At 41.4% G+C, this 288,358-nt stretch overlaps 1 protein-coding gene, 1 long non-coding RNA gene and 1 other non-coding gene across 5 annotated transcripts; 2 read left to right on the forward strand and 1 right to left on the reverse strand.

Annotated features, from left to right (window-relative positions):
• Positions 1-72,544: 72,544 nt before the first annotated feature.
• On the reverse strand, positions 72,545-224,537 carry bi (T-box transcription factor bifid). Its single transcript, XM_019058588.2, is given in 9 exon segments — positions 72,545-77,409; positions 77,412-77,591; positions 84,055-84,282; positions 84,870-85,018; positions 91,455-91,531; positions 92,156-92,302; positions 151,617-151,770; positions 155,563-155,676; positions 223,247-224,537. Coding segments are annotated over 9 exon segments (2,046 nt in total). The 5' UTR covers positions 223,735-224,537; the 3' UTR covers positions 72,545-76,900.
• Positions 224,538-250,814: 26,277 nt separating this feature from the next.
• On the forward strand, positions 250,815-250,886 carry TRNAD-GUC (transfer RNA aspartic acid (anticodon GUC)). Its single transcript has one exon. It is a non-coding gene; the product is annotated as a tRNA-Asp (tRNA).
• A 30,100-nt stretch (positions 250,887-280,986) lies between these two features.
• On the forward strand, positions 280,987-284,649 carry LOC109042044 (uncharacterized). 3 transcript variants are annotated; one of them, XR_011900113.1, is made up of 3 exons: positions 280,987-281,118; positions 282,738-283,579; positions 284,431-284,649. It is a non-coding gene; the product is annotated as an uncharacterized lncRNA (long non-coding RNA). The 3 variants fall into 3 exon arrangements; XR_011900114.1 differs by having other exon boundaries at positions 281,000-281,162; XR_011900116.1 differs by lacking the exon at positions 280,987-281,118 and adding an exon at positions 281,343-281,357.
• Positions 284,650-288,358: the final 3,709 nt, after the last annotated feature.

Below are 288,358 nucleotides of genomic sequence, written 5' to 3' on the forward strand. Positions count from 1 at the left end.
AACGCTCAGATTAGCCTAATCACGACTAATAAAAAGAAGTGAAGCAATTGGACAACATTTTGCAATATTAGAAACTGCAATTTTTAGCTCAGGCTAGGAACAACGTATTTACCATTGAATTTTCTCTGCAGATAAGTGTTTTTACGAATGAGCCAAAAATTTTCGTTCCTAATTGCAAAATGTAATCCAATTTTGAATAGCAATCCTGACCTAATGTGCGAAAACTCGCATGGCACGGTGCTCAGGACATAAATCAGCCATCATTAGGCGATTTTTTTTTATTTCTTTCAAAAGTTCTTCACCAATAGGATGGAGCGGGTTTGGACTCTTTTTCCTTTTGAAAATGGACAAAGCACAAAAGTGGCGAAATGGTCTAAAAACAATGCCTGAATTTTCCTGAATTTTCTCGTCAACATTTGGACCTCCCGGATTGACGTTGAAGTCAAAATTTGCGGAGAATTCAGGTTTTTGACGATAACATGGCAACAATGGCAAATACGACAAAAATGCATGGGACTAAAATGAGTAGGACTCAGTGCAACCGTTTAGTGTAAACTTGTTTTAGACCATTTCGCCACTTTTGTGCTAAGTTCATTTTCGAAAGGAAAAGAAAGTCCAAAAACGCTCCGCCCTACTCACCAATCATCAATAGACGAAAGATGGCGTTGACCTCTGAATTTATTTTGTGCCTCTATCAATCGCATTGCTCGGATCTCTAATATATAGCGCCTCTGATTCGTCGACTGAAAATATGCCGTCATTAAACTTATTTAAAGGAGAGAAAACTTCCGTTTGGAGTTGAGGTCGGGCCCGTGCTCCCATTGTTCCGGGAAGAATGCGCAACCGGTAACTTTCGAGTCGGCCTCATTGGCGTTCACACTTCGGACGGAGAATCCGTTCAAGTAGCCGCACCATATCTGGAACCACACAATTAAATATATTCAGACTCAAATTTGAGGAATTTTTATCGAGAAGAGACGCGCGGGCACAGTCCCTCGCCATACCAAAAAAAAGAGAGAAAAAACAAGCAGTGAACTCCAACACAATGTGTTGATAAGGCGCGTCATTAACTCGCACATATCAACCCCTTTAGTTTTCATTTACAGAGATTTCAAAAAAGGCAAGCAGCACAACAAGAGAATTCACGATCCAACACTGCAAGGTCAACGACGCACCTTCACGAGACCGTGTATTGTGAATCTAGAAAGCTATTCGAACAAATTTAAGTTTTTTGATCTGCCTCAAGCAAAATCTTATCAGATTCTTGAAGAAAAGTGCTACGGAAAAATTTAAGCGAAGAAAGGAAAAATTCTGTCGAACTCCTAGAAGATAAAGTCGATTTAAAGGTATTTTGGGGCTAAAATACCCAAATTACCGGTATTATAAATACCGTTATATTATTGAAAAGAAATTGACTCGATATAAATGCAATTGTATTAAATATGTCTTGATTTTGTTATTTTAAACGTCTTTTCATGCAAAGAAGCTCAACCATGTCCATGCTTTATTCATTCATGAATTGAAAGTGAGTAATCCACATCCCGAAAATCTACCGATTTGCCGTAAAAAATCGCAGAAACTTGATATACCAGGTCGATGTACCCACTCTTTGAATTAACTTCACACAACAGTATGATTAGTTCTTTTCTAGATTTTGAGAAAAGAATCACGTCGGGGTCACCACTTTGTTGAGCTCAGAAAAAAGGTCAACAATATTAGGTATAGATAAATAAACACATTTTTATTAATAATACCTTTTTAAGGATAAATTATGACTGGAAGAATCATACAAGCAGGACTTCTTTTTTCATATATATTAGGTTAAGATGAAGAGAAAAAGTGGTCGCCACGGAGACCATTTAGCATAGCATATGCTTCAACAGGTACCAACTTTTGAAAAGTATAACCGAGGTTACAGATCTGTCAAAGCAACGTTTTGAACAAAACGAAGGAGTTAAATTCTCATTCCGAGAGTGCCGACCTGCTCAGCCATCCTCGAATCAGTTCGCTTGATTCTGCTTATATATGCATATTTTAAATCAGCGCGTCGCATTCTTACGCTTTTTTTAAAAAAACCAAGTAACGTAGACTCTTGGTATTCACTGCACATAAACTAGCGACCCCCAGAATGAGAAACAACTTTAAATCATAATTATTGTTGGATAAATAAACTTTTTACACGCTTTGGAAAATCTCAGAAGTTCGCGGTAGTCACTTTTCGGTAAGGAACTAAGGGACTCGGTTATTGTATCGAGCAGGGTTCGAAACGATCGCAAAGGCGGTATACTACGTATACGCGCCAAAAAGAGGCTCTTGCGATACCGATCAGCCGACAAATCAATCTTGACTCTGCCGCAGCTCCAAGACGGTGGTCGTAAACCGCACCGGACTGAGGAGAAACGACGTAAGAACAACCTAACGTTGCCTAATCTCTCCTGATTAAGTGATAATTTCCTGGAAAGATTTATCAATCGTTCCTTGGAATTTTTTAAAGGTTTTTATACGCAATTTAATCTGCTGTTTCTGAAAATTTCAATACAAAATATTTGTAACTGTTTGAAAAATGGTCATTTTAGTATGAGAAATTTGACGACAATATTATGTACATACGGTGTTTTTCCTAAGTTTAGCGTAGCCGGAGCAATGTAATCGTGGAGCATTTGTTTCGGGCGCGACAAACCCGACGCAGGACGGAATGCGTGCAGTGGCGTGGCGTAAATGATCGATTATCGATATTTCCCCATTTGAAGCTATGGTAAAGAATCGATGATTAAGGTGTTCGCAACGAACACCTTAATTATCGATTTTTTTCCATAGGTTTAAATGGCGGATTAATCGATTTATCGCAAAGCACGTCACGCCACTGAATGCGTGCGCTTAATCACCGTCTCAAGTAATCTATTTGAGACTCTTAAAGGAGAAAGGCGTATCTGTATGAAAAATATGGGGTTTTTCATGGTATGGACACGGGGTTTTTGCATAGTGTGGTAGAATTTAAGACTCCTTTTCGGAGTGTATGATGATCACGTGGCAGTGGCCCGGGTGCGGATATTAAGTAACAACATTATACCCAGGCTCGGACTGGCGTGAAAAAAGTTAGGCCGCGGCGACGTATCGTGACGGCCTCCAAGGGGGAGGGGAGACCCCCCAGTAAGGGGCGGCCGCCCCCCGGAAAATTTTTGGATCCTCTATATCCCGAGAATGCAATTTTATCCTCCCGGACGCTTGTAAAATTGTCAACTATTAGAGGTTTGGATTGATACAATATTCGACCTAAAACGTAATTTTGAGAGCACGTAAGTTTTATTTTACGTCAACAAATTTCACTTAATTAACTCGTAACAGTGGAGACGCCCAACTCGGGGGGCCCCAGTCGTCGAAAACTAATTAACCCTTAGATTACCAGAGTCTTAAAATTAATAAAAACAATTCTGGGGCCCTCAGCCTCGGGGGCCCCGAGGACGACGGCAGAGAAAGAGAATTTAAAAAAAAATTGTGGGGCCCTCTTCCTCGGGGGCCCCGGGAAAGAGGGCCCCAGAATTGTTTTTATTAATATTAAGACTCTGTAATCTAAGAGTTAATTAGTTTTCGACGACTGGGGCCCTCGAGTCGGGCGCCTCCACTGTTACGTGTTATTTCAGTGAAATTTTTTGACGTACCTAAAATAAAACTTAAGTGCTCTAAAAATTACGTTTTAGGTCGAATATTATGTCGTCCTCGGGGGCCTCCGAGGACGAGGGCCCCGGCCGCGATCGTGGCCTAGCGGCTCTGGCCAGTCCGAGCCTGTGCCTAGCCGCAAATAATGTATAGAGATACTAGAGGATTTCCGACCAAGGTCAAAGGGACAAGCCGTAAGGCGCCCTTCCTTCAACTTCAACTCATCGCAACCATTCTAAGCTCCTTCATCTCGTTGAGTATGCAATTTGATCTCCTGGGAGTTATCATGGTTGCTTCAAGTCCAAGTGAACCTCTACGGCCACCGACCTTTTCGGGCAAGGAGAAACAATTGGACGTATTTCTGCCAAACGGAGCTATGTGCATTTAGGCATGAGCCTTGAGACCCATGAGAATGTATGCATAGCAGGGCTCACGTTATAATGAACATAGGTCAGTTTGGCATAAATACGTCCAATTGTCCGTCTTGAAATTCATGAGGAACTCTTGGTTTTATCATCACACGATTACAATACGAACAAATTCAGATGTCATCTATCACACTTCACTGGCCAGTGATGTGATTTCGGGTCATCGGGGACTTTTCAGTTTGTTCGCAATTTGACCGTGTACGAGGGTCTTACAAGTATTCCCCCACAATTCATTGCTGCAGTGGAGGTATTCTAGTTCCAAATGCCTTCAAATATGCTGATCAAAATATGCTGTGGTCACATTAACAATATTTCGGTCGATGTTTCAAGGTCAAGCGGTGGATTAACCGACATTGACGTCACATTATACACCATTTCCGTCAATTTTTGGTGGCCCACGCAATATTTTGTATAATGACTACATGACCTTGAGATAATGAGGAAAATATTGATGGTGTGACCACGGATCCTGGAATTCAGAATAACGTCACCCAAAAAAACGACGCTGGGGTTGGTCAGTTCAAATGACAAACGCCTGATGACGTTTGAGTCGTCATGGAGCATGGGTGGATTTACTAGTTTTTTTCTTCTTTTTCCGAAAACTAGGGATTTTTCCTTGACTAGGTTTGGTACTATGATGGATCTTCCCTTCGAATTTATAGGTTGGCAACGACTGAATTTTTCATGTGGGGAGGTTGGCAGCCCTTTCAAACCCTACACGGCCTCCAAATAACGATTTTACTTATGAAAGTCTTCGAACCTAGGTGTACTCTGGTTTCACTTCAATGGGTCAAGTAAAGGTTGGCAACAACTACGATTCGGTTTCGAATATTTCGTGGAGAAAAGTTGGCTGCCCTTTCAGGCTCTAAGACCTCCAAGAGCAAACTCAATCGTGATAGGCTCCCAACCTCGGTGCTTTATTTTCACTTTGATGTTTTTTTTTCAACTTATTTGATTGGTTTACGGTGATAGCCAACGTGACGTCACAGCTGAAAATGCTCCCGGGCTATGTTTGCACCACGCCGTACGTTATAAATATAGGCACCAGGGGGTGGATCGGGCAGTCCCTGGCCAGGACTCGTTGGTAAAGGTATTATGTGTTGCATGTGTGTTATACGTTTTATATGTGTTATATGTTATTTTGTGTTATATGTTATTTATGTGTTATATGTTTTTTATGTGTTTTATGTTATTTATGTGTTATATGTTTCTTATGTGTTATATTTGTTATCTATGTGTTATATGTTTCTACTGATGCGTGTTGCGTATGTGTGTTGCGTATGCGTGTTGCGTATGCGTGTTGCGTGCATGTGTGTGTTGCGGGTTGCTTGTGTGTGTTGCGTGTTGCTTGTGTGTTGCGTGTTGCTTGTATGTTACATGTTCCTTGCGTGTTACGTGTTGCTTGTGTGCTATATGTTGCTTTTATATGTTACATGTTGCTTTTAAACGTTACGTGTTGCTCGTGTGTGTTATGTGTTGCTTATCGCATGCTAGTTCTAATTTGTTGTTCTTTTTTATTTTTTGAGGTTTCTTTTCTCTTTGTCTTTTAGCGATTTAACGCACTTCCCGGTGTTGGTTCCTCCTCTTTTTCTACTAACTTTTTTTTTTTTGCTTTCTAAAAGACAAAGAGCAAAGAAAACCAGTAATTACTTGTAGATTCGCGTTTTAAAGTAGAGTCCCCCAACCCCTCCCGCGTAGTAACATAATTTCCATTATGTTACTTTTTTCTTTTTTTCTTTGTCTTTTGAAGCGTGCCAGTAGGGCTCGCTCTTTTTCTTTTCATTCTTTTTCTTTGTCTCCCCTCCCCTAACAGAGAGTGGGTCTAGGAATTTTAAATATTCTAACGCCTCGTAAATTTATAACAGGGGGCGTACGATACCGTAGCTTTGGTTCGAAGGATGCAGTGGTGTTTCGGCACTTCGTTCAGTCGGCCGGCGGCCATCGCTTTCCTATGACGGCTGAATCCATAACCAGGACCCGGTATGGTGCAAGTTAGAGGGCGGTAAAAGAAACCCTCGGCCCTTTCGGCGAAAAAAAAAAAAAAAGATGGTCCATTAGTATAGGCGGGAGGATACGTAAAACTCCTTCATCCCTCTCTGTTTTTTCCGTAATTAGTCATGAAGTGGATTGGTAGGCCTACGGGGGAAGCAACCACTATAAAAAAAGAAATAGTGTATTTTCCGAAGAAAATACACTAGCAACGCGCCACTGAACTTACCTCCTGAGAAATTAAGTGTTTATAAAAGTCGGTCTTTCCCTGGTAAAAATAATCTGATGGCTATCGCCAAAACACAGTGATGTCATGAGTTTTGACTAACATAAATTGTGTTTCGGTGATGGCCAACTGATTATCTTAACGAGGGTTTCTCTAAGGTGGTGTGGAAAGAGTTCCATTGATAAGATTCAAGTTTTCTCGTCGGTTTTTCCCAGTTCAAATTGATGAGTTAGCCGTCACCAAAACAAACATTAATTGAAGTCATATGTGTTTTGGTAACGGTTAAATCTTAATTTTGAAAAGGGGTTCTCTAAGGTGGTGTGGAAAGAGTTCTTCTGAGGATAAACCAGCAAATGGCAGGAAGTAATTGTAAGTCACGAAATAGCTTTCTGAGATATTATGTAACACGTTACTTTCATTGAAGCGAAATAATAATGTGGAAAACAGCTTTTTCTAGTTTCAAACGCAGAAAATTCACTTGTCCTTAGTGTTTAAAAAAAAAAACCAAAAAAAAAAACAAGAAATTAGGAAGCACATTGAATTGAACGTCTTTATATTAAAAGGAACCATATCCATTCTGACATAATTCCTAAGGTCCATAAGAATGCATGCTTGGCAAGGCTTATGTCCCAACGGATGTGGTCTTTTTTTAGTCAAATGCGTCCAATTTTGGTTGAAGGAAGATTAATTTCGTTATAGAGCGAAATTGCTCGCTTACAGAGACAATCAGCAGTGATATACAAATAGAGGGAACGCAATGACAACGATGATATAGCCCGAAATGTGACAAGGATAAAATGCGCAAAAAATGGGTAACCAAGGCTAAAAATTTGAATTTTATTGATCCTTTCTTACTCATTTTCTTTGATTTTTTATCCGTGTGACAGAAGGGGTTAATGTCGTACTGATCTCTAGACTTACTGGCCAAACGTAAGTCCTGAAAAAACGCGTTTTCACGTCGGTCTCTCTTTCATAAAAAACCGTACTTTGCATCTAATCCGGATCAGGGCGCATGATGGAGACTCAACTCTGCCGTGCTTAATAAAAGGTCCAATCATGATTTGTAATTTTCCGAATTTCAGCTGATAGAGCGAGAATTTCCTAGAAAACTTAAGGATATTTTTCTCTTCTAGGGATTCTCCTTGCTCTTGAACGAAATGTACTTGAAATTTTCAAAGAAATGTATTTATCGTACGTATAAGTTGATCGGATAAAATTGTCCGGAAAGAAATACTTGTCTTGGGGGAATGAGGATACAGAAATCTTATGGCAAAATTCAAATTTATAAACGACCTTCTTTATTAGCGCGGACGCACTGTATGACAGAAATGAATCAGTGAGAACAAAAACACACCAACTCGGTAGCTCGGAAATGCTCAATTTTCATTAAAGACAGTCAATTTCCATAAAGGCATCTATTTCAGCTTGGACCTTTAAAGTGTCCTTAAGTGCTTGTCCTTCGGCACCAAAAAACTTTTTCTTGGACTGACTCCGTCACTTACTATGCAGTTTTGTGTGCGTCTTGATTATTTTCATTTTTCCGAGTTGGTGTGTTTGCGTTCTCACTGATTTAAATTTAGAAATAGAATTCCTGAAGTTTCCACCACTAACGTGTTCCACCACTTCCCGAACCGCCCACGCTACGAATAAAATTGTGTGATGACCTCTGGAATAACCTCTTCAATTTTGTAGATCAACCCTCCAACACCTGAGCAGATTCTGGCCTCCGACACAAAGTAGGGCGTATTTAAGTTGTAATTATTTATTTACCTTTGTTTAAAACATGAATTTGTTATATGTTAACATGCATCATAATCAAAAGCCCAGACCCACAGTGTGCTGTCGAAGGAGATCATGCGAGACCATGCCGAATACGAATTTTTGATATACCTCTCAAAAAGCAATGTTTGCAAGCATCGTCTTATTAGAAATAGACCCGCAGCTGTGCGTGGAAGAACATAATAAGTACATTCAAATGTTGGGAAACTTTCTTCCAGATTTTTTTTTTTTTTTTTTTTTTTTAATTGTAAGTATTCATTTTATTTTTCCAAGGATTTTAATTGTGCACTTCTTTGAAATGCACCTATGCGGGTAGTTATGTTGAAGGAATAATTGTCGCTTGTAAGTTTAATGCAGATTTCTAATGTGGCTATCGGTTTCTTCTTGAAAATTTGATTGTTGGCGCTTTTCCCAGCGTGTTTAATAATAGTTAATTCTTGTATTATTACCAAAATTTACGGATTATTCCCGTGAAGGTTATATATTCTGGCATTTATAAATTGCATCAGGCACACAGAACAGCAGATATAGAATACTCTCAGAATCATATAAGATGATCGAAGTTAATTTGTTTGAATTTCATTCGATTTGAATTAAATCGATCTTAAATGACCATAGCATTCTGAGTTATGCATGTCAACATGTCACCACGTCCTCAGCAAATGACGGAAGTTATAAGTAAGAGGAAAAGCACCACCGCCAATGCATGCCATTACATTGTATGTAAAGGTCTTGAAGGACCAACAAAACAGAGCTGGGACACAATATTTCGACGTCTTATAAAGTCCTCCGAGTCTCACTTGCCGGTAGTGCGTCCTCACCTAACTTGACAGGGTGGTGGCGGTGCCCGATGCCGTCAGGAACTGGTTGATCATCAGTCACCGGTTACCTCCCGACAACCAGTTCTTGACACGTGTTCCCGCTAACAACGTACCTAACTTCTGTCACTCTCTGAACCAATTTAAACCGCTCCAAAAGTCCCGCAATCCATTGTATTTCCTATCAAGTAATTCTTGCGTTTCTGCAAATATTGAATTAAAACAATCGTTTTCCTTTTATTTATTTTTATTTCACTTCAATTTTATATCCACCATGTTATTTCTGAATTTCAATTGTAAATTTTAGGTATAAACAACAAATCCCCTACGAAATTGGGTTTAAAAACATGATTTATATTGAAGAGAAAATTTATCTTTGATTTAAATACTTGTTTTTGGCTTAACCCTTTTCTTCAAATTTCTTTTAATATGTATTTTTTCTATAACTCAAACACTGAAAAAAAGATTTGTAGAATTTACCATTCCTTCACGCTGTATTTCACACAGCGTCAATTCAGAGTCAATTCTGCCAGAAAAAAGGTAAACGTTACCATATATACTGGTACGGGTAACTATTCCTCTGGCAGAATCGACTTTGAATTCACGCTGTGTAAAATGTACAGCATGAAGGAATGTTTAATTCTACCAATATTTTTTTTCAGTAAAGGAAATTTGCTTTCTCATACAATTTTCCTTTCAAAAGAATGTATGGACTTCAAAAAAGAATACAATTTTCTGAAGCTATGGAAACAATTTTCACCCATTTTTAGTATGATAAAACTTTTGGGAAGTGACCATTCATGCAAGATGGCATAAGTTTCCATTCAAGTCTCAGCGTCGCTTTGTCTTCTGTTCAAAAAATAAAAAACCGAAGAAAGGCAACGCCTTGAGTAGTTAGGCTATTTTCAGTTCAACCCATCCAATCAAGTACCATTGAAACCGTCCAGGAATTGAACTTTGCTCTATTAAAGGCAACATAGCAAAAATGACAGACAAAGGAGAAGGAGGATCGACACGAAAAATTCTCAAGGCGTAAATATCCTCAGATGAAGTGTAAAGAAAATTCAAAACAGGACGTAATTTATAGTCGTACAAGAATAAAAATATGTTAAATTAGTGCGCACGAGCAATTCTGGATGGGGGCCGGCTCAGCGCGTGCGAGAGGGATAGAGGAAGGGAGGTTCCTTTGAAGAAGCACGTAAGTGCAATGTGATTTATGGGGTCCATTCGTTCTTCCTCAGATCGGGCGTTCTACGTAGCATTCGTTTCAATTAGAGTAAAGCGATGGGTCCGACGGAAGAAGGGTTGCCGAAATTTTCCAAGACGTTAAGCAACTGTCACTACTCGAGGAAACGGCGCCAGGGCGGGGGTGACAGATGGTCAATTTGGGGGGATGATATTTTTATATTTCCGATAATTTTATCGTTAATTTCTTCCCCTCTGCTCAGGATCATCTTCCGCGCAGTTTAGCATATATTTTCGGGATGTCACGTTTCCGACTTTATGTCTGTTGCGGATTGGGACAAAAACTGCCGTGCTAGGGAAGAATGCCGTACGAACATTCGGGAATTGCCAAATTCCCTTCGATAAAATGTCTATTTTTGAGGAAAGTTATGAATATTTTTCCGAGAAATTTTCAAGAGCTTTTGGTAAAATTGCGAAGAAAATTGCCTGAAAAATCGGAATAATAATATTCACAAATTTTCCCGAAAATTCGTGATTTACCAACGGAAATTTGGCAACGCCTGAAGACTCATACAGCGTTTTTCCGTGGCACGGCAGTATTTCTACATGAGCCCCGAAAAGCATGGAAATGTATGGATAGCGGGACTCACGTAGAAATTTAGATGCGCTCTTACAGTAGATCGAGTCAGTGGGAGCGACGCGCTTCACCAGTAGCGTGCTGAAAGTCACAGCGCCTTCAATAATTTTCGTATGCAATGCAGGCAGCATTGAAGCTGGAATAGTTGTATCAAGGCGTTGCTCACAAATCTGCGGTGTTTACACCTCTCACGTGTTGCAATACCCCCAATGACTCCGTGCTTACTCCAACATCATCAGTCTTCACTAGGCGAATTCGATGTGGTGTTTCGCTCAACAAATTACTCATCAACCAAAATCGGGCGAAAGGTCAGGTTGACCCCCGAATGTGATTTTTACGCCACTTGATTACAACGCTTAGATTGATAGTGCGGGGTCTCTAAAATGACACTGTTTCAGATTTTTATCAGATTTAAATTTTTATTTCGAAACGTGGTGGTTTGGGTTTTTTTTATTATTATTATTTTTATTGAATTAACACTGAAAACTCCAGATAATAAGGACGGCTTTGCTCCAATGGAGAATTCGCACGCAAATTTTTTATCGCTTTATCCGAGAGTGCCTTAAGTGTTGATTTCACAGAATTTTTTATAATTTTCATGACATGGGAAATGTCTTAAAAATACATTTAAAAGTGAGAAAGTGCATCGCCTATATAGTGACGTCATCTGGCGGTATTTCCCATTTAAACACATGTCTTTCAGCAGAATCGGTTATTTTGTCAGATCTCTTCTAATAGTTGTTCAATTTGTGAATCGAGGGTGTCTTGTGTTCAGTTCACGCAATAAATTCCACCTAAACAAGAAATTCGTCAAATTTCAGACCCTTGCAAATTCTCCATTGAGAAATGGAGGAGAATTATGAGCGGAGTAGAGCTTTTGCAGATTATTTCAAAGCGTGGAGACTGGATCCTCGGGCGGACAGTGGCCGGTGGAATTTACGGAGCGTGGCGTGGCGTCGCATGAGCTTGGCGTCGGATGGCGCATGGGTCGGAGTTGGGCGCGCCAACTGAATTGGCGCCCAAGTGTAAATTTGCGGAATTCGCGCGGCGACTGCGATTTATCTCCACTCATGCCTCTCGCCGATCCCCGATCCCGAATGGCGGCCCGCAATCAGTTCCACAGGGTTCAATTGTTCCCAACTTCATCGCTCGGATTTATGTCCGCGATGAGTGCCGAGTTCACCGTACCCCTATTCCCCCTCCACCGCCCCCCTTGCGGGCTGATTATTGAAATTACTCACACCGTCGATATAGGACAATGATATCGGTAATAACTCCTGATGCAACTATTCGTGCTTCATGGACATGTGTGTTGCATACTTAAAATTGAAGGCGCTACGGATCACTTTCGTCCATGAAGAAGTGCAAACAAGTATGGCTAACTGCGATCATTTTTGTTGCGTAGTGTTGAAGAGCTATTTAACTATTGTGTAGGTCTGTAAGGAATACTGCCGTGCTAAGGAAAAACGCCGTATGAGTCTTCAGACGTTGCCAAGTTTCCTCCAATAAAAACCGAATTTACTGGGAAAATTGCGAATATTATTTTCCAAAATTTTCAGACAAGTTTGTACGCAATTTAATCCAAAATATCTGAAAGTTTCAAGGGAACACATGCATAAATTTCGTCAAAAATACATGTTCTATCGAAGGATATTTGGCAACTCTCGAATGTTCATAAGGCTTCCTTAGCACGGCAGAAAAGGCGGGAGGGGCTTTGAGCTTGGCTTACGGGAGCGCACGGAGGGAAGAAGAGTCAGGTCCGAGCTTACGTACTACGTAGATTTCCCAATTTTTTTTTTTTTTTTTTAAAAAAAAATATTTTCTTCAGAAGTTGGTTTTATTGAAAACTAAAAACTACTGTAAGCTACAACTGCAAAGAAATTTAGGAGAGAGAATGATTTCAACAATTTTGAAGGGGATCAATCTGACGATCAACGTTGAAAGTTTAATCTGAGTTAACAAACACACAAACAGAGCAGGTGCGCAGGGATATGTCAAAACTTCAAACTGACATTGAAATAATCACTGATATCGGATTCGTTTTGGAGTGCAGCTTGAAAGCTCTCTCCGAAACGAAACTAGAGGTAAGGATATTCATCTTAAGTGAATGAGATCTTGTCCCAGGCGGTCGGCTACGACTTCAGGTCTTCCGAGAATTTACATTGAAAGACAGAGCAGATGTGACGCTGAGGACATTCAGGACTCTCACAATTCAGTCATGTGTTGATCAAAATTCGGCATGCGTGCGGACTCCTGAGCACACCTGATGTCAGTTCCAGAGCTATGTTAGGTTAAAGTGTCACGTTTGAGAAAAGTTCGTGCATTTTATCGGATCAAGCATTCACTCAAATTTTCATGGAGATGAGGGAACAGCAAACCATTCTAAACTTCGTTTTAACGCCTTGCTCCGAACTTCACTTTATCTGAGGTGAGAGCTATCGTCCTTAACTGCTACGCATAGAGTACATAGAGTCGTAATGTAAGTGGGAGAGCTGGCGCCATGTTCTGCTCGACGATTTTCGAGCCCGGTGTGCGGGGTCACTTTTTCGATACATATTCGATCCAAAATGGCGGTGTGGAATATGGCCGGGTCCCCGTGTATCGCAAACAATCGATTATGTATCGAAAAAGGGACCCGGCGCCGCACAGGAATCTCGGAATTCGGGACCTGGAAAATGCTTAAAAGTGGCGCCAGCTCTCCCACTTGCATTACGACTCTATGTACTCTATGCTGCTACGCCATTAAACCCCTCGAAGGGTCACAGGGTGGCGATAAATTGAGCGTATTTCTTCCATAAGGAACCAGAGCAGGGTGATATAAAGAAGGAGTGTGCTTCCTATTTCTCGGGCCGTAAGAATGAGTGGGAAGTATAAAGCGCAAGTGACGTCAGTGGCGACAGAGGGATCGCATGGTCGGGGGCGGATTTCTTTAACTCATGAGCCCTGTCCACAAAGCTCTTAGCACATGCCCATGGCTAATGGGTGTCACATATTTTGGAGCTTAGTTCCATTCGTTTTAATGTAAAATCCCACTTTTCCATTTCCACAGAAGAAATCACGTTTACTTTTACATTGCTTCTTATGCAGCATTCTGAAGCACACCCCATACTTCCAACCCGCCTCTGGTTCTTTTTAACGGAAATACGTCCAATTTAGAAACATTTTCGGCCAGGTTGACCTGCAGTAGTCAGCGCGTCTTACTCTAGGACAATATGTCCCGGGTTCGAATCCTGGAGGTGGTGACATTTTCACGGAATTGACGAGTGTAATCAGAAACAGATTTTACTCGGCCTTAATCCCTAAAAATTGGAAAGCCTAGAGCGTGAGTGTGTAGCTCTAGCAGCCTAAATGGGCTCTGCCGGTTGCTAACTAAAAAAGCAGAAAACAAAAAAAATCGTTTGATATCTTGATAATATGTGCTTACTCCCGTTCCCGATTTATCTCAACTTATGGCGTTTAGCATGTTTCGAATTTCCCTCTCTTCGGTTTACGCTGACCAAGGGTCGGTAACTTCACCATAGTTCCATTCTGACACTGTCCATTCCTCAGGTTCCCGCGATTGTCTCGGCGGCGAGTATGCAAAACCCCGCCGCAGATTCCATGACGTCAGCCGTATATTCTTCCAACCCGCTCACACTTACACCACTCATCCGGATGCTCACAGGCAAGAACACCGCAATTGCAGGGACATTACCTTGTGCACTTGAGCGGATTTTGCACTCAGATGCAGGCATCTGGACCGTGGCGTGGCGTAACGCGTAACGCGAAGGAAAAGGGTAACCCTCGAGGCGTCGCACACTAGTCTGAGTCAATAGGAGAGGTCGGACGAAATTCAGAAACTTTAAACGCTCATAACTCCGTTCATACAAAAATATGAGGTTCTAAAAGAAATGCCATCGGTTTTCTCGTAAAATTTTCTTCGCGATGCACTCCTTGTAATTCAAAATGTGACGAAATAAACATCAAAATGTGCAGTTTTGGTCAAAAATTTCATGTCCGACCTCTCTCTAATTGACTGGATCCGCTGTGCGTCGAGATGTCAACGAGGCTAGTTGAGAAATATTCATTTTCACCCGGTCAACGCTCAGTTCTAACGAAGCGAGCCCCGATCCTTCACGCACGCGCAGGTCTGCCAAGTGGGGAGACAAAACCACGGTAAGGGTGGTGGATTTATGGGTAGGGTTAGGTTTATTTTTAGCGGTTGGCAGCATTGTTGTATGGCACGTTGCGGGTGCCAGCGCCTGATATATTAAACACCTATCGAGTTTTGTCAGGTTGGCTCTACTGTTTTTATTTCGCCCATCAATGGGGCTCCGCTATTAACACCGCTGACATGCGACTTCACCTTCCGCACGTAGCTGCGTCGGTACTTCGGTACAGTGTTGCCGTCGAACTTCCAAGGAAACTTTGACGTTGGAATTGAGACAAGTTCACACTCTGGAAATATGAGTTATAGGTGAAGGCATTCCGTAAAAATTGCAAGAGTTGTGGAATAGACCACGAACCAGGACGAGGATATCAATCGGTGCTTGCTAGACTGGCATAAGTCCAAAAACACATATGAGCCTTGGCTTTCGTTGATTACGCAAGACCCTGGGGCTCATGAGATTTTGAACTTTTGCCCGTCCAGCAGACACGGATTCAATTAGAAATGACGCAGGCAATTAGCAAGCGTCTGCAATATGCAAGTGCATGTTTCGATAAAGCAAAATAATGCGCATCGGTATACAGAGGGTTTAATCGGTAATGGCTTCCAAAAGCACGGACTCGACTTGGGGCGCCTTCAATTGTTTGTGACACCCTACGCTTCGTTCCGGAGTTAGTTTAGTTGCTTGCAGGATCCTAATTCGAATAGGGTCGGGGCATTCATTAAACGCTCTCCTAAATGTGACTGCTACCACCATATTCAGATTAGAGGCTACAAAATCAGTACTCTAGTCTTGTTCGTTTCCTTCATTTCTGAATTTCATTTTTCTCTATTTTTTCGCTGATAGCTTGCAAATTGCTGGCGATCAGGGCCGGATTTACCTACTTGCCGCCCATGGGCCGCCTGTATTTTTCCGCCCCCTTCTCACTTGTTTTGGAACATCAATAGATCGTATTCGACAGTGGTTCGATGTATCGTTTGGTTCAAAACAATAGAACATAACCTCAAACAACAATTTTAGGATTTAATTTGAAAAAGCTGAAAATGAGATAATTCCTAACAATTTCACTTTTCACTGCCATTTGGTACTCGAGAGAATAAAAATTCCATCACATAAGACCCGTTACCTCAGATCTCTAAATTGACTTTTGAGGCTGTGGTTACATATTGAACTAATCGATATCAATATAATCTCACCTGTGTGATCTGTCGAATACGATCTATAAAAAGCATCAAGTGAATGTGCCCGTGGGGGAGGGGTGTATGAGACGCGTTTACTCGTGTTGGGCACATTTGTTGTGAAAGCTCTGTCAACACTAACAAAAGTTCAGTTCCGTAAATCCATCCCTGTTTGGCCAAGGCCTTCCATTTATAAAAAACGAACGAAAAAATTATGAAAGAACACACAAAGTGGTTAAAAATGTTAACTTCCACCGCCGCGCCGCGCGCGCCGACCGCTCTGTGTTGGCGCAATGCGTGAAGTATTCTTGCTGTCTTGTAGGCGCTATGCGTTTCACGCCGACCGCTACTGACCACACTGTTTGACGCAATACGTGAAGTATTCATGCAGTCTTGTAGGCGCTATGCGCTTCAAGCCGACTGCTGCTGACCGCAGTGTGTTTGACGCAATGCGTGAAGTATTCATGCAGTCTTGTAGGCGCTATGCGTTTCATGCCGACCGCCGCGCCGTTCCAGGTCAGATTGCGCGTTTGGTTTCTCTCTTAACTCGACTAATGAAAGGTGCTGTCTCTTGTATCACCGAAAGACGACAAAATTAGAAATTACTATACTTTCACTCTCAGGAAATGAGAGATTTTGTCGCCTTTTCTCGTTTGTACCTAATTTATTTCCTGAATCCGGTTTTTTTCTGTCTTTTTTTGATACCTACATTCAAAAAGATTGCAAAACTTGCCGCCCTCCTACATTTTGCCGCCATGGGCCGCGGCCCATGTGGCCACTCCCTTAATCCGGCCCTGCTGGCGATTGCCTAAAAGCTGTGACACTAAACTTATGAGAAAGTTCAGCTCGGTTAAATTGTATTAGGTGAGGTTAGATTATGCTGGGTTTGGGGTAGATTCTGAGTTAAGACGACAGGACAATTTTTCTGATTATAATTGTATAAAGAAAACTGTATACGCGCTAAATATATCCAAAATCAGCACACAAGAGGGAGATCGTCTTTAGCTCTTTTTAGCAAAGAAACGTTTTTAGCATATTTGCATCTTATTTATCCGCAAAAGTAAGGTCCAGATCATAGAAAGTTAATCCATTCACACTCAGTTCCTTTATGTGACTTAAATTTAACTCTTACAAGCAATCACGAGAGATTAGCTGAAGCCTCTGGCTCTCTCCTGTTCATCGGCCTGAATAGTTTTATCCCTGCTTTTTCTTGACATACACTTTCTTTATGAAAATCCACGTGACATCATAAATACGTATCTTGAGCTTGTTCTTTGGTAAGTTCAGCCCAGACATGATATATTTTAGATACTTTGCACTTCAAATCTAAACAATGTAATCAGTGAGGCAACAGTTAAGTTTGGACGTCAACGCTATTTGTCGCTCAGTAGATGAGCAAACTTGTTGAACAAAAAATCAAGTAAAATGTGTTCAATGAAGACTGATGGGTATCCGCACTTTGCTATACCCGAGTTTTTCCATATTAAGTGAAGATTGCTACAAACAAATTGCTCAACTCTTCGACCATCAGTCATCATACGGCAGATCAGAGCATTGACTTCGAAAAGTAACATCTACACTACCGGGAAAATGGCGGTGCCAAAATATTGTCTCTGAGCCTACACACACCCTTACACTTTGGCAACACTGCACGCGTGATGCGTCGGGATGGAAATAAAGTGAGTACTATTTCTTATAAAAAAAACCGAGATTGCACCCGAGTCAGCGGACCCCAAGGGGGGGGGGGGGGGGGGGGTTCGCGGGTGCCCGGCGCAGAGGAGCGCGAGGCGCGAGGTGTTAGAATATTTAAATTGGTGCTATTAGCGAGTGTTTTATGGGACTCGGCGAAACGGAGGACAGTACAATGAGCGGCGGTCTCTGGCTCTTTTTTCTCCGTCTTGCGCAAACTCAACAAAGTCATCCTGCCAACACCTGGTGCCCGACGCCCGTCCACCTCGCAATCCCTGCCCATCGCCCGCCGATAAGTTAAGCTTTCACCGCCTTGACCCCCCCCCCCCCCCCCCTCTATCGGGTGCGTATCGCGGATTCCCGAGCTGGCAATTACTCCCCGGTGCCCTGCGCTGAGCGATTTCAATACTCCAAGAAAAACTACCGGATTTTATTTCATCGCAGATAATTATGCGTTATATATCGATGGCTAACGTCGAAAAATGTGCATCTCCATTGCAACGTTTTAAAAATTTCGATTATGTTTTAATCTTTTCGAATGCTCATTGACCGAGACATTCCTCAGAAATTGTCTCCGGATATTTTTGGGTGACCGAAGAAAATGTTACGGTGAAAAACTTGGTTCCGTATCGACCAAAATTTTTCGATTCACTTGATCAAGAGTTCCGCACTTAGAGCTACACCCTTGGTCACCTCACTATGGCACATGTTTCTGATGGACAGATTTTTTTGGTCTTCCAAACAGGGCCGGATTTACCCGCTTGCCGCTCATGGGCCGGGCCGCCTGTATTTTTCCGCCCCTTCTCATTCGTTTTGAAACATCAATAGATCGAATTCGACAGAGGTTCGATGTATTGTTTGGTTCAAAACAATAAAACATAACCTCAGACAACAATTTTAGGATTTAATTTGAAAAAGCTGAAAATGAGATAATTCCTAACAATTTCACTTTTCACTGCCATTCGGTACTCGAGAGAATAAAAATTCCATCACATAAGACCCGTTACCTCAGATCTCTAAATTGACTTTTGAGGCTGTGGTTACATATTGAACAAATCGATATCAATGTAATCTCACTTGTGTGGTCTGTCGAATACGATCTATAAAAACCATAAAGTGAACGTGCCGATGGAGGATGGGTGTATGAGACGCGTTTACTCGTGATGGGCAAATTTTTTGTGAAAGCCCTGTCAACTTTAACAAAAGTTCAGTTCCGTAAATCCATCCCTGTTTGGCCAAGGCCTTCCATTTATAAAAAACGAACGAAAAAATTATGTAAGAACAAACATAAATGTGGTTAATAATTTGTACTTCCGCCGCTGCCCGACCGAATTGTGTTGGCGCAATGCGTGAAGTATTCATGCAGTCTCGTAGGCGCTATGCGTTTCAGGCCGACTGCTGCTGACCGCGCGCAGTGTGTTGGACGCAATGCGTGAAGTATTCATGCAGTCTTGTAGGCGCTATGCGTTTCATGCCGACCGCCGCACCGCTCCGCTCTAGGTCAAATTGCGTGTTTGGTTTCTCTCTTAACTCGACTAATTAAAGGTGATGTCTCTTGTATCACCGAAAGACGACAAAATTAGAAATTACTACACTTTCACTCACAGGAAATGAGAGATTTTGTCGCCTTTTCTCGTTCGTAATTTACTTTCTGAATCCGATTTTTTTCTCTCTTTTTTTGATATCTACATTCAAAAAGATTGCAAAATTTGCCGCCCCCTTAATCCGGCCCTGCTTCCAAAACCAAGGTTATTCTCCAAGACCTTCATCCGTTGAGCTAGATCGTTGGTTCGCCAAAGTGGAATTTAGTTCCTTAATCCGGCCCTGCTTCCAAAACCAAGGTTATTCTCCAAGACCTTCATCCGTTGAGCTAGATCGTTGGTTCGCCAAAGTGGAATTTAGTTCCTTGACACCGAGCCGTTCAGGCTTACACGGAGAAAAAAAACCCGATATCGAACTGATAGGTTCAGTGGACGCTGTTTGGTTTAGAGAGATGACTTTGAGTCCTCAGTGATGATTGAAGCTAATAAGTTGCATGTAATGATGTGTGATACTTTCAATTGAGCTTCATTTCGGAATTGAGAACAACTGTTACTTGTTCATTTTAGGAACATCAAATGTGCCTCTAGTTCTCTATACAGAAAGGTGTTTTTATGGCTGCGTCTGAAATAGTAGTTCCATGTTGCAAAATCAAGAGCAAATGCTAAAATGATGGCAGAGATAACTCAGCGAAGCGTGACGAAAGGCAAGGAAGAAGAAGTCTGGGATTGAGGGATCGCCAATATCGTCGTTTCTCTAACGTAAAGGGGTATCTCATAATTACCGCGTGAGCCCTGTTTTACGTATGAATTCATGCTTTCTGGGGTTTATGGGGGAAATTGAGTTACGTCCTTACGTCAGAAGAGCGGCGATATCTGTTTCGACGGCCTCCAAAAAAGGACCGGGCAAGCTGGACGCGAAAAATCATCGTGGTCACTGCGATGCCATCTTCTCCGAATCTAACTCCTCTAGCGTCGATACATCAAAGTTCACTCACTCCTCGACAAAGCCACTTTTTCATCCTTCGATTGTGGGTCACTCACTTCCACCTTCTTTGGAGAAATTCCACAGACGAATCAATATCGCGCTAGAGACGATCCCAGGTTGAGGATTAGTTCACTTCGTATCGCGGAAAATCTATCCGTCCCTTTTTTTGTAATTTATGATAGTGATGGAGTCAGACGAGATGCGTACGTTTTCTTAAAAAATCATGACCCCCCTCCCCCCGGTTTACTAGGTGCTCAAAAATACGCGACAGTGTTGCAATTTACTGAATATAAATGCAATTTGAATTTTACTGCGGGAGGCAAGTGAATCGTCAATTTTTTTCTCCATGTCATAAGTGCGACATTTCTTGATGGGGCGGCGGGGCGCTTGTGCAAGGAGATCGGCACGATTGACATTTACTTGTTTTAATCTCAGATTATTCGCTGTAATTAGTTGCCAGAAAGTGAAGGTGAAAAGCAACTTTGGCCTCCGAACTTAACTTTTGCCTCTCGTCTTATTTTAAGTGAGAACTTTGCTGCGAGATCTCTGACGTATATTGTCTCACTTCGGTGTGGATCCACCCTAACGAAGCCTCCGTGTAAATATGGGATTGAGTGGACTCTAGTGACAATGCTCAATTCCACGGAAAGCAGGCTTGAGTGAGCCCGAATCAATAGAGTATAACACAACGACAGGTCAATAACTAATAAGGCGTAATCGTCCAGCCGTCGCACAGTGAGACAAATCAATGAGAATGGTCGAACATCATGTGGCAACGGTCAAAACTAACAGCTTTGTCGATACAAAACGTGCCTTTCTAAAAGTGTCTCCATCAATTTTCTTGTAAAAATTTCCTTCAGGAACACCCCTTAAAATTACAAATGAGACAGGATAAACAGCAGCAATCTTAGTAAAAAATATCATATGCACCCTCTCCCAAAGACTCGCTCTATTGTGCGGCGCTTACCCTGAGTGCGCTCGACCCGCATTCCAAAAAAAGGTGAGTTGAGCAGAAAGGAAGCAACTTTTTTAGCTATTTCTGTAACGACGAATGCATCATTGCTTCCCCTTGTTAGATACGTGCTTTAATAAACGGGTAACTTCACTTGGTTTCTTTCTGATACACCCGGTGCAAATCATGCTTGTCCGTGACGAGAAAAAAGTTTCAGCTCGAAAAAAGGTTACAGAGGGGCAAGTTTTATTCTCGGCAAACTTTACGCCGAAAGTTTCTCGGCGGAGTGATTAACCCCACTGAAAAAAAAGTTCGAGCGCCTGATTCGATGTATCGATGTAACTATTCGATTTGTTGCACTGAACTTTCGATCCGACAAAACGAACGTTCGATTGATGTGATAGACCTATTGGATTGAACTGACATTCGAAAAGCGATTTGAGGACACAAACAGAACGTTTAGATATAGAGATCAAGGACCACGTTTTGCAACTAGAAACTCTAATTTCTGGTTCAGTTTAGAGACAACATATATACCATTAGTTTCCTCATTCGCATAAGAGGTTTTACGAATGAACCATAAATTGCAGTTCCTAATTGCAAAGTGTATTCCAAAGTTTCGGTTATGCGAATTGGACATTTGATACGATAGTGCGAGAGTTTTAAGTTGTATGGGACAGGGGACACTGGCTTTTAATGCTAAAGCACCATTAGATGCGGCTAAGATCGTACGTGGAATTTTTCATTGCAAAAGGAGCTAATTACTTTTACTTTATGAATTTTTATTGGTAAATTTTCTCTAAAATTCTTTTTTCATCTATGGACAAAAGTCATTTCCAGGGCAGTAGATTCTAGTCCAATGAGAGAAACGGTCGCAAAACCTCAGGAAAACTTGACGTAACATCCGCCATCCACAGCAAAAACGCATTAATGCCTGAATTTTGTCTGAATGTCCTAAAATGTCTAATTTCGTATTTTTATTCCAAGGAGACTGCTCTATTGCAACGAAACCCAATTGCCACAATGCCTCATTATTGCCTATTGAGTTCCTAATTGTATGGCATAGTTGACTCGAAAAAATAATAGATGAACAATGAACATTTGTTAGCTTTTCCTGTAAAATATCATTTTATCACAGGAAAAACTGAAAAAAGTTGAACGGAGCGTTTATAATTTTGAGGTAGACCTAGGGCATTTTGAATATCGCTAACTGGTTTCGCATCATGAATTTTTATTGAGAAATCTCTAGAATTTCTTCTTTATCCACAGGTTAAAATTATGCTCATGGTACCATATTCTACATGCAGTCCCTTCATACTGAGAGTTAAGACAGTCCCCCTCATGGAGTCGCAAACGGGAATAAAGATTACACAAATTGAAAGTTTTTCGTAATCTTTGATCGGTCAATTCTCAAATTCCTTTCTCTGTTCCTTCTCTCATTCCGTTTGTTCCTTGCCGAACCCATAATTCCCCGGTCCCTTCCAGATTATAATCTTTGCAATTGGTGAAAATGTAATCTTTATGCCCGTTTGTGACACTGTAGAAGCCTAAAGTACGGGAACCAATCAGAAATGGATTCACATTGTCTTAACTCTTATAGTATAGAGGGTCTCTACCAGATTCTAGTCGAATCCGAGGGATAGTCGCACAATCTAAAGAAAACTTTGACGTTACCTAGAGTGTTTTGAATTTCGAGCTCTTCAATCGTGTTGAAGTTTTTCGACACGTCACACGTCAGAGGTGAGTGAGAAAGTATGCGGACAATGCTCGGGCACCGTTTTGGAGCTTTTTAACGAGGGAATGCCGGACGCGGGTCGCTTCCCAGTGGCGCCCGCCGGAATATCTTCCTACGGGGAGTCGCTCCTCCTTCGGCTCCCGGGTAATAAAAGGTAATAAAGTGTGAAACCCATACGTCTTCGAGCCGAGAAACAGTAGCAGCTGCTCCCCGTTTCTCCCGTCTTACAGAAAAGAGCCGTAAGTCCAGTCCGGGATGAACCTCCAGACACATAAGAGCGTGTGCTAGCCACGGCTTATACAGAAATGCACTTACGGGTCTTTTCTGAAACACGGCAGGTTTCGGCGGCGCCGCTGAGCGGCGCCTAATGGAACTCCCAAAGAGATATACTGTCTCTCTCGGTGAAAACCCCGTAACTTCCATGGAGACCCTACATAGGAAGAACACCGTAAGAGCTTTCGGACGTTGCCAAATTCCCTCAGATGAAAACACGACTTTTCTGGGAAACTTGAGAATATTTCCCTCCCTTTTTTGCAAGGAATATTATTTGCAATGTGATCTGAATGATTTACAAATTTAAAGGAAAAATATTCACAACTATACTCATAGATGCATATTTTATCGGGGGTGATTTGGCAACATCTAAATGTTTCATTCGGCGTTTTTCCTCCGGACGGCAATGTATAGATGAGTGTTTTTGCCCAGCACGGCAAGGGACGACACTTTCATTCCTCACCTTTTGCCGCCTCGAATGGCTTTGATACTTCGGAGTTTCACAGGATGATTCAGTTTTAAGGTGAACGTTTGAGCCGATCCATCCGTGGTTACATGGCTGAAGTGTACGGGCGATTCTCAGGGGTTGGCAGCTTGGTGAATGGTTCATTAAAGCGAACGAACAAAATTGAGGAACTCATATTGAATCGGTTGTTTTTGATGGCTTAAAGGAAGAAAAACGAACAATCTACTGGATTGCATTTTGCAAAAAGGAACCACTAGCATTGCAATGATGCTAAGATTGTGCAACTTCATCTTTTGCAATAAAAGTGCGGAAATCGTGAAAAATTATGAAATTTAGATGGTAATTTTTGTCTTAAATTTACAGTTTTTAGCTAGTAAAATAGACACTATTAATGGATAATCGGGTTTTTCCTCCAAGACACAAGAAGTTGCACAATCTTAGCAACATTGCAATGCTAGTGGTTCCTTTTTGCAAAATGCAATCCTACTAAGGGTAGTTCGTCGAGAAAAATAAGCCGTTAAAGCCTGAATTTGGCTAACAAATCTAACTGGGAGATTGACTTATGCTCGTTATAAGAGGGTCCGATACATTTGGACTAGATTTTGCATTTTGAAGGTACGACTCCTTCTGGCTCATTTTGAAAACATCACATGTGCCAAAATATAAAAAGCTCTTTTTTGATACCAAAAAATCAAGATGTGAATCATGGAACTCAACCTTGCGACATCCTGTATTTTCCGTGAGTCCAGGGCCTGAAGAGCCAGCGAAGAAAAAAGTCAAACGTTAGTGGGTTAATGACGATAAACAGTTCGGAATGAAGGTGAAAAGGGAACAAAGAGGTAAAATCGATGCCCTTCCCCCAAAAGGATGCCACCACAAGCAAGAATGAGTCTTTTCTTCCATATGTAGCCATGACTCCCGCGATTCACGTGAGAATGCAGTTACGCCTCTTCTGCAACAAAACATCTAAAATATCTTGAAGACTATGAATGCCGTTTCATTGCAATCCTGACAGAGTATTTGTTGGAGATTAGGTGATTCGTCTTAGGGGGTCCAGCTTTAGTCGCATCGGCGTCCAACACGTATCACATAAAATACGTAGAAATTTGGGCGAACTTTGAGCTTTATGCCCATGATTAGCGCTCGTGTGCATTAATAAGAAGAATCTTTCCCACTTTTTCTTACATATATGCCCTATAAAAAAGAGAGAAAAAAGCGTCAGCCACCAAAATTCAATTCTCTAAATGATTTGAAAGAAATTAGTCAGTAAATAAAGCGTAGTTTTCTCACAAGTGGACGTATTTCTGTCAAACGGAACTATGTGCATTAAGATCTGAGCCCTGATACCCATAAGAATATATGCATAACAGGGCTCACGCCATAATACACATAGTTCCGTTTGATAGAAATACGTCCAGGTGCCGACCACTAATCCGCCGATACTATGCTCCCGCTGATTTGAATTTTTTTTAAAAAAAATGCCACTTGTATTACAACTGTGAGTAAATTCTGTCTAGAAAAACTACGTGCAGAAGAATTGCATCCGGAGGATCTGAAAAAATTAGAATGAATCAAAAGAAACTCTACACAATTAGTTTCTTTTGATTTACACAATTTCTGCAGATCTCTTGATAGATGTAGCTCACTCATAATGATTCATTTTCAAAAAGTTCCTCATAGCATTGTGCATATTTCCTTTTGATTACCTTTCGCATAGTTTTTTTCTTTCCTTTTTTTACCATAAATATTGAATATGTCCAAATGTCAACCACCGAAACACAATTCTTTTCCACTGGTTTTGAGACGAGGGAAATCGTTATACTGACAGATAGCGAGAAGCGACGAAATGAAATGCCAACAAGCGATGTATCACACTTTTACCATGTAGCACAGTTAATGAAGATTGGAGGATATTTTGCATCATTTCCTCGAATGCCCTCCTTCTCTTTTCTCTGAATTGGCATGATCGAGCAGATCGAAATCTCATCTCATCGACAGGTTCTCTCTTAACTGGAATGGTCAGCCGCCGTGGACCGGGCAAAAGTGAGCATCTAATTTGTCCGACCACTTTTTCGTCGGGAAGGAATCGGTGGAGCCATTGTGTGAACGTGTGAAGCTAGTGAGAGTCAAGTTCGAGACGGCGACACACATAAAAAGGACATTAAAACGAAAACAATCGGAGGTATAATATGTTAATAAGAAGCGCGCTCCAGCCGAAAGAATTCCCCAGACAATCAAAGAGTTACAGACATCTAGAGCTATCAACGGCCAGTGGTTCTCAAATTTTGCACTGAAAAATATAGTATGCTGTTTTAGCACCTACGATGTCAAAAATGTGTCTGGTGATCCTAAGATGCTGCCTTGATAGCCCACCATTTGACTTTACATTCACAGGAAGGAAAGTTAACTGCGAGGACATTTAAGGCAGCATCTTGGGATCATCAGACACATTTTTGACATCCCGGGTGCTAAAACAACATATTGTTTTATTCAGTGCGCCAAAAAGGGAACTTGGGTCAGAGTGCGACTCATACCTCCACTATCCAAGTACAATAGTCTTTCATTATGCGAGTTAACTCTCTCATAAATTTCCTAAAAATTAAACAATTTTTTTATTCTTGGTCTCAATGTCCGTCTCTAAATGTATCATGTCATAATTAATACAGCAAAACAAAGAAACAGAATCCAGCCTCGATGGAGTTTCACGTCCTCACGACCACGATCTCGGCCGTGGAGCGCCTTCATTTTTTGTGATACTCTACGCTTTGTCATTGAGTTGGTTTAGTTGCCTATCCGATCTAAATTCAACTCTGGTAACGGATTCCAACACACTGTCCTCTGAGTATACCTATTCCTGTTACTATCATGTTTTTACAGATGAAAAAATGTCAATTCATATTAAAGGCTCAAATATTTATAGGCTGTAATATTATTTTTTTTCCCTCCGAATTTTATGCTTTTCTATTTGTGCATCAGTGGCTTGAAAAATGCCACCGATTGCAAATTGGACTTTATTTTGCAATTAAGAACTACAATTTCTGGATCATTCGTAAAAATACTAATGCGCATAGGGAACCTAATTGTACATACCTTTTTTTTCGTTCTTCCTCAAATTTAGTCAGAAATTGCAGTTTCTAATTACAAAATGTAGTCTAAATGCCTGCAACATGTGCAAGAGCGTTCCTGAAATGACACCCCTTGGCAACTAGAGACCAGCATTTCGATTTTAAGTTTTTTAACACTGAAATTTTTAAGCCAATGTGAAACCCAAGGGTCAAGTCGATGGGGATTTTAGGCACCACTTCAGATGACGGTTGGAACGGTGAGGAGGGGAGGGGGCTGGATCTGACGGTAATGACGCGGCCGGTGACGAGCTGGCTCGAGCGATCGATTTGCGGAGCGATATTCAAATGGCGGGTCGTCTTCTCGGCCTGATTTGGTGGTGCTGCTCCTGATTGCCCCGCCAGATTGGGCCCTGGAATCCGGGCTCCGACCGCCGCCGCATCGCCACCGGGACCACGGGGAAAACTCAAGGAAGGTGTTGCGTTTTTTATGCGCTCCGGCCTCCCGTTTTTCGGAAGCCCGCCACAGGACCCCCCCCCCCTTCCCCCGTCAAGGGTCGAGTGCCCCATCGCCGGCATTTTCCGAATACCGCCGCGGCTCATATCCACGTATTCAAATAAAAATAAACTATACCTAATCCGACATGAGCCCCGAGATCCATAAGAATATATGCAATGCAGGCCGAATGCCGCAGTGGGTATAGGTCTTTTTGATTGAAGTGCATCATATACCCATCCATTGTCTCTGCACTCTCTAAAAAATTGGGCTTTCCTTGATCTAAGTCGCTCCGTGCTCGCGGGCATGCGTACGTGTTCGACAGGAAACGACGCTAAAGTTATCTGTGTTTCGAGGAAAATCAACAAAGGGCACTTTGATGGAGTATCATTGGGGTGCTCCACCTGATTATGAGTTTGGCTCGTTTTTTGTCGGGACCCCCCTTAAATCAATCTGGTTTATTTAAAATGATTTCTGTATTTCAGCTGAAGTTAGCTAATGAGCATAAGCCAACTGAACGTATTTAAATCAAAAGGAACTATATCTATGCCGACATGAGCCCTGAAATGCATAAGGGTACACACATGACAAAGCTCATGCCACGATAGGTAAAGTCCTTTTTTATTTAAATGCGTCCAATTAACATGGGTTGATTAGCAAAAATACAAATGACTACATTTGTATGATTTGATTTTCATTTGGACACACTTAAATCAAAAGGAAATATGTCCATTACTAGGGGCCTGTGGCCGCTACGCGGCCTCCAACAAATGAGAAAAACTACACGTAAAACATTCTTAGTAGAACTACTACGTTCAAGTTATTTAGGAGATGAATGCATTCAAAAGACGACGGGTGCACGCGAAAAAAAGCATATTTACCGATTGCAACGTTATGCACAAATTTTTATGTTTCATTTTTGAACACCGTCTTTAAAAAGCAACACACGGTTTTTCCCACGAATTTTCTGAAATGATCTTAAGTGTAAGCATTGAAAATTTTGACGCGATATTTTCGTTATCATTCTATTTTCTTTCTACGTAACAAAAAAAAAAAAAAATAAAAAAAAAAAATAAAAGAAAACAAATTAAATATCATGCGAGTTTCTGAATTGTTGCAATGAGGATACATATTTTCCCTTTACTTTCGATAAAAAACAGAGCAAGGGGTCATGAATGACGATGACACATAATCCTAGTTTAACGGTGGCTTTAGCGTCGCGCGAGCCTGGGAATGGAACGCGGTGGATTCATCTTTGCAGTGTGACGCGCCTTCCATCTGGCTAGCGGCAATATGCCTACACCTATGGTCGAATAGTTATCTCGTTACGCCTGCCGTGAATGAAATTAAATATGGACGCCTGCATGCGGAAAAAAAGTGTTCTTATCTCCGATTGCAGCATTGCTCAATGCACATCTCTATTCATGCATGCTTTATTTTTAATCGATTTGTTTACAAGAAGGTACCTACACACAGTTTTTTAGAGGTTTCCGAGAAATTTCCGGAATGCTTTAAACTAAAATCACAAAAATGTCAACACGATATTTTCGTTCGTTCTATTTTTTTTTTTTTTTTTTTTAATTTGATTTATTAATTGATTCATTATTAAACCAAAATTAATTTTACGCGAATCGAGTCTCATAATTGCTGCATCGTTTTAACATCGTCCGAGTTTCTGAATCGTTGCAATTAAGATAAATTTTTACCCTTTAATTGTGGTAAAAACCGGGCCGGGACCGTCAAAAGAAATGACGCATGGTCCTAGTTATGGGGCGATTTTAGAGTCGCTCAATCCAGGGAGTCCAGGCAATCTAGCTTTTTAGGTGGAAAAAAATCGGAAGCAAATTCCAACTAAAGGGCGTTAATGTACCCCAGTAGGAGTGTAGTTTCTGAAAATTCCCCAACTTTCCGACGTGCGGAAAGCCCTGAAAAATCAGGGAACTCCCTGAAAATTCGCCAATTTTCAAACGCACATAACTTGGCGTCAAATTATCGTATTGAGATCATTTTTTTTTTAAATTGTCAGAAATTGAGTCAGGTACATGTTAATGACAACTAAATTGGGAGAAAAAATTACCATAGTTGTCAAATTTACGAAAAATTGAAAATTTCTTTTTTCTAAAAATCTTTAAAGCTGATTTCAGGTCCCAAATCGTTAGAAATCGGAAAAAATGCCTTCAATAAAAGTTGTAGAGAATTGTTTAAGCTTTAAAACGGTATATTAACGAAATTTTTACGATGATTTGTTGCCAAACTACGCGCAAAAAACCCGGGATTTTTTTTCCGCGCGAGAGCGGCAGATCCTTCCGACTCAACGCGTAGCCACTTGTTAAAATCTAAAATTTCTCCAGGATCCTACTTTTAACATATAATTATGAAATTGGGAGTATTTACTTGTTTAATAAAAGTATGAGAACACCCCCTCTCCTTCCCTCCCTATCCCTTGTTGCCATAATTATTATAAAAATGTTATCTCTATCGCGTTAGTCAGAGAGAAATACGGTTTGACCCGGAACAAATGCATAACACACTTTTCGTAGGTAAACGTCATCAGTAGATCCTCCTGAATGACATACTAAAAATTTACCACGGATCGACCCCGGAGCACCCCCCAAAATGCCTAAAATCAAAATGGCGGCCATAATAAGGCCGTATGGGATTTCGGTATTTTAAAATGTTCCTATAGTGTCATGTGAGGTATCTTTTCCTATGTAATTTTGGTCGCAAATTTCATATATGAAGTCAAAAAAGCCCCCGGGTCAAAAGGGGTGCCCCAAATCCAAGATGGCGACTAAATTTGAAAGGCAAGGGAGGTCATTTTTAAACTTTTACGCGATTGCGCGAGTGAGGTATCATTTCCTACATAATATTGGTCGTGGATTTCATTAATGATGTCAAAACAGCTCCCCGATCAAAGGGAGTGCTCTAAATCCAAGAGGGCGGCTAAATTTAAGAGGCAGGAGGGGTGCATTTTTTAGATTTTTGCGTGAAAAGGCGGGTGTGGTGCATCAATTCCTGGGTAATTTTGGTCGTGAATTTCATTATTGATGTCAAAATAGCTCCCCGGTCAAAGGGAGTGCTCTAATTCCAAGGGGGCGGCTAAATTTGAGAGGCAGTAGGGGTGCATTTTTTAGATTTTTACGAAAAAGGCGAGTGAGGTGTATCAATTCCTACGTAATTTTGATTCCAGATTTCATGTATCAAGTCGAAAAAGCCCGCTGGTTGAAGGGGGTGCCCCAAATCCCAGAGGGCGGCTACATTTGAAAGGTGGATGGGTGTATTTTTTTTAAAAAAAATTCACCTAACAAGGCAAGAAAGGTGTCTTTTTCCGTCTACTTTTATTCGACGCGAGTCTGAAAAATGTAAAAGATTAATTTTACTCAAAAAATGATACGTGTTATGCAAGCAGGTGACCATCATGGCTGTTCACGGTATTAAAATAATTTAACAGGAGCATCTAATGAATTGTTTTTGCTCACGAGACGTGCCTTTTCTTGTCAAGATAGGATAAAATCTGAATCAGCGTGCTGATTCCGATTCTGTGTCAAGCTCGTCAGGATCTTTCACCTCGGGTCTCTCCAAGTTTTTACGGTTGAAGTTGGCGCAACTTCTGCGAAAGTCGGGGCATGACCTTACAAGTACGATGCATGGTGTCAAACCCTTGATTAAAATAACAAGGCAGGGAAGGTGTCTTTTTCCGTTTATTTCTGGCCCTAGAACAGAAATTAGGTGTGAATAGTTCCTTTAATAAAACGAAGATCATAATAGTACGACTGATAGGAATGTATGCTAGAAAACGCGCGTTCGCCCTACCTATTGAATTAACAAGCAAAACATACTCGCTTCCAATTTTAGTACGTCTCTAGCATTCCTTAACTGTTTCTGCAAGGGGATTTATTCTCTTTTTCTTCGTCTATTTCCTATTACTGGACATTGCATGGACTTAATTAAAATCTACTTATCCATATTCGGCACACACTTCCAATCCATGGTGTAGGGTGGTGCATGCGAAAGGATATGCAGATGCTGATATCGTTGAAAAGGGTGTTTAAGCTTGCAAGAGCACCGCAACAAAAATGTAATATGAGAGAATCTGGACCCATTTGATTTTTTGTTAAATCGATCAGAGGACATCAATTTTTCTTTGCTCTTTAGAAGTGATATTACTTAAACGCTAAATGAAAGACGATAGCTGTCGAGTCATCTTCACAGTGTGATCCGCCTTCAATCCAGTAAGCGGCAATGTGCCTGTACCCGTGGTCGAATAGTTATCGCAAATGACCCTCGCATTGCGTGTGGTGCAATGCGAGAGGTATTCATGCAGTCTTGTAGGCGCTAATATAGTTTGACACCGACCGCAACGTGTTCGGCGTGATTATTCGAACTCGCGTTGGGATAATCACGGCATCGAACAATGGGGCTTAAAAGACCCATGTTGTGTTTCGGCGCATGCGCAGTCCAACGTTGCCTCGGTTCTCCCGATGAAATATTTTTTCTGAGAAAAGTTATAAAAGTTTCCCATGTTCGCTTTTTTAGATTGAATGGACCATTAAACAAGTAACGAGTGTAAGCATTCTAATGTATGATTCTTCAATAGAATTTCACGCAGAACATGATTCGCGTAATGAAAACTATTGAAATCAACTTCTAGCGAAGATATTAACATTTTTACTGTACATTGGTTACGGGAACTTTGAATTGAATAGATTTTGAAGAGAAAAGATGTGAGGCTTTTCTCTAGCCCAGACCTTGTCTAGTGGCCCAATACTGCCGTGCTAAGGAAGAATACCGCATTAGCCTTCAGACGTTGCCAAGTTTTCTTCGATAAAAACCGAATTTACTGGAAAAATTGCTAATATTATTTTCCAAAATGTTAGACAATTTTGTACGCAATTCGATTTAGAATATCTGAAAATTTCAAGGAAAAATATGCATAGATGTTGTCAAAAATACATGATTATGAAGGGAAATTTGGCAACTCTCGAGTGTTCATACGGCGTTCTTCCTTAGCACGGCAGAATACAAAACCAGCTTTCTGTCCAGGAATATCAAAGGCAGTTCCCAAAGCCACCGAAGACGTTTCTAGGTTTGAGTCTTCTGTTGAGCCGGGCTCAAAGGCGATCCATGCTCATTGCTCACCGCGCGGGAAGCGACATCCACTAATCAGACACGATCGATTGGAGCGGAAGCCAAGCCGAGCCGGAGGCGCGCTTAATTTGATTAAATTTCGGGAAAGTTCCGCGGTGACTCTCGCCGGGAGTGGGCGATGCGGCGCGGCGGCGACGCGGGCGGCCTGAAGACGACAGCGAAATTAAGCTGTAAATATCACCACGCTAGAGTTAACACAATCAGTGCCGATCCCGGGATCGCGGATGACCCCCGCCGAGCGCCGCGACGCCACCGACGCCGACGCCGACGCCGCGACTTTCGCTCCTCCAACCCCCCCCCCCCCACCCCCCGCGGCTCGCGCTCGAGGGAGGCCACCCCCAACCCGCCCCGGCCCCGGGATCCGTGGACCGGGCCGCCCGCTCTCTCTCGGGCAATAAAAATAACAATCGTATCCTCTCAACAGTTTCCTCGTCACTTAATCAGCCTTTTTACTCCTTGCAATTTCGCCAAGTGCCGTTCCCCTATCTCTGCCACATAAACAGTTACATGGGCTCGTGACCGAATAGCAGCCTTGCATGCAACCCTTAACTGACCTTGCTTCCTCTTTTGTCTTCCTCGCTCTCGTCCAGCCACTGTTCTGCCGTGCTAAGGAATAACGCCGTATGAATCGTCAGGCGTTGCCAAATTTACTTTGATAAAACGCGAATTTCCTGGTAAACTTGTGAATATTTTCCTCCCAATTTTTCAGATAATTTCTTTCGTAGTTTCACCGAAAGATTCTGAAAATTTAAAGGAAAAATATTCATAACTTTCCTCAAAAATGAACATTTTATCGAAAGAAATTTGGCGACGCTCAAATGTTTATACGGCGTTTTTCCTTAGCACGGCAGTATTCCTCTCTTTGTGCTGAGGGAAAACGCTTCAAGAGCCTTCAGATCTTGCAAAATTCACTTTCATGAAATGAGAGTTTTCAAGGAAACGTGCGAATATTGTCCTCGCAATGTTTCAGAGAATTTTTACCGCAAAAGAATCGGAGAAGAAGGAAAAATATTCACAATTTTCTTCACAAATTATCATCATACTAGCGAAAATTTGGAAACATCTGAATAATCATACGGCGTTTTTTGCCGTAAAAAGCACAATAACTCCATTCGAAATTTTGCGGTTTTTCTCTGAATAGGATGTGCTAGTCTAAGGATACATGATTACTAGAATGCTTCATTTTTCCATTTTGAGTGCCTGATAGTGCATCAGAATCGTTTTAGAAATATAAATGATAGTATCCGGTGGTTTTCTTCTGAAAAAACATTTTGTGGGGAAAAAAAAACAAAAAAAATCTGAAATAAAGTTTGAGTGTTTTCGGCTGTACTCACTGTTGATGAAGTTCACAGGCAAAGGAACCTTAGATCACTTATCAAACATCCGAAGGAATCATTATTGTCCAAATTCTCAAAAATTATGAAGTTTGACTCCGTAGATACCTACTGACTAAAATATCACAGATGAAAACCGAAAATTCGAAGTGTCAGAGATACCTTATAGGGGCAGCGTGACATCAGCCTTTAATATCGATCGGTGTATGTTGATTTTCTCTGGAGACAGATCATTCGTATGGTAATAAGCAAGGAAAAAAAACACTGAGGAACGTGACCCGAACTGCAGTATGTAACAAGGTGGGGAAACAGTGCTGCGTCCACACTATTTTGCGGGGCAAAAAACGTTTTTCCCGCAAAATAGTGTGGACCCAGCACTGTTTTACCACCCCTTCACAGTATTAATTTTATTTTGAAAAACAGTTGACAAGAATGTTTTCTTAAATAATGGTTCCTTCTATTCCAATTAACTGCATTGACTTCATTCAATCATTCAATCAAAAGCAAAAACACAATAATAGGAAACAATCTCATAGGTGTTGTACCTCATTCTTGATGAAAGATATTTTAATTGCATTGACCAGTAAAAGAAATGAAAGCGCCTTCATTTGCAAAGTATGCATTATTGGAATTTGTGGACCGCGCATTGTTGAGTCAAGTGTAAGCTGCTGCGCTGACATCAAGAAGTCCAAAGCGCCCTCAATTTTTCGTGTATGCAACGCGGACATCCGTTACGCGCGTAGAGTGGTATTCAGGCGATGTTATTATGTTAATCGCTCCCATGCGTCCTCATTAAACAACATCCATCAGTTTTCCTTTTGCACGGCTCAGTATGTTTAACCAAATCAAATCTTTGATTACGTAAGCTAAAACTGTGCGAAATGAACCTAGGGTATTTTCATATTTGTATTGAGTTTCAACTTACCGCACCTCAACTCGGCGGATATAATCGGTGTTAAACATGAAATCTGAAAGGGAGATACTTGCATAAAGCTCCTTTAATTCAGACCCTCTTTGTCAGTTACCATAAATGCTCGAAATTGGACTCGCTTAGTGTCCTCCTCTGTATTTTTCGCTGCGCACACTTTGAGATCGTTCCGCCGCAAGTTCTGATTGCAGTGCAGGAACGATGTAGCGTGTCGGAAAAATCCCAATACTGTAGTATACTTGCACGAGAATTCAAGACAAATTATGAACGTCTTCAAATCAAAAAGACCTATCTCCATTCTGACCTGGGCCCTGAGACCCATAACACTAGACGCATGGCAGGACCCGAAAGATAGTTCCTTTTGATTTAAATACGTTCATGTTCAGCTTTGCGAGTCAAACCACGCAGCGAGTATGCATTCGCCAAGTGATGAAGAAAATAAGTTGTTTCGAAAGAAAACATCGAGGGGGAAGGGGTAGAGGGAAGGAGAAAAACCTGGAAGAGGAGGAAAAAAGAATCTGGAGACATGAGCGGCACGGAAACGCGAGGTTTTGCCTCAGTCGCAGTCGCGGACAGAACGAATGATAAACAACCGATAATCCACGTAGCTTCTGCGTGTGTAGGGGTCGGGGGCTGGAAATTCGATGTGAGAATATAATTGGAGGTGGGTTGGGGTGATAAAAAATTGGACAGTCCTACGAAACTCGTCTTACGCGATGACGATCCTTTCCAGCGTGTTCACAAAAAATAACCTCAACCCCCTGCACCCCTCCCCGCTTTCGACAAATGAATGCCAGGCGGCTATTGCCAAATTAAGGGTTGGATTTAGCAGAAAATGACTTTCTCGCAATAGTGAAGCTTTCTCTTTGCACAATAATTTTCTACGAGTGTCATTTGAAACAAAACAAAGTTGATATTTTGTGCATTAACTTAGACATTTTACAGCAATTCAAACATGTTTTGGTTGTGCAGTATATGAAACAGACCCAATATTTTTGCTCGGGGGGGGGGGGGGGTTTCGATCTCAGTCTTTTCAGGAAATTGAAAATGATCATGCCGGCAAGGTTGGCTTAGAGGTCAGCGCGTCTGACTCTAGGCCAACAGGTCCCGGGTTCGAATCCCGGTGGTGGCGACAAATTTTCATGGAACTGACGAGTGGATCTGCAGAAACAGATTCCGCGCGGCCTTAATCCCTGAGAATTTGAAAGCCTGGAGCATGGATGTGCCTAAGTCCCATGATGTCTAAGGACAATAAATACTGTCTATCGATGGCTGTAGGTTCTAACGGAATATAAGCCACTAAACCAGCAAAAAAAAAAAAAAAAAAAAAAGATCATGTGATATATCTGCTGGCTTACAGTTTACTTGTGGACAAATAATGATCATAAGAGGGCCGTCTCAAATGTAAGTTTTCCTCTTTGTTTCTTTGCAATTATCAAGGCTAGAACAAACAAACACATTATTGTAGGTCATACTTTCAGCTTCTCAAAAAGCTAAAGGTTTTATAATTTGGCCTTCTGAGTGCCGAGAAAATGCGGTTTTCCCGAACGAACCTCCGTGCTTCGCGAGTCCAAATTATAGCATTATTTTGACACTGGACATGCGGGATAAAATTTATTCTCAACGAATAACAGATAAATCTAGCAAATGTTCAATTATTATGCTTAATACTGAGAATCTTACCTTACTTTTCAACATGGTCTCCGCCGATATCTAAACATTTTTGATACCGTGGCACCAGCTTCCGTATCCCTTCCGCAAATAACTCAGGTGATTGCTTCAGGAGCCAAGAGTTGACTGCGTGCTTCACTTCTTCATTAGTGGCAAATCTGCCCTCCAAAATCCTTTTTGACCGCCTAACTCTCCTGATCTCGCACCGAGTGATTACTTTCTGTTTCTTCATCTCCAAGAGGATATCAGGATCATTGAAGCGAATTTTTTTTCACGCGACAACCATGGTTCAAAGGTTAAGAAAAAGTGGTCGCGAAAGGGAGGAGGGGCGAGTTGATGAGCGAGGAGTCAGTCTGAGAGGGAGCAATTACATGCGTTAATTTATGAGCGCGGGCCTTCACCGAGGCCCTGCGTGACCCACGCATCCAATTCGGGGTGAATCGAGAGGAAGGGGGGGGGAGGGCTAGCGACCCGGGTGCCCACCCCCAGCCCCCGACCCCCGAGAAATGATCGGAATTGTCAACGCCGATGCGTGAGCCGTTTCCGATGGCCCGCCGATCAATAAGCCCCAATGAGCTTTGTTATAATGACCCAGTGTCAACTTTTAATGGCTCGCATATATTTTACTCGTCTTATTGTGTCCCGCGCTGCCGCGTCCTCGAGAAACGCCGCATGAGCATTGCACTCTTGCCAAATGTACCCGATTAAAACGTGTGATTCTACGAAAAGTTGGAATTATTTTTTCTTTAAAACTTTCAGATGTGCTCCATTGAGTTAAGAAGCGCATTTTCTGAAAATTTTAACGCGGAAAAATTGCAATTTTTCGAGAAAATTTGTCTTTTATTGAAATAAATTTGGCAACGATTGGATGCTCGTACGAGGTTTTTACCCAGACCGGGCGCTTGGAGCTTCATGGTGAGCCAAGACGGAAGAAATGGAAAAAGAATATGGAAAAAATGAGGTTTCGTAGGAGTTTCTTCCGCTTTTGCGCCCCTAGAATGCTATTATCCCGCTTTAGAACTTAATGTCGTGACAAGGGTTAATGTTGGAAAAGCTGATGCATTTCACGGACTCGGATGTAGAGGAACCGCCGAGTGCCTGGCTGTTTGAAGTTTAGACGTGATGAGTGCGTTATTTTTCAACGTGGCTCCTTGAATCGAATACATGGAAAAAAAGTTTATGTCGTATAATCTGATAGAGTTTAGAAGCGGATTTTATAGTGCAGAGGACTAAAGTCACGCATACCGATTTTTGTTTGACAAGCCCAAAATATGTGTGAATCAGAGACGGATCCAGCAATCTGGCAACACCGAATTTCCTCCATTTAAACCTATGCTAAATAATCGATTCCTCTCGGAGCACCTGGCCCATACCTCTCCATAGGTTTAAATAGAGGAAATCCGGTGTTGCCAAATTGCTGGTCCGCCAACGTGTGTGATCCAAGAGTAACATGTTCAATAATAATATAAGTTATTTCTATCGTTTAACTGGATTTTTTATTCACCATGTCGAAATTTGTTTATGTCAACAGTAATAGTACAGCCAAAAGTGGCTAGTGAACTTCATCGGTTAATAGAGGCAAAGGCAGTTTTTAGGAAAGAACGAGGCAAAGCATTGCAACTTTGTTTAGTTTACGTCTCCAAATTGCAGGATCGGCAGGAATTTTGACTAGGCGCTCAACGCCTTGAGCATGAAGCATTTGGTGCGCCTTCATTTTTTGGCCAACGCAACACGGGCATCCATCGAGTGCGAAAAGTTGTATCTCAGACTGAGGCGTTTCCATGAACATTGTGCCGCCGACATTCCCGATTTACACAATCGCGTGAAATTTGTTGAATTTCCGTTCACCGAAGATCCCTCGGCTTAAACTTTGTTCATTTCCTGTGGTTGGGTGCTTTTTGAAAGGAGAGCCACAAATTTAACAGAATTAGCCGGACTCGGACTCATTCACAAGTGGTCCCTTCCACGTTTATCAGCAAATCGGTGGAAAACAATATCCGCGACCACAATTATAGTCAATCCTAAAATAGTATTTCCTCGGTGAGGTCCCGTTTAGTTTGGTGGTTATATGGAAAAGTTCAAATATGCATTTTAAACAGTATCATGAAAAGGATAATTGAAAGGCTTGGAGGACAAAGCGTATGAGTGCAGTTTTTGCCATTTTGAGAAATACGTGTTCGAAGTTTCGAAATTACATGGACCCTTAAGGCGGAACGAAAATTCAAACTGACTTTTTGACGCTTAAACATTTTAATTTGGGAGCGAATTTCTGTCAGAATATGCATTACGACTACTTTAACTTGAAATCATTAATATCTCAATTCTTTTCAAAAACCGCACTTATGCGCCTTGTCCTCCAAGCCCTTCAATCATAACGAGCCTCACACTGCATTCAACAGTATAATTGGACGTATTTCTACCAAACAGAACTATGTGCATTAAGACATGAGCCCTGAGACCCATGAGGATATATGTATGACAGGGCTCACGTCATAATGCACATTGTTCCGTTTGACAGAAATACGTCCAATTTTGGAACTACCGCGGAAAGAGTATGATCATTTTACCTATGTTTTTTCTGCGCCGATCATAGCCAGAGGTATGATTGAGTCAGCCAGAAATGTGGTTTAATCAACCATACGTTGTTACTAAAACTAGCCTGAAGTAATAGTTTCTCATTGTACAATATAATCCAATTCGTTCATGGATATGTTCTCTCGGTCACCACGCGGCTGAATTCCTTGCGTTTTTTTTTTTCGGGCCCTTCATCAAGATCTACAACCATAACTCAGGAGCACCGAATCCTACGTCATGATTTCACGTTAGAATACGCACAGCACGTAGGCGGCAATGCGTAAAAGTAAACACGGCGTAACAATCACGAATTCACAACGAAAACGGAGCAATGTGTCAGACAAAAAGTGACGTAATGCACCGAGGGTTCGGAGCGAGAGAGGTAATAGTGTTTTAATCAGGTTAACTTCATAAATTCATGGACAACTTTCCCGGTGAATGTGCCTTTATCAGAGCGGCCGCGGCTCACCGTAACAAACGTAAGAAACGTGCGCTAACGTGCCGTGAATGTCAATCGTATATTCCTGGTCTTATCGTGACAATGAGACTCCAGCAATATTGTACAACAAAGCTCGATTCATTTTCTCAGGTTAAATGAACTGCTTTTATGTTTCATGATGACTGCAAATACCTATGTCGGATTTTTGTAGATGGTTCATGGAGTAAATCTAACGTAGAGAGTTACCGCATACACACTGAAAAAAAAATTGGTAGAATTTACCATTCCTTCACGCTGTATTTCACATAGCGTGAAGGAATGGTAAATTCTACTAATCTTCAAGTCAATTCTGCCAGAGGAACGGTTACCTGCACCAGTATATAGTAACGTTTACCTTTCTTCTGGCAGAATTGACTCTAAATCGACGCTGTGTGAAATACAGCGTGAAGGAATGGTAAATTCTACTAATCTTTTTTTTTCAGTGCACTTAATAAAAAAAGTAAAATCTGCAATTTTGAAAAAAAATTTACTTTGTCCATCAACTGAGTCTGTGGAAAAGACAATTTGTCATCCTGAATTGAGGGGCTTAAAGAAAAATGCGCATAAATGCAGTTTTTTTAAAAAATTGAGATATTAATGATTTCGAGTAGAACTGGTCTTAAGGCATATTCTGTGAAAAATTTGCTGTCAAATTCCAAGCTTTAAGCATCAAGTTGTCAATTCGAACTTCTTTTCCGCCCTTAGGATCCGTGTAATTTCGATACTTCAAACACGTATTTCTCGAAACAGCAAAAACTACACTTATGCGCCTTGTCCTCCAATCCCCTCAATTACATCGCACGTAATTTGACAAACATATTTTTGCAGGATGACGATTTTTTTTAAATAATTTTGGTTATTGATTTTGATTATGTTGTGATATCATAAAATTGGGTGCTGCATCACTCATAATTGGTCTTTAAAACCTTTCTTAGATTCAAAGTAATCTCTTATTTAGGTCAAGAGGGATAATAAGGATCGGAGATCAAGAGATGATTTTGAGGCTCCTTTACTTTTATTGATGTTCTTCTGAAGAATCTCCTTTACTCCAGTTGAGTTGTCCTTGACATGAGTTATATTAGTATAAGTGGATCTCAGCTTTATCCTTGGCGTTGGATAAGAGACTTCAAGGAAGAGAGTAGTGTATTTTTCAAAGAACACGTAAAGGTCATTTGCATGCCTCATTGGCCAGCACTGAATCAGTTTATCAGAATGAAACCCTCCAATATTTACCCTCAGGATTCTTCTCATGGTAAAATCCTCACGGGACTCGTTGAGCGTATTGCATAACTGCTAAAGGTAAGGAATAAGATGCCTTTTTCTATGAGATTGAAAAAACTAAGAAGAACGAATCGACAACGCTTCAACAAATTATTAAAAAAAATCAACGTTGTCAGTTTTCCCTTAAAATTATTGATTGCTTTTGATATCTGTCAAGATTCACTGGTGACATGAAACTAAAAACTGCATTTAAACACTCTACTTTTTATGAGTAATGTTTTTAGTAAGGCTGCACTTGAAAATAACGATCTATCCCTCCAACTTTGCAAACATTTCACTCAACTTGTAAATGTCAACTTGTTCCATTAGCTATAACTATGGCCAAAGTTCGAAACACGTATCTTCATCGCGGCATTTTTTTTAGAGTTTTTAAAAAAGTGTTTTTCAAGGATCACTTCAACTATGGTATTTTTTAAAATAATGAAGGTAGAATTACACTACCGTGAATTTTTCGTGTGACGTGAAAAAAAAAAAAAAACTCCATATTAAGGCGGATGCTACTGGATAGAATCCCTCGCGAAGATGCGCAGCTAAACTTCGCAACAGCCCTCTGCAAACGACGAAAGATCAGATATGCTGGACGGAGGTCAATTGATGGCAGCTCCAGGCTGGTCTCAGAGGGACAGTCGAGTCTTAAATTGGAAAACGGTTTTACTGGCCAAGACCCGCTTTCCACTCCCCGAGTGCTATGAAGAGTGCAAACCAGAACCAATACACGACGCTCTTATCAAAACTTCCTCATTTTATCTTCTACGTGGCATCACCATCACACCTATCGTCCCTTTAATCTTCAGCTTCGATTTAAACTTGCGAGACTACCGAGAGGGCTTTCACCCTGAAGTCTTTGGCTGGTGATGAACACTGAGTGCATTGTGTAATTTGCACTGCTCTTAAAACTGGTGCATATAAATGAAAGCACATTATTTTCACTGATTCCAAGATTTCAGAGATCTCAATTTGTATAGTCTATATCGAAAGCCTATGTGCGTAACCATGTATTTCCATTGCGGTGTTTCAAAATTTCCGTTCCTGTTTTATTTTCTCGAAGCGTGACAAACCAACTGTGTGTCCTGAAATTTGCACAGAATATCCTACTACCAGAGAAAAAAATCAAGGAAGTTTTACAAGGTACTACGTTGACTAGTTTTCCTGAGAGGAAATGAGGTATGAATCTGTGTCGCAAATGAAGATACGTGGTTTCACACTTTGGCCATCGATGCTTTTTCATGATTTCCTCTATTACAACTAAGAAGAGGAGACTCGCGGCAAGGAATCGAGGATCACATTTTTCATAAAGCTTTCTTTCCTACCAAAATGATTGAATTACAAGTAAAAAAACATTGAGGAATGACTCAAAAAATTGATTGTAATTTTTTTAGGGACTGCATCGTTAAAATCATACATACTTTTCTGGTCACATCTTGATGATATTATCACGTCTAGTTTGACCCCCACTTCGATTATATTCTGATTGATTTGGCTCTAGGAGGTTCTACAATGACCCCTGTTTACGCTGGTTTTTTTCTTCTTTTTTTCTCTTTTCAAATACCCTTGAAGGGGTAATTCTGCGTTTTTCAGCCATCTCCTTGCAAACCCTACATATTATCCAGCCCTAGGCATCCATCATTTAGGATCATCCACTACTTATACGACATTTCGTCAACGATTTTTTGTCCGCGCACCTGTTTTTTCCAGTAATTTATGTCCACGCGTTTTTTCGGCACGGAAGTTTTGGTCCACGTGCTAGTTGAGACCCAAAGTTAATTGGCCCACATGTAAATACAAACGACAATCGCTCACGACGTTTTTAGATGAAAATGTATAATGTATTGGAAGAATGAGGGTTTGCTTGTTTTTTTGTTTTGTCTGTTTGGTCCAACGGAGAATAATATATAGTTGAGAGTTTTGGTAAAAATGGGGGTGCGTCAATTCCATGAGACAAAATTCACTAAAACTCTCTACACCTCTTTTGTGTAACAGGACTTAATTATCTTCAAGAAATTCCCACCTTGTTATACCTGAACCGGATAAACCTCTATATTTACCTCAGCTAAAGGCTCTTAGATTTTTCCTGTGTACGATAAGTATCTTGATTTATTCTGCGAGGAAAGATCTGTACTTTTAAAGGATGCCTGGTTTCCTTAATACGACCAATTCCGTATAATACTGCGCAACACCTCTGTTGTGAAATAGTTGCTTCAGGCGCCGCCGCACGGCGGGCGGGCGGCCAGCGCGAAACGCGCATTGGCGCCTACAAACCTAAGTGGATACTTCACGCATTGTGCAATGCGTGAAGTATCCACTTAGGTTTGTAGGCGCCAGTGAGCCTCTCGCGCTGGCAGCACGCCGCTCCGCTCTGTTAGGCTTTAATATTTATACTCGCATAGTAAGCGTTTTTTAACTCATGATTTTGAAATGTTTGCACACTTTACATTGATTATTCTCATGTAAATTGATGGGAAAAAATAAGTATCAATTTATCAAAGGAGAATAATAATATAATGTGTGTTTTTTAAATATTGGTGGTTCCGTGTCAAATTTAATGATTTCCAAAGCACTTTAATTTTTTCTTTTACATTCTGTGCTTTTATTGTGCTGCAGCGAGGTGTACGCGCAACCAAACGCTCAAAATTTGACGTATTTGACTCTAAAAGATCGATGTACAAATGGTTAAAACTAAAGTTTGCGTGCTTCTTGATTTTTTCCCTCTTTTATTCATTTTTGCAGTTTCTGTCGGCACAACTGCGGCTCATTGAGATCAATGTCGCTTTGAAAAGGTTTTACAAATATTTGTCACGTTTTAAAAATATAAATGTTTTCAAAATGAAGTAATAATTTCGTAAAGAAAAAATTAAAAAAATAAAAAACGTACCTATACATATTAGGTATATTGTACATTGAATATTTTAAGGATAGAAATAAAACCAAATATTCACCAACGACAGTTTAAAAAGATGATTCAAAAGGAGAAAGTAATAACATTTCATTTAGAAAATGAGCAACCTTAACAACACCTCCTTCTCTCTCAATTTCTCATTTCCATATTGCCAATATAATTTTACATACTGACTAAAATATAACGCTTGGACAAGTCACTGTTGCTTATTTTACGTGTGGGCGTAAACTACTGGACAAAAAAGGTGCGCGGACAAAAAATTGTTGACAAAATGTCCTGAAACCCATCTACTTCAAAGGTGCCCTGGCCGGGAATCGAACCCGGAATCTCCGGATTATAGAGTCAGCGCTACAACCATTACTAGACTAGATCTGAGAGTAAAGATATGGGAACAAAACATCCCAGTTTCAAGAATGCAAGACCTTTTTCCATGCGTACTAATGTAAAACAAAAAATCCCTCTGCATGTAAGAACTATCCATTCAACTCTCCCAACTCACATTCTCTCTAATTTTTAGCGTTACGTTGGTGCTGTCCCACAGATGATCCATCCTGGGCAACAATTTCGCAAATATTGCGAAATGACCCAAATGCGAGAGATGTCGGTGTTGGGAGCGAGCGCTTTGAGGTTCGTGCCAATTCGGCGCTTCTCATCTGCGAAGGGCGGGGGCGGAGGGGGCGAGCAAGATCCGAACATCGGGTGGAATAGCAAGCAGGAGGTGTTGCGAAAAAGTGGGGGTGGGAGCGTCCAGAACTGTCGCAGGCGTCTTGGCCGGGCCTCGAAAAAAATGGCACGTTCGGGTATTTTACGACGGACAACGCGGTGTACCGAATGTCGATTTCCGCCGACATTTTTGATGTTCCGCCGTCCTTTTCCCATCGAACTCGAGCCTAGGTTGTCATATCCACTACATCGTGCCACCGTCCATGGGAAAATAACCTCAGCTACACGATGTCGTCTCTCCGTCGAAGGAACCTAGCTTTATTTCAAGGTTGCCAAATTGACTTAAGCAGTTCAATTTTTTACAGAGACGAAAACGTCCAATTTGTGTCCAAGGATTTTTTGATTTTTTGATGAGACCAGAGGAAAAATTGCTAAAATTTGTTGACAGCCAAAATTATTTTGATCATGTCACAGTTTGCGAAGAAAGTGTTTAATGGAGACATCTACATTGAGACATATCGGGCACTTTTTTTTTTAACTAGGTACAAAATTGTTAAGTCAGCAATATAACTTTTTTCCGTGTGCAATACAACACGTGTTGTTGCAAACATTGAATAAAACGTAATTCGACGCCTAAATTGCAACAATGAAGCCGGGTTAGCCGGGCCTTTCTCCTGTTTTTGCGGCTATTTTATATTCATTGCCGTTTGTGTTCCCGCGACCGCGCGCGTGATTGATATCGCGGCATAATAAAGCCAAGACCAGGAACGAGAGAATGAGTCTCGTAAACGCGGGTAGTTAACCCGATTTTCCTTCTTTTTTTCTTCATCTCTATTTTCATTTTCATGAAATTCGCCATCTCCGCGTGCATCGCCAAGTTGAGATCAAGAGGAAAGCTGGTGGTGCTGCACAAAACAGGAGACAAAAATGGTAATAAGTAGTAATAAGTCGGGTACAAGACTTATCAAACTAATCTATGGGCTCCATTCCGATATAGTCTGCAAAGAGAAGACTCTTTCGGGATCGGGACATTGTTAAAAATCACGGATTAATTTCAGTATTTCCGATATGCTATTTGTGCTAGTCACGTGATCGTTTTTGGATGGTTTAAGTCTATTATATAGGTTATCAAAAATATTTGAATCAACTCAAATTAACAGAAATATTGCGCTTCGAAAAACGCAATTTATAGGTAATTTATAGCATAATTCACCACGGTAGTACATAGAGCTCGTTTCAGATAACTTATTTGCTTTCGCTGTACACGCGAAAAAGGGAACTGTATTCTATGCATACAGCAAAAATGATAATTTGCTTAAAATGGACCTCCAGTTGGACTCCATTTTGCAATTTGACACTACAATACGTAGCTCAGTTTAGAAACGACGTAAGCACCATTAGTTTCCCTATGCAAATGAGTGTTTTTATGGATGGGCTGTAGACATTTTAATTCCTGATTGCAAAATGTAGTCCAATCAGTAAAAAAATCACTGGTTGCTCGACTCAGAACACGAATGATACCAAAGTGGAGGAAACCATGGTATGCATTACCGCGGTGGATGACATCATAATTGAAAAATTTATGCACAAATCTGATTATTTTTCGCTGATCCATAAGCTTCAACCCCCCAAACGTTAGTCTGTGGCGCAGCTGACTCTTATACGCATTCCTTCCCAACACCAGGTATGCTTTCCAGGTAAATGAGTGCATTCAACTCCAACAATTAGTGGAATATAAACAGGTAGGCGTGACAGCCGTTATGATGGCGTCGCCGTGGGGGAGGGGCGGGCATGTTTACGACGGCGACATCTGTTGGGTGGCGAGGCGGCAATGTTGGCAACAGAAGCACCGACGACCGCGGTGTTAAAAGGAACTATGTGCATAGGGATTGCGAGGAACATTAGTCCTTTCAGCATCCAAGTGCGGTGTCCGCAAGACCCTTTAATGAGCCTCGTAAATCCATCGTTATCAGTCGGCGACTCAGAAGGACGCCAGCACGAGCTTGTCAAATTACACTTCGCGGCCAATTCCCTCTCACACATTTCGTGCGCCCCTTATCAGCGCCCACTCTTATCACTCAACGCGCCCAATTTATTTCAGATACCACCCGCAATTAAACGCCCCGCGACATCCAGACTCGCTACGACCCCGATGCTTTGAGGTTGTGGGGTTGTTCGATGTTCGTATCTCTTGAAATGGGTCAAATATTTCTCCTAACATCTCTGAAAAATCCCTCTGTCCATGGGACAAACTACTTTGCTTCTATTAAAAGTATCCGTCAGAGAAAATTGTTGATGGATACCTCGTTGACGACCCGGAAGTCTCCTTGAAATAGATGGGTATCTAGTTTCTTCAGCAAGAAACCATTCCAGCTAATATTGTCATGACAGACAATCATATTGATTTAAAGTTACGTATATTTCCTACACGCAACTTTCATAATATGGTATTTGACTGCGTAAAACTTTACGTATGCAATGTATAAAACTAAAAATCCCTTCGAGGATCAAAGCTAATCAGGTATGAACTAAAATTCTCAATCCTCGATTATTTTGTTCGTGTTGGCACATTCGTTTCAACTTTTCAAAAATATTACATTTCATGTATTCCAGTTACATAAAGAGTAAACGTTTAGTTATTTTCCTTTTCTTTCTACACTTGTTTGTCTCCTCTCGTGTCTTATACACCTATCGTACCAATATTTGACTTAACTTTTCTCTATCCTTCCCTTCCATTTTCTTTTAATATCTGAAAGCTTTCCCTGAATTTTATAAAACTTATTGAATAATTATCAAGGTCTTGGTATATTTACACAAAATTTTACAGTCTCTTCCTTTGCAGTCAAAACGAAGTTTTAACGGAGCCTTTTTCTTGTAACCCTAAAAACTATATAATTACATTTTTGTCACTCTACTTGTAACTCATCTCTGTGTCCTATCCGAGTATGGAGGCTTAAAAAAGCGTTGCTGTTGGGTCACCTTTCCAATAAAACTCTAATATCTCTTCTGCTACATAATGTGATGTATCATTTTTGCATTGAAAAAGGGAGCTCTTGTTTTTTTGTTTTTTTTTTAACTTTTTAGTGGGTCATATTTGTAAATGGCGGAATGCCTTGGGAAAAAAATCTAAACTCTTTAAGATTTTTGTTTCTATAAGAAAAAGGCCCCATTGGTTCTCACATATTACACGAAGGTTATTGTGTGATTAAAAAGAGCTGTAAAAAGTGGAAGCAGAAAACGTGTTACAGGCGCCACAATATTATGAGTGCGAATGACGGGCAATTAAGTTGTTAGTTTTTTTTTCATACTGCTAGTGGTTACCCCTGGCAGTAGCTTGGCAATTATTGGGGAGGAGGATGAGGTGAAGTGTGTGATGAAACCGTTCGTGCTAAATTAACCACTCTGCCTCCCTTAGAAAAATTATCGTCGCGTCAGACTTCTGACAGGTCCGATTTCATTCCAACTCGACTTGAAATGAGATTCACAGAGAATTGTCACTTCCACATTTCGTGTCTTTTGCAGCCCCAGGGATGAGCTATGCCCTCTCGCATTATCTTTAATTTGGGTCTGCGGCAATGATCTCTGTGTGTTGGTTAGCTTACATTTGCTCAGTTTCTGAAGTTTTGATGTAACTGAGTTCGGTTCACGCTTTTACCTTCACCCAATATGACACTCTTTATTCTTTTTTAGAATAGTTTCAATGTTGCACTTAAATACCACGCTTGTGAACAATCAGAGCGCAACATATGAAGTTGCCCTCCTATGTAAGACGCGTGGGATATATTTTTAGTCGTTTCTCAAGCAGCTTTTCCTCTTAGGGAGCCACTCATGGTTTATATTGTGATCAAAGGAGGATTAAAGAGATGTTTGACATCGCACCAAAAAAAGTAAACTTTTCATGAATCTTGAGTAAAATTCAACAGTATAACTTTGGAAATAGGACTCCGCAAGATATTTTAAAGATTCTTCACTGTTATGAATGAAAAATACGGAAAGAATAATTCGAAAATTTTACAACATTTAAGGCAAATACGAATCCACCATATAATTTTCAAAACCGGGCATTTTTTTTTCCAAATATTTTTAATGTTCTGTGGAGGAAAATCAGTGAAATCCCTTGCAAGAGGTTTTTTTTTTTCATGGTTATTCCATTGTTTTACTCAGTGTGGATGTGCATGCTCCGAACTGCTGGGAACAGTGAGAAACGAATATGGCTGGTAGCATGTACGTTTTATCTCCTCTTAACGAATTTTTATGGATAGAACTTTCACGTCTCGTTTAAAGACTTCAAGACATTCCAATTATTTGCACGTATCCTCTCCAACGAAACGGCCGCATTCATCTACTGCCGTGCTAAGGAAGAACACCGTATGTGCCTTCGAATGTTGCCAAAAATCCTTTGATTATAACCCTAATTTCCTGGGAAACTTTTCAATATTTTTCTACCAAATTTCAGAGAATTTTCTTCACAAATTAACTTAGAGTATTTGAAAATTTCAAGAATAAACATTCAAAACTTTTCTCGAAGATAAATGTTTTATCACGAGAAATTTGGCTACATTTGAATGCTCATACGGCGTTTATCCTTAGCACAGCAGAAAAAGGTACCGACACGCGGGACCGAGCGAAGAGAGTGTGAAAGGCGACATCCGAACTCGAGGCAGGAGAATCCGCGAACACGGATGGCGCATTTGCAGAATGCGGCGCCGAACGTGGCCGTGGCGTCGCGACGCCGGATCCTGGCCACTCTCTAATTGGCCTAACGACGCTCATGTGCACCCGGAACCCAACCCCTCGGCGGGGGTGGACCGCGGGGGGTGGGGAGCGGGAGGGAGGGGCGCTCGCGCCGCAGCTATTAACCCATTTTCGCCACCTCGCATCCGCGGCAGCGCAGCATTGTTCAAATATCTGCCGGCTCCAAATTCGCGACAATCCGTTTAAGCTCCTCATTTGCGAGGATCGGGCGCCCCCCCCCTCCCGTACCCCTCGTCGACTCAGCGTAATCCGCGATCTCCGTGAGCGAGGATCCGCGGGTTTTGGCGCGCGATCAAGGAGATTCCACCGTCCGCGGAGGACACACGCCTTGATTGGCCGCCCGCTTCGTCTCTATTGTTGCATAACGCTTTTTACCAATGAAAACATGGGAAGGAAAGAAGTAGTGTTGAAAGACCCGCACTGCCGTGCTAAGGAAACGCCTTAAAAGCGTTCACACGTTGTCATATGCTTTTTGGTTAAGTAGGAATTTTTTGGGAAAACTAGTGGATTCGATCGATCTGCGATTCAAACCTATGGAGAAGGATCGATAAACAGGGTATCCGAAACGAGCATCACAATAATCGATTCTTTACCATAGCTCCAAATGGAAGAATATCGATAGTGGATCATTCTCGCCTCGCCACTGAGGTAGGTACCGATTCGGCCGCCGTCTTGGTTTTCTAGCCAATGCGTGTTTGAATGGGGGCTCAAGAACTGCAACTTTGAATTCCTCTATTGTATAAGTTAATGCCGTTCAAAAATACCTATCCGGAAAAATTCCTGACAACTAGCGTATCTACTTTTCATAACTGAGAGAATTAAAAACTGCTGAACACTTTCATTGACTTAATAGTGTCTTTTTCACCGATTTTAGGTCAACCATACTCCCACTCGAGAGAAGAATAAAAATTGAAGTCACCCACATGCTCATACACGGCGCATCATCGAGGATGATCCCATTTGCGTAGCGCAAGAGACGTGCGCCACGTACACGAGTGCGATTCTACACCCGTAGAATCCGAGGTGTGGGACTTCAAAACTCCCGTCCTAAGAAATAACGTCGTATGAGCATCCGATAGTTGCCAAATAACTCCGGATAAAACATGTATTTTTGCGGAAAGTTACGTTCACTTTTCCTCGAAACATTCAGATATTTTTGATTAAATTACGAACAAAATCATCTGAGAATGTAGAATAAAATATTCCCAACAGGGAGGCTCTGCCCCCTGGCCGCTTCTCACTCCTCTTACTCCCCTTCCTCACCCCGTCCATCGAGCGTCTTAAAAATGATTTTATTAGCATAGAGAGGATTTTTTTATTGAAGGAGATATGACAACGTCTGAAGGCTCATATGACGTTTGTTCTTAACACAGAAGATAAGAGCAACTTCACTCATTTACTCACCACTGTCGTGGCGGCGAGGCGGCATGGTTTGAGCTTTGAGCCCCCCGCACAAGGGGCTATTCTCAACTTGCAACGTCCCCGAGGATGAAGGAAAGAATACGATAGGAAAAAAAGATCGCAATTGTAATATTATAATTGGACGTATTTATGATAAAAGGAACTGTGTTACACACAAACCCTATGCACATGACTCCTTTTAGCATAAATACGTACAATTTTAAAACACCTTAATCCTAACTATTTTTTCTTGCGAGGAAGTAATTAAATTTTCTGAGCACAAGAGTATGTTTTTCTAATCCATAAAATATACCTTCCTCGAGGTTTTTCCAAGAATTGAGAGGTATAGGGAATAAATTATTGGAATTTAGAATTTTTCATAAAAACCCGTTTTGCCGCATTAATATACATTCAGTGGGATTAGTACTACTATGTTCTACTTCCTCGATATGTGGTTTCAAAAATTACGAGACACAGAGATGAACACATGACCGGATTTACACACAAATGAATTCTAATTGACTGAGTGATGTATAGGTACAAAAAGTGGAAATACATATTTTCGACCCTCTCTGATAGAAACATGTCATTTACTCCGCACTCGGGGTCAAAACAGGCTTCAAAAAAAATATCCGCCATGTGTGAGTATAAATTTTAGTTGCACCAATACGCCTGGATGAAGGCCAGTAATTTTGTTGATGCACTCGCCAGAAATTTAGATTTATTCAAGCTTATTTATGATTTAAGAATCAATAGAAGTCAACAAGTAAGAGACTTATTTCATGATGCGACCATCCAAGAGGTCCTTGCACATTCCACTTTTGGCACGTACTATGCGATTTTGTCACGGTGAACGGTGTTTCTCATTTCAAAGCAAGTTTTGATCATAGCGTGAACCTTTCTTCACAGAGTTTTTTTGTCTCTCGGCTTGTATTTAACGTGATTTTGAAATGAGTCTAAAGGACAGACTGATTTAAAATAATGAGTTTGCGCCAGGTGTTTTTTTTTTGTAAAATTTATAGTATTAGAATATCAACATGTATAAAAAATAGTGTATTTTTCGGGGAAAATACACTAAAAAACGAAGAAAATCCTTGGCTGCTTAACTTGTCGTTTCCCGGAGAAAGACTCCATTCCGAGGTTGAAAAATTGACTCAAACAATTCAATTTTTTACAAAAATGTACCTTTGCATTTTAGTCCAAGATTTTTCCGATTTTTGCATGAGATCTGAAGGAAAATCCGTGATAGGTATTTTCAGGTAGTAATGCCCAATGTTTTCCTGGTAGAAATGTAAGTTGCTAGGGAAAATTTGGTAACATTGAAATGTAGCTACGTTCTTTCGTGAAGGAACGACGCGACGGACTGACAGGCATTTTATTGTTGAGACACCGGGTTGGAGGGATTTTTGGAAGCCAAGGAATCTGCAGATCCCACTGAGCAGCGACGAAAAGCGGAAACTCTCCCACACACAAAATTAAGCTGCAACTTGACTGCCTGGGCAGCCTGAGCTACGTGCAAGTGATATGCATCGCGGCACCCGACTTGGGCGCAGCAGAGTCAAAAAGTCGCCAAGATAAAAGATATCAAATGGACGTATTTCTATCAAACGGAACTATGTGCATTAAGACATGAGACTTGATAGCCATAAGAATATATGCAATATAGGTCTCACGTCATAATGCACATAGGTCCGTTTGATAGAAATACGTTCAAATGGAGACCCACTGACATACGTTTCAGGAGTAGTCTGGGAGCTGCTCTCCATGAAGCGGATGGACGAATGGAACCTCTCTGGTAATGGATGTGTGCTTACGGAGAGAGAGCAAAGGGGGATTCATACAATTATGAATTGGACTAATATATGACATATAACCTGTATTGTTCGAAATAATGTGGTACTAACTAGTTACTGTAACTAACTGTAACTGTAACTGTGGTAAGCCGTGGTTAACCTTTGGTAACTGTGGTAATAATGTTAAATATTCATTTGGCCTACATTTAGTGAGGCCTACATTTATTGTTCAAGTAATTTTCTCTGTACTTATACTTGCTCTTATTATCATTATTTCATCTATTTAACATACTACATTTATACAGATTCATATTAATCTTTGGACTAATAGTTAAGATAGGCCTTTTCTTTGTCCATTTCTGGTTAATTTCAATTTTTAGTGACATTCATTGAGCAAGATTCTATGTTTTATCCACTCTAAAGTATTTGTTCCTAAGAATAAAAGAGGAGGAATCTGGTCTCCTTCTTTGAATTTTCTTCCGAATCTGAGCGGCTCTTCTGTGGCATCATAGAGTAGAGCATTGCGAGTTCACGCCTCGCGCCATCGCGCCTTCAATTTTGCAGATACAACACGGACATCCATCAAGTACGAATAGTTGTATCTCTGCGCCGTCAGCAACGCGCTTCCTCTCCACTGCTCTACGTCCATTCTGTGTTTGTTTCCGTTTGTCTTATTCGTGGTGGTGCTTCCAAGGCTACGTGAGTAAGACAGCCTTGCTAGAATAGACATAATCGGACCTATGTTTCTTAATTTTTCTCCCGAATCTAGGTGACACCTTATTGAATTGGCAGCATTCAGAGTAAAACATTGCGATTTCACGCCTCGCGCCATCGCGCCTTCAATTTTGCAGATACAACACGGACATCCATCAAGTACGAATATTTGTATCCCTGCGCCGTCAGCAACGCGCGTTGAGGTGTCTCGAGATTTTCAAAATAACCAAAATTTCCAAAATGGCCGACGGTTAAAGTTTAAAATGGCCGAAAATTGTCACCTCGGTTTTTTCCTGATGGATTTGCCTAAGACTTGGAATTTGAGAGTAGTTTGGCATAAGATAAACAAATTTGAACTTAAATTTCTAAAAAAATCAATTTTTTGTCATTTTGAACTTTAACCGGCGGCCATTTTGGAAATTTTGGTTTTTTTGAAAATCTAACGTCACAAACATACGGTACATTTAACTAATAAAATTATCCGATTTTCCGGCAAAAATTAGAAGGTGCACCATGTATCGGTGTCCAATTAAGCGCATGTAGGTAAATATGAAGGTTTCTGAAAATTAGAGGGCTATTATTGATCGGTAAGAACGGAAGAAGTAAAGGCGTGAGGGACTGGGGTCAGGATGCTTGTATTTTCTCCGAGAAGAAAACGGTGGGGTGGAATAGTTGGTAAAACACTGGTAAAGAGGCAATTTTGGAGGGGAAGCGGTAACCAGTGAAACTGTACGTGTAATTGAAAATAACCACTGCAGAGAGGGAAGCGATGCTGACTCAATAAATCAGTGTATTGAATTAATTGCCCTTGGACACTTCCAGGCTGTTGCCAACTTCTCCAAATAAGAGATTAGTTTTTCCGTCTAAGCAGTAACAAACATAAAAGGCAATTACTTTTATTTCATCGAACTTTTTCGAGTAATATGGTCTTTTACTCATATACTGAGGAAAGCTGTTGCGTTTACTTCTGTTGATATCTTGTCGCGTTGACATCAATTTCAACAATATTTCAGGTTGCTGGTGGGCAGGACTTCATTTGACGGCTGTCAGAAATGTTTTTCTCCGTTTTTTAATTTTGTTTTTGATTTAATTTAATCATTTTTAAACTTACTTTTGTACATTTCTCCGAAAAATAGCAAAAATATCAAGAACATTTTACTATTCAATTTTAAAAAAATTGCAAAAAATTCACATCAATATACAAAGTTTTGCAGCTTAAAAAGATGTAAAAATTGCGAATATTTTGAACATAATTCGACCGACATTTTTCCACGACAGCACAAGAAAAATTTTCCAAAAAATTCCCCGTTTCAATTATGAGAAAACTTAGAAAAAATTCTCGTCGTGAATGTTTATGAATATTTTTACAAGAATACACCTATATAGAATCCTGGAAATATTTTGAAAATATTTTGTTTTCCGATTTGAGGAAACCCCAGTGAAATTCGACAACCTGGCTGTGCTTTTCCGGACTCAAGTATTAGCGCGAGGTCGAGAGATGAGCCACATAAACACAACAGGACACGGAGCGCACTCACACTGCGGCCAAGGACACGCACACATAGGGCGCGGAGCGGGGGTGGGGGGCGGGAAACAAGTCGAGGGTGGAAAAAAACGCGAGTTGCTGGACTTGCAGGAGTCACTAACAATATTGGAAGTGATCAATCCTTGCCGAGTGACAGCGGACACGGGACACCGTAGCATCGCCCACCGTACAGCCCGCCTCGAAAGCTCAATAAAACCTCCCTCCAAATTCAAAATTCAAATGCGGGGTCATCCGCCGGGGGGCGGGTGAGATGACCAAAGTTCAACGCGAGGGCGGGAAAGTGTCTCTGCCGAGGCCTAGAGATCTCTCAGGCAGTTGGACGGATTTTAACCGGTGGCATGGCATGATTTGCGATGCATAGATTCATCTGTCATTTAAACCTATGGAAAAGGATCGATTAATATAGTGTCCGCGACCAATACCTTCTTAATCGATTCTTTACCATAGATTCAGATGGGAAAACATCGATAATCGATCATTCACGCCGCGCCACTGATTTGAACCATAGCTTCAAATGGAGAAATATCGATAATCGATCATTTACGCCTCGTCACTGATTTGAACGAATCAGCCTTATTGCATTAAACGTTGCATAATTTCCACTCATGTTTTATTTTTCCGCAAGTGAACTTCGGAAGATATTGCTTTGGAATTTTCGATAATATTCTTTGCAATCGAGAGAGAATTGGCGGGAAGTTACGAGGAAGCATAAAATTACTCAGTTTCCTACGAAAAAAATAAAAACCTGAGATGAAATTAGGAGACTTAGAAATCAGTTCGCTTGCATCTGAGCAATGGACCTGTTGACAAGCTTTGAATTAAAATACCACGTAGCACGTAGCATATTACCACTCCGAAATTTCACGAGGGAATTGAATCACAGAACGAGAGGTCTGAAAATCAACTCCAAAAAATATATGAATGATTACAATTAAAAATGGTTCAATGGTAAACATGACAATGACGTCATATGTATGATCTAACTTCCGTTTGAACTGTGTCAAAAATATTTGTTGATATTACGTTTGTTTCCGAACTTTCTGTCGTGTCTCTCTTTCACGCAAGATTCTGAAAATATATTATTATTGACGTTATTATATAGTTCAGACCGTGTCGTCCGCATCATTCCGTCCACAAACCTGAAAAATTTTGCGAGAAGCTTGGCAGCTGGAGCTAAGATATTTGGTCTCACCCGCCAAAATTCGTCAAAACTGCCATAAAGACTGGAAAACTTTTAGAAAATTCACTAAATTTCGGCTTCAGCTCCTAAGTTCTGTGGAAATAGTCGAGGAAGTTTTTACTGTACAGTTTCATCCGGTTTGAGATGAGTTTACTCCTCTTATTTCCCTGTTCAGATAGCAGCTAACGGGTGCACTCGATTGTTAGTATGAAAGACGTTCACTTATCTGAAGTAAGTTCTGGTTCTCTTGTGTTCGAAACAGACCGTGCGGATAGTTGAGAAAGTAGGGTACCATAAGAATATCCGCTATAAAAAAAAAAAAAAAAAAAAAAAAAAAAAAAAAAAAAAACCGTACCTTATAGATTGATTGCACAAGAAGCATGTTTAAAATGTGGGAACTTGCGTTTGAATTAATAAGAGTATCTATCCCTTAGCTGTTGGTTGGTAGCGCGGCGCTGGCGGCACGGCGGTATTTTCGGGGCACCCTGTAAGACACCCACGAGTGTGATAGTGGACGCGCTGCTCTGAATGTATGTGTGTGTAGGACGTGAGGGAGGAACAGGAGGGGTGGAGTTGGAAATGATAGTGGTTTAGTTGTAATCTCCGGTAATCGACCCACCATCCCTTTTATTGTTGATAAAAGATATCTTTGCGCCGAGCAGCTCCTATTAGGGGTTGCCGATTCGCTCAGGGTTCTCTCACTGACCTTTTGCGTACCGCTGAGGGTGGATAATGCATTTATTCGCCTCTAAGTCGACAAAATTGTCAAGGCTCAGAGTGCAATATGCCTCATGCTTAAAGCTACAATTGTATTGGTCAAGAAGAAAATTTCCTATTTAACCCCGCAACAAATGATCTCAATTGTCCATTTACACATGATGAAAATAATCTGGTGATTTTCAAACATTCCGCAATGGCTTTTGCACGCTTATTCAGAAGAATCGATTCAATTTTTTTTGCTCATATATCATTATTTTAAGTTGAGTGACTCCCAAGATGATCATATTATGTCGCAGCTGCACGATCCACCGAGCATGCGCATTAAATAATCTCCAAATGAGCCGCTAATTTCAAACTTTCAAATTTTTACCCGTTCTTAAGGTGGATGTTCAGCGATTTGGAAACAAATTCATTAGTTGATCGACCAGTTAATGATATTTCTGAATTGTAGGACATTTCTCCAGAGTTTTCAAGCATTACATCTCGCTATAATACGTCAGGTATTTATACACAAATGTGAGTCAAGAAAAACTTTATAACAACTTCGAAAGTACATTCCAAGTGAATATCGCAAATCGTTTTGCTTTTCGATTCACGAATTTCAATCGAGACCCACTTAAAAATGCTTCACAGTCAAAATTTGTATAAAAATACCCGACGTACCACAGCGTGATAGGATGCTCGAATATTCTTGAAAAATGTCCTGAAATTCAGAAACATTATCAGTAGATCGATCGACTATCTAATCGTTCTCCAAAAGGCGGAATAACCACGTTGATCGGCGCGAAGTTTCCATCGGGGGTGGGACCGCAGAGCAGCCACAGAGCGACCCTCTGATATAAAATTGGCAACCGAGTCCGTGTCCTTTTTTCCTTTCTACAAGATCCGAGAGTCGTCTGGCTAACGGAGCTGATGTCTTTTTTATAGGCGACTTTTTTCGCCCTTTACCAAATACTATTGTGCTTAATGAATTATTTTGACTCGGGCCTTTGCCGCGGCCGCTTTCTACCCTCACATCTCACTCTTCCATGATTAATGCCCTCTCCCTTCCTTGTCGCTCCTGTGCGGCTACGGCAGTCCCGCGCTCCCTGTCAACCCCTCTCATCCCCACCCTCTCCTATCATCACCGTTCACCTTTTATGTACGTCGTTGTGTCAATAAAATAATTCACTTCCATCGATTTTTCCACACTCCCAACGCGAATCTAAGCCCATCGCCACAGATAGGGCTCATTACGAAACGAGGCAGTGTGTATGAACAGGGCTATTCCAGGCCCCAAATCTCCTTAAGATGTGTGACATTTTACAAGACTTTTGATGCCGCCATTGGGTCAATTTTTAGAGGTTAACTCTGAATTCGACGTCATGACCAGACAGCTTGCCTGGTATGGTCAAGTCAACAGAATGATGGACGAAAGACTGCCAAAAAAGATGCTTGGTTGGACTCCTCCAGGGAGAAGACGAAGGGGACGCTCAGTGAAAGGGTCTCAAATGCGTCTAAAATGACACGAACATGTAGGTTTCAAGGGTTTTTTAATTTTTTAATTTTTAGTATATTTTCCGACTGAAAATGACTCGGGGGTTTTTTTTTTTGTTGTAGCTTAGCCTTGTTTCCCGTTTTCTCCCTCTGTTTTCCTCTTGTTACCTGTTACCATTGTCTTGGGCTGCTTCGTAAAAAGTTGTATCTACATGTTAAAGTTGATCTTGCTTGGAGACGATCTTACAATTCGTCAATTTTGATTGATATCAGTGAATTTCAGAAGATTTTTGAAAATCTTGTCTGAAATGTGTCTAAAATGACGCCTTGAGGGTAAAATAGAGCTGCTTTACCAAAGGACTATAAAATACGAGTCACCTTCTTTTATTCCCCCATCGCAATACACAGAGCGACCTCCATAGCTATGAAGAAACCCGATTGGAAGGAAGCATCCAAGCTAGGACAATAAACCTCCGGCATCAAAATCGAGTGTGCCATCTTTCTCGCCGGTCGCGCAAGGAAATCCCCACTCGCCTTCCCCTCCCCCCTGTGAGGGGAGGAGGGGAGGGGCAGCCAATCCGCGGGGGACTCGCTTCTAAGCGTCGTTTCCGGCGAAAGTTTTCTTTCTAATGGAACCATATTCGAGAGAGAAAAAACTTTCGGAACTTGTCTTCGCGTGAAATATAAAGAAATAACAATAAATAAAGGGGAACAATAAATAAGAGCGAATGACAAAGCGAATCCTTTAATCTCCGCGAGCTCGGGATACTAAAATACCAAAAAGCGCGGGGGACAGGAACGGGGGACACGATATGGGGCGGAGGGGGAGGGGGGGATAGGAAAGCGGAGTGAAAATCGAGTAAACAACCGTATAACTTATTGTCGGGAGCTTCGGGTTGCATGCTTTTGTTTCGGGAGCGGCGGCGTTATCAATGAAAAACGGTTAATAAGTCGATAAAATATTGTAGCGCGGAACCGCGGTGAATGGATATTTAATGCGGTAAAATAATTAGCCTGGGAAAAGGGACGACAGCGCCGAAGGGACTTAAATCCCCGATAGGGATCTACACGGCGGCGGCATCGGGCGGAAGCGACTCATGTGTAGCGGAAAATCCTCGCCGAGGCATTTATATTTATAATAAGAGACATTAGAAGTTTTGCCCGGTGCCCCAAGCTCGCCGGGCCCGGGAAATATTTATATTATAAGTTTGAGGTTATGATTGGGCCCGTGCTTGGTACGACATTGATACTGTGTCTCACGCCATCCGCGCGGGGGCTCCAAAGAGACGGCACTGCCTATGCCATTAATTCTAAGACATTAATTCCGTTGTCGTTGTCTTCTCCATTGTGTGTACCGCAAATCTACCGTCCTAACCAGAAACATCCTATCCACATTGAAATATTGCCAAATTTCCTCTTTGACAGAGCCCATTTACAAGAGGGCACAGGGCGGGATTTAATAGGGTCACACCTCAGGTGAAAATACGAGTTTTTTTTCCTGTGAATGTACTTGGGTTTGGGTTGTAAAGTTAAATCCCGCGAAGCTACAGCTCCCAATGTTGAAAATAACAAAAACATGGGAAAAAAACGGGAAACAAGGCTAAAAATTACACATAAAAATCTGAGACGTTTTGGCCCAAAACTGAGCCATTTTCAGTCGGAAGAATACAAATGAAATATAAAAATTCCAAATAGAAACCTCCAGACTACACGATGGCTCAGAAAAAGAAATAAATAAAAAAAAAAAAAAAATCAAATGTTGAAAACATAGCCGTTTTTCAAATTCTGGACATACTTTTGGGTAAATCCTCATGCAAATGTGCAACCTGAAGTGATTTCCGGTGCAAAATTAGAATTTTCGGAGATAAATGATGTTTGAGGGGTTCACTTTTCAGGGTTTTTTGGGGGAATCTTCAACTTAAATTAAGCGTCAATACAAAGCTCAGAACATTTCACGTTGTGGAATCCTCAACAATCCCCTAAAAACTAGGCAAACATCAATTATCACCGAAAATAATCAGATGACGAAAATCACTTCAAGCTACACATATTCATGACGGTTGACCCAAGGCTAGGTACAGATTTATAAAAAATCGGGAATTTGTTTTCATCTTTAGGGGCTACTGTTTTGCAGAGTTTAACTTCAAGACCAACGTTGACTTCCTGGTGTAACTTTTAGACTATAGAGCAGTGGCGTGGCATGAATGATCGATAATCGATATTACCCCATTAGAAGCTATGGTAAAGAATCGTTTATTAAGGTGTCCACTGCGAATACCCTGTTTATCGATCCTTTTCCATAGTTTCAAATGGCAGATCAATTACTTTATCGCAAAGCACGCCACGCCTCTGCTGTAGAGATATATCAGTGCGAGGTCTCTAAATGTTTTCTGCTCTGAAAAAATATTTATTTTTTAAAAAAAAATGTTAACATTTCCCTCAGAAATTTTCAAGCACATTCGATAAAATTGCAAATCAAATTATAATGTGAAAAATTCAAATACACGAAACATCTCGAAAATTCGGTATTTATCAGCGGAAATTCGGCAAAGTCATGGTTCCGATACGAGCTTTTTGCCTAAGCACGGCAGAAATGCAGTATGAGCGGCGCGGCGGGTGGGGGTGTTGGCGAGGGGTGGTGAGGTTTAAAGGGTTGCGGCCCTTGTGTCGACGGCGGCTCGGGTTGAAAGCTTGATGCCTCATTATTTTTATGTGATTTTTATTGGATGATTTGATAATCCGCAGATTGATGAACGCTCCGGATTCCGGATTTTATTTCCGCGATAGGCTTCACTCTAGCTTTCATGATTCGGAGAAATGCTTCAAGTCGGTCGAGTGAATGCAAGAGGAGAGGGAATATTTTCTAGGGTCTTAAATTTTACCATTCTTTAAACCTCCCTTCCCCTTAAGCTGACATATGGTTTTTTATCTTGAGGGCGGAAAGAGAGAACGATACATGTTCGAACCGTAAAATCTTCATACAATGCCTCAAATTAGGGACTATCCCTTCTTATCGCGGTATAATCAAATCATGCATTCTTATTTTTAGAATAACTCTACTTTCCTTTCTTGCTTTTTTCATTCATCATTGAGAGTAAAGTGTCTATTAAAAACTACTGCATGAACGGTTTTATGAAACTAACTGAACTTTCTTGAGATTCTCTGTGAACTCTCTTCACTTATTTAGGAATATTTTAAGTAAATTTCAGGCACAAATTTGCTTACTTTCCTGACAACATTAAAGATCATCGGAGATTCCAAAACGTTGCCAAAGAGATGCCTGTTTTACGACCTTACACATCAATATGCGTCGCAGACAAGGGTCAAATGTAATGATCTAAGATTATTACAAAAAATCTCTCTTCCATAGGTAAAGAATTTTTTTGACAAAAATTAGTAGGATTAAGATTTCAGTCTGAGTAAAGATATTTGAGGGGGTTTGAAGGATAATACACACAAGTGCAGTTTTTTTTAAAAAAAAAAAAAAAAAACAAATTCAGATATAAATGATCCTATCTGAAACTATAATCTTAAAATATATTTTGTGGGGAACTCACTGCTACAATCCAATTTTTAAGCATCAAAAAGTGGGTTCAAACTTTCATTCCGCTGAAAAGCTCAATTTAATTTTGAAACTTTAAACTTGCATTTTTGAAAATAGCAAAAACTGCACGAATGCCCCCTTATCTGGCTATCAGAGAGTGTGACCTCTGGCCGATTCACGGTCCAACGTCCCGAAGCGCTTCGCGCCTCAGCCGTTGAGTGTTACGTACCACTATTATGATTTTATTAAGGAGTAAATAAATGTGCCCGAGCATCAGGCAAAATGCCTGATTTGACTGATTGCCTAAGGCAGATACACTCTTTACCAATGTTGGATTTGCGGTGGTGGGTGAGTGACTGTGGTGGACGATGACTTTCGGTGGCGCTTGGTGGCGAGGATCATTCGCCCCGCTGCCCATGTCCCTTCCCCCTCCCCTCCCCACCCTGCTGCCTTTTCGCCCTGCATACAAATGCACCCTCCAGCTCAGACTCCGAATCCTAGAGCACTGTTGTATATCTCCGGCAAAACTCGAGGCTCTTTCATCTAATTCCGAGTGAAATCCGAGAATTAAGGGCACGAGTCGACAGCGCTACCTCGCGGTGAATGCGCCAAATCAAGCGCGTCCCGAAATTGACCATAATTTCTGATCTCGTAAGCAAAAACTAATATGTATCTTTAACCGCATTTTTCCGTCGCTCGGTCCATTCGGTCCTCAAACGATTTGCGCCGCTTTTTTTGTGCCGCGTTCGTGCGTCGCTTCCACCCCTCCAACCCTTAGGCCGCGCCGTGACAACCCTCATTGCCACCACAATAGGAGATTATTGTGTGACGTCATACGTGGAACCGTGTCCGCTACACTGCCGTGCTAAGGAAGAATGCCGTATGAGCCTTCAGGCGTTGCCAAAATTCCTTCGAAAAAAACTGAATTTACTGAAAAAATTGTGAATATTTTTTTCCAAAAGTTTCAGAAAATTTTGTACGCGATTTAATCTAAAATATCTGAAAATTTCAAGGAAAAACGTACATAACTTTCCTCGAATAATGCTTGTTTTATCCGGAGAAATTTGGCAACTCTTGAATGTTCATACGGTGTTTTTCCTTAGCACGGCAGCACACGAGTCAACCCATGCCGGGACGCATTACTGCGCAGTGCAATTTACATCGGGGCAAAAAATCAGCCGTCGAATTCCAAAAAAAGGAAAAAATCGATTGGAAATTTTTTTCGACCTCTGGAAATTAAGTTCACGCCTCGCGTCATCGTCTGCAAACTTGAAGGCGCCTTCAAGTTTGCAGACGCAACACGGACATCCATCAAGCACGAATAGTTGTATCTCTGCGCCGTCATCTACGCGCGTCTTTTCCCTCGATCTATTTCCACGCCGCGTGAGTTTTGTGTGTGTTTTTTCATAGTGATGTTCCAAGAGCTACGTAAACAACGCAGTCGAAGAATGAAGAACGTAATCGGGCCTTGTTTTTTAACTTCACTCTCGAATTTAAGCGACACCTCATTGGCAGAATAGTGTGGAGCTTTGCGAGTTTACGCCTCGCGGCATCGCGCCTTCAATTTTTTAGACGCAACACGGACATCCATCAAGTACGAATAGTTGTATCTCTGCGCCGTCATCAATGAGCTTCATCTATCTGTTAGAACATTGCGCTATCATCAACGCGCGTTGAGGTGTCTCTTATTCTTGGAATGTACGTAGAATTAAGGTTAAGTTCTACCAAAACATACTATGATGGGGCCGATGACGATCCGGATGGTGATTTCAAAAATGAAACACGAAAATACTAATTCACTAGCAAATTTCTTCGGGGAAGCAGTTCTGGCCAATCATGCAATAGAGAATTCTCCAATGTCCAGGGTGCATGCTTGTGTGCTCTCCGGCACGAAGAAATGGAGCAATCAAGGAGAACGCACTTAGAGACGGGACGAGGATATCGGGAGGTGAATAAATATGATGCCGGCGTGTAATAAGCAACAAAGCGAAAGTGATTGGAAAGGGGCGGGGGAAGGGACCAGCATGGGAAGCCTTTGAGCTTTGGCTTCTGCTGGTGAGTTCGGACATTCATCATTTGGGCCAAAAAGACGGCGAGCTTGGGGCGGGGGTGGAGGGGGCGCTGGACCCGGGTGGCATGTGGACCATGCTCCATTTAACCATCTCCGGCGCGGCGCAAGTCGAGCGGAAAATTACCTCCACCGTCGGGAAAAACTTGTGTCCGGCTCCCGGATCCCGTCCCAGGGAAAAACGCCGTATGAGCCTTCAAATGTTGCCAAATTTCCTCTCGGAAAATATTTATATTTAAGGAAAGTCTCAAATATTTCCTCTTAAAATTTGTAGATGGTTAGATCAAATTACGAACAAAATTCTCTGAAAAATCCGGAGGAAAATATTTATAAATTTTCCGGAAAATTCGTGATTTCTCAAAGGGAATCTGGCAACGTCGAAAGGCTTTTCCGGCGTTCTTCCTTAACACAGGAGTCCGGCTCCTTGGAAGCGGGTCCCGTACGATTTGTTTGCTTGCCCGCTCCGCGCCGAGTCCGTGCGTTTGTTTGTAGTGGACATGATAGATCAATCGGGCTGCCGACTGCTCCGAACACTCGCGGGGCACTGCGCCCCCCCCCCCCCCCCCCCGGGTAGCTACGGTCCGGCAGGCGCCTTCCTTGGCGACATTTTTCACCCCTTGCCACGGCGGGCGGGCGCGGACCCTTCGGATACGATACGCGTTATCGGAAACATGTGTATATTAGAGGGATCGACAACGATATGCTTGTACGTTGACCGCGGTGACGTTGAAACATCGATGGACGGACGCATGGGCGTGGTGCAAGCCTCATTGAAAAACCCAGGGATTCAAACCTGAAAACCTGATGGCTTTCCTCTCAGCTACTTCTACTTTTCCTTTTCCTTCTTCCTCAATTGTTGTTGTTGTTGTTTTTTTTTTCTCTTTTTGTTTTGGTATACTTTATTGTCATCGTCGTTATTACTATTTTCAGAAGTGTGATTTTCGAAAAGATGATGGGCCAAAAGATCTGAAGTTGAATTTCGGCGGATAGTGACTCAAGATAGGTTGCGAAGAAAATAATTGATACTTCTGCGTCATAAAGGGTGTTAAATTGCATGAAAACATTAAGTGGAAGCTCTCATTTTGCAAAATTCTATGCAAAATTAAAATTTTAAATATCTGCTACTACAAACGAAGTTTCATGACATGTAAATTAAAAATTTTCACAAGCTCTGTCTCGTGAGCAATGTTGGTAATATCTTGATTTAAACTTTCGGTACCCTGGGATCCCCCCCCCCCCCCATTTTCAATTGATGAGAGATGAGATGACACCTTTCATGGACTTCCTTTTGCAATAAGGGACTACTATTTCTGACTCATTAAAAAAACAACAAATATGTTCATTAGATTTTCTATGAAAATGGGCGCTTTTATGGATGGGACAGAAAAACTAGTGCCAAATTGCAAGATGAAGTCCAAACGAGAAATACTATCACACGATCATACAGGAGCTCCTGATGACATTTAGGGTATTTAAGGGGCTTGGAAGACAAGGCGCATAAGTGCAGTTTTTGCACTTCGAGAAATACGTGTTTGAAGTTTCGAAATTACATGGATCCTTATAGCGGAAAGAATGTTAGTGACTTTTTGATGCTTAAAATTGGAATTTGGGAGCGAATTTTCACAGAATATGCATTAAGACTAGTTATACTTGAAATTATAATATCTTAATTTTTTTTCAAAAACTGCACTTATGCGCCTTGTCCTATAAGCCCCTCATTTGTAATTTCTACTTTTTAAATGAAACAGGAGCGGAAATTTTGATACATCGCAACCAATATTTGTGTCTTCGTAGTGACAACGTCGAAATGCTGAGAGGCCATATCAAAAGTTTGAAGTATATACACTCGGATTAGCCGATGCGAAAACCAAACTCCCTTATTTTCGATACGGATAACTTTCGATGAGGGGATCTCCTAATACAATATGAGAATTCTTACCAAGCCTCGAGCTGATCACAAGACTACATAACTCATGTGCTCTCTACAACCTCCGATCGCGTAATTTTTTGGAGAAACGTCGTAAATGCTTCACAATGCTGCTCAAATCGTCCGATCTCGTGCACCGTTTGCAGCTGAATGATTTTGGGGCCATGTTGGAACTTCATCCCTCAAAATTTTCCGTATTTTCATTAATTTTTCTGTGGAAATAATCAACCCTTGTGTTTGTTTGCGTAGCTGCTGCAAATCGAACAAAGTTGCACAGTTTTCACAGAACTGCGAAGCTCATACGTTTTTCTATTACAAATGCCTCGATTCACATATTGGCCAGTGTCCGAGGGGGTCAACGCACGCTCGCACGAGGAGAGGGTGTCAATTCCTCGAGGCGCTGATATGATACTATGATAAGTGGCGACTCGATCTAGAAATGAGATAGTGACCGCGGCTTAATTTGCTCGAAAATCGAGTTCGGCTCTCGGTTTGAGATATCGCGCTCGTTTCTTCATCTTCCCACTCCGAGGGGACATTTTTGAACTGCGCGGGGCAGAGATCTTATCGAAACTACCCTTCCTCCTCTTATTATGTCCATGTCCTCCGTCGCTTTTATGAAGTTTCAAGTCTGCCCCGCCGACTCTCAATTGTTCCACATTGGTTCCGTCAGTCCTCCAATGTTGATTGCTCTTTAATCGTTTGACCGCGCGGGACTTTTTGTAGAGATTTACTTCAAGAGAGCTGACCCTCTAGATGCTGAGTTTTCTTTGGTTCTAAACTTTGACATGTCTAATTTTTCTTTCACCCTATCTTCTGGTAAAATTGCAAATGGTAGGTCAGCGGAGTGTTCCTTTGGAGCAGATCTTAACACTGGAACTGTGCGAAGGCATTGAGGTCAGTTTTGAAGAGCAACAAAGTCAACCCTGGTGGTTAGTGTCCTAGATGTACTCCATAGGCAAGCATTATACTGACCTAAGACTTTACCAGCAGCTTGATTGTTGAAACTTTGACTGGCTATGTCGGCAAGATAAGGCAAGACCGCCCTGTGTGATATATCGGTTTTCGATTCTTGTCGTGGCGACATTTTCAACAATCAGGCTGCAGAGCCGTGACGGATCTATAATGCACTAGAATGAGCTTAGCGCACGGAGAAAAAAGTCTCGTGCGTGGGACCCGAAGTTTAGGTCATATGGATCTCTGAAGTTTTCGGATTGTACATCTGAACATTTTAGGCCTAGCTGTCAAGGCTCGGGATCACACATCTGAAAATTCAGTTCTTACATCTGAAGTACTTCAGATTAGGGAACCGAAGTTTTTCGGATGTGAAAACCGAATTACTTCAGATGTAAGAACTGAAGTTTCAGATGTGTGATCGAAACCTCAGCAGCTGGATCTAAAGTGTTCAGATGCTTAATCCGAAAACTTCAGAGATCCATATGACCTAAACTTTGGGTCCCGCGCACGAAGTTTTTTTCTCCGTGCATTATCGAATGAACGTATAGTTTCTGTAAAACAGCAATTTGTTCAAATTTCTAATGGTCCATTGTCTCAATCCCAAAGCCCACTTCTCATGCCAAGGGATCAAAACTTACCGAAAAAGTTAAGTGCCAGAAATGGGGAAGGGAATTTCCGGGAAAGCTTCCAGTGGCTTTGGTAAGAGTGCGATGACTGCTAGGGTTCTTCGTGTGTTTCTCTGTTGAAGCTTCCTGCGAAAATTTCCGTTTAGACCTATATTATTCATGCCTCAGTTGGACCGACCGAATTTAACTGAAACGCAGCAAGTCGCGTCAAATTTATTCTAAAAATCAGAAGTTTGGTATTCTATTCCATCATGAGAATCAATGTCATGGACTCATTAGCAATGATTTTCATGTCCAAAATATTCGTTCTCGACTTTGAATTTTTCAGAAAATTTACGAATAGCTGAACCCCAAACCCAATAAACTTTCAACTCGCCCCCCCCCCATGCGAATTGGTGCATTTTTGTTGAACTCAGCCTGTTAATTGCCTATTTTCTGTACGATTTGGCACGTATAACAAGTTGAACTTTATTACACTTCTTCGGCCGAGGGAAGGAAGGAGGCGAGGGGGGCTCACCGAAACTTTGGATAAAGGAGGCGAATTGATTACCAGCAGGATCCAGGAGTGACATTCTGCGATTACGAGATTCAATCAACTGGATCCGCGGCGGGGGGGGGGGGGGGGGTTAAAGAGGAGAGGAGATGAGGGACGTGCGACGAGGCTTCCCACTTCCACTCGGGTGCTTCGGCTCCTTTCCGCCAGAGAGAGCGCGCGGGTGTGCAAGTGACAGCTTCGTCCCGATTCTCAGATTAGAACTGCCAAGTCTCTTCCCGTCGCCGTCGTTGCGAGGATGAGCCCAACTAAGGGCTTCTCCTCCTCCGACCTCTCCTCACCAACAGAAGTCTCCGAGCACTTGTTTCCTCTAGTTTCATCTTCAACTTTCCGCTTTTGACTTCCAGGAGCCGCTCATCTTCTCTCTATCCAGGGAACCTTGTCACAATTGCATCGTCGGCTTGGGTCCCTGTAGCGGGGACGTTCAGGAATAAAGACCCTGCTCTAACAATATAAGCACTAATGCAAGAGTTGGAGGCAAAGACTAAATTTGAAATTGAACGATACTTTTTTCCTAACGTTGCGCAGTGGATCGAGTCAATGGGAAAGGTCGGACAAAATTGGGAAACTTTTAAAGCTCATAACTCCGTTTATATATGACTTTGAAAGTTCTAAAAGTAGTTTTATCGGCTTTCTTGCAAAAGTTCCTCCTAGGAGCACCCCTTACTATTTGAAATTTGACGAAGTATACATCAAAATTTCCAATGTTAGTAAAAAATTCATGTCCGATCTCTCTGATTGACTCGGTCCACTGTGCGTTGATCGATGAACAACTTATAGACCAAAAAGTCAAATAAAATTCGCCAAAAGAGGACACAGAAAAAAATATGGTAGATTTAACCATGATTTGACACAATGATCCGAATATAGAATAGGAAGAAATAAGTCGGATAGATGACTGAAAGACTGAAAGATCACGAAAGTTTCGTAACTGATGTTTCTTGAGTCGCTAATTTCGAATTTGATGTCAAATTGCCTACATTCTAACACCCTGACCTATTAATTGTGGGCAAGTTCACGGCACGCCGCGGCGCGGTGTGCTGCCAGCTCGAAACGCGCACTGACGCCTACAAACCTAAGTGGATACTTCAAGCATTGCGCAATGCGTGAAGTAGCCCTTTAGGTTTGTAGGCGTCAGTGCGCGTTTCGTGCTGGCAGCACGCCGCGGCTCTCCCGGCGGGCGGGTGGGGAACGATTTCTTGCGGGGAGAAACTCGTGTATCGTGTAAATGGTTTTTCCTTCTTTTTTTTAAGTTTTTTTTTTAAAAAAAAAATTTTGACTTATAAAATTACATACTGATCGTGTTAAGTTATTAGTGAACTCGCAACGCTAGATGAAGTGTAGCAATGGAAGGCGGGTCGTGCGCCATGCGGGCTGCGAAATGCGATTCTCTGTCAATGTTGTAAGCTGAAAAGTCAAAGAATCAAAGTTTACGAGGGATCAGAAACCCGTTTACTTACTAAACAAATTTTTAGATTAAACTCGGTAAGGTCATATGAATCGACTTTAACAGAAAAGAGGCACATAGTTGACTAACGAGAGGTATATGCTCACAGTTGCTCGAAAGAACTCAATGAACATCAATATGAAGTTATTTCCATTCTCTGAATTGATTTAGCTCTTTCAATACTCAGGTGATGGGGACCAAATCGTTAAAATTGCAAAAAAAAAGCAGGGAATATTACTTACTGGGTCAGTAATGAAGAGATAAAGTCCATGCAGTTAATTAAAATCAAAAGCATTACTTAAATTAAAACTTGATCAAACGGAAATAATAATTTTTTTTTTTTTTTTTTTTGGACGAAGAAAGTGCCTCTTTTTCTGCGAAACTCTGCTCTGGAATGTGTGCAATGCGTCATGACGACCAAAATCCTAATTGCTATGCATCGAATTTCCGAGAAAATTGATTTTTGAACGTACTGGGTTATGCACCGAATGACCTGGAAAGGTAAATTTCCTTTTAAAAAACCCTCAATTTTTCGGGATTCCTCTTGTGACACACATATGGATTGCATTTTGCAGAGAGGAACCAAGGTAATTCCAGTGTCGTAAAGATTGTGCAACCATTTTTACCTTGCAAATGGAAACTGATCATCTAAACAAGTTTTATCTTTACAAATAGAAATTCATGACGAAAAGTACCTTGGTATATTTAATTTTTTGCATGATTTCAGTAATGTAATTGCAAAGAATGTAAGTTGCACTGTCCCAGCAACATTTGAATGCTCTTAATTTCTTTTTGCAAAATGCAATTCTTATGATAAAAATCTTCTCAAGGAAGAATTTATCGCAAGGAGCTCATTGTTCAACATTTTAAATTTGTAAGATTTTAGCATTGACTGGTCCAAATAAATACCCTTCTCTAGAAACCTAGCAATGTCGGGAAAGTTGACCTTTTGGGATTTTAAGCACAAACTAAAATAAAAAAAACAGTATGGCTCTTAAACACTGCACCATCGCTATTGCGCGCTAAATTCGTATCATAAGTATCCTTTTTCAATCCCGCAAGCAAAACTGGAATTCATGAATAACTTATGAATGTAATGGATAAAAGACACCTCATGGAAGTGAAAATTTCCAGATGTGCATTGAAAGAAGCACTCATATCCATTCAATCACAATTCATAAATAACTCTTCGAGAAAGCTAGATCTTCTTCATTTCATCGTTTAGGCAAAACTTGGCCTCAGAGTCATAACAGTTCCAAACTCTTTTTTTTTTTTTTTTTTCAAATGGGTAACATGAATATGCGATCATGAGCCTTTGTAATACACATTTCTAATGCATTTCAGAGTGCTTGATAGTATAAAATCGTGACGACAGTAATTTCTTCAGCACTCGAATTGCAGTTTCAAGCATGTAGATGTAGAAGCTATCTAGATATTAATGGAAGCTAATTATTCCCTGCCCTTAAATTTTTAACATCGCTGAAAATTTAACTTTGGGGATTTAACATTCTTCCCAGGGATTACATTCAACTTATCTCCTAGTTGTCGGTCGAGCTATATGTTTCGCAAAGTGCTTATCAATTTTGCTGAGTTAAAAGAGTTGAATGACAAATGTCTTGAGAGCAACCGTCACCAGAACGCTTGAGAAAAATCTTCAGTTTGAATTTTCCAGGAATAAACTGACTGCGTTTAGATGATTTGAAAATATGGACCGCGTTAAGCACAAAAGAAACCAAGCCACATCAGCCTCTGCCAAATTAAATTGGGTAATTTTATTTTATGCATAGAGACGATTGTGCAGACTATTATTGTGCAAACTTCAGTAAATTTTCAGCACAGTACGAGGCAAATTTCCTAAATTTTCAAAGGAATCCGCATACATGTTCTCTTTGTAAATAACTTAAATTGCCTACATAAATTCGTCAGTAGCTTATGTGGCTTGGTTCCTTCCTGCTAAACGCGGTCCATATAGTAATGAACAAATTACTAACCTTTTAATTTATTTTCTGGCATTTCCCTGTTGCGATAATGGCACTGTATACAAACATCAATCGTGCATTTCAAGGTACACGCCACTAAAAACACACTGTTCGGGCACTGTTCAGAACATTATTTAAGTATAATTCACTTTGAAAAAAATTTTCATCGATTTTTATTGTGGAATTTGGTCCACCAGTTAACGTTGGATGCTCTAATACAGCAGCCGCCAACACTTCTCTCAGAAATTGTTTTCAGTTAGTGACCGTGTTACCGCTGAAACCAAATTAATCACTTCAAAATTTAAAACTGATAAAGTCTTTCAACCACGCGTAAGAAACAATCTTTAAATCCTTTAAACTTAGCTTATTGTTCTTGATCTTTACGTTAACTAATTTTTTTCAATGCATCGCTTTGGAATGCGTTTTCGAAAGGTTTTTATTTGATAACTTCTGTCACATACACGCTGTTCGAGAATAAATTTAGATTACAATAGATGGATTACTATCGGACGTTCAATGGTTCCAACCAAAACGAAAAATACCACTTTGCTGTGCTCGCATACCACGCAATGGTTGTCGCGCCCAAATGTTTGATTGAGATGTGTTTCTCGTCCTTTAATTAAATTATAACGTTCTTTAATCTAATCTCCTGTTTTAGTTTGCGTTCTTTTCGGGTTGTTTCATTCTCAAAAATATTCTAGTTTTAATAATCTTTACATGTCCAACCCACGAGATTCTCCACCTGTCCTGACCTGAAGGAAAATGCCCCCCTGGTGATGAGACTTTCTTCCGAGAATAGAAGTCAAACATTTCTTAAATTTCATTAATTATTGAAGTAAAAGACATTTTTAAATATTTTCTTAAGAGAAGTTAATTCCACATTTTCCGCATGGATAGGTTTTGTTACATTTTTTTTTTTTTTTTTTTTTTTTTTTTTTTTTTTTTTTTTTTTTATAATCACTGAAACATCGATAGTTCGATCTGTCGAATGACGTATTACGTAGTCACTAAATTTTTCTATAGTCGAAGTCGAAATCAGAAATTGATGGTGGGCATATTCTGCGAGAGAGCCCCCAAGTCGGCCATTGACAGCGTGGAGCTTCATTCTGTGTCTGATTTCAAGTATGTTGCCATTTCTGAAATAAAAGTGACCTCGATGAGTTGCGACTTGATTGGAGAATGTATCGCGATTTTATTGACGTCAATTTATTGCAATATCATCGGATAAAAAATTGCGATTTCATCCCATTAATTTGAAAAGAAATCGCAATTTCATCGACGGCGGTTTATTGCAATATTAGTGAACAAAAAATCGTGATAAATTTATGTAAAATTTCAATTTTATCCACCAGGATTTAATAGAGATAAAATTGCAACAAGATTGAGGATAATCGCTCGGATCTTGATGATCCTAGAAGTTTTATCACCAAAAAGTAGCAAAGAAATTCGGAATTGATTTCAAAATATTGCGATTTTTCCGTTGAAGAATGCTGCTTGGGTAAGTGCTTTTTGGTGATAATAGTTCTCTTGAAAAATTGAAACTTTTTAATTTATTTGTTATTAGAAAGTTAACGTTTTAGCTTAAATGCTCGACCTCTAAGAATGAATGAACAACGGGTCAGGTATGAAAAACGAAAGATGCAGATTTTTTAAAAAAATGAATTGATTTTATTAATTATATTTATTTATAAATAAATATATTTATATAATATTTATATTAGACTAATCATGTTTTGTTACACAATTTCATTCAGTTATTTTTGGACTAGTATTATACTTTCCTCGAATGCTCCACATTAACACAAGGAAAACACAAAAATTAGGCGTAATTAAGAGGAAAAGGAATTCATATATTACAGTTACACTATGTTACACAGATTGGATGATGCCTAACTTTCAAGTAATATTTACAGTCTGTACATTTTCAATTACATTTAACATCCACAGTTTTTCTTTACACTACAAGTCATTTTTATGGAACAATTTTGATACAGTTACAGACTTTCATTTACAAAAACAATCTCTCAACAACAACTAGTACAGGTTGCATGTCTTGATTCTGTCTCAAGAATGGAAAAGAGGCATGGAGAACAACTACCAGAGGCCATAATTATTATAGTCTTCAGTAGCACCAAACCACAAATTTATCGATTATTCTTTCTCCTGTCGTTTAGTTTTGATTCGCTTTTATGAAATGTACGGTGCTTGAAAATTTGAGGAAAAAATCCTTGCAAATTGTATGAAACACGTTCTGAACATCGATTATTGCATCAAAGTTATTTACAGACGATGTTTAGAGGAAAAAATCCGCGTTCTCTTCAGTGAAAGTTGAAATTCATTTTTTGTATTTCAGAAAAAGCAATATCATAGACAGGGAGAAACGAATAAATGAAAAAGAAGATAAAATAAATCCATTCTCAAGCAGCTTCAATGAATTCTAAAACATTTCATTTCCAATATTAATTGAGATCTTTGTACTAATCAAAAGCGCGGGCCAAATGGACAGCATTTTGCAATTTGGAACTACAAATTCTGCCTCTTCTGGAAAAACACTTATGTGCATAGGGAAACTGATGGCACGTACGTTGTTTTTAAACCGGGCTAGTATTTATAGTTCCAAATTGCAAAATGTAGTCCAAATGTATAGGAAACACAATAAGGCCCACTCAATTTACTTGCACGAATTACATTCAAACAAGTCCATTTGAACTGAGCTAACCAGCAGTTCCTCAACCAACTCTCTACATCTTTTGAAGACATTGTCAGGCAATTTCAACATCTCAAGGTAAAATTTCGGAGAAATTTCAATATTTGTTTTCCATCGCCGTGAAAATTGGCGTGAACAGTTATTGTTTTAAAGTGTGACGTAACAAGGACAAATTGAGATCTTTTGGGAAAAATGGCAACAAGTTAGCCCTGACCAGCTTATGACAAATCGACATCAATGATAGGGATGTACACGTTGTATATTTTGTCGATTACTGACAAGGATTGTGACGTTTTGCACTATTATTTCCCTCCTCTTTCTTGGGAGAGATTTCGGCTTACATTAAAATAAATATCAGTCGTATCTGTTACTTTACATGCATTTTTTTTCGTTAGTCGTCAAGTGCAAAATAAGGTAAAAGAATTAACCAATAAATAAACATACAACTAAAATAAATTACGTTTTACAATGTTCGGCACCAAAAAGTATGAAAAGTACACCAATTCATATATTCTTTGGTATTTTTAGAATATTTTCTCCTCGCAAAGTGAAAATCGAGTAATAATTGGGAACAGAAAAAATCTTGCAAGCGGCAATATGTTACCCATTTTAAGGAAATAAAATGAAAAATCTTTACAAGCTTTTCAAGTCACTCATTCCGATTATTTTTCTTGAAATGTGTGGATGTTTTGCAACAGTAAACTCGTATGACCTTCGGAAGATTCAGTGCTGCTATTGGAGGAGGAAAGGGTAGCTTAAACAAACAGAATACAAATTGCACTTTGCCACCTCCTTTTACTCCTATTTGAGCTCCTTGAGATGAAGATACGAGAGAGAGATAGAGGAGATAAGTCCGGAGAGCAGCTAATTGAGCATGCGCTCCTTGTCACGGTGCCAATAAAACACGACATTTTAAAGCTTGCGTTTTTTAAATAACTGAGCCTGCTGGAAAACGTCGTCTTTTCTCCTACTAAGGCCCAAGGGTTGAGCCGGAGCTGTCACGGAAAAGATTGCGTTGTGGAAACGACATGTCTTCGATTGTCGGTATGCACCGTGGCAAATGAGTCAGATTTAAAGATCGGAATGTCATGTCCCCGTGTTATTGTTCTACCGCAAAAGAATGCAAATTCTTGGAGAAAATTGATTCATCAACTCATTGAGGACGCGTCGTGTAGTCATGTATCGTTTCGTGATGAAAAAAAAAATTGCGGATTGAAAATCAAAATGGCTTACAATTGTACATCAAAGACGGTAAATTCATGTATTGGTTATCCAGTGCTAAAAGAAGAAAAGGGCGCTTGATCGCAAGGAACGGAAAGATATGCGCCATATAGCAATCGATGCAAACCAAAATTAGAAATATTTTTGCCTGTAGAGTAGGCACAAAATGAACTCAATTGATGTTACTTTCGAAACATGATTCATTATGTATGACTTTTCAACTGGCGCATTGCACAATGAGCACGAAGAGCTTACCGACATTTTGTGCATCATCATATAATTAACAGTACAAACATTTTTCTTTCCATGCATCGTAATTTAATCATAATGCCGAGAGTTGAGGAACCATGACAAAAGGTTAACACAGAAAAATATGGCTGATGCATAAAAATAGCTGAATATAGACAGAGATCCAGATTGAGCGGCGAATTGGTGAGGGGTGTGATTGTAAACCAAAAGGTGCTGCGCTCTGGCGGTGGACAGAATGATTACGATGAAGCAGCCCTCCAAATGTTCACAGAGGAGGGATGAATTCTATCGTCTTTCTTTCATTCATTTCCCCTCACGTACGGCTCTCTGTCATCCCAGCTACCACAGAAGCATTATGGTGGACCTGTTTGATATTTTATGAGCTTAATCGATGTAAATCAATCGGAATAGTGTTTTCGGTGCGCTTCAGAGGCCAATTGATGTAAACTTGTTCCTTCTTTCCCACGGGTTTACGAACGTAAATTTTTTTCTCATTGCGTCGTTGTTACATTCTTAGCGCAAGATTCATAGATGGATATTTAACCTCCTCAGAGCATGTGAAGTATTGAGTATACATCTGTACAAAGTGTACAAAAACTCAACTTGTATGAAAATTGAGCTTGAAGCACCAAATAAAATACTTAATTAAATTTTGGTTGAAATATCTTAAATTATGAGTGTTCACTTTGCATTCCTGAAATTAGACAAAACCCTAGCGTTTACTGTCTCCTGTTCTTCTTTGAAAAATTTGTTTTAATCATCTGCTGTTATAATCAACAGATTCTATATTGGTCATTCTAGGAAGTTTTTTATGATTTTTTTATGAAAGGGCCTCTGTTCTTTATTTTCCGAAATTTTCAAGGCTTTGTTTTGAATAATGTTACACACGTGAGATGAGGAATTATAATTTAACTTAATAGTACAATAAAGTGAAAAGATGACATTTACTAATCGTTCTCGACGGTTTTTAAGCCACGTACAAAATTTCGAATCACAAACTTTATTTACTCAAATAGTCGAGTAAATTTATTTAGGAACTTTTTCTCACAACTTTTAGAGGGCAAAGACTTATCTAAAACTTGCTCCATCGGTTTTTCACCTCTTCATCATAATTTTAAACGCAAAAAGCGATAGGAACACAATCATTATTGAAACGCAGCTTTAAACCTACAGTTACCGCAAATTGTTCCTCGATAAAGGAGAATGCAAGAGAAGTGAAAAAAAAAAGAGAAACAGTGAAACGTGTTCACCGTTTCTGCTGGATATTTCACTCGGTTTTTTGTTTTGTATAATTTTGCTCTGAACATCACAGAGAAATGCCAATCAGCGTTTCTTATGAACGAAACCGAACCTGCAGAAAAAAGTGAATCTTCCGTATCGCATGAAAAACTGTGTATTGGATACTTTATTGCACGATGGTAGAAATACCGAAGTTTGGCACAAATCTTACGGCGAAAATGACATAAGTGACACAAGTGCGGAGGGGAATCAACTCTTTTTACGGAGTGAATATCACTCATCACTCATAGTGTTTGGATTTTCTGGGGGAGGGGGGGTATGCTCCAGAGTGAAACACATTCGAGAAATAGAAAAAAGTAGCCACATATTGATTAAATTTCGAAATTTTCAGGGAAAAGGCTGCAGAATAAAGCCATTGTTCTTTGGTATTAGGCTAGGTTTTTATGATTCTTCTTTGCGCAGGTCCGGTGACGTAAAGAATACAAGTTGGGCTCTACGTTGGATCGGTGAGGATGGAGTTGAGCTTGGGAATTTGTGAACAATTTGTGGGGGATGAGGGTGAATTACCTACTGGGCTCGTCTCACTTGACGGCGCTGTCCGATTGGCTGATTTTACTAGGGTTGGAGAGATCGGGGGTGCGCCGGGACTCGAGGCCGTTGACCATCTTCTCGATGCTCTTGAGCTCGCTGGAGTTGGCGGCGGCCGTGGCGGGGGTGGAGTCGCCGGAGGTGGACTTGGGCGAGTGGAGGAGGGAGGCGGTAGAGAGCGGCGAGGAGGAGGCCGACTTGTGTTTGGAGGATTGCACGGGAGGCGGGCTGGAGGAGGCGCGGGACTTGGGCTGCACCGTCTCGAAGGCCGAGCCGGTCGAGAGGGAGGAGAGGGTGCTGGGCGGGAGGCTGAGCGGGAGCGGGTACGGCGAGAAGCGGTGGCTGTTGGCGGCCTTGAGGTGGTGGGCGGCGGTGGCCTGGTGGTGGGCCGTGGAGAGGCCGTAGGCGGCGGCGGCGGCGTGGCTGAAGAGGGCCGGGTGCTGGGCGGCCAGGGCCAGCTGGGCGTTGAAGAGGAGGCTCGGGTGGGCCGCCGCCGCCGCCGCGCCGCCGCCCCCGAGGAGAAGAGCGAGGAGAGCGGCGGCCCGGGGCTCAGCAGCGGGTGCCCCCCGCCCGCCCCCTGGTACAGGTTGTGCGGGTACAAGTACGGGAACAGGTGCGGCGAGGGGTGGATCGGCGGACCCACCGAGATGTTCGGCGAGGGGTAGTCCACTCCCGATTTGTGACCTGCAACATACACACAAACATACCAGCTTAGTTTCAAAACAATGACAGAAAATGCTATTCATTTAGCGTTTCGCCTTCATTTAGTCGCGTAGGCAACAATGTGTAAATAGCCGCGTGCCCACCAGTTACAGTCAGTTTCCCAATCGATCGTAGTGGTTGCAGCGCTGGCCCTATGATCAGAAGGTCCCGGGTTCGACTCGTGGCCAGCTGACTTAAGTTTGATGGTCTCAGGCAAATATTACCTCCCTACTAGGTGTAAGAGGACGGGGGGATTAGCGCCGGATTAACCACTGAGGGCTGCTTGAAGAATTGATGATAAGAGGCGTTAGAAGTGTTTCGCGCCTTCATCGTAACGTATAGGCAAGAATGTATCCGCAGAGTTACAATAGTTGCCTACACATGCAGGTATCACATCTGTACGTGGCGCTGATATTATTCTGTTTATGGTGGCCACTCGGCTGAGGGACGGTAGAGGTATTTCGCCGTGATTTTTGCCTCTGAGCAAAAATACATCTGAAGTATTATCGCAGTTACATAATCGCGTAATTTCCAAGAATACAGACTAGTGTAGAAAGTGAAGTGGTCACTAAATCGATGGACAGGGAGAGAGAGAGAGAAGGGAGAGAATAAAAAAAGAAAAAATGAATGTAGGGGTCATCAACACAAGAGGAGTGAGTGAATTGATTTTCCCACAAAGGTGAAATCAAAAGAAACACCCGCGAGCTAATAACATGGATGTAATTAGAAGGACAGGACAGGAGCCGCGCAAATGCCCGCAGCTGAGACAAACAAAGTGGACACACCGAGTTGTAAAAGCCTCACTTCGATTCGGCTGCCAAATTTGGCGAAAATTCTCAAGAAAAGAACAGCGAATCTCAATTACTCCGCCCCGATTTTATCGAATAGTTGCTAGCATTAACGTGGAAACATAAGTGCCGATTAACTACTCTTTGAAATGCTCCACCATGCAACGATTAAGATCGAACTTTGTAGGTATGTGCGAGTAATGGTTGAACAACCAGTATACTTCCATTTGTGTTTGTTTTGATACCTGCTTGACAAACTTCGCTAATGGTTATTGTTAAAATGAAAATTCTTACAATTCAGCGTGTACGACATTATAGTGCAATGTGCATTCAGATTAGAAAATTATAAAAAATTAAAAAGTTAAGCTATTATAATTTTTTTTTTTAAAAATAATCCACTTTATCATCCGTTTTTTTAGAAAATTCTAAACTAGAATCTTATAAAAATTTATAGACCTAAAATATCTGTCAGTTTCGTTGGAAGAGTCGTTCATACTGAAGATTGTATAGATTGATCAAAGAGTTTTTGCATGAATACCAACGAGCTTTATTTTCTTTTTTTGCTCGATATTTCTGACTGTTAAGAAAAATGTCATAACCATCAACTCAGTTTCTTCTCTCTCCTTACTGTACACACTTCTGTGGCTCTAGCTGGTTGTTTCATATTATTTTACATGAATTTTGAAGGTTTCGATATTGGATACATATATTTATTTACAATGATTGTGATACGAAAAAACAACGATGATGGTAAATTGCGAATCGGTTGAATATCGGCAAGCACTGACCACCGGTCGCACCGGTTCTACCTTGGTCGAGGTCTCGCTAACCGTGGCAAGAGTGGTGTCTCGTGGCCAAGTATTTATGTTAATGGGTGCCGGGAGAACGGCCTGATATTTTGGAAAGGCACTTTTCAGGAATCCTGCCCAGTTAGTTTTTCAATATTTATGAGACGATTCCCTCATTAATTCCTTGCACTTGGGCCCCAAGAGCCGCATTGTGAAACCCGCAACTGCATTTTTATTTGACAATTTATTTTTCCCTCCCTTCCAGCACCCCGACCCCCCCCCCTTCTTCATGCTCTCCTCTCCCGCCCCTTTCTCTTGAGATCCATCAACATCCTTTGCTTATCCTCCTGTCATCCTCTTCTTCTTTTCTTCTTCCTCGGGGAAGCTTCAGGGTTTAGAGTGAAACTTGATTTGATGAAAACAATTTCTGTGAAATTGATTCCAAGATGATAGTAGCCAAATAACCAAATTCTTTAGATGAGTTTATCACCCACGGTTAGATTTCTAAAAAAATTGTAAAATTAAGTCAGCATGTTTGTGCTAAACTTTCCTCGAAGTTTTACCGAAAAATTTTGATATTGATATGCAGCATTTTAAGATCAGCGAAAATATTTTATTCCACTTTTTTTTTGTATGGAGTTACTTTGTTCTTTAAATTTGTCCACAACGGAAAAGAATGAAGTGCGGGAGATATCTAGTTTCAGATAGGGAAAGTTTGAAAGTGAGTTACCGTAAATTTAACGTGAGGACTTATGGTTTATTTTTTAAACGATACATGGTAAGATTTAAAAACCTGGTAAATATTTTAGTAATATAACAATTAATGCATTCACTGCTCAACGACTCTTAATTTAGCTAGGTTCAAAAGAGGTATATAAAACGCAAATGGTGGTTTACAAAGATCTTTAAAAATATTATTTTTGGAAAGTATTTTACTATAGCAATAGAAGTACTCATTTAAACTTGATGTGAAGTTGTTGGGAGAATTGTTGGAAAAAAAATCAAGAATAATAGACATTAATGCCGTGGATGACCTTTCAACATGCATCTACTTTTGTATCAGTTTAGAGGATCGAAATGAGCATGAAAAAATGTGTGTGTGTTTTTTTTTACTCGCAGAGAAGAGAGGAAAAAAGAAGGAAAATAAGATTTCCCCGAACTGTAAATGGCAAAAAAGTAAAGGGTGCCAAAACAGGGCAAAAGGAAGGAGTACGAAAGAGAGAAAAAGGGGGTCTGAGTGAGAAAGAGATTGGTCTCGTGAGAGATACGCATAATATGTAACAATTTACATTTTAATCACGATAAAACCAACAGTATCAGCGTACACTATCTGTCTACTGGACTGACTGGACCCAGGAGTAGTTGCTGCGCACAATGGTCAAAACTCGTGCCATACTTTAGCAGTTGGAGTAAAAAGTTTTTTAATCTTAAGTCTTGTTAGCAGTGGCAAAAGGTGAATGATCGATTATCGATATTTCCCCATTTGAAGTTGTGGTAAAGAATCGATTATTGGGGTATTCATTATTGCAAACAACACACTGTTCATCGATCCTTTCCCATAGCTTTAAATGGCTGATCATCGATATATCGCAAAGCACTGCTTGTTAAAGGCGGAAACTTCAAAAACACAACAGGTCTAAAGTAAGAATCAACGTTTGTAGTCATGAAAATAGTAAATTCAAACTGCTCGCTGGCACAGAAACCATGATTAACGCAATTGAAATCGATTATTGAAATTAACAGACAGAGAACACGCCAGACAAATGGAGCGATCCTATTGGTTGAAACGGGTGGTTCTTACAGTCTGAGGGGAAAAATGATGGACTGACCATAGGGTTCAGCGTCGGTTGCCGTTGGTAAATCGTTTTACTTGGTTCCTTTCCCACTCGTTGTATTTCCTTTTCGTCTTCCTTGTCTATAGCTTTGTCTATCAATTTCACTAATGAGCCCGCTATTGCTGTAGGATGAGGTTCGTTTTGGTCAGATGATGGAAATGGATGATAACTGTACGGCGGTGGAGGGCACGCGTTCGGGTTGGTCACTCCTATGGCGATGCGGCGCGCGGCGATGCGGTGGCTGTTGAGCTGCGAGGTGTGCGCATTGATCGGGCCGCTCAGGCGGCGCCGGGCGCCCGGGTCGCAGTAGATCTGTCCGCGAATCCCCCGGAATGCCCACCAATTTGTGCACGACCACCTTGCTGCCGGCTCTCCAATCCCTGCATCGATGGACTTATTTTCTTTCCCTCCACCGTACGCATCCGAACAAAAAACGAATTTTCACCTTGGTATAGAAGAATATCTTTATACAGGCTCATTCAAAAGTCCTGCACCACCTCGCGCTCCTTTTCAGAAGGATCTTCTTGAAATTTTGGTAGATACTAATAGCTTTTTGCTTTGACCCCGGAACTTTCGCAAGATTCCAAGTTTTATCTTAATCTGTGTAAAAGTTACAAGATCAATATCTATTGCTGGGACACCTGGATCACCCTATAGCTAGGAAACCTTGAAAGGGAGAGTTTGACCACTAGAAGATCTTCTTCAGCGGGCTGACTATTAATACTGATAGACAAAGTGATAGAAAGAAGAAGACTGGTGGGAAATAGAGCTATTCCATTCCATTGGTGAAAACGAATACAGAGGAGGTAAATAACAGACTGACCAACGGCATCCCGCACGAGGGACCCTATATAGTCAGAACATCTACTCCCCCCTTAGGCTATAAGAACCACCCGCCTCAACCAATAAGTGCCCTTTGTCTATAGCTCCGTTTATCAATTTCAAAAATCAGTTCCTACGCCATACTCTCTCTGCAAATGTATTCTGAATCCGAGGAGAGCCATTTGCGAAATTTGTGTAATCTCCGAGTGGAAAAAACTGAGAGTTGTGAAGCGATGCGGCCGGGATTTTTCCGCGGGCGGGAGGTGCCCGGGTGAAGCTGGCGTCCCCGCGGTGGGAAATTGCTGGGCGCCTAGGAGCGGGCGCGGGGAGCGGGAGCGATCATACATTCGTCAGTTCATAAAATGTCGCTTGGTGCCCAGTGCGCCCGGTGCCGTACACACCATAAATACATTGGCCGGAGTCATAAATTTCTGAGCCGGACTCATACGAGGGCGAGGGCAGCGCGGCGAGCGGCGCCAACCCGGACCGTCGACGTCGCGCCCTGTCCACCACTCTGTTGCCAGATTCTCAGATCATCCACCAGACGAAACTCCTGCCATAAACGCTCATCTCGCCGGAAAATCACCACCTAACTTCCTCATCCAGTATCTGTATCCATAGAGTATGGAGACCCTGGTCTATGGAGACCCTTGTGACGCAGACAAATTTTGGTGACTCACGATGGGAGGGAACTTCCGGCAACTTTTGACGATTCCTACCTGCAGGCTGATTGTTTTCATTAATAGACAAACCCACGGAGAAGGAGGCGATGAGAAAATGGAGCAATCCTATAGGTTGAAACAAGTGGGCCTCATATAGTATGAAGGAGAACGATGGACAAACTATGGGGCCTCCAGAAGAACGTGACTACATTCCAATGTTGCCAAATTTCCACTCGTAAATTGCATTTTCCCTGGGAGATTATCGGGCAATTCTAACGGAAAATTTCCCCGATTTCTCTTCTTTTCTCGTGCAATAATCAAAAAAATTGTGAACGAGAAATGCACGGATACATTCTTGTTAAGAATTGAATTGTTTGAGACAATTTTCCGAACTTGGAGTGAAGTAACAGGTGCGATGTGTCCATCGCAACCACCAGCTTCCACCAATGGGATAGCTCAATTTTCCCTTCGCATCTTTTGTCGATAGTGTATTTAAAAAGTCATCCCGCTGTTAGAATGGTTGAGGGCCTCTATTTGTCTCGGAATAAAATCTCCATAGTAAAAATACACGAGGTTGACGAGGAGTTTGGGAGGGCAAGACGGCAACAGACGATTGGCGGGTGAATTTCCGTCACTATTGATTGACACGATGCGGCAGTAGGATCTGCGAATAGGTCTCCGAGCCGGTCATTAATCACACAGACGTCACCTGGCGAATACGGCGACGACCGATGGAGTCAAATTAAATGGAGGCTCGCATCAACCGGGACTATTAAAAACATGCACAAACGGCCCGTTTCGATATCCGCGTGGCGCTCCGAGCAGCCACATCAAATCGCTTGTCGTCGTTTTACGGCCGCGCCGCTTGCCAAGCGCCCAACAGAGCGCGACACAATCGCCACCTAGGAGGCACCAGGAATCTGACGCCGGATTTTTATCCACGGCTCAGGAGGATGGGTGGAAAATCAAATTGAAAAAAAAAATCAGAGATAGGAGGAGACTACCTGAGGAATGTCTAATCCAAATGAGCTTGCTCAGTAATTTTTATTTCTTGAGTTTCAGAGTAGAGAGCCCGTATGACTCGCAAGAGTTTTCCCAGATTTTGTTGGCAATATACTAGAGTCCCTTTATACCCAGATTAAGGCCACGTGGAATCCATACCTAATTACCGGGCCTCAGGGGTATAAAAAACGGGCCAATATATTAAACTTTAACCGGCTGTGAAGATTATGAGCTGAAATGGACTAGAAAGCTGATAAGGGTACGGCAGGAAATGAGAGAGGGAATGAAGGCAAGAAATCCGGGAATGAGTTTAGCAAAGATTTCAAAAAAAGCTACTATCTTAAGTTAGTCCGTCATTTACTTCATTGGTCCATTGCATTTATCCGCTTCTACCAATAGGATCGCTCTATTTTTCCTTCGCCTTCTTTGTCTATAGCTTTGTCTATCAATTGTAATAATTAGCCCACTGAACTGTGCAGGACCACCGTGTAACGTGACGGAGCCATTTGATAAAGAAGGGATGCGGAGCGAAAGTTGGTCGTACTCACCAGAAGGTCCAGGAGCTTGGCCGCTGTCCTTGTCGGAGGGTGAGGTGGCGGCGGGCCTGAAGCTGGGTCCAGACTCGGAACAACTGCTCTCCGGCTCGCTGTCCATGTCTTGACCGGGCATCGACGCCCCCGAGGGGGGTGCCTGAAGGGGGTGAGGTAGCGGGTGGAGAGGGTGATATTGCACTGACGCTAACCGGCGACGCATGGCTTCCTCGGCAACCAGTGAGTCTGCAAAAAGTTAACCGTGCCTCCGATTAGCTTCCGGAAAATCGATTTTGGTGAACTACACTCTAACTGAAATTGATAGACAAAGCTATAGACAAAGAATACAAAGGAGACATGGAGGGATCCTATCGTTGGAAGCGGGTGGTTGCAATGGACAAAGGAGGGAGGTAATAGACTAACTAATGGCAACCCACGAGAGACCCTACAGCTAGTCCATCATTTTCTCCCTTAGTCAATAGGAACCACCCATTTCAACCAATATAATAAGTCCATACTCCCTATGTCTTCTTTGTCTATCGCCTTGTCTATATAGATTTCAATAATCGGTCCGCTGGAAGATGAAAATGGAGTAAATTAGCCTCTGGTGAGGACCGGTCCTGCAAAAGTAGGACCCAGCAATATTTCTTCAAATAATTTTTTTCTGCTTTCAAGATGACTTTCATTTAGAATAAAAGTTCCTACAGTTACTCCGAGTTCACTGAGATGAGATATTTTTGTGAAGTAAAGTCTGCGCCTCTATTGATGCCTTGTGTATTTTGCATCTAGTGTATGAAACTGAATAATTTTTGTCGACGGAGACATATATTTACCTGTATGGTGAGGATGAAGGGGATGTAAGGGGGTATCCGAGGTACCGACGACGTCTAAAAGCTTGTCATCGTCCGGATCCCCTCGATTGGGATCTGTCGACCGTTTTCCTTCACTACTTCCATGTTTTTGCGCTGCCAGAAGAGCTTGTCTGTTGACAAAAAAACATAGTTTCAAACGATTAATATTAAAATCGTAAAAAAAAAAAAAAAAAAAATTACATACAAATAAAGGAATTAATGCTGCTTCAAACCAATTTTGCGAGGGAAATCAAAATTGATGCGGTATGTTGAGGAGGCGACTGCAAAAAAAAGCGCATGCGCAAAAACCTTGTTTTTAGAACAGTTCTTTGAGGTTTAAAATTGTCAAAAGCTTGTTACATTTTTGAGACAATGAGGTAGTTGTTTTTGCATTCTCATAGTTTCAACCGTTGTCGAAGAGGAATTGCAAATAGATTAATGAATTATTTGTATTTGTATAAAATAAGGTTTTAGCGTAAGTGCTGTTTTTATGGCCACCTCCTTGAGACCTGCTAAAAGTGGAGGAAATATATACATATTCAAATCTTATTAAGTCAGCTGGTTGCACATTTGCGAGAGAATGTCGTATGATACTTCCCTCTGATGAAAAATTTGCAACCTCGAAAAGCCTGAAAAATGATTCATCTCGCAAACATCCGACGTGGACAAATTACCCGAAGTCACATTCTAAAGTCTGGCGATATTTTTGAGAAATTAATTTTTTCCGTCCAAAAAATCTGATCTTTGATAGATGAGGTGTTGAAAGCATGACAGCGTTGAGCTTGTCACCAGGCGAAGGGAAACGAAACCTGCTTAGGTAAATGTAAATATCGCATTACAGAAAAGATGATCAGGACGATGAAGAGGACATAACGGCACAAGGAACCAGGAAAATGGCTCGCTGATCAATCATCTGAGGAGGGAGCATTTAATCGCGATGAAGCACTGCGAAATTGTCCTAATCTCCTCGTAAAAACCCTTCTGAATAGTTGCGAAGCCAAAACCAACACCAATATGAGATCGTTTATTTTAACGATGAGTGATCGAAACAGCGAAATCACACGGTGAAAGATGACGAATTCAGAGCTGAATCGTTTCCAAATTCTCGCATAAGTTTAATTTATTCACCTGAAGGTAATTTTCTCCCGTTTCCTATCTTTCTTTGTGAATTTTGTCATTAAAAAGTCAAAAAATCGATCTGCGTTTATCATTTTACTTTGTTCGACTACTATTTAGGCAAATATTCGTTCATCTCATTTGCTCATCAGCGCAAGCCAGACTTTCCTCATGTCAGGTTTTATTTTTCATTTTATTATCTCATTTGCTTCTTAATCTGAGTTTAATTGCGAAACTAAGCAAATATTAGCAACCAGTTGAAATCGTCTGACGGGTAAAAATTTGAACGTAAGTGAGGGATTTTGATGGCTGAAGTCAAGAAATGTGAAATTACGATGGTAACCTTGCACAGCGCTCCAGTATTATCTTTTCTTAAATTTATTATTTTTTCTCTTAAAGAAAACCAAACCTACAGTCTTCTTGAAATTGTCTGTGAAATGCTTTCACTCGTTCGAAAATATTCACAGAAAATTTCATAAATACTTCTTTTTTCCTTTCTTTCAAATTCCCATACTTGTCTCGGCTGGCGGCATTTTAGAGGTCAGGAAATAGATGAAACTTTAAACGAGATATACGCAAACATTCACTTATAATCTTATACCACCTAAAATTTCCTTTCCCCCAATTAACTCGTTGAATTTTGTCGTATTGACATCAATAAAGTCGACAAAAGTCTCAATTCCTGGAGCCCACTCCTTTGCAAGTAATCGAAAGAAAATGTCTGAAAAGAAGGACGAGGGCTTAAGACGCTTCTGTGAAGGCTCGAGGGGGGCAATGAAAGGAATAGCGGATCTTAGCGCGGTATCGGAGCCATACTTGAGGAGAATTTTGATCAGACGGATGAAGAAGTCAGCGTCTCAAAGAGGGTAGGGGTGAAGGCGGGGGGGGCGGAGAGGGGGCGCCAAGGTCTGGAGCCAGCGGAAATGGGCGAAAATTAAGCCGGATACAAAAAGAAGGTGGTGAAAATTTACGGAAACGAGTGAAAAGCACCCGGTCGAGATTCACCGCACGGTGGGGATTTCTCGTATTTTTGGTAGACTTTTTTTTGGTAAACTATATTCATAGTTTACTACACTCACTGTGCGACTAAGAGGCAGACTCACACCGGGATCGGCGCACAGTAAATCGAGTCAATGAGAAAGATCGGGCATGAACTTTTTGACTAAAGCTACATATTTTGGTGTTTATTTCGTCACATTTTAAATTTTAAAGGATCCATAAGGAAGAAAATTTGGAGGAAAGCAATAAAATCACTTTTAGAAGCTCAAAGTTTGATAAAAACTGAGTTATAAGTGTTTAAAGTTTTCAAATTTTGTCCGTCTTCTCCGATTGACTGGATCTACTGTGCGGCGCGGGCGCGGGCGGAGGGACGGGACTTGGATTGCTCCTCGGGGGAGAGCTCAAAGGCGGGAAATTGGAGGGTGGAGCTGTGCCGCTCGGGCCGCTCGGCGCGCGGGAAGAAAAGGGAAGAAAGTTGATATTGCCGCGCGAGAAGGCGAAGGCGCTTAAGGAGGTCACAGCCCTCTAATAAGCTTTGAATTAATGAACCGCCGCCCGCCGCCACACCGCCGCAGCTTCTATTGTCAAGTGTTGGAAATCTTCTTGTCTCACTCCCCCTCCCACCAACTGCACCTCCATCCCGCCCCACAAGCCACACAGTTTATTTTCCTCATTTTATATATTTTCCTGGGTTTCCCACGACAACCGACAACCACGACTACGACTCCTCGCCAAAGCACAGTGAATCGAGCCAATCAGAGAGCTCGCACATGACATTTTTAACGAAATTTCCAAAGTTCCATGTTTAAGTTGTCACATTTTAAATTTTAAGGGGTGTACCTGGAAGAAAATTTTACGAGGAAACCAATAGAACCCATTTAAAACACTCAAGTTCTGTGTAAACGGAGTTATGAGCGTTTCAAGTTTCCAAATTTTGTCCGATCTCTCCTACTGACTCGATTCGCTGTGCGTCGTCGGGAGAGAGCTTTCAAACGCCGAGCCTAAGACAAAGGGTTATTATGTTTTTGAAATAAACCTAAGTGTTGATGTGTTTCCATTTCTTAAACTCCTTAATCCAAATATGACTATGGATTCAGAGTTTTTTTGCCAAATTCAACGGTAAAATTACTAGAATATGCTGAAAAAACCCTCTGTACATTCGTCGCCCGGCTAAAGTAAAAGCGTATCCCAACTTTCCACGTGAGTCCACGTAAAAATCTATGCTTACTGGGGCCTTTGCTACGCCTTTTGCTTCAGAGGAGTCACAAACTGTTGAATCATTTTTATTATCTTTTTAAGAATATTCATCACCTATTATGATCCTTCGTCTCATGATCACTCCTGCAATACTAGTCATTGAATATTGAAAAAAAGGTAAAACCTTAAGAACAAAAGTTAAAAATGGCAGTTTGATCATTAAATTTGATCCTTTTAGAATGCCTAAATATTGAGACCTGTTTATAAAAAAAACATTTGGGTGTGCTACGCGTTTTCCAAATTTAAATATCAGCCTAGGAAGATGACACAAAATGTCTTATTTGCCTGTGACACGATCTATGTTTGCGATGAATTCTGCCACCCAAAGACATTCTCCTCTACGCTTTGAGGAAAAAGCGAGGGAAATAAAAACGGGTCTTTCGAGGCGGCAGAGTTCTTACGCAATAAGAGCAAAGCAACAAAAGCTGAGTAGTAAACGCTTAACTTGGCTGTCGGTATAGTTGCCAGATCCTCAACAGGGCCGGATTTTCCTACTTGCCGCCCATGGGCCGCCTGTATTTTGCCGCCCCCTTATCATTCGTTTTGAAACATCAATAAAAACCATCAAGTGAACGTGCCAGCGGGGGAGGGGTGCATAGAGACGCGTTTACTCGTGTTGAACACATTTTTGGGAAAGCCCTGTCAACACTACTAGCAAAAGGTCACGGAACTTTGCGCGAAAGTCAAGTTTCGTAAACCTATCTCTAATGGACAAGGCCTTCCATTCATAATAAATAAACGAAAAAATTATGAAAGAACAAACACAAAATTTGGTTTAATGATTTTAACTTCCGCCGCCGCGCCGCGCCGACCGCACTGTGTTTGGCGCAATGCGTGAAGTATTCATGCATTCTTGTAGGCGCTATCCGTTTCACGCTGACCACAATAACCGCACTGTGTTTGATGCAATGCGTGAAGTATTCGTGCAGTCTTGTAGGCGCTAATATGTGTTACATGCCGATTGCCGCGCCGAGGGCTTCTCCTTTTCATCTCAAGTCCTCGTCATCATTTCTCCCATACAGAATAAGACAGCGTTTTGCTTAACTTAATCTTAAAAAATGCTTTCAATCCTGATAAACTCACCAAAACCTCTAAATCTAGTGGATATTCTAAAATTACGTTATCAATCGCACCAATGGATCTTCGACGAACCACAGAGCCTTTTTTACAGAGCAAAAGGAAACTTCGACTGAGTTAATCGGGGAGGAAGTAACTTTTGTTAGTTATTTCAGAAACGACATGTCGACCACTGATCTCCCTATCCAAATGGGTGCATTCACGAAAGTGTCAAATTCTCCATGGCTGGAAAAGCGGCGATTTTCCGGGCAGATCAGGCGCCGACGCGCTTCAACATTTAGCGCGTTAAAGCGGAAAACGGAAACACGACAACTCGAAGGTGATGGGAGGGTGAAGGGGGTCGTGGGGAGGGGCGGGGGGGGAGGACTTTTTCAAGCGAGCGGCTTAAGACGCGAATTGTTTGCGACGGGCTATGCACATGTGTCTCGCTCTTTAAATATTCCATTGGAGCCCCTTTTCGCCTTTCGCCTTTCTTCGCGGCCTACCTCCTTGGAGCCCGCCTCCACCCCCGCTTCGTCACCCTCCTGACTTATTTATGAGGAAAAACGTCGTATGCAGATTTGAATATTGCCAAATTTCCGCCGATTAAAACCTAGTTATCTCGAATATTTCCCTGAAATTTCTTTGAGTTTTTCCAACAGAATCTTATTCAATCTATCTGTACATCAAATCTGGTGTATGTAAAAATTTTGAGGCAAAATATTCATAAGTTTTTTCCAATATGGATATTTTACTGGCGTCGATTTGACAACTTTCAAAGTACATGAGGGTTTGTTCCTTAACGCGACGAAGCTCTATCTTTAGTGCCGAGTAAACACGCTACGAGAGCATTTGAATATGGCTAAATTAATGCTGATAAAATAATTATTTCCAAGAAAAGTTATAAATACCTTTCCCCGAAATTCCAAGGAAAATTGTATCAATTTGCAGGTAAAATTCTTTAAAAATTTAGAAAAAGAACTTGACAAATTTTCCAGAAAATGTGTGTTTTATCAGAGGAAATTTGGCACTGCCATAGTTTTCATACAACGTTTCCCGTAAGCTTGGCAGTTCTGTCTCATCACTACAGCGCGAATTTTTAAACAGCGGAATCGAATGCGGCACTGAGGGTAGAATGATGAATAATCCAACCGAAAAGAAGGAGTTGTAAGCAGGTTATTAACCGGCCTGAGGCTCGAGAATAGTTGAGAGGGACCAGTGCACTTCAACTGTGTTAAAATTGCAGTTTCCATTAAAGAGATACTGTAGGTGCGATGAGACCTTTAACTTACGTTCACGATGTGGATTACTAGGACACATCGAAGATGTCAAATGCAAATGGTTCTCATTTGTAACAGCTTGGAAAAAGTATTATATCGATTTTAGTCAAATCGATGCTTTTGCAACAGCACAAGTCCACTGCCAAGTTTTGAAATGTCGAGAAAGGTTCATTTCTGCATTCAAGAATTCCGACTTGCACCTTTCCTCTAAAACTTCAATTTAGCTTATTCCAAGTTAAAGAGAATACACAGAAGCGTGCGTTCCGTTTGCAACGGTCAAACTAAAAAAGCGTTTTATGACCTGAAAAATTATAATTTGTCAACGAGGTCACGAAAAAAGTAGGTCATAGTCGAAGTCTTGGAGGTCAAGTTAAGTCTATTGAATTTCCCTCACGACTCGAATCCGTAAAAAATCACGAATCCGTTTCGTGACAATCGGTTTCGATTGGCTGAAATATCGGTTAAATATATTTGCGTTGAAATACACACACCCACACCCGTACGTAAAAAGGTAAGTGGGATTTGTGACTGGTGCTTTACTGGAATCATTATCACACTCTGATTGTTCGCCTGATCATTGAAAAACCGAGGTCAAGCTCTGATAATGATAAATCGTCTACAAAAGGCATAATACTCTGTCTCTCAATAGCGATTGTTGCAATTCCTCCAACGTGTATCACGTTTACTGTTCGTTCATTCAGAAGCAGTGATTGAAGACGTCTCATTCAGCACCCAACTGAAGTATTTAGCAAAATATTTCTGAAGCGTTTGTAGAGATGGCGATAGACTTGGACGTAAGAAAGGAGCTGAAAATGCAATTTTTGAAGGATTAGAAATTGTAATTTTAGAGGTTACTTACTTTTTCTCCCTCTTTCCTGCGCCAGTATCCCGGAAACCTTTCGCAAAAGGGTTATTATCAATTTTTAATTGCGTAATCTGAAAAGAGAAAACATACATTTAAAAATTATGGAATCTACACAATAACTATTGACGCGCAGTTAGTTGAATTTTATTTAGATTAAATGAAAACGTGTTAAAATTAAAAATATATTTTCCTGTCATTGTTAATGTTGCTGTATAAGAGTTTCAAAGTATATAAAAGCGTCAAGTAAATGGCAAAAAATTTCCAATGGATAGATGGTTTACTATTGAAAAAGTGATGCCTCAATCCAATTCTGATTGTATTTCTGCTCTGAACATATTCACTTTTTAAACTCAATTGAAATGCACAGTTCTTTGTAGAGTGCTATAGTTAAAATGAATTCAGCTACCAAAGCAACGGTGTGACTACAAACAAAAAGAGTTGTCATTTTTCAAGTATCAAATAAGAAGCAATTAGCCATGTAAAATGGAACTTTCAAACCAATTTTTTACTAAAATTTCTCTTAAATGAAGATATGCATAATAAAAGATTTTAAATAGGAGTATTAAAAAATGACAATAAATGATTTTTGCGTCATAAATTGAACTATCATTTTGACATCCTCTCTGGAATCAGAAGTAAAAAATGCACATAAAAGTAATTCGTTAAGCTATTTCAAAAAGGAAGCATTTACATACTTTTTCGTTTTGGTAAGCGGTGACTGCTATGAACTCCGTCTCTTTGAAGACATACGTCCGGAACGTTGAATAAGGTAATTTGAGAATATCATTTGCTCGTACCAAATGAAACCTAGGTTGATATTTGTGCATTGAATTGAGAATAGTCTGAAACAAAACGAAAATAAAACTTAAGGTTAGATATATGCGGAATTGTGTGGACCGACATGGTAATACAACAGCTTTGGTTTTTTATGCAGAACCTAACATTTTGAACAGGTTTAATCCAGAATTGATCATGATTTTGTCATTCTTGTAGAAATCATATATATTCTGTAGAAAAAAGAAGAAGAAAATCTAATTCTACACATAACTTATGAAAATCAAAGCTCTTACATCAGCAGAGAGTAATCGTGCTCTATCAGATCATGACATGGTCACCCGAGCTTGAAACCCGAGGTAAGTAGAAATCGCATAACTGCACATTAAAACCCTATGTTGATCAGCGATTTTTCTTGGGACGGCAGAGATGCCCATAGATGGCCATCGCACTGATGACGATTCTGGATGGTCTGCGGGTGGAATGAATCCAAATACTTTTGGTGACATTGCCAAATAACGCTGCCATTGCGTATTTTTCAGTAGAAAAACGGACGATCATCCAGAAAAAGCGACAACCCTGCCATGTGGTGCGGTGTCGTTTTGGCATCGGATATGAGACACCGTTGCTAAATTTACCCAAATCAGTGGTGAAAGCAATCGGAATGTAGGGAATTTTTGCGGGATTACGGCAACAACGATACCCGTTATCTGTCCAGCCTCGCGCCGTACCTTTAATTGATACCGGTGCATTGTAATTGCGAAATATTTGCAAAAAGTATCGTCTCGCGAATTTCGCTATTTTCCTCGGTTTTTTTTTTCTTCTTTTTTGATGGACGTCCAGCGTGGAGTGCGCGACGTTGACGGCCGTCGAGGCGCCAGTTGTGGCGGTTGTGGGATGCCTTGCAAGTGCGGATCGCGATCGCCTGCCGCCCGCTTGTTGCGAGCGAAACCAATGAGCACGAGAGGAATTCCGAGCGAAATTAAAGGATTTGAAATAAGGGCATTATCTGATCGATCTAATGCCCACAGACAATATATTTCACAGACCCAGTACTGATATCTTTCCTAACGTGTAAAAGTTACTTTTGACGAGATTCGCACGCTCAGATTCGGCTAACGGCTGCGATAGGATTGCGCGAATGCCCCCTTTCTTACCTTTTTGCAGACGCATAAGATTGCTTGAATTTCCGACTCTATATTTTCGTTCGTTCTATTTTCTTTTATTAATGTAATCAAAACAAGTTTAAATATCAGCCGATTTTCTGAATCAATTCAATGAGGATACATATATTTCTTTTAATTATGATAAAATCTGGAGCAGAAAGTGAAGAATGATGACACGCACTCCTACAATCTTGCAGGCGCTAATTATGCGCCAGCAAGAAAATCAGTTTGCGTGAAATCACGCAAACTGATGACTAACCGCGCTGCGTCTGGCGCAATGCGAGAAGTATGCATGTCGTCTTGTAGGCGCTAAGATGGGCCGCACTGTTCCGACTGTTCTACTCCGACCGCACTGTTTAGCGCAATGCGTGAAGTATTCCAAAAGTCTTGCAGGCGCTAATATACGTTTAACGCCGGCCACGCTGTGTTCGGGGCGATTATTCGAACTCGTGTTAGAATAATTGCGACATCGAATTATAGAGGCCGAAAATATAAGGGCCATGTTGTATTTTGACGCCGTATGTGCATTCCGACGTTGTCTTGTTTTCCAAACTTCTACCTTAAATATAAACTTCATTTTAAATTCGTGCGATCCTTGTGCCTTTTTCGCGCTATCCTCATATATTTTCTTAGACCTTTCGCGCAATCCTGGATAACCGCGGCTAACGATGACTGATGACGAAGAAGTCGAGCAATAATTCGTCGATTCCCTCTCAAAAGAGCGTAACTTCATTCCAATGTTGCCAAATTTCCCCTCGTAAATTTTATTTCTACCAGGAGAATCTTGAGAATTTTTTACCGAATATTATACGGATTTCTTTTCTGAATCATTGCAATAATCAGCCAAATTTTGGACAACAATTGCGTCGATAATTATCATAAGAAAGCGAATGGTTCGCGCACATTTTGCAACCTTACAGTGGAGTTATGTTTCTTCGTCTGGGACACGACGAATTGGTTCAGCAATCCGAATCCCTTTTATAAAAAACTCGCTTAGTAGATCGCTCAGTCTGACTTCACGAGTCATCAGGCGAATTTTATTTGATATTTTGCTCAACAAGTTTTTCATGAATCATCATTCGACGAAAAGCAACATTGACCTCCGAATTGGACTTCAAACGGGGTGAAAAAATCGCTGGGGAAAAGCGTAGGGCGAAAATCGGCGAAGGGGTAGAAAGCTCCCCGGCGGAGCTTACGATGCTGGGATATTGCCGGTTGGCATGCCAGTACAATTAAGTAAATGTTGTGCGGAGCCGGTAATGACTATCATTACGCGCGGCAACTAATCCGCAGAACATGGGCACATCACACGACGACACGACGAGCCAGACCCAAGACGACAGAATAAAAGTCACCGGGGCCGGTGCGACATTTCCCATTTTGACATCATCATTAACAGGAGCATAACACGGCTCTCGCCGCGCGCCCAACACGCATAACCCGCAAATGTGGGTGTGCGGTCGTACACTGTCGTGCTAAAAAAACGCCTTAAGCGCCTAAAAGTTGTCAGATTTCTCCCGATCAAATATTCATTTTCGGGAAAAAGGGATCAATACTTTTCTAGGTGTCTCAGTTCCCGTGTATCAAATTGGACTACACTAAGCTATATAGCACTAATACTTCAGGGTCGTTTCAGAAATAACGCGTGTGCTCTAAAAGGACACATGCAGATAGGTGCTTCATCTAATTCTTCGTTACCTCCCACTTCTACCCCTCCTCCTTTTTTTAATTGCGTTATTTATTTTTCCTCTTCATATTATTCTCGTTTCCTCTCTTTCTACCTCTTCTGTGAATGGTTCTCTTTTTCCCTCTAGTTCTCCATCGTACTTCTCTTCCTCTTCTCCTTATTCTTCTTCTTTTTCCTACTTCCCCATAAGTTCCATAATTTTCTTTTTTTCCATCCTTTTCTTTCTTCATTGTCCTTTCTATTACTGCTTTGCCTTCCAATTCGTTTGTCTCATCGTTATTCTTGTCAATTTCTTTCGCTTCTTGTTCCCTTTTTCCCTCCACTTTAATATTTTCTATCAGGATAGATACTTTAAAGGATGAACCAAAAATATTAGTTAATTATTGCAAAATGTAGTCCAGTTGTGAATTAAATCCTCTGAGCAATTTACAAAAAAGATGTACATAATGCTTCCAAGAGAATGGTATAATTTGAAGCGGAAATGGCAACGCGGGAATGCTCATACGGCGTTTACTCGCGCGAGCGTCCGGCACTCGCAGGCGACAGACGGTTTCATTACGGCCAAATTACGGTCCTCCAACAAATTGCAGTGCTCACAATTTTCCCGTCGGCAGCGGAGGATTTTAATGGTCGCGAAACCGCAGGAGTCGTCTCCTTCCCGACCCCCCGAACCCCCACCCCCTTATCGTGGCCTCATCTCCCCGCTCCGATCGCGCTTAGATCTTGGCGACGAGTTTTATACTCCCCCACCCCCCTCCCACTACTCTTAGCCAGGTGATAAAACCTCGCGTTGGAACCGAGATTCAAAATCAGCGATTCAACAAATCGATTGACAACCCGCTGACAAGTGGGCGCGATTTTTATGTGCGCTTCGTGGCTTTTTCGGCGGCTCGGTTCGTGTCGATGTCGCCTCGCTGTGGTGTCGCTATTCAACGCCAAAATGTTTCCTCGAATGCCATCACTTGGTTGTGTTCATGTTTAAAATTTTAACCGTCCGAACTGCGATCGCATGCATGAATGGGGCCGAGAGGTGAACTCCGCACCGTCCGCCTTCAAATTGCCGTGTAGGCCAAAAACCTACCGCGGAGCTCGAATAGTTGCTTCCTCGGGCCTGGATGTCGCATAGTTCGCCTTCAAACTATCGTATAGACCAAAAACCTACCGCGGAGCTCGAATAGTTGCTTCCTGGAGCCTGGATTTCTAGAACGGATATACAACGCAGCATTCCCTGTTAATGAACGACTTTTGCAAGCTTTGAAGTATGTGAAACACCTCGTAAAAGGAAAAACAAATGTGCGAAAACTTTGAAGTCCAGTCGCACATGGATTACACAAAGTAACTTAACGACTGAAGGATCTAAGTAACCATGTCCATGTCCAAACATTTTTAGGATATACGTGTATAGCTAAATCTCCCCGATTAAAACGAGACTTAATTTTATAGAAAGGAGCGTATGTCTTGGCTCCTTCTTTTTGATAAAGTATTCGTACCAACCGCAAACTAAAAATATTTTTCGAAGAAAAGAAAATCGAACGTAATTAACCTTTCCAATTCTGATTGCCGATTTTTTCGTGCAAAAACGTACATAGTTGAGCAAAATTAAACGAGACTGCATTACGTAAAAAGAGGCTAAATTTCTTTCGGCTCGTTTTGGAAACAAAACAACACGTGTGCCATTGATTTTACTAAAAAGATAAGCGTTTTTCGGATGTGGCAGACACCGCGCCTCGTAAAATGTAGTTCAACTGCTGGAGACAAAAAACTTTCAATGAAAGGTGACATTTGAGATGGTGTCAATGAAATCAGAGCGTCCGACCGGAGGTATCGTTGTTTGTCGGAGCGCGTCGCAAAAACGGCGAGAAGAATGACTCAGGTGGAAAATTCAAGGTACGAAAAAATAATAATCAAACCAAATCAGACGAAACACTTATCATAATTAAAGAATAAAGAATTGAAAAAAGAATGAAAGGAACCGCATCAATTTGCATCTGATTAGGCGCGGTGTTCGATGAATCCGGTAATTCTCTGAAACAACGGGGCGTTCTCGCTGCTGCCGGATTTCACAAATTTCCACTTTCAGACAAGGCACCTTTTACATCCGAAAGAATTGGAATTATTTGGGGGACGGGAGGTCGTGCCTCGACCCCCTGATAAGTCTTTTTATAAGAAATCCCTAAACAGTTCATGACTTTCGCATTGTCGGAAAGGTCAGTTTTCGTTTTCTTCTAAGTTCTAGATCCCTCCTGCAAGTTCAGCAAGATCTGTGATAGGTCTCTGGCCTATGCCAAAATTTGAAGGCGAACGCTACGGCATTTCCTGCTCAGCACCTTTAATATTATATGTTCGTCTTATTCGTAAATGATATCGTCTTCCCTCAAATCCAGCCGGCCTGATTTTAAGTGATTTGTGTTCTTTTCACAACATTTGTACTATGATCGTGATTCATATCTTAATTTCATCGGATGGAAATCTTTTTTGGTTTAAGGTTTCTACTCTGTATTTTTTTGTGCTACACTGAAAATCAGCGTTTGTGGAGCTGTTAATTATTTATAGTAGATCATTTAAAGAAGTCCTAACTAATTGTTATAATATTTTGAAACAGACTCATTTTTTTAATATTCCAATTAATATGAACGGGGATTTATTTTCATTTAATTTTCTGTTTTGTCTTTGAATCGGGTCTAATTATTTCTTTGAGAGAATAAATATAACAAATGTTTTCAAAAATTGTAATTTTATTTAGTAAACTTTAAACTAAAATTTTGTTTTAATCTTCATACAAAATTATTTTTTAGGTTTTACATTTGTTTTCAAACTAATTTTAAAGAAGATCTTTTTTTATTTTTTAAATGCATCCGGAATGCAGCTGCATTCCGGATGCGTTAAGGGGTGGGAAGGAGGGAGGGACGGACTGAGAAACTGAAAAAAGTACGTTACGTAACGGTAAATATTAAATAAACTTACATATATATGGATCCTTGAAATTTAAAGCAATAAGGTCCATCACCCGGAATATCAATTCGATTTACAGAGAAAGAGGCAAAAGCAACAGCACTATTATAATTTCTGATATGCTTTATGAAATTTGGAGAATATAAAAATAATGATTTCAAATCGGTATTTGTCCGAATACTCGTTAAAGAAATTAAGCCATTTTGGCAGCAGTTATTAAAATGACCATTGGACATGTCACCCTGAAAATGGCGAGCATCACAATGATGACAAATTATATTCATTGAACCGACTGAAAATTTGGTAACAAAATTTTCATCAAAGTTCTGATCATCAATTTTATACTTCCGAAATGAAGAAATGAAACTTTGATTTTCTATACTAATAACAGAGTTAAGTTCTTGCTTCACTAAACGAACATGCGAAGAATTCTGGAAAACGCGACCACGTTTTGGAGGACGACCGCCTCGGTCATTGAAAATTTCACTCATAACAACTGTTAAATTTAAAATTAAAATTAGTAAAAATTATTATTATTTTAACAAAATCATAACTGAAAAGTTCAATTTTTAAATTAAAAAAAATAAATCAGAAGAAAAAGGATGAAATGAAAATGGAAATTAATAATAAACATATTTATACACATTGAAAAGAAACAGCGTGAAAAGTTCTGATCGGAAATGAGAAAAAAAACTAAAATTAAGTATATAGAGAAAAGCTGTCGTTATAAGAGAAATATTAACGTTTTAAGCAAAATCTACTGTGAGGAGCAGTAAAGGGACTTTGAGGGCTCCCGAGGGCGCAAAGAGCCCTTACAGCTACGCAAGGTAGATGCGTCAGTCCGACCCTGCCTAAAGGGCGCAAAAAAGGGAGGAACATGATCTGCCCCTGTCATCGATATGAGAAAAAACTGAGTAATTGCGTGGCGTTTTGGCAGCCATGGCTTGAAATCTAAATATCTGGAAGGTTTTAACACCTCGAGCTGGGCTCTTGACGCCTGGATGAGGGGATTAAAATACGCGCTGCGTCTTAGTGGCGAGTCTGTCGCCTAAAACCAAGAAACCTGTCCGTGATCTTTGCCCAGCCGGGTGTCCTGCCTTGTTTAGGAGTTGTACAGCTAATTATCCTCGGACTTAGTTCAATACGGGCGTTGATAAGGGTACACCCGCCCCCTTAATTCCTTTTTTTTGTAATAAGAGTCTCATCGCATTTTCACGCTTCGCCGAGTTGATTTTCTTCAGCTCAAACGACAAAGCGAAACTCATTACATTCGGATGAAACGACGGACGAAACATTTTTTTAAAAAAAATAAATAAAATAAAATGAGAAAATGAAGAAAATGTTTTAGAGATTAATTTGTCTCCCATTACTCATTCCCTCCCCTCCGGTTTATCCGTCTTTAAATATGTCTCTTAGGCAAGTGAGATTTTCGAGTTAAATGCATGCCAGCGCTTATGGTCACTCAGCGCAAAAATTTGACCTCTAAGTCATTGTGCCTTTACAATTGCCTCTCTTACGGTATTGCTGAGAAAAGGCAAATGTCATAAAAAAACTGCAGTTTCTCATCGCGCTGAGGCAACATTCGCGGAGGAAAATTCTGTCACTATATATTCCTGGTCGTGATGCACTGAAAGAAAACTTTCGATCAAACGAAATATAGCATGATGTTTAATGGCGCCAATTTTTGACTCCCGTCATTGAACTTGCAAACTGAGCGAAATTGCAGACCGAGAGTTTGGTGGCATAAACCGAAATTGCGATTACACAAAGTACGGTTAATAAAGGACACACATCACTTTGGTCCATACGAACATGCTCCAATACCAGTATGGAATCGTTAAATTTCATAATAAATTTTCATGGCGACGCGATGATTCCCTTGGTTTATTTTCTAGCTATAAACCTTGACCGCAAGGCGACAGAGAAATCCATCTTGGGCCGGACCGGTGAAAAAGAGGGCAGCTCGCTCCTTTATCAGAGGATGAGATCGGGCGTGTTTTTTGATCGAGTTTTTTGGGCTTTGACGCGGCGGAACGCGCTCCGCTCGCGCTTGCTTCTGTGCGCGACCGCGAGCAAGTCCTGGCGTTGCGTTGCGCGCGACCAGAGACAAAGAGATGCTACCCATCGATAGGCCCATGCCCCGGTTTTTACGATCGTTTTCCGTTTACTCGCCGCGGATAAAACTCACACCACTCACCGAAACCGGGTGAACACATTCTTTAACACCTGGTAAAAAACCAACTTTTATTGGAATTCCGGGCTCTTAACAGGAGCCCAGCTACCATAAACTCCTGCTACACTAGCTTTTTAATAATCCCTCACATTAACTCTTTAGTTTGTTTTCTCCCCCTCCCCCGGCGGGGCTCAGATTTTCAGATAATTAGGTGCCTCTTGGAGTAAATGTGTCCTAACTTAATGAGATCAATTGGAGTGTTAGATTTATTTTTAGTCGTAACCGGGCGCGGACGGCGAGGAGACGGATTTCGGGGCCCGAGATGATAATCTGCCTTTATAATGAGTCAGTATTATTAAACTCACTCCGCCGTTGAGCACGCTGCGTCTTAACGCTCGCTGAGTTCTCTTTACGTGTAAACGCTTCGACAGAATGTGTTGCGTTTAAGAGCCAGCGGACACCCGACCGACGTGCTCATGCCCAGATTGGTGAGAAGCTCCAAATCGTGAAAAAACAAAACCACATGCTTTGTTTCCCTCATTTCGCTTCACTCGGTGCACGTTTTGACCATTACTTTCACTGCTAATCCAACGAAATGTATAGTCATCGCTAAAAACATTATACGGAAGTTATAATCATAATTAGACGAATGTATGCTAAAAGGAACTATGAGCGAAAGGTTTGCGTGCAACAGTTCATTTCACAGTATGTTGGAGTTTTTTGCCAAAGTGCGTTAAAAAAGCTCATATGAGCACAGTTTTCCCTCAAAGAGATATGATGTTTGGTGCAACACTAGTTACGTCCATTCAGGAAGGCAACTGCAGACGCGTTTCGGCCTTGTTGGGCCAATGTGTATTGAGATTTTCAGCTTTATGCTGAATTTTCAACGCACGTTGGCAAAAAACTCCAACATGCTGTCTTACGACCCGTGCATCCACCGCAATCAGTTTGTGTGGTAGTTCATTTTAGCATAAATATGTCCCATTGTCAGATGAAGAGATTTTGAAAATTTGTGTGACTTTTTGTGCCCCGTCGACGAATTTTGGAACAGGATCATTATTTTCATGATTTGTTTTTAATTACTCTAAATTGAACAAAACGTGAATGGAGAAACAAAGCTAGCATCAAAATCTCTTAGTGGAGTTGAGCATATTTTAGTGCAAGGCGAGATTTGTAGACAGCACGAGACACACATAGTAAAATGAGTAACTATCTGCAGCAAGAAGGGCAAGTAAAAATGTCTTTGGACATATTTAAATCAAAAGGAACTATTTGTATCTCAATAGTGGCTTACATCCCATCATGAATGTATTCTCATGGATGTGTGGATAAACCCAGATGTCTATTAGAATAGTTCTTTTGACTTTAAATAAATCCAACGAAGCATGCATACAACTTTTTCCCTCAGCACTCCAGATTCAGGTGCAGTGGTAATTCTATCAGGTTGGGAACGCTGTTTATCATCTCTCAAGTCCATTGTGATTATAGATTCCAGGCGGAGGAACCGTATTAATTATCGATTGTTATACATATATATTTAAATTGAGCCTTTCCAATGTTGCCAAATTTTGAGAATAGCCTCTACATTGCCGGAGGATGGCAACGTGGAGTGATCTGGAGTCTTAGGTCGGGAGCGGGGAGCGATTGTGCGATTGTCTCAGCGGAGGCCAGTGCGGACTGATTAGAGCCGCTAATTCGCCATTAAGGAATCGCCGATTAGCGATTGTCGATGGCCGATTTTGTAATTGGCGGCGGGCGAGTCAAAAGGCGACCTCCGGCCGACAGCACGACCGCCGCCGACCACACGCATTAGTCCCCGCTCCAAATGCACATTGCACTCGCACACTTGACAATGCACATGCAAAGATCTCGCCGCTTCACCGAGCTCCCAGCTTCATTTCAACTTTGGCTCACGCCTTCTCCCGACCTCGCCAACGACTCGCTCAAAAGCTCCCGTTTTCTGACTCAAAATTCAAAGCCAATAAAATTCACACCAAGGGGAGTACAGTTACATTTTTCTATTCAAATTTTGAGGTGGGCGAGAAAATATTTTTGTGCCGAGCCGATCCCCATTTTGACAAGTTTTTTCCGACAACTTAATGGCAGCATAGATCAGAGCATTGCCAGTTCTCGCCCCGCACCGTGTCGCGCCTTCAATTTTGCAGATGCAACACGGACATCCATCAAGTGCGAATAGTTGTATCTCTGCGCCGCGTCATTTCCCCTGCTCTGATTCCATTTTGTGTTCGTTTCCGTTTGTCTTATTTGTAATTATGTTTCAAGGACTACATGTAAAAGATTTGAGATACGTATTTGGGCCTCGTTTTGTAAATTTTCTCCCGAATCTAAGGGACACTTAGGGGTAACTTTACTTGAAAAGAAATTTTTATAAAGTCAGTATTTTAATCACGATAATGTATCAGGTTGGCTGAATCTTAATTCAGCAGCGAGTTCCGGAGACTTTCTCCTGTTTTTCTTCTTCCACAAGGTATGCTATTTTATTCTTCGGAGCACCCTAATATCCATACCGATTCAACTCTTAGAAACAAAATTTGCTCGAATGTGTCGTAAATTCACTGGCTGTGATTGTTTCAGTGCCGCGGTTAAAACCGCTCTCTCACACATAACACGCATAGCCTAATGAGATGATGTGTTAAAGCTCAAAGCACGAAAATCACAGTGCTCGACGGTCGACAGCTGGGGAAACACCGAGAGGTATAAATTCGCGATAAACAAGATTATGAGCCGTTAAGTTGGTAGCCGCAGACGCGGGGGCGTGCCCGAAATGTCCGCGCTGAGAGCTCCCCCCCCTCCCTTCACCGGTCGCGAGGGATGGATTCGGAGGAACGCGGTGCGACGTGGCGAGGGTGGGAGGAAAAAGGGGTTGTCCGCGATAAATGCATGCCCAAGACGCGACCCGCTGTGCGCTACTGGACAGAGTTGCCGTCCTACTTTTTCCTGCAATCCGTCCTTCACAGGAGGACAAAGCTCAGAAGTGCCGATTTTGCTATTTCGAGAAATACGTGTTTGAAGGCTCGAAATTACATGGATCCTTGGGGCGGAAAGAAATTTCAAACTGACATTTTGATGCTTAAAAATGGGAATTTGGGAGCAAATTTCTCACAGAAGATGCATTATGACTAGCGTTCCTTGAGGTCATTAATATCTTAATTTTTTCAAAAAGTGCACTTATGCGACTTGTTCTTCAAGCCTCTTAAATACACTTATCTCTAAGTCAGTAAAAAATTGCGAGATTTACCGGCAAAACTAATCATATTAAAAATTAACTTCTTAAAAATGAATGAAATACGAATAAATGATGAATCAAATATATTTTTTCGAGGCATCCTTCAGACTCATTAATCTTGTGTTTTTTGTCTTTGCGATATCAAAAGATCTACGGGGCCCATTTCCAAGATTTTTTGTCTATATTCAAATAATAGTTTTTGAACTACCTGCTATCTGAAAAAGTTTGGATTATGATCCATTTCTATCTCTCTTTTTTTCTTTCTTTTTCTTGCCTTAATGCAACTCTCTGTGGGCGCAGTGCTGCTGTTAAAGTTTGGGCCACATAGCAACCAGAGAATCGCTTCAGTTTTTTATATTCTACAAGATGAATCCCTTCATTTTTCTGAGAATCAAGACAACTAGTTTTACGTAAAATAAAAGAAAATTGTTTATTTTTGCTGTTTAAATTAGTTTTGTAAATCTTGTCATGGGCTGCGGAGAATCAAGCATATTTTATTTTCAATGTAAAATCTGGATTCCTCCTCAATTAAAAAGCAGACGTGGACGAAAAAAACTGAAAATTAATAATCCGAAAATATGGCAACCCTGCCTCCCCCAGTCTTACGTCAGCGAAATTTTCACACCGCTGATTGAGGCCCACCCCTTCGGAGTTCACCCCTTCCCCCGGCACCAGGCTCAAATTCACTACCCGACCACACTTCTTTTTTTAACTCTGCCTCGGCGCTGCGCGAGTGAGATCCGCCCTTCAATTTACGGGCGAACACGCCACGCGGAATTAGTTTTTTTGTTTGATCATTCGTCAGCCCTGACTTCGATCCCGTCCCTATCCCTTCGACGCACGCGGAAGCTGTCCCTACGCGCGCCGAAACCTCTAATTTTCGCGGGGATAGATAGATATAATCCCTCCCTCAAGACCACATTAATACAGCAGATAGACAAAGTTGTGCAAGCTGCTCATGAATTACGTTACACTAAAATTCGAGGTCTCAAATAATGATTTTTTACCGATTGATCAATTGATTTCTTCATTCATTAATCGGTTTATTACTTGAATGAATTAATGACTTTAAGACTGATTCAAGATGAAGTTTTTTGGCTGATTTAGAACGAATGTAATTCCCACGAATAAAGAACCGGTTGTTACGCACATTCTTACTTCGCCTTCAATTTTCGAGGTAGGCCAGAATACATCCTCCAAGCAGCAATAGTTGTTTCGGTATTTTAGGATTTATTTTAACGTTGTCCACGAGTCTTTCCTTGCAGAAAGTTATATTTTTCCATTTAAATTTCTGTTCATAAATTATGACTGACGAATTTTTGAAAAATTTTCTATGCATCTGTTCCGTGTATCCGGAAAACATCGCCATTACTGACTGCTCGTTTTTTGGGAAAGTTGCGCTACGTCCTAACGATTACGTTGACGTCGCATTTAATCCGTTCTTCAGAAAGCGATCATCCCTTAACTATGTGCTATGGGGAAATTAGACGTTTACTCACGAAGCTTGAAGAATGATTGCTACCGATCATCTAGAATCAATAATGATATGCACAACTGGGTGATCCATGAATGAAAACATAAGTGTCTAAAAAGACGGCTAGAGATGCTGACACGTGAGTGGCTGCGGTATCATCACTTCATTACGGGCCGGAGCCGCCCATAACGTCGCTTCTCTGACGTAAGGGCATATCTCGATTGCCACTTGAGCCCTGTTGCCCATATAACTCCATACTATCCGGGACTCATTTGAAAGAGGAGATAGGGCCTTACGTCAGAAGAGGGACGATAAATCGGAACTCCGGTTGGGATCTCGGGCTCGACTCCGGTGTGGGTTTTTCTGATTACAGGTTTTTCACACGACGAAGCGACGATCTTTGGCCCCGGGCTCTCCGGGCTCTGCCCCGTCCGGGTCCGGCCATCACCGGCCACGGCCACCGGGCAAATACCGCTCAGCGCAGGTGAAAACAGCCCCAACCGCCTTGTTGAACGACTGAGTTCCATTTATTTGATTTTCAACCGGCGCGCTGTGCAAAAAGAGATTCTCAGAATAAAAACGCTAAAATTCACGTAATTAAGAGAGCCGGTCAACTTGAAAAAGATAGAAAAAATACAAACTAATTGCGAATGCAGCTAGTTTTGCACTGAAAAAAAAAGATGGAAAATTTTGCTCGAATAGGCCTCACTCTTTGTGGTGACATTTTTGGCTTCACACTAAATTTTATGGCACGTTCGTAAAATCATACCAAAATTTTGTCGAAATAACTCATACGTCAAAACGCAATCCATGTATGCTTGAAAAAAGAAATAAAAAAAAAAATATAATTTTTCATGCATTTTCTATTCATTAATTTCATTGCACGCTATGACCACATTTGTTCCGCAAATCAAATTCTGCAAAAGAGCATCGAAATTCCCCACGATTTCACATTTCAGGGTCGGCATTGTTTTTAGTTGCTAAGTTCTAAATTTTTCGATTGACTGAAATACAGGGTATTTCAAAACATTAGGGTAGAATGTTCATAGAACAATGCAGAGAATTAGAACATTTTCTGACTTTGCCTAGACTTTTAAAAGTTTCTGACTCAGAAAATTATTGGTGATTAAAAAAGAAATTCTAACATCAGAAGCATGTTTGATATAAAAATGCTTTCCACGAGACTTCAGCGTGAAATTAAAGCTAAGCCGACGAGACTATTGTTGCAATCAGAGCCTTTCACCAAACCAAATAAATTTAAGGTTCGACGACTTTTCCTGCCTTTCCCATAACTTCTTACTCTAGAAAAACAGTTCATAGTAGAAACTTACTCTCCGACGATTTCACGGAAGAAAATTGCCGAAATTTTCCGAGCAGTTTGGCTGAGGCGGGCGCCGAAGTATAATGTCGAGAGAAAGAGAGAGAGAGTGCGAGGGGGGGGGGGGAGCGAAAGAAGTTAGAGGCAGCGGTGGCCACCTCGGAGGATTATCCCTCGATGAGGTGGAAAAAAACTGGGGAAGGAGGGAAAGAAAGGCGAGTTCTCATACAGATTGTTTCTTACCTCTTTTTTTAAGGAGCTTCTCCCTCTGAAACGAGATAATGATGCGCTAATGGATACTGTATCTACAAAATGCGTGCGGTCTACCATAAAATGGATTGTTATTACCACCTTGTTAAGTGCTACCAGTTTCTTGAGTCTTCCTCGGGAGCCCCTCGCATCGCATCGGGGGCCCGGGTCCGCTTATCAAATCCGACCATTATCACGGCCCGCGGCTACTGGCCTCTTAGCCCCCCCCCCCACACTACATCCCCCTGCCCCCTCCCCCCCTTCACAGCCTCCTCGATTCCCTCTCGGAAGCCACGGTCTCCCTCTGCAACTGATAGTTTGACCTAATCCATTACATCTTAATTAAAACGGACTCGTTCGCAGCTTCCAAGTTGCCCTCCCGATCCGGCCGAGTGTCTGTGATGCTAGGTTGTTCCGGGCGAAAGCTCCCGAAAGCTCCTCGGTGTGAGATACGCTAGGAAGAGAAAGATAGTCGCAAAGAGAGTATACGATCTTTCCCGAGAACCCGAACATTTCTGGCGAAAGTTTTGCAAAAACAAGTGGTGCTAAGTCCACATCATTTCATTTTTTCTCTCTCTCTCTCTCATTCAAGTAGACTATTGTTATCTTTGTGAGCAGAAATTTCAAATTTTCCGCCATCAATGATAAAAAAACATTATAATCTTGGTTTGGAGTTTAGATCAGTTGATCCCGTTGCTTGAATCGTATTTCAGGTAAAATTTTGAAGAAAAGACATACAGGTTTTCGGCTACTCGTAATGCGAAAACAAGAGTTGAGCTTTTAGCCGACTTTACAAAAATAATATGCAATAATTGCAACTCAGGCCATGTCCACCATGTTAAGGTAAAAATGTAAATAGTATACATCCTCTTGTACATTGTTTTTTTTTATTAAAACATGGCCTGAGTCGCAATTATTGCATATATTTTTATAAAGTCGGCTAAAAGCTCAACTTTTGTTTTGTCTTGCGATTGTCCCCTGGAAAAGTTTCAACAAGTGGGAGAATGGTGAAATTAGTAGGTTGTGGTAGTGGTGGATTGGGAAAGCGGAGTTGGATTACAAATTGGAGTGGGGCTGAGGGTAATAAATTGTGAGTTGTGGGAAAAGCAGGGAGCCGTGAGCTGGGAGGCGCCAGGCGGAATGTCAAAGAGACCGCGGGAAGCGCCAGCGCCAGCCGCCAGCCGCCAGCGTGCCACCAGTGCCAGCAGTGCCAGCGTGGCGTGGGCCTTTGTCACGGGCAAGTTGGACCCCGACTCCGGGAGCCGTGCTCCTCCTGGTGTCCTCATCCAGGGACAAAGACCCGCTACTGTTCCCGGCTCCCGCTCAGCACCCAACAGTAATTACACTTCGTAGATCCAGCATCCACCGCGACACTGCCACTGCCGCCGCGCCGTGTCGCGAGCCAGGAGCCTCCCAAGTTGCCAATTTTCAAACTCCAGCTTCCTAGCATAATCCGCTAGACCAATATTAATCGTCCAGTCGAAATTTACACAAAATCACCTTCTTTCCGAATACACTGAAATAAATAACATGCTCTTTTAGCACCTAGGATGTAAAAAATGTGTCTGGTCATCCCAAGATGCTGCCTTTACTACCCCCGCAGTTAAGGTTACATCCTGGGAATGCAAATTCAACTGCGTGGGCAATCAATGCAGCATCTTAGGATCACCAGACACATTTTGGACATCTTAGGTGCTAAAACAGCATACCACTTTTTTCAGTGTACGGAAACATTGGTTCATGAGCTACTCAAAGACGCTCAGGGCAGGTAACGGAAGTTGTCAGTCATGGAAACCGGCATTTGGTTCAGCGATCCGAAATCTTTGAAAAATAGTGCGAACCGCAAAGTGGCTTGAAAAAACATTGATTACTCGAATGGCGGGTTGGTTTTTATGTACTCAGTTTGGTGTGCGGTGTGAACGGACGTATTTTTCTCCAGGTACCATTTTTTGGAAGGACAATTATTTTGTCCAAAATTACAGGAAATTTCGTTGAGTTAAGCTCCTAACAAAAGCTACTGAAGCTTTTCCAAAGAGAATTTCCCATTAAGACGAAGGACGAGGTTACCATTAACGTATTACGACTGTTCTGTGGTTGTGACTTACATAAATTTCGTTTTTCTGCCTTAATATGTTGAAAGTAAAAGCTTTGCGGATAAATTCTTTAGCCATATTTTATAGTCCCGGATCATTGGAGTTTTCGATTAATCGTAGCTCAATAAGGGTTTATTGAGCTGTCATTGCAAATCCACTTTAACTGACAAAAAGAAATTCCAAGGCAATTATATTGTGCTGTTTTTATCCTCGCTTGATTTCTGCGGAAAAATGAATTTTGGTGAAAATTTGGCAACCCGGATTCGAGGATGATGACGCTAATCTGCCTATGCACCGTTGCACTGCTCCGCTCCATTTGAATCCCCCCTTAAGCCAGCCCCCCTTCCCTACACCGCTGCACATCCCTGCCGCCGCCGCCGCCGTCTTGGTGGATGTCGTTTCCTGGTTTTTATTCTTCGATCAAACCCGATTTGATACCCTCCGAGGATTGGTCGCCCTCCCACCGCAATTGGCAAATCCCAATCTTCGAGGTGGAACGGCGAATAACTAGGGACATCCACCCACCGTGCTCACCAGAGACTACTCCATACAACGGATCAGGAAATCACAAAGATCACCATGACATCAATTTTTCCAATGAGATACTCCTGTGCATACATTTAGAAACGCACGTGTTTTATTTTTAATATAACATACTATTTAATTGCCATTATCCGGGTGGAAAAGTATCTCAGTGCATAAAGCCAATTTTGTTAAGGCAAACTATTTTTGTTGAGTTGATCGAGAGATTAAACTTCGATTGATGCATTGCAAGTGATTTACTTAATTCTGATGGAGATCGAGGGCCTGGAAAATGCATTCGTATCCAACACTTGGGAGCTTCTAATTTAGAAAAACGGACACTCTCCTTTAAAATTCAACGTTTTGTTTCGAGCTCAGTATGGTCATAATCCCGGTTGATTCAACGTTGCTTGTTTCTATGGTGCTTAAACTTTTAAAAAGTTTTTCTGAAAGTTGATATCAATGATTTCATGTTGATGTTGATTTTCAGTTTTGCGAAAGTGAGAGACTCCCATTGCTGTGCGGAAGATTACGATTTTTTCTTAGATATCGGAGAAAAATATCTTTATGGATGGTAGCAGAAGAATTTGAAAAAAAGAGAGGGTTTGCCTTTAAATAGCATGTGTTAGAAATATTCAACATCACGAGTCGAACTACGCCTTTGAATTTAGGTGCAAATCAGTGTAAAGATTCAATCTGCAAATCATATGCAAAAATAAGGCACAAATGTCGCACTGTACTGTCTGTTGGACGAAGGTGAATTTTAAAGATTTTTCATGGTGCCTCGTCACACGCACATTCCTTGCGCCTCGCGAACTTGCTTTGCTAAACTGTCGCGCTTTGATGCTTCTCAAAAGTGATAATGCATAGTGTTAGTGTGTGCGAATGCCTCAGCACTTGGTGCGATGCGCCCCTGCCGCATAGTCTCACATTCACACACACAGTCGCACACTCACACATCCATCAAGTCGCTCTTCTTTCAAATTGCACTCTTTGGCGTGCAAAGTTCGCACTCGTGCTTCCTGTTGAAGTATCGTTGCCGGATTGAGCTGTTTTCCCCCGAATTTGCGCTACGGCCAGGTCGGATTACACATTTTTGGCAACGTCGCCGTAAGCACCGAGTCCGCAAATCATGCACCGTACAAATGTGTTTTTGCTCTCTGTTTTCACTATTTCCTGTGTTTCGCGAACAAGCACCTCGCGCACCGCGTTGCTAAAATGGGCAATTTTTTTATTTTATTTTTGCAAGTTCAAAACGACGAGTTTAAAAATGCCCAGTTTTGGAAGAGCGCGAAGGGAAGAGGGACTCGACATAATTTGGAAGAAGTGCTTTGAAAATATCAGACATTTTAGTACTATTGAGCTCACGAAATAATTTACTTGCATTAGTATTATGCTAGTAAATGGTATCATAAAACTCTTTCAAGTAACAGAAGTAAATACTATTTGCAGCTCAGACATGAAAGCACCTATCTGCAGAGAGAAGAAATGGCACATCAGTTGTTTCTAAAAAGTGCCACAAATGGTAATCATCGAAGTCGCATATGATCTTTCTCCATTTACCTTCTCCTAGTCAAGAAGATTCTCTAAATATTTTTCAAAAAAAAAAAAAAAAAAAAAAAAAAAAAAAAAAAAAACCCTTATAACCGATTAAAAAATTGAAAAAAATGACGAATCGTCCAATTTTTACAGGATAAAAACCGTGGTTGTTCGAATCAATCTCACTATGAGTAAAAATTAGTTTCCGTGCGTTCTCGGCAATCTTCGCTTCTCATTCCAGGATTAAGTTACAATATTGCTAAGTAAATACAACAAAATGTACATTTTAGTATAATCACAATACATACTGATCTTTAACTCGAATAAAAATGAGTATTTACTGTAAATTTTTTGATGGGCGAAACGCTGGTCAGGAGTTGTGATGCGTAGCGGCCATGATAGGAGAGGGGGGGGGGGTCCGTAATGTAATTATGATGCAGTCCGATGTAGCAACGCTGACGTATGTCTAGACTCAGGAAGTATGTTAATCATAGACGGAGATCGAAAGATATTCTTACAGGTCGTTGTTATTTACTCACCTGCACACCACTCTGGTTTGTTTAATTAAATTCGCGCTGCATCCGCTATTCAATCGCGTTTTTTTCAATGTATCTATCGCACCACTCCCATATAAAACGCTGTACAATTACTCGACTGCAGCCGTGGCCAGAGATAAGTTAATTTTTCCGCCACCCATCGCATTTTAATGCGCAGAAGGGATCCAGCAATTTGGCAACGCCGGATTCTCTCCATTTAAACCTATGTTAAATAATCGATTCTTGTCGGAGCACCTGGCCCCTCCAAGGATCGATACATTTCCATAGGTTTAAATGGAGAGAAAAATGTTGTCAATTCGATGGATCCACCAATCTTAATGTGACAGTCTTTGATCACTTTCAGCATGATATAGACTGTAATGCTAACAATAAGTGTAAAATTACCACTACAATAGTCGCGGATGGTATTGCTTATCGAAAGCTATCACGAATAAACATCAGACATCCTAAAATGACGACGCCAATTTTTTAAATCTCCGATTGTTTTACTTCACAATCTGTATCGTATGAACAATAAACTCGTCACTCAGTAGAAATATTCATCATTATTCTACGGAGAAAAGTGAGAAAATGTAAAAAATTTCAAGGATAAATTTATGGTCGAAACGAATCAGATAACGGTTCGGTGATCGCTTGTTTTTTAACCAGCAGAGGGGACAGTCATGCACAGATTCAAAAATTTTGTGAGACAACGCTGTATTTTTCCTTGAATCGAAGAATTTCGTGGAATCCAGCTACGGCGTTAAATTATAATTGCTCCAGAGGAGCGTTAACGCTGGGTGTTAATTCCAAGTGTTCAACCATGCAAACTTGATGCGTTGAAATACAGAGCTTTCCTCAGGAAGTGGAGCAACTGACTCCAACAATTTACGTTAGTAGTTTTGGTACTAATTCAAATCTCTTGCATCACTGGAAGTATTTAACTAACGCATGAGTGACTAATTTTGATTTCTATGGAGTACAGTTCAATTTTTTTTTAACCTTCCCAACATTCTCTGGGCTTTCCTTGACATTCCATTCATTCGAATGAAATAAATTAAAACTTCAAACGTTTTGCGAACAGGACTTGAGATTCTTGCAATGCTAATTCGGGAGAAACTAGATTCTCGATTCCTGTGACGGGATAATAATATTCCATGTCAATCAAAATATAGTAAAAAAATTCTCGCAAAAGTACGATCCAAATGAGAATGAATCAAAGTCAGGAATGCACTTACTCGCTGATCACCTGCACTTGTATACGGTGATCATCGTTTTTCAATTTTCGATAGAAACATAGTTGCTTCCAACGATCAATCATTATTTTTCCGTACACCCAAACACTCGATCATTTTCAAAATCAGTCGTAGAACTGCCGTCTTAAGAAGAAACGCCTTATGCCTCTTCAGACGGTGCCAAATCTCCCCCAAAAAGTATTTGTTTACAAAGGAAGTTATGCATATTTTTCTTCGAAATTTTCAGAAATTTTAAATTCAACTGCAATTGGAATCGTCTGGAAAGTTTCAAGAAAAATATTTACAATATCCCACAGTAAATCCACTTTTCATGGAGGACATATGGCAACGCCTGAAAACTCTTACGACGTTTTTTCCCTGCAGAGCAGAGACGGGACATCGAGACACAGGAAAATTGAATCTTTTACACTGATCACCAATTTGAGTATCTCTTTTTCGGTGTTGTATGTTTTGACTTCCTGCTGGCCTACTTTAGTTTCGACGACTGATTGATTGATTTGTCGCGATACGACCAGCCGGAAACCGCCTCGCTCTCGATCGGCAAGCTCGACACGGCCGCACTTTTGACAAGTTTATTCCTAATTTATGTATTCATCCGCCGGGATAATTTTAACATAACTCAGGCTTTGTCCGCGTCTCATCATGCATCGAATAATTTCGAGGAGTCTGCATAGCGCGCGACAAAATGTCAGGAATGCAACGCGACTCGTCATGCCATCTGTCAGATTAGCCGCCTCCGCGACGTTGCCATACTCACCCCAAAAAACCAAAATACCCTACATAACGTCCTATTTAACGTCAAAAACGCGGCAACTGCCCGGTTCCGTGCAGGCGTCAAATCGGCTCTGCATAGCATCGCTGCTAATGGTGATTGTTTTTTCTTTTTTCTTTCACTTCCATTCTGTCTGCATTCACGGCCGGCATTAAAGGAATCAATATAAGCGCGCGAATTTTGGATGCAAACACTCACCTGGGGAGGGGGGGGGGGCTATTAACATTTTCGGACTTTCGGACTCGTCGTCTCGTAATGTTGATCTTCACTTTTCACACGTTCTTCGGAGATTGACTCTTTTTTGGGGGGACTCCAGACCGTCGGAGAATTCCCGCCCGAATTAATGTGCAGTTTGCGATTTATCCTCCGACGATTTTGGAGGAAATAAGGACGATACTCGAATTCAGCCCCGGCTCTTCTCAGAACCCCGATTAGTCGATTAGTCGCAAGTGAGGTAAAAGCGTGTTCCAATGATCGCGTTTAATGGATGAGCGAAGAATGAAATTTCTCGGATCAGCAAGGCTCCAAAGATCATTTTTAATACAAATATCATCATAATATCGTTTCTTATTGGCGATTTACATGTATTAGCTCGGTACTCGAGAGTATGACAAATGTATAGCCGAGCCCTAGTCGTTTGTAGAGGTAAAAGGCAAAGAAAGACGGAAAGAGAGAAAGAGGGTTGTCAGAGAAAAATCAGTCCGCAATATCTGCACCGAAAAGGTTGGTAGCTGGAATCTATATTCTCGGTTTCGTCTACCGAAATTCGACCAAACTATCATAAACTTGCCACGCACTGTGAAAAATTCGGCAGTTTTAGTGAATTTCCGCAGTCAGGACAAAGAACCTCGGTTCCAGCTTGCCGAAATGTTTGGTCACGGAAAGAAATTATGATAATTTCAACTGCATTCCTGGCTGATTTTGGCGCTAGCTAAAAGCGTACTCGAGTCGGCCAGAAATGAGGTTGAATCAACAATACATTTAGCTGGTACAACGGCACTTCTGGCTGACACCGAATTCAGCATGGAAATCACCTGACATTTTTTGTGTGTCGAGGTGCGGATGTTCCCAAACAATTTCGCCCCTCTCGTACCTAACCTCCATTTCCACATGAGCCCTGTTTTACATGAAAACCCATGCTTTCTGGGGCTCATGCGGAATCAGGTAAGCCCTTTCGTCAGAAGAGCTACGCTTGGGCCCCCCTCCATCCGGAACTATAAAACATTTGTTTGGGCTGAAGATGCTCGAAGGAGGAGTGAAGAAGGAATTAGCGATTTGATGCGTTGCGGGCGACAAAGAGCAGATGTAGCGGGGACATTAATCAAGAACAACTCATGTTCGGACAAGGGCCGGACAAAGGGCCGCGGAGCCGCCGGGCGATAATCTTATCGGGGCGGCCCATAAATGTAGCCGAGGGGTCAAGTGGTCAAGCACGGCGCTTCAGCCGCGGAACTCGGTAGCCGCCACACCGCGCCGCGCCGCCCGCTAATAAAAAGCGAAAACGCCGCACAGCTCAGATACGCACTCACGAGCTGGTTATTAACCCGCTACTACCGCAACGCCACGCGGTTCCGCCAAAAAGGACGCAAATGGACCATTGTTCCCCCCGATGCCCGCCACATGCATGGAGTTATGCGCCTCCATTCGCTGGCTACGAAACACCGTCTTCGGGTCGAGGAATGTGGACGAACAGTTCCAACTGTGATCCTTCACAGGAAAAGGACCCAAGTTTTTGAAAGCTCAATTTTTGGCTATATTTTATCACGAGGAACCGTTTTTTGGACTACATTTTGCTAATGGAGACTACTTTTTGAAGGTATTAATGCTGCAAGGAACTATGTGCAATGTGCATAAGGATTTCATGAAACATAGTTCTTTTCAGCATAAATACGTCCGTTTCTGACTCATTTTACGAACAGCGTATACGCCATTAGTTTCCCAATAGATATGAGTGTCTTTGTAGGTTAGCCTCGACAATAGTTCCTCATTGTAAAATATACACCTAATTTACTTGGACGTATTTATGCTAAAAAGAGCTATGTTACACGCAAATCCTATGCACATAATTCCTTTTAGCATAAATATGTCCATTTGTGGTTCATGTTAGTCTCAATTTTGGGGAACAATAAATCGTCGTTTTCAAGACGAGAAGTTTCATTTCAGTATGGCGAACAATCATACTTGAATTGTGTTTTTCCCAAGAAACTCTTGAGGGGCTTTTGAAATATCTTCTCTGACTTTTTTTTTCTAATTAGACGCAAAAACCAGGACAATTTTGTGCAGAAAGTGCTCAAACATTCCCTTTGGAAATCCTGATGAACAACCACCTTGATCGGTAAAAGAATTCTAGTTATACAAAACTTAAAATCGAACTAATTAGGATGGAGTAAAATAATAAGGATAATGTAAACTTAAAAAACAATGAGCTGAAGTTCGTTTACCGAATGCAAGCGATTAATAATCTAACGGACTTACGCCTCGGCGCAAAAAACTACTCGATTTTTTCCACATTCTGGGTTATGTGGCTGAACCGAGCTCGGCGGCCGAGTTGGCCGGAAAAAGGACGAGCATTGGAACACGACAGAGCAATAATTAAAGAAAAACAAGCACTTTACAGAAGGAGTGACTATGTAATTCGCGTGTATTCGTCGCGTCCGAGAAGGCGGCGGGGAGGGGGGCGGGGGCAAGGGGACACGGGGCAGACCGATTATTCATATGAAAATGAGAAAATAAAACTCGCCGATAATGATATTATAAGTGTCCGATTAGGCGCCGCTCAGGGGGCCCGGCTCACGGCAGTTTTTCAACGAACGCGACGACGACGCCGGTGAAACTACGGGAGTGCGTATCTGGTTTGCGGTGTTTCAAAATCTCCACCTCCACTGGAAAAAAAGTCGCTTGGATCTAGAGTCTAGACTGTTAAAAACATTGACAAGAAAAAATATACTCTCGATTCAAATCTCTATGATGGCTTCTCTTTCATGCGCTCAAAAGGAGTTTTGATTGAGTCCTTGGTGGGTTGTATTCCTAGGAAATTTGATGTTTCACACTGGGCCCTTTGATTGGTTTCGTTAAACACTGATCAATCTCAGGCGGACGAATTTGAGACCACGTGCAGCGCGGGGTGGAAAAAAAGTGTTACTCACATAATCTTTCTCCACGTGGAATCCTTAGGAAATATTTCTTAATTACAGCGCCCATGTTTCTATCTCAGCGTTTAAGTCTCCAGCGATATGTGGCTACGCCCAGCATCACTCATGTACGCAAGTAGATACACATTGTGTAACGTTAAGTTCACGATTCTTTTACACCATTTCCCTCCCTTTCATGCATTTGTACATACTTTCTTGATAAGTTTAAACTCCTGTGCTCAACACTTGGTTCATCAGTCATCATTAGAAGAATCTGAGCGTTAACTTGTAAGAGCATCTTAGCACCCCAAAACAATAGGAGAGATATCAGAGCCGGGTCTAGGAAATATATTGTCTCTGGAGAAGACACGGGTTTCTATTTGGGGGAAGGGAGTGGGGGGGGGGGTTTAAATAACTGAAGGTGATGATGGACGCTTGGAGGCCCGCGAATCGGTTCCCTGACCCCACTGTACGTCACGAGTGTTGGTAATTAATTCCTGTGATCCAGCGGCTTAAGTAACTCAACCATCTTAAGTGTGTACGAACTTCACCACTTCGCTAGCTCTGCCTCCGTCTCGACTTGTCAGCGATCGCTCATCAGATTACCCGCGCGACCAAAGCGCATTTCTCCCACCCCCTCCCCCTCCCCCCGTTCGATTCTTCCTCTTCTTTTTTTGTTTTTGTGTTTTGTTGTTGCCATTTCATGCTGCTAATCCTCTTGCAACGATCCGCGCCGGTGGAATGCCGGGAATGGACGAGTTTTATTGCTCTCCGATGCAACCGCGTCTTTGTTTTTTCCTTCGAATCCGCGATCCGCTCGCCCCGGACGCCCCCCCCCCCCCCCCGTCCGGGAAAAGTCTATTGCGAAAATATGGTAATCTTAGCACCTTGTACTGGCATTCGACCGAAAACATACTCATAACCACCCATCCACCAGACGCCGCCGCTCGCAATTTGCACCGATTTTTTTTCTTTCCTTTTTTTATCATTTTTTTGACCTCTCTTCACTTCTTATTACTACGTTTTCAGGATTCGTTGTTGAGTAAATATATCTTAAAGACTTTCCGCATGTAGTTTGAAGCTTGATCAATTTTTTGGCTAGCATATGGCCCGTCAAGAGGATAACGTCGTTCCCGCAGTATCGTGGCGATTCTCCTGATGAATATGCAATTCGTGAGGGGGAATTTGGCAAAATTTACAAGGAGTTAAATTCTTTCGTAAGGGAAAAGAGAAAATGTTCACGTCTATGATTCGGCACAACTTACGACGAAACATTTTTGAACTAAGATTAAAAGTGGTGTATATTGAACAATTGGAAGTTAGTGGCGATTGAACAATTTTGAAAAATACCGGTCATAAAGATTCTTTGAAGACTATAAGTTTTTCTCTGGTCAATTTGGTTGAAAAAAAAGAAGGAAAAAATTGAAAAACAAGAACGGAGAGGAAAAGAGGAGGATAATAGAAAATTTTACCTCCCAAAAACTCAAAAACTTTAAAGGATAATTTTTTTCTCCTCAAGGCAGAGTATTACAATCGAAACTTCTAGATCATAAAATCAGAAAAGTTCAAAATCTCAGACTACAATCTATAAGTTAGGAAATCAAGAACCAAGAATAAAAAACAAAAAAATAGCATTTCCATGAGTAAAATGTGAGGGGAGGCGGTCACTGCATAAAAGGAACGAGAGAAAACCCCTCGCACAGTCATGGGAAAATAATCTGGTTTAAGTACCGATGACTATGGAAAGTCAGAAAATATCAATGCACTTTAAAAATATTCATGACGGTGACTCTGGTATTAGTTTTGAGCTCGGAGCACTCTAAGGTGGTTTCTAAAGAAGGTTAAATTGCGCTCATACTCATTCAAGTGTAAAAGAATGAAAGTCGAGGCAAAAAACGGCGAGCGAATATAAAGTCGAGATTCGACCGATTGAGCAGCCCGGCTTCGAATGTGCGACAAATTAGAATGTAGTTAATGCCGAGATTTACGGTTGAGAATCTCAGACTGAATTTGTTTATGAAAGACTACAGGTTGTCACCGGGGGACATAAAACAACATTTGAAAGCGACGTTGCCAATTGTGACCAGTTTTTCAATTGAATGGATTAAAGTTTTTCGAGGTGTATGTTCGGGCTGACAGCGGATCTCGGATGGAAATGGGAGATGGGGGTGGAGGGGAAGAGCTCTGTGTTTTATTGCATGTTTGAGGAACTTTAAATCGCTTCGGCTGAGGTCAACGCGGAATGGCCCGATCAGAAAATATAGTCATTGCTGCCAACTTTCGAACGGAGTACGTTCCAGCGATGCATTAAAATTACCGAGTGTCATTGCAGGCAACTTTCTTCTTTTTCGCGCCCGTCTGTAACTTTGTCGAGCCTCGGTGAGCGCCCGAGCGGTGATTTAAAAGCAGAAACTGCGACCATTCGTTTCCCTATTCGCGGGCGTCACGACAAGTTTTTTATTATTCCAAGAAAAGGGGGAGGCGAAGAAAGGGGGAGGCGAAGAAAGGGGAAAATGAAAATCGCACGATGAGAGTCTCGCCAGCTCCATCGCGGTTCTTACGAATCAAAACGGGTGATCCACGGAGGCGGGACCTATTTTCGCGGCCAAAAGGCTCCAACTCCATTCAAAATTTCCCATTTTCCCTACACATACAGTGCACAGTTCAGTAGTGCATACTGTGTTCTACTGCAAAGTAACTTGATAACGATCATACCTCATATATTTTTAGTATGAGGTCCCGGTAGAATGTGACAAGTAACCAGAAAATATCAACTATGAACACTCGTTGCTTTTTCAGCGATAAAACATTTTGCTAAGACAAATTTCAAAATTTTAAGAGGGAAATGAATCACTCAACGGGAAGTCTAAAAATCAACATCCAACGCAAAGTATAAGAAATTACAATTACCATTGGATGCTGCCAAAAAAGTTGACTACATTTTACACTTTGAAACTACTATTTATGCTCGGTTTAGAAACGTACAGGTACTGTACCATTAGTTTCCCTATACACACGAGTTTTTTTATGGATGGGCTAGACATTTTAGGTTCTAATTGCAAAATGTAGTCTATGTAACGTCATTTAATTCGGGTGCAACACATATAATTCAAGGTTCATTTGATTCGGGTCTAACATTCACTTGTTAACATCTCTTTCCGGAGTTTAATTCGAACAATCCGTTGTTAAAATAGTTTTCTTTGTACAATTTTGAAAAGAAAACGTGTGATATTCTCCTTTAGTGTAGACTTTGTCTACTGACCCATTGGGATATTAACCCATTATTTCTCGAACACTAAACTTGAAAAACACATGTGTGCTTTCCCTACTTTTCCACAACTTTCCCAATGCAAATAGATGCTTTAACGGATAAGCCAACGACAGCGGCTCTGTATTACAAAATGCAGTTCAAACAGCGATACAGCAAGCTAAGGACCAGACCTCAGGAAGAGCAAAATTGATTTTTTTTTCCGCACGAGGCAAAAGGGTGGTGGACTTCCTGGATCTCGCAACGCACGCTTTCAGGGCGGGGAGAGGGGAGGGGGGTGGCAGGGGGCGAATTATTCAAATTTCGGGAGTCCGTTGACCGGAGGGCGATCCCAGTCTCGGTAGCCCAATAAAAAAAAACGCGACATCTATCAGATGTTTATCGATCGGGAAAAAAGCCGGGCCCGGGAGGAGGCGAATAAAAAAGAGGATCCATAAATTTGAGGCCGGGATGGAAGGGCCCACAGGAAGGGCTGGCCCGACGGCGCGGGCAGGGTCGCGAATCCGGGCCGGTGGTCGGTGGCGCGTGCCCGAGGTCCCCCCACCCCCGCCCCCCACCGTTCCCCACCCCCGGGGGCCTCTTAAAAATATGACATCCTCGTCCGATTACAATAAGACATTCAGAAAGCGATAATAATTAGTTCTCGCTGACAATCCGGCTTCCATCCCTCCCCGACGCCAAGTCGCTCCGCCGAACGCTTAACTTTGCCAATATCCGACTGTCACTATCGGTCTTGTGACGTCATCAATGAAAAATACCTGCCGGCTGATTACTGGAATTGATAGACATAGTGGTAGATAAAGAGCACAGAGAAAAAACGGAGCAATCGTATTTGGAAAAGTGGGTGGTTGTTACAGACTAAGGGGGAAAACGATAGATTGACAATAAGGTCTCTCATGGACTGCACTGAGAAAATGCTATGGCTGAGCTACAATTTCTGGTTCATCCGTAAACACACTTACGTTCATAGGGAAACTAATGGTACATAAGCTGTTCCTAAACTGAGCCAAAAGTTGCAATTCATAATTGCAAAATGCGGTCCAATTTCAACTGCCACTTGAACTTTAACGGTGGAGTTGCCAGCCATGTCAAAGTTGAACCATCCCCCGTTTTCAATTGAGATTTCCCCAAAAATCAGCCAGCAGCTAGAGGTAACCAACAGATAGCAAAATGACGGGATATTTTGGTTAAACACCACTCTGGGGGCTGATTATTGAATTACATAGACAAATCGATAAATACTAAAGACAAAGAGAAAACATAGCGATCATATTGGTGGAATGAAGAGACGGCAATGGAAAGAGGCGGTAAGTAATAGACTAGCTAGTCATCATTTCCCCTCAGTCTATTATCACCACCCGTTGAAACCAATAGTGTCGCTGTATTTTCATTATGCCTTCTTTGTCTACTGCTTTGTCTATCAATTTCAATAAGTAGCTTGAAGAACAATTTCCTCGAGAAAAATGCGAGGGCATTACAACCAATAGTGTCGCTGCATTTTCATTTCGCCTTCTTCGTCTACTGCTTTGTCTATCAATTTCAATAAGTACTTTGAAGAAGAATTTCCTCCGAGAAAAATGCGAGGGCCATACGGCAACGTACCGCGAAGGAGTCGCCGTATTCTTTGCGCGGTTACCCAAGCGGGTCAAGAGTTGCCAGACGTGAGGTCTGGCGTCCCCAGGGCCGAGCCGGTGGTCGGTGGATGACGTCAAAGCGGCAATGCAGGAAAGCCAGGGAGCAGTTCCGATCCGAGTTGAAGTCGGAGCTGTCCCCGCCTAGATAAGGACTGTCGCGAAGTCATTCAAGTCGGCCCATTCATCACTTTGAAGAGGCCTCGGGCCCTGCGACCAGGGTTGGCCCCGGCCCCCGGCCCCCGGCCCATCCCGCGTCGCTCGTGCCCGCCATCCCGATCTCGGATCTCGCTCAATGGGTCTACTACACACGGGTGATGCACCCGACTGCCGCCTGGTTATGGGAATTGTTAGACGAAACGATTGGAAAAGAAGCAGGGGAAAATAGAGCCATCCTCTTGCTTGAAACGGGTGGTTGTTAGAGACTAATTTGGACTACATTTTGCAATTTGGAACTATAAGTTCTAGCCCGGTTTAAAAACAACGTAAGTGCCATTAGTTTCCCTATGCACATAAGTGTTTTTCCAGAGAGCCAGAATTTATGAATCCAAATTGCAAAATGCAGTCCAATTGTGAGAGACAAAATGACGGACTTGAATTAAAAAGGGACGATACACTGTCATCTTGACATGCCTAAGATCAGAGATACAGCGACACGCGCCGTACATGAATCTGATTTAAATGCGTTCAATTTAACTTGCGATATTAATCATGCTTCATGACTTACCGAAAATAGATTACGAGTACTTGGTATTGAGAGGAAAAAAACTTACCTGAAACAAAGGAAACAAAAAAAATGAGTAAATCGATACACATTTGATTATACACAAATAATTGACATTTGTTGATGCAAATGAGTAAAATTGATGCAATTCCAACTGTAGGGATGATTGCAGGAAGAGGGAGGGGTTCAAATGGTAACAGCGACTTAGTAAGCCTTTGTCTCTTTTTCGCAAATTTCGGTAAGTCACTCTCTCTTCACGAAAAAGTTTCTTACATGAAAAGCTATGTCACTCCAATTTGTGAAAGTAGAGCAAAATAATTCCTTGGTGCGTAAAGGCAAGTGTTGAAGTGAACCCAGCTGTAAATGAGGGACAATTAGGGCGGAAAGTACTCTAGCCCTACGCCGCGTTTTACGATTAGCATTAAGCATTTAAAAATCGCACGTCCGCGACTGCCAAGGGTGCTACACACAAACTTTCAAAGGAGGATAGAAACGGGATCTGAGCGCCGATCATCAATTCCAACAGCAGATTCGTACAACCATTCGAAACGTAATCCCTCTGAAGTAAGGGCGTATCTGGATTTCGGGATGAGCCGCAGGAAGCATGGAGCTATACGGAGAACAGGGCTCAAGTGGATACTGAGATACGTTCTTAGGTCAGAGCAGCGACGAAATATACCATCCGCGCATTAAAAAGAACTTCATCCTAAGCGTGTGAGAAGAGACATTCTCTCTACTTGGTACTCGAATTATCTGTTCCTGCCCCGATCGTTCACACCTCGTTCGCTAAAACACGTTTTTGCGGGAGCAACACACCAAGATGGAACAATCCCTGACGATCCATCTGCGTATAAATCTGCCGTGCTAAGGAAGAACGCCGTATGAGCCTTCAGACGTTGCCAAATTTCCTTCGATACACCCTGAATTTACTGGGAGAATTGTAAATATTTCCCCCCCCCCCAAAATTTTCAGATAATTTTGTACGCAATTTAATCTACAATATCTGAAAATTTCACGAAAAAATATGCACGAATTTTGTCAAAAATACGCGTTTTATCAAGGGAAATTTGGTAACTCTCGAATGTTCATACGGCGTTTTTCCTCAGCGCGGCAGAAATGGTGAGATGGAGGGAGGGTGAGGGCGGAGCAAATAGAACGTAATAAGCGTCAACACGAATTGAGCATTAAGCCGGTGGCAGTGGAGCGGCGGTCACTTCCTCGACTTGCGACAATCCCAAATAGCTTTTATCGGATACCTAAAACCGGCCTCGGATGCCGGACCTAACCTCAAAAGCGCTGGGATCGGACGAGTCACGCGCGGATTCCGGCACGAATCGACAACGGCAAAGGCCACCAACGCAGGTCTCACCGGTCGCCCGACCAATTAGCAGTCACTCACTTAGCAGCCTCCCAGAGCTCGAAATTGCCACCGTCGTCGAGAATCAAAAGCTAATGGAAATTTCCCGAGCAGGCAAAGGCTCCAGCCGCGGAATTTCTTCTCTTTTGGTCGTGTGTCATGAAGCTCAACGGATGCCGCTGGTGCTTCCATCGATGGCAATCAGAGTGACGTCATGGCGGCCTTAAGCTCTCCTTGGTTCCTATGTATCACGCTTGTTTCTACCCAGGGACAATATATTTTAGGGACCCTCAATTAACAATCTAACCATGGCTTCTCTTCCACGCACAAAATAGGGCTCTGAAACTGGCAATAATTCTTTCATTTCTCAACAATTTTTGGAAGGTAACACTCAAGAATTTCATCGATGAGTATCTTCGAATCCTCCAACTTGTGCGAGGAGAGGAGAAAAATAAAATTGGATGAAAGAACTGTTAATTAGTTAAGGCGCCTATGTTTCTATCTCAGCGTTTAAGTCTCTATGAATATGCGGTTACGCCCACTTTCAATCGGTGTGTAAAGGTGGACTCATGATAAGTTCCACGAAGTTTTCGATTCTTTAGCACAGCTCTTTTCCTTCCAATGCATTTTGGTATGCTTTTTTGGTGAGTTGCAATGTTCTCAAAATTACCTATGCCCCCTAAAACGTGAACAATTTTACAAAGAACCTCCAGAAAAAATGATAAAAGCGATTCATAGGTTACATTCGGAGATCAACGCTATTTTGGGCCTACTAATGGTTGAAGATTAACTTGTCGAGATTCAAATAAAATTTGCCTGGTGATGACTGATGAGTGTCGGAATTAGCACTTTAGGGAGGCGAGTTTCGGGAAATTGGACGTATTTATGCCAAAAGGAACTATGCGCAGGATTTGCATGGAACACAGTCCCTTTTAGCATAAATACGTCCAATTATGTTAAGATTCCTGAACAAATCGCTCAACCCTTTGATCATGATCTTTATTAAGTGAATCTGAGCGTTGACCTCTGAAAGTAACTTTTATAGGATATGGAAGGTAGCAGGGTCAGTGAGACGTTTTGCCATGAAAACATGAAAAAAGAACACGTTCGGATGAAAATTTTGACGGCGATAGGTACAAGGCACTTGGAAGTTTAGGAAGGAGATTTTGATACGCCGTCACATTCATGGTGCTTATTCTGTAAATACAGAATACAGAGTAGATACTTCCCTTCAATATATTTTCCACATTTACAGAATAAGCATCATGACTGTTGCGTCATTTCAAAATCCTATCTCTGAAAACTTAAGTTACGGCATTCTTCCTCTACATGATAGAAGAGAGGGAAGGAATCTTGGGATACGCGTTTTCGTCGAGGCCCCCGTAATATCATTCTCGGGCAGGAGTGCTTCTTGACGCACGCGAGAAAAATTCCCGAAGACGGCGTTGAAGGGTGACTCACTGAGTTAAGCACCGACCAGATCCCAGATTCCAGAATCATGGCCCATTATTAAGACTGTGTGTGATCTTCATCTCTTCCCGTGTCGTGTCGCGGGTCCGCGGGTCAACTCCGCGCTCTTCTGGCAAAAGGGCGTAACTCGATTTCCACGTGAGCCCCGGGAAGCAGGGAGTTCAATGGCCAGTACAGCTCATCCTAAAATAGAGATACGTCAGAGGAGCGGCAAACTCCTGACGGAGTGGTGCAGCTGGAATCACGCCTTTTAATTCGTAACTTGGAGCTCTTCCTCGTATCAAAGTTGCCAGTTTTCTGGAGAAACGTCAGATTTTGTTGAAGGGAGGCTTCGAAGAGAATTCAGCTCGAAAAGTGGCAACGTTGGCTGAGTAAATTGCCACGCGAGGAATCGCTTAAAACCGTTTTCTCACGTTGCAACTGGGGGCTGAGAACGGGGGTATTGATTGTATAATTATCAGCTTTGACAGTGTTTTATTTGAACGTATGTATGCTAAAAGGAACTATGTGCATAAGGTTTACGCGCAACATAGTCATTTTAGCATAAATACGTCCATACATGAGTTGAGTCAACGACATACAAGATCAGATCTCAAAAGAGGCCTTCCGCTGGTAGCTTGGCCGAAGAAGAAGATTTTATTTTCTGGACTCCAATATTCAACTGTTAATTTACCTACCAGGTGGATGTTGAATAACGTGTTTGATATTCCGTTTTGCAAACTCACCAAAGTTCGGCAAACTCGTTTGGCTCATGACGTCACCTCATCATCCGCCTTATAGGTAGATCAACAGCTGAAAAAAGGGTGATGACTGCAGCTTTCTTCTGAGTGTCCATGAGGGAGGGCTGAGTCCCCGAAAGTAAAAGTTTCCATCTGATACCAAGAGGCCAGCGGAGGGTCCCTCTTCGTCTCCGGTCGCATGGATGTCCCACTTTGATCGTGGAATCATAGTTTATAAATATTTTTCCGAGGCTAGAAATTTGAATTTGGCGGGAGAAACCGTTGACTTGGCAGCGGAGAAGCCGATGAGTGCGGGCCGGTGCGGCAGTGGCGCGCAAGGACTAGTGCATGTGAGCCGATGCATTAGGTCTAGGTTGTTTATGCGCGTGCGACGTCATGCCGAGCTGCACAGAGAGATTATGGGTAACAAGTTCGGAGCATGTCTCATGTCTCTCTTCTGTCACCACCGGTAGAAATTCAATATGTGACGCGGACGAAAAAATGCACTCATGAAATTCTGCTCACGATCGCGGCTCCGACTCTGAGCTCTGTATTAAAGCCCCGGCCCCCGAAGCCCCCTGACCCCCCCCCCCCCCCACCCCCCGGGCGACCCCGGCAAGTGTGTGAATTGAAGCGAGTGCGCTTGCGTCCTGGACGCGCCTCCGTGTTGGTGAGTTGGCACGTCCGTGTGCGTCCGTGTTATGAGTGTGTGTGTGTGTTTATGAGTGTGCGTGCGGGAGAAGCGTCGAAGCGGCTATGAGTACACCTAGTTAATATGTCCGCTCGCCAAGTCACATCTGGGGTTCTCAAAATGCCCGACGTGTCGCCGAAACTGGAGTGCCAACGTGCGCCGAGAGGAAAATTCCTTTACGAGGACAGCACCTCCATCTACAAGAGACACCGAACTATCCGGCTGTAGTGACTGAAACTTCCGGTTCTTGAAACGGAACTTCGGTTCGGGTAATCAGAATTTTCCGGAAGAAAAGCTTGCCAAAAAAAGGGTGAAAAAATTTGGTTATCCGTACGAAAGTTCTAATTCGATTACCGAGGACTATGATTATAAATCATAATCGGATCGGATGGCCATAAGATTTTTTTTTTTATGATACTTGTAAAGTGTTGAGTCCCTATATTGAGACAAATATTTCTCCTAATTTTTAAACAATTAACACTGCACCGTAAGAAGGCCGATGCAGGTAGAGGCTTTTTATTGATGGTCCAGAAATAGTGGTTTCTCATTTAGCAGAATACAGTCCAAATCAGATCACCGGAATCTTTATCTGATTGGCTCCCGTCTCGTCTTCTCTGATTTACTCCTATGCAACCAGATCGGAGACATCTATTCGTTAGCCCCTCCTTCTCCTATGTTTGACATCTCTGAACACCGATCATAAAATACATAACGCTCCATGGAGGAAGGGGGTCGTGGAGAACGCTACACCGCGTTGTTTCTACGCGTTAAAGGACAGGAATCTATGACATAAAAGCGTTACGGGGGGGGGGGGGAGAGGTTTCGAAAAATCCGAAATTCAGCGTTACCAATTCTATGAATCCGATTCCAATTCTAAATATCATATTACCTCGACGCACCTAAACTTTGACGAACAACTTTTCAAAGTTGATGTGACGGGAAATGCGGCAACGCGAAACTGGTGTCAGAAATGGTAACTTTGAGAACCCGGTGCCGGTGCGGTGCTCTTTAACCCTGGTAACGAGAGAGTGCGCCACAACGAAGACGGAACTTCGGAGCCGCAACCTCCGGTGGCGAGGCGTGAATGATCGATCATCGATATCTTCCCATTTGAAGCTATGGTTAAGAATCGTTTATCAAGTTCTTCGCTGCAGCAACTCTATTTATCGATCCTTTTTCATGGGTTTAATGGCAGATCAATCGATATATCGCAAAGCACGGCACTCGACTGGTAACCTATGGCTGTTTCCTCTTTGGCGTCGGCGTCGGCGTGGACCTGAGGAGTGCTCCTTATAATTACGTCACGTTCGCGGGGTCCTTAATGGTCTCGTCCTCTGATTGGGCCACCGGGCGCCGCGCCCCGCCCCCCATCGCTCTCCGTCCACCTCCGCCCTAATTTCCTTCCCGGTAACGAGCTCTGTCGTCGCCCAACTCCGAACTTTCCACCTGCCGCCGCCGCCTCCTCCTCCAGCGGGGAAATCAAGTCATGGCGAGAAAGCCCCAGCAGCATCACTCATCGTCCACGAGAAAACCCCGGTGACTGGTGAGTTCCGACTTTCGAATCTCCTCACAATGGGTGAATTTTATTTCAAGAATCTGTATTTCGCTGGTGGACCTATCTGCTTTTGCCGCATCCGTTAACGGCACAAAATGTAGCCAACAGGTTATAAGACTAGAAGAAAGTCTCTTGGATCCAGAGTCGAGGCGCTTGAAACATTTGACAGGAAAAATACTCTTGATTCAATCGAATTTTTGCCCGAGTCGAGAGGCCAAGCCTCTTAATTCAAGCGGATTTCCTTTTGTTTCAAGCAAAAATCCGACTGAATTAAGAGTATTTTTTCTTATCAAAATTTTTAAGAGTCTGGAGTCTGGATCTATGAGTCTTTCATTTTTAGTGAAATGCGCTCATCAATGGCAAGGAATTGTGAGAAAAATCTCGTGAGATGGGTCCAAAACTATTCATCAGGAATTTATAACGTTAGGCGAATTTTTGTGATTAAATTTAATAGACAAAAGCAACCGGTGTGATCTCAAGACGAAATTAACTTTCGACTCTCTTATTTTCTGCAGGTCCTCTGTAGCCATTTCACATTTTAAGGGGACGTACATGTTTCCGGGAACATTACAACTCATCTAAAAAGCATACAAAATGCATTGAAAGGCGAAGAGCAGTATAAAAGAATCGTAAAATTTGTGTTACGCAATATGAATCTACCTTCACGCACGATTGATAGTGGGCGTAGCCCCATATTTATGGAGACTTAAACGCAGAGATAGAAACATAGGCGCTTTAATTAATTAACAGTTCTTAACGATTCCACGCGACTAGTCGGTTTAGCGATGCTAACCTAATATGCCAAAACTCGACTAGCAAGGTCCTCCTTTAGCCATGCATCGTTTATCATTACGCGAGTTTTATACTTGATGTCAACAAGTCAACAAGTCAATCAACGCACCAACCAAAAAGTATGGCATTGACCTCCGACTTAACTTTTGCCTCATTCGACTGAGTGCGGGGTTTCTGAAGCTTAATAAGTTGATTGAAATTTTAAAAATAAAGATTACATGATATTTGATCATGAGAATTCGGCTTATGAATGTAATTCAGCGTCATCGAACTTAAATTAATGCTAAACTGTGTGGTTTGGAACAAGGTGGAGAAATGGTGCTGGGTCCACACCATTTCGCGGAAAAATTAAAGCCAAGAAGTTCCAAAAATTATAATTAGAGTCAAAAATAATTCTTTTTGAACTCCGACGAGTACCAGTACAAAACAAATTTAATTTGCAACAACTTTTTTTAAAACAATTTTAAAAAATTTATTTTTGACTCTGATTATAATTTTTGGAACTTCTTGGCTTTGATTTCCCCGCGAAATGGTGTGGACCCAGCACCATTTCTCCACCTTCTTACATACAGTATTCGAGCCACCTCTTAGGGTTTTTTTTCTCATCTGTGTGGTTTGGTTGTTAATGTTCGATCCGAACCAAGATGTTATTCGCTTCATGAGCACCCATCAGAGTGATAAGATTTTTTCTCGATAGCTCTGATCAGAGTTGAGTTGTTGAGTGTTCACTGAGCAGGTAAGCGACTTTTCTCCTTGGATAGGAATCTAAATCCGCGACGGAGCTAATCGAAATGCGTAATTCTGCGCCTTGGTGGCCGACCATCGTCTCTCGTTCAAACAGAGTTGACAAGAGCCGGACCAAGTTTCGGCGCCGGCGTTAATTAAAGAGCGAAAATTTTGGGTGGCGTCACGTAGCGGTCGAGCCAAAGACGCCACCGCAAAGGAAGATCCACCTAACTCAAATGACAAGCCTGGCTCTAGATAAGCGGTTTTACTCTAAAGCGACGACCGCCGGTGCCGCAGCGCCTCGGCAAACAACTCTGTTGACGCGAAGAAGGAGCCGTTGAAACGTTGAGCGGTGAGCTGACTCGTTAAACGCTCACCTCGGCGAGGCGGGGTGGGGTGGGGTGGGGAGGGGAGGCGAAAAAAGAGACAAAAGTTAAGAGGGTGTCACAAGCAGAACAAATAACGAGTGGAGAAAACTCGTTGACACTATCCTAAATAAACCTGAGTATTATAGGTGTATTAGGTGCTCTTCGCTATAGGGTGCCCTGTCGCTCAACCGCAAGGCTCCACCAAAGTTGACCGGTTCATCATGTTAAGGGTACCAATTTTCCGCGCCCGAGGGACGGAGAATATGGAATTTTTTACCGAGAATCAGTTGAATTAACAAAATAACTTCCGAAAATTGGCTGCTTTGCTTTCTCGATGATTTGGCCGAATTTTTTACTAAACACAATAAAGTTATAAATGGAGATTAGAAAAATTATCATGGGCATTTCTTTTATTACAGTGAGTTTCCAATGGCCAGCGTTTACTTCCAATTTTTGTCAGGTCGTGTCGACAAATGACACTTTTTTAGCATTTAGGGCTGAACTTTCTTCGGTGGACCAAGGAATCTGCCAATATAAAGCAAAAAGTTGCATTCACATGTACATCAAATGCTATTGGGCGTTGAGCATGGTGGATTGAAACTGTGAAAATCCAGTTCTCAAAAAATCGCCGCCCTTTTTCACTGCAAACTTCATAGACGTCAAATTTATTCTGGTTGATTTGACATTTTCGAGCTGTTTTTCCGCAAGAAGTTCGTGGTATACTCATTCAATCGAAGGCATGAATAATTCAATTTTGAAATTGGTGCCATTACCACACGCTCGCTTTTTGGTGCTCGGTCGGTCAAAAAGATCCTTTCAACCAGATTTATCGTGCTGGCTCATACGGCGTTCTTACCTAGTACGGGAGTAATGTGCCCCTAATACCCCGGTCCATTGCAATTAGTATAATCTTTGCAATAGGTAAAAATGTAATCTTTATTCCCGTTTGTGATACGACGGAGGCATTAGATGTCTCTACTCGCAGTATAGAGGGACTCTATTCTTGGTGTGTTTGACTTGTGGGACAGGGTGTGGAGGACGGGGAGGCTTGGAAGAAGTCGGAGGTACCTCTGGGAGAGAGTGTTGGATAGAGTAGTCGATATAAATATTAACAATGACGCCCGACATCGGTGCGGCCCGCGGCCCTCGCGCCATTCGCGCTTCAGACGCCGCCGCCGCCGATGGAGTCACAGTCGCTTCTTGAGAAGTTGTTTTACTTAAAATTCTTCCGTCAACTCGAGTGGCCAAAGTGGCCCCATGACTCGGTCCCCCGGTGGCCCGTGGCCCGCCGCCCTTGCCAGCTCTCGTCTCTTCGGCATAAGGAACAAATCGTCGTCCCTCTTATGGAAGGGAGTATCTCAATGTCCACGTGAACCCTGTTCTCCATTTAACTCCATGTTTGTAGAGCTCACGTGGAAACAGAGATACGCCCGAACGTCAGGAGAACGACGAAATGTCATTGTCCGCGGGACAAGGGACAAGAGATTTTCCTGCACATATACCTAAAATTTCGGGAAATATATGTGTATCGTCCTGAATTGAAGCAAATCGGAGGCTACAAAACCGGCGCGCCTTCAGTTTCTGGCCTAGGCAACGCGGATGACCATCGAGTATGAATAGTTGTTTCCAGGGGTTAGACACGGCGCGCTTAAGAGACGCTTAGCTCACAAACTTCAGGAAATTGATTCTTGTCACCTTGAAATGCAGCATATTGCAGATTCACGATTTTTGCATCATGAATATTTTTTTGTAGATTTTGATTTACGTCGAGGCAAAAATGCGTTTAGACGAGTTCACAGCTATCAATAACGCAAAGTAACGTTGACTGCATGAAATTCTGATTTCTGAAGCTGAGCTTACTCTCCGGAAGTTTTAAAAACTTTCAAAATTGAAACACTGTATGCGCATAGCAATTTTCACGTTTAGGAAAATGGAGCGAAGAGACATTCTGAAACAATTCGCGTGATAAGTTTGAGCTCGTCTGAAAATCAAATCATTTGTCCCTGACGCGTGAATATAGGTCTACAACAAATACTCACGAAGCAAAAATGAGAATTTCAGTCCATTACTTCTCTCAATGATAGAATTTCGAGACAATTTTTTCCTCTCTTCGGTTGGTTCCCTCTTGTTGAAGCTTTCGATGACGACGTAATCTATAAAACCCCTCACGGTCAAGGTGATGGTGTACGGGTAGGACATTGACAACGATGCTATTGATATGAAGACGAGATGTCATATCGTGTGGAAAATTCCTAAATTCGTCCCCGTTTTCTGAAAAACGAGGAGATTTCATGCGCACCGTTTGACAACCCCTCGGGCCCGACATTTCCTTCCGCGGGCGCCTGAAGGAGCTCTGCGCCGGCCGCACCGGGAGAGCCGCTGCCAGCTCCAGTCCAGGAGACAATGATCAGATAAATTCAGACTGAATCGCTTTCCCGTCAGTTTACAGGTTTTGTTGATTTTATTTCCCTCCCCGTCCCCCCCCCCAGTGGCTCCCTCCTCTCCGCTGGTCCGAGCATGGTGACAATGACGTGCCCATGCTATCCTGCCATGATGCCATAGAGAAAAAAAACCGTGTATTTTAGAAACCCACTTGCAAAAAAAGGGAGAGAAAAAAAATCGGGGATAGAGATTTTTTGTATTAAGATGGTTCGATAGATTTGCATGTGCGGTCTGCAAATTGACCGCTAAATTGCATTACATTTCTGGATCATCTTTAAAAAGACTCATATGCGTAGGAAAACTAATGCTTTAAACGTTGTTTCTGAATTGAGCCAGAAATTTTAGTTCGCAATTGCAAAACGGAGCTGAATTGATATTATTTTTTTTCATTTCTTTTTCAAAAAAATCTATAGTGAGAATACTCTACATTACGCAGAGTTAAGACGTTACCATGTCTCTCATCGTGTGATCGCCGACTTGTGTCTATTACAATTTTTTTCGTCTTCTATGAATTTTTAATGTTCACTCGGAACCTACTTTTCGATGTATTTAAAATTTTACCAGATAAAATTGTGTTTACTAACGAATGAAATAGGTAGGGTGTGACGTTCGGTAATTTATTGAAACGAAATAGCTGGATTTCAGGAAATTTTGGACTATCGAATCTTTCTCGTATCCATTTTCATGGACAGCCATTTTGAGGGACAGGCTAGGACCAGCTGCAAACTGACGTTGAATCTTTGAGATTGTGCTCTGAGAAGTGTGGCAACATTGTATCTTAGTTATGGTCGCGCTCGTTGACGTCAACTTGGACACGTGTGCATTCTTAACACGTGGCGTGCGAGAGCGAGTCAGGGTGAACGTTAGGGTAAAAAATTGCCCGAGTTTATTGTGACAGATCCACCTCTCTGTTTACTCCTCTTGAATGGGAATGAGGGACCAATGTGGAATGGTTCTTACCTTTACAGGTGTTAAGAATCAAGACAGCGAGGAAACAGGAAGCGAGAATCAACGCTGCAGAACTGCATCTCATGCACTTTATAAGATTGAGTAAAAAAAAAGGTGAACAAATAATGAATGAGCATGATGCTGAAATTAGCTTCCGAGTAATACAAGAATGTTCACCGACAAAAGGGGACAATGAGTGTAAATCGATTGGACTACACGAAGGAAGACAACTTTGAGATTAGAAATGACCTCATCAACAATGTCAATACGGCTCTGCAGCCTTTTCAGGTGTGCATCCATTTGGGAGCATATGCGTGCGAATTAAGAAATACTTAGTTTCGACACTTTAAATGTCAGTATGTGACAGTAGTTTCTGCGAACGGCTTGCGTCTTTGAGACTTTGAGACACGTGAGATATCGTTTGTCCGCAGAAAAGAGGTATTTCAATTAAATGTTTGAAAACACAGAGTTCATAGCGTCTCGGAAACGCGTCTGGGTAGCGAAAAAATCAGCCAGGAATGAGGCTGAAAGAACCATACTTTTTCCATTGTGACGACTTTGAAACGTAGCCTGCAGGCCTCTACAGAATTTTCCTTAAATACGTTAAAAAAATGTAATCATAGGTTACATCCGATATTCACAAATGCGCAGAATGATTCGAAAACAGGCGCATTTGGCACGGTGACGGAGAAATCAGGTCTAGGCCCAACAGAGCGGACTGTGCCAATTCCCATCAAAATATTTGGACTCGGTGGTATAGACTCGGACGTTTATGCTAAAAGGAAGCATGTGCATGGGATTTGCGCGGAACTTGGATGCTTTTAGCATGAATACTTGGAGTTATACCTGTGTCAAGAGCAGCTGCCGTGGACGACGACACCGCGAGGACGGCTTAAACTCAAACAGAACCAGATGTTTTTCGCTGGGCTCCGAGCTCTTCCTGAGGATTCTGTTTGTCCGGGGCAAACTTCACAGGGCCTTCCGACACCGCCCGGGCAGCATCGGAAGTTGGGCTCCTCGGATCAGTGAGCCCATTGCCCCTTTATCCTCTCCCGCGATCATCCAATACGAGGCAGAGTCACCCAAGTGCTTTCCGTTCATACGCCCTGGATTATTCGCTGGTCCACGGGATCCAGAGCTCACGGGTTTTTGGGACTTACACCCTCCCTCATCCACTTATCCCTTCGCTGAGATTAGTTTTGGAATGATTCCATCCCGGAAGTAACCCAACGTGCGTTTGGATCACATTCACCAAAATCAACCTAACTCCATTCCTGTATTTTTTGTCTCGCGTTTTAGTTTTTTAAACAAAAAGCATGGGATGTGAGGCTTTCAAATTTCGTGCGCACTTATTCTGGGTGGCAAAAAATATTTTTTCAAAATTTCACTGCGGAATATGATTTAATTGTCTGTTTATTGACACGCTGAAGTACGAATCACACTATATATTGCATTTGAGAGATACTATTTCTGGCTCATTTCAGAGACAACGTATTTGCCATTAATTTCCCTACGTAGGTAGTTGCTTTTGTGAGTAAGCCAGAGATATACTGAAAAATGTACTCCACTTAATGTCCACAATTATTCTACCTGGGTTATTATGTGATAATTCTTAAGTTTCGATATTTACGCGATAAGAGCTTTCGGGGTCACTTCGAAGTATTTTTAGATAAAATTAGCCTAATAATATGCACATAAAATAGAATGACAATCACGGATTTTCAAAAAATGTCTTAAAATCCTGCAATTATCGATTGATGATGTAACGAGCGAGGAAGAGCTATAAAATCACGTTAAAAATCACTAAAGTTGGGATTTGAAACCATTCTCAACCAACCCTCGCCATTTGCATTCTTCCACCTTCGTTTGTAGGGTAACGCAAGGAGGGGTTGATTAACCGCGTATGTGATATGCTACCCGCGACATTTCCCGTACATGTTCCGCATGGTTGCTGAAAAAGGGTCTCACTTTTGTCGCTCAGTGGTTCGCGCTGAGTCACTTTGAGTAAATAAATCGAAATACTGTCAAATTTGACCCGAACGTAAAGTTACAGTTGACTGGATCTCATATTCATTACGGGACAGAGTAAAATTATTTTTATTAATGTATCAGTTAGCCTATCTAATAAAAAAATTAAACAAGAACAGAGATTTGGAACGTCCAAATTAGAGACGTGCATTTTTCAACTTCAGTCCTCGATAGCTACACCTTATTCTATAATGCCTTTGATGATGTTTAATTTTTGAATTTTAGTAATGTTCCCTGACTGATTTTGAACTTGTATTTGAATCCACCATCCATTGTGGCATATCGCGATACTTAGAGAGACTGTTTTTCACGGGGCGAGTAAACTTGTTTTTTTTTTCTTTCTTTCACTCTCCTTTCACTTTTTCCACTGAATGCGGCCACTTGCCTCGCTGGCGCTGGGTTATTTTACATGTTTTGATAGCTCGATTGTTCGGCAGACGATCGTAATCGGTGGAGATCGAATGATGACAGGCACTCGCTACGGGCGTTGTCACTTCCCGACGTGTTAGCTGTTGGCACCCCTACTAATGTCCTCATTCCCTCTTTCGCACCCGTCAACTCGGCACATGATACTTCTTTCACCCACCGTATGTCTATCTCGCCTCAAGATCGCATGTCCATCAAAACTTTGGCAAAATTAAAAATATGTCATCGTCAGCGAGCCAAGAGATAATGAGCTTGTTCAGTAATTTTTAATTGTTGCAGTTTTGTAAAATGAAAAGTTCACTTAGTTTAAGGCACAAGAGTTTCCTGCACGCCACAAAGAACGAGTTCAAAGTTGCATATTTTCACCTCCTATTTAAATGCATATCGTGAAGAGAGCCACGATGACGTCCGAAAATATTCCTCTCGATGCGACTACCATCTTGATCGTTTGTTGTCTCTGCACGATTGAACTACATTTTCTAATCAGGAACTGCTATTTTTGGCTCATTTTAGGAACAACGTAAGAACCATCAATTTTCTTTTGCAGATAAGTGCTTTTCCATATAAAACAGAAATATTAATTCCTCATTGCAAAATGTAGTCCAATTTAAAGTATGTGGAGCCTTGTGTTGATATAAATCAAAGTCATAAAATGTCAGACACTTGTAAATCCATCATTTGTTTTTTTTTCTCCTTCTATTAAAAAAGAAAATAATGAGAATCTTTCCTCCAAAATTTGAAAAAAAAGTGAAATGTCTAGGTAAAACACTCGGGTTGTATTTTCTCATCATTGTTAAGGGTGATTTCGCTTTTTTGTCCGCTGGAAAGGGCTTTGGCGACATCTTAAAGGAGTCCTGGAAGGTAAATAACTGTCGTTTTTTTCTTATTTCCTCGTCTGGGAGTCTGAGTGCGAGGTGGGCAAACAAGTGGAGGTGGCAGGTCCATGACCAGAAGGGTTCACGGCGGCTGGGGGCGGGCAAGGGCGGCGGAACCTTTGATTTCTCAAGTGGCAATTGTTGTCGGAGAAAGGACACTCTCTTCCTATCTAGCGTGGGAGTTGAAGCGGACCGAACGTCGACAACTGTTAATTTCTCCTTATCAAAATCCAGCCAGGCGTCATAACGGCAGGGATCCAGGGACGCGTCGCCCAGGGATGCCCCAGGATGGGTGTCGCCTTTGCGTGAGAAACCCGCGGCTTTCAAACCCCACCTCGCCAAAAATAAATACCAAAAAACACTGGAGTCTGGAAACGCGTCAGCGCTGTCGCCAAGTTGTCCCCGAAACTTCTCATTTTAAGCGCATCGCCGTGGGAGTGGGTGGGTATTGAACCTCAAATGCCAACCTCCTCACTCGCAACTTGGTGGATGTTCCATGTCGTGTTACCTACCAAAATTCTTCGTAGAAAAGTACGGACCGTGCTTTTAGTCGTTCCTTAAACTGCTTCTTCCAAAAAAGGTCCCATTTGGCATACATTGTAATTGTAGGATGTTTATGGAAACCCTCACAATAGGAGCATCAAAATGACAATTTTTGTTAACCTCGTGTAATATTCAGTTGTATAATATTGGAAATATATCCTTGCATGGAATCACAGTGATTTATAACTGCAAAAAGTACAAAATATGGAAGAAAAAATTGTATGCTTTTGACAACTTTTAAGGTAGGCGCAAACCTACTTTAAAATTCACAAAACTTGCGAAATATTTCCTTTTGTATTTTGAACTTTTTGCAATTACAAATCATTGCGATCCTTTGCAAGAATTTATTTCCAATGTTATATGGCTGAATCATACTCGAGGTTGAAAAAATCGTCATTTTTATGATCCTATTTTGAGGGTTTCCATAAACATCCTTTAATCACAATGTGAGCCAAATGGGGTCTCCTTCCGCGAGAAATTGTTTAAGGAACAACTAAAAGCACGAATCATACTTTTATACGACGGATTTTAATAGGTGACCGCCAAATTAAGGGAGAATTTTAAGGCACAACCATGAATAGGAAAAAACTTCAACGTTAATTTAAGAATAGGAAGCTATGGATGGGAGTGCGTATGAAAGAGTGGCAACTCGGCTGGCGAAAGTATCATGCTTAAGCGGTTAGTGCTATCCGGATCCGGGGCAAAGTCCTGGCTTGTTTGCGTTGGTGTCACTGGAGCGTGGGCCCTCGGAATGATAGCGCACCCCCGCTCCGGCCGGGATGCCCTGAGACACCCCCGATGGATGGGCCGATGGGGGATGATTCTCCGGATCTTTGATGCCCACCGCCGGGCGCGCCACCTTTGTGGCTCAATCAAGTGTTAAGCGCTGCTCCCGACTCCCTCACCTTGTCCCCGGTTGGGCCGCCCTCGTAAAAAACCCCCGCGGAAGAGGGAGAAACAATTCGACCTTATTAAGATTAGTGTCCCGCTTACTCACGCCTGGCGCATCCCCGAAAACTCCCAGACATCCGCGTCTAGAAGCGCCTACTGTGTGAGTTAGACCTCACCTTGATTTTATCTATCCACCAGCCTGTCCGCCCGGCTTGGAGACGTCTTCATCCCACGCACAAGTGGAGAAATTTCCACTGGATTTGGATACTAGGGGATTTTTATACCTTGGCTACTATGCAGTCCAACCTCTCCTGCCGTGCTAAGGTAGAACGCCGTATGAACATTCGAGAGTTGCCAAGTTTCATTCGATAAAATGCTCATTTTTGAGGAAAGTTTTGAATATTTTTCTTTGAAATTTTTAGAACTTTTTGGTGGAACTGCGCACAAAATAATCTAAAAAATTGGAAGAAAAGTATTCATGAGTTTAACTGGAAATTCGTGTTTTCTAAAAAATTGGAAGGAAAGTACTCATGAGTTTAACTGGAAATTCGTGTTTTATCAAAGGAAATTTGGCAACGCCTGAAAGTTCATACGGCATTCTTATGGATAGTGCGTAAATTAGAAACACTTTTTTTAAGGAGAGCGGGACTAGATCTACGATATGTTATAAGCAAAATGTCTTTAAATTTATGCTCTTGCCTGGGATACGAACGACAACGACTTGTGTGGTTTTTTGTTACAGTGAGCGTACATTCGTTGCACAGATGAAAGGATGTAATTCAAATTCAGGATTGCAATATCGACTCACCTAAGTATATTTTTACAGGAATAGAACGAATAAATTTCTGTTCAAACGTTTACTGATTTTTGGGTAGAATTGAGGGATAAATCAGTGAAACTCTCAAATAGTAGATCTCAGCAGTTTCTTGGTGAAAATATAATTTGCAAGTTGCAATTTAGCAACAATGATATGAGTAATTTGATGGAATTTTGGAGCAAAGGTATTCATACTCAAAAATTTGAAACTGATTCTAAATTTACTTTTAAAATGAAACAAACCATTAGATGTCATTCTTTTGAGATTTTTTGACAATCTCAAAAATGTGTCATGGAAAAGATACATCAAGAAAACACGTATACACTGCCGATTCTAAGGAAGCAACGATTAGTCATGATGTTGAATTTGAAGCAATATAAAAAAATGACAAAATGAATGTTGACAGCTGTCAGATTAAGCTAATGATCAGGATTTTAATAAGTAATCTTCGGGTATGAATCATTCTATTTATCTTTGAATCATGATTTAGGTTTAATTCTATTTTCGAGTGCTCGAATGAAGGTCCTTTTTTGAAATTATTTATTAAGCGTGATATTCTGAGAAAATAAACCAATTTTTGATCGAGCTTCCAAGATTGAAAGTGGATGTACTACGTACGATACATTTGAATGTTAAGTTTGTTTTCCTGGATTTTAGACCTCGCTGAATTTGACTTATTTTAGTTAACCAGGTGAAAATTGGTTAAAAGTAATCGTAAATGCACCCTGTGAGCGACTCGCCCAAAATCGTAACCCTCTCACCCGGGTGGGTAAAATCAGAAGCGAACAAGTAGGAGGCGAGGGTGCACTTTCAAACAGATAAAAACTTTTTATTGTGTTCCCTAAAGGGCGTTTACCTGCCTCCGCTAGTTAGGCGACAAGGAATTCTCAAATTAAAGGGCTTTTATCTTACTTTTACTGTTAGGTGGGCTCAAGAAGGGTCCCGGCCGATTTATTGCTCTATTTACAGTTTTTTACCCCCAAAATGAGTCACGGTCTATCACGAGTGTGTCAATTAATACATAAAATAGGTTCGTAGGCTTATATTCCCGTTTTTTCCCACACAAGAAAAACCCTATAAATCTTTTATTTCTCGTGGTCAACTCGTACTTTATTTTATTCTCAGCTTACGGACTGATGAAATGTAAATAGTTAGCATCTTGAAAATAAGCTGAGTTACGGAAAGGAAAAAAACGGACAGGGGAAGCAAATTTTGACGACTCTGAACTAACTTAATGCATCACGGCACGAGAGAAATAGTTTGCCTTAGATTTTTTGTGTAGGCAACAAATTATCCGCAGAGTTGAAATAGTGTACACATATTAGTATTCAGGCGTTTATTCATCAACCTTTAATTTGTATGTGATTGAAGCCGCAATCCGACGAATCCCCGAACTTCAATTTTTCGTGAACGCAACCAAGTATCCGCTAAATAATTACATATTCAACTATTGTTTCGTCAATCATTCGTTTATACCAGCTAAAGTCTTATCCCGATAATCGCATTTCGCCTTCAATTGATTGTGTAGGCAAGAATACATCCGCAGAGTTCGAATAGTTGCATGCGCGAATGTCGCTTATTTTAAATGATGAAGCAAAGGAACGCTGTACACTTTTTGCCATGAGTCTCGGTAATTGTGTTTTATTACGCGAATACAAGCTGAAAAAGCGTCACCATCGTAGAGAAACTTCCGACTACGTTTCATTGAGAATTCACATCGAAATAACCGATATTTTTAGCAAGAGCAGCAGGTTCGTCATTGAATCGTTACATTGAAAAACAAATATAGTAGATGTTACCAAACTCGGACACAGTGAAACTAGTATGGTAATAAATACTGGACTATTTGGTAGTATTTACTATACTATGGTAGGTATCAACAGAATTCTGGTGAATACTATCATAATTCTGGTTATTTTCACTAAATGGTATCACCTTTTATGAATGTGATTTTGCGGCAAATGTTGCAATGGCTATTTTTGCCATCGCATTTTTGTTTCTGGCTTTCATCGTTGATAAGCTTTTTCTTAACTTGTCAACAATGTAATGAAACCATATGATTTAATTTTAATTTTTTTTTTTTTTTAAATCAAGTCGACAACTTGAATTAAGGTTATACTTTGTTAAGCTGGCAGTCTGAAATTCTGAATTTTTATCGGCACAGAGTTCAAAGAAACTATAATTGAGCACAGTTCGGAGGAACGTTTCTGCCATAATTCTTACACAATACTTATGGTATACACTAAGAGCGGAAAAGGAACTCACTTGAATTTTAGCATGGAGCTCGAAAGACCACTTCAAGTCTTTGTATGCGAGTGGCTCAATGGAGCACATCACGCCTTTGTATGTATGCGGTGGCTCAATGGAGCACCTCGCGCACTATAAATAGCACGGAGTCATCTTCATGCATCTGTATTTTAAGGTTAAAACGAACTCTAAAGAAACTCAATGCGAGGCTCAAACGAACTCTCAAGCATTCTTAATGCGAGGCTCAAACGAACTCCCAAGCATTCTTAATGCGAGGGGCTCAAACGAATCCTAAAGCATTCTTAATATGAGGTTTAAACAAACTCTGAAAGGATCCCAATGCGAGTCTCAACCGAGCTCTCAAGCATGTAATTATTTTGAGGTTAATTAACCTTCTATGGTACCAATAACGGCAATCTTAAGGATTATCCATTAATTATGCGCAAATCTCAATCTTAGTCTTAGTAACTTAAAATTAATTGAACAAATTATTAAATCACGTCGAGGTCACCATGTTTTTTATTTTAAGAAATAATAACAATTGCAAGTACAACTGCACACAAAAACTGCATTGAAAAGATAAGAGGATGATAACATACAATTAGGTAATTTGCTATAAAACCATAGCAACATGCTATGATATACTCGGCCACTGGAAAGTGCTGCTCTCTAGTGTAGCAAACGAGGAACAATTAATCCTCAGTTGAATGAGGGAACGGAAATGTTCGACGGAGGAAAACTGTAACCCGCGAAAATTCAACTTTTAGACCTTGAAATCAATGGGATTTTGGCCGTTCCTCCGACGGCAACGAGAACCATCCATTTGTCGCCACGGACACTACCAATGCTAAAAGAAATCGATCGCAAAGAGCTCTCCCGAGTGGGCGAGCTCAAAAAGTGCCTTGTCCGAGGAACAAGGATTCTAGTCCCCCAGACAAGACCGTCTTGTTATATTTGATCCACAAGGCATTCTTGTTCATGGGACCCATACAGTCTTGTTCAGGGAACAAGACTTCCTTGTCGCATAAGTCAAAAGTCTAGTCACGGTAACAAAATTGTCTAGTTCTGGGAACAAGACTCGTCTTGTCACAGTATTCGGAAGAAATTAAAATTGCAAAAAAAAATGTCACAAATTTATATGAATTGCACAATTTATATGAAAATACATTTGTTCTCTACCTCCTTCACTCCTCTTACACCAGAATCGTCCCATCCGACCTTTCAAATTTTACCGCCCTGATCGGGATTTGAACGTGGGACCATCTGATAACGGACCGAGTGTTCTACAGACCGAGCTATCCGGGCTAGTTATTTGGGGAGCCGAATTTTAAGTATAAGTACAGCCCACAGAATTACTTTTTCATTATGTTGTTGTCTCAAGTCTGTGGAATGCGTAGAGCATCAGATTGTTTGGTTTTTTTTCTTTTTTACTATTTACCGTTTACGAAAAGGAATTTACATTCTACATCAGATAAAAATGGACAATTTAGGCCGAAAAAAGTGTTTCTTCAAGCAACGATGTTTCCTTTGTTCCGTGTTTATGATTCTAATTTTTATTTTTATTTTGTATCATGATAATAATTAATAAAATATAAATAATTTAAACGTTAAAAAAATAATTATATAATTAGATACATTTGATTTTAAAACCTTACGCATGAGCGATTTATTTTTAAAAAAGAATTATAAACTTATTGTTTTTACCTTGTCATTAAACATCCAGAAAAATTTTCGGGGAACAATTATTAAGCGTAGTTCTTAAAATACTCTTTCAAAATAAATAAAATAATACGCTCTCTTTGAATTTGACCATTACTCGCGGTGAGTAGAGAATCTTGTCACAGTGACAAGACTATCGAGTCCGGTAGCTCAGAAACCTAGCATATAAAACAAGACTGGTCTTGTTGCATTAACAAACGGGTGTTGTTTCCCAAACAAACTGAGTTGTTTGGCAGACTAAAAGTCTTGTTCCTAAGACAAGGCAGGTTTAACAAGTTTATCTTGTCTCTACGGCTCTATTATTTTTTTCAGTGCACTGTGTAAAAAATCAAGTAGACTTATAGTAGATGTTACTATACTTTTTTTCAGTGTATGAAATGACGTCAAATTGATAAAAAAAACATGGCTGAGATAGACATAGCGTCATATCGATGATTTCGATTCGACAATGAACCCGCTTCAGATGTTATTGATACATAAAACACAGGGACGTCCAGGTGAGGTGTCGGTGAGTGTCCCTTGAATGGGGATTAAGCTAAACGTAACTCCTTGCTCTGAAATCGGGTCGGTGACTCAGGACTCAAGCGGCATCGGGGTCCCGCAAAGGGCCCATTATCCGTGGGCTTCCGCCTGAGAGCCTCGCATTGGCCGAAGGGCCCCTGTCCCTCTTGACCAAATCCCGGTGGCGTCTCGGGCGACCAATTACATCGATACGCGGGTCTGATGGCCCCGATGGGCCCACGGGCCCACGCAAGAGGGTGGCAGTCAAGAGGAAGCGGCTTAGGTTTTCGTAGTGTCCGTTTCGCGGTGGCGGCTCGCTTTGAGTGATAGCGGATTAGCGCCCGTCGCCCATCTCATCCGACCGCTCTTCCGATTTGTCCATTCACACGCCTCGGACCGGCTTACGTCACTACACATCCCGAAAGATTATCCTGACTTGACAACTATGCTTTTTCTCAATTTAAAGGTATCTAATACAGTATCCATATTCATTGAGACATGCAGTCCCCTCCAGTCAATTATGTGCAATTTACGGGGAAAAAAGTACCACAATCCCAACTATACTCCTAGCTGATTTCGGCGCCACATATTAAGAGTAGTTGCACAATCCAAAGGTATAGTTAAGTCGGCTTAAAGTGTGGTTGGATTAACTATACCGCTGGCTGGTGCCTTTACGCACTTCTACCTGGTAAAACTACATTAATGGTTGGCGCCAAAATCAGCTGGAGGTATAGTTGAGATTGTGGTACTTTTTTTCCAGTGAATGGATTTAAATGGGGCAAAGGTCTTTTGATTGGGCGCTTTATGCGACTTTGTCCATAAAATACGTAACGCTAGGGGGAGAAGCCTCTGAGCTCACGTTACGAATGCGTTATACGGAGGAATAGGGGGGGTTCATGGATGCGTTACGTATTTAACTTCAGAATAGGCGCATGACGCTGATTTTTCGATAATCTAAGGTGAAAATACAACGTGAGGTGGCAATTTTTCGACCAAAATGTATCACGAAACACTGATGCAAAGGGAAGGAGATCGAACTGAGCATTACGTTATTTTTCGGGGTGTGTAGCCTATGGGTGCGTTACGAGGTGGTAGTAGGGAAGTAGCTCTGTAGACGCAATGATTTTCTATTTATGACATTCAGCAGTTTGTAAAATTAAGAATTATTGAACTCTATCCTTACTTGTAAGAATAAAGAGAAAAAAGAAAGAAAATAAAAGCAATAGTGCTTAGGAAAATCCGAGGGGCAAACAAACTTAGGATCCAAAGATAATTAAACATAATAAAACTTGTACCGCGCGAGTGGGGTAATTAAATCACTGTCCTTCTGGTAATATTGAAAATGATGCAGATGGAAGAAGTCAGCTTAAACGCTAGGTATAATTCATTATTTCAGGATAGGATGAACTGAGTTAGAGCTCATATCATATGTAAAGAAAACCCAAAACATGAGAATGAGATGATCGCTGGCAAATTCCAAGGGTTGCATCGCGGAAGCTAGGATGCGTTGGGGCCTCGGGGTGAGAAAAATAAGATTGTAGAATAATAATGGTGAGTGCGGCGGGCGGCGGCGGCGGAATGGGGCCGTTTGGCTTGGTGTGAAACAGGCGGTTCGATGCCACGCCCGCAAAGCGCTCGTGTGTCAAAGAGAGAGTGCTTGAGTGTTGATAGGGTGTGGCTTCCCCGCAAAATCTCACTAATACACTCTCCTATTCCATCTCGCGCCTCCTGCCCCCCTCCCCCCCGGCCGCGGGCCCCTGCCTCTCCTTCGTCTATCTCCCAATCATCCGTTGAGCCCCTTCGCGGGCCCTAGCGCTGCCCTCCACGGCCGCGCACCGCTCCCTTATCCCTCCTCCGTGACGTCACTCCGCAGTTGCTCGCGTCTCAATTAACTTTTCGTTCTACTCGGGCATGGACCCTGCATCCGCATCCTCCATCTCGAGCTGTGATTTAGTCCATAGTGTACTATCATGGAGAGTATGGACACTTGGACCTATGCAGGTTCCTCCGGACCCAAAAATGGCGGGATTTCGTCGAGTTTTGATAGCTAGGTATCGCTTTGAAGTTGCCAATATTGCCACCATTGCCACGACAATGGTTTAAGCAAGACATGAATGTAGGACTCCAAATTGTTTTTTGAATGGATTGACCGCGTGGAAGGAAATGAACTCTAGTTTTCAACAATTTTTTTTTCTTTCGTATTATAGCCAAGCAAATCAGGCATGGATTCTACAGTACCCGCACTTTTTTCATTTATTGTAAAATGGCTCACGATATGCCTGCTATGCAGCTTAACTTTTGGCTAACGCAACCGCTTCGCAGCATCAAAAAGTTGCATTTTAATTAAAAAACTCTTGGACAGCGGATTGATCCAGGGATTTTTACCAACATTCTGGAAGAGAAACAAAAAGCTAAATCGGTCCGATAGAACTTAAGAGATAACTTTGGCAAGCAATGGATATTTAAAAGATCGATTAGCTCTTGGTTCTTATGATACTTTTAAATATGCTCTGAGATACCAAATTCAAAAAGTATAATATTGTTCTCTTTCACAGAGAGATGTTTAATTTACTACACTTTTCTTGACTGTAACTAAGTTAGTTTCAAATTGTTTAATATTTATTTAACGAATATTTCAGGATGTAAAAATATGCTGCGTTGATGGTTGCACTTAGGTGAGCTACAGATGGATTGTATTCAAATAGAGAATGGAATCAACATTTTTTGACCAGTCTCGATAACGACATATCTTCATTGGATTTTGTGCATAAATGGGGAATTTTATGAAAAAAGTTCACAGAATTAATTTCAATCAACTAAATAAGGTTGCCGCAGTCAGCTACTTCCCTCGACGTCAATCTCATATGTAAAAATTCAAATAAAAATCATTAAGTCAAAAGATTTGTCAACAATCCGTGACCAATAGTTCAGATAAGGGAACTTATGGTAGTTTATAGCATTGACTTTGATATTCGTTGACAGGAAAATGAATGAACATTATTGAACAAATAAAAATTAGAAAATATGAATAGTCGCAGTTATTTTTCTCGTAGTTCAGAAGTTCGAGTTTCGTATAGAGCTCCGAACTTGATTTTATGAGCTTTATTTTTTTATTTCGAATTTTGACGCAAATTTTGGTTGTGATTTGTTGTACCTTTCACTTCTCATCAATTTGCGTGTTTTTAGATAATCTGTCAATGCAAAAGAAGAAAACAACATTTGACATTTTCCTTTTCAACTCACGAGCACTGATATATACTCACTCAAAAATAAATCAAAAGGTCTATGGAAGAAGTTGATTTTAAATTTGGACGGATACTTTGACAAGTCTTTGCTGTTGATGACGAGGACACTCTCAAGACTGACTAATCTAGTAGAATGAATAATTGAGCATACGTACAGAAACGAAAGTGGCTGGCTGCTACAGCCTTACTCACCGAAAATAACTATAAAACAAACAGAAACAAAATCTACAGGTAATTTTTTATGCTTTTGGACACGTGCAACTACAGCGGCTATGCAAAGCGCCGACACCTATGTCTCTCTTTTATCTCAGGGTCATTGCGTTTTGCATTTCCGTTGCAACTGACTAAAGATTCATGTTTTTCCTTAACGAAATTTCAGGAGTAATCATGCTCTCCTTCGGAAACAATGAAAATAAAAAGTTTTAAGCTTTTGAGGACATAAACATTGCGAACTGCTTGAGTCATTCAATAAGATTAAGAGTAGAATGTTCATGTTCTCTTCAGGACAGCAGTTTAAATTATTTCTTATGGTCATTAAAAATCAGGGAACTTTGAAAGCATCAGTTTTTTCCAAAGCTCTGATAAAGTTGATTCGATTTTTTTTACTCCCAACTCTTACAACTTTCATGTAGGTAGTTCTCTCTTAAAGTTATCTGAATTTTGGAACCATGCATTCCTGTTTTATGTAACTCAAACCACTGTATATCAAAGGCAAACATGCTGAGCTATTTCCCAGTCCATATTTATGTATAATGACAATGCAATACTATGTATAGTGACAAGTGTATGGGTGATCCGATATTGTAGTTTCTTTTCCTCTTATACGGCACGTCCTCAACCCATCGCTCCAAGCCTTTAAAGACCCGTTTCAAAGTGAGGAAAATCTTTGATGATTATAAGAAACTTTGACGACAACCTGAGATTTTCTAGGGATTATTATCTTTTAATATCTAAAAAAGCATCGAAATTGGGCCGGCATACATAAAACTATAACTAAACACAAAAAATTGACGAGTCAAATGGGTTATAACAATGAGGCAAAGATAATCCAGTGGAATTAGCGTAATTTCACGCTTAGAGTGAAACTAGGTGAAAATAACGAGGCAATTTTGCAACCCTGTCGTGCGGCCGCGTTATGGATCTTTTTAGGGGTGAATGCGGGGCGAGGGGTGCGGGGTGAGGGGCGTGAGCCGTGCACGGGGAAGGTGTGTGGAGCTGGCTCGAAAAATGGCACCTAATGTTAAACAGGTTGCCTACGTTGCGTGACAGAAGGCGTTGTTAACGGTTGGGAATGCAAATTTATCCCCGTCGAAACACATTGTTTAGAGCAAGTGTTGTAAGAACCCCTCGAGGCGAAGAGGTTTAGCACCCGAAAATGGCGGCGCGCGAGCGGGCAGCGGATAAATCACGCCGAGGCTGGAGCCCCTGCCTCGGAAATATATTCAAAACAACCCCTCACCCTCGCCCTCCACAGCCGAGAACCGGTGAGAAACTGTCACGCCGCTCCGTCTAAAGCTAACTGATACTTTTTCAAAAGCACGTCACACCGGGAAAAAACAAGGGCAGTTAAAACTCCAGTATGGATTTTTCGTCCCTGTCTCCATAATTTATTCCTACTCCTTCTCTTTCCTAACTTGATCATTCCAAAACTTGGGATATTCATTTTTTACGAACAATGCGCCAACTTGTGTTTGGCCATCTAGGGGTGGAGAGGTATTGGTCTCGCACAAATACTCATAATTGAGTTAGTGATACTATATGTGGAACCTAAAAGAATGTTTCACGAGGATTTTTGGGACAAAAGTCCCCAAAAATTTCAAACAAAACCGGATTTATGGCGCTTTTCAATTTTCACTTCAAAACATAATGTCCAGAAAAAGTCATTTAAAATTTGTAGACGTCAAGTTCGCAAAGTAAAATCGCGAAAATATAACCGTAACTTTCTCACAGCTATTAGCAGGAAAATGAACTAAACCTCTCGCCACATAATCTTCAAGGCCGAATGAGTTCCCTGTTGAAATCTCAAAATCTGATTTTTCGACTGATCTTCCAACTGGACTAAAAATTGCTCTGGAAATTTTGCAGAGTGTGCTCTAGCGCAGACAGTAAGAGTCGCAAGTTCAAACACTTACTTAGTTTTTATCAAGTTTCTTTTTGAAATTATGAGGATGTGTTAGAGGCAACTTGAAATTTTGTGACTGAAATACTCCTAACCTAAGACTCGAAAATTCAGTTTTTTGTTAAAAACAATAAAAAACGAGAAAAAATAAGGCAACGTAAAATACACTTGGGCTGAATTCGGTTGAAACCCATCAAATTTTCCTACTGATATGATGGTATTTTTTCCCTGGTATTTACTATTATTTTAAAATACCATTCGTATTTAAGGCCACTAAAGCCGAAACGGGTTTTTTCACTGCGTTATTTTCATTTAATTATATTTTAAAAAAAGTACAATCGAAAACATTTTAACACAATCCAGCCGTTTTGGCGCGAGGCAATCTGGATGGAAAACGATAACAAGCGGAAAGTATTTTATTTAGATTGTCCCTGGCAGGGCGGCGCCGAAGTAGGCCCGTCAGGAAGCTCACGAGCCACCACCTTTCTGGCAAAAGAGCATAACTCCATGTAATGCCGAGCCCTGTTCTGCGTATATATGAGCGTATTCCTCCGTTGGTGTGCACAAGAAGATGCGCTGTTCCTGCGGGGGAGCGAGGGAATCGGTGCGAGGCGGCGAGGGTCAAGAGACGTATCGTGTTTGACGAACCAAAAATGGACAAGCGAAGCGGTCAGCTCAAGATTGGCTCGACGGTCAACACAAACAGGGCAACTACCGTTGTTAATTAACCTCACTTTGTTTGAGACTCTTTGGCCGCTAAGTACACGGCAAACAATCGAATCCTATCGAATTTCCGCCCGCCCTGCGATTTTTCCGGCTCTTTGAGCCCCCTCGGCCCTCGGATCAAAGCTTGATTACAACTCCAAACAAACAATCAATTTGTTATCCCCTCACAAACTGATACTTTCCCTTGCCTTCCTCCTTGTCTTGATTTACGACGCATCCAGGCGTCTTCCCTCTTTAGAAGGGATTCTTTTCAAAACCGAGTCTGGAATCTCTTTTCTTTCCGGTTTCGTGTGCTTTTTTAACTTTTAGAGGATGCTGGGTAAAATAAATTTTACATAATAGTTAAAACATACCTTTAAACAAAAATAAAATTCTATATGAATTTATACATTTTTCGAGGTTTGTATTTATTTATTTAAAGAAAAATCATGTTACGTCAAATAATTTTTTTGCAATTCAAATGATTTTTAAGTTTAATTTAAAGAATGTTAAACATGTCCTCGATGGCAAGGTTTCATCTGTCTGAATTGAAAAAAGAAATATTTCTTTACCTTTTAAAATTATAAATCGTTAACCTGAAATTATTTTTCCGAGGAGAGCCATGTTATAATTTAAGAACCATTTTTAACCATTGTTTTTAGTTTTCATCGTTTTCAGAAGCAGGTAAAACATTTTTCTCATTCCTCAACACACGAAAAAATTTAGCCTCCAAATCTTGCCATATTTTCCTTAAATTCAGTCTGTGAAACAATTAAATTCGTGGAAATATCTGAAAACTATTGTTAGGAGGAGAAAAATAGCTTTAACCATCAAAATGTTGCTTGACCGAGAAATCCCGATTTGGTGTATGTATAGTTGCATCGACCGCAATTGAAGGCGTTGCTTGCGGACCGACTTCGCAGCCGCAGCCACAGTGCCGCGCATGCTTCACTGTCCGAGTTAACCGAACGCGGAGCACAATTTATTGACGGCCATACAAAATCTTTCACACTAGAGAAAATCTCGTAATTAGACCGCCTTGTCATTTTTAAAAGAAGTCCGTGAAAAGCAAAATGAGTTGATAAATCCGTTTGATAATCCGCACATTAAATTCTCATAATTTTATAACGGCGCCAACATCACAGCGACTCGATTGAGAGAAAATAATTACTTTAGAAAATTAAGAATAAAAGTCTATTCGCGCACACAGGTGAGGGACGATGACCATTTTTTTAAAAGAAAAATTCAACTTTCGGTGAGTGTTATGCATATAAAGGTTTAGCACGTTCCCTTGAAACTGACACTTAGAACATTTTCAAGGAACTTGCCACTGCCCTTATACTCTACATCATCTGACTAGAAAGGAGCTTTTGAACTGATGTATCTGTAACAGACTTTTCGATCAAAAGTGAACAGTCATCTTCAAAAACGGTCATCAACGAGAAACCAAAAACGAGAGGACTGGAGGAAGCAAATAAAAAGAAGACCAAATTAGAAAGTGGCAGAGCCAATTAAGAAATCGAGCATTCCATTAACGATTCGTAGTTCACTCTGATTTTTTCTTCTTCTTATTATCTCTCTCTCCTTCCCCCTCCTCTTTTGTTCTGATTCTCGTTCGTAGGAAAAAAAAATGATCACATCAGCTCTGGATATAATTAAACTTCAATCAACGGAATAATCGATGATCAGCGAAGTCGATGACAGGCGGTTCATTGAATTCATTTAAGTATTTTTAGACCTCGCAAATATTCCTCGCCCGACAAAAAAATCATTTGTGAGTAGATATTTGACAAAATTCGCTCAATTTTAGGCACGTAAAATTATTACGCATGGATCAGATACGGAAAATCAGTAGCTCAAATTTGGTGGCGGCTTTTGCAATTTGGTAACTCTGCCTTTCCCACATTAAATTCCATTATTAATTATCGACTTAAAACGACCCAGTTCTATAAGTACCAATGTTTTATGTGCATTTATAAGTACAAAACCCAGGACTACCAACACGCTGGCATCGAGATTACTCGAATGATCTCAGAAATGAATAGATACCTTAAAAAAATCCGATGAAAATCAAGAAAATGCTTCATTTCTCATAAAAAATGGGAAATGTTCACACTTTTTTTGGTAAATTAAGCTCTTACCTTGATGGGTAACTTACAAATATACCATGATATACTATGCGTAGAGATAAAAATATCAAAAGACAACGATGAAACTGCAGGAGCGCGTATCTCCTTTCAAAATCCCCGCTCGCATTTTCTCTTATTAAAAAAGAACAAACCACATTTTATTTGACATGTTTAAAGAATTGTTTTTTGTTTTTTGTGTAATTTGTTTACGCAGAGAGAAAAAAATCGATAAATTTTCGAGAAAAAATTGAGATACGCGTGTTAGCAATTTCACCATTGCCATATCGTGTAAAATTAATAATGATAAAGAAGAATGAAAATGTTGACTTACATAGCCATGTTTATCTGAGATATTATTGGTTAATTTGAGCTTATGAAAGGAAACTACTTTTTGCATCCACTGCTCTCCCGTCGAGGGCGAGTCGGGGTGGATGTACATCCGCTTAGGCATTTCCGGGTCCGCTTTTCCCGCCACCATCCACCGACTGAGCACAGAAAACAGAACAACATTAGACCACTCATAAATTAGATAATCACTTGTTAGTATCAACATAGATTTCATGCACCATGCAATTACACAGTAACAGGATAGTATCGGCTTTGATGATTCAATATGCTTTAACATTTTAAAAAATCGCAAATACTTCATGAGTCGTGATACAGTCTTCTGAAAACATGTGTACCTCTTCAGATAAAGAACAAAACGTTGATAGAGATAGGTTAGATTTTTCAATCCCTCCCCGCCAAAAAAAATCTATCATCGACGTATTTTCGTTGCAATCTTTGATCTGTAGTTTCGAATACGACGTTTCTTCCTTCTGATTTTTTTCTTTTTTTCTGATGTTTATACAATAGATCAGGAGAGTAAAAAATTAATATTACGAGAGAAAAGTTGGCAATATTGAAATATCGTCACGTTCTTTTCGTTTGGAAAACGACAATTTGTGTTGATAGATTCTAGGTGTGTTGTTCCTGATTAGAGTAAAAAAGTGTGTCCTCTTTGCTAAAGGTTTAACTGTTAAGTGTTACAACTTGGGCCCTTCATTGAGGCTCCTTTGCTTTCTTTTCAAATGAATCTTAGAGGACGGCGACGCGACACTTGTTCGTGAGCCGACCGTCAGGTAACTGGATGTGATTTGGCCGTAGGTTAGGCTTAATTCAGAGCGCAATTAAAGCGACAGAATTCGGCGGCAGTGGCGGCCAGAGCGTCCGACAAACTGGCGCCTCACAGGGAAATTAGCGCCACTAATTCTCCGAACATGCGCTTTGATCGCACGTAATGTCCTCAAAATTCCGAAGCACAGAAAGCGATCGTCTTCAGCCCATTAGGACACGCGCAGCGTGAGTCGAAACAATTCTACTTACACCTGCACATGATCCGTCATAATCATGCACTCTCAGCTCATTCAGGGCTCATATCAGTACGGACATCGGTAATTTGTTTCATTTTTTTCTTCCTCTTTAACCGTGTCCGAATTGGCACGTAGACAGTTATAATAGGATGTTGCTATTTTTTCTGGTGGGTGAGAAGTGTGCTACCTTGGGTCGATTATAGTGTGTTGTGAAAGCTATTGATATGTTGACACCGTCCAGGTATACAATGTAGATATTTGAGAGTCAAACTATCTTCCTAACTGAACACTTAAAAACCACGCAGTCTATAATTGAAATTTTCATTTGACGGTATTTCATTTGTACCCATGTACTTATTTTTTTCTCAAACTCATCGCAGTTTTGTTTAATAATACTAAAATAATACACACGCTCCCTCGAGCAGTATTCATAAACTTACTGTCTCATCTCTATCTCCAAGTGTATGTGCAACTTTTTCGGAAAACTTCGAGAAAAAAGTGCTATAAGTTCAACCTACTTTACTATTCTCTCATCTAGCTGGGTATCCAACCCCTTCCGACTCGTAAAGATTTAGCTGTTTATATATTGTTAATTTGAAATGGTTGCAAGTTGATTTCTTTTTCTTTTTCTTTTTTTGAAGGGGAGAGGGGAGCAAAAAAACATAATATTGCTGGCATTACTACAATATACTTATGTAGTAACAAAAAGAATACTCGATTCATCACAACTGTACGACCCAAAAAACAACAACACCAAAGCTGATAGTATCCTCAAGGTGTGCAATGTATAAAGTTGAAAATGAGGAAAGACGCGCATGCATGGTCTTGCACTTAAAACAAAAAAAATTGATCCTTGAGCTAAGCCTCGCAAGATCAGACTCTACTCTCTTGAGAATGAAAAAATACGTGACAAAGCAAAATGTGATAGACAGCTTATTAAAATCAAAAACATTTCGAGCTAATTAGAGTTCAAAAATATGCTCCTTATTCATCTTTTGGAGAAGTTTTTTATTTTATTTGTTTTCCCTTGGGAATTTCATTTTTCTCTCTTTTCTTTTTAATTATGAATAAAATATAATTGACAAAAGAGCCAAATACATTTTTCCATTTTATTAACACTCATGGAAATCGCACAACAATGTTGCAATTCAATAATTATAAAAATCATGGAATGAAAGTAAATCATTAGTACTAAAAATGATCATTTGGAATAAATTTCTACTGATAAAGAACTATAAGTACCACTGTGAGCTAGAGGAAAGTTCCATGGTCATTTGAATCGGCAAACGTCAATTTGTTGTTCCTCATTTTGACAATTTGTAACGACCACATTTCATAACTTATTGCGACTCCTTTCATAAAATGTTGCTGCTGCTTATCCAACTTATTAATGAAAACGATATGTTTCTAAGAATGACCAATTTGAGACATACAGACGTTACCAAACAAAAATGATAAGGAAAGTAAATTACACTGTTATCATCGATTAGTTAAATTTTCATACTTTGGTCAAATCATTGCATACTGCAGACCTTTAAGTAGTTCTAAGCCTCAGAAATGATACTCTTTGAAAGAAGTTTCCGCGAAAATGATAACTTTTCATTGTTCTGAAGAAATTAGCTATACGATGATGATGGTCAAATGCTTATGAAGTTTGAAAAGTTTCACAACGTACTGATACATTGGCCTGTGATATTATACTAAATACTAATAGCTGCACAATGAAATGTCTTGAGGTGCATATTACTTTTCAATATTTTCTACGGTAAATCTTATGGTGAACAAATATTTTTCGACATAATTTCTGAGAAAATTTAATGAGAGTTCGACGAAACGATTCTCTCTCAATAAGTAGAATTTAGACAAATGATTTCAAAAATTTCCAGATGGTAAACTGAAGTATTCTCGTAACTTTCATTTGTTGTTAATATACTGACGGATTTTTGGAAAAGCAGCGCACTTTGAATAAGCAGATTTTTGCAAAAATGAGTAACAACGTATCCTGAAGACTTTTGAAAAATTAATGCCCACAAGTTCTATTGAATCAGACTCAAATCAATTTTCTTGTGGAGGTTCTCAAAAACAAAGAGCAAAGTATTCTGGGGTGTGAGAATACACCAACTAAAAACAGACTGAAAATTGTAGGAAGCCAAAAGGGCCGTATGTACCTGTTGTGGAATTTATAGCGGCAGTCGTCTGCGGCCACGATGTCCATAAGGAGAATGTATTTGGCTTTTTTGTCAAGACCCATTACTCTGACTTTGTAGGCAGGAAACATGCGCCTATAATCGAACAAAAGAAAACAAAAAAAACTTAAAACAAAAACAAAAATTAACGTAAAAAATAAAAGAAGCAATCAAAACCATCCTTCATTCAACCACCGACCCAAGTGGGGGGACAAACTCGTGTGCTTAAAAACTTGATCAATTCAATCGGGATAACAATAGAGAAACATATTTTGACACACTAAAACATTACTGATCGAGGGAGTGTGGAGTATTTTAAACCATTGAACCTCAACTCGGATTTTCTTACAAGATATACTACCTATACATACACACGCACAAGTTAAAACGTGATATGATTGTATAAATATACATTTCAATGAATAATATATTTATTTGAGACTGTGAAATCAGAATAGGTAATTAACTAGTTTTGGGTGGGTGGATTTGATAAAAAAGATAAAAATAATACATAGACGAGAGAGGAAATGGCATGGGTGAGATGAAACATGGAAAAAAGTTTGGCTGAAAGTATCAAAATTCCAGTTTATGTTATCCGGTGATTAAACTGTCAGATTCAAGGCAAAACTGTATTTTTTTATATGTATAGGTGTGTGGCGTGATAACTTGGGTTGATGGGGAAGAAGTATGGTTTTCGATTTGGATTTCAAGCGCCTAAAACGATTCTTTAGAAAAATACCTGTTGTGAAATTTGTATCGAAAGTCGTCTGAGGCGACAATATCTAAAAGTAAGATATACTTGGCTTTCAAATCCAGCCCGCTCACTCTAAACTTCATTTGCGGAAACATTTGCCTGTGAATAAACACAAAACACAAAAACATTTAGGAGCTGCGAACGTCACTGAAGTATCATAAGCATCATACAGATACACGAAGACGCCACTCACTGGTAGGTAAAGATAAAATGTAACAGATTCTGTGTTCTGTAACAGTGACAAATAAAAGTTGTAACCTTAACGAAACATTTGGTTCTTATTGATCCAGCATTTTTCTTTCTTACCCTTTCCAGGTAACATGATAAATCTGTCTGGGTATCCTACGTTTAGCTGATAATCGCTGACTAAAATTAAAAAAAAAAAAAAAAAAAAAAAAAAAAAAAAAAATTAATAAAGATGCGTAACTTGGATACACGACAAATTCTGTATCTTTAATTACCAAAATGTTCCAAATTGGCAAAAATACATTTTATCTGCTTTTGCAACACGAATTTAAGAACGGCAAGATTTGAAAGTACTTCATCGGACAATTCTTTGACACTACGATAAATTACTAGAATAATAGTTGTCAGTTTCAAAGCATAGATGTAGGACTTTAGGTAGAGTCAAGAAATAAATAGTGAAAGAATAAATTAATTAAATAGAAAAAAAATTATGATGTTGAATTTTATAAAACGGCAAGATAGTAAAAAACATTTAATAAAATCTTTGCGATCATTTTAATTCGCCTACGCTATCGGGTTTTTTTTTTTTTTTTTTTTTTTTTTTTTTTTTTTTTACAATTAAAAACCGTTTTATTCGGGTTATATATCAGGTCATTGGTTTTCAGGCTTATATCAATGATTTTGGGTCACCCGATGTTCTTGAGTAGATTGCAATCTTGACAATTAAAAAACACAAGAGGAGATTTTCGGCAAGTTGGCCCGTGAATGAGCGGTTTAACTTTGGCGTTCCTTTCTGTCTGCGGTCCCTTGGTCGGTTTGGGCCTCAAGCGTCGTTAGATCTAAATCACTCCTCTACAGGGTCTCTTAGGGTCATTTACTTATCGACGATCGATGCCCTATACTGATAAGCGTTCTAGTAATTTACGGCGGATTCCTCTGGTGTCTCGTAGGTTGAGGTGACGAAGGACTCATCTAAATTGTTTAAAAAAGGCTACCCCGCCCTGTAAAACAATGGGCCGCCGAGGGCTACGAACTCAATATCGGGTCTCCCACCGGGGGGGGGGGGGGGGGGTTGCTAGCCCGACAGTCGGGGCGGTGGATGGGGCTCCTATCAAAACAAGATCGGCACCCGATTTTTGAGTGTCGCCCCCGAACACCGTCAGATGAACCCGCTCAACTGGCGCTGATGCCGGATTTGCCAAAATTCATATTTATGATATTTCACTGGTAATACTGTGGGAACAATTTCAAAGCAATGACAATTTTTTGGCTCAGCTGAAATTTATTGAAAATTATTAAAAGTTACAAACATTAGAAAAGACGATTTTAGATTAGGAAATCTACTGATTAGTTATATTGTCGGATTTATCCATTTACGCCGGATTCTCCTGATGATATTTTTGCAACATTGCAAATTTTTTCAGGTGTGATTTTGTGTAAATATTTCCAGGAAAATGGTGAAATTCAATATTTAAGGAACTTTGTTTCGAATAGATTTTCATGATAACCGAGTAAAACATTGAAGTCTAAAATATTAAACAAAAATTCACAAAGTACCGAGCAAATGTTGCAGCAACATCTTTTTAAAGGTAAAAGTGACTCAACATTTAAACATTTTTTAGCAACAATAAGTATTAGTTGTGTATTTGAATATTATTATACACTAATGTGTTCATTTCCGCGCAGGCTCAAATCCAATAAACCCGATAAGTTTTCGAAAATATTGCCTAAATACTGGCTGCTTCAACTGGGCGTGGCAACGATGCTGAAGACTAGACGAGTTCCGCTAGAACGGGTGGACTGATCTTGGGAGGGGGTTGGGGGATGGGGTAAGGATTTAGGTTATCTGGGACAAGGATGGTGGGTATTAAACAGCGCCACCCAACAGCGCTTTGAGTGATAAAAATCCGAGCAGATGGGTATCTGCGTTAAGTTAACACGCGGACAGAGCTATTGACAAGACAGTAGGAGGATGATACCCTGTTCTCACTCCTGGATCCTCGAGCCTCGCGCCGGGAGAGCCGGGCTTCGAGAGGGTGTTAAAAATACCCTTTTTTACGGGGGATCCCAAGCGAAAGAGCCCTCCGCACAGTGCGCAATCAACTCACTCGCCCAATCCCTGTAGTCGAGTTTCAATGGTAGGCTTCCACGAGCGAGCAAAAAATACTGAAAGAAAGCCATGCGACAAGCTTCAATGAGCTAGGGAACATTCGATTTTCTCCTCTGCAAGATCCATGACGAATTCTTTCGTAGGTTCTTAATTTAAGCATATAAGCTTGGAACATCATACATTTTGAGGAGGAAAAGGAAGAAGATGAGGAAGTAGTAGTGGTCGTAAACAAAAAGAAGAGGGGAAAAAAGGCAAACAAAAGAAACAAAGGAAGTTAGAAAAATATAAAAAATGTATGTTGGAGTTTTTTGCCGACGTGCGTTAAAAATTCAGCATATAGCTGAAAATCTAAATACAAAGGGAAAAAGCTCACATGAGCACAGTTTTCCCTCAAAGAGTTATGCTGTTTGGTGCAACACTAGTTACGTCCAATGTGTAAAAAAAAAAAAGAAAGAAAAATGCTGGTGGTCCATAACCACGTCCACCACATTTTCCCGAGAGTTTCAAATTTTTCCGGTGTAGTTGCACCGGGCTTTTAATTTTTTCTCCCTTTTTTTATGCCTAAATTTGAAAAATACTGGGATTTTCTGGTATTCTTTAATTACCAGGAATACTAGGATTCCACCCATTGTTTTTTCTTTTACGTTTATTCTGAAAAATTGTAATGTCTTCCTCGCTTGTCCGCACCTCTTTCCCTTCTAACCCTCTCTCCTCAGAAACCTACTCATGTAACTAGTTGAACACAATGCGTGGCTAGAAAAAAAATAACTTAAAATTTCCTCATTTTTATTCTTGCACCTATTTCATTTCATGGATTCTATGTTTTCATTTCTTCATTTTTTTTTTAAATTTTACCCTCACAAGTATCCCTCCCATACTTGATAAAATACAAAGATGAGTTTTGAATTTTTTCTCCGGGTAGTGGTGTTTTTTGACGCGTGTGCAGCGAGGACCTTTTCTGGGAGCAATAAAAAGCGGAGCTGGATCCCGATTATCCCCGATCCCGATTACCCCCGATCCTGGATCCAGCGACTGCGACTGCGCGGCGGCGGCGACGCAACGCGACGGAGGCCGAGGCCGAGGCTAGGGCCTCGGCTAAGGCTAAGGGCCTCTCTATTAAAATCCCATATATCATCCCCGGCTCCGGGACTCCATTACTTTCGGCTAAGACAATATTTAACTGCCTCTGTTTCTCTCCGCCTTCTTCTTCTTCCTTTTATAATCAGCCGTTTAAAAGACGCTCCAAACGCCGTTCAATCAAATCGGCTACGCTCTCGCCGCACAAAAAACCCCATCGAATAGATTCGGAACACAAATCACTTAGCTTCTACAACAGTTTTCCGCTTCAAGTACTTCTATATGGACTACATTTTTTAATAGGGAACTTCCATATTTGGGTCATTCTTAACCTATCTGTATCTGTACGTAGGAAAATTAATATAAACATTTTTTTTTTTTTTTTTTAATGAGTCATAATTAGGGGTTCCTTATTGCAAATTTAGTACATATGATCCATTTTCACGTAACGTAACCAACTCCGGGAAAACAAACTTTGGTCCACCGAGAAAAAAAATCGCAGTAGAATTTAGCAAAACAAAAAAAAAAAGGTCAGCTCCATTTCAGCAGGATAGGTAAAAAGAATCGAACGTTGAGATTTTTACAGAGAGTTCGCTCTTAAAAATAAGTTTTGGGCAGTGCAAATGTGTCGATAGTGGTAGGGGTTGCAGCGACCTTACGCTTCCTCACAAGTGTACTAACTATGCTTAAGAAGCGGTCAAGTTCATTTTTGTGCCGATAAACATTGCATTATGATCAAATGATACAATGTCTTGAGCATGGTGGTTTTTCTTGATATCAAGTTTTTTTGACTGAGAATTTGTGACGGCTGTCACTGTCAAGTAATTCAAAATTTTGGGAAACGTTTTGCCTCAAAATATTCGCTGGGGTACTTTTTTAAATCTGGTAACAATAACTCAACTTTGAGTTTTGTAGATTGAAATCACTTTTCCCGTGGGCAGTCAAACAGATTCTACAATACATTTTACTTTCGGTAAGAGCCATCAGATGTTCGTTAGAGCGTTTCAAACTGAGCCAGGTGTGCGGAGCCCAGTTCCCGAGGTGTTCTTCGCTCCCCGATCTTGGGTTGTTTATGGCCCACTTGAACTACGAAAGTAAGGCGCTAATTTGGATGCTTTTTTACCCTTTTCTCCGTGATTAACTGCACCGAGACCTGCCTCATATTGTGTTTTATGATTATTATTCAGGACTCTCATCTGGGTTTTTCTATTTTCTGATGCAACTGGATTCGAATCGTAGCACACCCGAGCGGTGTCACCCAAGCACCTCGGGACTTCGGGTTCAGAGGGGAAAAATTATAATCCCTCGAGTCAATATCACGGTTGATGCCCGCTATTATTATAATATTCTTTTTTCTTTTAGTCTTATTCCGGTCGGTAAATTTATGGAAAAAACGACTGGAAATTCGGCGGCGGAGTAAAAGTGAGAAGTTTCTTGAATTCCTATCACGGTTTATTGACTCGCTTCAAAGAGCCGCGCCATCACAACGTCAGAGGCGTTCTTCGCTCAATCAAAATTGATTGAGAAGAGAGGAATATTTGTCCGTGCAGCTCTCTCGATGGAACAGAATACTTTCGGAGAAATGTTTCAAGGACAAACTTATTATTAATACATCATTATTGTATAAACTAGAAAAAAAGTATGGTAACATCTACTATTAGTCTACTTTATTTCTTACACAGTGATACTATCTAGTGAAAATACCAGAATTATAGTAGTTTTTACTAGAACTCTGGTGATACTTATCCTAATTTGGTAAATGCTACCATAGAGTCTGGTTTTTATAGCTATACTTGGATCACTGTGTCAGAGTATAGTAAAATCTACCATATCTTTTTTCAGTGTACTTGACAAACATTTCTATTAATATCATTTTTGTTAATTTACTCTATACTATCATTTGAGCCCGGCGCTTTATGAATTTCAGTATCTCTACGAAAAATAGCAACTCGGCAGATAGACCAAAAGTATGAAGAAGAGGGTGCATAGCTATCAAATTGTGTGACATCGAGTGGCATTCGTTACATTGAATCCAATAGGGAAAAGAGTTGATAGTTGAGCACAATCTTGCAATCATAAGAGCAACGCACGAAGAGCCTTAAAAGGATGGCGTCATGTCAATCCCTGGGGATCACCGCAATTGAGCGGCTTATCCGGGGAAGGGTGCAAGCGCGGTGCTTAGGGCTTTCTTGCAAGTCCCTCAATTTTAGGGGGAAAATTGGCTTAAATTCGGGGCTGAGATCGACCCGACCGCAGAGTGCTCGACATGATACGGGTAGCCTCCCCCCCCCCCCTACTGAAGAGGCGGAGACCGGGAAAGGGGGGTGCGGGTGCGTGGAAGAGGGGTATTTTGTGCGTAAGTGGGATCGCGCGCGGCGCGGCGCGCAGCCATATTTAATCTGCCCAACTCCGCTCCCGAGGGGAGGAAACACCCTTTGTTGAAGTTCTGCCTCGGATGTTGCATAAAAACATGCGAGGGGGTGCCTCGAACGTGACCCCGGAGTAAGGTTAGGCCCCGCATTCGGGGAGGGGGGTGGGCCGCGTATCGCATCATTACAAAATACTCTTCCATTCATTTATCTCTTACTTACAATTAATTGTTTTTGATAATCTATTACAATTAATGGGTGAATCGTATCAACCAGAGTCAGACGAATTGCATTTGACGTTGCAAAATTTCCTCCCATTTTTCATTTTTTAAACTAAATTACAATTTATTTATTATTTTAAGACTTCTACCTCTCAGTTGAAGCCAGCGCCATATCCACCTTGAAAAAGTTTTTGAACGGTATAAAAAAGTTATAGACATAAGCCACCGCTCTGCACACCACGTTAGGTGAAATATTCCTGCTTTTATCCTCGAGCAATCGTGACAACTGAAAGTGATACCACTATTCAGCCACGTAGGAGCTCGGGTTGCCTACGCTGAAGACTGAAGGCGAACTCCGCTCTTTACCGTTCCCTCGACAAAGGAAAAGAAGTCCATCCGAGGTTGCAAAATTGACTCAACACCCATTTAATTTTTGACAAAAACATGATTGCGAGAGCCCTGCCTATATTATTGTTGGTTTTTTCATGAAATCGACGAAAAGATAAATGAAAACATCATTTAGAGATACCCGACAGTTTGCTTGTAAAAATGAGATTTGCGAGAAGAAATTTTGCAAAACTGAAATATAATTGCGTTCCTCCGACCAAGAATCGACGGTTTAAGAATAATTAACTGCGGACTGAAGGAAAAACAATTATAAATGATCAAACAGCGGATTTCTTCCAACAAATTAAAAGGTCCCACCAATGGAAATACTGAGATGAACTCCACGCGTGGCTACATTGAGACCGGAGGCGCAGATTATGATGTATGTATTCGCATCCGATCGGGAGGGAGGAGTCAAGAGTCAACAGATCCCAATTTATAATTCGGTATCTTGAGAATTAATTTAATCCGAGTCCTTTTCGAGGACCTCTTCAATTCGGATCCCTCTCATCACATCTTCATGGGCCCAATCCAGTTTGTCGTCTCAATTCTCACATTTGAGGAACGATTATTTACAGCCTGTCTTAAATTTTGAGGCACAGAGAATCCTCGAGCCTCGAGAGGAATTTAAACTAATTCTCTGGATACGACTAAGCTCATTCGCGGACTCGAGGGGAATTTTTATTGGCCAATCTACTCAACTCCGTGCGCCTCTATTTTGGCGCGAAACGATTCAGCCTGAATCTGACGGAGAGAGTTTTGGTCGGTGTCTCGTTGAGCCCTGCGCTGCGACATCATAATTGATTATTCGCGTCAAGACTCGTCAAAAGATTCATCATTTTTACCTACAAGTGTGATAATCCTTGTCATTACCTTATCTTTTGGAATGTTTTAAGATTATAATGGACTACAATTACGACTATTTCTGGCTCATTTTATAAACAAAATCTGTATGATTAGATTCTCCGTGTAGATACGTGCTTTTATGAATGAGCCTAAAATAGTTGTGTCTTCTTGCAGAATGTAGCCCATTGACTTAGTGTTACGTATGTTATAAAAAATATTCATTTTCATGAGAAGTTATGAATATTCTACCTCGAAATTTCTAGATTTGCATTGCCATTTGTTGACAACTGCCACTACTGAAATAACGACAACTTTTTATCAGTTTTTTTTTTTTTTTTTTACTTACATAGATATTTTTTTTCTATGTATCATAAACTTTTTGACAGTTCGGCGTAAATTGTATAAACTTTTATCAACTTCGTACTTTTTTCATCAATTTATTGAATTTTTCATCACCTAACCCACTTTATTTACATGCCTGATATGGTTTTAGCTGACAAACAGGGTTCATATCCTGATCAAAGACAGAAAAAAAGGGGAAAAGTAGAGAGGAGGGGGGAGGGTAAAAGAGGAAGAGGGGGGGAGGACAAAAACGAAGAAGAACGCAGTATGATTCTTCAGATTAAATTGACGAAAATTGAATACGAGACTATTGAAACATTTTCAAAAAATTGTATTAAAATATATATGCGGCGACATTCTGCGGCTGTTAGCCGGGACGGGAAAATGGGCTCTGGTGGACAAAGGAGACAATCGGTGATCAATTAGCGGGCACGCGTGAGTCTGGCTGGTGGTTCGGGGGGCGAAAGAAGGAAGACAAATGGGCTCGGGTGCGGAGACGCGAGATCCGAGCGAGCGGTGTCTGAGGCGCCCCCGGACCCCAGCGGGGGCTCCGCGGGACCATCATCACTCGCCTCCGAAAGGCCACTCGCCTCCAAAAGGCACCCACGTCCCCCCAAAGGGAGCCCGCCCCGTCGCACTGGACCCTCGGCCGTATCTCCACGCCCGAGTCGCGCGGCTCACCAGAGACAAGACTTGCTCGCTTTTCGGCGGGCATCGCGTCCGCGGGAGTCCACCGACGACGACGCCTCCGCCAAAATGCGACGTGCCCTCATTTTCCCCTGATTTATGCCCCGTGTAGTCCCAGTCTCCGTACACCCGAAATCAGTTTCGGGACTCGGCGCTTTACTGCCGTGCTGAGGAAAAACGCCGTATGAACCATCAGGCGTTGCCAAATTTCCTTTGATAAAACACGAATTTCCCGGTAAACCTATGAATAGTCTCCTTCCAATTTTTCAGATAATTTTGTTGGCAATTTCACCTGAAGTCCCTGAAAATTTCAAGGAAAAATATGCATACCTTTCTTCAAAAATAAAAATTTTATTGAGGTAAATTTGGCAACTCTCGAATGTTCATACGGCGTTCTTCCTTAGCACGAGAGTTTAAAGGGCTGTACTGCCGTGCTGAGGAAAAACGCCGTATCAACATCCGACAATTGCCAAATTTCCCCGCTTAAAATATTAATTTTTCAGACGAATAATGAATATTTCCACGAGAGATTCTCTGATACTTTAGATCACGTTGCGAAGAGAATTCTCCGGAAAATTGGACGGAAAATTTTCACAAGTTTTCCTGAAAATTCGTATTTTATCGAAAGAAATTTGGCAACGCACGAAGGTTCCTACGGCGTTCTTCCTTAGCTAGGGAACGAGATTTCCAGATTGAGAGACACGTATCCGTCTCCGCGGTTTTGACTCCGCGCGGAGGCGTAACCAAACGGGACGGGGGGGGGGGGGGGGGCAGCAAACGATTTTCACGAGTTGGCAACATAATTCCGACGGGTTTAACAGACTAACTACATGAGACGTTGCCGAATTTTTTCGGACGTTTCATTTTTTCAACAGAGAACTAAGCAAGACTGAAATTGGAAATTTTCTGAGTTTATTCTTCATAATTTAGGATAAATGCACGGAGGGTTCTCGGCAAAAAGTTCTTGACATTTGAAGCGCTGGGTGCAGAAAGGGAAATGTCTTGGTTGGCTCAAAATCTCCGCTGACGTTTCATCAATTATGATTAAAGCAAATGCATATAATTAGTTGTAACTTTTACTAATAATTCTATTGTGATTCTACAATCCTGAAAATGAAAGATCTCAGAAAATTCACCCAATGGTTTTTTTTATAATACATATATTAGCACCGCAACCGAGAACTGTCCTTTCTGCATCCACCGCCTCATTTGGCCACGAAAAACGAGGTCATAATATTTTTTCCCCCTCAGGGAAATCTAGCCAGATCGTCGAAACTAGGTTCGAAAGAAATCTCGCCGAAGAGCAACGAGGGATCTTGAGAGAAATAACTGAAGCAGAACAGTTCGGAAAACAAAGAAATTACTGAATTTATTATTTTTATAATTTTTGAAGACTTCCGTCGTTCGTCATCTCTGCCGTGTTCATTAATTGCCTCACGCGAAAGATGGTGGTGTGTTCGCCGTCCGTGAATCCATACTTTACAAGACGGATTTTCGTGCAAGTTCTCTCTCCATTGACGCCATGTTCAGCCCCTCAATTACGATTTCTTGCCGTGAAACGCAGTTTCCTTGTCTTTGAACTCACCTATCTAATGATCTAGTATTTTAATTGTACTGTTCATTACGAGATTTCAATTTTAATATTTCCTTCAGATAACTATACTTGTCAAAAATGTCATACGAATTAAACTTCTACAAACCTCAAATTTCATCAGCGTAAAGATTCACTGTTTATACATCCTTTACTAATTTTTCAAGGCTCTGCGCAGTTTTTAAAAGTGTGATTGAAACAAGAATATTTCGTGGAAGTCATTAATAGCCAGCAAGTTGCAAGCGGCATGATGTGCGTTAACGCGTCAAATTGCAATAATTTGAATCGATATTGCAGGGGTATTATTAGCAAAGTACTTCAACAGAACGATCGCGGCTCAGAGCGCCTTCAGTTACACGTGATACTCTCCGCTTTGCCACGCAGTTAGTTTAGTTGCCTATCTGAACCAAACCCAACCACGGTGACAGTTTTCACCACAAGCACAAGTGAGTGTACTAGTACCAACTAGCCCCATCTAACCCCCTACTAGCACCCCCCTCCCAACCACCCAAACTAGTACCATCTAATAATAAATAAATTAAAAAAAAAACTTTTGTAAAAAGCGCAAAAATGCAATATCAATGACTATTAAATGGATTGCCTTCAGCAGAAAGGAACGAAGCCACATCAGTCATAGCCAAATTCACCTGGGCAATATCATTTTTTACGAGAGAACGTTTGTGCGGACTCCTTTGAAAATTGTGAGGAATTTGCCTCGAACTATGCAGAAAATTCGCTAAAAGCACGAAAACCCGCACGACCGTTTTCATGTGAAAAATTAAATTTCCCGATATAAGGGAATATCTAATGCGGCTTGGATCCTTTCTGTTTAACGCGGTGGAAATATGAGGCAAATCCATAATTTGCTTGAGATCTCAAAAAAAAAAAAAAAAAAAAAAAAATCTGACTACAGAAAGTGGAAAAAAAAATTTATAAAAATCACCCACCCCCAAATATTTTTGTGAATCAATTACTCCGATCAACCGATTACTTATTCCGTATTATTTATTCTACTGAGTGTGTTTACTCTCACCGTGCCGCCGGCCCGAGATGTTTGTGTCTGGAGCTTTCCACTCCTCATTTCCCTTCTTTCCCGAAGTGACTCGAAAAGCACGGGATGTAAGCGTGGCAAACATGGACGAGGCCAACTTGAAGGCAGGGGCAGGGGCAAGCGTGAGTATGTGTGAGTTGTATACATATTTATAGTTGCACGGATACCTATTAAAGTGATAGTAGCGATTTATTTGTTTTCCCTGCTCCCCCCTCCCCCCTCCCCTCCCCTCCTCGGCCTCGGAGGTTGGCGCCTCCGCTCCAGGGGGTCCTCCCCCTTTTTATACACCTTTTAGGGCCTTGTTATCTGCTCCTGTGATTTTTACATGTTAAATAATTCCTCCTCCTCCCCCTCCTCCCTGGCGTTGATTCTCCAGACACTGGATCATGCCTCCTCTCTCTCCGTCTACATTCTCTTTCCTAACCCTTCCTCTCCCTTGTCCGTCTTACACTCGCTGAAATTTTACCGCTCTCGTGGAACCGACGTGAAGCAGCCAGCCGATTATTGAAAGTTTAATGCAGCTTCATAAGACATCGAAATGCGATATATTGCATGCAAAAGTTGCTGAGGTAACATCCCGGGTGTTAAAAATCTGCCGAAAACTCTTGAATGTTGTTATGAATATTCTGGCTGTTAAAGTAACATCCTAGCTACGTTGAATTAACAACCGTAGTGTTCATATCAACATTCAAGAGTTGTCGCGCAGATTTTTATCAACAGGATGTTACTTCAGCAACTTTTTTTCCGGTGTGGTTAAGATAAGGCCATGTCTTATCTTGTCGTGTCGACATAGACTCGATAATCTGGCCTCACTATGATTTTGATCAATGACTTCGAGAAAGAAAGTCGGATGTCTATACGTGCTGATTCCGCATGTGCTTAGCTATTTGTGTAGCTGGATATTTTTTTAGGACATAGAAGTCTACATGGAAAAATGAATTCGCGATTCGAACGACGAAAGTTTGATTTGGGCTGCGAAAAGTTCGGTATTTTCAGCTCAGGCAGAAAAAATTGTGGATTATGTAACTCACACAATCGTTAAAATAATGTGGATTTGTAATAAACATTCCGAGATTTTAATTGCTGTACTGAAACTTCGTGTAACCTGAAACGAGGTCCAATTTCTATGACCATACTCAAACTATCCGAAAAAATACGTTGATGTCGGTGGATTATGCATGATCAACGTTTTGTTGTTTTAATCAAAGTTTTTTCTGATGGCCAAAAATTTTCAGTGCCTTTTTATTTTTAATTTATGTTCTCCTCTGCAATTCAGGTTGCAAAACGGAAAAACTTGAAAAGTGGTAGAGCCGTGATAAATGGAAGAAAATGCATGCGTTTGAAAGAGGTCTCCGGTTAAATTAATGTCTCTAAGTTTACTGAACGGACGCTCACATGCGGCGTCCTTCAATATTTTTCCTCGGGAGATCCATGATCCATCACAATGTGATTCTGAGTGTTTAATGTCAGGGCTGTGTTGATAAAAAGAGGTAAAATTAAATTTTAGGCGCCGAGGCGTCATCTAATCAATCCCCAATACCTATCAGGCACCTTTCGGCCTTCTTACATAAGTCGTATAGGTGTCAAAAAACTATCCACGGTAAAGTCCGCCAATCGCTCACCGTCACTGAAGTTGCCAAATGTTCAAATCTGTAAAAAAAGTCTGAAAAGCTCGAAGAAGAGAAGTAGCACGCAACTAACCCAGGTAGGGATCCGTAAGAACTTCCCCAACTAATCGCGTTTTAAGCCTTGTCACACTCGTTATATGATTTTTCAGATATAACAGTCTTTAAACGTGAACACCGTCTAGAGGTCCATTCCGTCGGAAAATATTTTTTTAGTGAGGCGTGAGTTTGGGTAAAAAGCTGGCAGCTCTGAATAGCGATTACAGCACCGCGGTGTGCGCGCACGACGTGCGATATTTTTTTCTTTTTTTCTGCAAACAAACCGAGTGAGACGAGCGGTATTCGGCGTTGTCATCGAAAGAGATAAACACGAGGCAACATTCAGAATCTAATCGAAGGGGAAATTAGTGTTTTTTTAGGCGGAGCGGCAACAGCGGCTATTCGTTATCAGAGAACAAATTGGAAATAATTGCTGACACTACCAGTGTGACCTTCCTAGGGAGCCCGGCGACCGACGCGGGAGTGATAACGCCTAACTGCTAAGAAATTCGCAATAAAGTGCCTAAGTTGGCGCAAAAGGTCAGGGGGCATCGCTTCGCCGGCAAAGGTCGCCGTGCTCTAAGCGAGATTTGTCACGTACGCGCCCCCTCCTCACACCCGCCCCCTGCCCCCCCCCCCCCCCCCCGTCCCACCGACGCCAAAGTTTGAAAGTTCAAACTGAAACGAATCAATTTCTCTCGGAATCTGGGAATGACGGAAATGACTGATTGAGCCAACACTTCGTGCTTACAATGTTTCCGAACATGAAAAAAAAAAATGAGGCTCTTATCAGCTTCAAGTTTTTTTTTTTTTAAGAAGAGTATGGGTACCGCGGACACATTTTTTTACTAACTCTACCAACTTTCAGGTTACCAAAGATCCAAAAAAATAATAATATATACGGTTTTAGTTCTTTTCTATGCGAAATAAATACGGAAAACGCGGGCGATAGTAAAATTCCTGAGTCTTTTTTCAAAAATTTGAAAGCAGTGGGTTCATCAAGACACTATTACGTAGTGACGGCAGAAAATGAGTGGATTTACCCCGATGTGTTTCCACGCTGAGAAAAGTACTCGTGTTATTGTGAAATTTTTGTTTAACATGGCAGTAAAACACGAACCAACCCAAAGAGCATGTTAAAAAAGGTCCTTTTTTCCCTTGAGTTTTACCTCAAATATAGTAACCGAACTCTTGTATTATTTTTCCCTAGGTGCATCAAAAACCTGTATCGACAGGTGTCTTTGAGGGGGAATAAAGATGATGGTGCAATGATGTCAGGTCACGGTGGAGGGTATCAAAATCTCCATGTTTTGGGATTTGAGCCTCGGAAATCTGTTGGGATGTGGCCTTAATCGACGCGAGACACTTCGTACTGAGTTGGTCGCTGGCTCACACCTCGGTGCCTTTAGGCCATTGGAAAAGAGTGTTATAATTGGCCTAGAATTGGTCCTAATTGGTCGACAGTTAACAGAGCCGGATGGATCGCACTTGACGTCCCGGGTCTCCTGCGCTACTCTGCCGTGCTAAGGAAGAACGCCGTATGAACATTCGAGAGTTGCCAAATTTTCTTCGATAAAATTGTTATTTTAGAAGAAAATTGTGAATATTTCTCCTTGAAATTTTCAGAAGTTTTGAATCAAATTACGAACTGAATTATCTGAAAAATTGGTAGATAAATATTCAACAATTTTTCCGAAAATAAATGATTTGCCAGGGGAAATTTGGCAACGCCTAAAAGCTCATACGGCGTTTTTCCTTGGCACGGCAGAATGGCCCCGGCCCGACAAAGCAAAACAGCGAACCTACGAATGATTCGTGAGTGCAGTTACGTGGTTACTGCTTAGCACTCATGATACAGTGTTGGTCGGTGCTCGTCTTCATTTGCGCGTGTGTACATGCCTGGAGCCTGTGGAATCCGGGCGTTGGGTCCGTAACCACGGGTTTTAGGCGCCAAACGGCCTCACCGGGGCGAGAGCCTGAAAATATCTACTAATTATCATACTTATTGAACCTCGTTGCCAGGCCTGTCAAGCACTTGTCTTCTGTTAACAGGAATCTGTCGAATGGACCACACAGAGTAGACACAGAGGATCATATCATGGTGATTTTATCGACGATACCAACTTCGTACTGAGATAAAAAGTTCGGTCATATGAACGAGAAACACGATGTTCTTCATTTGGTTCATTTAACCGAATCCTTGGTTCTAAGAACCGTATTCTTGGTTCAAGCACCCGAGCTTGTAAACCAAACCGAATAATCGAAAAAGTTCGGTTGCACCAACCAAGAAAGCCGAGATTCTCACAAGAACAGAATATTACGACAGATAAAGCACATCGTACTCACGGTTTGTGTTAGTGACGAAGGAGATGAACTTTTCAATATAGTAATTATTTATTCCGTGTTAAGTCGGAAAATTTAATTTTGAAATTTCAACGAACGCTTTTCAGAAGATTCTGACGAATAATTAGCGAGAAACTCCCATTTTTGTACAAGAAAATTGCATTATATACTCAAACTGTTTCACGCCCAATTCGACCAACATGACGAATAAAAATGTACTCGTTTTCTTGAAACTCAATTTCCTGAACCAAGAACTTCAGACCATCTAACCTGAGGATTTTGAGTATTATTTGCCTCAAATTGGTTGAAAAAATGTCACTTTTTTCTAAAATTAATGACTCAATTTTGACTTTAGCTGAATCAACTCCCTATCCCCGTGGATGGTAAAATGTCGTGGTAAACTTACAGGCAAAAGTAACAAATGTTGACGGGCCCAATCTTATGTGTACAACAGTGTAAACTTAATAATATCCCTGTGACCGTTTGCGATAATTTTAGAAAAAAAGGCAACAATGCAGATGTTCTGATCATTCGTTTACTTGCGGCCAAAGCCAGCGTTTTAATGACAAATCCAACTCGGACATCTCTCAACATGCTGGTGCCAATATCAGAGCGAACAGCGCGGGAAACGAACATAAATGCTATAATTTACAAAACTACTGCGTTAGCTGTTTTTATTGCGGGTTACTCATTACGCGCTCCTTATAACACGCTAACTGAACGGAACTGCGTTAAAATGAACTACTTCAATATTGGCAAGCATCTCGTTTGCAGCTCAATCCGATACGATTTAAAGCTCATGTCGGGAAATTGGAAGCATTTTATTCGTTTGACAGTGTTTACTCTACGATCACAAGAGGGACTTGGAGGAAAGGTGGGATAAGTGTATTTTTTGCTATTTCAAGAAATATGTACTTGCCCATAAAGTTTCAAAGTTACATGGAACCTTATTGCGTGAAAATGTTCAAATTCACTTTTTGATGTTAAAAAATATGATTTTTTCATTTACGGTATTTTTTACAATTTTTTTCTGATATGGGAAAAAGTATGAAAATAGATTTAAAAGTGAGAGAATGCAGCAGCTAGTGATGTCATCTAGCGGTATTTCCCATTTAAACACTCGTATTTTAGCAGATTAGATCATTTTGTCATAGCCTCTCCAATAATTCTCCATTCATGAACCAAGGGTATCCTCGTGTTCAGTTCAATCAGTAGTTTCCACTGAAACACGAAATTCATTGAATTTCAGACACCTGCAAAATCTCTGAAAGGTCCGGACTTAAAGTTGGCGACGCTCTTTAAATTCTCCGGTGGAGCGCTTGCTGGCAAGTATCAAATAGCGCGAGAAACATCACCGCAGCGCGGGGCGTCGCGCGTCGGGTTCTGGGCGCTGAAGCGGAGTTGTTGAGGCTTGGTGGATGCCGATGAGGCTGGATGTTGATTTAATTAAAACTGATTTGATTGCCGGCACAGCCACAGCTTGACACAGGCTCGTTGACGCTGGTTCCGACTCCAGCCGCAGGGGGCGTTTGCGCCGCCTTGTCGCGTCGCGTTTGAGCTTCAAGCTCCGCCCCTCCGTCGAGTCCGCGATTCCGCGTGGGAAGTCCCCCGTTCCATCCGATGCCTCGCTTTCTAGTTCGCTCATAGAGGATTCCCCTCTATCGGAGACTATACTCCATCGCACCTGTAGCAATGTAGAGACAACATGCAGGATCATCCAAAAATCCCGCACTGCACCTCTATGGCAACCCAGGGTTCTTGCCCCTTTCAGGATGATCCCCCTCAAAGTTTTGGGGAGTCCCAGAAGTTGCCTCCTTGGACCAAAGAGCACTCACAAAATTGCAAGTCATCTCAATTTGCTCTAAATTTACGCGGTTGCTGGTGGTGCAGGATTATTGGATTACCTTGTATTTTAGATCGGGTGGTGTTCGGTAAACAACCTGAGCACTTCATCCGTGACAATTCATCTGCGGTGACATACGGGCTGATTGTTGAAATTGATAGACAAAGCTATAGACAAAGGAGATACAATGAGTATGGAGCGATCCTATTGGTTTAAACGGGTGGTTCCTATAGAATTATAGGGAGAAAATGATGGACTAACATCGGATCTCCCGTGGGTTTCGTTGGTTAGTCTATTACCTACCTTGTCCATTGCAACCACCCGCTTCCACCAACAAGATCCTCCTGTTCTCTTCTTTGTCTATCGGCCTGTCTGCCGATTTCAACAATCAGCCAGCTGGAAGATTTCGTCTCCGGAAAATTAATGTCTATCGTCACAAAGGAAAACGAGAGAGTTGCTGGAAAAAAGCGAGGCTCCAATACTCTGAGGCCTGCGAAATAAGTTGAATGAAAAATAAAGGCGGTTCAACCCCCGGAGGAAAATAACGAGTCCGCAATTGGATGGCGCTCCACGGCGCGGCGCGGCGTGGCGCACGGTTGCGATTAGGCGCGGAATGAGGCTGGCGATTTGGAGATAAGGCCCGTTAACCTATGTAAAACATATTCAAAACAGGAGTCGGGAGCCCGCGTGACTCCTTTTGGTGGTGCCACCAATGTCTCAGCGTTTGGGCGTTTGCGCGGCCGGCCGAAGGCGTGACAGCGTCCACCGCTACTTTTTCACCGTGATAGATTGCACCGGCCCAAAGGCCTCGCGTTCCTCCTATGTTGTCGAAATGTTCATCGAATTATCCTCCTGATGGAGATACATTATTGTTGGGCAGAAGTTAGAGGACGTGACGTAGGGTGGAAAAATGGAGGGGCTGAAACATGAAAAATTCACGACTTTTTCTCTTTTTCGAAATATCCTAAGAGGGAGAAAAACGTTGGTTAAAATGAGAACTTGGTTCCTCCTTGTGTAATTTTGTCTACTTTTTACGGTAATTCGAGGAACAACATCTAGATGCAACTATTCGCACTTGACTGACACTGTGCTGCATACTCGCAAAATTGAAGGCGCACTATCTTACACTACTCTCACCTCACTGTCGTGGCGTCACCTTGCCGAATCACCGGTCAAGCTGATATCAGTGATTCTTCATATTCTCCTTTACTCGCTACTTTTCCTACGACTACATTTTCATAAAAACTTAACGGAGTTAACAAGATCTGGAGTGAAGTGAGGTGAATTTTTGGTGGGAAAATTGAAGGGCAATTCGAAAAGGTGCTAAACGCGTAAACAATTGACAGTCATAGGTCAATCTTCAGTCTTATGACAACCAGTTTGACCCTTTTTTCCACTAAAGCGGTGTTTCCATTTCAAGCCTGTTTCCCATGGTATCGCAATTATCAATTAATATATTGATCCATACTAGCGGTATTCTGGTAAAACTTATTAGGTACAAATAGAGGAAATAGTGGTAGAAATTCGGTCGATTCAACCATGATGTTTTTTGACCGGAACCAAAATCCGGAAGGTATTGTTATTGTAGGTATTGACGGTTCTCGTTTTTTATCAAACATTAAAAAAGATTTTCTGAAGTGAGAGTTACATCTCCGTTGTCTTGAACATGTAACGGAATTGCACGAAGCGATTACATTCGATGGCAAACGGGCAACAGAGCCTACACCTCGTATGCGTCGCCAAGTCCTTTTAAGGGAGCGAAAATTTGCATTCTGAAGGAGTCTTTATTCTGCTGTGACGAGGGGAAAGACAAGGAAAGAAAAATGTCCACTGCAGGTTTTGGATCGGATATGTTAATATCTGAGCCTTTTGCCTCGGCTCGACCGGATCCGATTGAAAAATCCGTTGCTTGCACCGACCATCGAGCAACGACCGCCACCGAGAATCGCCACTCTTGATGGATGTTTTCCGACTTCAAAAATATTTTAAGCCTTCCAAGAGTAGTATACCTGTCTCGGGGTGCAGTCGGGGATCAAGTCTTAGTGATGGAATTGTCCTTAAAAAATTCGATTTGAGGAAAACTCTCGTTGACACTGATGGGTTTCGCTGGGTAAAAACTACTTGCGGGCATTAACACTGAGCCATGTCTGTCAGTCTGACGAGCAGCGTCCAACACGCTAATTTCCTCCAATGTTTTCAGGAGATTCTAATCGCGGTTTGATCTACAATATCTGAAAACCCTCAGAAAAAATGAAAGTTTCTTCGAAAATAAATGTTTTACCAAGGAAATTGTGGCAACGTCGGAATGTTCATACGAGTTTTTCCTCGGCTGAGGAAAAATGGCGGATGGACATCAAGATGTTGCCCAATGTTTGCTGTGATATATGTATTTTTAGGAAAGTTAAAAATATTTGCAATTTTCAGATTTTGCAGATTGATTAGCGAATGAAATTATTTAGAAAAATTGAAAAGAAAGAAATACAAGATTCCTTGAAACTTAATATTTGATCGAAAGAAATTCTGCAACGTCTGGGGGCTTGTACTGCGTTTTTCACACCCAACATTCACCAGGAATTCACACCAAATCAACACCGACGAATGTTAATCGATATCCTTATAAAACCCATTTAAACAAAAACTTCTCACTCAACACCTTGTAATCAAATTTGAAAAAAGGAATATCTCATTTGAGATCGGAAGAGTGCGGTTGAATATTTAAGAAACCGAGGATCGCGGTATCAGGTTCCAATCCGCGCTCGATCCCACCATCCTTAGAACAAAAAGACTTAAGCTCTTTCCCTCGTGAGTTCTGACAAACATGGAGTATACAGACAACAGAGCCAATCGCAATAAATAGTTACGCTGTTTGTGGAAAAGACTGCGCAGAAACATAACTGGTTCAGTGGCGAAGCGCGAATCATCAACTATCGAGATTATTCCATTTGAAACTATAAAAAATAATCGATTATTAAGGTATGTTCAAATAATCGATCCTTTTCTATAGGTTTAAAGGCGGATTAATCGATACATCGCAAGGCACGACTCGTTAGTGTAGAGAACCGGTTCCATTGAGCGATCCGCACTGGCGCCAAAAAGGTGTCTCACGGGCGAATCTGAGATTGGAAGCCGAGCTATCTCGATAACTCTATCCCGGTCCCGGGACGGTGATCAACCGGGAATATTTTGACTCGTCGGGGGCCGGGTAACTATCTGAAATTAGCGAGGGAAGAAGGTGAGAAAGAGATGGGGCTCGGATAAAGTTTAAACAAATAAAAATGACCAACAATGGAATTAAGGGATTGTGGGGCGCCGGGAGGAGGAGGGGTCTGTGCCGTGGAAAATACGGGGTTCAGAGGGGGTATAATTTACGGGATTATCGCGACTCTTCGCAAAAATCCCCGGTTGTCAAATCGTGGGAGAGGTATGAGACCCGGAGGACATAGGGGCTCAGGGACTATTTATCGCAAAAGTTGGACCCACCCAAGGACAAACAGTCCAGGTAACTGAAGATTTTAGTCATGGGAACCGGACCTAAGTTTGGACAGCCGCAGTCTTTATCAGTTACACAAAGAATCATATTCTTGACGAAGAAATCAACCCGAGTTCTGCTCCCAGGTTTTGAAACTTCAGTTACCCGGACTAAAAACTTCCAGAGGGCGATCCGTATTAACCAGAGTTCAGTCCTTGTAACCGAAGTTTTCTTTCCGCGTAGGCCAATTTTAACAACTTGATGACGGTCATAAAATAATTAATTTCAGCAAAGAGTGTTACCCGACTAGGATACTCTTCCTCACTTAGATTTGTAAGGCTCATGGCTAGTGCACTGTTAAAAATGAGAATATTCCGTTCCTATACATTGAAGAAGTGATCGAGTCAACTTTGACTCTCTTTCAGAGTCGAATCTGACTGTACTGTGATTTATTCAACTCGGAACGGTTGAAATTGACCCTAAATTGAGTCTAGCTGCATATGATCAATTTACTTCGCCGTATCTCCAATACTGCTATAGGATATTATTATTTTTAACAGTGTGTGCGCAAATGTGACACATCCATACTGCCGTGCTAAAGGAGAACGCCGTATGTACATTCAAGCAGGGCCGGATTCACCTACTTGCCGCCCATGTGCCGCCTATATTTTGCCACTCCCTTCTCATTTGTTTTGAAACTCGATAAAAACCATCAAGTGAACGTGCCAGCGGGGGTGAGGCGCATAAGACGCATTTACTCGTGTTGAACACATTTCTTGGGAAAGCCCTGTCAACAATACTAGCAAAAGTTCACGGAACTTTGCGCGAAAGTTAAGTTTCGTAAACCTGCGTCTGTGTGGACAAGGCCTTCTATGTTTGGCGCAAAGCGTGAAGTATTCAGACAGTCTAGTAAGCGCTATGCGTTTCACGCTGACCGCACTGTGTTTGGTGCAATGCGTGCAGTATTCACGCAGTCTTGTAGGCGCTATGCGTTTCACGCTGACCGTACTGTATTTGGCGCAATGCGTGAAGTATTCATGCATTCTTGTAGGCGCTATTCGTTTCACGCTGACCGCAATGACCGCACTGTGTTTGATGCAATGCGAGAAGTATTCGTGCAGTCTTGTAGGCGCTAATATGTGTTACGTGCCGATCGCCGCGCCGAGGGCTTCTCTTTTTCATCTCAAGTCCTCGTTATCATTTCTCTAAGTCGCGCCGTTCCAGGCCAAACTGCGTGTTTGGTTTCTCTCTTAACTCGACTAATTGAAGGTACTGTCTCTTGTATCACTAAGAGACGACAAAATTAGAAATTACTATACTCTCAGTAAATGAGAGATTTTGTCGCCTTTTCCTGTTTGTAATTTTGTTTGTCTAAATCTGATTTTTTTTAATACCTACACTTAAAAAAATTGTAAACTTTTGCCGCCCCTTAGATTTGCCGCCATGGGCCGCGGCCCATGTGGCCACCCCCTTAATCCGGCCCTGCATTCGAGAGTTGCCAAATTTCCTTCGATAAAATGTTTATTTCTTAGGAAAGTCATGAATATTTTTCCTTTAAATTTTCAGGAACTTCAGGCGAAATTGCGAACTAAATTATCTGAAAAATTGGGAGGAAAATATTCATAAATTTACCGGGAAATCCGCGTTTTATCAAAGGAGGTTGCCTGGAGGTTCATACGGCGTTTTTCCTCAGCACGGCAGCATAATCCCTTGCTTGACCAGACGAAGGAAAAATTCCTTTTTTGAATGGGGATTTCCTGGAATAGAGAGGAACGCGGCATCAGGGGGCCGGGAGGCAGACGGTTGGGGGGCAGGGGGCTGGAAGGGGGGGGGGGGGAAGGGCGTCGCGCCGGGGCCGGAGTCGCCGGGCTCGATCGTGAGGCCAAAAGGCGTTACGGGAGGCTAAAAGGCGCGCTTGGGTTCTGGACTGGATATTTTCACACCTGTATTATGCATTATAATAACAGCATGATGACTCCCCGCCTCGTCTCGCCTCAGGCAATACCGAAAGATAATATCCACAGATACTCGGACCCCGAGTTTGGTGTTTGTTTAAGCCAGGCGTCCGTGATTAGAATTTCCTCCACCCGACGCCGCCAGACCTCGACGGAAAATCCACTTTTCATCCACCAACCGCGACACCCTTCAAAAGCAAATCGGGACCCGTCAATAGAAGGATTACTCAGCACTCACACAGTAAGACAATATGCTGGAGTTTTTTGCCAACGTGCGTTAAAATTCAGCATGAAGCTGAAAATCTCAATACAGAGGGAAAAGCTCATATAGGAACTGTTTCTCCTCAAAGAGATATGCTGTTTGGTGCAACACTTGTTACGTCAATTCAGGAAGGCAACTGCAGACGCGTTAAGGGTTTCTCTGAAGGAAGGGGGGGGGGGGTGGTGTTGAGTAGTGGTCCAAATCTCACCAATCGTCGGTGCCCATTCATAGGTCAGCTCAATGCTTAGCAATGATTGGTGAAATTTGATCTGTCATTCTTTTGCAAGAGAAAAGAGATAAGCACGGGCCTAAAGTGAAAAAAGAAGGGGAAAATGGAGATATATTCTAATAGACAGGGAAATCGATTATTGGTTTGCCACTTTATTCGATAGTTTCATAAATCGCAGTATCATTTTGGTTAATTTGTAGGAATGGAGTAAAACAGAGGGCGCAACATGTATGCCTATGAGAAAGTAAAATTTCAACAAAAAAGTCTGTAATGAGGCCCTAAATTTGATCGAAATTGGCTCCGTAAAATCTCAAATTCAAAATTCAGGATAAGGTTTCCCGTTTCGAATGAAAAGTTGGGGTTTTGACAAGTATTGGGTATTTTGTTATATAATGAGGTAAGAATACCTATTGCTCGATCAAAAATTTCCTCGCCTCATCATCTTAGAGATATTTTGTAGTTTTTCTTTTTGCTTCGTAGTGAACTCAATTTTCAGTAGGTAGCTTCACGAAGGATTCAAAAGTTGCGTGGAAAATTTGGTTGGTTCCCCCATGAGCTGGCAACCATCACTCCACGGCTCACAATTTAACAGTACTAACAAGCTTGCCTACCTGGTAATCATGTTATCCTTTTAAATAACTCAACTCGTCCACGATATTGGCGCACCTTAAACCCGATTTTTCTTACTCCTCATTTTCCTCTCTCTATCAACATCAAATTATCCGACGCCCCCTTCCTACCCCCCTGCCGCACCCCCTGCGCCTCTGGCCGGGCTATTAAAGAGTTATGAGTTTGAAACCTCCCAGCTGCGATGAGGAAGGCGCCAACGGCCAACGGGGGAAACGTTGAGACCCGAGAAATATTATGGTATCCCGAGCCATGGCCACGTACACCGCCCTCTTAGGCCAAAACCTCTTAACTTCCGCGAGTATCCGTTGCAGATACGTGCTTTTCACTCCGGCGGCTCATTCATTTTCCAGTTCACTCGTTCATTCATTGTTTCGCTCACTTCATTCACGCTGGCCACAAGTTTCATTCATTGCGTCTTCTCATTCATTTATCTTTGTCTGGCCGGATGCTGCGTTGCCTGGTCCGGACTCACGGGCTCCTTTGCCTTGAGCGCCCCCCCCCCCTCCCTTGCCCTGACCTCGCCAACACACCCGTCATTATTGTTAACGTTTAGAGGTGCTTATGAAAACAATATTAAATTAGATGAGTGCTCACCAGAGGTCAGTGACGCATGTTCGCCGGGGATCCCTCCCCCAACCCTTTGCCTCGAATACCCTTTTCTTCGAAATTCTTTTCAATTTCCGGACTAGTAGTGTAATCCACCAGCTTTCGACATTTATGATCCTCCACGGGCAAATGGCTTTAGTGCAAGGAACAAGAATCCGTCATTAATTTCACATATTGGGCGGGAGTTGGTTATTTAAAAAAATCGAATCAACGGTGGTTTTGATTTAATTTCAAGGCATTCCTCCTCATACAAAAAATTCTAAGTCTGTAAAAAATGTGCAATTACGTAAGATCATGAATTTGTATTACAGCTGTAATACAAATTCATGATAATGCTCAATCTAGATTGAGCCTTATGAAGCGGAGCGATTAAACTTGTTAAACCTATTTTTCACCGTTCCAAGTTAGAAGCAGTTGCTACCCTCTTGTTAGTAGCTGTCTAAAATGGCCACTGTGATTTTATTCAAACTGGGATTTGGGACTGTCAGACCATGGTGTATGTTCCGTGATGAGGGCCAATATGTTATTAAAATGACTACAAGATTACATTCATGCGCGACAAACTCAACATTATGGACTGCACCCCTCACTCCTGGCGTGAATACAACTATTCGTGCTCCGCAGCTGAGCGTGTTGCATACGTGAAATATGAAGGCGCACTAGTTACCTTCACGCTCTATGACACTCAGATGCAACAATGCGAGCTTGTTGGCTGTCTGTGTTGCATAAGTGGAACAATGAAGTCGCCTCCAAAAATAAGAGAAAAGACGCCGTTGTTGAAGTAAGTCATGTCTGGATTTCGGCGGGAGCTGCTTCACTGTGCCCCGAGGCGAGATGCCTTTTCAAAGGCTTCCCCGAGAGCACCACTTGGGGACCCGACATCGCAAAAGCCGAGCGCTTTAAGCACCGATCTTTTGACGCCTCCGCTCATACTCTCTCGACCGGGGCATTAGAGCGACGCTTCACACCGCGAATGAAAATACACGACTACGTCATATAGAAAAACGATTCGTGCGAGTTGTTCCCACGATTTTTTCTTCATTCAAATATGTTGTAAACGATCGATTCTATATAAATGATGAAACCTATATCTCGACTAATTAGACATCTGGAGTAAATTTTGCAATTTGTCTAACCCACAAAAGACCTTGTGTACAAAGGGAATGTAAAGGCACATAGGTTGTGTGTGAGATGAGCCAGAAATGAAAGTTCCAATTACAAAATGTATCCCGATTGTACTGCATTTTGAAATTAGGAAGTATAATTTCTAGCTCATTTTGGAGACAACGTGTGTGCTATTAGTTTTCCTATACAAATAAGTGTTTTAACGGCCGATGAGCCAGAAATTGTAGTTCCTAATTGCAAACTATAGTTTAATTGTTTTACCGGTATTTCTAGGGACAAAACCTTTCGTTGTCAACTCGCAGAATTACCACATCATGGTGGGTGGTTATCGATACGTTACAAACTATTGCAAAAATACTTTTTTTTTATTGTTTTTACAGAAAATCAAGCAATTTTTTGCCTTGCTTCGAATTTGACAGAAATTTACGGACTCCAAGTCACAATCTGATTTACTGTTCGATAAGAGAAATAGCACATAAAAAGGAAATGAGGCCAAGCAAAATGCAGTCATGCTGCTTCTGGCTGCAGTCGTCCATTCAAGCACATGAACACAAAAAGGATAGGACGAGGGATGGATTAAAAGGTTATATGTGTCTAATTCATTCCAACGAAAGCCATTAATCACTCATAAAGTTGCGAATGCGTTATACAGTAGGTACTATGAGGTCACACCGGAGCGACAACAGAGAAAACCTTGCGAATGAAGATGCAACAAACGGATAAGCTCGACTTTTTTGGATGGAAGATTGTTTATGATGCCAACTTTCGACTTGTTTCAAGAGCACTCTAATCCTGCCAATAGGCCACGTTTGCATTTCAGCCAACGATCTATTCCTCTTTTGAACTCACATCGTAAGCCTGACCCCATTCCCGATTTATCTAACGAGACAAAACTGATGCAACATCGGAGAATCAGAAATCATCATTCAAGCAACGACACGGAAACGACCTGGTAACTGGAATGAGTGAGCCGTATAATTATCACTACATATTTGTTGGATTTTTTTGTCTCCAACCAATCAAACCTTGCCGGGGAACCGCGCCGATAAAAATTAAAAAAATAAACATGAATGAAAATAAAATATAAAAAAACTGGAGTTTATCTAGAACACCATTCATAATTTTTAATGTTATCATACGAACTATGCTACCTGTTGATAAAAACGAATTAATATAGAATGACCACAGTCGATGTTTACATTTTCGCATGGTCTCGAATAAGAGTACTAGAACTCGGTTGATGATAATTCCCAGTGGAGTGGACTTATATAAGATACATCAATTATTGAGGGGCTTGTAGGACAAGGGGGATAAGTGTGGTTTTTAAAAAAAAATATGGATTAGTGATTTTAACTAAAGCTAGTCTTGAAATATATTCTGGGAAACATTAACTACTGAAATCCACTTTTTAAGGATCTACAAGTTAGTTTAAACTCTCTTTCCATCATTAGGCTCGTTAGTTTTGAAACTTTAAACATGCATTTCTCAAAGTAGCTAAAACTGCACTTATCCCAATTGTCCTGCAAGCCCCTCAATCGTGCTTGGTGAATATATTTTCAGCAAGGAAAATGACAGGAACGTTCATTTGTTACTCCCTCTTATACTTAAGTATTTAGGGTTTTTAGTGTGAAATTTCAAAAAAGAAAACGAACCAATGAAGTTTGCTGCCTGGAGAAAATGTTTTCAACCAGTGTATTCGGTATTTACCTGAAACAAAATATGAAGAAAAATAAATTTCCATATATATTTCAAATCATCACAAGTAAGTTAGTGACATGTGTGAATGAGCACTAAAACATTCAAAGGACCATGAATTCATGGAAAAAAGGTCAGGAGAATTAGAGTAAAAAATGCGAGGCGAATCCTAAGGCTGCTAAAGGGACAGAGGTAACGCAAAGGGATTTTGGGGTGTGAGCAAAGGAGGAGGACACGGCGAGGAATTGAGAGCTGGGGATGGAGAAAAAAGAGGAAAAAATTGAAGGGTAATGGAAAAAGGCACTTGAGGGAAGCGATAGAGTCACTTTTGTCACGTCTCAAAACACTTGTGAGGGACGGTTGGCGGGGGAGGGGGGGCCTGGAGTTAGACGCCCGGCGCGACGGACTGACGTCACCCGGAGGCGCCCCCTCCCCTACCCGGTGCCCCTTCGACCGTCACAGTTCTTGTGCCACTTAGCATTTTTCTCCCTCTTCTCGGCACCCCTCTCGCACCTCGCGACATTAGAAACTGTGAACAATTTACCCCCGCGGTGGCTTAATCTATCCGTTCCACCACCTCCTCACCAGTCATCAACCCTTCGAGTTCTCCTCGCCGTTGCGTCGCGCAAAATAATTATTTCCATGGTCCGAGTGCAGAACCACGTGTTTCAACTACGATGTTACAAGCTTTCCGCTCCTATTTTATTTTGCCGAAAAAAACGAGCCTGCCACAGCTTGATAGTTCGGAATATTCTCCCGGCAGAAAGAAAAAATCAAGAGGTTACGTTGACTAATTTTCCGAAGAAAAAACAAAGTATGACAGGAGGTCTGCGACGTCGCAAACGGAGATACGTGGTTTTACACTTCCACGGAGGCAACTTTTTCAGGAGAGCGGTTTTATCGAGTAGAGTTGAAGAGCTAAGAAAACAGGACACCCTTATACTGGCAATTTTGAAAAATTTCAAGTCCCTGTCTAAATTTGGTCAAAATTTACAGGGGTGATGCTTGGTGTTAGTTTGGTGTTGCGAAACTTATTGACTACCCCTTATAAGTAGTTCAGGCGATCGCGGATATAGCTGGGGTTCTTACCAGTTTTAAACTGTTTTGTCCGTTTTATTTATTTATTTATCTTTTATTTTTTCATTTTTTTTAAAATAGTCTCAAAGTAGCAGGACTTTATATGTTCTCGGATGCATCCGTTTAGTCATTGACAAAAAGCCACAAGCGTCGATCCTGCGACACGCGAAATTAATGAGCCATTGGTATAACTTGGAATCGGGCTTCACACGTGGTTGAGCTTAATGGCAGCCGGGTGGGGCGGCGGAGACTTTGGAGGCTCAAAATTTGGGAGCGTGATAATTTTTCGATGCGGGATGTGGATGTACGTGGGCTGGATTGAGCTAGCGGCCTCGCCGGCGATTAGGATCAGTATCAATTCGGGACTTCCGCAGCAGATGAGGGTATACGCGGCCCGCGCCTGCGCCTAAACTCCCGACAGATGAACCCAGTCAAAAACTTATTAAATATGCCTTGCAACTTAGTCATTTTTCAACTCGGAACTAGGCGTGGAGCCATGAGCCTTCACGACAGCTATTGCTTCATGATCTTTGAAAGCCTGCAAGCCGACGCCAGTAAAAGTGCACCGAGAAATCCATTGGAATTTACCAAACCTACGAAAAAATTTTCAAAGAGGGGGTGTGCGATCAGGAAAACGTTAAATTCTGAAAATTTACGATCCCCTGACGAAAGAACGTAACTGCATTTTAACGGTGCAAAACCTCCTCTCTCAATTTTTATATTTACAAGGGCACTGTTGAGCGTTTTAAACTGATAATTTCATAGATTCCTCGTCTGATAATATGATAAAATTTAGCTCAATTTCAAACAAAAAATTGCACGATTATATTCTTGTAAAATATTGAATTTTTTATGTCAATTTTGCAATTTTGGAATGAAGTTATGTTCCATCATTTGAGAAACGATGAGAGGGACAGTATTTTGCGATTAGGAGTTACAGTTTCTGGCTTACCCACAAAAACAATTGTGTGCAGAGAGAAAATAATGGCACGTACGATGTTTCTACGCTGAGCCAGGAATTGTTGTTCCTGATGGCAAAATGTAATCCAAATACAGCGACATAGTATAGTGGCGCTTACTAGCTTTTGAATTTAGATTATTCTTCATTTGATTTACTGTACGAAGAAGGTGGATTACAATCTTTCCAGGGGACTGACAACTTCAAATAAGTACTGAGACCAGGTGAGAGAGTGGATTAGAGCCAGCATTACGCAAAAAGATTGATATGATGGGGAGGACGCTATTTAAAGAAAAATGACAATCCAAAGGCTCATGAGCGAAAATTAGCCGAGGGATGGGATGGCACATGGATGTGTTGATTCTTAATAAGTGTAAGTAGCACTGTGCCTTCACTTACTCCAACGCACACCTTTAAAAAACTCACCCACACACACACGGATCCACCCTCGCGGAGAAGAGAAAGATCCATGCTCGCATTGTCTGTCCCTCCCCATGGCTAAGTTTTCAACGACGCTAATTTTTTCCGCTTTATTTCATGTTCTTTTCACTCGATTTTCCCCCCTCCTCTCCTCCTTTCTTTATTTTCAACGGCTTTGATGTGCGCGTTCATCTCCTCGCACAAAAGTAAAGCACCTACTCAAATCGCATAAATCTTTAGCCCGGGGCATCCCCGACACCTTTCTGTATTATTAGTCCCCGTGTTTTCATTTTAATTAATATATTTCTTTTTCTCGCCACTCTTTTTTTCCCTTAACGATTCGGTATCGCCGCGGGGCTTGCGAGCGCGGATTCTGAGCTGGGTTTCTGCAAAAGGAAGTTCCTCGCCGCTATGTAAATTTTGACACTTTAATTTACTCTCCTCGAGCGACGAGGAGGCTATGCAGAACGCACACAGATGAGCCTCATTTTTTCTCCAAAGCAAAATCCCCCTCCCCCTTCCTTCTCCATCCCCTTTACGAAGTCACGAACATTTCCATCTCCAAACCACGCATTCTGAAAATTTTCTATTGTTTCACATATTCTGCAATTCGAATAAGACGGCTTTTTTTCTTCTATTCTCTCATCATATTTTGGACCTTAATAAGCTGTGCTCTGGTGGAAAAAATATTTCAGAGACCCCTCACAAACAATCTAGGCGATGAAATCGGGTGAGGCAAAACATGAGTTTGGAGCTCAAGGCTATTAGTCGCCTTGAGCAGAAAAGCACATAAATTCGCTTAATGATGATGACTGAAAACTGTCGAGGTTGGCACTTTCCTAGGAGAGTTTTTGCAAATTAGGTTTGGATAGGGAGACCAATTGCTCAAGTCTTTCGTCATCGGTCACCATTTGTCGATTATGGACGTTGACTCCCGAAAAAGTACATATAACTTTTACGCTATATGGGGAACAGCAGTGCGGGGCGCTAAAGTTCATGGTCTCTCTTACCTCTTGTAATTTTACTGTTTTCTTTTGTGCTATCTCTTATTCGATTTGATGTAATTTTATGCTGTATTTAAACCTTTTGGTGGCAAATAAACAAACGAAAAAAAAGTTTATTGTCTCTGCTCACAGGCGTTCTCGGTTCTCTTGCATTGATGGTTATAAGTCAGCAATTATATACAAAACCCTTGAGTCGAAAGTTGACGTCCGACCGAAATCACGCACCGAAACCCGCTATAAAAATCCCAGAGTGTGTACGGAAGCTTATTAAATTTAAATAAATTACAGGGAATCGTTCCATTTTAGTACCACCTAATCATTGAAGGATCATGGTGTTGGGCTACTGTGGCTCCTTGATGCTTAGGTGAGGTTGGAAAGGTAAATAAAAGAGTGAAGGAGGATGGAAGGCGAATGGAGCCAAATTTTCTGAGGCCGATGAATGACTGATGAGGGAGCTCACCGATTCCTCGGTGGTAAGCGTCCACCGGTCAACGTTTAATCAACGTTGCTCTGACGTCTCGAGACCTGAGCTCGGAGCTTTGTTATTAATTAGCTGGAGGTTAGATTCTGAGCGGGGTGGGAGGAGTGCTTTGTCTCAAGCCCTCAGGCTACCACAGGGAAACGCTTTGACCCATAGGAGCTGTTTATCTGCATGGAGCGTGCTCCTTTAGATTTCGTGGGGCTCCAACAAGAACAGCGTTGCCTACCCTGAAGATATTCAATGGTTTTTTATGAAATCCAGATGAATTTTATGTGAATTATTACTTCCTACTTGCCAAAAGCCTACAGTCAATGTAAGTTAAATCCGTCATCAAAAAAGACCTATATGCGTCAGGCAAAACACGGGAGCATGGTTTCACCCATGTATTCTTCTTCCTTTAATACAGAAGCACCTATAATCTTGGCTAAAAAAAAAAAGAAGAACAACTCACAATTGAGTCTTCCATTGTACCTGTACTTGCCAAAATTAATGTAACGCTCGATTCGAATCAGGTATACTTTGGTTCTGAGCGAAGAGTGTGTATTGATGAACACAAAAACGCTATTTTCTTACGTGAGAATTTAATTTTGAAATTTTCAATGCGCGTCCACCGTATTCTGCATAAAATTTGGGTGAGGGGTCGTGTATTCGAGTTCTCAATTTTGTGCCCTCTCTGTTGGTCCACCAAGAAGTAAAAGGGATGCGGAAAGTTTCTTAACGCCGAAAATATGACTCTGTTACGCTGTTATGCGTGTATTCTTATGGATCTGAGGGCTCATATCTTAATTCTCATAGTTCCGTTTGATAGAAATACGCCGAATTTAAACGAATTTCCTTTTGATGCAGGCGAAATTTCAATTGAATCAAGAATATTTTTTCTTGTCAAATTTTTTAAGACTCTAGATCCAAGAGACTTTTTGACAGCGTTCCTGAGACGGTGATCGGGATTTTCCTGGGTCGACGTGGCAAGGTTGGGTCTCCAAGCGGAGGAGGGGGGCGCGGGGGGCGAGAGGGCGGTCCTCCTGGCGAGAGTGAGAGAGTTAAATGGACGTAGGTATATTGTTATACTAATATTTATAATGTTATTATCTATATTTGCTATCGCGGGTTTCGGAGCGCCGAAGGAGGTCTCGAGGATCGACTGGTAGGCGCCGGCCGGAGTCACGACGTGGAGTCCGAGCCGAGACGCCGGCTCCGCCGCCGCCGCCGCCGCCGCGTTCCACCGCCAGATCGCCCGTCCGCCCGTCCGCCCGTCCAGGATCCGACCCAAGGTAGTCCCGGCTCCGACCGACTCCTCTTCCTTCGTCTTCCCTGGTGTGAAAATTACCCACCTCACCTTACTAACAAGCTCTCCTCCCCCCCGAGAGGACCCGCTACCCTTCGCACACTGGGCACAACCACCACCCCAGTGACGTCATCCTCCCCACCATTTCATTAGATTACATTTCCCACCACATTCATTAGATTACATTTGGACTACATTTTGCAATTTGGATCTATAAATTCTAGCCCGGTTTAAAGACAACGTATGTGCCATTAGTTTCCCTATGCGCATAAGTGTTTTTCCAGAAGAGGCAGAATTTATAGTTCCAAATTGCAAAATGCAGTCCATTTCAAACCTGAAGGACGAGCTCCAAAGCACGAAATCTCTATAGAGTTTATTGGGACCTGTTGTGTACTCGAATTGCATCCGTAGAAACTCTGTCCCCTTTAAAAGGTGCCACAAAGCTCTAGCAGGTTCCTAGGGCGGGCACCATCCATAAATGGACTGAATTTCGAAATTAGGATTTGCAATTTCAGGCTCATCCATAAAAGCGCCTACCTGCTAAGGCAAACTTATGCCGGACATGCTGTTTCTGACATAAGCCAGATACTGTAGTTCCTAATTGCAAAATTCAGTCCAAATGACGTCATACGTAGACTGGCGTGCTAAAAAAAAACGCCATAACAACATTCGAATGTTGGCAAGTTTCCTCTCGGAAAACAAATTTTTGAAGTTATGCGTTTTTCCTTTTTCAGATCCTGTGGATCAAATTACGGAAAAAATTCTCTGAAAAATCTTTCAATTGTCCCCTAAAATTCATGATTTGCTAAAGAAAATTTGGCAATGTCTTAGGGCTCATGCGGAAATTTTCCTTAGCAAGGTAGTAAAGTAGCTATGTAGGAAGAGGATTGCCATGTCTGTGCCGTTCTCATGGTTCATCAATTTCAGACTTGCAATGTGGCGCTTGACTTATTGACTGTTGTAAACATACCTAAAGGAGAAAAGTTTGTGGCATCGTGCAATAAATGAGTGGATATTACACGAAAAGCGTAATTTTCGGCATAAATATCAGTCAAAGTTTGATGTAGTTAGGCTGGATCAAATTGAATGAAAAAAAATCGAGAATTGGATTGTCCAAACAGGAATGGAGCGGGTCCACCTAGCGGCGGGCTGCTCCAGGACGGCTATCATTATTTTTGAAGCTCTCTTTACAGCGAGCTGCTGACAGAGATGTCTGTTGTCCTCACTAATACGTATCTTGTTAGGAATTGTTAACATAATCTATTATTATCCCCATGATCTTGTTTGCTTTACTACCTAAGCTGTCTTTTCGTCTCGCGGTAGGTTCCAGCTTGGGAATCGCGCTCGCTCACGGGTTCATCCGAAATCTTGACACCTTCGTCAACGCTGCGAATTCAGAATTTCATTTCGTTGACAAGACGCTCGTTAAGCTTCGCTCAAATTTTGGACGTGGCCATCAGCCTGTCATTAGCGAGAAATCCGTTTCGCGGATCTAGAGATAGCGTGCGTGGGCAAGAAAATTAAATTTGTACGGAAACAAGTTGTCCGTTTGTTAAGTCGTGGCTTGGCTGATAAAAGGACCTAACTACAATATAAGATGAGCTCGAGAAAGCATTGAGTTATATTGACGACGGGGCTCATCGCCAAGTGTGATTACGCCCTTATACCAGGAGGTCGACGAAGTAAGTAGTAGTAAAAATGGATTTGTTAAGAGTCCTGCAGAATCGTGTTTTATTAGTCTCATTCCAATGAGAAATTGCAATTTCTGGCTCGTTCATAAAGTAGCCTATTTGCATAGGGAAACTAATGGAGCATACGTTGTCTCTAAAATGAGTAATTAATAATAGTTTCTAATTGCGAAATTTAGTCCAACTCGTAGTTTCCCCTCACGAAAGAACGTAACTGCATTCCAATGTCGCCAAATTCCCCCTCAAAATTTCATTTTTACCTGGAAAATTTCGGGAATTTCTAATGTGTAATCTTCTAATTTTGCCTCTAATCTGTTGCAAAAATTAAAAAAATGTAGAAAAATTGTAATTTCACCAGGAGAATCCTGGGCATTTCTAACTGAAAATTTCTTTGATTTTTCTTCCACTCACAAAAATAAGAAAAAACGTGGACCAAAATTGCACATATACATTCTTGTTAAAAACGGAATTCTTTGAGTCAATTTTGAAACCTTGGAGTGGAACGCTTCTTCGTCCAGGGAACGACGAACTGTACTGTGCCTTCGATGGGCAGAACAGAACCTCCGTTGTTGGAATTCAGTGACTCGAACGGAACAAAAAATAAAAAAAAAACTCTACTCTCAATGATGACATATTTAATTCCCGACACCTACCGGATGTTCCGCGCAGAGATCCACCCTTCTCTGACCGGGTGCCGGGACCGCGATCCACGGTTAGGGTGCGCGTATTCGTGTGTGTGCGTTCGCATGTGTGTGAGTGAGACCTAAAACGAAACTCATTATTTGAAACAAGTCGCACGAGATTCGAACAACATAATCCCCGCCACCGGAGAGGGCCGTTTACACCTCTATGCAAATACGGGGATTTTCATTGGCCAGCTCACTCACACACACGCCGGGCCCCCGTTTCGCTGTCCATTGTGTGAGGGGCCGAGCGGGGAGCGGGGGGAGGGGCGGGGAGCCGGGCTACGCGCATTTACGTGCGTAAACAAATTAGCCGGGCTGTTGGATGTTGAGAGCCCCATTTTTATGCAAAATCGTCTAATTCTGGCCGGAAAAACAAGATGGTGAAGATTCGATTTGCATATAAATGCCCGCCGAGTGGGGTTGCCTCGAGGGACGCCCCGCTTTTTGGTCACCCGCGCGCTTTTTCGATGACGAGTTGGGCGTGAAAACTACCACCCAACTCCATCGGGAGCCTCTTCCGGGCGCTACAAACCGCTGAAACCTTGGTGTAAACCTCTCCTCGCTTTGAATGGAATTAGGAAGGCGGTCATAAAACACCTAACGCTAAAAATCGGGTTAAGAACCCCCCTCCCCTCCTCTTTGTAACGCACTCGTCATACACTGCCGTGCTAAGGAAGAACGCCGTATGAGCCATGAGGCGTTGCCAAATTTCATTTGATGAAACATGAAATTCCTGGCAAACTTAGGAATATTTTTCCTCTAATTTTTTGGACAATTTTGTTCGCAATTTCACCTGAAGGTCCTGAAAATTGCATGGAAAAATATTCATTACCTTCCTTAAAATTGAACGTTTTATGGAGAAATTTGGGAACCCTCGAATGTTCATACGGCGTTTTTCCTTAGCACGGCAGTACAGGTCTGATATCGCCCGAAAATTACGGAACGCTAAGTTCGAACCCTCCCCATTAATTTGCGTTTAGTGATGAATATTGGATAATTAACTGCGACTATCTCGCATTTCTTTGTCATCTTTTTTCTAAAAAATAAAAATAAATATAAAAAAATCGCGTTACGTGTACGTGTACCTCGTAGCGTTACGCATCACCGCCTTGGCCGACCCTCCGCCTCAGAGTTTGTGTCATCGCTCATTGTCGTACTTAATCATGAGGAAGCACCTTTAGGAGAGGTGGCTCGGAACTTACGCCCTTTTTAAACTGAAGCACATATTCAAAAGTTTAAAAAAACATGTCTAAAGAGCAATTTTGGTAGGAGCACACATTAGGAAGATGCATCTACCCTCGGTAATCCGCCAAAAACTCAGTTCCTGAAAATTTTGCTGCTACGCCCTTCTTCAAATACCCTGTTCGTATCAAGATAGCTCGAGCTGGGCAGACTTTTTTTTCCATGACGGCGTCCGATTGAACTGGAATGAGGCAGTGATTGAGAATCATGCTTGCAAATTAGCACTCAATTCGTTGACGCGATGACCCTCCCCCTTCCCCCTGCCCGCGGGTGCTTGGGGGAGGGGGGAGCAGGCCGAGGGGGGTAGGAATCAAGCGGAGTGTGAGTTGGCTGCGTGCCAATGGCCGACACCCGGGAGTCCAGCGCCGCTCCTCTGTCGGGCCCGGACGTAAGGACGTATCAAAATCTCCACGTGAGCCCTGATTTACATGTAAGGCCAGGCTTCCTAGGGCTCATGCGTAGATTGAGATAAGTCGTTACGTCTTGGGAGCGACGTTTATCGGCCGGGGCTCCCGACTTGGGGTTCGCCCGTGGGATTCCGGGACGATGTGGCAACGGCGGTGTTCGTGTCGGGCGCCATTTGACGGCTCGCGAGCTGAGCGCCTGCCTTCGCGGAGGCGCCTCCACGCTCAAGACTTCGGAAGAGTCCGTTCTATCCGCGGACTTCCGAGACGGGGGTTCCTCCTCAGCCGCCGAAATAGTCAAAAGGACTCGAGTCAAGTTTCGTGTCGGATTCCTTATGTCATAGTTTTAATCAGCGGTATTTAGAAACCACTCATCTAAACCTCCAATGTGTGTACAGGACCAGGAAACACATGCAACCAATGGCGATTCCTGACTAGCAGAGACAATATATCGGGTGTCCCGAAGTAAAAAAGCGAAAAGAAACCATCTTTTGCCCGACCCGATGCCATGACCGGGACTATCTAAAATACATGGACGCATTTAAATCAAAAGGAACTATATCCATTCTGGACATGAGCCTTAAGATTCATGGGAACACATACATGACAAGCTCAAATCACAATGGATAAAGTTCCTTCTGATTTAAGTGCGTCGATATTATCTCTGCCAGTAATAATACAGCGTTAAGAGAAGCAAATCAAAATCCCCGATTTTCATTGCCGCCGGACGTCTGCTGTGGGTCGGGCCGCGCAGCAGCCAGGAACCATGGCAGGAACCCAGTTAGGAGCCGTGGCGCAACGCAATTCCCGATGGACACGGTGAAAATCCCGGGCGACTGTGGACGCAAGAGACGCGACAGGCTTGAGGCGGCTCGGCAAAGGAGCTGTCCAGTTATTCGGCGGCAACAATGGGCCATCCGATTGTTTTTGCTGTTTGGGGAGCGATGCGAACAATGGCGAAATTAAATGGGAATCGAGGAGGGCCGTCGTCGCGCCAGTCTGAGCTGGTGCTTGACTCCGATTCTCCGAAACCAGTCTCCAGTGTCTCGTGCCATTGCCTCATCATCGCCACCGCTAATTGGACATCCCCGCCACCAAGAATGCCGTCTTCGCTTCCTCTTGAGCCCCGAACCACACGGCGACGGATCGTCGTCCAGGCTCAGGGTAGGACGAAGATAGCGTTATCTTTCCTAACGCCGCGACGAATGATCGTCGAGGAGGAATGCCGCGATCGTCCCAACGCGCCGAGTCGAATCCTCGAATTGTCATCCTTGGCGCTTTTCCTAAATTCATCTCGGGAAAAAACTTCGGAGATCGGATTCCCCGCCTGTTGCGAGGGTTTGTTTCTTCACGGATCCGCGATGATGCGTGACAAGCGGTTGGGGATTACGCGAAATTTGTTAAGTAAAAAGTTGGAAATTTCAGCTAAGATTATTCGTTGGGGGCTTTGAAGTTTTGAGGAAAACGTCATGGAAATGTTGTAAACCTTGTGATTGCACACTGTTAACAATTTTGGTGTGAAATTCTAGTCTGAAGTCCATTAAGCGCGCTTTATGGACTTTAGCGCCCAAAAACCCTGTGTGATATGAGTGCGAAGTGAAATTACCACCTTAAAAGCGCATGACACTCCACAAGAAGAGTAGATTCCACTCCGTAATAGGTTAAGTCAATCCGTGAGGAAAATTTCATCAATTTAACGGCACAAAATATGGTCATGGGATCCATCTTCACTTAAAGTAGTTATAGTATTGCATTTTTAAAAGAGCAAATAAAAGGAGCTCGATGGTATCCTCAAGATTCTTTTTTTGTCAACAGACTTTAACTGTGCAAAGTTGGAAAACTTAGGAGAATTAGTTGGCTGCGCACGTGTGAGGACGTCCCTTCAGAAACCCTGCAAAGCCTCAGAGAAGGATGTTTGGTATATGGAAGGCCGCGAACCAAAAAACATTTTAACTAGAAAGATAGAAATACGAATAAAAAACAACTGGTGATCCTCGAGGAACCCTCTTTCCGAAATAATTATGCCCGCGGCGAACTCATTAGGATAGAAGATGCGGGAACGGTGGAATCCATCCGTTATCGTGGAAATAATATGACAGGTTATTTGAAGGTGGCATGTGTTGAGTGTCGGTTGGGCGGAAATTTTCTTTAATGGCAGCAAAATGCAAGCTAGCCTCGAGGATTTCAAGAGCTTTTCTGTAGTATGCTTTGAACTGTTTCTACAGTGACTCTCTGACAGAATTTGAGATACTATACACATTGAAAGAATCTATATTTTTGCAACACCCATTTTTTGCATTATAGAGTTTTTAGTTAGTTTTGCGAGCGATGGAGTGGTCTCATCTTTATGCAAGCAACCGACGATCAGGTTGAAAGGCGTGTTAGGATAGATAAATACTTACAGTAAAGGAAAAATGAACTGACCAGAACGACCTTAAAATTAAGAGAAACCATTGATTGACCAACCTGGAACAAACAATGAAAATGAATCGTTAGAAAACTGAAAAAGTTCAACATAAAAATTACAGAATAAAGAAAGATGAGTTGAATCGTTCCGTGGGAAACGTTAACTTCAGAAGTAACTTTCGAACAACGTGTTGCAGCATTTCGCCTTCATCTGATCGAATAGGCAACTTGCGCTCCGGAGTGCTCGAATAGTTGTATGCGAAAATTTTTAGATTATAAATGGCACCTTCAGACATCGATGACACGGACGTCCGTTTGCACCTTTGCACACTTCCGAAAATACTTTATTTTTTCTTCGGAAAACTGGTCGACGTCATATCTTGAAAACTGCCCTGATTTTTCTACTGTACTGATAAAGTCTGTATAGTGTTTAAACCATAAAGTTGGCTTTTTCCTGTTCGAAAGAATCAAATATGCGCAGATTTTGAAATCTCGCAATGGAGATACGTGGTTTCACACTTTGAATTTCGATATTATCCGCGGAGAGAGTGTTGCCGAGTGGAAGTTTGGCAACTTGATGCATTAGCTTTGGGATCTGGATTCACGAGTAAAAATGAGAGCTTGATCATAAATTATAAATCATAATGCCTAAATTCGCACCTCTCCAGTGGCCAAATCCGGTATCTTGCCTTCATTTAATCGAATATGCAACCTGCGTTCCGGAGTGTTGGAATAGTTGCATTCGAAGATTTTGAAATTCGAAATGGCTTCTCCAGTGCACACACTCTTCTTACAAAGTTACACTGGAAAACAAATCGCTTGGATCTAGAGTCCAGACTCTTAAACAAGTTGACAAGAAAACATATTCTCGATTCAATCTGACTTATTGCTTGAATCAAAAGGAAATTCGCCTAAATCAAGAGGCTCGGTTCTTCGATTCAAGGAAAAATCGGATAGAATCAAAAGTATTTTTTCTTGTCAATATTATCAAGAGTCTGGACTCTAGGTAAAAGCGACTTTTTTTCCGGTGGCTCTTTTTACAAGGTTTACTATACAGTATTATCTGCGAAATGAGAGTTGTCAAGGGGAAGTTTGGCAACTTGATGCTTGGACTCTGGGATCTGGATTCACGGGTACAAATTAGAGCTTGTCTCGCTGGAGGACTGGGCGCTTGCCGATGCCGGTTGGGCCGCTTCGCCCACGACTTACTCCTGCGCCCGCTGGCCGCGCCCGCGCCCGCCCGGGCCCCGCTTCTTGGGACCGCCATCCAACTTGAAGAGCCAGCGAGCTTGGACCAACGGCCAACCGGCCCTGGCTGCCCTCCGCCAGTCAACGCTTCGACTCTTTATTTCGCTTTTTATAACGATCCACGGCCCCAGCTCGGGACTCCACTTGGGAGGGCCTAATTATTTCATCAGCGGGCCGGGGCGTGGCCTAAGCTAAATAAACACAACATAAATCATACACTTATCAGCGCCGGTGTCATCGCACCGACTCAGGTAACCCGGCCTCCTCCAGCCTTGCCACGTTTATTTCCTCACAACCTCGCTTTTCACGCCACCGGCTTTCATTCACCCATCAAAGCTCACATCAGAGCCGATTTGCATGGGCCGAGTGGGATACCACGTATCTCCATTTTCAATTTTGCGCACTCCCCGGCATACTTTATTTTTAAAACGGAAAGCTAGGCATTGTGATCTCTTAAAAAATTCCTGAATTTTTCTTCTCTATTAGCAGAATATTCTGTATAATTTCAAGCTATAAACTTGGCTTGTTTCTTTTTGAAAAACTAATATAGAGGTGGAAATTTTGAAACACCGCAACAAAGATACGTGGTTTCGCACTTTGGCCATCCATATATTCAAAGACCCCGCACTAACAATCCAATCAATGTAATCGAATGACTGCAATGAGTTGCATTCGGAGATCAATGCAATATTCTGCTTAATGGTATGGTTCATGCTCAATTTGTTGAGCAAAAAATCATATGAAATTCGCCTTTTGATGACTAACGAATGTTGGGGTGGGAATTTTGCCAGACGAGTTTATGCAAGGAGAATTTGGATTGCTAACCAATCGCTTAGTTTTTTTAGATTCAGATTTTATAAACTATGCGTTCCTTCACCCCTCAATTTGCTGTTCATGTTTCGATCGCCCCACTGTGCAACATCAAGAAGTGCGCTGGTGGTCAAGAAGTAAGAGAAATAGGAATTTCTAAAATGCGTACAATTACATTACAATTCTTTTCTTTTTCAACAATGTTAACTTCATTTCACATGGACAAATACCTTTTGATTATACTTCTTCACATTACACATTCTTATAACAAAAAATTCCTTAAAAAGTCATCTGGAGACAGGAATTCCAACATCCAAAATAATCAACGGAATTCGTAATTTCGACGCTTTTCGATCGCACGCAGAATACACTGGGCAACTTAGTGCAACTTAGGTGATCCACTTAAGTAGACAGAAAATCAACTAACTTTTATTTCTCCTTCTTCACCGGAACCGCAAGCTTCTTTTCCCCCTCCTCTCCTGAGATCACGAGAATGGAAAACATTCCCTGAGATGTGACAAGCGTGTTTTTCAGGGAGGCCCTAAACTGTGGCTGCATTCGTGGCAGCGACCGGGGCCAAATTGAGGGCTTGACCAGATGAGGCCGTGCCACGGTGCTTTAGCCGGTGCTTTGCTCGCTTTCCCAGCCCATCTGGGCGCTGCGCCGGGGTCGAATGGGCGATCCTCAATTTTGTGGGCCGGTCGTGCCCCCCCCCCCCCCCCCCGTTCTCCGTGGCCTTAACTAGATGATTGCTCAATTGCTCAATGATTGAATGGTGTCGACCCGACGAGTGCATGGGACACCTCGTGAAATATTCCTTCATCGTCGGCGTCTGATCTGCTGTCCCGAGCAGGAAGTGAAAGACCCAAGATCGCAGAGGCAATCTTCCTTTCCGGATACCCTCCAACCCCGCGGGCTGATTATTGAAATTGATAGAAAAAGCGATAGACAAGGAGGAAGAAAAGAAAATAGGGCTATGTAATTGGTGAAAGCAGGCGGTTGCAATGGGCCAACTAACTAACGTTAAAGTAACAGACTATCCATCGGCAACCCACGAGGGACCCTATAGGCCCGAAAGAATATCCTATAAAATATTTTACACGAAATGATTCCCTCTGCTGGCCAATTGAAGTTCCTTTTAAATCAACGAAAATTCACTTCAAAACAAATGGCCATTTCTTAAATTTAAATGGGTAGAGCTCGTCACGCATCGGTGCAACGAAAAAAGAAAAAAATTAATCGCGAAAAATGGTCAAGGAAAGTTCCTTTTGTTACGGACAGGTATCTACCTCGGTTGTTCGCTATGTCATAAGAACGGTAAAGTCCCTGAGAGATTTCAGATGATTTTTACCACACTTCTTCATCCTCCTCGAGCCTGAAATTAAACCTGAAGATAATAAAAGTACTCAACAGGTGAGAGGACGGAGGATGAAGCGGGGAAACTTAAAAAAAAGAAACCCCGGACCACAACCACTCATGAAAGTACCCTTTGTAGCCGAAATACAACCGTATAAATTACCTAAAACGCGCTCCGGGTAAATTACCCCTCCCCCCTCCATCGGTTGCTGTCTTCCTGTGCGCGCTGCGATCCGCTCGGGTCGCGAATTAAATCGCGGAAATCTGCAAAGACTATTTGCAGCAATTAGCAGGCTCGGACGGGCAGCAAAAAAGTGGGCCCCGCGCCGCGCCGGGGCCGGGAGCAAGCAAGAAGGGACAAACGAGCAGCCACGTTGCCACAAATCCCTCAAAAAAGTGTTTTCGGATCGGGTCACGCGGTATTTTCGCCAAATTTGGCATGGCGGCGACCGAGGCGCTGCACGCGAGTGAGACGGGAACTAGGGAGCGCAGCAGAAACAAAGCTCGATCGAGAGAAGGAGCAGAAATATTCGAAACAATTAAAATGCCGGAGCCAGTGAGTCGCGGGAGAAGAAAGGCGTAACTGCCCGCGGTCCCCGGGCGCGACTTAGGCGGTTCTGCGTGCCGTGAGCGATGCCACTGCAGTTGGATCTCTCTGGACCCACACACGAAGAGGCGCTTGCTCCGTGGCGCTTCGGCGCTTCGTGCCCGCGGGGACGGGGTCCCTCCCGTGCCGGACAGAAACCACGGATCTGGGAAAGGGCTTCCTTGCAGTTGCGTTGTTTTGGCTTAGGGATGGCGCATTGAGGACGCCCCCTACCCTGCCCCCCTCCACCCTCCGGGCACGCTCGAACGGATCTCGGTGCCATCGAAAGCTGTCGACGGGAACGGAGCCACCAAAGCTGTACGCTTCCGTCATGAGTAAGAAACAGCGTATCCAAATTTGGACGTTGCCGAATTTATTATGAAAATATGATGATCCAATCGGAAACTTGGGATATTTTTTAAATTTTTGTCGAGTTTTGAAGGGTATTTTTTGCAACAGAAAATCTGCATTCATCTGAAATTCTGGACCTTCTGAATGAGCTTAAGTGCTCGGGAATATCCTCGAATTGAACAACTGGAGTTTATTTTGCCATAAGAAACTGCAATTTCCAGCATCTTTCAAAAACACCGTGCACCATTAGTTTTCCAGATAAGTTATTTTGAGAAAGAGCCGGAAAAAGTAGTTCCTTTGTTGCACTGGTGGTCTAATAATGGAGGAATTACAATAATCTGTAATGATTTACTAAAGTACACGTTTTTAAACGGAGAAACTATTAGTAACAGATTATACCTCTGTGTCGTACTTAGAGTACTGCACAGAACACTTTTTTCCATTTTCAAATCAATATCTCTCCATTTGCTTACACGAGGAAAAAAAATTGAAAAAAATACTGCAATGTCCGCTCATCGAGTAGTTTCATATGCGGTTGAAAAGTTGTAAGTTTCCTCTGCGAATGACCCACAAAATCCCATGTTTGAAATTGAAACTTTGAAAGTTTCAAGGAAAATATGGATAATTTCTCTCAGTAATCGGTATTTCATCAGGGGAAATTGGGCAACAATCGAATGTTCTTACGGTGTTCTTCTTTAGTACGGAGGTCTGGATATTTATACCGCGGGGAGGGAGGACAGGAGGGCCTCACCTTCCAGTCAAGAATCGGAACTCGGACGTTTTTTTCTTTTCATTATTTTATTTTGTTGGGAATACTTTATTAATATCGATGGCATCATGTACCCAAACCCCAAGAGAATAATATTTTTCATTTCAGAAAAGTGAGGAAGGAGAGAAAATACACCGAAAGTTTTCAAGAAAAAATTTTCCGTGCTTGCAAGATTCATTTTCTCTTCCATTTTTGGGTGGGAATAATTTTGTTCTCAGGAGAAATATATTTCCTGCGTGACCCTACATAATAACAATAATGATCTCATATGATAACTCATGGCTCACTCATGGGTTTTGTGGCGATTTGCCATAAAATCTCCCCCTTTGCACTTCAGCATTACAGCCTTTCGAGGTTGTGCCAAAAACCCGTTTTTTCTTGACAGTGACAACAGTTATGAATGAAAATGCATAAAAATGCATGAAAATGAACACATCTGTGTTCTCTTGCACGCTGAACACATTTCTGGCCTCAGAAACATAGCAATCATTTTCTTTTTATAAACGGGTTTTGAGGAAGGGGCTGTAACTAACGCTAGAGAAAAAAGTTTTTCACTGGACTCGGAAAATCGATTCTGAAAATATTTTCTTTTAACTTTGGGACACCCTTTATATAGTCTCTGTTCCGGTGTGCGTGTAAACAGCGGTTCCGAACATTGAAATGAAATTCGCCTAAGTAATGAATCCTGGTTTTCTTACTGCAAAGAGCCGACTTTTTCATCTTATTTAAGAACAACTCATCTGCTATTTATTCCCTTGGACGGATATGCGCCTTTGCTTAGATGTCCATGCATTAAGTTCTTTCCCGCTAATCTGGATCCGTCCCTACCTGCGAGGCTGCACCGCACCGGTCGTTTGGCGGCTTCGGCCTCGAGTTGATGCGCCTCAAATCACGCATCTCTATTCGCACATGAGCCCGGAAAAGCATTGATTTATACGGGGTACAGGTCTCGTGCGGAAATTGAGATACGCTTTTTCATCTGAGGAGCGACGTAATGAGGTACGCGGCTGCGCAAGGAGCTTTAGCGACGCAGTCCAACATCTGTCGCGATAAATGCGGGCGAGATTGCATGCACGGGGGGAGGGGGTGGGGGGAGGTGCGACGAGGTGGGGCCGGAAGGGGAGAAAGCCCCTATATTAGCGCTTTGACGCTTAAACAATGGCTGAAAAGAAAACCGAATCTGTATACCCCCTTTGCTGCTACTGCAGCAGCTATCATTGAATGCTCCGCACCCCCGTTGCCAAGTTATTCAATTAATTTTCACGCCTTAATTAACTTGGGGACTTCAAATACGGGGAATATGACTTTAATCCACAAAAAATCAAAATTCAGGCACATAAATGCAATTTTTTTAACAATTGAGGTGTCAATGATTTCGACGAAAATTTCCTTCGAATATATTCCCTGATGACTACGAAAATCCAACTTTCCGGCATCAAAAATTGAGTCTAAACCTTACCGGTCTGTTTCGAATATCAAAAACTGCTTTTCTACGCACCATGTTCCCTCAGCCATCCAATTGAGTTGTTGATTTCACAGTGTATTGGAAGGTTCTTAAAATATTTTCCGGGAATAGAGCATTTAATCGGAGCTGTAGCAGTTAGAAATTGAAGATCAGAAAGCTATAAAATCTTCTAGATGACATGTTCAGGACACGAAGCTGCCGCTTCAAAATGCAACTTTACACCCTTTCACGCGAGAATCACCTACATAGCTCGTAACTTATTTCTTAGTCAACTGACAGGAAAGATTAATCCGCCAGAGTCTCAAACGAAACCGTCAAAAATCAATTTTTTGACGGAGTAGAGGAACACCACCCTACTAAAAATTATCTCACTAATATGTCTGTTCGTATGATACTTTTCCAATTGTTCTTCCACGATGATAACTTCGCGAGATTTGTAACAACTGCGAGTTTGCACAACACTAAATCAATCGGAAATAAAAAAAAAAAAAAAAAAAAAACATTCAAGTTCAACAAAACTGGACTAAAGTTTGATGTATTTTTGAGGGGATTTTAATATGAGACGAGCGACGCATCACTAGATCGGAGATTAAAAGTTGAAATATATTTTATTGTTATGCTACCGTCGAACGGAACCCCGAATCGTCTCCGAGTAAAACTGTCCACCTCGTTACTGGACTGAAAAAATGTGGAGAATCTCCTTTGATTTTCACGGTTGACAACCCTGTTAAACGGAGGAGCGGCAAGTTCTTTGATCAAAGGGATTCGACCTTGATCCACTCTTAAGAGCAGTACCCGGCAGGGTTGCCAGCTCCCTTAATTGCCCTTCAAACAAGAGTCAGTTACGAAGACATCCAGGCCAAAGGGAGGGCCAATAAAGTGGCAACATTAAGCAGGTACAGGGATTTTATGCAGAGAGACACTCGTCAAGCTGTCGAGCTACTTATTCTCTTTCATAATTTTTTCTTCAATGCAGGCGTCATTTTTTTATGGGACAGTTCTAAAGCAGACTATAATTGAAAAACAAAACAAATGAAAAATTGAAAAAAAATTAATCGAGGGTAATTTTGAAGAGAAACACGAGTAATTGTTCTTATGTCAAGAATTAATCCATATTTTGATGAGCGTTTCGGATCTTTGAGGGTTGCATTTTCTGCGTGTATGCTATGAAAGCACAGCTCCCATTAAAAATTCGAGAATTTAATCATAAATACTTGACTACAATTCAAAAATTATCTAAGAGATTACAATGTCTGTACTGATGATATTTTTTGGCCTATCTGCAGAATTGAAGGCGAAATTGAAATTTGCCTAACCTCCATATACTTCTCTACAAATTCTGCCTCTCGAAAATTTCCGGTTAGGAAAATCCACTGGCTATAAAAATTTGGTGATCTTCGTTTCATCATTGACCACTGGAACTCTTTGTCTCTTCTGATTTTCTTCCGTTCTTCACCTTTTTTTGTGAGTTTTTTGAAAATCCTTTAGGAAAGAAAATCGAAGCCACGACCTCAGCAAATACACCAGCTACTCGATAGCTATTGCCAATCCTCGGCATTCCTGGCGATATACCTAGCTTTTCTCAGTCGGTTATTAACATTCTTTCTTGTTTCCCCTCTTGTCTAGCACAGGAAGAGAAATGTTCTCAGAAATCGGCAGTGTTGCCCCGTTCAACTCTTCAGAGAAATACAAATATTATTGATTCTAACATCAGTGGTCAGGAAAAAAGTATCCGACAAGCACATTTTTACGATGAAGAAAACCCCAAACAGTTGTAATTTAAGTGCAAAATATTAATTTTTCACCACACAAGATATCTCAAGACGAAAATGTTTCTGATAATTTGAGCGCATAATTTTGCAACCGGGTCGATGTTGAGGACGGCCAGTCTATGATTTTTCTACCGCATATCCCGGTAAACTGAAGCCATTACTTGAGATGGTGAGGGCTGTTTGATTTAAAGTGATGGTAACCACATTCACTTGTGTTCTGGTGCTTGTAATGACATTTTCTCCAAGTTAGCCGGACAAAACTGAACCTAACAATTTTGGGACTAGTTGTCCATACTTTAATTACCATTTCTTTTCTTAGATTCTCAAAACCGTAACCACCATCTTTATTGCAGTAAAATTGCACTATCAAAAGATGAAAAATAAAGTATTAATTTGTGATTTTTTAACGGAAAGCGATGGCTCTGGGTGCATTGAAAACCACAGCGGCGGGATCTCCCCTTTTCTTTGACCACGTCACGACCAATTTCGGATGACAACAAAGAGTCTTATCACGACGACTCTGAAATTTGTGGCGTGAACATGTCATTTGTTATCTCTACCAAGAGTTGTTTCGGTCGTTAAGAAGCATAACTCATTTCTATGATAAGTAAATCGATTGAGAATACCCCGCCTCCACCTGTTCCAACATTTCTAAGTGCCACATATCACAACTCCAGCTTGGGTATTTTTTTTTATCTCTTTAATTGTTTCCTCGTTTTTTGAGGCGTTAAAGCATGGTTTATGCATCATCGCTGCGATTAAAGAAACTGAGATAAAATAATTCTCATAACATATACTGTTGTTCTTTCCACATGGTTCTTTTTCAAAAAAGAATTTTTCGCTTAAATACACGTATTTCTTAATTTATGGCCTCAAACAATCATTTCCAGCCATGTTTAAAGATTCAATTTATTAGCTTTGCAAATTTATGGAGACCATACAAACTTGAGCTTAGAATCCACCTTTCGGCGATGCAACTATTTGGCCACGTGACAATTCTCATTGCCTGGAATTACAATCGCAGCGCAGGCGAGTTTTCACAGTGTTAGGTCACTTCCTCGCGTCTGTGTGTGATCCAAGTAAGCGTGACATTTCACTATGATGCCACTATTCGAGCACGTAGGAGCCCATGTTGCCTACATTACAAGTTGAAGGCGAACTGCCAATGCGCTAAAATCATGTATCCACGTCCGGTAAACGGATAATAACGTGTGTTCCGAATATACTGTTATGGTGATACCACTATTCGACCACGTAGGAGCCCATGTTGCTTACATTACAAGTTGAAGGCGAACTGCCGATGCGCTAAAATCATGTATCCACGTCCGGTAAACGGATAATAACGTGTGTTCCGAACATACTGTTATGGTGATACCACTATTCGACCGCATAGGAACCCATGTTGCCTACGTTACGAGTTGAAGGCTAACTGCTGATGCGTTGGACTCACCTCTCGATGTTCGGTAGTAGGATATGGTTTGTTCGTTCCGACCACGTTTACGGCGATACCACTATTTTGAGTGAGTTTATTCAGTGAGAGCCTATATTGCCAACACAAAAAATTGAAGGCGAACTGCCAATGCGTTAGAATCACCTCCCCGAACGTTCGGTAAAAAGATATTTTTCCTGTGTTCTGAATATTTTTGTCTCGTGCGTCTCCTTGTTATTTCGGTTCCGCAGATTCAAGATTTTAAGTTTTCAAAATTGGTGAGTTTGCCCGGAAATGTGTTTAATATCGCAGATCTTTCCTCCCGGAGCCGGCTCGGATCGTGGGGGCCGGAGCCCCCCATGATTATAAAGCGCGGTCCACGGGGCCGTAAAGCACGTCCCGCTCTCGCTGGGCGCGGGCGCACGGGAGGCGGGCGGGGGGTGGGGGGACGAGGAGGGGGGCAACGCTCAATGAACCCTGATAATCAGCTTCATCAAACCAATGGCTCTCGATAATAAAACAATAAAACACCTCTTTCTTTTTCGGGGGAACGCGTGAACTCTCGCAACGCATAGCGCGCTCGCCGTGTGTGTGCGCTCGTGCAAGCCAATAAACTATATTGTAAACTTGTGTCCATATAACTTTCAGGTACTTTCAGCCGCGCTCAGGTGGGTCCCACTTTCTTGCCCCCCCCCTCCCCCACCCTCCCCCTCCCCCTCGCAGCAAGTTCCGTGGCAGGGCGTTACCGTGGCTCTGGCTTTTGTGCCTCGCAACGGTACTCTCACAAGAAAGCTCATTGACTCGACGGAGCTTTTAAAACGAATTTCAAGATGCGTGACCCTCCTGTGGGGAAAAATTCGTATTGAGATATTGGTGCGACTCTCTCGTAGAAACTTTTCACAAAAAATGAAAAAAGAAAAATATATGTCAATGTTTGGACGATTTTAGGTTTGCTGTACAAAACCGCTGCTTCCGGAGGAGGCTTCTTGAAGTTTCAATCTCTGGTCATGTGTTGGGCTGGGTGTTATATTCAAATAATACAGTCAGACTACTTTTGACAATCGAAAACTACTGTTTCTGGCTTATTTCAGGAACATCCTCTGCGCGATTAGTTTCCCAACGGAGATAAGTGATTTTATGTGTGGGCCAGAAATAGTTATTCCTTACTAGAAAATGTAATCCAATTTACGCCTTGTATTCGCGCACAAATAAACTAATTCGCAAACATATCATTCTTAAGGTATTGCAAAGACCTCCGTCGAAAAATTAAATTGAAATTTGGTTTCATTGTATTTTTAACTTCTCAGCAAAATTTGAGGTAACCGACCGTGCCAGCTGGGCTTTACGTCGAGGTTTCGGCGTTTACGTTTGACATTTTCGGTGGGCAAAACTTACCAAGTTTGGAGACTTTACCGAAAGATTTCTCTTCAAGTAAAGAGTAAAACTTAATTTCGCAAACTGAAGAAAAAAAGTGAGGAACTTAAAACAGTAATTCGGGCGAGGAGCTGGAGGTGCACTGTGCGAAAGGGGTGACATAGTGAACGCCAGGCCTCATTCCTTGAGTGCCAACACGTCACTACCTTGAAGCTCATGTTTGCGAAACGAGTGCATGAAAACGATCCTTTTAATCTGCCCAGTGCATCGGTCCATCGTTTCGCTGTCCAAACCGCGTTCGCGTCCGGCCCTGTGGCCTCAGGCCTGGCCTCAACCCTCCCTCACTCTGACCTGCAGCCTCTCAACAGGCAAGCTGCCATTTTGCAAATAATTATCCTTTTAATAACCATCGCCAACACTATCTTAACAACATTTCCATCCGATGAATTTGTTGGGTTATCTATTCCATGCACTTCCTAATATCCTAATATTATACGCTTACTTTAAAATTTTCTATTCATTTTTATTGGTTAACGTATAACTTATATTTCCCTAAACGAAAAAACGAAACTACAATTAAAGATTGCATGATTTCTGCTCTGAAATTGTGTCTTCACTAAGAATTTGTTAAACGTTGCTGGAGAAAATTCACTCATTTTTACACTGATTATACACAAAAATCAGCCAAATTTTGGACAGAAATTACACGCTGAAGTTCTTTGAAAAATTCTGATTGTTCGAGTCTTTTCTGCGACTCCAACCCGAGGGTTGGGGTCGCAGCGCTTCGCGCCTCTAGAGGGCCGATTGGCAGTGTTAAAACTTGTTGTTCAACATACATAACACGATACATGACAACAACAGGTTCAGTTAGGCATCATTACCTCCTGACTGTCGAAAATTCATGAAAACCACTCACAACCAGTAAAAATCTACATATACCCACGGAAAAAAGTGAAAATTTAGGAGGCAAGACAGTTTATGATGATGTTACACCAAGAAGAAAGTTCTGTCTTATGAACCGTGGGTGAAGTATTCAATATCGGCCATACTATTCGGTTCTTAGAACCAAGAGAGTGGTTTCATGAGGCGGGGAACACGGTGGATATTGCACATCGAGCTATTTTTCTTACTGTAGAATATGAATATTGTCGTTGATGAAAAGGAGGTGAATTGCGAGAGAAGATGGCGACAATGTCTCAAGATGACGGAGCGGATACGCGAAACCCGATCCGGATTCGAAGTTGGCGGAGGGAGAGTGGAGAGTCAAGGGTCTTAATCGGGAGTGATCAAACCGTGGCCTGATCACAATTTGTTAACTAAATTTGTCATGTCAAATCTCCTTAGGCGCCAACTCGCTTGTTCATTAGTGCAAGGAAGGGGAAAAAAGGACGATGAGAAGGGCAAACTCGTCGTAAGACTCCTTTTAATTTCCCCCTCTCGTGTGCAGTTCAATCAATACCTATTTTGCCCGAGACCCATCATCCCCGCACGCAGGGAAAACTCAACACTCCTCTGGATAAGCTATAGTATGCATCCATGAAGAAATACTCATGCACCGCAATACACGGGCACTTGATTTCTTCCCCCTAAACTTTAAGAAAAGCAACTTCTAAACAGCTAATTTTCCATGCAATTGTGATAGCGTTCAGTGACTGTCTTAGTTTTGAAAGTTGTGACGCACATTAAAGGAAAGATCCATCGGCCAAAGTAAAATCTATTCCTATATTTTATTGAAAAGTGCTATAGGTAATTTATTGTTGCATTAACGGTAATTGAATCGGTTTCTTTTAGACGACCGTCAGTCCAAAAATCCATGAGCCCTGCCGCTCTGAGTGATCAACGAAAACCACTTCATGAGTTTTTGAACTTACGCCATCTATCAGAATCCGATTCAAATTCAGTCGAAACACAAAAATTCCTGTTTTTCCTCTTTAGATATAGTACTTGGTGCATTATAGCGAACATAATGTACCAAAACTATCAGGGAGATTATCAGGTATGCTTTATAGTCAAATCTTCGTGCTACATGGAGGAAATTCCTGGCCAACATTTTTTGGGTCCGATTTGATATACCGGCTGCACAGTATCATGACGATTAACAACGTTCGTACTGCCGTGCCAAGGAAAAGCACCGTATGAACGTTCAAATGTTGCCAAATGTCTCTCGATAAAATATTTACTTTTAAGGAAATTGTGAGCATTTTCCTGTGAGGAATTTTCAGAAACCCTGTGTTGAGCTGTGGGTAAAATTCTCTAAGAAATTAATAAAAAAACACAGAAAAATTTTCCAGCGAAACCCGTTTTCTGTCAGCTAAAATTTAGCAACTTCCGAATGGACTTACGAGGTTATTCCTTAGGGTGGTAGTGTAATGGTCCGGTTGTTAGAGCCCTCGGCGGCGGTGCGACTCTTCTTGGCGGTGCGCGGTGTGAGAACCCGATTGAATTCGGAAGTGCGATCTCTATCAGCGCGGTGCGCGGCGACAAGGCTCCTGCGCTACGGAAGACAGCAGCAGCTCCAATCCTGAGTGGCCCGCGGAGTCCGCAAGAGCACGGCCTAACCGCGGCTCATCCGAGAGCGGGCTTGATGCTGTCTTGCAGAAGAGCGCCGGCCGTGGAGCAGGGAGTTGGAGATGCTGCCATCAAACGGGCCGCCCTTTTTTTCACGGGCAGAGGGGTGGGGGGCGCAGCGGCCAATAAACAATAAAGACTTAGCATTCCACCGGAATGTCGCCTAATAGACATAGCTTCCTCTCGCATCCCGCCGGAGACATGAGACTCATGCTCCAGCTCCAGCCAGCCAAAGCTTCCACCCTCCGCCTCGCCGCGTCGTTGCCAGCTTTTCATGTTTTCTATGCCTTCCGTACACTGCGGGTTCATTATTAAAATGATAGACAAAGCTTTAGACAAAGAAGACAAGGGAAAACTGGAGCAGTTCTACAAAGCTGGAGGCAGGTGGTCATTTGCAGAGTAACTAACTGCGGCAACCCAAGAGGGACCCTAAAGTTGCTGCAACATTTTCTGCCTTGATGTATATAAAAAATACCCGTTTCAACCAATCGGCTCACTCCATTTTAGCTTTGTCTATTGCTTTGTATAAAAATGTCAGTAATCAGCCCGCTGGAACGCCTAAAATCACAGCAATTTGTAGGCTGCCACGGGAAAAGACGACTATCTTAGGAGAGTAGTTTTCCTCAGATTATTTTGAAAATTGGAATTTAGTGCCAAAAATAATTTAAATTCGGGGGAAGGGGCTTCCTAAATGACACTCATATGCTAATCAAATGAAACTTATATTTAATGAAAATGTGAAAGGCAGTTTCATGAAAGTCACAACTAAACATATAGAATCCCATGGAAGGATTGCGTGAAATCAGATATTTCAACCAAACTTGACAAAAATTGCTCCACTGAAAAATTTCCCTCAATTCACTAAGTTTAATATCTACCTCCTCGTCAACGGCCACGTGTGACGAATGAAGTAGGGTCCGTAGCAATTTGCGTTCCTGAAAAATTCATCATCGCTCTTTAATCAGCTTCGATCTAATCCAAAATTCTCGCCAGTCTCCTCCTAACGGCAGTTTGAATGCGTTGACATGAGATATGATAATCCAGGTGATCTGATCAATTAATTTATGGGCTCACAAAATGCACGCGTTTCCGTCTCATGATCCTCTTAATTCTTGCGCACGAATGCACGTGCGCGCACCGCACCTGTCTCATGAGACATTCTTTTGAGCGAGTGATGATGACTTAAATTTTTGGGCTCTTAATCCGCTTTTCGGAGCGACAAAATGCAGCGTAAGGCTCTCAAGTATGGGTGTACCCAATCCGTCGATGAAGAGGGGTAAAAGGATAAGAACACCAAAAAAGGTCACTGGACATTTGTATTTTTTAATGCTGTAGATGCATACATATAAAGAAAATTACAGGCTTTAGACAGTTACTTTCAGAATATTCTTAGTATTTGAAATATTGAGGTGGCGCCGTTCGACAGAATGAGAGAAAACTGGAGCTGCAAAGTTGAAGGTCTAAATTGGCGTTATATTCCAAAAGTTTGATATTCTGAACCTCTCAAAATGTGAAAAGGAGGTTTTTTCTTAATATTCTGTTCTTCATCGCATCTTTAAGCTAGGTCGATGACCCAGCGAAGAATTTTAAATTAGCAAACGCAGCACAAAAAAGAGGGAATTCCTTGAGCCAATTTCCTCGACTTGATTTGCAAAAGCCTGAAATGCGGGTTGCATCTGACATGGAGAAGGCGCCGAGAGAGTGTAAATTTCAGACGGCGCCCGTTCTGGTTGAGAACTTGGCTGGCGCGGGCGGGCAGCCAGAAACAAGGAGCTTTGCAGAAGTTGATCCAGGCCGGGGGTGGGCAGGGGTGGGGGAGTGAGGGTGGAGAGAAAGTCACGGGTGTGGATGGGGGATGTGGGGGGGGGGGGCAGCGGGTTGGCGCTTCGACTCTTCCGGAGGCGTTAGCGCGTGCGAGCAGACAAGACACGGAGTTGGCGAAATTTGCGAAAATCGCTCGAATCCACTTTACTCCGTTGCACCACCGAGGAGTAGGCTGAGGCTCCGAGGAAGCCCTTAAAAAGTTGCTAATGAGATTTAATAATTACCGTGGCTCTTGCGTCTTGTTTGAGCACCACTGCCGACTTCACCTCCTTCCTAGCGATATCACGCTGGAGAAATTAAAAAACCATTTACGACGTTGTTTTTTTTTCCCCCAGAAAAAGTTCGTTGACAACATTTCTTGGAATTTTCCCCAAATTGTGTTCATTACGTGCAGAGTATTCTGTGCGAATTTAAGAAAAAAACCGCTCATATCTTTTTGGATGAAAAAAGGAGAAAAAATTGGGGTTTTTTGGAAATTCTTAAATTGTCTAATTGTATGACCTTCCTCGAAATTTATAATTATCAGTATGATGCAGGAACCCTAATTCCGTACGAAAAATGCTTAAAATGAAACGTTTACACCGGTTTTTCTTAAATCAGCGGGAGCCACAGCTCTAAGCTAGTGAGTGAAAAAAATCGGAAAATGTAGTCCAAATGATACTCAAAATCAGGCAAATTAGACCCAAAAAGACAACACGGTCTTGCCGTGATCAAACCGCGGACCGACAAAATTGGACGAGTCTCAGAACAAAAAGAAGAAGCACGGAGGAACGCAGTTGCCCCTGTTCGTCGTCCCTTTTCAAAAACCTCTCTTCCTCTTCTTCTTCTTCGTTTTTTTCGGTGAAGAAAAGCCGTAATAAAATTACAATTACGTGGGTGTAATTATATCGGTGAAATTAGCCGGCGACTTTTTATTCGACGGAGGGCTCGGATGAGCCAGGTCGCTTCCTGCGAAAGCTCCACCCCCTCAGTTCAGGGGCGAGAGGGGGGTGCGGAGGGTTGACCCCCGACACCCCCCGAACTCCTCTGCATCTTCACTGCCTGGGCAAACGTCTTTTCTTCATGAATTTCATAGTTTGTGAGCTCCGCGGAAGCACGTAAGACGTCGCGCCTTGTGACAAAACGGCGCATCTCAATCTTCGTGTGAGCCCTGGTCTCCGTTTAACTCTATGATCTTCGGGGCTCATGTCGAAAGGAGATACGTGATTATATCTGAGATGCGCGGAGGAGACCCGGAGGCCGACAACGAGAGGCGAAATAATTGTTCCCGCGTATCTACCTAATTTTATCCGAGGCCGGCGGTTGGTCGAAACCTAAATTACAGTTTAATTAGAGTTTTCCGTTCGGTATCATTTCACTCTTGTTCCCGCGTCTCTTTAAGTTTTCGTATTTATTTTTGTATCCTCTCGGTTGCGGTCGAGAGACGGGCGCTCCACCGTTTCCAGGAAAAACCTCGTATGAGCTTCCGGATGTTGCCAAATACACTCCGGATTTCCTGGAAATCTTGTGAATTTTCCACTGTTAATTTTTTAGAGGATTTTATTGGCAATTGAATGAAGCTGTATGTACGATTCCGAGGGAAAATTTTCATGGCATTTATAGAGAATGAATAATTTTCCGGAGGAAATTTGGCGTTGTCTGAATTTTCACATGATGTTTTTCCTCAGCATGACAGACGAACACCCGTGGTTGAAGTTGTCGCTTCAAGTCCGCCCCTCTTCTCCCGGTCGAAGTTTTTAAGATTTTAATTACTTCGTCATGGATGGAGAAATCCTCAGTGAAACAATGTACAGCTTTGACTTGTATAAGGAATCAGAGGGAACGATCGTATTTTGGATTTTTACGCATACAGTCATAAATTACATGATTTGAATAATTTATCATCTCTTCTTTGAATTTTGAAATAGAATGGATCCGTCTAGCGTCACGAAAAATAATTGTAGATAAGCGTAATTATTGCGTGCTAATATTTTCTCTCTGCGTCTCGCTATTGAAATTGAGGAGCGGAAATGGATTATATGCAATGAGACTTTTATCATGAGTTAGTGGTCCGTTCCGTTTTTGCTCAGAGCAATACCATTCCAAAGGCCAAACTTTTATCACTCTAGATCTCAGAAAACCTTTAAAAAAGTAAGAAAAACTCATCTTCTGCAGCAAAGCACAGTTTTTTTTTTTTTTAAATGGAAAGCATGAAAATTACAAATATCCAAATGCAAAATTATTTTTCGTTTTAATGTTTGTTTAAAAACGATCGAAAGAGCGCAATACAGCAAAAAAGTTACAGAGTAAAATGATCATTAGTAGAGCATCCCTCTCACGCTCAGAGATATATGTTGCAAGACAAAAAAAAGAAAGAAAAACTGCACCATGTAATTTTTCCAAAACAATAAATATTGTTGCAGGTAGAAAACTTTCCAACCAAAAGGCGTAAAAACAAAACAAACACGCTTAATTTTCGCAACCCTTCGGCGCTCTGACGGGGACGGCAATGAAATACTAATCTACACGTATTTAGCGAGCCGTGAAACTAACTCCTTGGATAATCGATAATCGATATGAGTTTAAGACGTCGTAGAGAATGAGTTAAGTAGCTTTCGGGTGACTGGTTATCAGGTCATCGTCGCGTCGTTTAACTCTTCATCTCGGGAGACGATCAGCCCCGGCTACCGGAGCCACCGACCAGACCCCCCTCAGCCCCCCGCCCGCGTGGCGTCGCATCTCGGGCCGAAAACGAGGCATCTCGGAGATAAATTAGAGCGATATGGACCCGACAAAAAAGTAGGGAAACGCTCGGGTAGTATGACAGCTCACACGACTCGGACAAAGGAGGCTGGAAAGGAGGAAAAAAACTAATAACAACACTAAATATGCAAATCGAAGACAAAAGCGAGTATCCCACGGAATGCGACGAGAGGTTTATTGGGGGGTGAAGCTGGCTGCGCGATGGGCGGCTCTCATGAGCCTCGTTATTTTTATGATAGGCCGTTGGGCCCCGGTCGAAAATTACACGCACACCACCCTCGGCGCCCGTGTAAACTAGGCGCGGGCGTGGTAGTGCCGGGCGTGGATCCGCCACCCAGGTCGAATTTGGGCCCTGGGCCGAGCGAGGATGCGGCCGCGGCCGTAGCCGTGGCGTAAGATGGTGAGTTTAGCACGCTGTAATTTAGCCGAGGATTTAGACGTGGAGCCCGCGGACGCAGCCTGATTAGCGCCCGCTTTCCCAGGTGCGTTGCCACGATTCTCCCGAGGGAACCCACGGGAATCCGCAGGCCAGGCACCCATCCATCAGGGATTTCTCCCAGAAGGGAGGGGTCGAGGAAGGCATCGTCGACCGATTGAACTAAAGCTCAATCTTAAAGCTCTTTCCATTCTCATATCAGTGCCCCAGTTGCGCCACGGCCAGAGGGTACCCAACTTCATTTTAGTCGTTTCCAGATATCAGGGGAAAACTACTGCACCACGGGTCAGATAGATGGTGCTTAGGAGGGCGATAAATCTTTTTATGTTGGAAAAGTTCACCAGATGACGTCCATCAGGTTCTCGGAAAAATTGTTTCATGACTCAAACATGGCGAAATTTTTTTTATAAAAAGACAAGTTCTTGTAGAAGCATGTGTACTTACTTAACATTGACAAAAATGACGCCTCACTTGAATTATTTTTGAAAGCTCCATATACGAACGATGCTATCTAGAAATGGCATTCCCTCAGCGCAGCCAGTGAGCTTAAGGGTGGCGGTTAAGGGTGAATGGCTCACTCTCTGAGTTTGCCCGTTTTTCCCGGTCAAATTCGATCCCTACTTCCGTGATATCTGAAGGGCGGAAATTTAGACCCCCCCCCCTCTCCCCAAAAGTGCAAAAGACGGGCATGGTGTTCCATTCTTTAAAAAAACTAATGTCTTCGCATGGACCTTCAATTGTGGAAATTTTCTTTATATTATGGTCTCATTTTCATGACAAGAACGTTATTCTCAGGAAATTGGGTCCCGAAAACATTTGCAGAATCATAGTAGCCCCTGCTGGTATTTTTGACACCCACCCTTAATTTGTGAGCGACTGTGGGATCCGGAAAGGCGGGTCGGCGGCGGGGAAATTCGATTTGGCAACTGACATTGTGTCGCCGGAGTGTCCGTAAGTCGGGCCACGGGCTGGTCGCTTACGGTACGGCCTCGTTAAGCGAGCCTCAGTCCGGGAGTCTGTATCACTGCCCGCTCAACAAGCTCCTATTACAAACGTGTTTTTTCAATCTCCGTAATTATGATCCGTGGCCGAGGAGTATGGAAACACTTAGAGGCTCCGTCGGAGTCGGACGCCGGACCACGGCCGGCCGGCTCTTCTCCTTCCCCGAGGGCCGCCACCGGCCCAGCGCAGCCCCGGCCGCAACGCCAGGCTCCTACGGAAGCGGAAAATTGAAATCCGTATTGTAGCCGCCTTACTTTACTCCCAGCGGGGTCAACTACTCCAGAGTTTTTCAGGTAAAATTTACGGGTACACTGGAAAAAAAAGTCTCTTGGATCCAGAGCACAGACTCTTGAAAAATTTGACAAGAAAAAATACTCTTGATTCAATCGGATTTTTGCTTGAATCAAGAGGAAATCCGCTTCAGTTAAGAGGCTTAGTTCTCGATTGCCAGCAAAAATTCGATTGAACCAAGCGTATTTATTCTTGTCAAATTTTTCAAGAATCTGGACTCTGGATCCAGGATACTTTTTTTTCAGTGTAGCAGGGTTACGGCGATGGGATGGTAGAGGTGATGCCTGGCGGTATTTTACATGCAACTTTCGAGGGAGGTCACCAAGACATCCTCCGCACACCCAATAGTTACATTGACTAATATTTGCAATTCGGAACTATAATTTATGACTCGGTATCGAAACAACGTATGTATTATTAGTTTCCCCATGTGCATACGTGTTCTTGCGGATGAACCAGACATTGTAGTTCCGAATTGCAAGATGAAGTCCGTATGTCGATGACCAATTTAGCCATTGTGGCGTTTCAGAATATCCGCTCCTACTTTGTTTTTTGAAGGGCAGCAAACCACCTTTATAACTTGGAATGGTTGGATTTGTTGGAAAATGTGCTAATTCTCGCATTGTGTTTAGTTTCAATAAAAGATTGAGGGGGTGGTGCCCAGTTTGGCGCTTTTACAAAAATTATTCTTGAGGTTGCTGAAAATTAACCTTACAAAATACCATCGTTGATCTCATCAAGACTTTTAACCAAGTTCTAAGCTCAACACAGAACTGATGTATCTGTGCGGTAAAATCAAGAAAATTTTACATAAAGAGTAGAGCAGATAGTAAAACGGTGAAAATACCGCAGACGAAAAATGGAAAATCGAAAAGAGAGAAAGCTCATTGTAAGTTGGGAAAATCTCCCGGGAAAACGGCGAAAAGAGTGTCTTCACCACGACGACGCCGGGACGCGGAGAAAGAAGAGACGCCCGGTGGCGTCGCGACGCCGGCGTCACTGCAATTCACACCCGAAAGAATCCCGACGCCACCCGGGAGGATTGCGAGGAGGGGGGTGCGGGGGTGCGAGGCGGGGGTGAAAAAACCCAAAACGCTAAAAAGTAAGCGGCGGAGGGCGCACAAGGATGCGGCGACAAATTGGCCGAGGAAAACGCAAACAAAAGCTCGGAAAAGCTCGCTTTCCCCCGCGTGGCTTTAATTATTGGCGCCGCGGCGCGGGACGGCGCGTCAAAGCTCAAAGCAGACCCGCGGTTCCGGACCGTGTGATTAGCCTAATTTATTAACTGCGATTCCTTGTAAACTTTCCCGCCGAGCTGCGGCGCTGTCAAAGTGTTTCGGATTCTTCGCCAGCCTCCCTTGTGAGTGAGGGTGTAAATATGTATCGCGGGGTGGCTTCTCATTGGTCCATCGGGTGGTTTTCCCAGGGGACGCTTCTTCTTGATATATTCCCATCAAATATTTTTTTGATCTCCGTTTTCGGCGTTGCCGATGATGTTTGGATGGACTTAGGAAAAATGATTTGTTATTGCGAGAAAACCGTTTTCATGCCGGTTTCTCGTCGAGGATAATATTTGGTGTGTCAACGAATCGCTGGGTAAAAGTCTAGCTGACAGTGAAAGTTGAAAATGTTTAAATATTGAATTTAATATTTTGATGGCTGATGTGGAGAATGCCTGATCTCCGATTGCGACATTTGGAACGCTGCGCATGCTTTTATTTTTTTAGAAAGAAACTAAGCAACAGTTTTCTTTGTAATTTCTGATGAATTTTCTCCATTTTGTCCAAAATATTTATAACAAACTTCAAAGAGATTTATTAGTAAAATTTTCAGACGTTGCATTGGAAATTCTGGTCTCCGTGGATGTAATTTTAGTACATACTTTTTAATCAACAAAAATAATATTTCTTATAATGGACAGTTTAATTTTCTTACTGAGGAATTTTGTGAATATTCAAGGCATTAAGAAATAAAATTCTTCAAAAGAGAACAACATTTACTTAACGCGATGATGTTATCAAATTTATATGATGAGAAGTCTTCTTATCAGGTGCTAACACTGAACCGTCATTATATCTCCTTTGCTCCTTCCTTTAATGCCTCTCGGTAGTGATAATGTTATTACCAGAAAAGTTACAAGTTGGGATGTCAAGTTGTTTTACGACTTTTTTATCTGAGCATTGAATTTTTTCCTCCTTTTAAACAACGAAATTAATTGATCTGTCTGTTTACAAAGTCAAGCTTTGAAAAACAGATCATTCTGTCCTAAACTTCTTGTCAATCCACGGTTTAAAATGCTTCTTAACACATCTGCAAACATGCACTAAAGGGGTGCGCTTGGTGTATTTATTTATTCGATTAAGTTGTAAGTTACTATGTGAGATACATGGAGACATAAACATATTCCTGATTCGCATGTTTGAACCGTATGTTTAGAGCCTAGAATCATTGATCATGGTCATTGTTAGCCCTCTAAGCAATTTAAAATCGATAGCAAATTAACACAAATCTCGATAAAAATTGACCATTTTACATCACCTCACACAGTTAATACATTCTGACTTTGGGATTTGAAAATTGTACGACAAGTAAATGAAAAATTAAAGTTCACTGAAATCGACTCATTTTTTCGAATGAGGTTAAATAAGAAATACAAAAAGTCAAATAAAACAGTGAGAAGGAAAAAATATCACTAACGTGGAGATAACTTCCCTATTGAGATCATATAATTTAAGCTTAGTCATTTTTGTGGTTAAACTTCGGAATTTTTTGGGAAAACTTTGACTGCTAACTTCTTAAGGATTTTACGTTCATTAATTGAATTCTGAATTTTCTTAATAAATACAATAATTCTCCGCGCTAGATTAGTACGTATGATGAACTAATTTTTCAATAGTTGACAGGAATAATTAGCAAAAACTAATATTGACATTCAAAATTAAGAGTAATGTAAAGGGGGGAAAAATTATCTGAGCAAGATAAGTAAGAGTCGCTTTTATCTGGCTTAAACATGAGTGATAATTTTTCAACGTCTATAAACCAGTTCAACCAAAAATTTAACGGAAAATAATTTTATTCCGGCACTATGACGTGCGCCCATCGTAACATTTTCAAAAATCCCCAGGCGCAAATTACCGAGGCAATTTAAAGTTGGCCGGATTTAACGCCTGGTTTACACCTGAAAATTTGACGATTACCCCTAAAACGACGATAAAAATATTATTACCCGTGTCTCTCGATACCAGGGTCATAACTGGGCGAAAAAACAGCAATGGAGTCGCTATTAACATCGAAATAAGCTGCCATTAAGGTGTGGTAAAGCGAGCGGCTGGTGTTGCAAAATGTTGCTCGGATTTCGAGGATGCCATGCCCGAGAATAATTAATTAAGATCCGGTGCTTAAGATGCGAGATTAAATTCGGCTTGGTGGAAATTCGGCGGGAAACCGCGGATTGGCGGAATGGCGCGGGGCTGATAGTATCTCCGTGCGTGATCCCGACTCCAAGTCGGCTCGATTCTAGCTCATACTTCACAGCTCGCTAAATTAGGCTCTTCACTAGTAATCCCGCCCTCAAAGGCGCCCCGAACGCGGTTACACGGCTAATGAAATTTATTTCCACGTATCTCTGCCAAACAGAATGATGTGAATTAAGACATGAGCCCTGAAAACCATAATAATACGGACGTAACAGGGCTCGCGTCATAATGCACTTGGTTCCGTTTGGCAGAAATATGTTCATTTAGACGTTCTAGATATTATTTCAATTATTTTACGATATCCGGTCTAGCTTCCGTCTCGCCTAGCTTGTAGTTCAGCCCATAAAAACAGAGGAAATTTTTGTTTAATTTTCAATTTTTTTCTGATTTCAAAAACATGAATATATTTTAAGAATTGAGACGGTGAGCTCTTTAGATATTGCGCGTGTTCGGTTTTGAAATCCAATACGCGGGTCATCGCTCCCAAATTATGAGCTCTGGAGGCCCGTGCGTTAAATATTTTAGATAAAAATAGGAATTTGAATAATAGTTTCGACTTCAAATTCAGATTCATAACAAGAAATTAGAACCTGGCTTTTATACTGTGAAGAAAAGTTTAGCTTATATGAAACACCAATATTTTCAGTCCAGGCAACCGAAATTATTCTGCAGAGAATACAAGTCTTACCAACACTAGCAGAAACTTCGATTGAACCGAATTTTGGTTCCTGACCGTTCACTTCGGTTGCCTAGTCCAATAACTTTGCTGTTCTGTTTATGAACCAAAGTTCTTCCATGCACTTTAAAATTTAAAATTTAAGATTCAATGGGAGCAACTGAGATAAAATCCAGGTAAATTTGAAAAAATAGTTTGAAAAGATGACGTCAATATTATTTGTACGTTTTATACTTCATATTGGTTTATATCGTTATATAAAATGAGACTTTTAACAGTTTTTTTTTTTTTTACCTTTGCTCTTTTTGCGCTCAACGATACATTAAGAAGAATTAAAAATGAATTTAAGGAATGAATCACAATCAATTAATCTGTGCAGTTCCACTAAGCTTTTTCGAGTAGAGAAAGTACTCGCAAATGAATTTCACAATTCTTCATGTACATCTAAACTTTTGTAGTTTATTTGTCACACATTTCTTCAAAAAATCCTGTCATTTTGGCCTGACAAAGAAGAGGAAATTTCGGAAAAACTCTAAACTGTGATGAGTTTTCTTGGAATTTTTTTTTATTGATTTAATTGCAATGTGTAGTTCATTTTCTTGCTTTATTGTCAACCTATTTAGACTCTAAAATTTCAAAATATATTATTCTAAGGAATTTAAACATCGTATTTTAATGTAAGCCCCGCAAACAAAAATTTTTGTGCCGTATTTTTTTCACTTTTCTTTCTTTCTCTCTCTTTTAATGCTACTTTTAGGTAACACAAAACACACATTTAACAAATGTATATCAAAATTTAGAGAGATGATTTGAGTTAAAGAGAAAGTTAAGGGTTAGTGCTTTCAGTAAAGACATGCCATAGCAGCGGAATATGTCAACATTAAAATAATGAAATATAAAAAACTTCTTTCCAAACTATGTAAGACGCAAGAAACGCCGTAACAATAATTTCCATTTTAGCAAAATAGATAAACTAAATCCATCAAACAAAATTATGGTGGGAAGGTTCGTTCAGGAGATGATTTGTGCTAATTTGAAACAATGTGGTTGAATACAGGGGGAAAACTGTTTTTCTGGGGAAAAAATAAATTATCTAGTTATGTAAAATAAAATATCTCGGCTGATTTGATGTGAAAAAGGATAAAAAAGTATATTTTTTCCTTCATTCTTTACTATTCCTCTAGCAAAAAATTAGCCGGACCGAAAAGCTACTAGTTTATTGCTTTGGAAATTCCGAATAACCGTGAATGTATAACAATATCACGGTTGAAAATGTAATTCAGGTCTGAAGAGATTCTATATTTTTTCTGATGTCTTTGATAAAACAGAAACAAAAAGCAGAAGGAGAAATGTCTCAATTTTATTTTTTTCTTTCTTTGATTTTTCCACTTGAGCTTCCCATGAGTATTGTTTTCTTCTTAAACTTGAAATTGTCTCTCAGTAATATGACAAAAGTAAATTTCAAAATGACGGATGAATTTAAGGAAAGCCCCCATCCCAAGAGCCCAGTGTGAATGCGTAGCGTGAAAAAAAAGTATCTTCCAATATCAATGAGCTAGAAAAGCAATTCGGAACGAAAAAAGAATTTTGTTAAAATGAAACACCTAGTTTAACGTGTTAGTCACTCATTAAATTTCAAGTAATATTTGTACACAGCATACCACCTCCTTATACTAGTAAAATGTCTTCCGTAATAATCTGCGGTGCTAAAGAAAAATGTTAACTAATGCGGGAAATGTCATAACAATCAAGTCATCGGAACTAATCGTAAGCGGTTGCGAAAACGCTGCGTTTATAATATTTTGATTATAAATTTAATATTTTATCAATTAAGAATGGATTAAGAGTAAAAGACATCATTGAGTTGAAATATTATGGAAGAAATATTATGACCGATGATGTTCTAAATAGTGTAATTCGTAAAGTGTCTTTAGTGTATAATCATGTATTTGTTCTGTAACTTTTTTTGCCGACATTCAATTTTGTTTATGGACTTGAAAGGGTCCATTATTTGACTGTCTTGGCTTTAAGCGTTGAACTATGAATTTGACTTTAATACGATTGTGGTGCGAGAAAATTGCACATTGAAAATCATCAAGATTAGTCTCAACCTCAGATACAAGGAAAACAATTTTGAGGTTATCCTAAATAAAGTGGGAATGTATTTAAAGCTTTAAAAAATAGTTTTCAGATCGCAAAATCCTGACTTTAAACAAAAAAATAGTTACCTACTGAAAATTATTCGTGATCTTGCACACGTAAATTTTGCTTGAAAAAAAATTAGACGAATTTAATTTTGAAATTGTAAGGACTTACTTATTCTCCTTGGGATGGTTCATAAAATTTGCTAAAGATTTTCTAGGTTCTTTGCATTCATAGAAATATGTTGCTAGAGAAATTCGCAAAGCAATATATTTTTCTAAATAATATTTTCTCTTGAGATTTTTTATTGATGGAGAGAATGTATTTTATTACAGAAATTCATAGTGAGAGATGTGATATTTTTTCATTCGTTTTTGAATCATCGTGGGTGCGGTAAAATTTGGGCATATTTTATTGTTTCATAATGAGTCGCATCATTAATGACTAATTTTGCTTCACAAAGACACACAAAATTGAGATTAAAAGTATTATGGATTAATTTACAGTAATAAAAAACAAAACAAATATATTAAAACACTGCAATTTTAGATAAATCAAGATTAATCAAATTTATCGTATTCTTTAGGAACTCTCATGAAATATTTAAGACATGCGGGGTATTTTCCTCCAGCAATCCTACACGCGCATCGTCAAAAAGCATGAAAACCTAAAAGATCAAGCTATAAGTTCGGCTCCCGAGACTGAGGGTTTCAGACCGAAATTTAAAAAAAAAAATCCGAAGAATAAAGAAAATTCTAATTTTCTGTTACAAAGAGCTGTGAACAATTTTTAATACAGATGTTATTTTTCTTTCTTCCTTAGTTACTCATAATATTCATTTTATTCACATCACATGTTTTGAATCAATTTACACTGAAATCATTCAACCATGTTAAGATACTTAAATAATTAAAAGTTTCAGTAGGATAGATCGTTTTTAATTTCACTTCCTAATTAATATATTTTTGCAGTATTCTTTACTCGTTGAAAGTAATGGTTTTCTTCTTACATTTGAAGAAAAGTCTCTATAATAAGCGCCACGTTATCTTGGACCACGAATAATTTTGATAATTAAATAAAAAAAATTGATAGTTATACTTATGCACTGAATAAACGTGTATGTCTTCGTAATCATAACTGGGCACTGTTGCATATTAAATTTGCTGTCATCGATATAATAGTTTATACGACCAACATAAAAAATCCCATGTTAACATAGATTGTGATATATATCAAAATTTTTTGGTGGCTTGGGTTGGCTACGAAAATGAATTTAATACATTTTTATCCTGATTGGTTTAAAATTGAAGAATGGCGTTGGATTCCTCCTCGGTAAGTTGCGAGGGGACAACCTAAGTTTCATCATTTCTCGCAAAATTAAAGTAAATAAGAAATGAAAATTCGCTAGGAGGATTCCAACAACAAAACATTTCCTAACGTCAGTTACCCAACACAGGCGGAAATGTTTAAAAAGTAATTTCTGTATATTCTGCACAAATAGACAATTTATGCCGTTTATTTGAGTATTCATTTATACCAGGCGTGTGTATTTTATTTGTGTTCTTTAGGAGTAAGACATAGATGATCGGTTCATCCATAACATTAGGAGCAATTTTGTGTTATACAAATTATTAACTTTTTCGGACTATGATCCAGTATTGACAGCTGTATTAGCTAAATGCGCAGTGCTGGGTATATTTACTGTGCAAAAAAAAAAATCATAGGTACATTTCTGTGCAGATTAGGAAATTTTATATCACAATCGAAGCATATTTTTCTATCCAATGTCGGGTGGAAATAATTCGTAAATTTCAGGAAAAGTGAATGACACGTGAGAAAGGAAAATTTCAGATCTAACTCAGAAATCAGGAAGTATTTTGTTTGCCATTGTAACTCTAATTTTTACCTCTCACCAAATAAATAGAAACCGAAATTTACTTGTATCAACCTGACAACTAAAATAATTAAAAAGTTATCGTCATAAAATAATTTCTTAGAGTTCTCGAATTTTCTTGAGTAGCTTCCAAGCACTATCAAGCAGAGCTGGGTAAATTTTTTGTAGAACTTAATTTTACGCTCACTTGCCGAACGATACATTTGGTTCAAATGGCCGATTAGACCAAAGCCTTTACTTTATTTTCGCAAATGGAAAGTTCAAATTGATTGCTTGCAATAGACACAGTAAAAAATAATCTCTATTTAATGACAGTAATTTATAACTTATCAATACGTTTAACTGGATCCTCATGACGTTTTAAAATGACACGGAGGTAAAATCTCCACTGGATACAACAAGTTAGACGGGATTTAAACACTAATTACCTACATGGAGTCTCATGATTTAGCAAAAGTGTAAACTGTCGTTGTGTAACTACAAATTGAGTCAATATTTTCTGATTTTGAGAAGAGATTCATTCCGTATCATAGTTTTTTCCTAAAAAAAACCACGTGCCCTCTTTCCTTTTCAGAAGCCACCGAAAAAAAAAAATAAATAAATCGATTTTGCTTGTCGCATCATTGAAATATCGGGTACAGCAACACTGTCACCACGTAACAGTGAGAATGTGCCGGCTGTACCCTCAGCACAGGACGGAACATTGGAAAAAAGACGCTGGGATCTAGAGTCCAGACTCTTGTCAAAAACATCGACAAAAAAAATACTCTGAATTCAATCGGATTTTTGCTTGGATCGAGAACCAAGTACCTTAGTTTAAGCGAATTTTCGTTTGATTCAAACCAAATGCAGATTGAATCAAGAGTATTTTGTCATGTCATTGTTTTCAAGAGTCTGAACTCTAGATCCGAGCGACCTTTTTTTCCAGTGAATGGTAAGGCAAAATCACCATCCACGGAATTTACTCATGGTGTCTCATTTTTATTCGTTTAGGTATATCATGGCTGTGTTCCGTCACTTCTTGCACCGTCCAGCTGTGTCTTGCCGGACCTACCGGCATCTCTTAGTAAGCCCCTAATGGAAAAAAAAACATTGCAATGGAATAAGGTAGCGTCTTACCTGCCAGATTTGGTGATGACCATCTCGGTTCCTAGCTTGTGGAACTTCTCCCACAAGTCCTTGCCCTCGAGGGTGACCTTGGGGTCGTCGACGATGCCGTCGTCCTCCGGCTGGATGGCCCGGAGCGGGCGGACCATGGGGTGCGCGTGGTGGGCCACGGCGGCGGCGAGCACCACATCTTCGGCCGTCGTGTAGGCACTCACAGGGGGGTGCGGGGGCAGTTTGGGGAAGCAGCCGAGCGGCGGGAAGGGGTACGGGCTGTGGGGGAGGCCCGGGTTGCTGTGCGCCGACCCCGGGCTCCCGGTCAGGAGGCTGCTCACGCTGAAGTCGGTCGACGGCCGGAACAGATTCGAAGTCGTCGTCGCCGTCGCGGGGTGGAAAGAGGACATGCTTTTGTCGGGGATGGAACCCGGTTCGATGGTCTTGGGCGCTCCCACGGGGGACGGAGGCCCGTTACATGATATCACTTCGCCCTGTTCGAACCTCATCGAGTTGGGATTACTGAAATTCAAATTGAATGAGGGGGATGCTGATGATGACGTCAGCTTGGATCCGTTTCCTCATCGACCATTCAACACGAAATTCCTGCCCCGCGCCAACTCAAAGTTTCATGCTTTCGCATCCACAACACACACCAGATAATGTTTCCCTTCCGAATCAGCACATTGATCGATATTTTTCCGCAACACAATTCAAATCACGAGCAGGTGAATTTTTCCAATCACAGATATAATCGACCGAAAATCCAAAATCACTACGCGGCTAACCGGTTAGAAAAGGAAAATAATAACATTGATTTTACAAAAACTAACAAAACATTTAAAAAACTCTATTTATTGCACTTGATTTTTTTTTCGCGGTGAATATTCGACTGAGGCGTCATAAAAGCTGCCGGGCACAATTTTCGGCTGGATTTCCGCTGAGGCGTCTGGTACTCGTGTTCATTTCCTTCCCTTCAAGCGATGCAAAGCACTGTTTTTCCGGAAATTCGAGGAGACGACGTTGAGCCTTATCCGACGCATGGTCACAACACGGGACATTCGGCAAGTTCGAAGGCGACACGGAAGCTCGACACGGTTGTTATCACTGGGAAGAAAAGTCCGGGTTTCGGGGGGCACGCACAGAGGACGGCACGGGTGGGAATCGAGAGCGAAACAATGGAGAGAAGCGGATAATCCGAGCGAGCGAGCGACAGTTTGTTTTGAGGAGGAAAAAAGGGGAAACGCCGGAGCCGGGACGGAGAGCACTGCGGCGGGTCCGCGGGTGTAGTATTACTGGCGCGCCGAATTATTAACACTCTCGCTCGGCACTGCTGCGTCCCGGCGCGTGGAGGGGAGGGGCGGCGCGGCGCGGCGGGCGGGGAGGGGCCGGGGGAAGGTGTTGTGCGGCCGCGTGGAGGGGAGCGAGGTGTGGTATTGGCGCGGCTCCCAGCCAACCAGAAGCCGCGCCCGAGTGTGAACTTGCACGAATAGGGTGCTGAGGAGGTGGATTTTCAATAGCATAACCTAAAAAAACCTCACCTCCTCGCGTCCGCCCGCCCCGCGCCCCCCGCCCCGCGCATCATTGTTTCCCTTGCCCGAAACTACTTCATTGATACGCTAGTTTACGGACAGGGTGCAACGTTTGCTTGCCCGATTAATATTTTTTCCTTTTTTCATCCCTCTCCGCGCCCCTCCCCCGCCCGCCCCGCCACCCCTCGGCCCTCGCGCGCGTGTGCGCCTCAAATGTGTTCATCCCGGCACATATTCACTCGCCAGCGTGTTAAGCGCCCCGGTGTCCCTCGCCTCCCCCTCCCCCGCCCCCTCCCGCAGGGATCCCATCCTGGACTTTAATTATTTATCTTTTTACCTATCCCTTCGCCCCGTGTTACCTTTGTTGTCCATGTTAGGTGGATTTGCGGCCCAAGCGTGGTGCATCCACGATTTCTGCCCAAACGAAAATGGGTCTAACCGTGACGTCATTATTCGTGCAACGAGAATCTCCGCATGAGGGAGGGTCATTTGGACTGTATTTTGCAATTAAGAACTTAAGTTTCTGGATCATCCGAAAAAATACTTACGTGCATAGAGAAACCAATGGTACATACGACATTGTTAAACTGATTATGAGTCAGGAATTGTGATTATGTACTAAATGGAAAATCATTAAAAAGCGCAAAAACTTCAGTGCAAAGTATGGATAGAAGTACACTATGGCAGCCCGAGAACATGGAATAAAAATAGACAGGAAAACATCGTGGACAAATTGTAATTATTGTGTGTTTTTTCAGTCTCGTGGTGCCCAATGTGGTCAATTTATACCAAAATTAACCCAACTGCATTTTAGCCTGTGTAATTTTTCTGCGTTTTATTTATGTTTCATTTAATGAAAAATTTAATGCCTCAGAAGTTTTTTTGCTGTGGAGTATTCCTGGACGATGAATAACAAATCTACACAATTTTCAGGTAGAGCATTGCGATCGGATTTGTGGTATGAAAAGAATTCATGAGTGGAAATTTGGCAACGTTTGATGCAATTAGGCGGGTTTTGGTTAATGTTGTCAAGGAACTACGATTTCTGGCTCACATATACTCACATAAAAATTCCTATCTGCATAGGAAAACTTCCGTGTGGGGAATTGCCTTCCATTCCTAAGGTATGCAATTTAGGACACGGGAGTTAATTAAGTTGCATTCTCTTAAGACGGTCGGGTGGTGCAGTTGTGCTTTACACCGTGGATTGCTTTATGCAGAACTCCATTGTGACCAATATTTGATGGGCTCTTGTTAATGAACGACGTTTAATGGTGGTTTTTAGTGTACTATTTTCCTTAAGAGTAGATTCGTTTTGAGGTGGGATGGTTGTTTAACTAATTTAATTCTCAATTGCTCCTCCTTTAAAGGAAAATAGATTTATATACAGTGTCAGCTGGAATTTTTACATTGAGAACAATGTTGGCAGAAAAGAAAATATCCCGAAACAATGTTTAAATCGTATTTAAGCACGCAATTTTTTGTTTTTAACTTATTTGTACATCGACCTCCTCGAGTCCAATACGTCCAATTTTGAGCGTTTAGTTGCGCTTACACCACGCTGCAGCACAGTAAAAGCCCAAAACATAAAAGAATAAATTTGTATGCTCTGAAAATCATTAAATTTGACACGGAACCACTGTTATATCTACAAAAAACACATTATATTTTTCAGTAGTACATATTTCTTTTTCATCAGTTTAAAGGGAAATAATCAATGCAGAGAGTGCAAACATTTCAAAATCATGAGATGAAAAACGCTGACTCCGCGAGTTTAAATATTAGAGCCTAACATAGAGCGGAGCGGCGTGTTAGCAGCGCAGAACGCGCACTGGCGCCTACAAACCTAACGGGATACTTCACGCATTGCGCAACGCGTGAAGTATCCCGTTAGGTTTGTAGGCGCCTATGCGCGTGTCACGCTGCTTGCCTGCCGCGCCGCAACGCTTTACGGAACTATTTCGCGTCAGAGGCGTTGCACAGTATCCTACAAGATTGAAGGCGCACGAAATAACTAGTTAAATTTTGACTGCACCTGTTACTGAAAAATGTTTAATTTGGCATTGGAGCTTTTCCTAGGCTCCCGCTTTGGTTTTCATCTTATCATATCCGTACAGTGTACACATGAACATATGTTTTTATCTGCTCTTAGAGTCTGTTCTCCTTCATGACTTGATTCATGGATGAAATGTTTTTAAGAATGAAGGTAGTAGTAGTATGCATTTATTTTTGAGGTGGTTCCTGTCATTTAAATGAGAAGAAAAAAATGTGGACATAACATGTCCACAATTTGGACAATTTTGGACATATTCATTGTTGGACATTAAATCATGTGGACTTAATAAAGACTGGACTTAACGTTTAGTGGACATTCATAGCTGTGAACATTTATTTAATGGACGAAAGGTAGGTGGACATAAAGTCCTGGAAGCATAAAATCACGAGATTCAGAAAATTGTGTTTCACTTATTATCATCGATTTCGAACTTTTAAAAATACAGACTTTGTGTGCATTGTGTGCCATTGTATCGATCACATATTTTTTGCTGTAAACTTGGTTTGGTTCTAAAATATGTGAGTGATCGCATTCAAGCGACCGTGTCAATCGAATAAAAACCTGAAAGCATTAAAGCAATAATAAGAGGGGTGCCAAAAGATCCTTCGGAGGGATTTCTCCTCTCCCACCCTGCGAGTGTTTGAGCACGGAGTAAAGACATGCAGGAGATAAGGAATGGGATTTCTTATTTTATTTTTAAGCATGTTTAGTAGATCCAAATCGTGGCGAGGAGTGAACGATCGATTATCGATATCTCTCCATTTGAAACCATGGTAAAGAATCGATTATTAAGCTGTTCGTAGCGATCACCCTATTTATCGATCCTTTTCCATAGCTCTAAATGGCAGATTAATCGATATATCGCAAAGCACGATCCAAATGCATGGTGAGAAGAATGCCGCGGAGCAAACGCTCGACAAATAAATGCAAGCGAAATTAATTCCCATTGAATCGGAAGGGAGGGCCCACTAAGATCACGGAGGAGCGGAAGATGGCAAATAGAAATGGCGAAAAGGAGACGGAGAATGGATCCGAAAAAGTGGGTGCGATTGTTTGAATTCGGGGTATAAAAACTTCGATAGAAGCTGCCAGTTCTATTCCCAATCCATAGTTCAACACGTTTATAATCGGGAAAATGGATTTTGTTTTGTTCCGGGGAGCGATTTGTCAACTTAAGGAGAAAAGGGGGAGCGAAGTATGGAGGGATTGTCTCTAAATTGAGTTGAAAAGAAAACTTTGTGTCGAGGGGTCGAAAACAGAGTCGAGCCGTAGATAGCGGAAATATGTGTTTTATTGCAAGTGTTCATAAGAAAGAATGTTCCGAGTAGGGGATCGCATCGCATCGGGGCCGACGCAATAAAGTTTCAGGGGAATTAATAGGATTTGGCCACGACATCGCATAAAGACAGATTCGGTATCCATCTCGGGACCTCCACTAATGCCGAGGGGTGAATCCTTGCACCCTTAGTCGCTATGCGGCTCAACCCCGCGAGATGCGCTTCGCGCTTTCAGGGGCAGGGAGCTGCACTCTGCCGTGGAAGAGCGTCGCACAAACCATTAGGCGCTGCCAAATTTCCTTCGAAAAATCACGAATTTTCAGGAAAATTTTTGAATATTTTCTTCCAATTTTACAAAGGATGTAATTTTGATCTAAAAAGTCTGAAAGTTTCAAGGAAAAAATATTTAAAACTTTCTTGAAATTAAATATTTTATAAGAGGAAATTTGGCAACATGCGAATGCTCATGCGGCGTTTTTACTTAGCACGGTAGTACTGTAGTAAGAACCAGTGCCATTCCATGTGAAAACTTCAGAACTTTTGCCAATAGCCATAAGATTACAGATATCAGCCATAGACAGATCTTAAGGAATAACCGGAGAAAATGAAAAGTACAATTAAGAATCAAGAGCCTTAAGTATTGGTATCTGGAAAGGCACATTCATCTTTGATAAAAATACTTCCATATCATAGAGATTTACTTGGGAAAATCTTCATTATAAACTTAAAACTTTATTTCAATTTTCCCTTGGTCGAACGAAGTCAACATCAGATTTTCGCTTTGCAAATATTTTCATAAAGGGAAAAAAATAGGGAAAAGAAATCGTTTTTCAACAAAGTGCTATCCAATAATGCCTTAAGATAGTGGGTCATAAATATTTTTGGTTGACAATCATGAAAGTCACAAATTCAACCACAAAAACAGGATTCTGTAAGTGCGCAACTGACCGCTCATAGTTGAACATAATTATCCGACATGGCAATGAAATCTTTGCGCCTTTATATTATCGTATAGGCAAAAACACACCAGCAGAGTTTAAATAGTTGCATGTTCGAATATTGGCAGTCTTGAAGGAGATAGCCACAAGATCACTACTAACTTCCTGGCTTTGCAGCGCTTGTTAAAGATTCAAAACACGTAATTCGTATTGCGGACTTCCCAACAGATATTTGTTTGTTCATTTATCCTTTTGAAAAAATAAAGCATCATTTTATTCATTGTAGGTCTTCTAATTTTTTGCGCATACATTCCATTAAAAGTCTCCGATTATAATAATGGCTGCGATAGGATTGCGCGAATGGTACCTTTTTTTCCTTTTTGGAGATGCATACTAATGTATAGGATTGCGCGAATTTTTCTCGTACTGAAAACTTACATGTTAGCGCGAATATTCAATATTCAAAGTCAAGAATGATGACACGAAGTTTTACAGCATTCCTACAGTCTTGTAGGCGCTAATATGCGTTTCACGCCAACTGACCGACTGCACTGCGTTCGGCGCAATGCGAGAGGTATTCATGCAGTCTTGTAGGCGCTAGTATGGGCTGGGCGCCGACCGCGCTGTTTGGTGCAATGCGCGACGTATTCCTGAAGTCTTGCAGGCGCTAATATACGTTTACTGCAGGCCGCACCGTGTTTGGCCGATTATTCGAACTCGCGTTACAATAATTGCGGCATCGAATAATAGAACTTAAAAGGCCCATGCTGTGTTTCGACGCCGTATGAGCATTCCAACGTTGCCTCGTTTCTCCCAATTAAATATTTTTTCCGAGAAAAGTTAGGAGAGTTCTTCATACCACGACCATTATTCAATATTTTCACTTCATTTATCATCAGAAGGTAAGACATTGATGATTTTTCAACAAACTAACCTAAACTAACGTTAACATAAAAATGCGTTTATTTTCCAACTGTTTCCTGTTTTGCCAAACTTCGACCTTAAATTAACTTTATTTTAAATTATGGCGCATTCCTGTAGCAGATGCTAAGGTTTCTATTCGCGCAATCCTTGTGCCTTTTTCGCGCAATCCACATATATTTTTTAGACCTTCCGCGCAATCCTGGATTACCGGGACGGCGGAATAAGTGTATTTTTCCCACAAGTCACCGACAACCTTTTCCTCTCTGCCTATTTTGGACGTCTTTTTTCCGTAGGTCCCCCTCTTTTTTAGCCTGGAATGGGCGTTCGATGACTAGGACCCGACCCAGAAGCCGAACAGTGGCGGCGCGATGAATTTGATATAGGTCGCTCCGTGTTGATGATTCACGGGGTGGGGAATAGGGGGGAGAGGGTGACGTAAAGGGTGGGACACGGGGCGGGGGCGGGGGTGAAAGGCGGGCCACATTTTGAGGTTACCCTTTGTTTACACATCCGACAAATTGTGTTATGTCTCTCGCCGTGCTCTCGTGTTGTCGCTCATAGATGCACCGTTGCCATTTCGTAATGCTAATTCTCTTCCCTTCATCCAAGGAAAAAATGAAGGGTGGGGAATTCCGAATATACTAGAGGCTATCGGATGTTGATAAGATTGAGTGTATAGTAATTTTCTCAGGTAAAAAAACAAAACAAAAAAAAACAACCCCTAAATGCCTTTGCCTTTTAAAATATTTCACGGAATTCCTCTGAAATTGGTTTGAGCTTTAGAGAGCAAATTTTCATGTTGGAAAGTGCGCACAGGAGGTTTGTTGAATTGGACAACATTTTGCAGTTAGGAACTACAATTTCTAGCTAATCTGTAAAAACGCTTGTGTGCATAGGGAAATAATGATACGTGCGTTATTTTTAAAATGAGCGAGAAATTGTAGTTCCTAATTGCAAAATATACTACAGTGGACTTTACCTCAAAGAGCATATTACTCAACGTGTTACTCATGTTCTTAATCGATGTATTATACTTTCAATTTTAGAAAGTTTCACCTCAGATAATAAAGAATACACTTGCAAAATATCAAATATCATCGCGGCTTACTTTTTTGTCGGAAAAAAACCGTGGGCAAATATAGGGCATCGTCTGATGCAGCTAGTTTGATTTCTGTAAACCGTCCAATTTTGGTCCCTTTTTCCATTCCTCATTTATTGAGTCTGTGATTTTAAAGCAGGTTATTTTCGGGCCAAGATGGCATCGTGGATCGTCTTGAGGCGAAAATCATCTGGAAGACGCTGCCGATGACGCGGTGGCGCGCGGCGCGGCGGCGGGCAACTCGGAAATTAGGCCCATTGTGCACCTCTTCACCGACCATCATTTTACGCTCAACCGATTATTGCACAATGCACATCAAAAAAGGGCCACTGGGTCCGCGCCGGGAGCATCCTCGCAGCCCCCCCAGCCCCGCGCCCCCAGCCCCGCGCCCTCAACCCCCGCCCGAAAAAACCCTCAGCTCAATCATATCTGTCCCACAGTGCAGCCTCCCTCTGGTCGCTTTTTTTCTTCTGCCCCTTGCTCCCTCTGTCTCGCCGACTACCTCTTCCGCCTAACGAGATTTCTTCCAGTAAGTAGCTCCATCACCTCATGCATCGTTCCATCCGACTCCTTTTCCAGGGCTTTGAGCTCCCCGCGGCTCTCAGTTCTAAGTTTTGCCGCTAGAGTTCAGCAGTAGCTGGACCTCTACGTTCGCCCTCGTCGCTATTACATGCTTCGGTTACCTAATTTATGACTGCTATACGTACATTTCTGCTCCTGGTTTATTTTTGCATTGTACAATCTGGAATCTTGAAATGTCGAGTTTAGGGTTAACATAGCAGATTCGGCTACGTCATACTTGTCCGTCATATTCGCATATGATTAAATTGTAATGAATAAACAAAATTACTTTCACATATACTTGTCTCTGGCATTCGGGCATGAAGTTATGTTCTGTTGTTTTGGTTTGAGCCATCACAAATCGATTGATCGAGTATCGCAGGAATATCCAGGTTTGCCAGTCAGGGAAAACCGGGAAATATCAGAAAAGATGACGAAAATGTCAGGGAAAATTTGTTAAATCACCTTCATTTGTTTTTTAGAATGGGTTTGAGGTTTCGAATAACAAATTTTGCCTGAAAACTATTTTCAATTATGGCTTCCTAACCATCCGTCACATGTTCAATTGCCAGGGAATTTCACCAAAATGTGTCAGGGAAATCAGAAAAATTTCATGAAATTTCATTTTCTAAATTCTGTGGCAACCCTGAATATGGCGGCCATCGCAATTGGATAAGTGGAATATAGGAAGAACGACTTAAGCTAAAAATGAGTTGGTTCTTCGGGAGATCTGCTAGCGTATAAAAAATCCAAGGTATCGGGGGCGTATTGAGCCTCGGAATGAATCCAACACTTGGAGCTTGGGGGTGGAATTCTGGTGTGGAGCACTCAGCTAAATCCGATTCCGGGCGAAAGCTATTGTTAAGCGTGTTATTTGATCAACGGGGCCGGGGAGGAGTCCCATCCGATCAAAAAGCGCATACCTCCCGCTGAATCCCTATGCAGATCCGCTGTATTTCCCCCGGGACAAGCGGCAGTTGTAACGCGGCCAAATCGTTACACATTGCGCGGTTCCTGGAAATTCGAGAGGGGAGAAGCTGTGTCTACGGGCATGGCGGGGTTGCGAGGGTGGGGTGGGGGGGCTCCGAAACCTCTCTTCGCGGGAAAAATGCTCTAACGTGCTTTAATTTAGACGTTAGATTTATCAGGCGGCTCCGTTTCCACGCCTTTATTGCGCCCTCGCCGAGGCTGCTCCTTGCTCCCTCGCGTTTTTCCCCGAAAATGAGAGGGTCCGGCATTCCTGGCCTCGTCCTCCATCCATCCAACCCTCTACCCACTTTCCATCCGGCTGAGGAGAGTTGGAATTTTAGGTAGAGCTAACTGACCAAAGCGAAATTTTTACATGGTTTTTTTTTTTGGGGGGGGGGGGATAAAGTGGATTGCATTTTGCAAAAAGGAACCACTAGCATTGCAATGTTGCTAAGATTGTGCAACTTCTTTTGCCTTGGAGGAAAACCCCGATTATCCCTTAATAGTTTCTATTTTACTCGCTAAAAACTGTAAATTTAAGACAAAAATTACCATCTAAATTTCATAGTTTTTCACAATTTCCGCAATTTTATTGCAAAGGATGAAGTTGCACAATCTTAGCAGCATTGCAATGCTAGTGGTTCCTTTTTGCAAAATGCAATCCAAGTGTACCTTCATGCTTATTGGGTGCTGTTGAGTTTCGACACATGAAGAGCGGAAGTTTAAATCCTGGTAAACGCCACCAAGTGTTGCTATACTGCCGTGCTAAGGAAGAAAGCCTTATAACGTTCGAAAGTTGCCAAATTTCCTTCGATAAAATGTTCGTTTCTAAAGAAAGATATGAATATTTTCCCTTGTAATTTTCGGGAACTTTTTGGTGGGATTGCGAGGAAAATCATCTGAAAAATTAGAAGAAAAATACTCATAAGTTTACTAGAAAATTCGTGTTTTATCAAAGGAAATTTGGCAACGTCAAAAGGTTCAAACTGCGTTCTTCCTTAGTACGGCAGTATAGTTCTACAAACGTTTCTCTCATTCAATGAGGATCCAGAGGCATCAGATTGACAGTATTTCTTTGTTGAAAATAAGACCGAAATTCAGAGAAAATTTCCAAGTAAAAAGTGCATAGAGCCATAGCGTTTAGGCTTTCTTACAGAAACACCATGCACAATCTTAAAAACGCCCGATTGTGCATGCCATGGTTTGAATCTCCACTCTTCACCTGTAAACCTATCCCTCTGGGCATCGACAGGATAACTCTCAATCTACCTAATCGATCGTGGGTTGTTCATCTCTGTGTATCCACGCGCTCTGACATTAAGCAAGCCAAAACGCCTTCAATAGTGTGTGTATGCAACGCGGACATCCGTCGAGCACATATAGTTGTATCCACGCGCCGTAAGTAATAGAAGAAGGTCCCATGCGCCTTCATTGAACAAAAGTCGTCTGCTTCCTTTTAGAGGAGATCAGCGCTGAATGAATGCTGCTAGGGCAAAGAAAACTAATTTTGGAATCTCCAAAAACTTCAAGGGGATCCCTTTGAAAGGGGCACGAACCCTAGGGGTTAGTGGGAGTGGTGCAGGACTTAGGGATCACTATGGATATTGAGATGGACGAATCCAGTGTTGCCAATTGGCGAGAATGAGCGTCGGTGATGGTGACGTCATGACGTGTGGTTCGTGCTGGTTGACGGAGATTCCTCCGTGGCAGATGGAAGTACATACTGGCCGCGCACCAGCGTCGCAGCGCGTCGGGGCATTTGTGGTGGTGGTGGTGGAGGCAGCGGCGGCGGCGGCGGCGCTGTCGGTATCGAATATCGTGCGGTGGCGTCCATCATAGCCGTCAGCGTGGCACGTCACTACGTCAGTTCGCGTCAAAGCACGGCAAATTATGTCAAAGCAAGTCAGTGTGAGCCCGCCTCGCAGCTCGCAGCGCAACCAGAAACGCGATCCCGGACAAGACGCTTCTTCGCCGAGATCCGCGATGCGGGCTCCAGCCTCAGCTTTGGAATCATTGCCAATTGGACGCATTCATGCTAAAAGGAACTATGTCACACGCAAACCATATGCACATAGTTCCTTTTTATGTTCCTTTTATAAGTCCAATTATTGGATTGCATTTTGCGATCAGGAACTATTTCTGGCTCAGTTAAAAAAAAAAAAAAAAAAAAAAAAAAAAAAAAAAAAAAAAAACTATGTAACATTAGTCTCCTTATACACGCAAGTGTTTTTACGGATTAGCCATTGTGGTTCCTGATCGCAGAATGTAGTTCAATTCTGCTGTGTTGGGGAAAAACGTCGTGTGAGCCTTCGGTTGCTATGTTAGTTCCAATAAAAATAAATTCACTGGAGCAATAGTGGATTCCTCGTCAAATTTTTCAAACAATTTTGCTCGCGATTTGATCTAAAATTTCTAAAATCTCAAGGAAAAATATGCATATACCTCTCTTTAAGAATGAGTGTTTTATACGGGTGAATTTGGTAACTCTCGAATGTGCATACGGTGTTCTTTCTTAGCGCGGCAGTAATCTACTGTGCTGAGGAAATGCGTCATTATGAACCAACAGATGTAAAATTTTTTGTTGAAAGAATACGCGGGTTTTCTGGAAAACTTATGCTTGGTTTTTTTAAAAAAAATTTCAGTGAATACTTTCCGCCATTTTCTCTAGTACACCTGAAAATTCCAAAGTAAAATAATGAAAATTGTCCTTAAAAATAAAAATTTGAATGAAACAAAAATTGTCAGCGTATAAATGTTCACATGGTGTTCTTACGACGACTACATTAAAGAATTCCAATGGTGCCATCATACACTATTTGTTTCATTACTGCGTCTAAAGAAAAGTTTCCCCTGAAAAATGGTGGCTAGCCTAACAATTCTAAAGTTCAAGCAATTTTTTCTCTTTCAGGCATTGCGATAGCCATTGACTTCTTTTGAATCATGAGGGAAGGTTGCTAAAAAGGCGCTATATAGACTTAATAATTTAGAGTGGTAAATTGCATTTAAAAATCTCTTATAAAATAACTAATAAAAGTAGACTTTGAAAATTCCGCACTAAAACTATCTGCAAATCTACCGACCACAGTATGCGAGAAAAGAACATTCTGATCCCGCCTCTTCAAATCTATCCATTGAATCATTACTGTCAAGTTAATATACAGTTGGCGAAATTAAATAGATCGTCATAAGAAAAGGTATAAAAAATAAAATACAAATTTGCAAGCTGGGCCAAGCCTAATTATATTGTTTAAAACTTAATCCAAATAGTGATATCCATCAAGGAGAGAAAGCATCTCTCCGCACATACAGGTGGAGGAGTAATAGAAGAATGCTGCAGCGAGTATGAAGGGGGAGGGGTGGGGAAGAGGAGACGGGGCCGGTACCCGAGGGGGCGGGGCCTAAAGCGAAGACGGCCGCTGGTAGGAGGGCCCCGGCCGCCTTGCGTGGGGCCTTCGCTCGGGCAGACGGGGATGCAGAACTGGTTCTGGCCTAATCAGGATCAGACAGAGACCTTACGTTTATTTAGCAAAGTTTCAGAATTTCCAGGTATGCATACATTAAGATGCTTATCTCCTCTTCGCCTTCACTAGCCCTGTCTTTTCGGCTTTTCTTTTTTTAATCAGCCGGGCGCCTGGCGCCAACCGCGCCCGCAACACCCTCGCAAAACAGCTCATGTCCTCGCCCCGTCGTTTTTGACAGCCGTGTGATCGACTTGTTTTCGTTGGATGCGAAATCGGGTTGACGGTCTGGTGTGCGTCTGCAGTCTCAATTAGCAACAAGCCGGTTTAAAAAAAGATTTAAGAGCGGGAAAATTATCTACTGGATTAATACATATTTTTACACGATCCACATCATGACTCAACGTGGTAAAATGCAATAATTTTTTCAACCATTGTGATATTTTTCCAGTGAGTTTTGCATGTTTTTAGAACGTCTTTCGGTTCATCAAACCGAAACAATCAATCTAGTTTCATTGTAATTTCGTTTTTCATACAGAATTTTTTTCAGCTCCATAAGTTGGGTTGCGATTTTCAGTTCTTTTACACCTATGCCATCAATTTGAATAAAGAGGAGGGGTATATCTAATCCCTTTTGTAATATTTTAAATAAAAGCATCGGAATTTTACTTCCAACACTACCCCCATACTTATTTAACACATGTATACCAAATAAAATTAGTTTGTGACTGACGATAAATGACAAAAGAGATTATGGCGCTCTGATTATCATTTTTAAGTATAAAACTATCGGCGTTATGATTAAAAATGAATTATTAAAAAATAAGTTTTTGCATTCATTTATTGAAGTAAACAAGCAAAGTTTAGCATATTTTTTTCCCCGCCAGAATCGTCATATAGTCATTAGCAGTTAGCGAATAATACTCCAGGAAAAGTTGTCAATCCTTAAAAACTTCGAAAAAGGATGGCACGAAGGAAGCTATAGTAGCAAGCATAGTAAAATTCGATTTCAATTAGTAGTATTAACTTTTCATCTTCCATAAACATCTTTCAGAAGCGCTTACTTAGGTAACTGAACTGTCCTAATGTCATCAGTGTATATGAGTAATAAATAGGTGAAAATTTTGGGAGGAATAAAACAGAAACGAAAAAGGTTTTAAATAATTTTTATCGTTTATCATTTAGGGTACACAAATTCTGAAAGTAAATAATCAAGCTTACCTCGTAAAAATAGATTATCATCTCTCTGCTTCTTTTCAACTAATGTGCATTTCACTGGATGCAACTGTCTATAATCATTTTCATTTTCAACAAAGTTTTGATAAACTGATACCCGTTTATTTAGAACTTAAAGGAAATGAAATTTTACCCATGAATTCGAAGAGAACTTGACGGGAATAATTGGATTTCAAGAACTCTCTTCAAATTAAAGCAAATGAGAATATGTTAATAATATCACCAATTTTCTCAATGGAAAAATGATCTATTGATGTGAAGAAAAAGTTGACCATTTAAATATTTGCTCGCGATATGCAATTTCTGTGATGAAAATGAGTTAGATATATAATTGACATTTTTATTTTTTGCGCAGTCAAAATTCACCCCCACACAATGTTTCGATGGAAACTCAGAAGTTAAGATTATACCAAAGTGCATGCAAATAGTGCTCATTTTCTCTATGTTCGTTTTGTTCGATTTCCTCTTTTTTCTTTCTTCTACTGTCCTCCTGTTCCCTCCATGAGACCGAGAGAAATGGTATTTGTATCAGAATTTCCTGTTAAATTGAAATCAAGATAAAAATTTGAAAATAATTTAGATTGCCCTGAAATTCATCAAACACTTTTAGATTCACAACATTCGACTGTCAAATTCTCTCCCTGGTCTCCGACGTGTGGAAATCTTTCCATTTATTTATGGCTCATTTGCAAAGCTGAGCGATAGATATGCGGACTTGGGTGGATATGAATAATTTTTCCCGAGCCGTATCGATTCGAATGCCTTGAGACTCGGGGAGAATGTGCCGACAAGAGGGCTTGGCGTGGTGTCCGACGCCCAGGCGTTCAATAGCGTCGGCGATGATGGCATTAATCATAATTAGACTTGTCGGCAGCTTTAAAATCCTCGCACGAGAGAGCCGCCCGTTTAGACGCTAAATGCTAAGTTCAACTTCAAATTCCCGGTAATTACTCTTTAACTTACGTCGTCAGTGAGTTCGACCCCCCAGAGGTTGCTCTTCTCCCCCGGCCCCGGCCCCCGCCCCCCGTCCAACCTGGCGGTGTCCGGTTTTTAGATGCTCTCTAATGTGTATCTATCAACTTTGTAATCGATGAAAGCCTAATTACAAAATTAATTAAACTCGGCTAACAAGGGATCGTATACCTAAATGCCGGGAGATTAGTGAAGGATGTTTTACGACTCGCTTGGAAACATTTTTATACCAACACGTGATGGAGTTGAGTAAGATTGAAAACTTTCATGTTATCGGTGCTATATTAATGTATGAATAATGTATAATGTATAATGTATAATTATGTATTGATGTATAAATATGATAGCAAATAAGATAAAATATAAAAATCAGCAATTCTGCAATCGATCATTATTTAATTGCATATAGGGGAAATATGTGTGAATAACAGAAGAAATTTCACCAAAACTTTAAAGATAAACTGTGAGTTGGTTTTCTCTTAAAAGAATAAGACAAGAGCGAAGATATGAAGATTTTACGCATATGAACTTCCACAGTTTGTTTTCTCTTCGGCAATCAATATTGTTTTAAACTGTCTATTCAAATATTTCTGTAAAAGTATGAAAGGAAAACGCTGTGATCCTACTGAAAAAAAAAATGGTAGATTTTACCATACTCTGACATAGTGACACAAGTAGGGTAATAAACACCAGACGCTATGACAGTATTTACAATACTATGGTATGTATCACCTGAGTTCTGGTGATTACTTCCATAATTCTGATTATTTTCACTAAACAGTATCACTGTGTAAAAAATCAAGTAGACTTATGGTAGATTTTACCATACTTTTTTTAGTGTCCTGATAAGTAGAGAAAGTTGGGAAATTTTGAAACACAGCGATGGAAATGCATGTTTGACAAGCTCGACAATCGATATTCATCATGTTGCAATCCCTCCTCCTCCTCACTTCCTGGCTAGATTTCAGGAGTCTCTAAAACAAGACGGAAACAAGGTATCGGCGCGCGGTGGTTATGCTCAAGCCCCACCACGATCAGGCTCAGACAACACACATGACAACTAGATACACTCGGGCTCATTTTATTTCGCCCACCATCTTCATCCCGTTCATTAATCAAAGGAATATCGACCATCATCTGCCGAGCACGAAATATTATTCATCGGAATCCACGTCGTCTGAATTGTTGGAATCGTCCCGGTATTCAAATGAAGTGCTGAAAAATGACCACCGAAGTCATAACCTCTCAATAGAGGCAGTCTAGAAAATGACGCAATCATCATGCCAGTTGCTCACGTCGTTGTCGCATGCTCCACGGAAGGAGTTTTAGTTTTTTTTTTTTTTTTTTTTTTTTTTTTGTAAATTACAGACTATGTGGTATTTGATTTTGATTTTATCTAACATTTTTTATCTTGATTTTAAATAATTTCAGAAACTTTAGAAATTTGTTCCACTAAGGTATAGATTAACATTTCAAACAACTGATTTGACACACAAAAACACAAAACACACACCAAAAAAACGTACAAAAAAACAGGAGGCCAAGGCTGAATAAAAACAAAATGCCATCTACCACAAGTCTACTTGATTTGTTACACAGTGATACTATTTAGTGAAAATGACCAGAACTATAGTAGTTTTCACCAGAACTCTGGTGATACTTACCATATTATGGTAAATGCTACCACAGAGTCTAGTATTTCTTACCGTATATTAATGTGCCCGAGTATGGTTAAATCTACCATATTTTTTCTCAGTGGCGCCGACATCCGTAAGAACGTTTTGCTGAGACGGGTGAAACATTGGCTCGTCCATCTGGCATCGGCGTGACGATCTACATTGCGTCAAATAACACGATATCGATTAGTCAATTGATACATTATCTAGATCAGACCCGAAGCGAACCATTTTTATCGGTGGCGTACTGGATGGCTGACTGGCTCATCCGACGGGCGCTGGATGTCCAGTCTCGTGCGGCGTTACATCGTCGCCCCTCTCACAAAACGACGTAACTACACCTCGTAATCAACTCTCTTGTCCATATAACTCAACGCTTTACCGGGATCATCTCTAACTGAGGTTACGCCCTTTTGTCAGCCAGGCGACTACATGACCATCCATTTGCTTCTCACTCTTTCCTTGCTCTGCTTTTCTAGGCCATCATTCTATCATCATCCGTCAGATTTTTATGTATCCACGTCCAAAAGGAATTTGTGGGTGCTCGGTTGGGAGGAAGGTGACTTGTATGGAGCACTAGACAAACCATAGTCATTCTCAGGGTGTATTTACATTTTTAGCGCCCTCAGCTGAACTTTAAAAGTTACACTAGGACCAGTGGAAATCAATGAATAAATCCGCCTCAACGGCAATGCTATTTCCTATTGAAAATATGTAATGAAAATGAGCAACAGCAAAGTGAGTGTCAAGTGAACAAATCGCCGCTCCTCTGACCTAAGAGCGGATCTCGATTCCCGCAAAAGCCCTGAAAAGTGTAATATTATATGGACATCAGGGCTCACGTCTAAATTGAGATACGCCTTTACATCAGAGGAGCGACGAAATATGAACAGAAGAATTATCCAAAATGATCCTAGTTAAAAACTCCCATCGTAAATAAAAATAAAAACCCGATGACAGAAGGTGCCTTTAAAAAAGGAGCTCCGAGATCGAAAAAAGGATGTTAGACGAAGATTTGTCGAATTCCTCTTTAGAAAATGCCGATTTTTAACAATTTTGAGGTATGTAATTTCAATCGTTTTGACTCCAGGGAAAAACAGGTTTTAAAGAGTAAGAAGTGAGAAAAGACCCGTGTATCGTGTCTAATATTGTAAGTGGCTACATACTTCATGCCAATGCATTTCGCCTTCAATTTGGAGTATAGGCAAGATTACATCCGCAGAGTTCGAATAGTGGTATGCTTAGGTTTCATTGGAATGGGTAGTGGTAAGCGCTGGTATCACGTATTTTATTGTAAGTGGCTACATATACTCCATGCCAATGCGTTTCGCCTTCAATTTAGAGTATAGGCAAGATTACATCCGCAGAGTTCGAATAGTGGTATGCTTAGGTTTCATTGGAATGGGTAGTGGTAAGCGCTGGTATCGCGTATATTATTTGACGTGGTAGCATACTCCATGCCAGAAAAAATGTCTCTCCTTCAATTTCGAGTATAGACCAGAATACATCCGCAGTGTTTGAATAGTGGTATAGTCAAGTTTCATTTGAATGGATAACTTTTATCGTTTGTATCGTGTTTAAGTTTTGAGTACCATCCTCCATGCCAGAGGGAATATTTTTAATCGTTCAAAGTGTTACATGCCAAAGTTTTGTTTGGCTGGCTGTACTATGGTATATTTTCTGCCATCTTAATAAGGATTGAGTATTTTAAAAAATAGAATTCGTGTTCAGAAAAAAAAAAATTAAAAAAATCAAAATCGGCTTTAATAATAAAATTGATTTTATTCCCGCGAACGGAACTATTAGGTTTACTAATTTGTAATGATAAAACCGTGTATCACATTTGAACTTTCTGTTGAAACAATATCGGTGGGCTGATTATTGAAATTGATGGACGAAGCTATAGACACAAAAGACAAAGAGAAAATAGAGATATCCTGTTGGTGAAAGCAGGTATTTACAATAGGCAAAATAGGTGTAATAGACTAACTAAGTTCAACCCACGTGCGACCTAAGTTAGTCTATTATTTCTCCTTTTTGTCTATAGCAACCACCCATTAAACTGATAGGATCGCACCATTTTCCATGCGTCTCACTGGAAAAAAAGTCGCATGGATCTAGAGTCCAGACCCTTAAATACATTGACAAGAAAAAATCCTATCGATTCAATCGGACTAGATACAATTTTTATAGAGCAGCCCGAGACAATGGTAACGGTAGAAAAACAAGGGGGAAAACGGGAAACAAGGCTAAAATACACAATTGAAAAACCGAGACGTTTCAACTAATAACTGAGTCATTTTCAGTCCGAATTAGTACAATAAAAATTAAAAAACGATGAAAAACCTTTGAATCGGACTTTTTGTTTGAATCAAAAGAAATCCGCCTGAATCAGGAGGCTCGGATCTTCGACTCAAGGAAAAATCGGATTGAACCTAGAGTATTTTTTCTTGTCAATGTTATTAAGAGTCAAGACTCTATGTCCAAGCGAATTTTTGTCCAGTCTTATCTATCAATTTGCCCATCGATTTGTCTATCTATTTAATGATGAGCCAACTAATCTATTTTGTTTAGACTTCATTTTGAGCCTAACTGTTCTCTCGGATAACGCAGGAGTGTTCCAGAGATGCTTCTCTGGGCATGCGAGCTCTCGGCTGCACACGAGACGCCCGGCTCGGAAACAATGCCGGGGCCGGGAGCTTGAAAAGTGGCGCCAAAACGGGGGGCAGCCGCATCTCCGAGCGCGGATCTTGACGGGAGGCCACGACGGGGGGTGCGGGGGGCGGGGGGGGGGGTTAGGGTACGGGCACACCGCACGGGACCCCGACGAGCCCGACGCCAGCGGCAGTCGCGGCAGTGCCAGTGTCAATCTTCCGCATTAAATTTGCACCCACACCAACACACCCTCACGCACCAAGTTACACGTTACTTACACTGGTCAGTGGATTGCTCCGCTGCCTGGCGCTCCACCGAGAGGATTCATCCGGGCCCTTTCCACTCCCATGTCCTTCGTTGCCGAATAGTTGATTACATTTTGCGAAAAGGAACCACTATCTCTGGTTCTATCATAAAAGCACATCTCTATATAGGGAAACTAATAGCATGTATGTTGTTTCTAAAAATGGACTAAAAATAGTGATTCCTTATTGCAAAATGTAATACAGTTTAGGTTTTCGCTAACATTGAGGGGCTTGGAGGACACACTGTTCAAAATCGAGGAATGGAATTCGGTGCTGGAGTCTATACAGCGCTCAAAAACCTCGAGTGATATGAGAGAGAAGTGAAATTAGCAACATGAAAGCGTGTGACACTCCGCAAAAAGAGTAGATTCCGCTCCGTAATAGTGTAAGTCACTCTGTAAGAAGAATAGATTCCGACTCGCATTCATATCACTCGGGATTTTTGGGCGCGCTAATTAGACCCCGGTACAGAGTTTCACTACACAATTTTTGACAGTGCAAGGCGCAGTACAAGTTGATATAGCTCCATTATAAGCTTCGATTGAACCGATAAACGACGTTGTTAGTCTATTGGTAAGGATCGTCCATCTGAAAGAGCCTCGCCAAAAAGGGGTGTTTTCCAGCCCCTTTTTGGATACCCGAGTTGGTCAACCGGACAAGGCGCAAATGAAAGCTTATGGTAAGGCAAACTTCCAGGCAACGTTCTAACTTGAAGTGACCTCTCGTTCAGGCTGTTCAGCGTTACGAATTTTTCATTTTGATGTGCTTAAATCAAAGAATTCTGGACTATTAGTCCAGTGCATCACAGTTAAACAGACTTGTGCTTCGGTCTACAGGCTGAATACTACCCTGAGATCGTATAGGAAACGCAATGAAAGACCATCGTAAACTTTTCGAAGCTGTGTTTTCAATTTTTTGTTTATTTTTTTAACACAAAATGAGGGTATTTTCGAGATTTTGCGGAAAACGTACCTTCATGGGCTATAACTCTGACGAGTATTCATTATTCTGTAGTCGATCAAATGCGGTCATTGAAAGTAAAATTGGAATGAATCATCGCTGATCGAAGACATTGAGAGAATTGAATCCTCCAATTTTCCACTTCGTCCTTAGTAAACAAGGGAACAGGAAGCCCTGAATACATAAAATGCCATGAGAAACTCCACATTTTTTAACTTTTTCGCGAATCCTCCCCTGAGTCCCTCTTACCTTAACGGCCCATTCCAAAATCGAGCCCTTATCGATACCCTCTTTTACATTGCAGTATAATTTGATACTCATTAGAGTTCATATTTTTAACTCTAATGCAATATTTGGGAATTTTTGACCTTGATTTCTGCCCGGAGTTATGTGGGTGGACTCATCCTGTCTCTTGATAGGCCTAGTCGTCCATTCTCACAGTATCGGATGCTGCACTGAATCCTCCTCCCCGATGAAAAGACGGCGGATTTGGCAAGGCGGTGGCGGGGATGTCTGGCGGAGAGTGAGTGCGCGCCTGCGCCTAGCTCCGAGAAAAGTGGGGGGGGGGATGAAGGGGGGCATCCGCACGCTTTGCTGAATAATGCAACAATTATTTATCAGATCATTGATGGTGAGCCGCCTCGTCCGTTGGACGGAGCCGGCCGTGGAGCCGCAGGTCCGCAGGTCCCGCGGGATCCGCAATTGGGGAGCGATAAACCAGTTCTCGGCCGGAAACCAGTGCAGCGCCATCCCTAAATTTACCGCGCCTGCCCTCTCCGCTGTCCCGCGTGACGCACTCAGGCGCCAAGCCGCGCGCCGACGACGCCCCCCCCCCCCCCCCCCAGGGGCTTCGCAGAAATCCCGTCACTATATGCGAATCTATTCCGGAAGGAAGCTGACATGGAGGTATCCAACGACATGGTAAAATAGTTAGGTGGCCTATGTTGCGTCCATTGAACTGGTGGAACGAATTAGATGGAATAGAAACAGCTAATCACCATTGGCTGTTTTAATCGTATCTAATTCGTTGTTATGTTTAAAATACATATATTCAGTTAGTTAGTTAGTTAGTTACGACGATAAGCAACTAGGATATTTACGTCGGAGACCAGGACTATTACCTTAAATTTAAGATTTACTTCCTTAAAGAGCTTAGTTACACTTACGTTACACTTTAAGTATATTTTAGCAGAAAAGAATTGCTCGGCCTCTGAACACATTGCAGCAGTGTGTTGTTTGTTTTTTTTTTTTTTTTTTTTTTTTTTCTTATAAGTGAAAAAATCAATTTCCTCAGGAGAAATTTAGGATTGCATTAGTTATTCACTTAATGTCAGTCGTAGAGAGCTGGCATCGACATCGTCGGGTTATGCTTTTGCATAATTTACCACGAGGAAACATTTTTAGGCAGCTCAAGAGAAAAAAACCTCGAATCGGTACACCAATGATATGTTCTAGCCTACCTCGAAAACTGAAGGCAAAAAAGTTGTGTGCATGACCTGGATGCCTCTCTTTTTTGCCGACACATGCAGCCACTTCTTCAGTGAGAAAATGTAGCCAAAATCAGTCCACCTTTATTAGGCGTTGCCTAGTTTCAACCCATATTTTCTTTCTCTTTTAACTGGAAACGAAACAATATTCTGACTTGGAGTTTTGCACGTGCATTCCTTTTACACTTACATGTAATATTTTACTTTCAAGAGTAACTCTTAAACTAAAGTGCAAATGAGATAAGAGTGCGGAGTCTACAATATATTGTCTCTCTTTTCAACATAGATATTCAAACATACACGATGTGACCAAAATCATAAATGGTGACGCGATCGGCACCGCGCCGCGCCGCGCCGCCGCGGTGTCGGCCAATGTCTCGTTCAGTGTGAACAGACCCCAAGACCGCGTCCGACGAAAGCTCACATGATACGGGTGCGACCTGCGAGGCGCATGTTCTGCGATTAGTTAGCCGCTCACTAAGAAAGAGTCTTTTTCTTTTTTATTGATCTTCAGCTGGAACCACCCCCTCATTCCTCTGCCTCCCTCCCGGTTCACACACCCCTGACCCGCTGCTCGGTCACCCCCTCCCTCGGCCCCCCTCTCCGGCTTGCACGAGCACGAGGTTAAATAGTTGTAGTTCACCGACGCCTCCAACACGCCTCGCGCGCCTCCAGTCCCCCAGGGGTGGGCGCAGGATTTTCCGGGTCGACAACGATTCGCATCCCCGCGGTGAAACCGCGCATCTCCCTATGCCGCGTTCCGGGTCTTCCGTTGTTCTTGCCGAGGATGAGTACTCACACTGCGGGCAGATTATTGAAATTGATGCACAAAGCTAATCAAAGAGAAAATGGAACGATCCTCGTGGTTCAAACGGGTGGTTGTTATACAAACGGGAAAATTATGGACTAAATATTATTACGAGCATATCGTCGAAACTGAAAAATAAAGCTACAGACAAAGAATGCGATGAAAAATGGAACGAACCTATTGGTTGAAAAGGGTGATTTTTATAGACTAAAGAAATTAAGATAGACTTTTTAAGTGGTTCTGTTTTTTCAATTTTTCCGTGAAAAATTGGAAAAGTCATCGTTTCCCTCACGAAAGAACGTAATAACATCTCAACGTTGCCACATTTTCTCACGCAATTTTTTTTTTTACCAAGAGAATCTTGCTATTTCTAACCAAAATTACACTTACTTACACTTTCTTAAGATTTCGTGCAAAAATCAGAAAAATTTCTACGAATATTGAGCACTTGAATTTTTGTGTAAAATTGAATCGTTTGAGTCAATTTTGCAACCTTGGAATAGAGAAACGTTCCTCCGTCCGAGACACGACGAAGTTTAGAAAATTTGGCAACATAGTGTCCAAGCACAATGTGATATTTCGGTCAGAAGGTGAGGACATGAGCGGGAAATTTTGAAACACCGCGATCGAGACCTGTGGTTGATAGTTTCATCATCGTTATGCATCTTGAGCATAGATGAAAAAAAAGTTGCATTTAGAGAGAAGTAGGAGAGAGGCGTCCCCTGATATTTTGTGAAACTAAAAGTTTACATGTCATGGTTGTGAGGGCAACGCACTAGAGGCTGTGCGGTCCTCAGCTCCGATGTCTAGGACTAGATGAAAAGTATTCCCTCAACACAGCGGGCCCGCGACCCATCCAATTCCTTTTCCTTGCAAAGCCACGCTTCCACAGGGATCGTGCGACACAAAATCAACCGCGCAGCAAAACCAGAGGTAATATATTTTAGAGACCCCGCGCTAAAAATATAGGCGATGTTAGGAATGTAAGGGAGCGTTCATAAATTATACATACCTCGCTTTTTGGTCGATTTTGACCACCCTGCTCCTTGTAATTTTTGGGGACGTAAGTTTCATGTAAAACAACATGTAACATGTAAAAGCAAAATAACGTAACACTCTGCCAGAAAACCCCTCCTCTCCCTTAAATCCTTTCGTAATTTTTAAACGGCCCCTAAAATTGAGGGAGGAAAAAGTTAGATTCGGACGCCAACGCTACTATTTGTCCAACGACGCTTGATGAGCTATTTATTGAATATAGCATTCTCGCATTCTCCGAACAGTGACTGATGAATGTCGGGGTTAGAAAATTGGGCTAGGGTTGCTAAAACAATTCGTGACCTTTCAGTCAAAATATTACAAGCGCCATGCAACATTTCAAAATGCCCTCCCCATTTTAATTTTTTACAGAGAAATTATTCAACGAAGCTGTCCGAAAATTTCACTGAATTTTCTTTGTGCTGCCGATAAAATTCAGTGAAATTTTCAAACAGATTCACCCCACAATTTGTCTGTAAAAAAATGGAATAGCGGCGGAAAGAAATGTCGCATGGTTCTTGTGATACTTACGCCGGAAGGTGATGAATTGCGTGAGTCTTTGGTCCTCAGTCATCAATTCGTTGCTTGGCTGACATAAGGACGTAACTACAGATTGAGATGAGCTCGGAAAAGCATTGACTTGTATGGAATACAGGGTTCATTGCAGAGTGTAGTTACGTTCTTATGTCAGGTAGGCGACAAAATGACGACTCTGAGCATATCTATATAGGCAAAATCCCGCGACCAAGTGCAATAACTTGAAAAATTTACGTTTTCACCCACTTTTTTCGACGCAAATACCCGTATCAGTGCTAATTAAGAGGTAGTTTCAATATCTCTACAGTCGATTAATTTCGCGCGGACAACTTCGCATCACACGGAGCTTGTGGAAGTGTGGCTTAGACACGAGGATTGAACCCCAGCCACCGCTTGGTTATACAAACGCAGTCACTGATGCTCTACAAATCGGGAGCATTGCCATTCGAATCAGGGATGAAAACCCATCAAATTCCCGCGCCGCCATGCTGTCATATCGCTCCATATTACAAAGCTCATTGTATTATTTGTATTGCTGAGTTGTTTTCAAAGAATGGTTTGCCTTTTTTCAAACGAAACCTTCGGCTGTGTAAAATGAGTGTCACTTAATGCCATGTCTCCGAACGATGTAACTTTTTCACTGAGTTTTGAGCATCGGGAGAGAAATGATGATCTCAATGCGGCAAGCTGAAAATCAAACTTTTTCAGGAATGGATCTAGAATCTTTGCAACTATACTACAGTGTGGAGCATTTTCTCTAGCCTGTTCCTTAAAAATTGAAGGCGAAGCGAATAATAATTAATTTGACACGCGAGAAGCGATGGATACACCGAATTTTCAAATACGAAATACTATATTGCAGCGCGAAGTAATATTCTTGCCTATCCATGAAATTTTAGGCGCAATAACGCAAAAAGTTCGGTTTCATGAACCGTGAGCACGATGCACTGTACACCGAGAAAAAAATTTGCTGAAATAACATCCCCAATGTTACTTCACCACTTTTTTTGTCGGTGAATCGACCGTGCTATTCGGTTCGTGTGGTGCGTATTATCGGTTTTAGGTACCTTATTCTCGATTCATGCAACCGACCTTTCAAACCTAGCCGAATTATAGAAACATTTCAACAGCATGGATACTTTCGGCACTTTTTCTCTAGGTGCGAATAGGCAAAAAGAAAGGGGAATAATCGGAATTTTGACACCACTCAAAATCCCACGCCGATTTGGCTTCCTCTGATGATATTCCAGTCAAAGAACGGTTCTTTGCGCCCGTTTTGAGATTCAAGCGCAGAAATCACGGAAAAAAGGACGAACTCGGGAGCAAATTCGGCGACATGGCAGCTAGATATGAGCTCGGTGGTGGCGGATCAAAATACCCATTGCACGATGCGCGATGCGTTCTGAAAACAAAGCCACTAGAAAACGCCTGGGCCTGGGCTCATCAATAGGTGAAGAGCTCGAATTACTGTTTGCCTTTTCCCAGCGCCAGCGCCATCGAGCAGCCTCGTGAGCTGATGAGCTGGTGAGCCGCAACTCACGCAAAGGCAGCTCCACGCCAAAGGCAGCTCCACTTCCACACCTCAGACAAAAATTGGGAACCTCGATTTTCCGGCCTCGTGCCTACCCTCAGCCCCCTCCCCCTCCATTTCAGTCTATTTCAGATATTTCAGTCGGACGTCGACGCAAATACACGGCTCTATCCAGCAGCGGTTATCTTATAATGCCGCCTTTTCAGCTCGCTCGTGCTCAAAGTGGATGATTTTGTGGTCTGCAGGTAAAGCGTTTGTAGTGCAAACGATTAAAAGTATTCCTTTTTTATGTCACTGTTCAAAGTTTCGGAGTGAAATTCTATACCGGAGTGTATAGTGTATACGGCGCCCAAAAACCCTAGGTGATATGAATGCGGAGCGGAATCTACTCTTTTTACAGGGTGTGACACGCTTTTATGGCGCTACTTTCACTTCGCACTCATATCACCAGCAATTTGGCAACACCGGAAGTCCTCCATTTAAATCTATGTTAAATAATTGATTCTTGTCGGAGCACCTGGCCCTTCTAAGAATCGATATATTTCCATAGGTTTTAACGGAGAAAATGAACATTGCCAATTTTCTGGATCCGCCAATGCACGAGATTTTTGGACGCACTTTAGACTCTGACACAGAATTCCACTCCTCGATTATTAACAGTGCAGTTTACCTATTTTTGAAGTTTGCTCTACACTTATGGCTGCTGATTTTTCTCTTCTTACCTGTGTGATTATATCTAGTGAAAACGGTAGAGTAAGTCTATAGGAAGGTGTGACCAGTGGGTCTAATGAAGACCGATGGGATAAAAAAGAATGACCGCGGATTCAGGTGGGATCCGGCGTGAAGAGGCTGTTGGTACCCTTGCCACTTTAGAAGCATTAATTTTCGTGTTTTTTTTTTTAAATGTCATATACAAAATTGGTTTTAAAGCTGAGTCAATAATACACCTAAGTCATTTGAGTGAATATCACAGTCACAGTAACACAGCCGAATGAAATATCATCATTGCACTTTTGAAAAATCCGCATTCAACGTTCGCCATTTTTTTTCTAAGAGCTCCATGGAGCCCAAGATGGCGAGGCTGGTCATGAAGGGATCCTCCAGTGGACATACTCTCCCTGTAAGCGTCGAAGTTGGACAAAATTTGGAAACTTTAAACGCTTATAACTCCGTGTATACAAAACTTTGAGGTTCTAAAAGTAGGTTCCATTGGTTTCCTCGTGAAGCTCTCTGCTACAAGCACCCCTTCAAATTTAAAATGTGACGAAGTAAACATCAAAATTTGCAGTTTTTGTCAAAAATTTAATGTCCAACCTTTCTGATTGACTCGATCCACTGTGCGGCGCTCTTACTTAGCACGGCATATAAGTTCACGGATACAACGTTGAGCTGTGTCCAAAGACCATACTTTGAGATGGCTGCGGAAATACTCTCGAATGACCCACAAATTAAGTCGTAAAATGGTTCGTTCATTTATTTGGGAATATGCAGCAATTTTTCTAGCAAACTTACATTAGCATTGTACTTCTCATTAAAACTGAGATTTCTCAAATTCAGACACCGTATCCACCAGTCCTCGGTAGTATAGTGGTCAGTATCCCCGCCTGTCACGCGGGAGACCGGGGTTCGATTCCCCGCCGGGGAGGATTCGTTTTATAAACTCCATAACAGGTCCACTGTGAACTAAATTTTATTCCAAAAAATTCAAATTCCATCATAAATTGGACTATTCTTTTCCTCTGCAGCCCCGAAAAGCCCATGTAAATACAGAAGATTGCTATTGAATTCCAAAATGAAATAATCGCAAAAATGGTTCAATCATTTGAATTTCACGTCAACTTTTACAAACTAAGATTTTAGTAACACTCTACAACCTGATGATGTGCAACTTCAAGCTGAGAGTTCCCCTAAATGTTTGCCTCGCCTCAAGCCTTTATTTTTGCATCGTGTTATTGACCTGTACCGATGGAAAGTTAGTGTCTTGCACCAGCAGTACAGCTGTTTTTAACTAAGCTCATTTACTCAGTGTTGCACACCAACTAGATTTGGTGCCATAACACGCCAACCACAGCTGGTTGTAGCGGCAATTAGGGCACAGAATCAACTATTCGGAGAAAAACACAAATGTAGTTCAGCACCAAGTACACTGAAAAAAAGGTTGGTAGAATTGACCATTCCTTCACGCTGTATTTTACACAGCGTGAATTCAAAGTCGATTCTGCCAGAAGAATGGTTACCTGTACCAGTATATAATAACTTTTACCTTTTTTCTGGCAGAATTGACTCTGAATTCACGTTGTGTGAAATACAGCGTGAAGGAATGGTAAATTCTACCGATCTTTTCTCTCAGTGTAACCGCGGTCCAGTTGGTCGGGAACGCTGCCTTTTTTTGGGTCTAGTATAATCAAGTATCCAAAAAAGAGGTAATTTCTGCGCGCAAGTCTCTTGCTTCCGTGCGCTAAGGTACCTTCCCCGCGAGGGGTCACAAATACCCACATTGCGGCAGGGCCTTGAAGCGAGAGCCACCTCGACATCATGAATGGAAGGTAAGTAAGATCATTTGCTCCAGAAGGGTCTGCCGCATTGGATGTTGGATCTATGCTGCCGAGCCGAGGAAGAACGCCGTATGAACATTCGAGAGTTGCTAGATCTCCTCCAATAAAATGTTTATTTTTACGGAAATGTATGAATATCTTTTCTTGAAATGTTCAGGAACTTTAGGTGAACTTGCGAACAAAATTATTTAAAAAAACTGAAAGATAGATACTCATAAAACCAGGAAATTCGTGTTTTATCAAAGGAAATTTGGCAACGCCGGAGGGTTCATACGGTGTTTCTCCTCAGCACTGCAGCATGGGATGCCCTCAAAAAGCAGACCGGTTTGCGGGTGCGGGCTCAAAAAAAGAGACGAAAGCCGTGCGCATGCAGGAGAATCGGAATCAAGCGACTAGACAGAGGAGTCCAGAAAAACAAGACGTGAAAAAACGTCGCTCGGCTGATGAAAGGGCGTAAGTATACTTAAAGATGAGCCCGGAAAAACGTTGAACTTTACGGATTAAAGGGTTCATTGCGGATGTATTCAAGTTTTTATGTCAGGAGGGAGACGGGAAGATGAGCCATTGAAGCTGCGGCGCGCGCCTTTTTAATTGCGCTAATAATACGAGAAGTGAGTCCAAGAAGAGAGACCCTTGGGGAGGCTTTGGGCCCTTTGATCAGCGGCCCCCGGACCCGCACGCAGGCCCACCGCAATGCGCAGGGATCGACGTCGCAAATTGGGTCACGTAAATAACTTAATCAGGTTTTTGTAGATAGAAAATTCAAATTTCATCAAATTAAACAAAATTATACTGTGGGGCCATCCCTAAATTGGACGTATTTCTGTCTAGCGGAACTATGCGTGTTAATACGTGAGCCCTGGTATGCATATATTCTGATGGGTCTGAAGGCTCATGTCTAAATTCACATAGTTCCGATTGACAGCAATACGTCCAATAACGGAACGCTCGAGGGAGGGAGCAGAGGAGAGTGTTACGTCATTTTGTTTTGACGTGTCAAAGGATAGGGACCTAGTGATAGGGACCTGTGCCCGTAGTGGGACGGATTTTTGGACGCCAGTTTGCTAGCATTGCACATTTAAATGAGAGCTCAAAATACAAAACTTTGACATTTTCTTGTGAGTTGATATGGTTGAAAGGAAAAAGGGGAAAAATTCCGGTGGACTGTATCTACTAATCAAGAATGCAATAATTAGAAATTACTGAACAAGCTCATTGGTTGCATGAAAATTACTCCATCGTCACTGATAAACGCAGAAGAATGATCGGAAATTCGGCATCCACGCGTCTTCTTCCCTTGAATTTTTTCTCACTTGGTAAATGCACGCCGCGCCGACGCAGTCGTTCGGGATACTAATTAATATGAATGATAGACAGAGAGCGGTAGAACAGAAGAGAGAGAGAGATGTTGTTTATACCGGAAATGTAATTTGGTTTCCATGGTAACCTTCAGAATCGGCGGCTCTGGGCGATTTCCAAAGCGGGCCCCCTGTCGATTCCCCTTTCACACCGGATCCACTCCATAGGTAAAAAACCGCGGTGAAGGGCGGGAGGAGGAGGGGGGGGGAACGGCTTTTGTGGATTCATAAAGAAGTCGGCGCATTTAATCTTATTCTTGGCGCATTCTACGTTTCATTCCCTCTTGTTCGAGATTTGAATCTTGCGAGCTCATAGTTTTTCTCCCTTCATATTTTCTGCCGCATTCTTGATTTCCTCTGTCCGAGCCGAAGCACAGGTACTTTCGCTAATATTGCGGACTCAATGATGTGCAAAAAAAAAAATTGGAGGGTCCCCTGCTCTCAATTGGGGCGGCGAGCGGCGCTCTGGGGTAATACAAACGTGGCCTGAACTGTATGTAACAAGGTGGTAAATTGATGTTGGGTCCACACCATTTTGCGGAAAAAAACAAAGCTAAAATGTACGCAAATTTCAGTCTGAATCAAAAATTTGAATTCTAAGTTGAACACTTTCCCCCCACGGTCTTGTACTGGTACTCATTAGAGTTCAAATTTTTTACTCTAATTGAAAATTATGGACTTTTTTGCTTTGTTTTCCCCGCAAAATGGTGTGGATCCTGCATCATTTTACCACTTGTTTCACATATTCAAATAATTTAAAAACTCAAAATAAGTGCACTATCTCAAGCAAAGAGCTCTGGCGCCTAAGTAAATATTTTTACATTAGATTTTTAAACGTTTAGTTTATGCGCAACATTAAGAAAAAAGTATGAAGCACGGTGCTAGAAGTAAGATGAGACCACAAGCCTACTTGATTTTTGACACGGTGATGCTATTGGGTGAAGATAACCGGTCATAGGCGGGCTGATCATTGAAATTGATGAATAAAGCGATAGGCAAAAAGGGTAAAGGGAAGATGGAGCGATCCTACTGGAGGTGGGTTTTTGCAATCGACAATCAGGTATACGTTATAGACTAACTATCGGTAACCCACGAGAGACCCTATCCTATACATAGTCCATGAGTTTCTCCCTAAGTCTGTGACAAACACTCATTTCAATCTGTTGGACCGGTCCACTGTCCCTTTGTCTATCGCTTTGTCTATCAATTTCAATAATCAGCCTGCTAGTGCAATGTATCTTCCTTATGGGGAGTCACTCTCTCAGAATGTTCTTCTTCCAGTGTTTTACGCTCACACCGACCAGTTTGCCTTCATTGTTCTAGGTAGGCAATGTTGGCTACTTAGAAGCAGCAATAGTTGCTCGCGGTAGTTTGGTCAGGTTTCTTCGGTTTTAGTAGTGTTATCTCGTTCATTTTTACGTGAGCCTGGTGTTGATTATCGACCATCCTCACACTAGTGTCACTAAATCAATTTTTTTTTCTATTTTTTTTTCATTGTAGAATTTCAGAAAAATTACTTCCTTTTTAAAAATTAATTGATATTTTCAAGGAGTTTTATTTATATTTTTTGGTCTGCTACGAACATCCAGCTTTGCTTGAGTGACTTAGCTTATTAACACGAACAGTGTCAATAATGGTCCTTGTAGCCGGTGAGGTAAGACTGCGGGCCACTTAGACATGAACCCAGCATCCCTCTCGCGGTGAGGACCTTCCCGCGTCATAAGCATTGCCAAATGTCACTATAAAATCATCTTATTTTCCGATGTGTTCCGCCTAAAAATATACTCTGCATCACAGTTTGTCGGCGGTGTCGGTAGTGTTGCTAAAATGGGCCTTGCTCGGTGTAGGCGTTCAGGGCGACGGTCTAAATAGATCATTATTCACTAATAGAGATTACAGCCCTTACGAGTCTTCCCTCGACGACTCTTCATGAAGCAGTACCACCTCCTCCACCCCCACCCCCACCTACACCCCTGCCGGCGACCTCTCCGCCCACCGAATATACTCCGAACATCAAATGTCGAGGTCATGCAGGATCTCATGGAGGAGACACAACCTGTGATAATTGAAAGTGTTGTTCCAGATTGTGCCCAACTCTTGAGAATAATTACGTACACTGTTAAAAATTTCAGAAAGAAATTCGGTGTTTACCTCACTGTAGAGTCCGTGTAGACAAAAGCGCTAGAGAAATCGCGCATTTTCTGCGATACCGAAATGAAAAACGCGTAATTACTTTTGATTGAACAAATCCACGGTAAATACCGCGTACTTTTCGCGATATTTAGATGAAATTCGCATAATTTCTCACTTGTTAACCAGCAGGAGGGTAGCGAGCAACTATTCGAACTCCGGAGTAGGTATGTGGTATCACGCCTAATTGAAGGAGATACGTAGCTTTACGCCTTTTTCAAAGTACTGACGTTCCGGTATATTGAGCTCGCATACATGTAAAAATCGCAAATTTTCCTTGAAATTGAGGTGGATAACGGGTAGTTTAAAATCATTATACAAATCGCTGAATACATTGCGTATTTGCCGCGACATAGCGGCGTTTATCGCGAATGCTCATTTCTTACCAAATGCGCCGGAAAAATCGGGCATTTTTCGGGATACCGAGATAAAAAGCTCGTTATTTTCTTTGGATTTGACAAATCCGTAGGAAATATCGCGTACTTCTCGCAATATAATGGTGAATATCACGTAATTTCTAGTTTTTTGACGAGCGGAAATCGAGCGAGCAACTATTCGAACACCAGAGTAGGTACGTCGTACGCGGTATCACGCGAAATTGAGGAGATTCTTAGCTTTTCGCCTTTTTCAAATTACTCACGTTTCATAATATTGAGCTCGCATTGAAAAAAAAGTCGCAAAATTGAGGTGAAAATCCTGTGTTTTTTGTGTTCTAGAGTAGCCACCGGAAAATTTGCGTGAGCCACCATAATGAGGTGAATAACGCGCCCGTTAGGTCACTCCGCAGAGAAAGTAGATGCTTCCCACATCTATCGTCATTTCCCTCGCGAAAGAACGTACATTCATTTGGACGTATTCTATCAAACGGAAATGTGCATTAAGATATGAGCCCTGAGACCCTAAGAATATACGCATAACAGGGCTCACGTCAAAATGCACATAGTTCCGTTTGGCAGAAATACGTCCATTTAAGCTTTGCCAACTTTCCCTCGCAAATTGCAGTTTAACTAGGAGAATCTTGGGTACTTCTGACTGAGATTGTCACTGATTTTTCCTCTGATCTCGTGCAAAAATCAGAGATTTTTTGGATAAAAATTGCTCAGGTACATTCTCGTGAAAATTGAATTGTATTAGTCGATTTTGCAACCTTGGAATGGAGTTACGCTTTTTCGTGTGGGATGTAATTTCAGTTCTGATTAAAGTAGTGGAAATATGCGAAAGTATAACTTTGATCGCCAATGTAAACTTGAGAGAGTATGACAATAGTGACCGCTACAGGGACTTGATTTCAGCAGAAATATTCTTGAATTTGCCGTCAAGAATAGCGCTCTCTTGAATCAAGCAGAAATTACATGGAAATAAAAAGCACTGGATTGTTGGCTGATATGGACATTTCCAATTAATTGTGGTAGCTCCCCAATAAATTAGGTTACTATAGCCCAAATATTGCGTCACCGTACACGGCGTTACACTGTTTTCCAGTGTATACTTATATTACAAGAAAAGTCGTTCATATTGGCAGAAATCTGCTTCATTCAAGCGAGTTTATCCTTGATTTAAGTGCGAAAATCTTACCGACGGAAAATTTTAAGCATTGATCTTTTCCCAGTGTAATGCCTTCAAACCCCTTTCCTTCCTACGTTGGCAACGCTCGCACACTTTCCAGCGAACTGAGAAATTAACAGGAAGATCTATGAAGTTTCCCGGGATTCTGGCAACTTGGCGCTTAATGAAGCAACCAGCGCGACGCAACCAGACCAACTTGAGACTTGCGGTTGGAAACGACACGTTAAGATGTTCTGCCCTCGAATTTCACCCTGGCGCGGGGGAGGGGAGCCAAAGGGCACCGCAGAAGACGCCTGATGAATTTCATCGACGGACAGAGAAGACATGAGCGTCATTGTGCCGCGACAAGTGCTACATACTGCCGTGCTAAGGAAAAACGCCGTATGAACCTTCAGGCGTTGCAAAATTTCCTATGATAAAACGCGAATTTTCTAGTAAATTTATGAATATTCTCCTCCCAATTTTTCAGATAATTTAGTTCGCAATTTTACCGAAAGTTTCTGAAAATTTAAAGGAAAAATATTTATAACTTTCGTATAAAATAAGCATTTGATCGAAGGAAATTTGACAACTCTCGAATGTTCATACGGCGTTTTTCCTCAGCATGGCAGCATACACCGAGTGACCGAGCGCCTGGCGAAAGATTAAAATATTACCGGATTCGAGAGAGGAGCCCCAGACAACAATTATAAATAAAATGTCCTTCCCCGTGTCACGTACTCCAACAGCGGCAAAAAAGCCCCCCGTCCGGTCCTCTCCATTCAAACTCAACGCAACCGGATCCTCTTGAGCCCTAATCCGCACTCGTCCTCACGGGCTCCAGGGCTCACCGAGTGCGGAACATGGTGGGTTTTAGGCTCCCGCGATCCTATCTCGGAAAATACCAAAATGGCGGGTGGCGGGTGGCGGCAAAGGGAGCAATTATTCTGTGGCGTCTAGTTCCCGGCTACTGTGCAGTATTCTTCGAAAACGAAAATATATATCATGCGGGAAAGGCGAGTCGTGCCTCGGTATCGAAAACCGGAATCGGGGGGACGCGGGGTACGCTGTGGGGGGAGAGGGGGGCAGGGGGGCTCGGAGAACAATGCAACGGTGGCTCCTCCGAGCAGAGCCAGCAGGATTCCCGAAAAGGAATAATGATTCTGCCATGGATTTGCCTCCCCCCTCCGTCTTTACGGGGGACTGCGGGGGGGTTGAGATTTTGAATTTGTCACCATGTGCCCACTCATTATGTCCCGCGTTTTCGGCCCCCCAAATCGCGAGGACGTATCGCGTCGTTTAGGAGCTTTTCCCCGTCGATTGATGTGCGAAACGTTGCAGGAACGAAAATCTGACTATATTTTGCTATTAGAAATTAATATTTTATGGTTTATCTGTAAAAACGCGCGACTGTATAGGGTGACTGATGACACATACGCTGTTTTCGTAATGAGTGAAACATAGCAGTTCCATATTAGAAAATATCGTCCAATTGCAATTTCAACTGATAGGGCAATTTTGTCTTTCTTCTTGCGGAGCATAGAAAAATTTACAGGAAAAAACTGTATTCCTTCGTATAAAAGGTTTTTTTTTTTTTTTTTTTTTTTTTTTTTTTTTTATGCGGAGATCATAGTATTTTTTACGACTCTTTTCTGAGATTTGAAACTAAAGAGAAACATATTTTTTTAAAGTAATCATTAGTTTAATTATTGCAGCATTCCTCATACTTAAACATGTGTATTCTTAAGCAAGGTGGAGAAATGGTGCTGGGTCCACACCGTTTTGCGGGGAAATCAAAGCCAAGAAATTCCAAAAATTACTTAAAATTAGTGTTTTTTCTCGTTTGTATTCTTATATTAAGTTATTGTATTGTAACTTCTCCACTTATTGATGAATTTAAAAGCCAAGGATATTTTCGTGCTAAGTTCACTTGAAAAGTAAATTGAGAAAATCAAATTTCAAATACTTGCCAGTTCACCATCACAATTGCAGCAATGACCGTAAAATGAACCACTGGCAAGATTGCGGTGTTACTTCATAATTTGCTGCATGAAATGTTCTTCGAAATGTGACAACATAAATTAATTTTAATATTTTCTCATGCTTGTAGATTATTATAAGTTCCATAGAGCTGATAAAGGTAATTTTTGGCTATCGAGGGTTGAGAATCTCTTCAGGTAACGTCTCTTCGCTGTCTTTGATTTTTTTAATTTTATTCATCGTCACGAAGAACTTAGGACTCTCATCAAATTTTGAAACTGAGGCCGTGTAGCGGCCAAGAAGCGACCCCCTATTGACACTTGAACACCTCCGCAAGGATTCAATAATTTCCCTGTTGGTGTCACAATTTGGCAGCCGCCAACAACAGTTTGGTGGAAACGTTCTCGGAGCGACATGGTTTAATAATGAGCAGTTAGGAATCTTTTATCTTGTTTTCAACATTTTATTTCATTTTTATGACGGCCCACTTTATGACGCGGACCTCCTGTGACGAGGGGGGAGGGGGGACCGGGTCGGTAGCTCGTGCTGGATTTGGTGTCCCCCTCCCCGCCCCCCGCCACCATGCCCTCCCCCCACACCCACGGGAGAGGTGGACGCCGAATTTGTGAGGTGGGTCTCGGAACAATGGAATACTTCATCATCGGTCGCACAATTCGAATTCGGGGAGAGAAAAAATTGGACTCCCGTGGACCATTGTTCCAAGCGGGATTCTTAGCGATCATGTGTCCCGGTCATCGATTGTGGTCCTCTTTATGTCAATACCGCCCGAAAAACGAAAAGACGAAAACGAAAAGACGAAAAACATGGATGCGAATATTTTGAGCCGTGTCCGGCTCCGGCGCCTCATCCTAGTGAGTAACCGGCTACGTGGCTCCCACAGCTTATTTAATATCCAATGCAAAATAAGCTGGATCTTCAGAAAGATGATTAGATAAAATGGATGATCAGGTACATGCACCAGATTTGACCCGCAATAAGATCAGCGATAATCACGAAACTATGATTGTTGCGTTAAAAAATTGGTACGAGTAAACACTATAAGAGGGTAATCTAGCAGTAGCGGAGCCATGAGGAAGGGGATCTAAGGGGGTCTGACAATGAGCCCCCATGGTGAAAATACTTGGAAAACCATGCAACTTAATATAACTTAGCTTTGACTTTTCCCGCGCAACCCCAGTCCGTGGAACCAATTCGTCCAAACTGCGCTCGAGTGGACAAGGCCTTATTACATACATTCTCTAAGTAATAATCTGTCTTCGATGTCATGATTACAAGGGATTAACATACTGAATGGAAAATATGGTCTGATTTGTCAAACTGCACTGTATGAATGTTCGGTGCGATATCATGAGGAAAAAGAAAAGTTTTTGGATTTATCCCCTAAAATTATGGTGCTACCCCAATTTATTGAATGATATAGCCATTTACAATTAACTATGGTAGTGCCGCAACTCTGCAACATTTGGGTTCGTAGCCCAACCTAATTTATTGGTTTACCACCACAATTGATCGAGGTACTGCCACAATGAATTGGGGCACCACTACAATTAATTGGGGTACTACCACAAGTAATTGGAAATGTCCATGTCATCCAACAACCCTGACTTTTTTTTTTTTATTTTTCATTTTCTAATTCCTTCACAATCGTTTTTGTTTATTCGAGTATGTCCTTACTAAGATTATACTTTCTCAAATGCACTGCAATGACCTTCCACCAATTACTAGTGCAAGGCTGGAGGGCTCAGGCTTCTTCAGTTATTTCTTCTTTGCCCGCATAACTTTTCAAGCGTGGCGGAATGTAAATTGCATACTCCACGATATGAAGGGAAAATGCTGAAGGCGATGCAGCAGGAGTTACGTTTGGCGTTTCAGAATGCTTAAGAGAAAAGTTCACTAATTTTGAAATAATGCATATTTTATTTAAGAATTTTTGCAACGTTTAAAATGAGTATCTATAACATCTATCATACGCCGTTCTCCATTTTGCTCTCTGTGTCAACATTCTCCCATACAATCAACCATATTTTGCAAACTTGTCCAAAAACCTATGCCTAAACCTAACATATTCACGCATCAAAATTCAAAACCTCTCTCCCAAACATCCATCCTTCAAAGATGATCCAAAGGTAATTACCGAAATTTTAAAGCGCTCTTCAAGCAAGTAAATTTAAAAATTGTATGTGAATTCCTGGTCTCCAACGTTAACAGCTTAGTTGCTGACCATCGTGATTTGACTGACTAATTAACTCCTTTTGATTTCGTTTAATACATCTGAATGAAATTTGAACTGAGTTTAGCGGCAAGGAAATTTATTTTTCAAAGTTCACAAATGACATATTTGCCATTGATTTCTTTCAGCAAATACGTGATTTTACAAATCTGTCTAAGCACTTGGCTCCTTTGTGAAAAACTCGGTCAAATGGTGCAATTCTCCAACAATGTGGCACCAAAGGTAACTCTGGCAAGCGCCCATCAATCGCCAGGAAACCGTTTGGTCGCGACGAGGGAATTTCTTTAGCTTTCCCGCCCATTGTCAGCTTTTTTTGAGGGTCTTCTTCGGAATTGCGCTGAGTGCCGTCTTAATGCGAATATCTCGGAGCGCAAATAAAATGCGAGAACAAACTGCGTGCTGCGAATTAAACAATTTAAAAAGCGCAAATGACCAGACGTCCTGTTTTTCGCTCATTCCTTCGATTCCGTATTTTACTCGTTTATTTTTTGATGGTGATTCAGAGTTTTTTCCTCAATCGCAACATTTTGTCGCTCCCCTGACGTGAGGGCGTAACTGGTTCTTAAGATGAGCCCTACCGTCCATATAACTTTATGTTTTTCAAGGCTCACGTGTAAATCGAGGTACGCCCTTACGCCAAAGGAACGACGATTTGAATATGTTTATGCTAAAAGGATCTATGTGCATAGGGTTTGCTCGCAACATAGCTCCTTTTAGCACATCCATTTGTGCAAACCGACTACGGGACTTTTCAACCTTTTGGCATAAGAATCGTAGACTGATCTGCATTTTCTTCTTATATTCCTTCCCTTTCTCTCCCAAATCTAAAGTCATGATCAGTCATTTGCAATAATCAACTTTTTCCAAAAAAAAAAAAAAAAAAAAAAAAAAAAAAAAAAAAACGAGTATACTTTAACGGGTTTTTCCCTCATTCAAATGAGAGTAGTGTTACGGATATACATTACGTAAAAATGTTCAATTTTTTTGTTTTAGATGTTTAATAAAGATTTTACATTAGTTGGAGCGCGTTAAGCAGAAAGAAACCAAGCCACATCAGCTAATGCCAAATTTAATTGGGCAATTTAATTTTTTACCCGAAAACGGATTTTTGTGTAAATTTCGGTGAATTTTCTGCATAGTACGAAGCAACTTCTTCAAAAGGAATCCTCACAAACGTTCCTTGTAAAAAATAAATTGCCCGCAGTTAAAGGCAATAGGTGATGTGGCTTGGTTCCTTTCTGCTAAAACGCGGTCCAGTTATTCACAATGATCAATGATCAGATTTTGTGGTCCTATGTTGTTTCTATGTTTAGTGTCGTTCTGGTGTGCTGATCATTACCAACAAGTCTTTATCTCGCTGAGCTTAGTTTGACTGAAATGCATTGAGTTGAATTGAAAAAAATGAGTCCAGTAAAGAATAAGTTGGAAGTCATTTTGATTTCAACTAGTCATTGGTTTTCTCCTGTCAATAGTCAAAGTTAAGAAAAAATATTTTAAGCCTGAAATTAGTCGTTTATTGTCCTCCATACCGAGTGTCACGGAGAAGTAGACTTCAGACCTTTTTTTCTTGTCTTAAACTTGAAGCGCTGAAAACTTGACACTTTAAAATGTGCGCCTCACGCATACTCGGTCCAGTTCATGAATCACTTTCAGAAGTAAATGCAAACCTACACTTAATGTATAGAAATGTATTCAAATATTCTCTGTTAACTTGCCTAGGAAGTGATAATAGAACGAGAATGAACACTTAATTTTCTATCTCTGATCGAAAAAACTTGAGTTTGAAAAACTTGATTCATGACACGTGACAACAATGGGCGAGAGCAAAGTTAGTATTCTTTCAAATTGACCTGGAACTTGACCTCTGATGGACCTCCACATCCAGACCCAAGTGGTATATGATTTAATAAGCCGGATAGCATTGGTGGTTCTGTTCGTGCCCTATTGATCGAAAACAAAAGTACAATTGAGAAAAAGCGACCGTGAGGGTTTAAAAAGGATGGCGCTAATTCGTCTCTAAACAGGGATTTAAACTCGCCCTTGCTTAAACGTCGGCAGACTGTTGCTAAATTGAACATCAAAATCCGTATACTACACTCAGTTTCAAATTTAACGTCAGTTTGGGGGCCCCCTCATGAAATAATCAAATGGATCGCAGTTGGTTCCAAACGGTAAGATTACCCTCTTAATAGTCTTTAATTAGAATGTGCCTGAAAACTAATCGGTACCTTCTTAAAACGGAAAAATTATCAGAAATGAAATATATCGATGGTGAAACTACCAAACCACGTATCTCGTTTGCGGTGTCTAAAAATCTCCGCTCTCATTTTATTTTTCTGGAGGAGAACAATTCAATATTATTCCTTGAAGTTTTTACAGAATTTTCTTCGCACTGAGAAGAAAAATCACGGAAGTTTTCAAGAATTGACGTTGAGTACTTTCCCATTTAAAAATTAAAGTATGGCAGGAAGTCTGCGACGTCGCAAACCGAGATACGTGGTTTGGTAGTTTCACCGTCGATATGTAGTTTACTGAAGGAATAAGGCGCTACTGTAGAAGGTGGTAGACTGCATAAGTGTGGTCTACGGGTGAAAATAACTTTTTCCCCCTTTTTCACCCTAACGTTCTTCCCCCAAAGTGCTTCCATCAGACAAAGCAATGACCTCTCCCAAATTTTTGGGGAACGCTGCTCCTCCATAATTTTTAACTGTAAATTCAGCCACGGTCTTGAAAATATCGAAATCTCAAGTTAAAGGGGGATTTTAAGGGTCCAGGATGGACTTTTTTTGAGGCAAATATATTCATGAGACAAAAAAGGAAAATTTTTTTCTTTTCTATAGTCTTATTGTCATTATGCCCCTTTCGTATGTGTCGACTTCATTATATTTAATCAGTCGAAATTTCCCCTGAAGTACAATTCACAACGTGCCATTTCCTCTTCTAAAAAATAGCAGTCAAAAATGTAAGAAGTATTGGCTTGGTGGAATGGTGGCGAAGTGCTACATAGACAAAGGACAATAGATAATTTTCAGGAAAACATATATTCATTCAAACTTAAAACATGGTTTGAAGCTTTTGTAGAGACATTTTTGTAAGGAAGACTGTTTTTTACACTATTACATTCCGCTATTAATTTGTAAACTCCAACTTTCTGTCCCCAACGGTGTTGCTTAGCTACCGAACAGCTTTGGACCTGTATTCATGTTGAATGAACGTAAGTTCTTCTTGCAAACTTTGCAACCTTCGCTTTTCAGCACTTGACAACTAAAGCAATAATTCCCATCAAATAGGTACAAGAAAAGAATGTGATCTGAGTTCAGTTTGAAAAATGTTAATCTGGCAAGTATGTGGGGGGTGATACGCGAGCGAGGCCTGATTGGACTCAATGCACGGGGCCAGATTTGACCTATGGCGGAGACCTGGGCCCGGGGCTGGAGCCCACACAATGGTGTCACTTTTGTATCAGAGCGCAGGCGCAGGGGCCGTGATTGGCCGGCCGACATGACGGCTCCCAAATGTAATTATTCATATTTTTCCTCCTATCGCCACGTCAATCTTCATCAAAAGCTTCCTTTGTCACTGCGATAGACCATTGGCGCACCGCAGCGATCCTATCTGATGGTCGCCGCGCGCCGTTCAACCACGGCCACGACGGCCGCATGGGAGCCTCGAACAATTGGACGTATTTTGCCAAACGGAAGTATGTGCATTAAGACATGAGCCCTGAGACCCATAAGAATATATGCGTAACAGGGCTCACGTCATAATGCACATAGTTCCGTTTAGCAGAGATACGTCCAATCAGACGTGATAACGTCACTCTCACTATATGTATTCCTCGTTCGGGTCATGGATTCATTGTACTCATTTATGATTTTATACGCCATTGAAAAAATATTCGGGTCCACCCTAATTGTCGTATCGGATATCGGATGACTGGGGCTTTAAAGAACACTCGCTCTTCAAGGGGCAAAAAATGAGAACAAGTCAATCCTATAAAAAAGGAGAGGAGCTCATAAAGTCGTTTCTTAGGCCAAAGCACCTAACTTCATTATAAGGTGGAAAAAATGACTCTGATTTAATTTTTCTTAGAAATATTGTTGAGCATTTTATGTTAAAAATGTGATTGAATTTTGCTCGTGATGAAAGGAAAAATTTATGAAACGCTCAGTTAGCAGCATTTAACAGTTTCTCAGCAAAAACGAAGTTTTCCAGCGGAAAGTTAACAGCGATGACAACAGTTCTGTCATGTTATTTACCCATCCGAATGAAAACTCTCATTGAACTATTTCAAATTCTTGACTAGAATCCGTCATTTCCTAGTCAAGCATGTAACTTTATTCTAAATTTACAAAATTTGCAATTTACACAAATATGATTGTGTAAGATTGAATCAAGCTTTAATTAATATTTGCGGGTTATTTATTTTAAAAAAAATTTTCAGTGAAATTTTCAGTCAGAAAAACCTACGAGTATCCATGTAAAAACACAGTATGTAAGTGGACATTTTGTGAAGTTGGAAATTAGTTACGTTCTTTTGTCCGTGAGGTGACGAATTGAGGCATAAAAATGCTCCAATAGGCATACCTCTTCTAGTTAGATGAAACTCTAACCAAGATTTTCAACCAACTTTTTTTTACTTTTTAATGTAACCGATCTTCTTTTCTCAGCATATATGGAACGTTAACTGATAACATTAACTGAAATAGATCCAAAAGTATCATCCCACTTTTGAAGGTGATAAATCGTGAGAGGATTTTCCCCTATCAAACACTCACATTACTTCCGTCAGCGAATCGTTTATTGAATATGATGCAGTGTGAGAACCATCGCGTGAAACGTCGATGCTCTTTCAAAATCCGCATGAGATGCAACTATCACTATAAATAAAATGGAAAAGGATAGCCAATACTCGCGCTTGTGAAAGGCCAGGAACCATCTGAAGAAATAAAATCGTATGAACATTCCAACATTGCCAAATGTCCTCCGAATTGAAAATATTTACACCTGAAAAATACAAATATACATAATTTGACTCCAATTTTTCAGAGAGATTTATTCGCAATTACAGTCTATATATCTGAAAATTTCTAGGTAGACTATTCTTAACTTTGCTTAAAATTATGAATTATATTTTTGGAAATTTTGCAACATTGAAATACTCTTACGGCGTTCCTCCCTAGGGCGGCATTGAATGGCAGCGTCTTGAAGTATTATAACATGGGTGCATTACCTCCTCGCCGACATTCGATCATCGATGAAGGAAAAATATTAGTGAGGAGGGGTGTGTTCCCTGCTCCACATCACAATACCCGATTAAGAATGAAAGTGAAAAGGAATGAAAGGCGGGGAAGAGGAAGGTCCGGAGGAAAGAGAGGGAAAGGATATTTGAGGAGCATTATGGTGCAGCTCGCGGAGCTTTTGATTGGCACGTTCGGTAAAAATGTCTTCTTAAAAAAATGCAGCTGAGATCCTGGTGTGCCAATTGGCTCGAAAAACACGCTATTTTTTAAGGAATATTGTCGATTTTTCACATGTGTCCTACAATCACTACGATATGAGTGTGATATACGTCAATTTTGGCGCAAATTTGTTTTCAAGAGAGACTAAATAGACAGTAAAACTATGAAACCACTTTTTTTGATCGGAGACTCGACAGAACTCCAGCCACATGTCATTTTTTGGAATTATGATTCATTGGTATTCTTCACCAAGATTGACAGAGAAAAGATATTTGGACTTTTAAAAATGTACTCTATTTTGCATCAAACTGTCCAATATAATATTCTCCTTTAAAAAATTAAGATAAGAAAGATTTTTTAAACGCATGCTTATATAGTCTCGCCAGCCATACAAAATAGCGGAATCTGCACCTAACAATACCCTTTAAATGTAAAATTTGAAGAAACTTCACTGGCCATATTTGTACGATTGCTGAGCCAGTACTAGGACAAAGTCAGGAGGGGCTCATGGCGTCAATTTTAAGTGCACGAAGCTTTCAAAAATGTTTTCGAAACATCATTATAAAATTTGGAAATTAATCGCTAATTTGAACAATAGTTACCTGTGTCCTGTTTCTTGTGAAAACGTGTTTTTCCACAGTTGAGGATTATACAAGACAGTTGCAAAATACATGTTTTCAACTTTGAACAATCGAAACTACAAATAACTTTTGAACATTTTTTTTTAAGTTTTCATAATATTTTGTGCTAAACAGTGATCACCAAAAATTTGACGAAAATATTGACAATATTTGAAAATTCCAAAAGATACAAAATTACTGCAAGGAATATTTTCTCTCTTGAAAAATTAAATTCATTTTAGTTTCTTTCCTAGGATTTCGACATTGAACCTTCACTGAAAAAAAATGAATCTTAAATTCGCCGCCATAGAAGTAAATTTTCTTGAATTAAGAATTTTTCTGCTTAATATAAACTACTCTTTTGGTTAACCCAAGCATTACTTTTCTTGTGTCAAGACAAATTCAGCTTAATTCAAGATGAAAAAAATTCTTGGCGGTAATTTCAAGAATCATCATGCTCGAGCCGAGCACATTTGTTTCCAGTGATATGAATATTATGGGGTAATTTTGGCAGCATCCTCGGGGCAAGATACCGCCCCGATGTGCGAGGTCGGCCTGGGCGAACCAACCCCCCGGTCTTAGTCGCGCCTCAAAACTACCACCAGCTGCTCGAGGCGGGCCCTCTCGTCGATTGCGGAACCTGGGACGTCAAACCACTTCCTTTTTCCTGCTCTTTTGGCCCCAAAAAGCGCACCAGTCAAGTCCGACCCCGCCTGTCTCCCGACCTCCATCAATTTCGCATCCACAACTGGAACCCACGTGGTCCAAGAATTTCGCTCTTTTCTCAACTCCACGCCTACTCCTGAGTTCCCTCTGAATTGTACGCAATAAAAAGTTTCGCAGTGACTCCTACCAATTTCCAGTGTATTATTTTTATTTATTTTCTTTTCGACCCTGATTTCTATGAGGTGCTTCGCGCTTCCCGTTGGTCGAATCGTAAGGCGGCCAGGGGGCGGACCCCTTGACGTATTTGATGATACATTTTGCAGTCCCTTTCATTGGATCTCAGAGTTTTTTGCTGTCACTCTTTTAATTGTTAGGGAGTATGAAATGCTTGCTGAGGGTTGGGCCGTGGAGCTACCCGAAGGCCACATCTAAGTGCGTTCACTAAAAATTTCTGCAGTGCCTCGTATCGATTTTTGGAGTTTATTTGTTTTTTACATCGCCTTTTCGTTTCTTCAGAACAGTAACACGCCGAAACTTCGAGATTTTTTCGGACTTTTTTCACTTCTCAAGAGAGGATGTGATTAGATTTCTCATTCATTTCACCAGTTTTATGAGCAAATTTAATGAATTATGATGTGTTTTTGCAAGTGTTCAGTTGTTCTGTTTTTTCTGTCAATATTTGTTCCATGTGTGTTGAATTTTATAGTTGTTCTCAAAGGTAAGTTTTGGATTGTACCTTACTTATTTGGCAAAATAATTGTCTTTTTCGATGAAGCACCTTAGTTTTGAGATCATTCTCGATGCATAAAACCTAGTAAAAAATCAGCGAGTACAGAGCTAAACGCTATAAAAGGAAGTAAGTCGGTGATACATAAGAATATCGCAAACGTGGCAAATGAGGACATTGAGAACTGAGCATGAGCCATCAATGAAGTCATCAATGTCTTCTTGCTATTTTAGATGTAATCGAACTGTCCATCAGCCCACGAGCATATCAAGTGACATTTTGACGATTTTCGAGAAAATGGATTTTATGTTGAAAAATTACACGGGGCTCTAGGAACTGAATTTTTTTTTTCTCGCCTCGCAAGACAAAATTTTGAGCTGACTCCCCACCCTTTAAGTGCATTTTGTTTAAATCAGCTCTACTTGAAATGGCCAGCACCTAAAAATGACACTCGACATTTAGGATCTGGGCTCCCTAATATATAAGAAAAAAATCATATTTGAGTATTTATATTCCGCATGTTTTAATCTATTTTATAAATTTATGGGTCTTTAGTAATAAAATCACTTTTGGTCACATCGGGAGTTTTTGCACTGATATAACTTGCATCCAATCTCAAATATATTTGCTACTGTTCATACTATGAGGCCATCTCATCCCACTCCTATGCTTATTAAGATACTAGCGGAGGACTTTTGAGAATGAAAACTTTGTCTGGAGCAAAATTAACTAGATTAAATGAAAAGAAGTTTAAGGTGATGGGAAGAGAGTAGTCTTAAGCTTAGTTCGTGAGTGTTGTTGACAGAAAGCACTTTAAACAAAGATCCCGTCGTTGCTAGATGTATTGAAATTGTGCTCAACGAGAGTATATCCTAGGGATGTGCTTAAATCGAGTTTATTTCGTTGACCTTGTTTCTCTTCTGCACGCACTAATGAGGAATTTTTACGCTTTGAAGTACGTTTTCAAGTCGAAATTCTTCGTTTTTCATGTTTTCTCCGCGCTTTATTTCCTTTGAGATTATCGTAACAAGTTTTTTTCTTGAAGTTCAACAACTCCAGCCGCACACTTGGATGCTGCGTTGCCCCTCCTCTCCAGATTAAAGTGCTTTGCAGTCGAGATTTCGGTTCATTCATTCGAAAGTGTACATTTAATTATTAGAAAACATTGATTTCGATTTCATTTTAAATTTTTCTATTAACAATAGTAATTTTTATCGATAAAAATAAAAAAAGGTTCAGAAAAACAGCAACGTTTATCGCTCTAAAATTATGTGATGGCGCACGACACGGATTATAATACGTGACTTATCAATTTTCGAGGCGTAATTTTTAAAAATGAATACCCTGTTTTGTTGTGCAGGCATCTCCATTCATTCTGTAGCAATAAGGGATGGGCGCAGAAAAACTATCACAAAAGAGTAGAGCAAAGAATCAGTGCAGATTATGATCCACAATTGCTTCACACAAGTGGATTGAAGCACGAAACAAGAAACTAAACTTTCGTCACAGTGATGGATGTATACGAATGCAGAGGATCTCGTGTGATGATTGATCTTGTCTGAAAGATTCTGTGAATCGTTCAGGCATCATTCTCATGATTTAAAATAAAATAAAATAGTAAAAAAAAATGTGTGAAAAGTTATTTCTCAATCAGCTGGGACTAGAATATGTATGTGACCCAAAGGTATCTTAAGGACTTTAGTCGTTTCCAAAATTTTCTTAAAATGTCTAATATTCTCTAAGCTTCATGTAATTTATTATGATTTCTTAAACAAATAAACTAGTGCAAATATTTATAATTTTTGAGGATATATTCTAATTCAGAGTGATTTGAAATTTTGTAATTTTAACTTTTTTACCGATGAATGGCATACATCAAGAGGAAAGAATCAAATTACAAAATTACGAATGGCCATTTCATTTCGGCATGTTTAGTTTTTTTTTTCTCAACATCATAGAAAACTCCGGCTGTGTAAGTAGGACTTAACGGCTACATAGATCTTACACCCCTCGGGCATAATTGTCCAGGCCGTAGAGTTAAGCGAGATTGCCAATTTTTAACATGCAACACGCACATCCGTGAGGCACGAATGGTTGCATCAAGGCGCCTTAACCAACTCCACTCGAAATACGTCGTGGGTCGAGATAATTATGGATTCGAAGCGGTCCATCTGCAAAAAACACTCAAACCAGGTAATACGAGAAAAACAGTGAAAAACGTTTTAACGGCGAACCATTCTAAATTTCATAGCTCTTACATTTTTAATGCGATAGTGAACTAATCACATTATTTTATAAACTACACTTTAAAACAAGTCGACTGTTACAGTTTCTAATGTTTTTCTCGTTTTTTTTTTTCATTTCTTGCGATTGAGTCTTTTAAAGAATGACTGATTTAATTGTTGGCCTTAGATTCTCTGGCCTTGTATCACTAACTGTTAATACTCTCCCCATATTGGCACTCTGGTATCAGAGGGAAACTGAATAGTCCCGTACACCTATTAAGAAGTGAGAGAAGCGAGAGCGCCTTCAATTTTGAACATGCAACACGCACATCCGCAGAGCACCAATAGTTGCATCAAACCCCTACAGGCAACTCAGTCTAGTCTTTATAGAGCAAAAGTGCCTTCAATTTTTGAAAATTCAACACGCACATTCAAGATACTAAAAATAAAAGCAATTTAAAAAATATACAAATAATAAATTTTTTAAAAAAATGAACAAAACCTCGTAAATTTGTATTAAAAACTCTGATAAAAAAGTAAAGAAAAAAGTCGTAATATTTATTCACAATAAATTAAAAACCTTTGGCGTGATTTTCAGACTTTTTTCTAGCCAGTTCATGGAAAGGGCAAGAACATCTGGCAGCTCGCAGACTTGAGAACAAGTGTGACTCTGACCTGCCCACAGATGGAACAAAAAATTTTCCCCGTCTCCGGACTTACCCATTTCGCGAACGGAGTGTAATATTGACATACCGTCTTTTTCGGGCTCAGAGGTCGAAAATTGTGGGTCCGGCACCCGTTGCTCTGACCACTGAACTGAACTCGTAGCAGTCGAAACTACAGCTCTAGAACCCGGAACACTCGGCATTTGAGCACAAAGCGGTCTGTGCTGCCCGTAAATTAGCCTTAAAATTTTGCCGTAAAAATGTCTAAATTGCCCGCACATTTATTTCCCGTAATTATTTACAGAGTGTCCTGCAACAAAAAACATTCATTCGTTTTCTTCAAAAAAAAAAATATAAATAAATAAATAATAAAAAAAAGAAAAGAAAAGAAAAAAAAAACAGTGGACATTAAATAACTATCAAGACGTCCTCTTTTTAATTTAATCATTGAGTCATGTTAGAAATACAGAGAAAGGCACAATGCGAACCTTCCTTAGAATTTCCTAGGATGGACTTTTTAGATGTTATGATACTAATCATTGATGGACTTAAAACTTCACTCACAACCGTCTGAAAATATATCGTAAGGGTTGAAGGGGAGGGGACGAAGGACCACGTCTCACGGGGGTGTTTTCCGTTGAGGTAGTCGATAAAGCTGCCGTGTTTCTGATTGGTTTCCCCTTTCATCGCCACACCTATAGTCCCATTCTAAGGAAAAACGTCGTATGAACTCGTGAGTGTTTTCAAATTCCTTCTGGAACACATATTTAGTTCAGAGAAAAATTATGAATATTGCTCCTCGAAATTTCCAGGCACTTTAGATTAAATTACGAAGTAAATCCTGAGCAAAATTGGTGAAAAATTATTTACAAATTTCCCTGGAAAATCGTGTTGTGCTCGAGAAAATTTGGCAACACCCGATGGCTGATACGGCGTTCCTCCTTAGCACGGCAGTATAATTGCAAGAACCTGCTACCGGGAAAGACATAGAATGCACTTGGCACGGCTTAATAAGCTTACAACACTAGTGAAAACCGATTTTCTCCGCCCGCAACCCTTCTAACCCTTCACCCTTCACCCCTCCCCCTCCACCTCCCACCACCATGTGAGCGCGACGCTACCGAACCAACGCGTGCATAAAGGAGCGGGAAAAATGGGTGTTTTCATTAAAAAGATTGAGGGGTTGCCGGATTTGGGGTGTAAATCATGCATGTTTATTTACAGCGTTGTCGATAAGTGCATTTTCTTGACAAATTATTTGGATTACATAGATCGCAGTCGTATCAAATTTAACAGAAATGAGTCAAATTTATTGCAGTGTCGTAAACATCGTGCATTTTCATCTTTATCGGAATAATTAGTTTTGGTTTCTCTGCCAAAAAATTGATAAATTGAAGTATTATCATTTTAATTTTGTCAGTGTCAATTTGTGTCAACATAAGATGACATGCATTTATCATATTTTTTTTGAAAGTGACAAAATCAAGGATAAGAGAGCAGAATTAGAAGGAAATAGGCATCGGGAACAATTAACAATACCAAATACTGTAGATACCAAGACAGAAACTGACAATAAGTCAAATTGAAATAAAATATCAAAGTATGTTGAAGATAAATTGATCGTGCAAAATGTAAAATGACTTTTGCTGATGTAGTGCTTACAGGCGGTCTTGGCATCGCTCTTAAAGAAACTAAGAATACTTGGGAACAAGAATACGATAATTAATTTCTTAATATACACTGAATAAAATCGTAGGGATCTATCAAACCAATAAGTTGTGTTGAGCTATGCTGTATTGATTGGAGTAAACGAGTTGCATTAAATTGACACTACAAAGTTGGGTTAGGAGGCTTTGTGTTGGCGCAACACAATATTGTGTCATTTCAACACAATTTTTCTTGAGTCAACACAGCTATTGTTGGCATGAATGAACACAATTTTGAACACTACCGATTGTCTGAATTTGAAAAAACGATTTTCTCGTATCAGGAAATTTTCATTGCAATACAATAACACAATAAAGTTTCTCAAATTAAGAGAGCAGTTATTTTGAATCAAGAAATTGTCGCTTTAACTTGATACACTTTGTATATCTTGGAGCAAACGAGGTGCCTTATACTACAAATGCTTCAATACATTAACACAATTTTGTAAACAGCACAAATTAAGTTACACATCAATGGTTTTTAAATCATACTTATTGTAGTGGCTGAAAAATTCAATGTAACACGTCTGTATACGTAGAGAGACAAATATTTTAAAAAAATATTAGACGTTGCCAAACTTTCTCCAGTGTTTTTTTTTAACAGACGATCAAGACTAAACAGCACTGAAAGAAAAAAGTATTCTCGGATGAAGTTTAGAGGTAGTAAGTAGCCCAATTCCCTGTTTTAAAAAATAAAGCATGCAAGAAAATTAGGCAACGTGTAATGCAGTTAGGCTGATAATCCCTCCATTTTTAATCGATGGGTATAAACCAAGATTTTTCACCTACCTAACTAGGCCCACCCGAATCGCGGTAAGAGCGGCAACGCCGTGACAGCGCAAGGGGTGGGGGTAGTGAGTGCGCGACGTGGTGCTGCGAGGCGGGGCGGGGTGGGGGGAGCGGAGGGTGTAAAACATGCATGTGCCGTGGAGCGGAGGGGGTGGAGGGTGGCGGTGGATGTGAATACGAGCTGTCAAGTCGATGACAATGCAGTCGGGTGGGGGCGGGCGATGGGTCGGTGGGGGGGAGCCAATGGGGTCGCGAGAGTGATTAAAGATGGGTGACAATGAGTCGAGTCGGGGCGCAGGGTGCTTGGGCCGCGGCTGCACTTGCACAGTTGCACGCACCCCCCGCCACCGCCACCCTGCACCCCCCGCCACCCCGACCCGCGCCCATCCGCGGGCTCCATGCATATTGCATGCGTGCGTTAGTCGCGTCGTCCGCGTTGCCACTACCGCGAGTCGGGCTCCGGACCTTAAGCATGAGCATCATCAGGAATAATAAACAAGTTGGACCGAGTTTATCAGAAAAGGACCTACCCATATTTCTGAAAAAGTTGGGTTAAGAATGTATTTGAGTTCCTCTAGTCGCACAGTTTCTCCTGCCAAAAACTTCAAGTCGAAAATGAAAAATTTGTCTGCGATACGAGTGTTAAAAGATTACTCCCTACATCGAGTCTTAAGAAGGAATAAAACTTCAAACCTCTTTTACTCAGTTTCAACTGAATGTGGGTTGGCTCCGTTTTGATAAACTCGGTCCAATTTTACCCCGAAAGCCTGAGCCGAAAAACCTAAGGGTACTACATTTTTCAAAATTCACCGTATTCCAAAGGAAGGAACCAGAGACAGAAGGGCAAATTCATAGTCAACCCTTAAATCACTCCTTTCCTCAGTAGCCCAAATTTTAATGTACCCTATGATTATGGAAGGTTTCAGGAGGCCCTCGAAACAACATCATTAAATGGAAAATTTTAGCCGACCTCAAGTAAAATTCACCACTATGGCATAACTTTGAAAATGGATCGCTTCAAGGTATAGTGATGATATACCACCAAAAAGGGTACAAAATAAGAACAAAATTCTATGATTTTGACAAACTTCAAGGCAGATTCGCGTCTACCATGAATTTGGTTAAAATCATGTAATTTTTTCCTCCTGTATTTTGTAGGTTTTGTATTGGCAAAGCATTGTGATTCCTCGTATAAGGATACATTTCCAAAGTTAAATTTCTGAATCTTACTTGAGGTTGCCATAAATTGTTCTTTTAATGATGCTATTTTAAGGGCGTCCTTAAACCGCGTATTTTCTCATGCAAATCAACGACTACGAGTTAAACCCTCCTATTTGCATGATCATAACTCATAACATAAGAGTTGAGCTTTCATTTCAGCAATCCAAACCTAATTTTCAAAAATTGCTTAGCAATGTTCTCACCCCGACATTCACCAGGCGAATTTTATGTGACTTTTCGAACTATAAGTTGCTCATCAACTATCAGTATAGTAGGCGAAAAGTAGCTCTGAACTCTCACACTCGCCTCACTTGTTAGTCCGGAAAACATACCGTCTGCTGAGCCAAGCAACAAGAGGGCACCATGTTAAAAAAAATATTTCCCAAGCAAAAGAACGCAACTTTCTTCCGGGCCAACACACAGGTTTGGTTTGACATTTTTTGGTTTTTTCAAACTTTTTGCAGAACATATGTATGTGGTCAGCCCATTTTGTCGTGGATGGTCACGTATAATTGGACGCACTTATGTTAAACGGAACGGTATGAAAATGAATTACATCAAAAGGAACTATCTGCATAAGATTTGTGTGCTACACAATTCCTTTCGCTTTAACTCATTCACAATAAGTTCCCTTCGGTATTAATACGTCTAATAGAATGAATGCAGTGCATCGTTGCCAACTCGGAACATCCCCATTTGCTCCTTTGAAAATGGCCCTGGCAACTGGAATACATTTTGCAATAAGGAATTCCAATTCAGGCTCATCTGTAAAAAACATCCATCTTTATAGGGAATCCAACGGCACAATCGTCATTTCTAATATAAGCCAGATGCCAGGTATACTGGTTCCATGCAGAATGCGGTCCCATTATTACGGGGCCAGAGCGCCTTCGCGTTCGCATTGCAGCAATCCGCAATACTCTCGTGCGCGCCTGCCGCCAAATTAATCAATTGACGAGTTCTGATACATTGAAAGAGGCACCCTATGAGCGATCAAATATTAATTGTTCAATTTTCCTCGATACATTGATACATGAAATTTTCAAATTCATTAAATTTAATTGAGGGTAAAATTCTATGCAAATTTTATAGGAAAATATTCAACATTTTTCCTCTTTTTTTGTTGAAAATTCACATTCTAACAACGGGAATTTGGCATTTGAAGAGAAGTTGTTCCTGCAACATGTTTTCTTAGAACTGCAAAGCAGCCCTTGAGGTTCTCATTGATTCAGGGTGGGGTAGAGATTGGCGGCCAAGTCTGGTGTCAACAATGACAGCTTTCGACCCGACCCCCACGAGTTGCGGCCCAAATTTGTAGGTTGTATTCGAAAATCTTCCACCTCCACGAAAATTCAGCCCTCTCATGAGATATTTTGGGGGAGTCATACAAGCTTGGTCCGGGTGCCGACACGCAATCGTGACATCGACGCACAAGCTTGGGCACGCAGAGGATCTCGTTCCCTCTTAATAAAAATTTAAAATTCAAAAAGGTAAGAAACAAAAGTGTAGCGTTGTGAGAAGCAGAGGGATCAAGCTTCATTCCTCACTTGAAAAAAAAGATGATGGCTTCTGCTAATAGTTTATCTTCTGGAAACAAAGCTAACCAACAGCTTCTACTGAAACAAAAATCTGTGAATACTCTTCACTCGTTGTAAAAACAAAAATTGCGTAAAAAGAGTTGATCTTGCTTCACTCTCGCATCAGTTAAGTTGTTTGGGAGCAATGTAGACTTTAGAGTGAAATTCCCTCCGTTGAGATTTTTAACAGTGCGTGCTGTACTTGAATTCCATTTTTTTTTTTTTGCTAATATTCCGTCAGGACACGGAGAGAAATGGACGTAGTTCTATCAAACGGAACTATGTGCATGAAGACATGAGCCCTGAGACCCATAAGAATGTATGAATAACAGGGCTCACGTCATAATGCACATAGTTCCGTTTGATAGAAATACGTCCAAATGTCAGGAGTCATCACCTAAAATTGTGGGACTACCCCAAATTGTTGGATGGTGTGGACAGTTCCAATTAGTTGCGATAGTACCGCAACGTTTGGGTTAGAAACCGAATTTATTGGGGTGCTACTACAATTAATTGGAGCACTACCACAATTAATTGGAAATATCCATATCATCCAACAACCTCGTGCTCTTTTTATCCGTGGAGACTACAACCATTACAGGATATATTACGTACCAGAGAGAACAAGCAGACAAATCCATGCTTCCCTAATCTTCAGGGGCTTAAGGACTAATTTGAACTATGAAGTAAAATATTTAACTACTCCTCCAACCTTTCGGCATGCTAAAATCTTAGCGAAAACAATAATTATGTTTGATTGTTTCTTGTTTCATGATAAAAACAAATTTGTAAAGATTAAGACAGTCTGTAAGTGACTTTGTAAATTTGTTCCATCTCAAGTTTACAACAAAAAAAAAAAAGACTTGAGGAACTGTTTGCAGCAGACCCACTCCTCGGTTTCGTGCCACCACAAGGATTCGAACCCGCGACCTATTGTATGTTGTCACTTCATCTTGGCCGTGCAGTACACAGCTATATTTTTTAAACTTTTAGCCGTAATTATAAATTTCCCTATTCGACCGGGTTGATATTAATCAAGCTGCGGTATCAAATCCTTACAAATATTTTCTTCTGCTTCTTCGTTTTGCTCGAATGAGCTAGCGCACCCCTTGACTCGGCGTAGCTACGACCCCGCTCCTATTGCGAGTATAAATCCGTGACTACTAACTATTCATGAGTCTATAAGTTGGGAGTTAAAGTTAAAACGCTCTGAGTGTGGGCGGAAATACCCATATAAAGTACTCGGGCTCTCTCCTCCTTTTTTTCATCTTTTCTCTTATCGCGAAGGCGTCGCCCCTTGGCCCCCGCTTTCCACCCCGCTTCAGTCGGTGGTGGCGAGAAACGCAGCTTCAGCCCCGCCGGTAATGAGCTTATTTCCCCGCAAAGCTGAGAAAGTCTCCGGGAAAATTAGCATTTTCGAGCAGAATAAACGAAAGCCAAGCAGGGGAAGTGAGTCGGGATAAATAAAAATATGGTAATTGAGCTTTTTCTTCCGAGCCACCTCTTCGTCTGCCTTTGTTCCTTTCTCCCCCCTCCCTCCCTCTCCGTCGCCGTGGCCTTGTTCTCAAACGTCGCATCATCAGAAGTTCATTCGATTAATTCCGTTTTTATTGGGTCCCATCCACTCCCCCACCCCCCCTGCGACGGTTTGCCAGGTTGGGCTACTTTTGACAATTACGATAACTACAATTTCTGACTCAGTTTAGAAACAACATATCGTTGACTAAAGTACGAAACCACGTATCTCTATTGCAGTGTTTCGGAATTCTCGCTCTTAGTTTATTTTTTCAAAGAGAAACAAGCCGACTTTGTGACTTGAAATTTATACCGAATGTTCAACTAAACAAGGTAGTTTTCAAGAAATTACGTTGACTAGTTTTCCAAGGAAAAAATAAAGTATGACTAGAAGTCTGCAACGTCACAAACAGAGATACGTGGTGTCGTACTTAAACCAGCGATATTTAACATTAGTTCTCTTTGTGCACTCAAGTGTTTTTAAGTGAGAGCGAAAAATTGTAGTTCCGAATTGCAAAACTTACTCCAAATAGTCACTCTGCTATGAACTTTCTTAAGTTGCGAATCTACCGAACTTTTTGGTTGTTTTTTCGATAATTGTTCAATTGGACGACTTTCTCTCAAACAGAACTATGTGCAGGTGGGAAAGATGGGATGTGCTCGTTAGTGCTTGCCATAAGAATGAATGAGAATAATAAAGCGCCACTTACGTATTCGCCGCTTCAATAGCCATTCGCCGTCTTTAACTCATGAGCCCTGTGCACAACGCTCTTGACACGTGCCCACGGCTCATGAGTTTTGCATTCGGTTGGCACACAGTTCCGTTTGCTGAATTAGAAAAGCGGGATTTTACATTCTGTCAAACGGAACTATGTGCACACTCCATGAGCTGTGGGCAGGTGTCAAGTGCGTTGTGGACAGGGCTCATGAGTTAAAGACAACGAATGGCTACAGGAGCGGCGGCTACGTCACTGGCGCTTTATCATTCCCATCCATTTTCAAGGCCCAAGCACTAACGAGCACACCCCATCTTTCCCACCTGCACATAGTTCTGTTTGATAGAAATACGTCCAATTGATCAATGGCTTTTAAATTATAAGACGTCTTATTGCGAATACCTTTGATATCGCATCATGTTACAGTTCCCTAATTATACAAATTCCAAATTTGATCTTAAGAAAGTTTTAAATAACTTCACAAGTTTGTTTCGAGTGAGTATAGAGACAAAGAGTTAAAAGTTGAAGGATTATGTGCATTCTATAGACAGATCCATTATTTTATCTAAACTGCCGCACCGCGTTCATTTTTTATGCAGGGGGGTTAATTCTATCCATGAGAACGAAGGAATTTGTGTTGAAATGTGTACCATCCAATTTCTCTGTAAGAGATGGTTACTACCCAAAAACAATAATTTTAACTGAAAACGCGTAAACTGCAGCATTTACTAAAAGACGTAGATCGGCATCGGCTAGATCTTGCAAGAGGAAACATGATTTTTACTAGGATGCATAAGCCCTGCTCGTGAGTGAATTGTGGACATCTCTGAAAGAGGTAATGTTAATCCAAATGAACTTAGTTCTATGGTGTGAATCAAATTTCGTTCCGAAAAGATTGAACTCTGATGCGGTTCCCTGGAAAAATTGACGCTGCCCTGCTATTCCTTAAACGCTGCTGAGAAGAACACAATATTTTCCTTTCGCACATATATTTACAACAATTTGACTGAGTTTAGCAAAAAGGAGCCATCATACCTGGCTCATCCATGAAAGCGCCTATCTACCTGGGACTTTAATGACATATATGATGTTTCTAAAATGAACCAGAAATAGCAGTTCCGTATCGCAAAATATGTTGAAATGTATCAGGTTCGCTTGCTTACGCATAAGAAGACAGTTATTCCATTCGAAAATTTAGAAGAATCATAACTTGGTCTGCAAGACGCAACAAGAGACCAACTTTTCTGGCTCATTCATGAAGTCACCTTTCTGTATAGGGAAGTCGATTTATGATTTGTCTTTTTTCTGAGGGACTAAATAGTTGGCTCCATATCTTATTACGTAGCGCCGCTCCTTCAGCATATCGCCCTGTGCGACGCGACACTCGAAGAGAAGAGCTTAAAACGTTGCCAACTTCCCACCATGGTTTAATTTGTATCATAATATGAATAACCATAATTTCAAACAGGGCACTTGTCAGTTTAGCGATTGGTGTAGCTTAAATTGAGCAGCTTTGTCGTCAAAAACGTAGGCTTACACAAGCTATTCAAGAATCTTGAAACTTTAGACACTTTTAGAGATAAATATCATGCAGGTAAACGCCTCTGGTCCAGAGAGTAATATAAACTGAATTTTTTATAATTTTGGCAACACTAAATCAACGTCAATGAGGTCTTTATAAAATTAGCCTCTTATATTACTAGAAATAGAAAGGAAAAAAAAATCAATGAGAAATTCGTCCACGGTAAACCACAAATTTAGCCCCCCCCCCCCCCCAACCCCGTTTTTTCCTTTTTTCCCTGCACAATGCATGACAAAGCCCCCTCACGTGTAACAAATCAACAATTTCAACATATCAACATTCAACAATTGCTTTTATCAAATATCATAAAAAACAACTTTATGTATAAAAGAAAAACAATATTTTTGCTCATGCCGGCAACAGGAGGAAGTGCTTATCTGCCCATGCGATTATATTTTGTTTAAGAAGTGCCTCTTATTAGTACAGTCTGTATCGGAACGCGCGACTCACGAAAGAGTTTTAGCTGCCATTTAGTGGGTGCATATTCATCTTGTCTTGCTACCTCAACTGTCACGGTGGATTTTTTGGTATGATATTCGGTCTGTTTATCTAAATCAACCTTTTCTATTAGGTAAATAACCATTTTCTTAGGCGTAACAACTCCATTGTCCGCTGCTTTTAAATTTCTGATAACCGCTAAGCACGGTTCCCTTCAAAACAATTTGTGGCTGCGTTCTTCCTGAGATTTAGGTGAAAAGGCATTCCTGTCTTATTACGGTAATTTTGACATCGCATGCACCTACACACAGTTATTTTCAAATCGTAAGTTAAAGATCATTGATGAGTATAAAATGAGTTTCTAAATGTAAGTTTAAGGGGGAAAAATTAAATAGATGAATTATTACCGTATTTTCCTATGCAGAAAAAATCTAAAATCTTTTGGTCCCGCTAGGTTTTGTTTTGTTTTTTTGTTTTGTTTTTTTTTTTTGTATATGAAAATAATTTGTACAAGAAAAACTTTTAGATGAAATTTCATCTTTAAAAAACTTAAATGTAACTTATAAGATAAGACTTATATTATAATTTACAATTTACAATGTAGCTTAAAAACATACTGCCTCTGGATATTGAGGAGGGAAAAATACGAGGGTCGTCCAGAAAGTAAGTTTACCTGTTCAATATCTCCTAACACCAGGAAAGGTAATGAAAATTTGTAAGAAACGCTGAGAAGCCACTTCTTGCAGCTCTTAAACGCGTTATAGATCTTTAAATTTGGTTTAATAGAACTCTACAGAAGTGGGTTTTTCTGATGAACTCACCTCCTCTCCGCACGGGTCCAAAATTTCACGGCGCTTCATTCGCACGTGAGCCACTGTATCCATCGCTTATGGCAAAAAAGTGGCTTAGAGGTGGTTAAAATACATGTAAAACATAAGTGAGGACTTTTCTTAAGTGAGAAATAGCAGAATTGACTGATTTTACTCTAATTAATTGGTGGCTTCGGACTGCAGCACATGGAAATATTATATGTTACATTAGGTAAAATCGTTGATTTGTGACGATGAATTTGGTTTCGGTGTCTGAATTGAGCTCTATTGTTCGTTCTCTTACCAAGGAAGGTGACCCTAGCTGCTCAAACTCAGGTTCATTTATGGTAAAAAAGTTGTAAAAGCTGCATATGTTTCCAAATTATGCATCTTTGGCCAAATTTCTTCGAGAACAGGCAGGATAATTTGAATGCTTATAAAGGATTCAGTTAGCTATTGAGAATTAACGTTGAAAATTCTGTAAGCTTTTGCTCGAATGCAACTGATTTTGAAGTAAACACGGCTAATTCTGCTATTTCTCACTTAAGAAAAGTCCTTACTTATGTTATACTTGTATTTCAACCACCTCTAAGCCGTTTTTTTGCCATAGGCAATAGACATAGCGGCTCACTTGCGAATGAAGCTCCGTAAAATTTTGGACCCGTGCGGAGAGGAGGTGGGTTCAGAAATGCCCGCTTGTCTAGAGGTCTATTAGATTAAAATTAGAAATCTATAGCGTGTTTTAGATCTGAGAGTAATGACTTTTCTACGCTCTTTACAGATTTTCTTTACCAATCTTAGTTTAGGAGATATTGAACAGGTAAACTTAGTTTCTGGACAACCCTCGTACACCATACGCCCAAACGAATATGAAGTTCCTATGTTTCTCTTATTTACAGGCAAAAAAAAAAGCTTTCAAAAGCAGCTTCAAACCTACCAACAACCAACCATACCAACAATATAGAAGAAAATAAGGAAGAAAACCGGAGGAAAAATTTAAGCCTGAAATATGTCAGAAAACCTTACGGTAGCAACTCGTTCTCAGGATCTCTTGCCTGAGGTCCTGGATTTGCTGAATGACTGCAGTTTTTTGAACGAATGCGACACCTTTGATGAAAAATTGATAGCTGAATACAACAATTTCAAGCCTGAGAAGAGCATAGAATTGCTCCTTGAGCGGTTTTCCAGTGGAGGAAAACCTCAGCCTTTAACAGCTTTCATTGACGACATGAAAAAATTACTTTCGTGGGATTACAAGCTCAGAGTACTCGGACATAGATCTGGTAGACCTACAAGCTTAGAAGATAAGTATGGTGTGCAGTTATCGGGCAACACAACCGACGTGATAACGTATTCGCGGCTGAGATTTCTATTTCCTACCTATATCGGTTTGACGTCAGATGGACTATACGGTGAAAATAAGTGTTTTCCTCAAATGTTTGGTGCTCCTGAATTTGGAGGGCTGATACCTTCCAAGTCTTATATTGGCTCTGTTAGAGCTGAGATCATTACTGTGCACCTCTGTTGCCTAAAGCTCTTGGAACCGAAGACACCTCTAAGACTCCATCATCTGCTTTTAAAGAAGAGAATTGAAGAAGGATTGCTTTCAGACGATAAGAGGGCGCGTTTTCTGAATGCGCGAGAAATTCTTGATGCACATGGTCGCAAGACAAAAAAATTTACTCAAGTATATCGAACTATGTGTGAACTTTACAATGAAATCCATGCCGAAATCCAAGAAGTAAGTATCGAAAAACGTCCACGAATTCTTTCATGAGATCAAGTGTCTACGACTTTGTTTTCTAGTGTTTGTGAAAATTTAAAAGTTTTCAATTCTTAATCTCCTTTAAAAAAGCGTCGTCTCGAATTATTAGGCAATTTACCACACATTCTCATAATTATGGAGCTCATTTGGACGCATTTCTACTAAAATGAGTCAAGCACAGGAGGGGTGCGCTCGAAGAATGAATGGGAATTATGAAGCGCCAGTGACGTCAGCGGCGGCAACGCGGACGAGGAGATCGCGATTGCGGCACTTTAACTCATGAACCCTGTTCACAGCGCTCTGGCCACATGACCATGGCTCATGAGTTAACATACAGTCGGCACTTAGTGCCGTTTGATTTCATGTAGAATCCTACTTTTCCATTTCCCCAAAAGGAATCTGGCCCAGTTTTACATTGTTCTTTAAGCAGCTCACCACGAGCGCATCCCATCTTTCCTACACGCCTCTAGTTCTGCTCAGCAGAAATACGTCCATTAAAAGAAGCCCTAACTTTAAATTTCCCCCGAGATACTCTTTATGATTCGACAGTTAGCTAATTTAAAACCCCTATATATTTTAAGTAAAACCCTCGGTCTCAGTTTTAGATTAGCGAGTGTACACTGTACTTCCATTATTTATTGTAGGAACTAAAACTTTACGATATAACTCGCAGCTCTGTCCGCAGAGGAGGAAAGTTCGGTTGAATTCAACAAGCTTCGGTCAGTATGGCATTACTGATTTGCTATAAAGAGTAGTGATAGATGATTATTTTTTGCTTTTCTTTAGATTTTGTTTTTCTTCTATCAGATTATTCTGTTTTCTTTCAGGTTGAAAAAATAAATGGATTTAATTTTAACTATAATTTTAACTAGACAGGCACTGCTGGTGCATCGTCATATCTATGGAGCTACTTCACAAGAGAGGACCTTCATTCTGTCAAGATAAGAAATATGTATGAAGGAAGTTTTTTCTTCCTTCAAAATCTTAATAATTTGTGCTCTACCTCTAAATTCCAATTACGATTGAAAGAAATTTTTAAAAGAGTGGTTGTTTCTTTAGTTCTCTTATGCAGTTTACCTTGTTGCACATGTAAATTACTACCCAGATACTGACATCGAAGTTTACGATATCACTTAGAAATAGGATCGTCACTGACATATTGAATTGACATATTGACATATTGACATATTCTTATGCAATTTTTCTTGACGAAAAAGAAAAAAATTAAAAAAACTACTGCTCTTAAGTAAAAAAAAACTATTCGCATTGTATCCAACTCCTGCAAACTTTTAAAAGACACGTTTTTTCTTAACCTGATGGATATATATTTCTCTTTCGGTTCAGTAAAACAGTATTTCCTCAACAACTTTTTTGGATTGATTTACTATTTTCTCGAGGAAACTCCGGCAACTTCGGAACGCTACGCAGAATTTGGATTCCTGTCTTGAGTGAAACGGAATGCATTCGGAGAAATATAGTCCACACATAAGCAGCCACATCGCTGCCCCCTCCCAACGCCCCCCTCGCCCCCCGGATTTCCCCCTTTCCTTTTTTCGTTTTCCCCGGCCGCAACCGATACGAACCTGTTGTTAATAAACTGCCGCGACATCTTCGGAAACACGTGAGAAAACGCGAGCGGCCTGCGTCGAGAGGCCTGTCCGTTGACTCTTTTCAGAACACGACCCCCCTCCCCCGCCAACCCCGCCTTCCCGTCCCCCAAGATTCCCTGGATCTTCATAACTCACCGCGAATCGATGTATCGCCGGGGGAATCGACGCTTTTTACAATTATGTTTTAATCCTCTCCTTATTTAGCCCCCGACAAGTTATTAGTAATTGGTAATCTATCATTTTTCTCTCTCCCCTCCTCCCCCTCCCCGTGGCGTTGTTTTCCGCGACGGCGTCGTTGCGTATTGGACGCTCGTAAATTAGTAGTTTAATAAAACTGCGCTGAGGTTTTCCCATGCTTCCTGGCGGCTGGGCCATTACATCAAGTGCAGTGTCAACAGAGGCACTTCCCGGAGAGCTTGGGCTGCCCGGAGTCCTCGGCCCCGGCGGCTGCTCAGCTGCTCATCTGCTCATCGCCAACAGCTTCGGCTCTGCCTGGGATAGGACGAGCTTTTGCCACAGCCGCCGACCATGACGCCGCCTGTCCCATGTCCTGTACTGCCGTGCTAAGGAAAAACGCCGTATGAACATTCGAGAGTTGCCAAATTTCCTTCGATAAAACGCGTATTCTTGCGGATAGTTACGAATATTTTTCCTTGAAATTTTTAGAATCTTTAGGTGAAATTGCGAAAAAAATTATCTGACAAATTGGGAGGAGAATATTCATAATTTTACCAGAAAATTCGCGTTATATGAAAGGAAATTTGGCAACGCCTGAAGGTTCATACGACGTTCTTCCTTAACATGGCAGTGTACCCAGTCAATCAATGCTCCTTACCTGCTGCGGAATAGCCTTTAGCGGGTAGAGCTCAACCTGAGGGCGTGGTGTAGGATCTAGAAGAGCAGGGGTTGAAATCTGAGAACTTGATGATATTTTTTTTCTTATTTTCCGTTTCCCTATCATCGCTCCTTTCTCCTGAACCTTATGAGTTATGGAGCATTAATAAACTGGGCATCCAGAGTTTTTCAGAAGAGGTTTCCTACGATCATTTGGTAAATATTTTAATGAGGGTATTGTTTTAACCAAACTTTGGCCAAACATTTTGATTTGAGTACTGCTATGCTAAGGAAAACGCCGCATAAGTATTCAGGTGCTGTCAAATTTCCTTTGATGAAATAATGAATGTTCAGATAAAGTTGAGAACAATTTTCTATACATGTTTCAAGCAATTTTGCGGCTTGATCAAAAATATTTGAAAATTTTGAGGGAAATTATGCATACATTTCCTCATAAATACATATTTTATCCGGGTGAATTTGGCAACCTCTGATTGTCCGTATGGCGCTTTTTCTTAAGCTGACTATACGCTTATGAAAATTTGATCGAGTTTGACAGAAATGTGCTAAATTGCCAAACTTTGCAGCAAGAAAAAGGGGTTTGAAAGTCTTTATCCTTCATGAAACTCAGTTCTAAAGACACAGTTTGACGACTATTTTCACATTTAAAATATGTTTTCCTGACTTCAAACTTTTGATAGGAAAAGGTGTGCGACTATAGTTGAATTCAAAACTCCTCCAAAGTCTTCTCTCTCCAAAATACTTCCTGCATTTTTTTCACCACGGCCCAACTCGTCTGTTTTCGTAACCTTGATAATAAATAGCGAAAAAATTCAAGCTTACAATATTTGGACGCATTTGAATCGACAGGAACAACATCCATTCTGACACGAGCCTTGAGATCCATAAGAGTACATACCTGATAAGGCTCATGTCACAATGGATATAGTTTCTTTTGATTTAAACCCGTCCATCTGAGTATGTCCATCGAACGATCACTTCATAACTTCACTTTCTTGAAAACTTACTGATTCAAACAGAAAAAAAAAGAAAAAAGAAATCTCAAAATGTCCTCTTAAATTCGCTGAAAGTGAGCATTTCTCTTATTTGAGGGGCTTGGAGGACAAGGCGCATAAGTGCAGTTCCTGCTACATTGAGAAATGCGTGTTTAAAGTTTCAAAACTCACGGATCCTTATAGCGGAAAGAATGTTCAAACTGAATTTTTGATGCTTAAAAATTTGACTTTGAGAGCGAATTTTTCACAAGATATGAATTAAAACTATTGAACTTACAATCATTTATGAATTCTTTCAAAAATTGCACTTATGCGCCTTGTCTTACAAGCCCCTCATTTGAGCTTCCCGATTTTTTTATCCTGGCCCGTTATCGTTTTCATTATAAGTTTGGGGTCCCGGCACGTGTTTCCATCACGTCAGTGACACCTCCGATAATTAGATCAAAGTCCCCGCCCTCCTCCCCCAACCATGTCTAGGGTGCACCCGTGTTACGAAAGATCACAATAACCCCTCTCCGCTTTGAGCCTTCAGGTGCATAACGCCACATTTAAACCACGTTTCAAGTCCAAATGTAGTTGTTGCCCTCTTTCGTGGCACGACACGGTAGGCCGTGCATTCGAATTTCAGCGCTAAGCTCAGCAACACACTTGTCCGGCTTCGGCCGCGAGAGGTAGGCCTCCCCCGGGCGCGCCTGTCTTGGGTGTTGCCTAGCTGAAAGGTGCCACGGCCGGCGGCGCACAGTGGGTCAGACTCAGACTCAGATATGATGTGGCAACTATAAAAGCATCTAATTTTATTAATACGAAACGTAGAAGTTTGAAATTATTTTCATCGGCTTTTCCGTTGAATTCTCTTTAAGAAACACCTCTTGAAATGTTTGATGTGATGAAGGCTACATCAAAATTTGCAATTTTAGTATGGAATTTTAGGTCCAACTTCTGTTGATCTTTGTGCGGCGGCGAGGCGGTGGGGCGGTGGGAGATGAGCCTTCAGCTTTACTCGCTAGCTGTTCACCCGTGCTTATTACTGCGTGAGCTTTATAGCTTTTGGGGCTTCCTTCACACAGCCCCCCTTCCTATTCCTCACCACGAGCCCCTGAGCTGAGACGACCGCTCTGGCTCTTGCTCTGCCCTCGTTAATACTCTCGCCCTAGCGCCATCGTGCCTCGAATCTCAATATCGCACTGTCCGCTCTGCCGTCCTAAGGAAAAACGTTGTATGAGCCTTTCGACGTTGCCAAATTTCCCCTGGCAAATCACTAATTTCCAGGAAAATTTTAGAATATTTGTCTACCA

Source organism: Bemisia tabaci, chromosome 6 (assembly GCF_918797505.1).
Source record: "Bemisia tabaci chromosome 6, PGI_BMITA_v3".
NCBI lineage: Eukaryota > Metazoa > Arthropoda > Insecta > Hemiptera > Aleyrodidae > Bemisia > Bemisia tabaci.